General features: G+C 39.4%; 1 protein-coding gene and 2 non-coding genes across 4 annotated transcripts; 2 read left to right on the top strand and 1 right to left on the bottom strand.

The window, feature by feature from the left end:
• The first annotated feature begins 78,556 nt into the window (after positions 1-78,556).
• Positions 78,557-78,631, top strand: Trnal-caa (transfer RNA leucine (anticodon CAA)). The gene has a single exon. It is a non-coding gene; the product is annotated as a tRNA-Leu (tRNA).
• Positions 78,632-79,156: 525 nt separating this feature from the next.
• On the top strand, positions 79,157-79,231 carry Trnal-caa (transfer RNA leucine (anticodon CAA)). Its single transcript has one exon. It is a non-coding gene; the product is annotated as a tRNA-Leu (tRNA).
• A 35,927-nt stretch (positions 79,232-115,158) lies between these two features.
• LOC126354287 (protein RRP5 homolog) lies at positions 115,159-287,794 on the bottom strand. Of its 2 annotated transcripts, XM_050003831.1 has the most exons (23): positions 287,425-287,794; positions 277,557-277,700; positions 272,391-272,558; positions 269,406-269,706; positions 262,861-263,027; positions 253,330-253,581; positions 244,195-244,418; positions 243,128-243,344; positions 242,299-242,544; positions 225,470-225,644; positions 222,133-222,299; positions 212,610-212,762; positions 186,451-186,597; positions 171,834-172,035; positions 162,022-162,141; positions 161,491-161,686; positions 150,617-151,313; positions 148,351-148,554; positions 137,958-138,086; positions 130,209-130,310; positions 129,976-130,129; positions 127,487-127,652; positions 115,159-115,461 (listed from the first exon to the last, which is right to left on the bottom strand). In XM_050003831.1, the coding sequence occupies exons 1-23, from the start codon at positions 287,503-287,505 to the stop codon at positions 115,278-115,280; spliced, it is 4,596 nt and encodes a 1,531-aa protein (XP_049859788.1). In that variant the 5' UTR covers positions 287,506-287,794; the 3' UTR covers positions 115,159-115,277. The 2 variants fall into 2 exon arrangements, with proteins under 2 accessions (XP_049859788.1, XP_049859789.1); XM_050003832.1 differs by lacking the exons at positions 277,557-277,700; positions 287,425-287,794 and having other exon boundaries at positions 272,393-272,457.
• Positions 287,795-288,358: the final 564 nt, after the last annotated feature.

Below are 288,358 nucleotides of genomic sequence, written 5' to 3'. Positions count from 1 at the left end.
TGCACATGGCTGCCTGCGTTGCAAGTCATTGTCTGTCTCTTTGTTGGCGCGCATCGTTAGGATTTGGAGACCTAACTTCTACAAATTCACCTTGTCGAGAGGTCCCTGCCCTGTTTGAATCCCGCCAGTTCTGATGCAATTCAGGTCTGTCGTTACGATTATATCGTCTGTCGTCATGTCGATAGATTCCACAATTTCTTTCTTGTCGGTCATGTGGTGGAGAATTTCTCCCTGAATCGTAACTGCGCTCTGAACTGTTGCGTCTGAAGTTATTCTGTCTCCCCTGATAATAATTGTTTTGGTTCCCATATCGTCTGTTTCTATGGTTATCTCTGTCATATTCATTACTACGAAAGTGTGATCTTTCTCTGTAACTATTATTCTGCCAACGGTTGTCATACGGGTGGTGTCTGTTTTGGTCACAATTTGCGTTGTGAAGATAGTCTTGTCGTGTCCAGTTATTATTTCTTTCCTCGCGGAATTGTGACGGATGTGACCTGTAATTGTTGTGTTCCTGTTCTCGCGTCCCACGATTGTCAGTGTCGATTTCCAATTCTTGTAAGAGTCCCTGAAAAGCTTCAATGTCGTCTTTGCAACGGCCTGCCAAAATAATATGTCGTAAATGTTCAGGCAATTTGATTAAAGAAATGTGGATGAGTTCTGAGGGGCTGTAAGGGTTTGACAGGTACTGATTCTTGTGCAACTTGTCTTCAAAATATTTCACAAGACTGGAAAATTCAGATTGTTCGAAATGTTTCATCATTATGATGTCATGTTTTACTCTGTCTTGTGTGGCTTGAGACCAAAATGCTGAGAGGAAGGCATGGTAAAATTCTCCTTCACTGTGGCAATCGTGAAGAATGACCTATCGCATTCTTACAGCTGGTTCATTCTCTAAGTAGCCACACATAAATTCTAATCTGTGCTCTAATGACCAGTTGGGAGGAAAACAATGAGAGAATTGATGAAGCCACGCTTGTGGATGAATGAATGTCGTTGCCAGAATTCTTAAATGTTTTGAATTTACGTGTAGTAATAAACAGCTTATAGTCAAAATCATCATGTCGGCAAGTCACATATCGGTCATTGTTACGTCGTTTCGGCGGTTCCATCTCAAAATTCGATGTACCATGCCAATTTCTTTCAAAATTTCCGAAATGCTCTGTGTTATTATTTTGTGGATGTTACGTATTTGTATGTCCCTCTTCCCGTATTGGAGCGCGAGTGTCCTCTGAAATACGTAATTCTTGTATTACCTGTGTCAGCTGATCTTGTACTACCGGGATTTCTCTTTGGTGTTGCTTATTGATTTGATTCTGATTTTGTTTGAATTTCCTAATTTGTTCGCACTCTTCTGTATCATTCAGATCATCATCTACCTCTGCAGATAAGTTAATGAACTGATCCGAAAGTTCGGCTACTTTCTCTGATAGTGTACTTATTTCCTCAGTGTGTTTTTCAGAACCAAATTTCAGAGTCTCCATTTGTGTTGAAATCGTATCTACTGTGTCCTTTAAGTTTTCCTGAGTTTTTGCAAGTTGTGTAACCGAATCGGTAGATGTAACTGAGTCAATTTTAGCTTGCAAGGTCTCATGATTTTCGTTCTTTTATGGCTGATTCGTGATTCTGTAATGTATTTTCGTGCCGCGAAAAAATAGGTTGGAAATGCTCACAAATTTGTGTTTTTACGTCATTACAGACTTTTTGACATTTCGATTCGATTTTATGTAACTCAGTAGTTAAATCTTCAAGTGTTTGTTCAAGCGTATGTTCCACTGAGTCTAACTTTTGAAGCTTTTGTTCCATTGTGTCTAACTTTTGAAGCTTTTGTTCCATTGTGTCCAACTTTTGAAGATTTTGTCTCATTTGTTTCTGATTTTGTTCAAGCCTTGTGTCCAACTTTTGTAGCCTTTGTCCCATTTGTTGCATGAACTGTAATAACAGTGCACTGGTGTCTGAAACATGTACCTCAGTGCTATTCGGCAGTGCATTTGCACCGGCAACATTCACATTTTGACAAGCAGAAAATGTGTCTTGACTTATTTGAGAATACGGTGAGGACCCAAAACCTGAATCTACAGTGTTTGCGAGATTGTGTCCTGTCATTTCGGATTCCAGAGGCGAGCTGTTGCCGACCGATCGATCGATAATGCTTCCCTGTTCACTAATTGTTTCACTGTCTACGCGATTATTTGCCGCCCGCTCCATTTCTCTATGCACAATTACCAAATTACTACTTCGAATGTCTCTTAATTCATTGCACAGTGGTGCTGATAAGCTACGCTCGTCATCACTATTATTTCTCAGTTTACTTTGGAGCCTAGTGTTATGTTTTCCACACGCCATTATTGTCACAATATTTCACACGATAACATAGAAAAGTACAATTTGAAGAGCAAAAATAAGAGAACACGTTAACATAGCACTGAAAATAATATCTACTTAATTGCAAGCGCAGCTGCGAAATACTTGGTGCAAATCTACATGCATGCCACAACTGTTTTACTGTACAACAATGAAAGACTGCAACTACAAAGGAGACCCTCTCTACAATTACGCGTTAGCAAGAAACAAAATCTACACTAATTACACGAACTACAAGAAAAAATCAGAAGATTCCAGTGAGGTATCCTCGGCTAAGGGTCGACATATGAAACGTCCCCTTAGGACAATTATACAAGACTGTGCTTAAACTGACACACAATATTTTTTTTAGCGCAACGTAATCTGACTTTCAGTAATCCATACAAGAGAATGGCCCTGACTAAATTAACCTATACGTTTCACAAATCACTTACCTCTCAAAAATATTCGTTACTCGAACTACTGCAATACAGCGAGCGCCACTACTGCCAGCTAAATAAAAGATTCAAACTACTGAAGGCACTAACTACTGATAGGCATAGTTAGCAAATGAAAGATTTTGATAGAGAACAAACAATGTATTTAGCTCAATAGTGTTCAAAAGTCATAATGTATATAGCAGTTCATGACATCCCGTCTTACACATTTCAAAACTCTACCATCTCTCTCCCCACATCCACCACTGCTGGCGGCTCACCTCCAACTGCGCAACGCTACGCGCTGTTAGCAGCCAACAGCCCAACACTACAATGGCAGACAACAATGCAAACTAGCCACAGACTGCACACAGCACAGCCAGTGATTTTTATACAGAGCGCTACGTGGCGTTACCAATAAGAAAACCTAAACAGCCTACTTCCAAGGTCTACTAAAGAGATTGCTTACACCACGCCCCATTCTCAGGTATTGCTATGCGGTGTGGGGTCCGCATCAAGTGGACTGACGGATCACATCGAAAAATTACAAAAAAGGGCAGCTTGTTTTGTATTATCACGAAACAGGGGAGATAGTGCCACAGACAAGATAGGAGAATTGGAGTGGCAATCATTAAAACAAAGGCGTTTTTCGTTGCGATGGGATCTTCTCATGAAATTTCAATCACCAGTTTTCTCTTCCAATTGCGAAAACATTCTGTTACAGCCACCTACATAGGGAGAAATGATTATCACGATAAAATAAGAGAAATCAAGGCTCGCACAGAAAAATTTAAGTGCTCGTTTTTGGCGCTTGCCGTTCGAGAGTGGAACGGTAGAGAGACAGCTCGAAAGTGGTTCATTGAACCCTCTATCAGGCACTTTATTGTGAATAGAAGAGTAATCACGTAGATGTAGAAGTAGGTCGTTCAAAAACTATCGTACCAGAATCTTATCGAAAGATCTCTCACAAAACTGAAAGAAATTCATGCCACTTACAAAAGCTGTCATTGGCACGAAAGTTAGTGTCCGGTAACACAGCATCGAAACTGGGAAGATCGACGTAAAAGCAGTGCTGAATTCCATTTTTGAATGTTCCTTCACAAAGCAAGATTGAGGGAGAATCTAACTGTGATATTGTGATACAGATATTATTGTCAGTGGCGTTGAGAAACAGGCGAACTCGCTACAATTGAATGAAGCCCCAGTACCCCATGGAATTTTTCGGAGTCTATACAACGAGTAAAACCACGATTTTGTACAGAATCAAACGTCTATGTATAAAACGACTTCAGACTTCTGATTGCTTTACAAATGAGGCAGTGTGTTAAATATTTGAAATAAGCGTGTAAGCAAGAAAAAGATTAGAAAAGGTTTGAAATTACTTTTAAAAATTGTCGGAAGTGGCTTAGTGTTCTCATTATCAAGCACTGGATGAGCATAGCCTGGGTAATAATAGCAAGATTGAAGGAGAATCTAACTGTGATATTGTGATACAGATATTATTGTCATTGGCGTTGAGAAACAGGCGAACTCGCTACAATTGAATGAAGCCCCAGTACCTCATGGAATTTGTCGGAGTCTATACAACGAGTAAAACCACGATTTTGTACAGAATCAAACGTCTATGTATAAAACGACTTCAGACTTCTGATTGCTTTACAAATGAGGCAGTGTGTTAAATATTTGAAGTAAGCGTGTAAGCAAGAAAAAGATTAGAAAAGGTTTGAAATTACTTTTAAAAATTGTCGGAAGTGGCCTAGTGCTCTCATTATCAAGCACTGGATGAGCATAGCCTGGGTAATTTGCGCTCCACTTTAAGCATGAGCTAATTTGTGACTTATCTTCATGTGTATGAAGTCATATCCTCACAACTAGGTGTACTCTAATGATATAATGCTACAAATACACTGACGGAAAAAAAATCACAACGCCGAGAAGGAGTTGTGCGACATAAATGAAAGTTGGTAGGCGTGTTTCTAAATTTTGTGCTGTGTCCTGGTTAGAATTTACTGAAAAACTGACAGAAAAATTTTCCATCTGTGTGATAAACTTCAAGTCTTGTAGAAAACAAAGAATTCGGGGGTGGGGGGGGGGGGGGGGGGAAGGACTGATAAAAGGTGATGAACGTTTACATATGACTGTGTGAGCTCTGATTCTGACTACAAAAGACATTAATAATTATTATTCTTTCCCTCTTTTGTCTAGCGAACAAAGACTGACTCTGGTTCTCTCAAGATTACCACTGGCTTAGACGGACGTAATCGTAATATATCTTATTTATGTAGAGGTCTGTTAACAGTAATTATATGAATTATTTACTTAAGAGCTTTCAAATTACAGTAGCATATATGTTAATCATAAAAGTATTCTTTCATTTGTGATATAATGTCCACATCTAAGATATTTAATATACTTTTAGGTAGTTTCAGTCCTCTATTGTTGGCCGCCATTGCTATCGGCCTAACTAATTTTGTCAATTACTGTTCTTCAAGCTCACTTACTTATGAAACAGTTCATTCAATCTTTAGCCTAGGTTAAAGGTAAAAGTTTAATAACATAAGTTCGTGATTTTTTGTGAAAACAATGGTCGTACCGGACATATGCTGCCGAGTACGTACAGCTTACCACATTCGCCATCACAGCGATCACGGAATACTAATCACGCTACTGGCCATTAAAATTCCTACACCACGAAGATGACGTGCTACAGACGCGAAATTTTACCAACAGGAACAAGATGCTGTGATATGCAGATGATTAGCTTTTCGGAGTATTCCCACAAAGTTGGCGCCGGTGGCGACACCTACAACGTGCTGACATGAGGAAAGTTTCCAACCGATTTCTCATACACAAACAGCAGTTGCTGGCGCTGGCTGGTGAAACGTTGTTGTGATGCCTCGTGTAAGGAGGAGAAATGCGTACCATCACGTTTCCGACTTTGATAAAGGTCTGATTGTAGCCTATCGCGATTGCAGTTTATCGTATCGCGACAATGCTGCTCGCGTTGGTCGACATCCAATGACTGTTAGCAGAATATGGAATCGTTGGGTTCAGGAAGGTAATACGGAACGCTGTTCTGGATCCCAACGGCCTCGTATCACTGGCAGTCGAGATGATAGGCATTTTACCCGCATGGCTTTAACGAATCGTGCAGGCACGTCACGATCCCTGAGTCAACAGATGCGGACGTTTGCAAGACAACAACCATCTGCACGAACAGTTCGACGACGTTTGCAGCAGCATGGACTATCAGCTCGGAGGCCATGGCTGCGGTTACCCTTGACGCTGCATCACGGACAGGAGCGCCTGCGATGGTGTACTCAACGACGAACCTGGGTGCGCGAATGGCAAAACGTCATTTTTTCGGATGAATCCAGGTTCTGTTTACAGGATCATGACGGTCGCATCCGTGTTTGGCGTCATCGCGGTGAACGCACATTGGAAGCGTGTATTTGTCATCGCCATACTGGCGTATCACCCGGCGTGATGGTATGGGGTGCCATTGGTTACACGTCTCGGTCATCTCTTGTTCGCATTGACGGCACTTTGAACAGTGGATGTTACATTTCAGTTGTGTTACGACCCGTGGCTCTACCCTTCATTCTATCCCTGTGAAACACTACATTTCAGCAGGATAATGCACGACCGCATTTTGTAGGTCCTGTACGAGCCTTTCTGGATACAGAAAATGTTTGACTGCTGCCCTGGCCAGCACATTCTACAGATCGGTCACCAATTGAAAACGTCTGGTCAATGGTGGCCTGGCATCTGGCTCGTCACAATATGCCAGTCACTACTCTTGATGAACTGTCCTATCGTGTTGAAGCAGCATGGGCAGCTGTACCTGTACACGCCATCCAAGCTCTGTTTGACTCAACGCCCAGGCCTATCAAGGCCGTTATTACGGCCAGAGGTCGTTGTTCTGGGTACTGATTTCTCAGGATCTATGCACCCAAATTGCGTGGAAATGTAATCACATGTCAGTTCTAGTATACTATATTTGTCCGATGAATACCCGTTTATCATCTGCAATGTTTATGGCCAGTTGTATACAACCTCCGTACATGATTACTGGTAGCGGGCGGCCAAGTGGCACCACCGAGAGGGGAGACCATCGTGTTCGGCGTGCCATCTGCAGCAGCAATCTGAGCAGCACTTGCCACCACAACGAACTCTTGCATATCGGTTACTTCAAGAACAGCACCGAGTCAAACACCCTGTAGAGTGCATTCCATTGATCCCAAACTACCGCCGTTTGCGACTTCATTGGTGACAAGCAAGAGCTCATTAGAGGACAGGGTAGACGTCTGCTGTGTTTCAGATGAAAACTGGTTCTGGCTGCAACCAACCTGTCTGCGTGCTAGACACGCAGGAACTACATCTGGAGCTACGGTCTCGGGTGCGATTTCGTATTACAGCAGGGGCACCCTCACAATTATCGCATGCACCCTTACTGCCAATTTCTACGTCAAATCGATGATTCGACCTGCTGTTCTGCCATTCATGAACAGCATTCCAGGGGACGTATTCCAACTGGATAACGCGCGCCCACATACCACAGTTGTAACCCAACACGCTCTACAGAGTGTCGACATGTTTCCTTGGCCTGTTCCATCAGCAGATCTGTCTCCAATGATGCACATGTACGATAGGATACCACAACTCCAGCATCATCCACAAAGACCATTAATCGTCCCTGTATTGACGGATCAAGTGCAGCAGGTATGGAACGCCATGCCACAAACTGATATCCGGCACCTACACAACAAAATGCATGCACGTTTACATGTTTGCGTTCAACATTCTCGCGGTTACACCAGATATTAATATATGAGTATTTCATATTTGTAACCTGTGATCTTTCAGTCTCAATCACTTAAATACGTTACCTAGACAAATGTATTCCCAAAATTTCATTACACTATATTAATCATTTTTGTTGCTTCTATTTTTTCTGTCAGTGTACATTCAGTGGTATACGTCGATATCGTCTGCAAAGCGTGTCGCGACCAGAGTTAGTAGTGAGAAAGTAATAAACTAAAACATCAGGGCTGATTACTGAAATGTACGAGTAGTAAGCGATAAACTTTTTTTCATCGGGTCGTGTTGTGTGGGTTCTCAGCGGGGAAAGGTTTCGTAATGGTTTGAAATTATATGTACAGTTTGTAAGTCACTAACAAGGGAACATTTACAAGTGTGAATAAACGATCCTGGTGAAACTTTGCGGGTAGGTGGAGGGGTTAAAATAACGCGACAAGCAATTTTTAGTTTTTGCCCAATTTCGCTTTTAAAATAAATATTAATTCTTCACATAATAGACACATCGGATAACACAATATAAAACAAAATTCAACAGGGTTCTCGAATTTTGGTGGACGTTTCCTAAATATCCTGATTTGTAACAGGCATATTTCAGTACACTAGAGAACTTCAGCGAAGGGAATCGAATGTGCGCTAGTGACTGCAGCTTGATTGTGCTGTTTCTCAAATAAAGACTTTATGTGCATCCTGTAAAATAAGTGTTTTAAGTATTTTTTCACAGATCATCATTATTGTAATGATTTTGTATAAAAGTGTTGATTTACTTATTATTTTCAATGAACTAAATACATATAAGTGAACGGCAAGCTAAAAAATAATAAACGTGAATTTAAAGTGTAAAACAACGGTTTAAAACATAAAACAAAAGGAATACAAATAATTAGAATAATAACAAACGTTTCGATATTTTCATTGGGTGTGTTGGAAATAAACCAACAGGACAGTGTATAAAATTTATTTTCCAAAGAAAAAACATTTCAGAAATCAGCTTTTCCTTCCATGGATGTATGTGGCGTGAAAAGTTCTTTAATTTATATTGTAACAAAAGTTTTCATTTTGCAAAATTAACTAATGATGGCTGGATTTTTTTTGAAAAATTTCAAATTTCTAAAAAAGTTTATTGCACAATTTTCAAATGTTTTAGTGACATTTGAACTCTTATAAAAGACACATTTTTTTTATCTTTCATGAGTTCGATTATATTCTCTCTAAACCTAATATGCCAAATTACATTTCGGGGTGTTTTATACCTTAAAAGTGAAATTCAACAAAAACGGAAAATTCTTTGGATACATCTACTTACCTGACAAGTTTCATGAAGATCGTTTATTTATACCTTCGAATATTCCTTTGTAAGTGCTCTCATTTTCAAATACTAGATGAATGTTGTGGTGTCACCGCCAGACACCACACTTGCTAGGTGGTAGCCTTTAAATCGGCCGCGGGTCCGGTAGCATACGTCGGACCCGCGTGTCGCCACTATTAGTGATTGCAGACCGAGCGCCGCCACACGGCAGGTCTAGAGAGACTTCGTAGCACTCGCCCCAGTTGTACAGCCGACTTTGCTAGCGATGGTTCACTGACAAAATACGCTCTCATTTGCCGAGACGATAGTTAGCATAGCCTTCAGCTACGTCATTTGCTACGACCTAGCAAGGCGCCACTATCAGTTATTATTGATATTGAATCATGTACCGTCAAGACCGACGTTCGTCATTAATGGATTAAAGTTAATTATTCCACCAGCTACGTCCGTTTTTCTGAATTCTAATTTCCTTGTCCTGTTCCAGACCTCACGCGAGCCTGCGTGAGCTAAAACGCGTGCCTTTCGGCCTCCTCTAGTAACACGGTGTTGGCTCTCCTGCCAACCACACCACGGGGAATTAGATTACCTAAAGGTATATACACAGTTTGTAAGTGTAATGCTTCTACATTCATACTCCACAGGCCTCCTATGGAGCATGGTGGAGGGTAATTCGTACCACTATTACTGATCTCCTTTCCTATTCCCTCGTAAATAGAGCGAGGGAAAAAAGACTACCTATACGCTTACGAGGCCTAGTTTCTCTAACCTTACGTTCGTGGTCCATACTAGAAATGTAAGTTGGCGGCGGTAGAATCGTTCTGTCATCAGCTTCAAAAGTCGGTTCTCTAAATTTTCTGAGAAGCGCCCCGCGAAAAGAACGTCGCCATCCCCCGCAAGGACTCCCATTTGAGTTTATGAAGCATGGTCCAAAATATTTTCGTGTAGGTCGAACCTACCATTAAAAAAAATCTAGTAGACCACCTCTGAACTGCTTCGATGTCTTTCATTAATCAGGCTTGGTGGCGATCCCAAACACAGCAATACTCTCAAAACTGCGTTGCACTAGTGTTCTACAAGAATTCTGCGTTACATATGAATCACACTTTATTAAAGTTATCCCAGTACCTTATTGTGTAGTATCTGTATGGCAAGATTATAGCTCCTAATGATTAGATTGTGATAGCATTTTAAATTTTTAAATTCGTTTAGGCCTACTAAATATAAGAAATATTCAAAATCAAATGTTTGTTGCTCCTCGAAGCCGTTAGTTAAGCAACCTAAAACTGGAACTGGGTGACCGTGCACCGGTTTGGTCGTTTAATAATATAGATGCTCGTGGCTGAGTTTGCCTCTTTTTTAACTGTAATATACAGGAACAAAATACTGCGCTCAGCGACTAGTAAAGAAAGTACAGCTCACATACTTTTACAAGAAGGGCAGGATAAGTGCCCCACAAAACTACCTTCCATTGTCATTGATTTACGTCTGTCTCTCTCTCACACACACACACACAATTCCGTGTGGAGAAAAACCGCGTCCAGGCTGGGAATCGAATCTGGAACATATTCTGAGCTCAAACGTAATGAGATACCTCGAACACAATGAAACAGTAGGAGTCCAGTCACTCAGCATTTATCCCGAAAACGTGGTTCTTGGAAATTTAGCCACTACGTTTCTTACATGGCACCCTAAAAATCATGCAGTAGGCGTTCATCTGGATACAGTATTTCTTCACTTTCTAAAATCTTTTGATTTAGTACCACAACAACAGTTATTAACGAGAGTACGATCACGTGGGGAATCAAACGAAATTTCTGACGACATTGAGAGTTTCTTTGCAGGGAGGAAGCCGCATGTTATCTTGGATGAGCAGTCATTGACAAATATAAAAGTAACTTCATGTATGCCCCAGGGAAATGTACTGGGACCCTCACTGTTCGCAGTTTATAGCAATCACGTTTCAGCAGCTTGTGGTCAGAGTTACTGACTCTCGATCACGAGGTTCCAGATTCGATTCCCAGCCGGGACGCGGTTTTTCAGACAGCCGTTCAAGTACCCAGACAGGCACTCCCGAAAAAAAAGCCATTCGTACTTTTTTTATTTTTTTTTTATTTTTTTTTTTTTTTCACTCGACAGGCAATATTAATACTATCGTGAGGCTTCTTGCAGACGATTCTGTCATTGGTAGTGAAGTACTGCTGTAAAAAAGTGCACATACATTCCCACAGATCTTGACACTTGCCATTACAGAGACAGTTTGCGAAGCTGTCCTACTCTGGCAGGCATCTGGAATCAGAGAGTTCTCGAGGAGTTGCCTGTCTGCAGATGTATAGGACTACTTCGCAGGTTGTCTCTGTAAAGGCACATTTCTAAAATTCTCAATAAATGTAGACGGGTGCCCGGGAACATTAGAAGCAAGGCAGCAGGCCCACTTACAGACCCTAGACCCCCAGGAAAGACACCAAGAGCGTTACTATAACGAAAGCACGGGCCAGTGAGATACAGCTCGCGATACTTGGTACGGACTTTTGAGGCTTTGCGGGAAGTGAGACTAACGGAAACGTTACTAAAGTGCTACTTTGGCCCATTTCCTACCATCTATAGCTTCTCGGACGTCACATATGAAGTCGAGGATTAAGACCCTTCAACAAGGAGACAAAAGCACAGAGAAGTCTTCCGTGTCATCTGTATGAAGCCTGGGCGCTGATGACCACGCTGTTTAGCGCCCGTAAACCTCAAACACACACACTTGTATGAAGCCGCACTACAGTACAGAGGTGCGGATCGGCGATGGTCGGTCATGGAAGCTAAGGACCCACTCGACGATCGTGAAGCTTCGGCTACCTGCCATTCCCATCACAGTGAAGAGGATGTAACGACCACATCGCCAGTGCAGTAGTATAGAGGACCATTGACAAGATTTAGATCCAGTGTGCTGTAGTCGACCCCAATGAGAACTTCTGAAAGAGTAGGTCGCTGTTTCTCCAGGAGAGGCAGTAATGGCGCAGCCATGATGCGTGCAGTGCGGTGTAGGGGGTAGCATCACTGACTGGCATGCTGTAGTCGCCAGTCCTAACCCGATCATATTTAGTATCTACAATTACTGGAAGGTTCTTGAAGTATGTTATGTTTGCAATGTTTGTATATTCTGGAATATTTGATGTTTGTATAAATGCCAGCATTCTAGAATATTTGATGGTTCTATAAATAGCTGCCCTCTCCGTCCGGAGGTCAGTTCTGTTCTAGCTGTATGTCAGTGTCAGTGATAAAAGTACTTTCAGTAGTAAGTGTTGAACTTCAATGACGACCTTGCCTTCGGATTTGGATTTGATTGTGGTTTAGACATGACAATATTTTCTAGTTTAGATTACACCTAACTTGAATAACTTGGCACATTAGAACAAAATTAAGTTGTCAAATTATATAATCCAGGTCATTGAACATATTTTTCTTTTCCTTCTTTTCTTCGGGGATTGGGCCTTTGTCCCGTTCCAGCATCTTTCTATCTTTTCCTCGGTTCAAATGGTTCAAATGCCTCTGAGCACTATGGGACTTAATATCTGACGTCATCAGTCCCCTAGACTTACAACTACTTAAACCTAACTAACCTAAGGACATCACACACATCCATGCCCGAGGCAGGATTCGAACCAGCGACCGTAGCAGCAGCGCGGTTCCAGACTGAAGCGCCTAGAACCGCTCGTCCACAACGGCCGGCTTCCCTCGGTTGAACAACGTCTCTCCTAACCCTGGTTATGTAGGATCTTGCCAGTATTGGTAGTCTATCTTCCTCCATCCTATCCATATAATTTTCCCATTTTTTTCCTGTCGTCGGTTGTCTTGTCATTCAGGGCAAAGACTTTCAGCTCCCTAAGAATATATTCTGCCTTGTGTTGTACTTCCCTTTAATGATCTGAAAAATCTCATTTCTGCTGCTCTCATTTACTCTTTATCCATGCTTCGCTAACTTATATGTAACTGGTGACCGCCATTGTACTATGAAACTTCGTTAAAGTCTCTTTACGATATTTATTCTTTACTGTTCTCATTATTGTTCCAGTCATGAATCTATACTCAATCAGCTTTTCCTTAACTCCAACTTTTCTGTCACATAATATTTCACAGCCTAGGTATGAACTTAAAATGACTCGTTTGCTCTATTATTTTTCCAACAATGACGATCTTAGTCCTTACAGGATGTTTCTTCCTGAATGGCATTACTTTGATTTTGCTTGTGGAGATCTTCAAATTGTTATGGGCAATTTGGGCAAGTCTGCGTACCAGGATCTGCAATTCTTCGTCTGTTTACCCAAAATTATCTGGTCATCCGCTAATAAAATGGTGCTTAGTATTTTCTCATGTCCTATTTTAAAATCATAGTGCCCATATGTACGTTGACGTAGGATGTTATCATTACATATATAAAGATGGCAAACTACAGCCCCGAAGAGGGTCTTTTTGACAATTGTTGGTTTACTCAGTTCGTCATTGGTTTCTGTGACTATCTTCGTACGGTTATAATTAAGCTCTACTTAAGCAGAATCCCATATAAATGCCACCTTGTCATACAGTCGAAGGCATTTTCATAGACTGTAAACGCTAGACAAGTGTCTGTGTTCAATTCTCTGCTTCTCGGTTAGTTGATTCAGAATGAATACATTATCAATGCACGAGCGACCTGGTCTAAAACTACATCGTTCCTCAAGCAGCAAGGGTTCCTTAACCGTTTTCTTTCTTTGATTTAGTAATTTTTCATAGATTTTATAGCCGGCTATCATAATATCACTTCCCCTGCACATATTACAGACTGTTCTGTCACACTTCTTAAAAGCTGAAACCAATTTCAGTATACTCCAGTCTCGTGGCATTTGTTGTTGTACCCAACGCAAAATGTACAAGTGAAACAGCCTTCAGCACCATATTGCAGAAATTTTACGCTAATACTATCTATCCCTACAGCTTTTCTATCTCTGCTGATCTTCAGAGCTTCTTTTAATTCTTCACTTGGTACTGAGTCTGATGTGACCCGATATGGGCTGACACAGAAAGAAAAGTCCTCTAGGCACACAATTAACAATGAATACTTTATTTGCAAAAACAAAAGGAACCCTGTAATAAACTATAACTGCAGGCACTAAATCAATCACTGAAACTCGACACGACGTCTGGATGCTGTATGAATCAGCTGTTGTCCTGTAGCTTGATTATCAGAGACAAGTCTTAAATTACAGTTAATGGTTAAACATTCTCTGTCCATGACTAACAGAAAAAATTGTGTCCAGACAGACCACAATTTGAATGGCTATCCAAAATGCACAACACACAAAAAGCCTGAACTGCTGGAAACCATGTTCAGGCATTGGAATCCATTGGGGTCAAGGTCGCAGAGCATTGTTTGTGGTGGATTGCCGCCAGTTCGTAGAGAGCTCCAAAGATGCTGGTGTCCAGGATGTGTGTCACCTTCAACTGGGTCCCAGTTTGGCACCGTTTAACTGCCGACCGTATGAGTTCCTCAGAGAGATGATCCTCGGTTGGCTCAGCTAGCTGAACTGTTTTCGTGACAGCCAGGCTGCACCCTGACTGGCTGAAGGACATCTGGTTGGTGCTCGGAGGGCACGCGATTCACGGTGGTAACGTAGCGCCCGCGATTGCAGCGCAGCTGTCGTAGGCGAGTCCAGCGCCGCACGTTTCTGTGGCAGCTGCAGGAGATTCCGTTGATAATAAATCGGCATGTCGATGTTGTCGTCCAGAAGTTTCCATAAACGTATCCCACATGCCAGCGAGTATTTGGATTGCCAGCGCGTGTGTGCTGGCGGTGCTTGTGGTACCGAAGTGCAGCCACCCGAGGGTCATGGTGTGTGCTGGGTAGCTGCAGTGGCGGGCATATAGCTGGGATGCAACAAAGTCAGCAATTAAAATTTCGTGTACAAAACCTCTCTCGAGTTCTGTTTCATCATGCCATAATTCTTCTTTGACATAACTTCAATAGTTACATCTCAAAGGCATTTGCTAGTCTTGTTTCCCTGCTTTGGGCTAACTTTATCAGATATCAACTGTTAATCGCCTAAGAACTCATGGGTTTGTAGTTGATAATGGAGTAAAACCAGAAATCTAGATATACAGAAGAAAAATACAGTAATATACAGTCAAATGGGGATTTAGTCTTTCAAAAAATAATTCAGACTTCTACTCTGAAAAGGTTCAATCTTGCAACATCTCTTTGTGTCTTGTTTGGGTGTTTTACCATCTTATCAATCCACCGATTCCTGTGTAAGTCACTTTCGATATTGTTGATACCCCATGTATTTTTGTGAATTTCTCCATTCGTTACCTTACTATTCTTCATTTTTCTCTATAGTTATTTATATTTATTGCACTGGGATGAGCTTGGTTCTTTTCTTTTTTGTTTACTTCTATTCTTTTTTTAAAATAGTTCACCAGTCACATAGTAATCAAATGGGTGTATACTCCCCTGCAACCTACCGCACTGTCTTCATTTTCACAAGCTTATCAACACGTTTGTCTGCTAACAATCCACACAAATCTTTACAGTCTACGTCACACAGTAACAAACGATGAAGATGCAACAACCAATATTTCTTATGTCTACAAACGGACAGTTATGCCAAGATGGTGACTAGCCTAAACCTTTCTATAACTTACTCAACTGCTCTTTACTATTTACTGTTTGGTTGTGAAAATAGCTCTCAAAAAACTGTGCCTAACACCTTAATTCCTGGATCGACTCTAGCTGATCTTCCTGTTCAAATGGTAAAACATTATTGGGTTCCACAAACATCACATCCTTACCTTTTTCTTGTGTATCCTTGTGTGAATACTCCTAATTTCACTGCTCTGTTCTGGATTTCGATTATACTGCTTATCCAGTCCTTTACTAGTAACTTCGTATTTCTCATACTGATTGTTTCACCTAAGATCTGTTTTGCTTTAGCATCAGTCAGATAGAGCTACTCTAGTCATCTCTTTGCTCAAAATACTGGGCTCCTGCGTCAAACAAACAATCTCATCTCTGAGTTCTTCGTAAAATCCTTACTGACTTTTAAAATATTTTATTTTTGCTTTCGACTGCTTTCCTGAATCACTTTACAATACTTTCTTCTATTTGTTTACTAAACACCGCGAGTAAAATCTGAATATTACCCACATTTAAAGAAAAATAGGTTCCTCTCAAGCTCTAAATTACTACTGAAAAACGGTGAGGATACGTCATTTCGTATTGACGTCATAGGAGCAACCACTGAACTACAGTGTTGTGACAAATCACATCCTACAGAACTATTTTCAAATGTGGAAGCTCCTACTGCATTCTTTTGTTCATCTCTAAATACTGAAAAGTGACTGCTCTGATCCTGTCGGTCTATCATTATTACGCTGCCTCGCATTATCAGTAGTCTCATCTATTCTACATCTAATAACTCAGTAGAAGTATATGATCGGAGGCTTTCCTGGCGTATGTGTTGTTTCCAGGGCTCTCGGGCGTCCAACCGGATGCGATCGTTGAAGTCCCGCGATATTTCGGCGAATTATCATCAGGTGGTTCTGATGATGACCGAAAGGTTATTCGCCGAAATATCGTGGGACTTCAGCGATCTCATCAGGCTGGACACTCGAGAGCGCTGGAAACATCACTAGAAGTAGCTTCCCGTAGTCCTCTAACACCTGATTTGAGTCCAGTAGTTCTTGACATGTTAAATCAAATATATATGAAATGGACCTTGCCGTTGGTGGGGAGGCTTGTGTGCCTCAGCGATACAGATAGCCGTACCGTAGGTGCAACTACAACGGAGGGGTATCTGTTGAGAGGCCAGACAAACGTGTGGTTCAAGAAGAGGGGCTGCAGCCTTTTAGTAGTTGCAGGTGGCAACAATCTGGATGATTGATCTGATCTGTCCTTGTAACACTAACCAAAACAGCCTTGCTGTGCTCGTACTGCGAACGGCTAAAAGCAAGGGGAAACTACAGCCGTAATTTTTACCGAGGGCATGCAGCTATACTATGTGGTTAAATGAAGATGGCGTCCTCTTGGGTAAAATATTCCGGAGGTAAAATAGTCTCCCATTCGGATCTCCGGGCGGGGACTACTCAGGAGCACATCGTTATCAGGATAAAGAAAACTGGCAGTCTACGGATCAGAGCGTGTGGTATGTCAGATCCCTTAATCGGGAAGGTAGGTTAGAAAATTTAAAAAGGGAAATGGGTAGGTTAAAGTTAGATATAGTGGGAATTAGTGAAGTTCGGTGGCAGGAGGAACAAGACTTCTGGTCAGCTGAATGCAGGGTTATAAATACAATATCAAATAGGGGTAATGCAGGACTAGGTAAAATAATGAGTAAAAAAAAATAGGAGTGTGGGTAAGGTACTAAAACAGTATAGTGAACGCATTATTGTGGCCAAGATAGACACGAAGCCCACGCCTACCACAGTATACAAGTTTAAATGCCAACTAGCTCCACAGATGTTGAAGAGATTGATGAAATTTATGATGAGATAAAAGAAATTATTCAGATAATGAGGGGAGACGTAAATTTAATAGTCATGGGTGACTGGAAATCGATAGCAGAAAGAGGAAGAGAAGGAAACGTAGTAGGTGAATATGAAATGGGGGTAAGGAATGAAAGAGACAGCCGCCTGGTAGAATTTTGCACAGAGCATAACATAGCTAACACTTGGTTCAAGAATTATAAAAGAAGGTTGTATACAAAGAAGAAGCCTGGAGATGTTGGATGGTCTTAGATAGATTATATAATGGTAAACAGAGATTCAGGGACCGGGTTTTAAATTGTAAGACACTTCCAGGGGCAGATGTACAGATGTACTGTAGACTCTGTCCACAATCTATCGGTTATGAACTGTACATTAAAACTGACGAAACTGCAAAAATATGGGAATTTAAGGAGATGGGATCTGGATAAACTAAAAGAACCAGAGGTTGTAGAGAGCTTTAGAGAGAGCATTAGGGAACGATTGATAAGAATGGAGGAAAGTAGTACAGTAGAAGAAGAATTGGTAGCTTTAAGAGATGAAATAGAGAAAGCAGCAGAGTATCAAGTAGGTAAAAAAACGAGGGCTAATGGAAATCCTTGGGTAACAGGAGATGATGAAAGGAGAAAATATAAAAATGCAGTAAATGAAGCAGGCAATAAGGAATACAAATGTCTCAAAAAAGAGATCGACAAGAAGTGCAAAATGGCTAAGCAGGAATGGTTAGGGGACCAATTGTAAGATGTAGAAACGTATATCACTAGGGGTACGATAGATGCTGCCTACACGAAAATTAAAGAGATCTTTGGAGAAAAGAGAACCACTTGTATGAATATCAAGAGTTCAGAAAGAAACCCAGTTCTATGCAAAGAAGGGAAAGCAGAAAGATGGAAGTAGTATATAGAGGGTCTATACAAGGGCGATGTATTTGAGGGCAATATTATGGAAGTGGAAGAGGGTGTAGATGAAGATGAAATGGGAGATATGATACTTCGTGAACAGTTTGACAGAGCACTGAAAGACCTAAGTCGAAACAAGGCCCCGGAAGTAGACAACATTTCATTAGAACTATTGACGGCCTTGGGAGAGCCAGTCCTGACAAAACTCTACCACCTGGTGAGCAAGACGTATGAGACAGGCGAAATACCCTCAGACTTCAAGAAGAATATATTATTTCCAATCCCAAAGAAAGTAGGTGTTGACAGATGTGAAAATTACCGAAATATCAGTTTAATTTGCCACGGCTGCAAAATACTAACTCGAATTCTTTGCAGACGAATGGAAAAACTGGTAGAAGCCGACCTCGGGGAAGATCAGTTTGGATTCCGTAGAAATATCGGAACACGTGAGGCAATACTTATCTTAGAAGCCAGATTAAGGAAAGGAAAACCTACGTTCCTAGCGTTTGTAGACATAGAGAAAGCTTTTGACAATGTTGACTGGAATACTCTCTTTCAAATTCTGAAGGTGGCAGGGGTAAAATACAGGGAGCGAAAGTCTATTTACAATTTGTACTGAAATCAGATGGCAGTTATAAGAGTCGAGTGACATGAAAGGGAAGCAGTGGTTGGGAAGGGAGTGATACAGGGTTGTAGCCTCTCCCCAATGTTATTCAATCTATATATTGAGCAAGCATGAAGGAAACAAAAGAAAAATTCCGAGTAGGTATGAAAATCGATGGAGAAGAAATAAAAACTTTGAGGTTCGCCGATGACATTGTAATTCTGTCAGAGACAGCAAAGGACTTGGAAGAGCAGTTGAACGGAATGGACAGTGTCTTGAAAGGAGGATATAAGATGAACATCAACAAAAGCAAAACGAGGATAATGGAATGTAGTCGAATTAAATCTGGTGATGTTGAGGGAATTAGATGAGGAAATGAGACGCTTAAAATAGTAAATGAGTTTTGCTATTTGGGGAGCAAAATAACTGATGATGGTCGAACTAGAGAGGATTTAAAATGTAGACTGGCAATGGCAGGGAAAGTGTTTCTGAAGAAGAGAAATTTGTTAACATCGAGTATAGATTTAAGTACCAGGAAGTCGTTTCTGTAAGTATTTGTATGGTGTGTAGCCATGTATGGAAGTGAAACATGGACGATAAATAGTTCAGAGAAGAAGAGAATGGAAGCTTTCGAAATGTGGTGCTACAGAAGAATGCTGAAGATTAGATGAGTAGAACACCTAACTAAAGAGGAGATATTGAATAGAATTGGGGAGAAGAGAAATTTGTGGCACAACTTGACTAGAAGGAGGGATCGGTTGGTAGGACATGTTCTGAGGCATCAAGGGATCACCAATTTAGTAGTGGAGGGGAGTGGGGAGGGTAAAAATCGTAGAGGGAGACCAAGAGATGAATTCACTAAGCAGGTTCAGAAAGATGTAGGTTGCAGTGGTACTGGGAGATGAAGAAGTTTGCACAGGATAGAGTAGCATAGAGAGCTGCATCAAACCAGTCTCTGGACTGAAAACCACAACAAAAACAATGACAATTAATGAAAATCACAAATATTTTAACAATATCAGCGAATAATAACTATATACAAGTAATTGTTGAAACCACAATTGAAGTAATAGGGCAAAACCATGATCAGCACTTTTGTTAATGTGAGTTGCACACATTCATAGGCAAACTTGATTGATTTATGACCCCCTCCCCTTCCCCTTAACCTATTCTTCTGTTACTTGGTTTATGACCCCCTGCAGATAACCCATCCTTCTAGAAAGCCTTCCATCCCCCCTCCCCTTTCACGACCCTACATCTCTGGAAACCTCCAACACCCCCCCCCCCTTCCCCCTCACAAGCACACTTTCTGGCCTGAGTTATTCGAATAGCGCCCTCCCACTCCAACAGTTCGATTGACTAATTAATTAAATCAATAAATTAATTATTCCTTCTCCTCTGGTAAATTCCCCAGCAGCCCTCCACACCCACATCTGGAAATTGGTGTGAAAATGACTCAGTCTGTGCTTGAGAGGAAGGATCTCGCTACAGAAATTCAAACCAAAGTCAATTACATAGCAAAGGATATACTGCTTATTTATAAAATTCAATTCACAAGGGTACAATCTCTCTTTTATTTGTGGGAAAACTTCATCGTTCTCTGCTGTTTCAGAAGATGGAGGTCGTGGAGAGTACATCAAAAAGAAGAAACTAAATAGGTCGCCTATTTTCCTTTCCCACAAGGAGTACCGTCACAACATCGACATCAACATAATGCATTGCACATGACTACATTGTTAAAAATCTTTCGATAGCATCTACACACCCACTTCAGGGCAGACATGCTGGCTGCTACATGTATTCCCATGCGCACCACACTGAACCACATGCGCTGGACCACTGGCAACCCTATGGGCCCGAAGTGCTGGACTGGGAGGTGCTGGTCGCCCACAAAGAAATGTGTGATACCGGATGTCAGCTTCCTTTGAAATTTGATATCAGACTCACTTCCTGTTTTATTCCCAGACACAAAGCTTCCACACCAGACCAGTGGAAACAGCTGCTCTATGTGATGTGGTCAACTGGCAGTGCAGATACTGACAAAGCTAGTTCGTAGTGCCACCACCAGAGGATGCCCAACCCCCCCCCTCTCACTCCCTCCCTCTCCCCCCCTCCCCAGAAGAAACTGGTGACAAAAAGACTCACGCTGTGCTGGGCACGAAGGACTTTATGCCATGAAATTCAAATCAGTGTCAATAACATATTGATGCATATTCTTTATTTAATCAGTTTGTGGGAGACAGGGCCGCACAGGGCGCGTTGTCCCTTCGTACACTACCAGCGCCAACGCTCAGAGGCTGAAGATAACTGCCACAGCGTCTGCAACAACAGTCGTGGACACGAGTGTCTGCCAGAATGCACCACCCCAGTCACAGAGACTTACAGGGATGACGGGAGTGGTAGGAACTCGGATGTGTTAATACTAGATACTGAATTGCTCGATTCCCCACAGAGAATACACGCAACACCTTGGATCAAGGAGACAGCCCAACACATACTGAGTATTAGTACACTGTTCACCTCTCCAGAGAGTGTCACGAAGGCAGTCGCCAGGACTTATCCCTGCACGGGCAAAAGCTGAGCAGCCGGCCAGCCAGAATTTTTCCTTGCATTAGCCATTATGACAGCATTCAGCGGGAAATGTCAATTCGATTCCGTCACTGGCTACTTCCGCCACGCACCCACACAGCCGGCACAGACGTCCCAGAAAACTAGTCACACGGAAGGTATCAAATAGATTATATAATGGTAAAGCAGAGATTTAGGAATCAGGTTTTAAATTGTAGGACATTTAGAGGGGCAGATGTGGAGTCTGACCACAGTCTATTGGTTATGACCTGTAGGTTAAAACTGAAGAAACTGCAAAAAGGTGGGAATTTAAGGACATGGGATCTGGATAAGCTGAAAGAACCAGAGGTTGTACAGAGTTTCAAGGAGAGCATAAGGGAACAATTGACAGGAATGGGGGAAAGAAACACAGTAGAAGAAGAATGGGTAGCTCTGAGGGATGAAGTCGTGAAGGCAGCAGAGGATAAAGTAGGTAAAAAGACGAGGGCTGCTAGAAATCCTTGGGTAACAGAAGAAATATTGAAGTTAATTGATAAAAGGAGAAAATATAAAAATGCAGTAAATGAAGCAGGCAAAAAGGAATACAAACGTCTCAAAAATGAGATCGACAGGAAGTGCAAAATGGCTAAACAGGGATGGCTAGAGGACAAATGTAAGGATACCGAAGCTTATCTCACTAGGAGTAAGATAGATACTGCCTACAGGAAAATTAAAGAGACGTTTGGAGAGAAGAGAACCACTTGTATGAATATCAAGAGCTCAGATGGCAACCCAGTTCTAAGCAAAGAAGGGAAGGCAGCAAGGTGGAAAGAGTATATAGAAGGTTTATACAAGGGCGATGTAGTTGAGGACAATATTATGAAAATGGAAGAGGATGTAGATGAAGACGAAATGGGAGATAAGATACTGCGTGAAGAGTTTGACAGAGCACTGAAGGACCTGAGCTGAAACAAGGCCCCCGGAGTAGACAACATTCCATTAGAACGGCCTTGGGAGAGCTAGTGATTACAAAACTCTACCAGCTGGTGAGCTAAATGTATGAGACAGGCGAAATACCCTCAGACTTCAAGAAGAATATAATAATTCCAATCCCAAAGAAAGCAGGTGCTGACAGATGTGAAAATTACCGAACTCTCAGTTTAATTTGTCACAGCTCGAAAATACTAATGCGAGTTCTTTACAGACGAATGGAAAAACTGGTAGATGCGGACCTCGGGGAGGATCAGTTTGGATTCCGTAGAAAATCTGGAACACGTGAGGCGATACTGACCTTACGACTTATCTTAGAAGAAAGATTAAGAAAAGGCAAACCTACGTTTCTAGCATTTGTAGACTTAGAGAAAGCTTTTGACAATGTTGACTGGAATACTCTCTTTCTAATTCTGAAGGTGGCAGGGGTAAAATACAGGGAGCGAAAGGCTATTTACAATTTGTACAGAAACCAGATGGCAGTCATAAGAGTCAAGGGGCATGAAAGGGAAGCAGTGGTTGGGAAAGGAGTGAGACAGGATTGTAGCCACTCCCCGATGTTATTCAATCTATATATTGAGCAAGCAGTAAAGGAAACAAAAGAAAAATTTGGAGTAGGTATTAAAATTCATGGAGAAGAAGTAAAAACTTTAAGGTTCGCCGATCACAATGTAATTCTGTCAGAGATGGCAAAGGACTCGGAAGAGCAGTTGAACGGAATGGACAGTGTCTTGAAAGGAGGATATAAGATGAACATCAACAAAAGCAAAACGAGAATAATGGAATGCAGTCAAATTAAATCGGGTGATGCTGAGGGAATTAGATTAGGAAATGAGACACTTAAAGTAGTACAGGAGTTTTGCTATTTGGGGAGCAAAATAACTGATGATGGTCGAAGTAAAGAAGATATAAAATGTAGACTGGCAATGGCAAGGAAAGCGTTTCTGAAGAAGAGAAAGTTGTTAACATCGAATATAGATTTATGTATCAGGAAGTCGTTTCTGAAAGTATTTGTTTGGAGTGTAGCCATGTATGGAAGTTAAACATGGACGATAACTAGTTTGGACAAGAAGAGAATAGAAGCTTTCGAAATGTGGTGCTACAGAAGAATGCTGTAGATAAGGTGAATAGATCACGTAACTAATAAGGAGGTATTGAATAGGATTGGGGAGAAGAGAAGTTTGTGGCACAACTTGACTAGAAGAAGGGATCGGTTGGTAAGACATGTTTTGAGGCATCAAGGGATCACAAATTTAGCATTGGAGGGCAGCGTGGAGGTTAAAAATCGTAGAGGGAGACCAAGAGATGAATACACTAAGCAGACTCAGTAGGATGTAGGTTGCAGTAGGTACTGGGAGATCAAGAAGCTTGCACAGGATAGAGTAGCATGGAGAGCTGCATCAAACCAGTCTCAGGACTGAAGACAACAACAACAACATGTTCGTCCGTCCACTAAGGAGTCACAAAATACTCACTCGACTGATGCTTCATTATTGCTCGTCAATCTAAGGTCTATACCAGATAGGACTGATGAGGAAATGGAATAGATTTATAAAATATCAGCATGTGTCGTTAAACGTTCATTTAGTTAAGTGCGAAGGTGTCATAGGGTTTAGGCAACAACAGTGGCAGACAGGCGTTCTACATAGTGGTGTGCTTTATGGTTAAACTCCCGAGAGTATAAGTTCCTGGGAGAGATAAACAATATATTGCTTCTGTCTGTGTATATATCGCGAAAAGGGTGTCAATGTAAAATCAGATCAAGCTCACATAAAGGCTCACAAACAGTCGTTCTTTCGCGGATCGTTAGCGATTGGAACAGTAAAGAGGTCAGAACAGTGATATGACAAAGTTCCCTCCGCCACACACCATAAGGTGGCTTGCCGATGTTGATGTAGATTTTAACACGCCTTTATAATAGTGGATAATTATCATGACGTATCCTGTCCACGTGTTTTCGTCATTTTAATTGTAATCTAAAGGAGTGCCCACTATCGTAAATCAAAGTTCTGTTACCTACCATTAGCTTCTTTTGTTGCTGGCCTCATTGTCTCCGGATTTTGCTGTACAAAGAAGTATATTATTATGAGGTTTGTCGAGTTGATGGTTTACTAGCTACCAAAAAAAACAATTTTTCAATGAATTTTCTATATTAATAAATACCCAGATTATAGGTTCACAAGGACAACATAACTCCCCATTAATACAACTATTAACTGTTCACAAAAACTAATTGTAATCTGTACAACTAGTTCTACTGTCCATTGCAGTCTCCATCTTACAACTCCATTTTTGCAATTCTTGCCACCAACTGTGAGCAAGTTGGAGAAAGAGATATTTAATAGATGTGTTTAAAATTGTTCATACGTAAAGTGATATTAAATGCAATATAAGTACGCGTAAACATTTATACAAATAGCTTTACAAAACTACCATATTTATGTATTAGCTTATAAATCACCCAAATGTTTAAAGTGCATTCAGCGTAATGTTAATTCACAAGCTATAAAGATCGATTTTACGCAGAGTTTCTATTCAAATTTATGTGAAGAGATCGATAAGCGTTGCAGTAGCTTTCATAATACGTATTACGCTTGATTACATCACAAGGTGTATATAGTCTGTGACAACTGACCACGACCGTCGCGCGATAGGAAGTTCAGGCGAGTTGGGAATAGTTAATCCACAAGGCCAACTGGCCGCGCTGCACCAGGCGAGAAGCGCAAATTTTTGTATTCACGTAGAGATAAGACATTTAGATTATAATAACAGTTACTTTACTACAGATTGCTCACTAAATGAATATATCAGTGTGCTTGATATTAAAAGTTTCGCTTTTACTTACACAATACTCCAGTAAATGCGAAAAGATCGTACCTTCGGGTAGTTGTACTTTTTATTACTTTTTATTGCAGTAAACCTAGAGCATCTTGTTCTTTTCTCTTTTCAGAAATCTAAGTACTCTTAATTATTCAGCTCACACTTCCGGAGAGTGGCGTAAATTTTCAGTTGATTCAGAAACTTTTCACTGGTAGTTTATTCACACATAGTTGTGTATAGGACTACTTGTTATAAAGGTGTTTTCTTGTTTATTGGTTATTGTATTTATCATGAGTGAAAAGTACCTGACTTGCAGTGCAATTGTTATGTCCGAACTGTGGTGTGATAAGTGTTGTAATTTTTTTCAATTTTGGTGGCTGTAGTGGCGTGGGAATTGGGGATGTAAATTAAGCTCTTCAGCTGTGTCGTAGGATATGTAGTACTTCATCTGACAGCTCTGTGGTGAACGTGAAAAATAAGTTTGAACTGTTGCCTCAGTTAGAAACGATGAGCCTCGAACAGATGCACGTGTAGTCAGGTCGCAACAAAATTTCAGCAATAAGTCGAAAAGTAAGAGAGAAAGTAAGTTTTGTTGTTAGGTTGTTCTGACGTTAGAGGTGTTGGCCAGCTGTTGCAGGATGGACTAGGATAAGATTACCAAATCACCAATCTTTTTTAGACCCAGTACTGGTCTGGAGCAGGTGACACAGCATTTAGGTCACTTTGCAAAGATTTCACCAAGGAAGCCCCCACAGTCATAGTGGGTGGAGCAGGTATTAGTATTGACCGAGATCTTTGGTACAATATAAAGTCTGACCTGACAAAGACTGCGTCAGGATCGAGAGAAACCAATGTTGAGTTTGTATCTGTTCTCAAACCCCAGGACTGATCTCACTCGAACTCTTCTGTCAGGAGAGTTAATTTGAAGTTGGAACAGCTGCCTGTGTCGAGTGCAGGGTCGCATATTTCATGGTTCCTGTTGATTTTTTCAGTAGATGGGATTGTACAAGGCATACCTTCATCTCAAGAGGAAAAAGATGTGTAAACTGGCTGGGCTACTTGAAGAAAATTTAATGGGAGAAAAGGGGGCGGGGGAGAGTCATTGTCATGAGGGTTAAAACACCAATGGTTATAGGGTTCAGAACAGCACCATTTTTTAGTGTAGAGAGGTCAGTAAGAAACCAAAATTTTAAGAGAGGTTAGGATTGAAACAAACGTTCAGTTTAAGAAGGGAACCAAACAACTTAGTTGTGGCATACTGCATCAGCGCAAACAGCTGTTGGCTAATTTTCAGCAATCAGTAGAAATTTTATCTCCATCCAGTTTCAATGCTGTCAACGTGAAATATCAGCTGTCTTTATTACATCAAAATATTCGAGGACTAAGAAGTAAAATTAATGAACTAATTACCTATATTGATTAATTACAGTGATCAAACCCAGCCGACATAATCTACCTCTGTGAACATCATTTGACCACTGGTATAGATGTGTTAAGTGTAGCAGGATTTGGTCTAGCATCCCACTTTTGTAGAGCATAAATGGTGAAAGGAGAAGTTGCCACATTCATTATAAATTATGATAAATTTAAGAACATAAATATTCAAAAATTTTGCCTAGAGCAGCACATGGAAGTATAAGAGGCAGAACTAGAATTTCATAATAAACCCTTCATAATGGTAGGTTTCTATCAAGCACCTACAAGTAACTTTAATCTGTTCGGTTCTAGGTGCGCAGTCCGGAACCGTGCGACTGCTACGGTCGCAGGTTCGAATCCTGCCTCGGGCATGGATGTGTGTGATGTCCTTAGGTTAGTTAGGTTTAAGTAGTTCTAAGTTCTAGGGGACTGATGACCACAGCAGTTGAGTCCCATACTGCTCAGAGCCATTTTTTTAAATCTGTTCATAAACCACCTTGAAACTCTACTGGCTTGTCTAACAGCAATAAAAACCAAAGAAATAGTGGTGACTGGTGAGTTTGATGTAGATTTTCTTAAAACCTTTCCCAGTAAGAATTTATCAGAGTCAGTGACACTGTCAATCAACTTCATTCCTACCGAAATTCCCAACTAAAGCAGCTAATTGCTCACACACAGCCATTGATAATGTATTTATAAAAATACCCAACGAAAAACTTATATTAAAAAACAAGCCGTCAGTTGCCTCTCAGCCCATGACTGCAGTTCCCTTTCTTTTTTTTTTAACATGTTTTAAAATCTAGTAAATCTGAATTTAATAGGGTATTCAGTAGGCCAAAAACTGATTAATTTGGGGCACTCCTCGATAACATGAACTGAAATGATGTATACAGCTCGCATGGCATGAATGAAAATTGCAACCCTTTTACTAATAAAGTACTTATTTTATTTAAATACTGTTTTTTCCCAAAACTACCCCAGATTAGACTAAAGTCTACAAAGAAGCCATGAAGTACTCTAGGAAAAGAGGTATCTTGTAAAACAAAAAGGGAACTGTACCTCTGTGTCAGGAACAACGCTTATATTTATTCTATAGCAAAATAAAAGACATACTGCAAAATATTAAAGCTAGTAATACGAACACCAAAGCAAATAATTTCAATAAAAAGATAATCACATCAGACAACAAAAGAAAGACAATATGGCGTATACTGAAGGAGGACACAGTTAGAACCAGACATGAAGAGGGGCAGATGCCATTAAGAGCAAATGATATGTTCTTAACAGATGTATACAGTGTTGCAAAACATTTTTACGTCCTTTCATAACTGTTACTGGAAAGCTGGGGTCGGAAGGTTCTGTACATGCTGTCACGCAGTACATCAGCATACCTTCACTAATATGAGTATGACCCTTACTACCCCAGTGGAAGTAATGTCCACCATAAAATCTTTGAAATCAAAATACGAGGGGCCTTTGAAAAGTCGGTGCAAAAATAAAAACTACTTACGTGTTTGGGGTAAATGTTTTCTATTTTTCGACATATATACACTTCGTCCAATGCTGTTCTAATTTGGTGGTCCCTTCTGAATAATAGGAATTGTCCAAGTCTGCAAAATAGCTATTAGTTGCTGCAATCACCTCCTTGTTTGAATAAAATCTTTGCCCTACCAAAATTGGGGAACAAATAGTAGTCCGAGGGAGCCAAGTCTGGAGAACAGGGGGGGATAAGAAAACGAGTTGGAATCCTATTTCCATTAATTATGTGACCACAACTGCTGAGGTGTGCGCTGGTGCATTGTCATGACGGAAAATGACTTTTCTGCGGTCCAATCGCCGGCGCTTCTCTTGCAGCTCGGTTTTCAAACGATCCAATAACAATGAATAATATGCACCTTTAATAGTTTTACCCTTTTCCAGATAGTCGATGAGGATTATCCCTTGCGAATCCCAAAAGACAGTGACCATAACCTTTCCAGCCAAAGGCATGGTCATCACCTTTTTTGGTGCAGGTTCTCCCTTGGTAACCCATTGTTTACATTGTTGTTTGGTCTCTGGAGTATGGTAATGTATCCATGTTTCATCAACAGTGGCGAAACGACGCTTAAAGTCCTGCAGATTCTTCTTGAACAGCTGCAAACAATCCTTGCAACACTTCACACGATTCAGTTTTTCGTCAAGCGTGAGCAATCACAGAACCCATCTTCCGGATAGCTTTCTCATTTCGAAATTTTTGTGGAATATATTATGTATCCATACATTCGAGATGCCCACAGCAATCTCACGCACCTTAACTCTTCTGTCATCCCATCACCATATAATGGATTTTATCAATGATTTCTGAAGTCGTAACCGCCACAGGGCGTCCAGAATGTTCAGCATAACTTGTGCTCATATGGCCACTCCGAAAATTTTGAAACCACTTATAAACTGTTCTAATTGAAGGTGCAGAGTCACGGTAATGTTTATCAAGCCCTCTCTTTAGTCTCCCGAGGTGTTTTGCGTTTCATAAAGTAATGTTTAATCACCACACGAAATTCTTCATACATTTTTTGACAATCACTCGACTTCCTTGTTTCACACGAATGTCAGACACAAAGAAATTGACCAATATGGCTGAAACTTGGTGTGCGTTCTTTCCAAAGATACAACTAACTAAACATGACCTCGATACGCGCCAATGCTGCCATCTCTCGGAATTTGCAAGGACTTTTCAAACGCTTCTCGTATTCTAATGGTTATGCAAAGTTAACTGAAGAGTGTGCTTCGAAGTTAAGTAACATATTAAGGTATCCATGTAGCCCGTCTTTCATCAGTGGAACATTTCCTGAGTGGTTGAAATATGCTGAAGTTAAGCCTTTGTTTACGAAACGAAGTAAAGATATACCGTCAGATTTCAGTCCAGTTTCACTTTTCTCAGCATTCTCAAAAATTGTAGAAAAAAATTAGTATACACTCGCTTTATTAACCGTCTAACAGCAGATAACATATTGTTAGAGCTGCAGTTCGGATTACTTAAGTGTTCTGATACTGAGAAGGCTATCTACACAACAATGAAAATTTACTTACCTCATTAGACAATAACTTACAGGCTACTGATGTATTCTGTGATCTGTCCAAGGCATCTGGCTTTGTAAATTGTAATATCCTGTTAAGTAAATTAAAATATTACAGAGTAACAGAAAATGCTGCAAACGGTTCAAATCCTACATCTCTGACAGGAAACAAAGCTGGCCATTAGGAAAGAGACATGTACTCTATTAAGCTTTCGCTCTATCAGGTATCATTCACATGGAAACTAATTAAATGTGGTGTCCGAAAAGGTTCTAGCTCAGGCCCCTTACTTTTCTTGTATATACCAATGAGCTTTCATCAGTAACATTAGCAGATTTCATGTTTGTTTTGTTTGCAAATAATATAGTGGCAGAAAAATCGTAACATCAAAAAATAACTAATGTGGAGTAATGAAATTTCGGGAACACGTTTATTTAGGTAACATAGGTAAGTGATCAACATTGCAAAATCACATGTAAGCACGATATAAGCCATTACAAATGTGAAATGCTGATATATTAATAACAGGTTTAACCGAAAGACTGTTGAATGCAAGCATGCAAACGTGCACGTATTGCCTTGTACAGATGCCGGATGTCAGCAGGCGAGCGTTATCTTGTTAGAAAACACCCCCTTGGAATGCTGTTCATGAACTACAGCACAACAGGTCGAATCACCAGAACGACATTCCATTCTGCAGTCAGTGTGCATGGGATAACCATGAGAGTGCTACTGATGTCATACAAAATCGCTTCCCTGACCATTACTTCAGATGTAGGTTCAGTGTGTGTAGCACAGAGATAGGTTGGCGGCAGGCCCTCAGCTGACCTCTTCTAACCAACACATGGACCTCACTGGCGCCGAGGCAGAACCAGGTTTCATCAGAAAACACAACAGACTTCCACCCTGCTCTCCAAGGCACTCTCGCTAGACACCCCTGAAGTCGCAAATGGCGGTGATTTAGGGTCAGTGGAACGCACGCTACAGGGCGCCTGGCTGGGAATCTTCCTTGAATTAACCAATCTGTAACAGTTCTTTGTGTCACTGCCGTGCCAAGTGCCGCTCAAATTGCTGCTGCAGATGCAGTACGATGCGTCAGAGACACACGCCGAACACGACAGTCTTCCCTCTCGGTAGTTCCATGTGACTATCCAGAGCCCAGACTTCTTGCAACAGTACATTCGCTGCCAGCAACCATGTACAGTGGCTACATTCCTGTTAAGTCCTTCTGCAGTTTCGCAGAAGGAACATCCAGATTCTTGTAACCTTAACACACGACCTCGTTCAAACTTAGTGTCACTGTCGCCTTAAAGGCACTCTTGACTAACATCAATGCACCACAACCAGTCTCAATGGTAACTACCGCTCACGACCATTACAGCGTGCATCTGAAGCAAACATGGTTTGCATCCTCATAGTGGCACCACTGGTGCCACTCTTATGCAACTGGCGAAAAACTTTCTAAACATCATCTTTCAAATGTAGAAACATGGGGCGCGCGGGATTATCCGAGCGGTCTCAGGCGCTGCAGTCTAGGGCTGTGCGGCTGGTCCTGGCGGAGGTCCGAGTCCTCCCTCGGACATGGGTGTGTGTGTTTGTCCTTAGGATAATTTAGCTTAAGTAGTGTGTAAGCTTAGGGACTGATGACCTTAGCAGTTAAGTCCCACAAGATTTCTCGCACATTTGATTTAGAAACACGGCTACCAACTTCCGTTTATGTCGCACATCTTCTTCTTGGTGTTGTTATTTTTTTCTTAAGTAGTGTACGAGGGGCGTTTGAAAAGTCATTGCAAAGTCCGAGAGATGGCACCACTGGCGCGTATCGAAGTCATGTTTAGTTAGTAGCATCCTTGGAAAGAAGGCACACCAAGTTTCAGCCATACTGGTTTATTTCTTTGTGTTTGGCATTCGTATGAATCAAGGAAGTCGAGTGATTGTCAAAAAATGAACGAAGATGAATTTCGTGTAGTGATTAAACATTACTTTAGGAAACGCAAAACACCTCAGGAGACTAAAGAGAAGCTTGATAAACATTACAGTGACTCTGCACCTTCGATTAGAACAGTTTAAATAAGTGGTGCCATATGGGCACAAGTTAATCTGTACATTCTGGAAACCTTGTGAAGGTTACGACTCCAGAAACTTGGAAGAGGTTTCCCACCAGTACATGCCCAAAACATGAATGACAGAAAGAAGAAGTGGACAGTGTTAAATTATGGGGGTTACAGCTCGATAGTAAATTCAACTGGGAGGAGCACAGGAAAGAACTGCTGAAGCGCCTAAAATCTCTGTTTCCAATGCGAATGTTGTCAGATATAGGGAATATAAAAGTTAAAGGGCAGGGATGCCTTGCCTACTTTCACTCCATAATGTCCTATGGGCCAAATTTCTGGGCTAATTCATACAGTGAAGCTAAAGTTTTCTGGGTCGAGAAACGTGAAATAAGAATTATTTGTGATACGAACTCAAGAACTTCCTGCAGATGCCTGTTTAGGGAACTAGGGATATTCACCACTGGGCGACCAACATTTGATCATGGTTTTAATGTAGATTATCAACATTTGACCATGACCTTAAGGGAGGTTTAAGGCAGATTTAGTCGCAATAATTCTCAGCTGCACGACTACATCGGATTTTTTGGAACGAGTGACGAGGATTCCAGCATCTACATCTAATGCATCACACACATGTTTCTTTGCGTCATGCAATGCGTGATTTGAGCATTCGGTTTCATCAACTGCTAGTTTCTTCCTGAAGCAGTTTGAACACAGATTTAAGCTTCCCGTAATTTATATTTACATTATCTGCACCGTATGCAGTGAAGTTTCATCTACGTTATGAAAATTCAGAAAATACTTGATCGAAGTATGTACATCAATAGCTGTCTCATCAGCCAGTTCAGTGAAGTCCATAAGCCTATTTCTTACTGGCTTTCCAGGATAAAAATACCTTAGAACTAGAGGAAACGTTTTTCTGTTTTTGTGGTTGGATCCATAGATTGTGACAGTGAAAAAATTGAAAGATCCAATCGTTTAGAAAGACAGCAGTGAAGTTCTGAACACTTTTTGGAGCCGAAACCTTTTTCACAATTTCTTCTGCCATTGTTCGACCATATGTCATCATCTTAACCAATTGGAATCATGGAAGACATCCTTTGATAATTTGTGTCCACAACCCATAGTTCTGTAGCTGATATTATGAGACAGTATAAGGAACTATTGCTAGCTAATCTGCAACGTTTTTTTTTTTTTATATACCCTTATTGCCACTACCAAATATTTGAGTGAATTTGAGGGCGCCTTCACTTCTTTTTTGTTCCGATTATGAATTTCTGTAGAATACTATTGGCTGCAGTCTTCATTACCCCTATGAGTGACGCTGAAGTCACGCTTACATAGCCCACAGTAAGGTTGTGGGAGTGAGCTGAGAAGTAAATAATGTAAGGAGTGTGTGTGAATGCAAATATCTCTATAATCCGCTTCCGCGAGTCCTTGTTACTTCCATGGCTTATTTATACCATAACTGCTAATCGGTAGGAGGCGAGCGTATCCGTTCGTTGCCAGTACTGACCGAGAGCCGGCCAGGATGGGCGAGCGGTTCTAGGCGCTACAGTCTGGAACCGCCCGACCGCTACTGATGCAGGTTCGAATCCTGCCTCGGGCATGGATTTGTGTGATGTTCTAGGGGACTGATGACCACACCAGGTAAGTCCCATAGTCCTTAGAGCCATTTGAAAATGTGAACTGACCGAGAAACATGTAAACATTCCCCCTATCGCGACCCCTCCACACGCGTAAGCTATCATTTTTTCTCTGCTCCTCGAATTGCCTTGAGTCAAATCATTTTCGTTCCATAGAAGCACGAACAGGAAAAAAGACTGCATGTCGACAGCAGTAGCGATTATTAAAGCAAAATATTTCGAAACTTGTCGGTCGGGATTACGAACTATCGATAGGATTCATGGGATTAATAGTGACAACACTGATCACTGACGAAATATACGGAGGAAGATAAGGTTAATAAAGGAGCCAGAAGGATTAAAGAAAAATTGAGGTAATATGGGAGGTCCCGGAAAATACAGGACAGTTGGCCACCCTTTCCCCGATATATTCGTTCCTTGAAATGGAATTTGTGATTAAAAATATACCTCTTTTTCAAACTAACAGATCAGTTAATGGAATCAGTATTAGAAATAAGATTTAAAGTCACTTAGTTTGGTTCAAAAAGGTGTCCGCTATTCAGGACCACACATTTTCAGTAACTTGTCAGCAGTCATAAAAAGTTTAACTGTCAATAAATTTCAGTTCAAGAGGAAACTAAAGGATTTATTGGTGGCCAACTCCTATTTCACTGCTGAATTTCCTGGTAGAGCCAACTGAAGTGTGTGTGTTACTACACTGTTGACCATTAAAATTGCTACACGACGAAGATGACGTGCTACAGACGCGAAATTTAAGCGAATGATTAGCTTTTCAAAGCATTCACACCTAAAACGTGCTGACATGAGGAAGGTTTCCAACCGATTTCTCATACACAAACAGCAGTTGACCGGCGTTCCCTGGTGTAAAGTTGTTGTGGTGCCTCGTGTAAGGAGGAGAAATGCGTACCATCACGTTTCCGACTTTGATAAAGGTCGGATTGTAGCCTATAGCGATTGCAGGGTATGGTATCGCGACACTGCTGTTCGAGTTGGTCGAGATCCAATGACTGTTAGCAGAATATGGAATCGGTGGGTTCAGGAGGGTAATACGGAACGTCGTGCCGGATCCCATCGGCCTCGTATCACTAGCAGTCGAGATGACAGGCATCTTATCCTCACGGCTGTAACGGATCGTGCAGCCACGTCTCGATCCCTGAGTCAACAGATGCGGACATTTGCAAGACAACAACCATCTCCACGAACAGTTCGACGACGTTTGCAGCAGCATGGACTATCAGTTCGGAGACCGTGGCTGCTGTTACCCTTGACGCTGCATCACAGACAGGAGCGCCTGAGATGGTGTACTCAACGACGAACCTGGGTGCGCGAATGGCAAAACGTCATTTTTTTCGGATGAATCCAGGTTCTGTTTACAACATCATGATGGTCGCATCTGTGTTTGGCGACATCGCGGTGAACGCACAGTAGAAGCGTATATTCGTCATCGTCATACTGGGGTATAACCCGGCGTCATGGTATGGGGTGCCATTGGTTACACATCTGGGTCACCTCTTGTCCGCATTGACGGCACTTCGAACAGTGGACGTTACATCTCAGATGTGTTACGACCCGTGGCTCTACCCTTCATTCGATATCTGCGAAACCCTACATTTGAGCAGGATAATGCACGACCGCATGTTGCAGGTCCTGTACGGCCCTTTCTGGATACAGACAATGTTCGACTGCTGCCCTGGCCAGCACATTCTCCAGATCTCTCACCAATTGAAAACGTCTGGTCAATGGTGGCCGAGCAACTGGCTCGTCGCAATACGCCAGTCATTACTCCTGATGAACTGTGGTATGGTGTTGAAGCTGCATGGGCAGCTGTACCTGTACACGCCATCCAAGCTCTGTTTGACTCAATGCCCAGGCGTATCAAGGCCGTTATTACGGTCAGAGGTGGTTGTTCTGGGTACTGATTTCTCAGGATCTATGCACGCAAATCGCGTGAAAATGTAATCATATGTCAGTTCTAGTACAATATATTTGTCCAATGAATACCCGTTCATCATCTGCATTTCTTCTTGATGCAGCAGTTTTAATGGCCAGTAGTGTATGGAAGTTTGAGGCAGGCTATGAGTCGGGCACTGACAGCAAAAGAACTTATGGTGAGCGTTCGCGTAAAGCGGGAAATCCGGCTTCGAGTCCCGAGTCGGCCCAAATTTTCATTGTCATCATTCCACTTTGCTGCTGACGGTTGCACGTAATTCATAACTGCGAATACATTCCATGTAATTATTTATAGTGTATTCTTGTATTTTCTTATTTGTTCTACATCCTGGAGGATCCCCTCACTATGGATCAGTTGGAACGAAAAGTGTATCTAATCTAATCTAATCTGTGTTGCCTCTGGGCTGCGGCCAGTTTTATCTTGGATATACAAAGTCGGAAGCGGCGCAACACATCAAAGCGGCTAGTCACGTCCCTTTTCTTAATTACCTGTAAATGTGTTGACAAAGTATTTTCATTACCTCGTCTGATCTCTGTAGTCGCAAGCGATGCCCGAGAAGCGACGCGGATGAAAGAACCGGGAGAGGTGTGCAGTATTTGGGCCATCAGCTGCGAGCAGGGGGAGGGCGCGGCGCTGCTCGGCGCCTGCGGGCGGAGAAAGGCGCGCATGCGCAGACCAGGCCAGACGAGACGGGCCGGGCCGGGCCGCCAAGGTTTCCGGGTCACGGCCTCTTTCCGCGCCACTTCTGGGTTACCGACCCACCTTGCTCTCTCCCACACACTTTCCATTTTACAGTGGCTCTTCCGCTTGCGTCTGCGCTGGCCAATGAACTCATAAGCACTCATAGTCTCCATTCGTCAACATCTTGATTCTGCTACATGTACAGGGCGGCGCGTACCGCCGTTGGCAACCCTGAACATTTGCGAGTTGAATATTGCACATGAGTACATCGTTGAATCACAAGTGCTGATGATGTTTGGTTTGTGGGACGCTCAACTGCGCGGTCATCAGCGCCCGCGCCCATACAAAGTCCCAATTTTTACCCAGTCCAGTCTAGCCACTGTCACGAATGATGATGATGATGATAGAGGTGGTGATGAAATGATGAGGACAAAACAGACACCCAGTCCCCGGGCAGAAATAAATCCCTAACCCGGCCGGGAATCGAACTCGGGACCCGTGTACCGAATGATGCTGCGCTAATTGCAGAACTAACGAAGCTGTTGTTGTTGTTGTGGTCTTCAGTCCTGATACTGGTTTGTTACAGCTCTTCCGTGCTACTCTATCCTGTGCAAGCTTCTTCATCTCCCAGTACCTACTGCAGCCTACATCCTTCTGAAACTGCTTAGTGTATTCATCTCTTGGTCTCCCTCTACGATTTTTACCCTCTACGCTGCCCTCCAGTACCAAATTGGTGATCCCATGATGCCTCAGAACATGTCCTACCAACCGATCCCTTCTTCTAGTCAAGTTGTGCCACAAACTTCTCTTCTCCCCAATTCTATTCAATACCTCCTCATTAGTTATGTGATCTACCCATCTAATCTTCAGCATTCTTCTGTAGCACCACATTTCGAAAGCTTCTATTCTCTTCTTGTCTAAACTATTTATCGTCCATGTTTCACTTCCATACATGGATACACTCCATACAAATACTTTCAGAAACAACTTCCAGCCTCTTAAATCAATACTCGATGTTAACAAATTTCTCGTCTTCAGAAACGCTCTCCTTGCCATTGCCAGTCTACATTTTATATCCTCTCTACTTCGACCATCATCAGTTATTTTGCTCCCCAAATAGCAAAACTCCTTTACAACATTAAGTGTCACATTTCCTAATCTAATTCCGTCAGCATCACCGGATTTAATTCGACTACATTCCATTATCCTCGTTTTGCTTTTGTTGATGTTCATCTTATACCCTCCTTTCAAGACACTGTCCATTCTGTTCAGCTGCTCTTCCAAGTCCTTTGCTGTCTCTGACAGAATTACAATGTTATCGGCAAACCTCAAAGTTTTTATTTCTTCTCCATGGATTTTAATAGCTACTCCGAACTTTTCTTTTGTTTCCTTTACTGCTTGCTCAATATACAGATTGAATAACATCGGGGATAGGCTACAACCCTGTCTCACTCCCTTCCAACCACTGCTTCCCTTTCATGTCCCTCGACTCATATAACTACCATCTGGTTTCTGGACAAATTGTAAATAGCCTTTCGCTCCCGAAACTGCGCCTATGTAAAATACTCTTTAGGAACTTTTTTCTCAGCAGATTTGGAAAACAAGTTTTCATTTTGTAAGTAAGTTCAATAAAAATGAAGATTGTTGAAAATAAAACTATCGAGTGAGTTTTGAAGCAAGAACTACATTGGTTAAACATTTATCACATTGATTCATTAAGTAACTTAAAACTTTTGAAGCTCTATCATGTGCCACAGTTTCTTTAGCGATCGCACAGCAATAAAATACCTAAAACACGCCTACAGCCTAATTCCAGTTGTGACGACACCAGATGCTTAAGCCAAGAACAGGCAAAACAGAGTCGCTAACTGCACAGAATTCTTGCAACGATTAACTGAGATCAACTTCTTCTCCAACAACCTGTCGATGTCTGTCTCTAAACCCTCCTTTTCTTTTGTTTTTGCCGCCTAACTTACCTATAGTAATAGCAACTGCTGACTGTTACTGCAATACGTTGCTGAAGTTCCTCATACTGGAATTTGCATGCAAGGGTGTTGCTGAATAACAATTGAAGGAGCCCCCTGAGGGTTTAGGGGTTAGAACAGGTCCAAGGTATTCCGGTGTGCGAACATTTGCCACGGCGGACATTTGCCACGGTTTTACCTGCTCCGAAGGGTCGGGTCCCTTGTCTCCTCCACCTCCTCCTCACCCACCGTCCGACCTGCAGTAGAGGTACTTACTGAGCCTTTCCGCTGGTTTACTTAACATAGGACCAGAATCTCTATGGATTTTCCGCCACATTTCTAGAGAGAGTTTCGTTGTGGAAACTATTAAATGCATCTCGCATTGAAATCCGCACCAAATTTCGAGTCTCAGTAAAACTTCGCCAATCTCGGAGATTTTGCTTTCGTCCAAACTATACGTGCCTTTTTCGGTGCTCCTGCAGCAGCTTTCTGTCCTGTTTTGTGTACCATGGGGGATCAGTTCCGTCTGTTAATTTATTTGGTATGAATCTCTCGAGTGTTGTTGATACTATTTCTCTGAACTTAAGCCACATATGGTCTTTACTTACATAGTTAGGAAGGATTGGAGACTGTGTCTTAGACGTCAACCGAATTTTTAGTTGCTTTTATAAACAGATATATTTCACGGTTAGTTTTACTGAATTTCTTTGTTACGGAATTGAGCCTCGCTACGACTGTGTGTTCACTAATCCCTGTATCTGTCGTGCTGCTCAGGATTATTTGTGGCTAAGAGATCAAGTGTGTTTTCGTAACCATTTACAATTTGAATGGCCTCGTGAACTAATTGCTCAAAATATTTTAAAAAATCATTTAGAACAATTACGGAAGTTATTTTCTATCTACGATAGGGTCTGAAAGTCTAGCTTTGTCAACATACGGAAGGTAGATTGAAGTCATTGCCAACTATAATTGTATGAGTAGGGTACCTATTTACGATGAGACTCGAGTTTTCTTTGAAATGATCAGCAACTGTTTCATCGGAGACCGGGGGTCGGTAAAAGGAGCCAGTTATTAATTTATTCCGGTTGTCGAATATAACCTCTCTCCATACTAAGTCACAGGAACTACCTGCACCAATGTCGCTTGTGAGATGGAACACACATTACTTTATTTTTCCTTAAGTTGTGCTTTTTGTTTCTTTTGTAGTGCAAAAAGTGGCTCTGAGCACTGTGCGACGTAACTTCTGAGGTCATCAGTCGCCTAGAACTTAGAACTAATTAAACCTAACTAACCTAAGGACATCACACACATCCATGCTCGAGGCTGGATTCGAACCTGCGACCGTAGCGGTCACGCGGTTCCAGACTGAAGCGCCTAGAACCGCACGGTCACACAGGCCGGCTTTTGTAGTGCAGATAATTATAATTACGGCTTTTCCCTCCAAAACCTAGTAGAACAACAATGTACGTTGCAAGCATAGCATTCTGTAGTACTTCATTTCCTTATTTCTAACATTTTAAAATTGTATGTCGACTTTAGAACGTACTTTCAGTCCTGTTTGAACATTGTCCCGCTACATATTATTAACTAATGTTTCACCGGAAGGGATATCGGATTGTAGAGAGTAAATTAATATGGAGTATATCGTTTTCTTTTCAAAAATTCACATACCCATTTCTTCTTTCCTTATTGTCTTTTGGGCATGCAGTTGTACTAATTAAAGTATTCTCAAATGTAGTGATCAAAACGAAATGACAAGCGTACATCCGCATTCTCTTTACATCGTTCCTTTCTTGTTGCTGTCATGGCGATGGACTGTTTCTATCTCAATCAGTAACGGTGAAAGGAAGCTACCGTACAGACAGAGGGATCTATATTTATACTTGGCAGAACTAATTACATACAGACATAATCGTCGGAAATGCTTCCGTTTCCCAAAAGTTATAAATATTTCGATTTCGGAAAAGAAGCTCTGTATTTCGCCAAGATGTCGAAGAAGAAGGCCTCTTACATACTGGTTGTATCGAGTGAGATGTGGAGATGGTGGTTTGAAAGCGAACAGAAGAAGTACGAGGAAGGGCGTCCCTTACCTGAGGGATCGCTACTCAAGCTACCTGGCGAAGCGGCAAGTGTGGCAAATGTCCGGCGTGGCAAATGTCCTACGTGGCAAATGTCCGGCATTCGGTATTCCCGTCTGTCGTAAGAGGCGAGTAAAAGGATCTCCCACTTTTCGGCCTAATATGTTATGGTCTCCTTTTAGGGTTTGACCTCCACACTGTCCAAATTTTTCCAAAGTGAGGGCCATTTGGGGAAGAACGCCTTATGCGGATTACGATCTCCTGCAGCTTTATTGCCATGGCAATGCAGCCCATGTTCCAGTTATTTGGGTGAGAGCTTCTTAAGGGGTGCATAATCTCCATCGATTGTCCGCTGTCCTCTTTTACCACTCATGACAATGCTAGATTTCCACGCACCCAGTACCCAGCACGGTAGCTAGTCCGTTGTGGAGGGGTCGTCATATCCCCTTTGGCTGTAGCCCCATGACTACACAGGGACAGCACTGCTGACACCTGAGCTGCAACCTCCCCACGTATGCTGAAGAGTAAATGCCCGCCGTCTCGGACATCAGGAGTCCCGCCAACAGCCATCGCACCAGGTAGCCTTTGCTGTGGCTCTGTGACCCATGGGAAGAGCCCCCGATCGCAGTGGTTGGTATCGGTCGCAGATGACCCACAATGAAGTGGACCAAATCATATTTTGCTGGGGACGAAATGCTCCCAGTAATCTCTAAGAAAGAGGAAGTTGAACTTAATGCTGAGAAATGTGACCCCAAATCGTTCCCTTCCTCTAGCTATACCATGGGAGGAATGTAGGGCTACAGAAAGAAGAATTCGTCTCGTTATTTAGTGTGCAGCAGAACCGATGAGGACTCCTTTCTGCAGTTAACGCATTGTTGTTGACCTAACCAATACAAGTTTTTCGACTGAAAATCGGCCGTGGGCTGACTGTCTCGGGACCAAAATTTGGGCCTTTATATATCCTCACAATAATAGGTACTGAAACTATACTTTGTTCTATGTTTAACTTAAAGAAATCACAATTACAACATAACTCATTCAATTAACTGAATATATCGAAAAATTGCTCCTTTTTAACAGTCTCTTCTACCACAAAGGTTAGGTCAAACTAATTATTTAAATAACGAAATTAACAGCTATAGTTACACAAAAAATACTTTTGACAAACCAGGTAATTATTTTGGAATTAATTAAGGGCTAGCTTTGCTAACATGTTTTCTAATAGAGTCAAATAAATACTTTAAGAATGCTAGTAGATCTTCTTCCAAATGTTTATGATATATACATAGGTTTGTAAGTTAACAATAGAATCTGAGTCTCGAAACAAATACTGATTTCACCCTATAACAAAAGATATTAACTAGGAATGGTCAAAATAAATTAGGAAATTAATTACCTACACAAAACTAAGGACAGAATTAGATCTGATACTATATTCCTTAAGACTGAGGGCCAACCTTTCTCTTTTATGAAAATGCAGGTTATGTTCATGTATGTTAATGGTAATTAGTCAAAAATGAAAATAAAATGAATTCAAGGAGGCAGATGGCAAAACAAGAGAGGAAGTAAAAAGATCCCAGCTTGCTTCGTCACACCTCCAAGGTAATTACACACTATTCTTCTTTCAGTCTGTAATTGAGCTGAGTAGTGTTCAGGAATGGACGAGCGCTAATTTTTTGAGACACCATGGTTATTATTGCCAGGCTTTTGGAATAAAGAGATATCTGTTCTACAGAGAAGCGAGAATAATTTTGGGTGGCGAAAATGTAAAAGATTTGGAATTATTCAACCGTACACTTTCCCAAATTTCCTCACTTAAGTATGCACCTGTCACTTTTTGAAATGTAAGAAAGATCATTTACTGCATTAAAGACTGTCCCAGCAGACAAATTTATGAGCCTGAATGAGGAGAATTTGAGTTGTTATTCATCTATCATATGGCTTTCAGTTCCGGGAATCTCTGAGTAGATGCACTGGTCGCCTTTGCTCCTTCTTACATTTAAGCAGAGCAAATGTATCACAACAACTGACTGAATTCTGGTATTGCATGATTTTTCTTAAATTGTCCATGTTTGATTGCGGATGAATGCAAGCATATTTTAAGATTTAATTGTGTGTGGAATAGCTGTCTTAAATTGTTATAGTATCACAAAAGCGTAAATAGATGTTAGACGAAAGGGTGAGGCACGGATACAAGGCGCAGTCGGCTCGGACGAATTAAAGTAGCCCACTAAAAGATATTTTATAAACGAACGAATTATAGAAGCTTCTGTCGTCACATAACACTCCCGCTCTACACAAACCTCGTCCCATTGTTCCCTTTCGGAACTGGTTCTCATAACTAAGTACTACCCAGGCAACCAGACTGGGCGATATTTTGCCATTTGGATTGCTAATGATAGAATATTGAGCAAATGTTTTAAAGAAATGTAATCATCGCCATTTGGGCATTACTCTTGTTGATCAACGCGATTTTTAGATGACACAGACAAGCCCAAGAGTATCTTATGCACTTAATTTAATTTAATGTTATTTGTAATGCGTTGTGAAATACTGAAACTTCTAGGTAACAACTCCAGTGCTAACATTAAACTCCTATAGACAGGTAGTTAGGGCATTGCAGTAGCGAGTACATATTTTTTACTTACCACATCGCTGGCGAAATAATCAAAGTTGGTTTTCGTCTTCTTTCAACAAACTTATCCATAATTAAAAACCATCACAACAGAACACAGCATAAAAACAATAAACGTTAGCACTTACATTAAATTCAACTGCGGGTAAGAACTGATCTGATTAACAAAACAACTGAGCTCAAGCAAGGCCAACAATTGGTCTCGGGTAAAATAGTCAACACTACTATGGATGTATAGATAGTTTAAATCTATCGTTCGCCTTTTTGACTATTGATAGTTAATATCCTTTCTTCGTCCTATGACGCGCCATGTGTTGAGTTGTAGTTGGATATAGCTGGTTTTTTCACTGGCACGGTTGACTTATCTTCTTCCTTTCCTGCACTCATAAACTTTAGGGGCAAATAAGCCCATGACTAAGCTATTTCAATTCCTTTTTCATTCAGCTGACGTACACCCCTTTAGTGGAGAATCTAACGGCACCTCACACTCATTTTGAGAAAAAAAGTGACTTACCTGGTTTTTTCCTTGGACCGTTCCTTTGGTTTCAGCTGGGTGGTGCAACGGCTCAGAGCGTCAGACTACACCTATACTCCCAAAAACGATTCCAAACCGCGAGACATTCCGCTTTGGCGATGTCATGTGGCCATCTCATTCGCCAGATTTAAAAGCTCCCTATTACTTTCTCTGGCGTTATGTGAAGAAAACGATCATTGACAGACAACTGACGAACGTAAGGCTGCCATGCATTATGTAACAAGCGTCACTGCACGGAACATGTTACGGCGTGTTTTGGAAGCCTCCTCGCAACATCTTCAGCACTGCATCCACATTTCGGGGAAGTTATTTTCAATATGCAGTAAAGTTTACCGACGTGTGTTACCTACTGTGGCGATTTATGCACTTGTATCCCATAGCTGTCTAACACTGCTACGAGCATTCACCATGCTTCCGTTATCATTTGTTGGTAGATACAGTGCTCACGCCGGCCGCTGTGGTCTCGCGGTTAAGGCGCTCAGTCCGGAACCGCAGGTTCGAATCCTGCCCTGGGCATCGATGTGTTAGGTTAGTTAGGTTTAAGTAGTTCTAAGTTCTAGGGGACTTATGACCACAGCTGTTGAGTCCCATAGTGCTCAGAGCCATTTGAACCATTTTTACAGTGCTCACCTTGACATGCAGAGATCGACTAAGCTAGTGCATAATGCCACCATCAGCGGACGCTCCACCCTCCAGCCACCCCAGAAAAAATTGGCAGGGAAAAGACGCAGTCTATCCTGGAGAGGAAGGATCTTACGACACGAAATTCAAATCAATGTCTATAATGTATTGACGTACATTCTGTATTTAATCAGTTGGCAGAAGACAAGGCTCTCCCACATGGGTAGAGCTCACGCCTGCACCCCTCACCCCCACTTCCCATGACGCAATAAGTGTAAGCACCGAGGAATGAAACGAAGTGCGGTATAGTAGCGACTGTTTGGGGTCTGCCAGTCGTGTGTCTATCGTCTGGGTGCCGCCATGGAAGTCAAAAATCACCCAGTATCCTAATTACAGCCGCGCGGGATTAGCCAAGCGGTCCCAGGCGCTGCAGTCATGGACTGTGCGGCTGGTCCTGGCGGAGATTCGAGTCCTCCCTCGGGCATGGGTGTGTGTGTTTGTCCTTAGGATAATTTAGGTTAAGTAGTGTGTAAGCTTAGGGACTGATGACCTTAGCAGCTGAGTCCCATAAGATTTCACACTTTTGAACACATTCCTAATTACAGATCACAATATTAAATATCACCGACCATGAACTGGATGTCGACCTCCATTGATCTCACGATCCTGACAAAGCATCAAGTAAATGGCATTCTGTTGATCAGGAAATTTCAGACTCGCTTCCTATAGCTGTCTCTCGTAAGTGCCTGCTTCCTGTTTCTATGTGTGAGTCAATATCTCCCAACACACAGACGGATGTTTTCGTCTCTCCTCAGAACACTGTTCTAACATTCTGCGTGGTGTCTGTTTGTTCTATATCGTGTCTCCCTAACACTTTCGCGCAACGACGCTCTGAGCGTGTTTTTTAGGGAATTGACTAGTTTGAACCTGGGACCTTTGCTGGTAAGGAGACGCCAGATCACACATGACATGTAGAGTTCAGAAGAGTTCAGTGAGACTAGCGATGATATAACCAAATGCTTAATGATTTCAGCGTCAGATCCACTGCACTCCCTGTAACAGAATCTTAATACTAACTAAATTTAGTGGAAGGGGTTCAAGGCTTTCCTATTTTTAGTTAGCTGGTAAAATAACGTCGAAAAAGCACTTAAGTTTACCATTGGAAATTTTATTCTACTCACAAAACATTGTTTATAAATTGCACTATTGATAAAAGGAAATGTTTTAATACAGGATGGTAAAAACCAACTGAGTTGAACACAAAAATGTGAACGAATATTCCCTGAATGGGTTTCCAAGTTCTACAATGGATCGAAGGATGACCTATCCCATATCACATCCATAATCTAGGTTTAAATTAAGTTTCACAAAAGAGAAAACTATCAAAATGGTATACAGTGACCCTCAGTTATCTTTAATTACTTATCTAACTTGTCGTAAATTACAGTGGCTGATGTGGCTTCTCAATAACTATATAACAGAAAAATCATCGCGTTTCAGATTTTTACTTCAAGTGGAAAAATGTGAACACCATGAGCTTTAATTGACGACCGACACTAGTATTACGCAAAAAGGGGGTGTAACAGATGAGACTTCTGCAGTTCTGAGTGAAGCTTTATGCGCTGTTATGCAGCACTGCGTGCGTTCATTACCTTGTCAGTGTTCGTCAGGGGGCGGCGGAGAGCACAGCTCCGCTCACCTCGCCGTCTCGGAAGCAACTCTCTCCTAACTTCTCCTTACTACAATTTACTGAAGTTGGTTTAAAAAAACTATCTGGATGTGTTTTCATCTGACCAATCAGGGTCTCAATGTTAACCTTAAGCTCCGCCTACAAAAATTCTGTCTATCCAATGAGAAACGTTGTACTTTTCGTGGTGGGGCAATGTTTCTAAAGTTTGCAACGTAACAGAGACGCTAAAAAGTCTCACGCTAAAACTTGCAGCTGGTGTGGTCCTTTTAGTGTTATCGTAAGATCTATACTGTTCTTCTGGAGGGCTCTATCTTTTAACATGGGCTGGGGGGTGGTCCTGACGTAACAGAGACGCGAAAAAGTCTCACGCTAAAACTTGCGGTTGGTGTGGCCCTTTTTGTGTTATCATAAGATCTATACTGTTCTTCTAGAGGGCTCTAACTTTTAACATGGGCTGGGGGGTGGTCCTAGCGGTTATCTGGAAACGTGGGTGTCTGTCCCTTATCGTAGGGTCTTCCAGCTTAACACGGTTCTGCTCTCGGCTTCTGTTCTCATTTCTCCCTCGGAACTGCGTCTGTCTCACGGTGGGAAGGTATGACATGCATTTAGGCACTCTTGTGTTAGTCTGTGGTGTTCCATTTGCTCACTCGTTACTCGTATTACTTTGGTTAATTTAATGTCACGATTTCTTCGGAGCTATGTGACATACTACTGCATTTGCTTATCATGTCAGGGTTTTCATGGAAGCTGTTGGATTTGCCTGACACCTTACACTGTGTTTCTATTGGCTACTGCTGGTGACAAAGCGAGAACTGACGCAATTTTGATATAAAAATAGAGGGAAACAGTCCATTTGCACTACCTTATCAAATTAATTATTTCACAATTTACAGGAGTCAGATGTATTGCTTACAACACTCACCAACTTCTTACGATGATCCTTATTTATGATAAAAACATATTTTCAGCATTTGAATATCACACGCAAACATTATGCAAATGAAGCAATTAAATGTCCACAACAAATAGATCATAGCACTAAATATATCTTGTATACACTGACATTTGAGAACACAGGCACCTTCCCCCACCACAATATTCCCACTTAAATATCTGATGGAAAGTCCAAATGATCACACACAGCCGGCCGGGGTGGCCGAGCGGTTCTAGGCGCTACGGTCTGGAACCGCGAGACTGCTACAGTCGCAGGTTCGAATCCTGCCTCGAGCATGGATGTGTGTGATGTCCTTAGGTTAGTTAGGGGGACTGATGACCTCAGAAGTTAAGTCCCGTAGTGCTCAGAGCCATTTGAACCATTTGATCACACTCACTCGAGATCATGAAGAGTGCGCCATCCACCAACAGGCTTATGCCCACACCGCACCGTGGGGTTGCGCCATGCACGTCAATAACAGTAACAGCTAAGCACCAATCTTGAGGTGTTCACATGCTTACCGTAATAGACGCTCAGGGATAGCAGAGAGTATCACCAAGCAGTCAATCGATCAATTTACATGAGGGAGGAATAACTGTCCAGCTCAAACAGCAGCCGTATTGACTCTTCTCACGCAATACATATGATTGCTTCTGCTGCCACTCCCCCAGCCTACTGGTCAGTCATCCAGGGAACATCACTGTACAGATAGGTCGGCGCATTTTCGTAACTAATCCATGCCTTCCGGTCGACCGGAGCCTCGTGCGCACTCCTTCCGCCACGCACTGCAAGGCAAGCGGCAGTGACTTGGACGTGTGGTTCTAATTGCAATTCCACCCCAACATACACTCTCCCCAGTTTAAAAAATCCACTTTACTGAATGCAAGACAGTGATGTTGTTGACCATATGCCTCGAATTTCTCATGTGAAATGTAGATTCCTCCCTTTTATACGAGTTATCTTCGAACACGGAAGAAAGCGTGACATACAGGTGTTTTCACATCGCTAAAGTATCATTACCTATTCAGAAAATCTCCTAACAGTAGGCATTGGCTTTATTCCCTCTAAGTATACTCTCATCAGGTAAAAAAATCTGTAGTAATCAGTTTAATATCTGTTACATCCTGCATCACAGGACTAGAATATTTAACTCATTTTTGGCTCATGACAGAATGCTAGGATCTACCTCTGCCACAAGATGTTTCCTCATTTTCGAACTCTCTTCCGGTAACCAAATGTTTCGCCACATGCAAAGTCACTTAAGGTAAGAGCACAGAGAAGCTGTAAATAACAGATTTATATGCTACCTACAACATTATAAATTCGGTAATACAGACGATTTCATTGCGATGGCCATCTCTCCCTGTGTAGGTGGGAGACTGAAATTTCGTTAAAGGAACTCGCCGCAAAGAAAAAAACGCCTGCCTACTGCTCCAACTCCTGAATCATATCGGTGGTGCTCTAGCCGTTGCCTCCACGTCATTGATGTAAAACTAATAGGCTAATAAATTAAACTGCTCTTAAGAGTCATTTTGCGTGCTGGGTAATTTTTTTCTGGCTGTCAGATTACACTCACTAGGTAGCTCGAATGGGAATCCCTGTAAGGTAGACGATGTTCTTTCTAAGGAACTCTATTGAGAACTGACATTTGAAGCTGACTGTGGAAGGAATCTACTGCCACCAACATACGTTTCACGAAGGGCCATGAATATAAGATATGAGAAATTAACGCTCATTAAGAAGCATATAGGCAGCCTTTTTCCCTCACTCTATTTGCAAGTGGAATAAGAAAGGAAATGACTTACTAGTCAGGTATCCTCCGCCACACGCCATACGATGGCTTGAGAAATAAGTATATAGATGTAAATATAAATTTAGTCTACTTACTAAGATGTCATTCCATCCATTTATAGGCACACAAGCCTCGCAGAAGAATGTTGCCTCTTATTTATGGAGAAAACAAAAGGTGGAACTTCTGCAGTTGATTGTCTTTCAACAAAAATTTTCGTATCAGCTCCCGTTTTCTCATTGCAGTCACTTCACAAGACTATGTGAGAGGCTGTAACATGTGAGCCCATAGCACTAGAAGAAGCAGCATAGAGCTCACCTCTCAACTCCCCTTTCATCAGACTATCACTTACCTACCGTATCGCCGGCCCTGGTGGTCTCGCGGTTCTAGGCGCGCAGTCCGGAACCGTGCGACTGCTACGGTCGCAGGTTCGAATCCTGCCTCGGGCAAGGATGTGTGTGATGTCCTTAGGTTAGTTAGGTTTAATTAGTTCTAAGTTCTAAGGGACTAATGACCACAGCAGTTGAGTCCCATAGTGCTCATAGCCATTTTTGAACCTACCGTATTCTTACGAATCTTCCAGTCTTCGATAAACAGCATTTGAATCCACATGATTCCCACGAGTAAGAGATGCCCTTAGCCAGTCATAGACGCCTGCTAGTTCTCTCAAAATCCCATCACGTTTCGAAAGCACTTTTTCATTAGTTAGAAGGCTGTCTAGTCCACTACCAGTCACTGACTAAATAGAGAGCTATCACAATGAGAAAATAAGCACACTAACATACAGAAGAAAATTCATAACAATGCACAGTATACACGGACTGCAGAAAAAAATTCAGAAGCATATCACCTACAATTCGTCAATATCGAATCATGGTCTATAAATATCATCCTGTACACGTCCTGATCTTTATTGTATTCCTATGATTACCACATTTGAAATACGACAGTGTAATTGTATCAGAGACTTCACTGACAGCGGACTTCTCTCTCTCTCTACTTATTATGTTTATACCATACAATGCAGTAAAATTACGAACTATTAAAACTTCGCTGACGTCACCTAACAGTGAACTCGATAAGATACTACCAGGTCTCTCTTCTGTCATATATCAAAAACAAATACTGTCTGCATGTTGACATCGAGCATATCAAATATATATGTATTGGTCCTATGGAACAGGTGGTCAGTGATCGAAGTCACTTGCACAGACCTGTGTAAATTTTTGTCGCCCTTACTGCAGGAGGACCATATCCCACAGACTATCAATTGCAAGAGAGTGTTGCTGTGTTGTTCTTTCATAAGCAGTTTGATACATTGTTTTTCTGCTGTAACCCATGCAAGCAGTGTATGACTACAGCTTTGAACACCACCACGCATTCTGATGTTCCAGTCCATTGGCTCCCACAGAAAGCTGAGCATCGGATGATGTAAGTCAAGCTCCTCCCACACACGGGATGATTGAAAAAAATAATAAAAGACAGAGGCAGTGTTTCTTATTGAGGAAAATGTAGAAGACATCTCAGTATATGTCAAAGAGTTTGCTGACTTGTGGAGAGCTTCCAAACAGCTCTCCGAAGGTGATGACCTCAACATTTAAACTTACGTTCCACAGTGACGGGTTAACAAATGTCTAGGTGTTTCATTTTCAAAGAGACCATAAGTATTGATTTCTCATATTGGCAGGGCATACTGCACCCAGTTATATGATCCCTATTTCGGTATCCTAGGTATTTGTCGTCCTGACCCCCAAATTTTTGGACACTGCGTTTTTCGTTTTTACGGCTTACAATGCATAACCACAAGTGGAACAAGGGGATATTCTGCATGGCTTAAGCCCATAGAGCATGGATAGTATACACTATAAGTTGTCGATACCACTGGTGGAGGAATAAAATAATTTTCATACACCCAGACGAGCATGTTAAGTACCCTCCTCCCTCTATATTTTTTGTCATTTTTTCGTCAATATTACGCATTTTCCTTCAATTTCCGTATTTTTAGTAGGCTTTCCGTAATTTCAACGCATTTAACTCAATTACTCGTGGTCCAAACCGCCGCTCTTGACGATTTGGTCAACAAAACATCTCACCACGTTGTAACCTCCCCACAAAATAAAATAATATGAATAATATTCTCATTTAGCGTAACTACCCAACAGTGAAAATATAATACAATGTGACCAACCTATAACCTTTCAATAATTGACAGTCAATTTAACCTGGTAAATTTTGGACGACAGCAATGCTGCGTCATGGCCCTGATACATCATTTTGGATAAGCTGAAATATCTTACCTTAATTAGGTCGCCGGATAACGCTTATATATCTGCTCCTATAAGAAATTTTCCTGGCGCAGCTAAGTGCAATGCTGGCCGATAGATTTGTCTGACATTAAAGAAAAAAACTGATTTTTCTTTTCAATAATCGGGATGGCCAAGGATTAGAGAAATTAGTGAATTCTTTAAATTGAGATGTCAAACGTTACTTTTTATGAGAAAGATTATTATTAACAGATTTTTTTTAAAACATTTACATGGGACTTGATGTAACAATAGTACATATGTGCGAGGGTGCTTTTACCTTATCCTACAACGCTCAGGCTCCGCCATCGCTGCACACGACCGGCCCAGCCAACACGATACACCAGACGCGACTGCTCGCTAGCAACAACTTACTCTTACTGCAGTCAATACTGCTCTTTGGTATCAGATACTCTTCTAGCTTACATATCGCAGGCACCGCGTGAGCAATACATCGAAATTACATCAGCTCGAGTGCGCTAGCAACAAATTCTTTAATTATGGACCTCTTACATAACCCTCCACTGGGGGGCAAAAATTTGGCAGCGATGGTGAGTCAATTGGACTTGCCATGAGCAACAAATTTTTCTATAATCTATTTAGTTTACTAAGGCTACAGTCACAGAGTATATACAATATTGATAAGTGCAGAACATATTAAGAAATTAAATAAAGTGCACACGCACTGAGTACAAAACATATTCAGAAATGACAAAGTATATACACAGTGAGTACAAAATATATTAACAAATAGCATTTTTATATGAACTGATCACATTAATAAATGAAATAAAGTGCACATGCACTATAAAAGTTTTTAACATTTTGTAAGTGCTGAATTCATGAAGAAAAGAAATAAAGTACACATGCATTATAAAAATTTTAGCATTTTGTAACTACTGAATTCATTAAGAAAAGAAATAAAGTGCACACACACTATAAAAGTTTTTAGCATTTTGTAACTACTGAATTCATTAAAAAAAGAAATAAAGTGCACACACACTATAACAGTTTTTAGCATTTTATAAGAACTAGGAAAGGAATGGGAAGGATTGCATCATGGTTGTAGTACAATAGGTTGCACGCAGCTGCACTGAAAGTCCATATCTTTCTAGAGAAGCACAACACCAAGTGAGACAATCTGAAGTTCTCTTCCCTGAAGTATTTATCAGTCTAGCCAAGGCACTGAAGTGTTGTATTAATATTCAATGTTATCATTTTGGTAGTACATTAGGTACACCAAACAGTAAGACCATAATAACATCTCCATCATTCAAGGTGGTGGACAGCTTGATATGTCAACACCATATTTTTGTAGAATCCATACTCTTACAGCAACGTAGAATTAGTGCAAAAATCAATATAGTGCTCCATGATCATGAGGATGGACAGGACAAACGGATATTGTAGTAATTGCTGGTAATTAGGTCAGAAGGTGAAGGACATATTAAGTCTTATGTGCTAGTCATCATAGAATGAAACTAGTGTATCAACCGATATGAAAAATTATTGGCACTCATTGGCTAGTTACTAAAGATGTAGTTAGTATTGCGTATTACACAACTATTCATAACTCATCTGATTGAATCAGTGGTATTCATTGGCCAGTTACTAAACATATAGCAAGTATTGAGTATTACAAAACACTATTCATAACTCATCTGATTGAGTCAGTGGCATTCATTGGCCAGTTACAAAGTATTCATATAGTGTTACAAAACATTATTCAGTGTTATTCACAAGTCATCATTTAAAACAGGAGCTATTGAGTTATTGACATTCATTGGCTAGTTACAAAGTATTCATATAGTGTTACAAAACATTATTCAGTGTTATTCACAAGTCATCATTTAAAACAGGAGCTATTGAATTATTGACATTCATTGGCTAGTTACAAAGTATTCATATAGTGTTACAAAACATTATTCAGTGTTATTCACAAGTCATCATTTAAAACAGGAGGTATTGAGTTATTGACATTCATTGGCTAGTTACAAAGTATTCATACAGTGTTACAAAACATTATTCAGTGTTATTCACAAGTCATCATTTAAAACAGGAGCTATTGAGTTATTGACATTCATTGGCTAGTTACAAAGTATTCATATAGTGTTGCAAAACATTATTCAGTGTTATTCATAAGTTATCATTTGAAACAGGAGCTATTGAGTGTAGCATCAAGCTACTGGTGTTTATATATGATATCATGTAAGTGACATAAGACATATTTAAAATGTAAGACATTGGAACTATTACTCAAGGTCGGTATTCCAATAATACCTAGACATAATGGAATCAATACACAGAAAATTTGTATTATCTTTAGGACTATATATATATATATATATATATATATATATATATATATATATATATATATATATATATATCAATGCATTGCACTGAGATCGATAATTAATTGCTGGGGCATGAAAATATTTGCTTTTGACTTATTGCTGGAAATAAGGATTATTAACATCTTTCGTCATGAGTCAGCTGTAGCAAGGTTATGAAACAAGTACAGTGTATGTGATCACATTCATAAATGATAGACACAACTGGGTAAAAAAATGCAAGTACTAGAACAGGTTTAATAACTAACTACTTATAGCCTATTAATTTCATGAATAGCTTCTCCTGGAAAAAATACAAAATGGATAATTGAGCTGAAAGAAGAAATGCGTATTATACTGAAAAATAGTGAACTTTGAATTAACAGGTAATGAAACGTGTACTTAATATGTATGTACTCTAGCTGTCTTTTCCAAAACATTCAGTCATTATACTATGCGACATAAGACATACTCTCAAAAGGAACTGCAACAAATAGTTAAATAACTACATAGCATTTCTTAACTAACAGTAAATATATAAACTTCATCATTATCATCTGCAAAGAAAAACTTCATTATTCATATTAGCATATTCTTCATATAACTATTCATCATCATTTATTATCATCTGCAAAAAATAGACACTTCATGATGCATATTCATATTACCATTTACTTCATACAACTATTAATTAACATTCATTACTTCATATAGTATAGAGTTTTTTACTTCTAGCATATTTCATCACTAAAATTAACATCTGTAGTTCTGTCTGACAGTCTGCATCAATCGCCTTGTATTCTGAAAGAAAAATAATTAGTCAAGACTGCTATCATACGATGTGTACAGTATATTCTGGTTAATGCTTGTTAATTCTGATCCATTTACTCTTCATGACAATATATTGCATTTTCTTTCCTTCACTCTGATGGTAAAATTTCCATTTCATAGTAAACCACTGTGGTTGTTTAATTCATTTCTTTTACACGGTATTGCTTTCTAAAAAATGATGAATATGGATTAATATCTTGCATTTAATTCATATACCCATTAAATAAAAACTTGTTTCTAGTTTAAGCATACAGCATAGCATGACAGAAAATGTATTAGGTCAAAAACATAGACAGTTTTCAAGTGAAAAAATGTACACACAGTATCATAATGTAGTAGCAAAAAAATGTAAAATAGTCAAGATGTTGAGATATAAGGCAAAATGTCAATGTCAACTAGTGTTTGTTACATCTTAAACATTTCATAGTGCATAGAGACAAAATTCTACTTTCGATAGGAAAACAATCATACATACACAAAATCGAAAATGTGCAAGGTCTGATATATAACGACAAGAAAAGCGACCTGCTAACCTTACCTTGCCGGGCACTTGCCAAGAAAAATACAATCATTATCAGTAAGTAGTCACATAAATATAATTGCATAAGTTGTCATATAAATAACAGGAAATGGCATTACAGTGTGATAAATCGTAAAGTATGTTCATTCAATAAAGGGTTTAATATTGGAGACATGGTGATTGCCTTTGCTATTTCTGGTTCTCAAAGTTTCAACATGTACCACATTGGGATGAGGAATGCTGCGAATTCTGTATGGGCCTGCGTATAGAAGTTCAAATTTACTGCATCTACTCTTTCCTCTGTTGGATAGATAGTGTGTGCGTACTAATATCTTCTGTCCTATGTGAAAGTCACGGCGTGTACAAACCTGTTTTTGCTGTCTTCTCCGGCGCTCTGCGGCACGTTTGATGTTGTTGAGCGCAATCTCTATTACTTCATGGTGGCGTAGTCGACGCGATGTAGGAAAGGATACTAATTCTTTAATTTTGTTAGGTGGTTCAACATTTTTCAATATAACGGTCGGAAATAGCATAGTAGATTCATTTGGTATGGAATTAATTACATCCTGGAATGAGAGTATGTGTGTATCCCAATCAATATGTCTTTTATGGCAGTACATTCTACACAGTTTACCAATTTCTTTCATCAGTCATTCACAAGGGTTCGAAGAAGCGTGATACTTGGATATATAGATCGGAGAAATGTTTCTAGCTCGTAACATACGTGTCCATATCGCAGATCGAAATTGTGGTCCATTGTCGGAAATTAATTTCAATACATGCCCTACATGAAACAAAAAGTGTTTACAAATGCATTCGAAATAGATTTAGCAGTAGCTTTGCGCAACGGAGTGAAGGTAAATTTCGAAGAGAGTTCAACAGCGACAAAGATGTAGCAAAATCCTCTATTAGTTCAGGGAATCGGTCCAAAAATGTCTACAGCGGGCATGTGTCTCAATTTAACGGGTACAATGGGATGTAACGAAGGAATATGTGAAGTCGTGTCTGATCTAGCTTTCCGGCAGATTTTACATGACGCTAAAACTCGTCGAATACGTTTCTCCATGTTGGCAAAATAACAGTTCTGTCTCAGTATAAGAAAACATTTTCTGGCTCCATAATGTGCGTAACTCAAATGAGTATACCAAATTAATTTGTTAACAAGTTCGTCAGGAATGCATAATAACCAGTTGTTGCCGTCAGGGTGAGAGCGGCGAAACAGAATGTTATTGCGTATCGTGTAATGGTTTCTAATGGTAACGTTATTCTTATCTTGCCAAAGGTGTTTAATTTCTTTCCATACGTTGTCTTTACTCTGCTCTTGTGCTATGTCTCGTAATGACGACGAAATGAAATTTTCAAATGCGACATGTTGAATATACATGACGCTGGAATTTGCTTGGCAGAAGTTGGTTGCGATGTCTTGCTGATTGTTGCAGAGAGAACGGGATAGTGCGTCTGCTACAATATTTTGTGTACCGGGAATGTGAACAATTGTAAAATTAAATTCCTGTAAATAAAGTTTCCATCTGCTTAATCTGTTATGTGTAAATTTAGCGGAAAGTAAAAACTGGATAGCTCTGTGGTCTGTGTAAACGGTAGTATGTCTTCCATAAAGAAAATGCCTAAATCTCGTAAATGCCCATACAACATATAATGTTTCAAGTTCTGTAACAGAATAATTGCGTTCAGCAGGTGACAGAATGCGACTTGCAAAAGCGATGTTTTTAATTACTGTAGTACCGTCTTCTTCAATTTCCTGAAAAATGTGTACGCCTAAAGCTGTGTTAGAACTGTCGGTGGCAATGGAAAAATTTCTAGTGAGATCTGGGTGTGATAAAAGTGGTGCGTTCAACAAAGCTTGTTTCAGATTGACAAATTCAGACTGCGTTTAGCTATCCCAGGACCAAATAGTTTTTTTACCCGTCAGTTGGCATAATCTAGGGGCGACTAAAGCAGAGTAATGAATAAATTTACGGCAAAAGTTAATTAATCCCAGAAAGCTGCGTAATTGTTTCTTTGTCGTTGGAACAGTAATGTCACGTAAAGCTTGAAGTTTTTCCGGGTCAGGCGCAATGCCTTCTGCTGAAATTACATGTCCAAGAAATTTTATAGAAGTTTTGCCAAAGTGTGATTTGCTAAGATTAACTGTCAGTCCTCGTGCACGAAAAGTTTGCAACAGTTGTTCCAGAATCAAATTGTGTTCAGACCAGTTAGCTTCTGCAATAAGAATGTCGTCTACATACGTTGTGATTCTGCCTTAAGTTCTGTCGGAAGTATAGTATTCAAACAGCGAATAAACGCTGCTGAAGAAATTGTTAAACCGAACGGTAATTTACAAAATTGATAACAGTCACCAAAACAGAGAAATGCTGTGTACTTTCTGCAGTTCGGATGGAGCTGAATTTGCCAAAATCCCGATTTCAAATCTAATGTGGAATAAATAGCAGTACCATGTAATTTCTGAAGAGGTTCTTCTAGTGTTCGTAGGCGATCTGTTTCATTAATAATAATGTCATTGATGTGACGCGAATCAAGTACGAGGCGAAGTGAGCCATCCTTTTCTTAACAATATGGAGCGGGTTTATGCACGGACTAACTGCTGGTTCAATAATAACTTGGTCAAGCATAGCTTGCAATTCTTTCTTAACTTGTTCTCTGTGAATATATGGAATGGGATAATGTTCGGCTTTAAATGTGTCGTGCACTCGTACCTAAAATAACGTCTGTTGTCAATAAGGGAACAATCCAAAAATTTGAGTGGAAAGTATGACCTGCAATACAAAATTGTAAGTGTGTCTTTAATTTTACATCTACTCCTTTACCAGATACTGCTCCTTTTACTTTAGTTTTGCCTAATGGTAATGTAGGATAAGTATTCTCTTTGTTACATGCGTTGAAAGTTTCCTCATTTATAACTGACATAGGTGATCCAGAGTCGATTACTGCCGAAAATGTGGATGATCCAATCTTTACTTCAATGACAGGGCGGGAAATGGTTTTTTGAATAACTGGTTTCTCATGCAAAAGAGTGTCTCGGATGTCGTCAAAAGTAATAACATTTTCGTGAACAAGAGTCTGTGTATCAAAAGCATTGCTTACATCGCTGGAAGGTTTAATCTGTGCTGTATCTAGTCAAATTCTATCTGACGTGCTGTTATGTGCGGGAGGATGCTGTGGCATTTCCACTATTTGTACTGTTCTGTTATTTCTCCCTGACGTATTACGTTGGGGATGATATCTACTGTCTGGCTCATTCATGATAATCTGTTGTTGCCGATGATTCTGCTGCTGGTAAGACCGACTGTTACGCTGAAAACTGTGCTCATTACTTTTACGTCTGTCATAATAATCGTTGCTATACGGCGCATTGCGATATGAGTTGAAATGGTGTGTTCTCTGTACGTAGTGATTTCCTTGTTGCTGTGCGTTACTATTTGGTGGAGCCGACGCTATGCGTGTAGGCGGCGAAACATTAAAGCTTGGTTGACCTTGCAGACTACATTGTTGGTTAGGTATGCTAACCGACTGGTTTTGTTGATGTTGTGGGGAAAAGCCTCTATTGTTGCCAAATTGTCTTTGCTATTGCTGATAACTATGAGGATACTGATAATTAAAATTTTGTCTGTTATTAAAGTTCTGGTGGTTGTCATTCCTGGACCGTCTATCACCTTTGCTATTAAAATAGCGTGGCTGATCGTAATTTCCGTATGCTTGTTTGCCTTGGTTATGATGTGAAAAATTTTTGTTAATGAAGGAATAGTCTGATTGCTGGACTTCCAAAAGCTGTAACAGATCTCTGAATGCCGAAATATTTTCTTTCTGCTGACCTGTTAAAAATGATACTCTTAAAGATAGTGGTAATTTAGAAATACATAATTGGATAAGTGCTGATTCACTGTATGGCTCACTTAAGTATTGGTTTTGTTGGACCATGTGCTCAAAAAATTGTGTGACAGTGGGAAAATTTGAGTTCTCATAATTTGGTAAGCTAATTAATTGATCCTTGATTCCGCGCTGTGTCGTCTTCGACCAATACGCTGACAGAAAGGCATTCTGAAATTCTTCTACCGAATAGCACTGTCTCGCGATCGGTCTCATACGAGTTGCCGGTTCGCCTTCCAAAAAACTGCAAATAAATTCAAGTTTGTGTATCACAGGCCAAGTTGGTGGAAAAGCAAAGCTAAATTGTTGTATCCAATCCAAAGGGAGAATCTGTGTTCTGTCATTTTTAAATACCTTAAATTTCCTAACGGACAGAAAGCGCTTGTAATCAAAATTTTCGTCTCTGAATGTCTGAACAGGTTCAGGACTGTATGATAATCTGTTTGTCTGTGACTGTTCGGAATCTAAGTCACGTACTCTCTGTAAATTACCTAAATTGTACTGGCTGTGTGAGTGTGAGAAATGTTCGGAAAGTGGCGTATGCTGTGATGTGTTAAAGGCTGAAATATTTTTCATCTCCGTCAATTCTTGCTGTAAAGATGATAATTTTCTACGTAATGTATTATTGGACGAACCTATCTCACTAATCTTCTGCTGTAAATTTTGGAATTCGGGTGTTTGATTAAACGAAACTGGTGACGTATCGTCTGATTTGGTGTCATTGTTATTTTCGATAACGTCAATACGACTGGCCAATTCATCAAATTTGTCAGTCAATGCTTTAACCTGATTATCATTTTTAGTGTCACAAGCATTAATTTGTTTTTGGATTTTACGGGTAGTTTTGTTCAATTTCTTAACGTCTGCTTTAATGGCATCGGGATCCTGTATTAATTCTAATTGTTCAAGTCTATTGGTCACTGTCTGAAAGTCTACTGTGTGTGTGTGTGTGTCTGTTTTTGTTTTAAGATCGGAGATTTCATCATGCAATTCGGTGTTCAACTGTTTAATAGTATTGATTTCGTCCGATACTGTAGCAATGTTATTGTCTACGTATATTTTTGCTTTCGTAAATAATTTACGCTTATCTTCCTGTCTCTGTGCAGTAATTGTTTCCATGACTTGTTTCTTTACTTTTTCTGTTCCTGTATGAATTTACGGTAACGCGTTTCACTGTTTTGTAGGTGGTGATTAAAACGTTCGTCAATTAGGCTGTTCGGTTGTTCGAATTTCGTGTCTACTTTCGCATCCAGTGTGCGTGAAAGTTCTGCTGACATTAATTTAAACTCGTTACGTAACTGTGTTGCGTTTGCAGAACATTGTTTAGCGACTGCACTAATTTCATCTCTAAGTAATTTAGTTGTGGCTGCATGTGTATTACTTAATTCTTGTGCAACGGATCTAATTTATTCACTACTATTCCTAGCACAAGCCTTAATTTCCTCACGTAGCTGTTTTTTAGTTTCATTACACTGTTCGGCAACGGCTGTAATCCGTTCAGTAGTGGTGTCAAGTTTTTCATTAATCTGTTTGAGATTTTCATTAAGTTGTTTGTAATTGTTGTCTTGTTTTTCATTCGACTGTGAGATTTTCATTAAGTTGTATGTTCGATTGATTAAGTCGTTTGAAATTGACGTCTTCTTTTCACTGAATTGTAGCAATAATGCTACAACTTGATCCAAGCCAAAATTACCGACTCTATTCTCTGTACTGTGTGATGGTGTATCTGCATTTGTCACGTTTTGTTAAACCATTTGGTCATTGTCTGATTCACGAAAAGGTTTGCTAATTGGACGTGCACTGTGGGTCACTACCTCGGAATCAAATAAATCTGACGTATTTTGACTACATTGTTCATCTTCGTGAGAAAAATTTATCTGTTCACTGTGTAAATTTTGCAAATCAGGTGTGTTAAACTGGGCAACGTTCATTGTAACGGAACGTGCCGCGTCATCAATTGTCGTTAAATTAACAGAGGACACAATTGAATTTCTTTGCTCATCATTAGCATTAAAATCATTACTAGTGATCGGTACGCACTGATTGTCTGTAACTGGAGGATTATCATCAAGACACTGAGTGTCGCTAGTATTATCAGTCAAATTATTAAAGTCGGCCTTTTCACCCATTACGACTCGTGATGTACTGTTAGCAGTTTTTCGCGGCATTTTCACAACTCAAGGTTAAGCACAAAATCAAACAAAGACAAAACAAAAATGGAACAAATACATTTAGAAGAAAGAGCAATAAATTGCCGATGACCTGTGAAAGAAAAAGTGACAAATTAGTAAATGCGTTGCGCCAGATGCAAACTACTTTTAATATTAAGTAAATAAGAGCAGATATATAGCTGACTACTTCTCAGAAATTCACAAAAATACGATCCTTGCCGGTTGTCGACAAGTGTAACCTCCCCATAAAATATAATAGTGTAACTTTCCAACAAAATAAAATAATATGAATAATATTCTCATTTAGCGTAACTACCCAACAGTGAAAATATAATACAATGTGACCAACCTATAACCTTTCAATAATTGACAGTCAATTTAACCTGGTAAATTTTGGACGACAGCAATGCTGCGTCATGGCCCTGATACATCATTCTGGATAAGCTGAAATATCTTACCTTAATTAGGTCGCCGGATAACGCTTATATATCTGCTCCTATAAGAAATTTTCCTGGCGCAGCTAAGTGCAATGCTGGCCGATAGATTTGTCTGACATTAAAGAAAAAAACTGATTTTTCTTTTCAATAATCGGGATGGCCAAGGATTAGAGAAATTAGTGAATTCTTTAAATTGAGATGAATGTCAAACGTTACTTTTTATGAGAAAGATTATTATTAACAGATTTTTTAAAAACATTTACATGGGACTTGATGTAACAATAGTACATATGCGCGAGGGTGCTTTTACCTTATCCTACAACGCTCAGGCTCCGCCATCGCTGCACACGACCGGCCCAGCCAACACGATACACCAGACGCGACTGGTCGCTAGCAACAACTTACTCCTACTGCAGTCAATACTCCTCTTTGGTCTCAGATTCTCTTCTAGCTTACATATCGCAGGCACCGCGTGAGCAATACATCGAAATTACATCAGCTCGAGTGCGCTAGCAACAAATTCTTTAATTATGGACCTCTTACAACGTCGATCTCGTGACGCTATCAGCCAATAAATGTTACCGGACGGTTCTCAATTTCTGTATCCTTGTAAACCAACCCCTCCATTACTTTGCGAGGGCCATGTAAACTTGGACACATTCTGAACCCTTGCCTACACCACATGACACAAATACTGTTTCTTAGTGTAGGAAATAGCCATCAGCAGAGAGGAGGTGCAAAAACTACATTCCTTAGTCGAAACACTTCATAAATTCGGTAAAATTTTATTACTGTCTCTCCCTGTGTGGATGGGAGTCACAAAGGATTCTCGCATCTGTGGATCCTGAACAAAACTCCAGATGGGCTCTCTATGCATCTCGTAGCCGTTTCTCTGTCTTTTACGAACCCATTCTGCAACATTGTCTCTGATTTAATTTGGAGTTGACCAGAAGTAGAACCACACTACACACAGTACATGCGACATCTCAGTAAGGAACAGAATGAGCTGAGTTCCAGGTAATCAATATAACTCAATATTTTGCTTTCAGAAAGAGCGTAACATTTCTTCCAAACTTGCGCAACTGATCAATGTCTGAGTTGTAGGCCAGTATTCTCATTCCAATACGGTAACTACCGTCCTGTGAAGACTGCTCTACACCAATCTTACTGACATCACTCATCCAATTACACATGATTTCACTAGATGCGCGCATGCTGAGGAGGTTAGCGCCCTTTATTGGTGTATAGCAGATACGATCGTGATACATATGAGAGCGTTGTGGTGACATAACAGACTATTAAGAAGAGGGAGAAGAACCATAAGGTTTATGTATGATGGAGCTCCAGACGGAAGGAGTTTGAAACATTTCATGTAAGCCGTTCCTGTTATAATGCTGTAGTGCTATTGTAGTGTTTGGATTCCATATCAGGAAGATGTTGAAAAAAGAGAAATGACTGGAGAACGTAAAAATGTACTCCTAAGTGGCTACATAGTTCTTTACTTAAACATGCTATAATGTTAAAGCAACGTGATTTCCTATATATTAGTCGCATGGAATGCAACGCTGTTAATACCACAATGCAGGAAATATATTTTCAACACCTGATATACATTCACCCTGCAAGTTTTCTGTTCCACTCGCTATGGTTAGAAACTTTAAAATATTTAAACTATTACCTTCTACACCAAAGAAAAAAACCTAGTTTCTTTATGATTCTATATAGTTTTCTGGAGGCGTATAGTGCTCATTATTCACATCCAGTTACAGTTCAGAAATTTTGCTATGCTGGCATCAATCATATAAAATGCATGGTAAATGCATGAAGCTATGAAATCTTGTGAGGAAATAGACAAATGCATGGTAGCACTGTTTGACTTGTGAAATTACATGCCATACTGCACTAACCCTATGAATAGAACACAGTTCCCTCCACACACGTAACATCTGTCAAGCAAAATGTATACAAGGGACTACAGTACGTGACAAACCTCTATTAATAACTTAGAGTCACTACAGTTACGAAACTGAAGACTCAATTTATGTACGAAATGTGTCAGTGGAATGGAGTACTTCGCATACATCTCTGTTCATCTAGAGGCTAGTGCCAAAATAGGTTTTGCATTGGTTTGATGGACATGGATTCATCACACATGCGCTGGAAGTCCTCTCCTGACTGTGGGATGGAGAGGGTTACTGTTATCGATCGGAGGTAGATGGCGCTCAAAGTCACACACAGAACATGCAGTTGTATATGAATCGAACGCTGGTTATACCAAACAACTGATACGAGGGTCAGTCAAAAAGTAATGCCTCCTATTTTTTTTTCTACGTTTAATTGTCAGGAAATTTAAATGCAATTACATAGGTTGAAAACCACAACATTGAGGATCATTTTGTCATTTTTCAATGTAATCTCCGCCCATCTCTACAGTTTTGGTCCATCTTTGAACAAGGGCATGTATCCCAGCACGGTAAAAATCACAGCTCTGCTTCCTAAGCCATTGACGCACGGATGTTTTGACGGCCTCCTCATCTTCAAAATGAATCCCACGATGAGCTTCTTTTAGTGGCCCGAACAGATGGAAGTCTGATGGTGCCAGGTCAGGGCTGTATGGGGGATGAGGCAAAACTTCCCATCCAATTTTGACAATCTCGTCAGAGGTGTGACGACTGGTGTGTGGTCTTGCATTGTCATGCAAAAGAAGAACATCTGCCATTGATTTTGTTGGGCGAACTCGCTGAAGACGTGCTTTAAGTTTTTTGAGGGTTGTGACGTATTGAACAGAATTTATTGTGCATCCCTGCTCCAAAAAATCAACCAGAATCACACCCTCTGTATCCCAGAAAACTGTTGCCATAACTTTCCCTGCCGATCGCACAGTTTTGAATTTTTTCTTCCTCGGCGAGCTTGTGTGACGCCACTCCATTGACTGCCTCTTTGATTCGGGTTCAAAAAAATGCACCCATGTTTCGTCCCCGGTCACAATTTTTTTCAGAAACTCATCTCCCTCCAAACGGAAGCGCTGCAAGTGTTGGGAGGCTATTGTTTTCCTTGCCTCTTTATTCTGATCGGTTAACATTCTTGGAACCCACCGTGCACAAACTTTTGAGTACCCCAATTGTTTAATAATCGTGATCACACTGCCTTTACTAAGAGAAATAATGCGACACACTTCATCTGCAGTCACCCAACGGTCACCACGAATGATGTCATCAACTTGCTGAATGTTGTGTGGAGTCACTGCACTCACCGGCCTGCCGCTCCGCTTTTCGTCAGTCAACGGTGTTTGCCCTTCAGCTTCCTTACAACGACGAACCCATCGTCTAACAGTGCTGACATCCACTGTCACAACACCATACACCTTCTTCAGTCTTTCATGAATGCGTATGGGCGTTTCACCTTCTGCATTCAAGAATTCAATCACACAACGCTGTCTCAAACGAACATCGATGTCGGCCATCTTACAAACTTCTGCTGTGCTGCCACCTGTTGACACAGAAAGTTACTACTGTAGTGGATTGCAGAAGAAGGTTTGAGGAATGGCGCCAAATTCAAATTTTTCACTTAACCTAATTTTTTTAAGTAGAAAAAAAATGGGAGGCATTACTTTTTAACCGACCCTCGTACATCCCAAGAGAACAACAGAAAAAAAGGTTAAAAGCGTGATTAATGACCTGCCACAACATCTCCCTCTCTCCAGAATTTATCATCTGTCTACCATCAAATCATACCTCATCACAACCCATCTCAGCCGATTATTACATCTACTTTCTGTTATCCTTTAACATAGAACCATATCAGTTTAGAGGTGGATGGTTCTCTTTTCCAGGAAAGCAGCAGAGGCAGCAGTCACTTCTGCGTATCACTATTTCCCTAATAGACATACAGTATAATGTTGTTAAAAACTATACAGCAACTATTCTGTAAGGTATTTGTTAGCTGACACTGCATGGTCGTGATTGCTGGAGAATACAGGGAAGCACATTCTAAATGCTCTTTGTTGGGGTTTAAAACACCTAAACAGTCTTGCACAGGCTCAAACATATTATTCATTCTGTAGTTATATATTGCAGTCCCCAAGCTGGTAATACAATGCTCTTTAGCTAAAGGCGCTTTATAAAAATCTATAAGTCAGCTCATGGTAACTTTGGGGTTACACATGAGTTTTTGATCCGACATACAAAAATTTATCACTGCACATTTGGTAATTGTCCACACTACACAATTTATTCCAGCTGTCTTATCGCTGCCCACGAAAAATGACGATGTCTCTGGTTACTGGCGCTTTCTTGTCAACTTTCTCTCATATTCCTCTTGCTGTCACAAACTCGTTCCCATGTACAAGAATTTTCCTGCATAAAGTAGACGTGTATGTACTCCCCCATTCTCCCTCAGTTTCCTCACATTTTTGCGTATTTTTGCTCAATTTATACGTATTTTCTGTTAATTTTCGTAATTTTCCCGATTTTGTGTCACTTCTGCTCAAGTGATCATGACATGACTTCTCGCCACATATTCTAAAATTGCTTGTAAATGCAGTACAGCTGTGAAAAGTAGGGCAATCGCGCAATTTTTCTGTATGTGTTTAGTGGAAACATTATGGTAGAGGAGTTCTCAAACATTTGTGCATTCAGGACCTCAGATATATTTAGCACTTCGATCTATTTGTGGAGTAAATTTGATTACTTGATTTATATAATGTTTCTGTGTGATACTCGACGTTGAAAATGTTTTTATTGAGAAGAAATATCTTCATAAGATGTTTTTGAGTGTTGTAAGTGATATATTTGATTCCTGTAAATTGTTAAACAATTAATTTCATAGGGTAGTGCAAATCCCTCTATTTTGATATCAAAATTGCGTCAGCTATCCCTTTGTGCCCATCATTAGCCAATAGTAACACAATATTCTGAGGAGAGATGGAAACCTCCATCTGCATGTTTGAAGATGTCGGTACACACACAAAAACAGGACGTAGCCACTTGAGAAAGGCAGTGAGAGGAAGCAAGTGTGGAATTTCCCAATCAACAGAATGCCATGTCTTGGTGGGTTTTTTTTTTTTTTTTTGGGCCATGAGAGTAAAGGAAGCCGATATCTGGTGTGTGGTTAGTGATATTTAGTATTGTGATATGTAATTAGGACACTGGGTGGTTTTGGACTTCTGTGGCAGCTCCTGAACGACAGATACATGAACAGCAGACCCCAATCAGAAGGAAGATGAGGGGTGCAGACATGAGGTCTACCCAAGTAGGGGAGTCTTGTCTGCTGCTAATTGATTAAATAGAGAATATGCATTAATATATTATTGACATTGATTTGAATTTCGCATCATGAGATCCTTTCTCTCCAGCACAGACAAAGTCTTTTTCCCACCAATTATTTCTTTGAGTGGTAGGGAGGGAGGGGGGCAGGGGTGGGGAGATGGAACATCCTCTGGTGGTGGCACTGTGCACTAGCTCAGTCGATCCTTGTGTGTCAAGGTGGGTACACACAGGAAAATTTTCTCCAGCAAGACAACACCTCCAATCTGTAGCAGTGTAATTATGTAATTAGGAAATGTAGTTGCTGGATGTGAGCTTTTCCCATGAAATAAAGAGATTCAATTCCTGAAAATAAAATTTTGTAAATAGTTTATCCTCTGCTATATAACTGACATTGACTTCAGTTTAGTAACATGAAATCTTTCACAGACTGAGTCCTTTTCCCGATAATTTCCAGAAAGGGGAGGGGTGGAGGCATGGGGATTTGGAGGGAGGGCTGGGGCATATCCCAGAGGGTGAGGAGTAAATTAATTTATCGATTTCATTAATTAGTAAATTAATTTGATATCAAATGTGTGCTTGTACCAGCGAGGGGGTTTACCAGAGCTGGGTGGGAGTGGGAGGGGTGGGGCATTTTCTCAGAAAGACTATATCCCTAGGGGGTCATAAAGCAATTAACAGAACGATAGATTAAAGGGAAGGGGTGGAATCATAAATCAGTCAAGTTTGACCCTGAATGTATGATTGGCCCTGTATGTATGCAACCTGCACTAACAAAATGTGCCAAAACCAATGTTTCTCTTCTAATGCTAGTTACATCCACTTTCACTGCTTGTATGTTTTGATATGCTTCTTCTAGAGAAGAATGAACATTGCAGACACTTTGTTTCACAAATTGTCTCAAAAATGTTAGCTGGGATAAGATAAATTGTTTCCACTGACAATGCAAATGTAGGATCATTACTGAACATATGCAAAGTATGAAAAAGGTTTATGTACACACTTGAATGTAATAAAAATATTGTTTACTCAGTTTTTGTTGGTTTTTCTAATTAGATGTATAATACTGATACCAATGAATATTTCTTTTTCATCTATAAGAATGGCTTCATGGAGTTGTCATAGCTCCATGGCACATGAAGTTCTGGCTGTTCTTATAATCAGCTGCTGGGAAGACGTTACAGAAGAGCTTGAGACTCTGTTGCATGTGATGTGTCTGTGGCTACTATTTCTAGAATTTGAAACACTACTATAGTCTGTGAAGGTAATCTGGATAATGTGGTGTGAAGTGGTTCAGTAGATGAAACATTTAATATAGACACAGCAGGTAGAACAGACTGTTTGCCTGTGTTTGAAGAAGCATTTCACAAAACTCATGAATCTTCCTGTGGTACTGAAGTAGCTGCAAATGTGGATTTATGTGCATAATCAAAAGCTGGCTGTGAATCCCTTTCCTTTAAGAAGTGGCTTCCTCCTGAGAGCATTTTTCTGCTAACAGAATTTGACATTTCTAATCTGCTGCAATTTTTTCAGGCTTTTTCAGCACAGATTTTGTGCTCCTGATTTACTGATATGAATCCTTAACACCCCATAACTCATTGTAATCTTGGAAATACGGAACAAATTAAGCAGATTCAATGGTTACTATTGCCAAAGAACTCATACTGATATGTATTTCATTAAAACTTTGTGCTGGACTGAGATGCGAACTCGCGATGTTTGCCAACGTTTATCGCTCATTTCGTTCGTTTGAAATTTGTAAGATAAGAGATGAGTAAAGTGCATACAGAAAAACGTGCATTCGGCAAGGCAAACGTGAGCAGAGCGCTGGTGGTGGGGGTTGTGCGCCGTAGGGGAAGGAAAACGACGCTCTAAATTGAAACCTATGCTCACATTTTTTGTAAGTATTAAGTGGAAGCTCTCCACACTCATATTTGCATCGTGACCATCCAAAAAGATCTTCTGTCATGTCACTTCTGCTTTGGTTACTATCTAAAAAGAACTTCGTTGAAAATTCGACAGAAGCAACGATTTGTTTTCGGCTGGCTTGTTAACTGTTTGTAACTTTCAGGGAAGCATCATAAGTGTCCCGTTAAGCGTCGTAAGTGACCGATTTTAAGTAAAATCTACGTTTCTTTTGTTGCCATCTTAAAATTTGCTTCATTTGCCAAAACGCAGTGTTTACGCAATGTCACCTCCACTAATATGTGCAAACCACAGTTGCGTGACAATTCTGAAACAGTGGTTTACTAAGTTAACTAAGTGACAAACTGAGGACAAGCAAGTTCAATAGTTACAGAAAAGCACATGTGTAATGTCTTCACTTATGTTGTTCCTAAAACCACAATATCGACGGCCCTTAAAAATTTAATTCCTTCATCAAAAACGTCTCTAGTTAGTAGAATAGCCTTTCGGTAAGATGCTGTCGTCTTTGCATACTATCACTTGCCAGAATCTCATCTTAGATCGTCTTTGAGATATGAGGAATGTTATGGATATTTCATTCTAGCTTCACCGGTGGCGCCCATGATCGCAAATGAGTCCGCTACATAAGTTCAATTTTCTAAAGACTAATGACAGATAGAGACTTCAACTCAAGGCTAAAGAAAAATTTAATATGTTAGCTTAATTTCATACACAGCAGCATATTATTTAATATGCATCAAATGCAAAATCATAGCAACCCCAATTTTTCATTGCAAGCTTTCTTAAACTTTATCAAATTTAGTGCAGAGTCCTTGTCACAATGACTATGACCGTTAACGACGAGTTGGCCACATCATGATGAAGTTGACATCGGAAGCTACAAGTAACGCAAAAATGACTCTTTTTACCGAACGTTTTCTGTAAAATTGTTTGAGAAAGATCAGGGCATGCGACTCGATTCCGTCAGCGTAGCGCATCCCAACCGATCGAAAGTGGGTCAATAATGTTGGCTTCCATTTCCGAGCAAACGGATAAGCTCGCTCACTCGGACGAATATTTCTCACTGTGTACCGGGCACCGCATCGCGGACTCTGCTGGCGAAAGTAAAGCTATGAGGACAGGTCGTGAGTCGTGTGTGGATAGCTGAGTCGGAAGAACACTTGCCTTCGAAAGATTCCGGCTCACAGTGTTAATGTGCCAGGAAGTTTCATATCAGCGAACACTCCCCTGCAGAGTGAGAATCATTATGTATTTCATTGTTATGTAGGATAAATCATTTTTCCACTTTAAGAGTTAAGTGAGGGAAACGAAGAAAGAAGAATTTCTTCACATTACTTTTTAGTGCTGCACATCGCTATAGCATAGGGGAGACTGAAGCATGTTTACGCAGAGCACTCTTCCCGGTAACCATTCGTGCTGGAGTGCTACCGACAATGGGAGATTAGCACTCCTATCTACGGAGGTCTCTCACAAACTCTCCGACACCAACTGAGTTTTTGTGCAAGGTGAGTAAGCTTCGTTACTCCAATATCGAAGCTGCTAGGGAGCTTACGTTTTAGAACTGAGAGTCCGTAAATATATGTCCGTTTACAGGAGATTATTCTGCTTTACAAGATACATTAGTATAATCTGAAAGTCTGACAGAAAACTACTGTAGTTTCGAAACTAGTTCAAACATGGCAATGGCACACATTTACGCAGTTCTGCTAGGGCACATTTATGCACTATTTTGCATTGCCACCTTAACTGATATCCCAGACAAGGGAACTTCAAATGCAATCCAAAAAAATGAAGGCACAGGAGAATAAAAGTTATACATTCAGTGGTGGCTCGCGAGAATACTTTTTGGGTGTTCACAAATTTTTAGATTCAGAAAAATTTGAGAGCGTGAAATTAATAGCATCTGCTGTATAATAGTTATGCTTACAACTACAGCAATTGCCAATAACAATAACAACAGTAATAACAATAATAAGATGCATAACTTATCTGTCAAAAGAAAGAATTGTTTTTGTGGATTTTTTGTTTTGTTTTATACATAATAAAGTACATTTTTCGGCAATAACGAAATAATGTAGAAGCTTTCGCAAATCTCCATTTCGCATTTTTGTGTAAGTGGAGGTTTTCGTGCTTTTCCATTTTTTCAGTCAAATACACAAGATCTCTAACAGATGTATTAGTTCACGGATTTACTTCCGGGCTGAAGATCAGATATTCTTACGCTGAACCCACACAACTTATGCAAACTGTACACATCCTTGTTAAATGTTCGCTCGTAGTCAAGCTTACTTGATTTCGTACCTCTCTCAATCAAAGGATCTGTGCTCGGAGGCCCTCGTTCCTTTGGGGGCAAACTTTTTCTAGTAATTTACTTTTCTGTTTCCAGAACGAGATTCACTCAGCAGCGGAGTTGGCACTGATATGAACCTTCCTAGAAAATTAAAGCTGTGGCCCGGACAGAGACTCGAACTCGGGATCTCTGTCTTTGGAGGGAAGGTTCTCTACCGACTGAACTATCTAAGTACGACTCACAGCGCGCAGCTTCACTTTTCTGTTGGCATTTAAAATCGATTCAGCATAGTTCGTGTGTGTTCACTGCTCACGATAGCCGATTCCCGCACAGTAAAAACCAACACCATACACAAAGTGGCACTTGTGGAAATGAATGAATTCAAGTAGTAATGTCTACCAACATAGTCACTTGACTAAAATACAAATGAGATGCTGAGATCTGTAAGGTCGTTAAAGCACACCACTGTCGATCCCACATTTAAGTGAATATCAGAGAAACCAATGATACAGCTTTGGGTGAATTTTCATATATACAGTGTGGGCCTATAGCACTGATACACCTGACTCACCATAAGATCAATAGATTTATGAAGCACGAATAAATGCTACAGTCTCACAATCAACGGTGATGAGCCTTAGGCCCTTATGATTCTCACAACGGAGATATCCCATCGCACTCTCCTCAGATTTGGTGACAAGAGGGTTCTGTGGGCAGCCCGTCAAAAAGTGAATACAGATCAAGCAAGAAAACGGGAAGAAAGTGTACTAAACTGTGAAAAAGAAGCAAGAAATACCCGAATCATTTATACTTTATATGCGACCACTTTTACCTTCGATGATAATACTACTACTGAAATTAATTTTTAATCTGTTACCACAGCATCATTGAGAATGTTTTACGTACGTACTAACCATGAGTTGTAAAGAAGGGAAAGATAAAAGCCCCAATTGAATACCCTGAAAGTAACCTTCAACAGAGTAATAATCAGAATAAAATTTAAAACTGCTGCATACTTCCATTTGGAAAGAGACAGCTTCTACTAACAGCAAACCCATGACCTGCAAGGAGTCACTTGAGAAGTCATTCTCGCCTCTATCTACGATATTAGGTACCCAAGTAACATTGGTAATCACCGTTAGTGCTATAAAACAGTCACTGGACCCTCCTTTTGCAGAAAATTATCCTGGAGTTATTTAACGCTCGACGCCCTGCCATAGTGAGGTGCAGTGGAACAAATGTACCTGGCCGCGGACGTCACCGCCGCTGCCGCTACGGTTCGAGCCACTGATATCTGTAACGTCAGCACTTCGCAATCAAACGAGCATGTCACCTGCTGCATCTCCAGCGCTCTAAGAAGCACAGGTTCTCAACACAGAATTCTAAACCACTCTACAACCAAATTTTGTATAACTTTACACATTTTCAATACTAAGGAAATTACTTTCCTTCCTATACCTTCTACACTTGACAATTGGACTCTAATTTTATTACTAACAAAAACGAAGACAGGTAAGTTTGGTCGATGTCAGCGAGAGGCAACCAGTACCGGTGTCAACGAGTATTAGGAAGCAGATAGGTGAGAAAGTTAACAAAAGGAACAACAAACGAAACTCAGCACAAAAGCCTAGGAGACTGCCAACAATCAACCTTACCAGAAGTATAAATAATGCAGGAAATATTATACCAAATGTTTAATAATATTAAAGAAGGTAATGGCAATTATCAATCCGATAACTGAAGGAGACATCGAGCACTTTAAATTAAAACTTTGCTAATGGAAGTATTAACGTAATACTGTACTGTTTCACAACATTACTCATATCACTGGTACAACTTAACGACAGCACCCGTGTAGGTGGACATTCCAGAGGCGTGTCATTCGGTATGGAGATGCAAACAAAAGCATACAAAGAATAACAGAGACCTTGTACACTTATTTTGCTACGAAATGTAAGAAGGAAATTGTGTGTAAAGGACATAATACTTTGTGCTTTTGCTTCTAGTGTGGTTTTGAGACTACTTGTGTCACTATAATGGGTTGCCAATTACTTATGTCTATGTATTATTTTTACTATTGTTCATATTGTCTATGTTTCATCACCAGTTATTGGAGAGTTTTGCTAGAACTTTGCCAGCACCAGCAATTTAATATTTGTGACAATGAACGTAGTGCTTCCATGTGTCACTGTGTTACTAGAATGATGAGGATAATTATTTAACTTTGGGATTCCAAGTATGTCAGAGTAAGTTCCCGAGTATTGCCCATTATTTGTTTATTAACAATGTTCTAGCTAAGAAACTACTTTGGAAGGGTAAGTTAAGACTTAACCATGTTTTATTTCATTTGTATTTGGATTTTTGTTCGGAGGGTCATGCCACATGCCTACCCCCATGATAGATAATGTAAACGGAGCGAATTACGGCCACAGGACAAGCAAATTTTGGCCACAGACCTAGTCTGTTGGATGAACAAGAGAACCACACCTGCAAGGGCATGCATCCTGCATGAGGCGATCAGCAATCGCGCGAATCTCTGGCTGTCCACGTCGTTCCTTAACTTTTCAATTTTGCAGCATAGTCTGTTCTACCCACTTTCATCCTTCAACTTTCCACAGAACAAGGTCTTTTGGAGTTTATTATCCGGGCGTATTCTAACGCAAAATTATTCAGTTCATGTGGACTAACACAGCTAGGCTTTAATCTTTCTTGTCGCAGAAGGGCCAGGAGAACAGCGTTCCATCCTCTCTGACGACCGCTGATCAGGCACAGTCAGATGCAAACCGCGTCTAGCCCGCAGCTAATCGCCAGTAAGCGGAAATCTCAGTTGACATTATTCTTCCATTGTATTTTCCGGAGGACGTCTGACTACTGACGTAGTATTATTTAGCTGTATGACGTGTCCCAGGACACTGCAATATACCCAAGGATAGATGGCGTTTTAAGGAACCAGCTGTGCCCGATGAAGCCAGCACCATCGAGTAATAGCCACAGGGAGTTTAGTTACAAATGGTGAGAGGATGAAAACGGTGAATTTGGTTGCACAGAAAAGTTTATTTTTAATGTGAGATATGTCGAGTATTAAGAAGAAGTATGTAGCGGCTATGTTGGAATCGCAGCATTGTCGTATACACAGTTAAGAAGGCGATACCGTCGTGTGAACGAGGCGGCATACACTACAACTTCATAAAGGAAAAGTCCTTCAGAATTACGCTCAACTTACTCATTTCTAATTCATTTCTAATACGCTTTCTGTTTCCTGTCTTCGGGGTCTCTCATCTTTCCTTCTTTGATTCCAACAATCCAAATCTTCTATTTCATTTTTTACTTCTTGTCAGAGTACCAAGTTATCCTTCCCTCTGCCCACGTGTCATTTTTGTTAAGTGACTAAAGCCTATTGTATAGGAGGATCCGGGTAAGAAGCTAGCATTTCTGCACTATTGAAGATATTGAATTTACTTGAATATGTTTTGTGTATAACACCTAACTACATCATTGTTGTGACGTTTCTGTCACTTATGAGCCAATTTACTAACACAAAATGTGACACAAACCTACTATATGCAGTAGGCCAACCTACGGTATTAACCCTTCATTTCTATGAACACAACTTCCAGTCACAGATATATGAGGTAGAAATCTGAAACAGTCGATTTATTGCTGATACCCTTCTCATTTACCGTGTCATCTTTGTTAATTCACTAAAGCGTATTGTATAGGAGGATAGGGAAGCGTGGAGGGAATAAATCGTAAAGGGAGACCGACAGATGAATACACTAAACAGATACAGAAGGAAGTAGGTTGCAGTAGGTACTGGGAGATGAAGAAGCTTGCACAAGATAGAGTAGCATGGAGAGCTGCATCAAACCAGTCTCAGGATTGAAGACCACAACAAAAACAGATGACAATAACAATGTTTATTCCTAGTTCTTGTACACACATAATATTGTTGATGTGTGTAAGCCCCTTTGTGACACCTAGGAGGTCTTAAAGTATTAAACCCACCCATAGTTTAAGGCCCCTGCCATCTTCTGTGGGAACCTTTAACAGTCAAATAACGACTTTTTTTTACAAATTAACTTGTCTACATTTACATACTAATTACATTGATCGAATTCACATACATTCTCTGTGTGGTGTCATCGCCAGACACCACACTTGCTAGGTGGTAGCCTTTAAATCGGCCGCGGGTCCGGTAGTATACGTCGGACCCGCGTGCCGCCACTATTAATGATTGCAGGCCGAGTGCCGCCACACGGCAGGTCTAGAGAGACTTCCTAGCACTCGCCCCAGTTGTACAACCGACTTTGCTAGCGGTGGTTCACAGACTTCTACGCTCTCATTTGCCGAGACGATAGTTAGCATAGCCTTCAGCTACGTTATTTGCTACGACCTAGCAAGGCGCCATTATCTGTTGCTATTGATACTGTAAATCATGTACCGTCAAGAGCGACGTTCGTCATTAATGGATTAAAGTTAAGTATTCCACCAGCTACGTCCGTTTCTCTCTATTGTAATTCCCTTGTCATGTCCAGACCTCACGCCAGCCTGCGTGAGCTAAAACGCGTACATTTCGGCCTCCTTTAGGTATACGGGTTGGCTCTCCTGCCAACCACAACACTCTGCTCCCACGGAAGGGGGAGGAGGGTAAGGATGAGCCAAATAGTACCCCGAAAGTAGGGAATTTTATTTTATTTTTTATTCGCTTTCTAAAGTCACTTTATTCTCAAGCAGTGGCCGGTCGGCTGCCTGTAACTTTCCCGTCCCACGGTCCTGCAATAACAAGTCAGCACTGGGATAGGCAACCTCGATCATGCGCCTCCCTCGTGTGCTGACGGAGTAACGCCATCTCTGCCACACTGAGCAGGCCACGTTCTGGAAGTTTCCATGCTGCCCCTCGGGTTTCTCAGCTTCTGATCAATCGAGGCTGAGGAAGCCGCGTAGCCGTGCAGGATGTACCCTGCCGCCCTCCGCCGGCGCTCCCTCTCGATGGCGCACCCCAGTAGCAGGAAACATCTCCTGCCCTTCCTGGCGCTGCGGCACCACGGACTTTGTTTTGCAGTAGCTGCCATGCCAGTCGGACTTGTCTGAATGGCAGACACCGATTTTCCTTAGCTGTGCGAACTACGTTTCGCCCCTGACCATGCTCTGGCTCACCCTCGCCTCCCTAGGCCTGACTATGTGGCCCATTTCAATACTGTTTTGCTAATGAAAGACCTAGGAACTAAAACCCACCCAATGGTTTATCCCTGCCCACCATCTTCCACTCTGGCTATCCTGTACAATACAATGTCAAATAATTTTCTTTGCATGGTAAATGATCATAATGGGTAACAGATAAACGAATGTCTATGAATTTAAACAAAGTATTTAAAATATCTGTGGATGGATTTAATGACTAAATGTATCAATGGCCACCGAGCTACGCAATGCAATTAGTTTTAAGTTTTTTTTTCTTTCACCGGCCAGTGCATCATCACGGTGCAGAAGAAGAGAATTATGTCGAGAGTAGCAGGTACCAAATGAAGAAACGGGCTCCATCTCGAGTAAACAATTTAGATATAAGGATATTTTTACAATGAAAAATGAAATATGCATCGTCACATTGTATCTCCGTGACAATTGTCAGTGCCTATTCGCTGCAGCGTATACATCAACAATTAAGCATGAGATTTCGCAAAAACCAATTAATTTTTATCGTGTCACATGAAAGTTGGATAGTGACATTTCAAGGGATTTGAGAAAGATAAGTCTACGATGGTTAAAACGTCATATTTCACACTAAGCTACAAGTGAATTGAAGTAAATAGCACTACCACATGAAGAAACAACTTGATACTAGTTAGTACACATTATGGCCAAGAAGGGACGTCGAACAGATGCGCAGAACTATAGACCTATATCTCTAACGTCGATCAGTTGTAGAATTTTGGAACGCGTATTATGTTCGAGTATAATGACTTTTCTGGAGACTAGAAATCTACTCTGTAGGAATCAGCATGGGTTTCGAAAAAGACGGTCGTAGGGCCATAGACACGGGTTCACAGGTAGATGCCATGTTTCTTAACGTCCGCAAGGCGTTCGATACAGTTCCCCCCAGTCATTTAATGAACAAAGTAAGAGCATATGGACTATCAGACCAATTGTGTGATTGGATTGAAGAGTTCCTAGATAACAGAACGCAGCATGTCATTCTCAATGGAGAGAAGTCTTCCGAAGTAAGAGTGATTTCAGGTGTGCCGCAGGGGAGTGTCATAGGACCGTTGCTATTCACAATATACATAAATGACCTTGAGGAAGACATCGGAAGTTCACTGAGGCTTTTTACAGATGATGCTGCGGTGTATCGAGAGTTTGTAACAATGGAAAATTGTAGTGAAATGCAGGAGGACCTGCAGCGAATTGACGCATGGTGCAGGGAATGGCAATTGAATCTCAATGTAGACAAGTATAATGTGCTGCGAATACATAGAAAGATAGATCCCTTATCATTTAGCTACAAAATAGCAGGTCAGCAACTGGAAGCAGTTAATTCCATAAATTATCTGGGAGTACGCATTAGGAATGATTTAAAATGGAATGATCATATAAACTTGATCGTTGGTAAAGCAGATGCCAGACTGAGATTCACTGAAAGAATCCTAAGGAAATGCAATCCGAAAACAAAGGAAGTAGGTTATAGTACGCTTGTTCGCCCACTGCTTGAATACTGCTCAGCAGTGTGGGATCCGTACCCGATAGGGTTGATAGAAGAGATAGAGAAGATCCAACGGAGAGCAGCGCGCTTCGTTACAGGATCATTTAGTAATCGCGAAAGCGTTACGGAGATGATAGATAAACTCCAGTGGAAGACTGCAGGAGAAACGCTCAGTAGCTCGGTACGGGCTTTTGTTAAAAGTTTCGAGAGCATACCTTCACCGAAGAGTCCAAGCAGTATATTGCTCCCTCCTACGTATATCTCGCGAAGAGACCATGAGGATAAAATCAGAGAGATTAGAACCCACACAGAAGCTTACCGACAATCTTTCTTTCCACGAACAATACGAGACTGGAATAGAAGGGAGAACCGATAGAGGTACTCAATGTACCCTCCGCCACACACCGTCAGGTGGCTTGCGGAGTATGGATGTAGATGTAGATGTAGATGTAGATGTCCATGAAACGAAAGTTCCTTAGCAACTAGTACATGACTGTATGAGTAACATTTCCTCATAAATCCTTGAACCAGTAGATGAGCATTTCCTTTCTTGAAACTTCCTGGCAGATTAAAACTGTGTGCCCGACCGAGACTCGAACTCGGGACCTTTGCCTTTCGCGGGCAAGTGCTCTACCAACTGAGCTACCGAAGCACGACTCACGGCCGGTACTCACAGCTTTACTTCTGCCAGTATCCGTCTCCTACCTTCCAAACTTTACAGAAGCTCTTCTGCGAACCTTGCAGAACTAGCACTCCTGAAAGAAAGGATATTGTGGAGACATGGCTTAGCCACAGCCTGGGGGATGTTTCCAGAATGAGATTTTCACTCTGCAGCGGAGTGTGCGCTGATATGAAACTGCCACAATATCCTTTCTTTCAGGAGTGCTAGTTCTGCAAGGTTCGCAGAAGAGCTTCTGTAAAGTTTGGAAGGTAGGAGACGGATACTGGCAGAAGTAAAGCTGTGAGTACCGGGCGTGAGTCGTGCTTCGGTAGCTCAGTTGGTAGAGCACTTGCCCGCGAAAGGCAAAGGTCCCGAGTTCGAGTCTCGGTCGGGCACACAGTTTTAATCTGCCAGGAAGTTTCATATCAGCGCACACTCCGCTGCAGAGTGAAAATCTCATTCTGGAAACATCCCCCAGGCTGTGGCTAAGCCATGTCTCCACAATATCCTTTCTTTCAGGAGTGCTAGTTCTGCAAGGTTCGCAGAAGAGCTTCTGTAAAGTTTGGAAGGTAGGAGACGGATACTGGCAGAAGTAAAGCTGTGAGTACCGGGCGTGAGTCGTGCTTCGGTAGCTCAGTTGGTAGAGCACTTGCCCGCGAAAGGCAAAGGTCCCGAGTTCGAGTCTCGGTCGGGCACACAGTTTTAATCTGCCAGGAAGTTTCATATCAGCGCACACTCCGCTGCAGAGTGAAAATCTCATTCTGGAAACATCCCCCAGGCTGTGGCTAAGCCATGTCTCCACAATATCCTTTCTTTCAGGAGTGCTAGTTCTGCAAGGTTCGCAGAAGAGCTTCTGTAAAGTTTGGAAGGTAGGAGACGGATACTGGCAGAAGTAAAGCTGTGAGTACCGGGCGTGAGTCGTGCTTCGGTAGCTCAGTTGGTAGAGCACTTGCCCGCAAAAGGCAAAGGTCCCGAGTTCGAGTCTCGGTCGGGCACACAGTTTTAATCTGCCAGGAAGTTTCATATCAGCGCACACTCCGCTGCAGAGTGAAAATCTCATTCTGGAAACATCCCCCAGGCTGTGGCTAAGCCATGTCTCCACAATATCCTTTCTTTCAGGAGTGCTAGTTCTGCAAGGTTCGCAGAAGAGCTTCTGTAAAGTTTGGAAGGTAGGAGACGGATACTGGCAGAAGTAAAGCTGTGAGTACCGGGCGTGAGTCGTGCTTCGGTAGCTCAGTTGGTAGAGCACTTGCCCGCGAAAGGCAAAGGTCCCGAGTTCGAGTCTCGGTCGGGCACACAGTTTTAATCTGCCAGGAAGTTTCATATCAGCGCACACTCCGCTGCTGAGTGAAAATCTCATTCTGGAAACATCCCCCAGGCTGTGGCTAAGCCATGTCTCCACAATATCCTTTCTTTCAGGAGTGCTAGTTCTGCAAGGTTCGCAGAAGAGCTTCTGTAAAGTTTGGAAGGTAGGAGACGGATACTGGCAGAAGTAAAGCTGTGAGTACCGGGCGTGAGTCGTGCTTCGGTAGCTCAGTTGGTAGAGCACTTGCCCGCAAAAGGCAAAGGTCCCGAGTTCGAGTCTCGGTCGGGCACACAGTTTTAATCTGCCAGGAAGTTTCATATCAGCGCACACTCCGCTGCAGAGTGAAAATCTCATTCTGGAAACATCCCCCAGGCTGTGGCTAAGCCATGTCTCCACAATATCCTTTCTTTCAGGAGTGCTAGTTCTGCAAGGTTCGCAGAAGAGCTTCTGTAAAGTTTGGAAGGTAGGAGACGGATACTGGCAGAAGTAAAGCTGTGAGTACCGGGCGTGAGTCGTGCTTCGGTAGCTCAGTTGGTAGAGCACTTGCCCGCGAAAGGCAAAGGTCCCGAGTTCGAGTCTCGGTCGGGCACACAGTTTTAATCTGCCAGGAAGTTTCATATCAGCGCACACTCCGCTGCAGAGTGAAAATCTCATTCTGGAAACATCCCCCAGGCTGTGGCTAAGCCATGTCTCCACAATATCCTTTCTTTCAGGAGTGCTAGTTCTGCAAGGTTCGCAGAAGAGCTTCTGTAAAGTTTGGAAGGTAGGAGACGGATACTGGCAGAAGTAAAGCTGTGAGTACCGGGCGTGAGTCGTGCTTCGGTAGCTCAGTTGGTAGAGCACTTGCCCGCGAAAGGCAAAGGTCCCGAGTTCGAGTCTCGGTCGGGCACACAGTTTTAATCTGCCAGGAAGTTTCATATCAGCGCACACTCCGCTGCAGAGTGAAAATCTCATTCTGGATTTCCTTTCTTCTCTCCCAAACAAAGGAGGCGGCGCCATGCGTAGTTAGGCCAGCAATGCATAATGTTTGAGTCCTATTTCCAATGATTTTCTTCCTCTTCTACCTAAGAAATAAATGAGCTGCCGTAAGTAATAACAGCCTATCTATAAAATGAAGCACAAATGTATCATATGCTTGTACTGTATCATGATAATGTGTATGTAATTAATCTGTATATGTGATGTGAACGAAGATAAGTTGAAGCTAGCAAACAAACTGTAGTAATAGAACCCAGTTAACGAAAATTTTGCGGCGTTTTAAAACTTAAAAAATTTATGTTCATAGTATAAGCGATGGATGGAATGTTAGCCATAGGTATAAGCTATCATGTTATGTATATTGTTGTAACTCAATACTAGTATGAATTTTCATTGGAAACCAAACTCCACGTGAAGAAATGAACTTTAAGAACAAGCAGTTTATAATATGTTTTGGACAGCTATATGTATCTTTCAACAAGTGGATGGTCGACTGGGGTGACATGAACATGCGTGTAAATACTTTCTGAGTATCGTAGCTCACAACGTTGATACATTAACAAGTGAACTGTAGTTGTTCGAGCCGGTGCTGACCTCGACAGGTGCTGTTGGTCGGGGTTCTCTCCGCTGAGAATGCAAGCACGACAGGTAATAATGACGCCCGGGCCGTAAAAGTGGAGATCTTCCGCCACAGCGTCGGATTTTGAAAATTAAGCACACACCCACTGCGCCCAGAATGAATACCAACGCCACAATTCTTCACTATGTGACGCTCAGGTGAAAGTGTGACACTCAGTGTGAAATCAACACTAAGAAAACTAATGCACACACGTGCGACGTTGGCATCTATCGTGAGCATCTAGCTTCTAGCTCTTAGCCGCCAAATCGGCCAGTGCGAATCACGAAACCCGGCAGCGATACTGAAGCAAACTGAACAATATTGTCAGCGTGCTAAATTCAGATGTGTAATGAACTATCATATAATGTATATAATCTTTTAATTTCTTGTAGAACTCTTAACATACATATGATAAGCTGTCATATCCATTCCATTAAATTAAAGAGAAGCTGACAAATAAAGGGCATCAAACCCTATCTGCATAAGTAAACATGCACAGGCAAAAAACACTGTACGTCTCCATACCATGTCAACGTACAGTGTGGGGGCAACTGTGTACGCACATCATGAAAGAGCCGCCAGGATATCGTAAAGTTAAAATTTATTAGAAACAAAAAATGAAACACCGATCGACCATAAGCGTTGGCAAAGACGTTAATTATTAAAGCAAGGTAAGGTGCAGACAGTTGAAAAACATTCATTCATTTTTTGTGCATTATTTTGTTTCTCACTCTCCTATATGTAGAAGTTATGTTAAGAAGTGCCGTTCGGAATATGTTTTGTATCACACTTGTTTAGGAATAAGACAAAAATTTGATACCAGTGTTAAGTATTTTTTTATTCAAGTGAAGTGGAACCAAGTAAGGAGGATTTTCTTATATATGACAGGCACTGGTGTATTTTAAGTCTGCTGCCTGCAACTACAATTGAAATGTAAGAGAAGAAGTCTGATAGCCTGAAATTCGTACAAGCACAGAACATTTCTAATAACACAATTGTATTATCTCCTTTAACTGTTTTTCACAAGTATATTTATTTGTTTATATTACAACACAATACACAGTATGTGTCTTTAACACTGTGGCTTCCATTGCCTTCTTCATCCTCATGTCGCTTATCATTGCTGATTCTTCCACCTTTTAGGGGCAATTTCTCACCTCAAAGGCAAGAGAGTGCCCCAAACCTCTGTCTGCTCCTCCACCCTCTTTGACAAGGCAGTTGGCAGAAAGAAAGTGATGTCTTATGCCGGAAGTCTTCGGCCACCATTGTTGAAGATTTTTATTCAAAGCAGGAACTAGGTTTGAACTCGAGATACAGAACGTTTTGATTACTACTCAAAGAGGCAACACCTAGATCACTGGCGATGCATTTTAGTTGAGATCTGGAAAGAAATACTGTAAGAATAAGAACCACCAGCATGATGATGTGAGAATGAAAACATGCAGAAGGGGCAGGAGGACATGGACAGACAGTGAGGGGGATGATAGGCGGAGGAGGAAATGGACAGAAGAGAGGGGAGAGGTAGAAATAGACAGAGAATGGGAAGATGAGGAGATGGACACAGAGAGAGAAAGAGAGAGGATGAGGAAATGGGCAGAGAGAGGGCGAAGGAGGAGAAGCAATTAGAGGGGGAAGGAGGAGGTGGATAGAGGGCGAAAGAGGAAGTGGATAGAGAGGGGAGGAGCAGATAGAAAGACAGGAGAGTGGGGGAAGTGAACAGGGAGCAGGGATGGGAGAGAAGGACAGAGTGAGGGGAAGGAGGAGATGCACAAATACATGATTGGAATAAACAGCTACCCAGGCAATACCGGATACTCAGCTAGTTTTTATAATATATGCGGATTAAGCCATTGTCAGCTTTCGTCTTTTACAGATATCCAACAATAAAACGGCATTATCTTCCTATTCTAAGAACATTGCAATAACTACGTTGGAGTTACCGGACATCACGCGTCGCGCAGTTCTCACAAGCAATTGAATTGCTAGTCTGTCGCTGCGTTTCACAACGCACCGACTTTAGGCGGCAGTGTTGTTCGTCTGCCGTCTGCAGTTGTGGTCAGTCGCTGTCGCTGTATCCAGAATCTCATCTTAAGATTCAAATGACGACGCTAATCAGCAGCAACACAGTCACCGTCTTTGTAAAAGGCCTTCACAGCTGTAGCACATTCAGGCCCACCCCAATGATCCATCTCACCAAATGGCGTAGCTACCTGAAACATACTAGAAACATTCAGTGTTGCCAATAATACCATTCCACTTTGAGAGACCATTTAAAACAGCCAGTTTTTCTTCGCACACTGTCTATGTGACTCTTTAAATATAGTTTTTATGACTTCTGTTATATGTTTAGAGAAACAGCAGTTCTTAGAAACATGTAAATTACTAAAATTTGCTAACATCATTTAAAATCGCTGTGAGGCACAATTACAGTTAAATATACACTGTCGCATATCATGTTTTAGTAGTCAGGCACGACCTTCTGAAAGAAATTTTATCATATGGGAGAGCAAAATGTGCAAATCAAATGTAAAGTAACAGAAACATATCTTAACAGGAACAAGCAGTCTGATGATAAACCTGTCGGTTCGAAATCGGTAACACTGATACTAATATAAATATCAGTGTTGTTGTTGTGGTCTTCAGTCCAGAGACTCGTTTGATGCAACTCTCCATGCTACTCTACCCTGTGCAAGCTTCTTCATCTCCCAGTAACTACTGTAATCTACACCCTTCTGAATCTGTTTAGTGTATTCATCTCTTGGTCTCCCTCTACGATTTTTACCCTCCCTGCTGCCCTCCAATACTAAATTGGCGATTCCTTGATGCCTCAGAATATGACCTACCAAGCGATCCCTTCTTCTAGTGCCACAAATTTCTCATCTCTCCAATTCTATTCAATACCTCCACATTAATTATGTGATCTACCCATCTAATCTTCAGCATTCATCGAAAGCTTCTATTCTCTTCTTGTCTAAACTATTTATCATCCACATCTCACTTCCATACATGGCTAAACTACATACAAATACTTTCAGACACGTCTTCCTTACACTTATATCCATACTCGACGTTAACACATTTTTCTTCAGAAATGCTTTCCTTACCATTGCCAGTCTACATTTTATACTCCCTCTACTTCGACCATCATCAGAATTTTGCTCCCCAAATAGCGAAAGTAATTTACTGCTTTAAGCGTCTAATTTCCTAATCTAATTCCCTCAGCATTCGACTACATGCCATTACCCTCGTTTTACATTTGTTGTTCACCTTATATCCTCCTTTCAATACACTGTCGATTCCGTTCAGCTGCTCTTCCAGGTCCTTAGCGGTCTCTGACAAAATTACAATGTCATCAGCGAACCTCAAAGTTTTTATTTCTTCTTCATGGATTTTAATTCCTACTCCAAATTTTTCTTTCGTTTCCTTTACTGCTTGCTCAATATACAGATTGAATAACATCGGGGATAGGCTACAACCCTGTCTCACTCCCTTCCAACCACTGCTTCCCTTTTATGTCCCTCGACTCATATAACTGCCATCTGGTTTCTGTACAAATTGTAAATAGCCTTCTGCTCCCTGTATTTTACCCCTGCCACCTTCAGAATTTGAAAGAGAATAGTCCAGTCAACATTGTCATGAACTTTCTCTAGGTCTACAAATGCTAGAAACGTAGGTTTGCCTTTCCTTAATCTATTTTCTAAGATAAGTCGTAGGGTCAGTATTGCCTCTCGTGTTCCAACATTTCTACGGAATCCAAACTGATCTTCCCAGAGATCGGTTTCTACCGCTTTTTCCATTCGTCTGTAAAAAATTCGTGTTAGTTTTTTTTTTGCAGCCGTTGCTTACTAAACAGATAGTTTGGTAATTTTCACATCTGACAACACCTGCTTTCTTTGGGATTGGAATTATTATATTCTTCTTGAAGTCTGAGGGTATTTTGCCTGTCTCTTACATCTTGATCACCAGATGGTAGATGTTTGTCAGGACTGGCTCTCCCAAGGCTATCAGTAGTTGTAATGGAACGTTGTCTACTCCCAGGGCCTTGTTTCGACTGAATGCTTTCAGTGCTCTGTCAAACTCTTCACGCAGTATCATATCTCCCGTTTCATCTGCATCTACCTCCTCTTCCATTTCCATTTCCATAATATTGTCCTCAAGAACATCGCCCTTGTATATACCCTCTATATACTCCTTCCACCTTTCTGCTTTCCCTTCTTAGCTGAGCTCTTGATATCCATGCAAGTGGTTCTCTTTTCTCCAAAGGTCTCTTTTCTCCAAAGGTCTCTTTATTTTTCGTGTAGGCAGTATCTATCTTATCCCTAGTGATATACGCCTCTACATCCTCACATTTGTCCTCTAGCCATCCCTGCTTAGCCATTTAGCACTTCCTGTCGATCTAATTTTTGAGACGTTTGTATTCCTTTTTGCCTGCTCCCTCATACTGCATTTTTGTATTTTCTCCTTTTATCAATTACATTCAGTATCTCTTCTGTTGCCCAAGGATTTCTACTAGCCCTCATCTTTTTACCTACTTGATCCTCTGCTACCTTCACCATTTCATTCCTCAAAGCTACCCATTCTTCTTCTACTGTATTTCTTTACCCCATTCTTGTCAATCATTCCCTAATATTCTCCCTGAAACTCTCTACAACCTCTGGTTCTTTCAGTTTATCCAAGTCCCATCTCCTTAAATCCCACCTTTTTGCAGTTTCTTCAGTTTTAATCTACAGTTCATAACCAATAGATTGTGGTCAGAGTCCACATCTGCCCCTGGAAATGTCTTACAGTTTAAAACATAGTTCCTAAATCTCTGTCTTACCATTATATATTATCTGACACCTTCCAGTATCTCCAGGTTTCTTCCATGTATACAACTTTCTTTCATGATTCTTGAACCAAGTGTTAGCTATGAGTAAGTTATGCTCTGTGCAAAATTCTATCAGGCGGCTTCTTCTTTCATTCCTTACCCCCATTCCACATTCACCTACTACGTTTCCTTCTGTTCCTTTTCGTACCATCGAATTCCAGTCACCCATGACAATTAAATTTTCGTCTCCCTTCAGTATCTAAATAATTTCTTTTATCTCATAATACATTTCATCAATCTCTTCATCATCTGCGGAGCTAGTTGGCATATAAATTTTTACTACTGTGGTAGGCGTGGGCATTGTATCTATCTTGACCACAATAATGCATTCACTGTGCTGTTTGTAGTAGCTTACCCGCATTCCTATCATTTTATTCATTATTGAACCTACTCCTGCATTACCCCTATTTGATTTTGTCTTTATAACCCTGTATTCACTTGACCAGAAGTCTTGTTCCTCCTGCCACTGAACTTCACTAATTCCCACTATATCTAACTTTAACCTATCCATTTCCCTTTTTAAATTTTCTAACCTACCTGCTCGGTTAAGGGATCTGACATTCTACACTCTGATCCGTAGAACGCCAGTTTTCTTTCTCCTGATAACAACATCCTCCTGAGTAGTTCCTGTCCGGAGATCTGAATGGGGGGCCACTTTACCCAAGAGGATGCCATTATCATTTAACCATACAATAAATCAGCATGTCCTAGGGCAAAATTACGTTTGTAGTTTCCCTTGCTTTCAGTCGTTTGCAGTACCAGCACAGCAATACCGTTTTGGTTAGTGTTACAAGGCCACATCAGTCAATCATCCAGACTTGCCCTTGCAACTACTGAAAAGGCTGCTGCCCCTCTTCAGGAACCACATGTTTGTCTGGCCTCTCAACAGATACCCCTCCGTTGTGGTGGCACCTACAGTACAGCTATTTGTATTGCTGAGGCACGCAAACCTCTCCCCCAACGGCAAGGTCCATGGTTCATGGGGGGAGGATTAAATAATTAAGCAATAAAATTTCAAGTGGCCCTGATGAAGTACGTGACTGAGGCGCGCAAGCTTCCCCACCAACTGTAAGGTCCATTGTTCATGGGGGGGATAAATAGCGTTATAAAAAGTGACTGTCCGCTGTTATCTGCTCCGCAGGAATTAACATCAGAATGTCAGTTTTCGACAAAATAGCACGCGATCAAAAGCTTCAACGAAACCAATAAAGATTACATGTGTTTCCTTCTTTAGACTTTGGAGGTCTCTATCTACCTCAAATATTGAGAAAGTGGGTTGTATATAGCGCATTCACTTCCACTAGAGTACACACAAGAATGAAATATTAATAACATTCCTTGTATCTCAAATGGCTGGAGATATCGAAATGAGGTTTTGCCAAATGACAGCACATAAAGAGGAGAGTATTTTTTCCCACAGTTAATTTGCGGGACTTCCTTATTTATTGTGATGTAGCAGAAGCTATAGTTTTTATTTTATTTTTCAAGGCAGCGCTGTCATTTTTAACAGTCATCGACAAATAGAACCGACACAGTAAGGTTTTCTGTAAGCTACTGATTTTTCTCGTCGCCAGTTTCTTGTTTAATAGACTGTCCCAGAATTCCATCGCAATAGCTACTGCGTTGTGCAAATTATAATGTGTTTTGGCAAAAGAAGAAAAAATAAACCTGTTAACAAGAGATATGTAGACGTTACTCATAACTGAGGATACTTCTTCAAATACGAAAATCTCAACAATTCAGACAAAAATAAATCACCAATATAACAGAAGAGAAGAAAATTCACCATTATTCTCATACTTGCAAATTCTGTTTTCACAAGATGTCGATGACTACATTGAAAAAAAAAACTATAGCTTCTGCTTATATCACTGTGGAAAAAGAAAGTTTCACATGTTAATTGTGTGGCAAAATACTCTCCACGTCGCAAAAATCTTGGGTAATTTCCAAGAACGTTTGCCTATCTAAACCGCGGGCCCCAAACGAATAGATGTAGAACGTGTGATTCTAAATCGACCACTGTGGTGGTGATGGGAGTTATGAGCAGTGTTTTCAGTGGTCACTAAAACAACAACTAAAATACTTGTAACTACAAAGGTAACTACCTACCTCACTCGTCATCAACGTTGTCGTTATCAAAAAAAAGTCCATTTGACATGTATACCACGGGAAGCATTCTGTTTTTGCCGTAACCTGGGTAGACTCTGCTTATGTCATGTAGGCCTACAAATGTGGGAAGTGTGTCACATGCGTCAACTACTACTGGCAACCGCAAGTTATGGAAATACAAATTTTGAAACAAGTAGAGTTGGTCCCTTTCTCCTGGATGCCCTTCTCTTTTAGTGAAAGATTTCACCGATTTCCACAGACGCTCGACGTTCTGTGTGTGCCCACTGCGGTCATCGGAAGACACGAACTCCACACAATCGTTCACAAACTTGTCGTTGAAACTTTCTCCTTTAATGTCTTGTAGGATTGAGAGGCGGGTAATTTCCAAGAATGATTGCCTATCGAAGTTGAAGTGCTCCAAACGATACATATCGAAGTTGCGATAGTAAATCGATTATGGAAGCGTCGAAGCGCGTGTTACCAGTATGTTTGAAGTTGTCACTACAGAACGATAAAATAAAAGCGTTAGAGAAACACTCGCAAATGGAAGGGACACGACTTACCTTAGTCGTCGTCGGTGTTATCGTGTTGTGACAGTCCGCGTGATGTATAAGCTGCAGGGACAAGTCCTTTTTTCCCATACCCAGGGTAAACTCTGCCAATATCGTATAGGAATATCAGCAGAGTGTCGCATGTGTCGACTTTCCCCTGCAAACGCAAGTTGTGAAATTATAGGTTCTGGAACTAATACAGATCGTCCCTCTGTCCTGGATGTCCTTCTCTTTTAATGGTTGACTTGACAGACTTCCAGAGGCGTTCTATGTTCTGGTTATGGTCACTGGCGTCATCTGAAGAGACAAACTCGACAGAGAGGTTCATAAATTCGTGCTCGAAGCCTTCAGCTTTGAGACTCTGGTATGACTGAAACCCATCAGTGATGACTTTTGTTTCTGGCAGCATGAAATGCTTTATAAGACCCACTAGAGTGACCTTGTCTCGCGACAACGAAACACTTGCCTGACTCCCTTTCTATCCCACCAAAAAACTCAAATATGATGAACTTCAGTTTTAGAAGGTCGTCTTCTCTGATTCTTTCGTCTAGGAATGTGAGACTCATCTACTTCCACTATTTTATTCGGTCCACCAATTGGCAAACTGTCATTTGTCACTGTGACATAGCACACTTCTCGGCAAAAAACGAAGTAATCACAAACGGTATTCGCCGATAGCTCAGTTTCTGATGCTGTGGCTTGCAGAGTATAATCACGAATCCAGCACGACCCAAGAATTACACTCGTCTGAATCGATAATTTAGAGGACTCGAACCATGTATTTTTCCTGATGCTGGTTCGCTTTGCACAAAGTCCGCAATGAAATTGCAACGGAATCTCAGTGTCCGCACTCCTCTTATACAGTTTCACAGACTTTGCAGCACCACAGCCAATACACTCTCTCCAGTCGTCGTCCGGCACAAGTCCATATTTCCGGAAAAAAGTCAAACATTTGTCTACGCTTACAGTTTTCAATGTGAGGCAATCCGCAGAAGCAACTTGAGAAGCAGCACAAATTACACTCGCTATGAAGGGAAGCTGTCACAAACAATTATGGCAGGAACGTAATGTACTCAAAGTGAAGAAAGAACGCAAAACTGATACAAATGACGATCACAAGTAATTTATCATAACGCGCGCCACGGGACTTCCACAATCGATTTACTATCACAACTTCGATATGTATCGTTTGGAGCGCTCCAACTTCGATAGGCAATCATTCCTGGAAATTACCGAGAGCCGTCTGTAATCACTTTGCTACTGCACAGTATAAAGCGCTTTATCAAAGTGACTAAAATTACCTTGTCTGTGGAGAACACACTTACCACAAAGCACTTCCGGGGGTCTCGTTCTCACCGAATACTCAGATGTGTTTGATTTCATTCTTTAAAGGTCATCCTCTCTGATTTTTCCTCTTTGAAATGTGCGACTTGCACCTTGCACAACTTTATTTGATTCATCGACCAGCACACTGTCATTCGTCACTATCACATAACCCGAAATAGTCGCATACGGTATTGGTAGATAGGTCTATTTCTGTTGCTGTCGCTTGCAGGGTGTACTCTCTAATTCAACAAGATACAAGAGTTATGTTGGTCTGGATTGATAATTTTGAATAGTAAAAAAATGTATTTTCCTTGATACTTGTTCTTTTACCATTGTTTCCTCAATGAGATTGTAAAGGTATTTCACTATCAGAACACTTCTCACGAACTTTCATAGACTTTGCCCCCTGCAGTCCACACAACCTATCCTTTCTTCACCCGGTATTAGTCCAAATTTCCGACAAAAATTCATACAATTCTCTACATCACATAAGCATGGAATTAGATTCTTCCACGACAGGGAATCGGCCGAAGAAACGTCTACGACACCACACATTCCAACTCACTACCGAAGTAAATTGTTTAGGTATCCATAGCAATGCACAAATAATTTATCGTAATTTCCGGCACCACAGTCGCGTGATCGATTTACAGTCGCACGTTCAATACCTATCGGTTGAAGCTCACAGCTTCGATTGGCAAACATTCTTGGAAATTACCAGCTCCTGTTTCAATATCTCAAACCATTTATGATATATGTTATGAATATTTTTTTCTCATGTGTGTGCAAGCGGCAGCGAACACGCTATATACAATCCATTTTCTCGAGACTGGAGATAGACACCGTCTCCCAAGTACTAAGAAAAATTCAGTATGTTAGCGAAATTTCTTACATGATCTAATATGAACCAAACACAAAATCATAGCAACCCCTATTTTTCATTGCAAACTATTCTAATTTAATGCAGTGTCTTACTTTAAGTAAAATAACACAGTAACTATGTTCGTTAATGAAACGGTGGGCACTTGAACATGAAACTGACAGACACCGGTAACGCCCTTTTTATCTGTGCACAGCATGCTAGTGTGTCATGCAAGAAGGCCAGGCCAAAATAAAATCCACTATGCTGGTACACCAGCCAGCTTGGAAATAGCTTTTAAATATATTCCCATGCTTGTTTAGGCAAATGCTGGGCTGATACTCAAATTGTGACCCAGAAATATGATACACAAACAGTTAAAATACCATCAAACAGAACAAAATTTACACGTTTCACAGACAGGTGGTGCACATGGCTTGGGTAATTGACAATTGTGGTGACAGGAAGCGTATCCACCCACAAAGTTTAATAAAGTAAATCTGCCAAATTCTTGTGTACAGTACGCTCTGTACTAGACAGGATTAATGCTTAGTAAAAGCAGACATAATATACTGACTTCTGTTGTATAGAACAAACATTTTGATGATGGACAAAAAAAGAGAGTGAGAAATCCTTATGCAAATAAAATGCACAACTGTTATTAACTCTGCTGAATATTAAATGCAAGCTCATGAAGAAAACATTGTTTCCTGAACTTTATAGTAGCAGATTCTGTACTAACAATTAGTTATAGAAGTTTTGCTTTAACAGAGTTTACAAGCAGCAGAAAGAAGAACATGAAAAAGTTTGTTAATTGTAGTCATTGTAATCGTTAGGAAAATTTTCAATCACAGTGGAATATGCAGTACACTGCTATGAGATTGTTACTTGTAATTTGATCGGCCAGAGTTGTGCGAAATTTGTTAACATGAAGCTCCATTGCATTTACTCTAAGAGAGATTATTTCTATTTTTATTTTGTGATTAAGATGACTCATGCAGTTGAAGTGAACTTCAGTGAGGTGAGACATTATTGGTATGTGATGTCATCCAGCACATTATGCAGAATGTGAGCTCTCTTCCATCTTTGCCACTTCTTCCCTTCTGCACACGTCTCTAAGGCAATTTTTAGGAGTCCATCCTTCTTTGTTTGTACATTTCCTATCCAATTCTCTTCCATTTTTTTAAAAATTTCATTTTGCTCTTCCACAGTTCTCAATGTTTCCTAATTTTTCACTATCTACATCCCACTTGTTCTTCCTATCTTCCAGCATGCCCACATCTCAAAAGCCACCAACCTGAAATTGTGGATGTAGGTGCAACTGTGCAAATACTCCATGATAAAAATTTCATATGTGTTGTCCACATTAGAGTCCATTATCAGTGTTGTTCTCACAATGGTTGGTGATCAGAATAGGGCTGCAGTAAAGGTAGAGACCATATACTCCAATAAGACAGAACAAAACCCCTTAGTTAATGAACAGAAGGATATGGTGCATAAGGTTGGAAAGTATGGCATCATTACTGCCAATCAAACTATTTGGCTACCACACAAGCTCAAATAAATCAGACCACAAACAACATATCTTGTCATGTGGATCACACAATGAATGAGATCAAGAAACATGTTAATGAGAAACTAGACAGATAGGTTTCTGTAAAGAAAGAGAAAGCATCAAACTGGACAGATCAGAAAAATCAAGAAATGAGGAACAGTAGATAATGAAATATCAACATTTAAAAAAATTAAGGAATGAACAGATTTCAGAATGGTGCCTAGATAGAATTAAATGAAACCATACCAAAGTCAGAACACCGCTCCAAAATTGTTTGGAAGATTCGGAAGCAATTGTCTTTCAAGTTGTGGCTCAGTGATTAGTTGAAATTGGAATTTGTCACAGTTATCATGTTGATAACTTCAATAAGGAAATGAACCTGTGCACCACAATATTCTGAAGTTGAAGAATAATCTGAAATTTAAATTGTTGGGAACTGGCATGTCTGTTGTTGATGAAAATAGGGAGTCTAGCATGAGCAGCAACAATAATAGAATAATAATGGTAGTCCAAGTGCCACACACCTACAAAGCAATGTCAAAACACCAAACAGATATCATGCTGTGTGGGCAATACAGTACCTTCTCCCTTATTATGGAGAAAACACACTCCGACAATGAAAATTCGTGACATTTGTGCTGGGGTTGCATTAAGTCCACCCAGTGGTGTTTATTAAATTGTTTCGTTGCTTCACTCCAAAAAGCTGAAATTATATACAAAAAATCAAATTGATGTTTGTAACAGTGTCTTTCAAAATGATGAAGAACAGCAATCAGTTGTTCATTCCTTTCAGACTTTATTAAAGCAAATCTAGATTTTAAACTACTGAGAGTAGTCTTGAATGAACTATCCAAAATCTAGGTTTATTTTTAAAAAGTCTGAAAGGAAAGGATGACTGACTGCTGTTCTCCATCATTTTGAATGTAACATCACAATCCTTGATTGCATTCCACATTCCTAACGAAAGGTAACTTGATCATAGCAGTATATATGCAGGGTGATTCTGTACTTTGGGCCACAAGGGTACTGGAGAAATATTTAATGTAAAATGACTTTAAGGAAGCATTTCTGGCCAACTGTTGGTTGAAGGGCCACCAAGAATGATTACGTAAAGAAGTGTTCAATATAGTTACCTACAACGTTATGTTTTTATTCACAACTGAAATAATCAATTTACTTGAAAAGGATAGGCTGACTCTGAGTATAATGTTCATACATCACATGACAGTAACCATAGACACAAGAGTAGGCAGAACAGCCGTGCGACCAACAGGCACCACTGATGCATGTGGTTAGTGATGAGGGAACTTGAACAGAATTCTTGACTAGAAAATAACAGACTTTGGGAAAACTGAAGAGGCCCTGATATCAGAACATAGATCAAGATCAGAATCATGGGCTTGATGAGTCCTCTTATCATTATCTGCAGGAAATTATGTGCTTCTATACAAGCTGTTCCCTGTGTACTGATCAGAAGGGATGAGAGGGAAGCAGATTTAGACATTAACATATTACATTACAAGAGTGGAGTGCACATGAGAAATTATTTGCAAGATATCTACGAAGGTTCTCCATGGACAGAAATGGATAAGAAGCAATCACCTATCATTGTTCAAATGAGATGCATTGATACAGTAGTCAAGATGATGATAATTTCAAGCGCTTTGTTCAAAAGTATTTCTCAATAGAAGGAGGTGTCAATGTTACCTATTGGCATGTTCAGAACAGATACTGCTGTAGGTATGTGAAGTAAGACTATAAAGCTATAGGTTCATCTAGAACTAAAATTGAAGATAGAAGTAAGGTGTCAACCTTCCTCATTGTTGACAGCTTGGTGGCTGATGGCACACCATATGTTGATTTTGTAGTGGAGGAAGACTCCAAGAAACATTTTTCTAAAGGAAAAGGTCATGTCATGGAGCTAGATTTTTTAGCATCAGCTGAAGGCCATAGCAGGCTCTATCCACATATATGAGTACTAGTGACAAGGACGAAACCTGGACCCTTGCTCCTCACATCTCAAACACTTGTAGTGTCAATAATTTAGTGTCGGCCATTAATAAAAAAATTATCTGAATCGTGTCACATCAATGATCACAGGAACTCAACCTACATAACAATCTAATCAATTATGTTAAAATTTTTATGAAAATCTTGGCATAAGTAATTGCTAGAGTGCAAATTTGAGGTTGTGCCTCACATATCTGTCATCCTACTCCATCCCTTAGGCAAAAATATCAGCCATTACAAAATTGATAAATCAGACATTACATTAGGAACTCACCAAAACATCTAATTTCACTTACATCTACTCACTTCTAGCCCACTCACACATGTGTGCGCAAAGTTAGTGACATTGAAATATGCCAGTTATTAGCAGTAATGAATTGTTGTTGTTGTGGTGGTCTTCAGTCCTGAGACTGGTTTGATGTGGCTCTCCATGGTACTCTATCCTGTGCAAGCTTCTTCATTTCCCAGTACCTACTGCAACCTACATCCTTCTGAATCTGCTTAGTGTATTCGTCTCTTGGTCTCCCTCTACGATTTCTACCGTCCACGTTCCCCTCCAATACTAAATTGGTGATCCTTCGATGTCCAGAACATGTCCTACCAATTCTATTTACTACCTCCTCATTAGTTATGTGATCTACCCATCTAATCTTCAGCATACTTCGAAAGCTTCTATTCTCTACTTGTCTAAACTATTTATCATCCACATCTCACTTCCATATATGGCTAAACTACATACTTGCAGACACGTCTTCCTGACACTTAAATCTATACTCGATGTTAACAAATTTCTCTTCTTCAGAAACGCTTTCCTTTCCACTGCCAGTCTACATTTTATATCCTCTTTACTTCAACCATCATCAGTTATTTTGCTCCCCAAATAGCAAAACTCCTTTACTACTTTAAGTGTCTCATTTCCTAATCTAATTCCCTCAGCATCACCTGACTTAATTCGACTACATTGCATTATCCTCGTTTAGCTTTGTTGATATTCATCTTATACCCTCCTTTCAAGACACTGTCCGTTCTGTTCAACTGCTCTTCCCAGTCCTTTGCTGTCTCTGACAGAATTACAATGTCATCCTCAAAGTTTTTATTCCTTCTCCATGGATCTTAATGCCTACTCTGAACTTTTCTTTTGTTTCCTTTATTCTTTGCTTAATATACAGATTTAATAACATTGGGGATAGGCTACAACCGTGTCTCACTCCCTTCACAAACACTGTTTCTCCTTCATACCCCTCGACTCTTATAACTGCCATCTGCTTTCTGTACAAATTGTAAATAGCCTTTTGCTCCCTGTATTTTACCCCTGCTACCTTCAGAATTTGAAAGAGAGTATTACAGTCAACATTGTCAAAAGCTTTCTCTAAGTCTACAAATGCTAGAAACGTAGGTTTGCCTTTCCTTAATCTTTCTTCTAAGATAAGTCGTAAGGTCAGTATTGCCTCACGTGTTCCAACATTTCTACAGAATCCAAACTGATCCTCCCCGAGGTCCACATCTATCAGTTTTTCCATTTGTCTGTAAAGAATTTGTGTTAGTATTTTGCAGCTGTGACTTATTAAACTGATAGTTCAGTAATTTTCACATCTGTCAGCATCTGCTTTCTTTGGGATTGGAATTATTATATTCTTCTTGATATCTGTGGGCATTTCGCCTGTCTCATACATCTTGCTCACCAGATGGTAGAGTTTTGTCAGGACTGGCTCTTCCAAGGCTGTCAGTAGTTCTAATGGAATGTTGTCTACTCCTGGGGCCTTGTTTCGACTGAAGTCTTTCAGTGCTCTGTCAAACTCTTCACGCAGTATCAGATCTCCCATTTCATCTTCATCTACATCCTCTTCCATTTCCATAATATTGTCCTCAAGCACATCGCCCTTGTACAGACCCTCTATATACTCCTTCCACCTTTCTGCTTTCCCTTCTTTGCTTAGAACTGGGTTGCCATCTGAGCTCTTGATATTCATGCAAGTGGTTCTCCTTTCTCCAAAGGTCTCTGTAATTTTCGTGTAGGCAGTATCTATCTTACCCCTAGTGAGATAAGCCTCTACATTCTTACATTTGTCCTCTAGCCATCCCTGCTTAGCCATTTTCCAATTCTGTCGACATCATTTTTGAGACGTTTGTATTCCTTTTTGCCTGCTTCATTTACTGCATTTTTATATTTTCTCCTTTCATCAATTCAATTCAATATTTCTTCTGTTACCCAAGCATTCCTACTAGCCCTCGTCTTTTTACCTATTTGATCCTCTGCTGCCTTCACTATTTCATCCCTCAAAGCTACCCATTCTTCTTCTACTGTATTTCTTTCCCCCATTCTTGTCAATCATTCCCTAATACTCTTCCTGAAACTCTCTACAACCTCTGGTTCTTTCGGTTTATTCAGGGTCCATCTCCTTAATTTCCCACCTTTTTGCAGATTCTTCTGTTTTAATCTACAGTTCATAACCAATAGATTGTGGTCAGAGTCCACATCTGCCCCTGGAAATGTCTTGCAATTTAAAACCTGCTTCCTAAATCTCTGTCTTACCACTATATAATCTATCTGATACCTTTTAGTAAATTTTGCCATTGAATTTTTACACTAACTGTTATATAGCAAAGTTTGGCAGCAGTGAGAAATTTCAGAATGTCTATACGTTGTTGGCGCTAAGTTGAGGTTTGGCTCCCTAATTATTAATGGTTCACATTGGTACACTTTGTATCAACTGTCTTATATGAAGGTAAGTCAATTATTATCCACAATTTAGTTATATTTTTGTTTATTTTGGTAGTATTGTCATTTTAAGTTGATGACACATGCTTTGTTTATTTGTTTTTATATCTTTGCAATTTTCAAGCTGCTAGGGTAGTTTCGTTATCGCTGCCGTGCTGTCAACCATGGCTGCTCCACTGTCTATTTGCACCAAAGAAGAGCAATGTTCAGTGATCCATTTTTTAAGGTTGGAAGGCATATCAGGGCCCGAAATCCATCGAAGACTTTTGTTACAGTACAGGAACAGTGTTTTGCCACAATGGAGTGTCTACGAAAGGACTGAAATATGCCGAAATGGTCACACAAGTGTTACGCATGATGAAGGAGCCGAACGACTGTTTACTGCCACAAATGAAGGAACTATTGAGCGTTCACGTGAAATGATTCTCTTAGACAGATGATTAACTATTGACGAAGTGGCACATTGTCTGCAAATTAGTCACGGTTCTGCCTACGAAATCATCCACAACAAACTTGGGCTTCATAAAGTTTGAGCAAGGTAGGTCCCAAAACAACTCTCACAGTTGCATAAACGAACACACTTGGACATCTGCAAAAAACATTTGGATCGCTTTGGTAATGAAGGGGACAACTTCTTAGACAGCGTCATTACTGGTGACGAAACATGGCTCCATCATTACGAGCTGGAGGAGAGTAAACGGTGGAGTATGGAATGGAAACATCCAAATTCGCCGTGCAAGAAAACTTTCAAGACTCAACCATCTGCAAGAAAACTGATGCTTAAGGATTTCTGGGATGCACACGGTCCAGTACTGGAACATTATCGGGAAAGGGGCACAACAATAAAAAGAGTACGTTATAGTGAAATTCTTATTGCTAATTCGAAGCAAATGCCGAGGATTGATGTCAGAAGGTGTTGTGTTGCTGCACGACAATGCCTGTCCGCATACTACTGCCCACACTGGTGAAACGCTCCAGAAACTCAAATTTGAAGTACTGGATCATCCTCCATATAGTCCCGATCTTGCCCCTTCTGACTATCACTTGTTTGGTCCACTCAAACAGGCATTAAGAGGCCATCGATTTGCCTCTGAACAAGCAGCGAAAGAAGCGGTGCATTCCTGGCTTGCAGCTTAACTGAGAACCTTCTTTTATTAGGGCATCAGAAAGCTTGTACCACGAGGAACCAACTGCGTTGAAATGCAAGGAGACTATGTCGAAAAATGATGTTCTTGTAAGTTTCCCATTTGATTACAATAAAATTTTATAACTACTTTGTGGATAATAATTGACTTACCCTCGTATTTACAATTCCTGCCAACTTCAGTGATAAAACAGCTATAGAACTATAGTAGTGTGGTGAACCCACGTCCTGTGTCAACTAAAAAATAAATAGTGTAACCAGTATGTTTGAACATAAAAAACGATACGGTATTATTTTGCAGAACCTTGTTATTTCCGTGCGTAATTTACACCATACTAGCTGATTATCAGTGCACTGGGTGCATAAAGTGGCATCATTATGTAGCGGGCAAATTCCCCCTCTTAAACCCCTTCTAAATGAGGTGACAAAGTTCTCCTTCCTACTTATTCTCCATCTCTCATTCCACCGCTGTTGAAGCTTAACTTAGCACTGAGAACTTACATTGACGTCTGTTGATATCTATGGAGTGGAAGTATGGTGTCTGAAACCACTAAAACCTGAAGCAAAAGAACCATGGTGTAAACAGTGTGGTCATTGCTTGAAAGCTTTTAAAACTTAAGGGTTTAATGTGTCTCAGAGTTTCATTGGTAGTGATGTGATAACAGTATTCCTAATAGATAAGTTGGACTTATTTCCAAGGTGTCCAGGGTCACTTGTTAGTTTGCATGAGGGTTAAATGATGAATAGAGACTGTAGAAGTTTCAAAAAGTTTCGTCACACTGACATCAAGAAGGGAATTCCAGTACTTAGCATGATTGAGATTGTATTGATTGTCCAATTCAACTAGAATGATATTTCATGGTAAGTTTCATTATTTATATTTTGGAAGAGTGAAGCATTAGTGCCCAGCAGAAAAATTAAAAATATCACTCGCGGAAAAGTGGGAAACCACCCACCTCAACAAAAATTTTGACATGCGGACATATTCACACTCTTTTAACACATAATATTCTAAACCCCTTTATCCAGTCTCTCTTTGTAGTTACACCTTCATACTCAGCATCCCCCTTCATTGCCACAGTCTATAAATGTCTCCCACCAACTGCCTACTTTTTCTCCCATTGATTTACAACATAGCCAACTGGTGCTGTTTCCTGTCTCATCTACACAATCTCACTTGGTCTTTCTTTCCCACTGCCACTGTTTCCACAATACCGTGACAGCTCAAAATTCCTGGGTGGTCCAGTTTAATTTTCCCATACACCAATGTGTTTCAAATTGCAGTCTAAACTGCATCCTTCCTTATACCTACATTAAAGTTCACCAGTGTGGGAGGGTCCAGATCCCACAAGCCTATGTATGGTCTGCTTCCATCTGTATTTTTCATTTAGACTGCCTCCCCTCTCTTTTGCTCCCAGAGCTTCTATCTCCATACAACACTCTTCCTCTTTTACTACCTCTGACCATACTCTCATTGACTATCAATTTCTCCTCTCTCTTTGGCTTCCACTGCTATTGTCTTCATCCATCTTTCTTTCTCTTTCACTGCCACATTCTCTCTTCCACCATCACTGTCTTCCCTCTCTTCCACCATCAATATCCCTTTGCTATACTCTTTCAGCACAAAAAAGAGCTAATATGTTCAAATGCCAAAATTTTTTGTTACAAAAGTGGAATGAGGATTGAGGTACCGTGTTCCTCAATTTTCTGTCAGAGTGTTGCCTTTTTTGTGCTCTGACAGGAACATTTTCTACTGGTTCCCATCTTTTCACTGCTACACTAAGGTGTGCTACTTATACAGAATGAATCCTATAGACCAGTAAAGTCTGACAGTTTATTTATATACATCAACACACTTATATACTTTGACTCATGTAAATAACAAGTAAGCATAACATAACGTTAACACAAAATCCTTTGCTTTAGTTTTTTTCTGCAAACTTTGCACATTGATTGCCAGACCTCTTCTTTGTGTCTTAAAAGGGCAAAAATGTTATTATAAATATTTTACTGAATGTGCAGCCTGTACAGTTCTACATAATTTTTGGCAGTCATTTGAATTATTTTCAGGCTTGTTAATACCCTTTTTAGCCCTTCTTTTGTTACTGCAGTACTACTTTTGGCATATTTGTAAAGGTCTGAAGTGCCCATTACACAGAGACATTACATCATAATGATTAATTGGTGAATAAACGCTGACAAAAAATATGGTCTAGTAACCTCAGAACCTTTGTGATTTTCACTACATCAGTTAAAACTACATTTGCGTCATAGACTGGATATTACATGCATAAGTATGGTAACTTTGAACCTCTGGATATTTGTAATGGATAATCATATAGAAAAAAGTTTCAAAGTTCCATGAGAACATCATTTTAAGAACATATGGCAAAAATTTCGACAGTCTGCCATAAATACAAATTATAGACATGGCCATCCCCACAACTGGTAATTTTCGTATCCAAAAATCTTAGTTTTCTCAGGAAACGACCATGAACAAATAATTGTTTCATATGACACCTAAGGTCCTTCATAGCCCATTTGCCTATGCTGGAGGAAGTGTGTAATATTTAAATTTTAACCCTATACTGTAGGGTAATTACAGTCTGCCCATTCTTCTGATAGGTATACAAATGGTTGCTAGGCCGAGGGCTATCCAAAACATTTGACCTTTTGTGACCGTGATAAATAGAACTCGAGATATGACTCCATGAAAAATTGCATTTTACTGTGCAGCTTTTTGGAGCATATTAGTGCTGTGTACTGTCATGTGTTACTTGAATCATGCTCACATCACATGGCAGTAAATTTAGCTGTTGTAACATCTATTCAATGTTAAGCTTATGTGGTTCTCATTTAAATAAACCATACTTGTAAGTAGCCTGTTTCTAATGGTCTTTTAAATTAGTTAGAAAATGAGGGTAATGCTCCAGAAGACAGACCTGTTAGTATAAAAACACTTTAAGAATGGAAATGCAACTTTATATCTACTGTGAAGTATAGGATAATGTTCAAAAACAAACACAGAATGTTTCTTTACTCACTTAATTATAATGGATGATCAAAAAGTTTTCATTCGAAAGTTGTACAGTCCAGAATCGGTATGCCGATCAGGCAAAATCGTCATGAGCATTGAGACAGTCATCCCACCGAAACACCAGGTTGAAGATACTGCTTGGTAAAATATTGTGTCCTGCTATGAGATGATGTCAGTAACTGCCTGCTGCATAGCCTCAATTGTTGAACCTTCAAGGTCTTTTCTAAGGGACTGTAGCCATATAACATGACTTGAGGAGAGATCAGGAAGACAAGGTGAGCAATGGATTGTCGATGCCTACGATAGACGAGGGTGGTCTCCCAGATCCACCAGCATCTTCTGTTGAATTGCAACCAGCATGGAACTAGCCAATGCACATTTTTCATTCTTCAATGGATGCCTACAGATGAAACTTCCTGGCAGATTAAAACTATGTGTCAGGTCGAGACTCAAACTAGGAACCTTTGCCTATCATGGCCAAGTGTTCTACCAACTTCAATCTGCCTAGATGTCTACAGGTGTTATACTCCGGCAGCCAAGAAAAGAATTAACAGCATTTTGGCCCTTTTGGATGCTTTTGATAATAATGTCACCATAGACCACATTTCTACATTTACCGCCCACATGTCGGAAAGACACAAATGCCACACTAATCTCTTGTCTACATGTCAGTGACATCGGAGTTGCACTGTATTGCATATACACCAAGTATCACTCTCAAATGGAAACTTTTTGATTGACCCTTAAACATGGATGTAATTACAAAGTCATCCAATAATTTGGTTCACCTAAATATGTAATTTTGCATTCAGTTCTATTCATTTTGTTAATAGTTTCAAAGGAATGCCAATCCTTTTCCTGGTATGTGACACATACAAATTATGTCTTAAGCAAGAGGACCTGGGTTTTTTCTTTTTTTAAACCAGAAAAATTGACAACATGATAATGGAAACCAGAAACTGTTGAATACAGCAAAATTACATAAATACAGTATGGTGGATATTATTTTTCTGCCATAGCCCAACAGCAGTATAACTTGTGCTACATTTTTTGTGACATCTCAGCGGAGAGTGCAGGAATCGAAGTAGTAAGCACTAAGTCCCATAGTGATGAGAGAAATGTTGCAGGTCAAAATCGCCCACAATAATGATAACATCTGCAGCTCATACTACGATCTGACGGCTTGCTGTGATGAAAATGATGGAAGGTAGTTACAAGGTATCATGAAAGTGTATTGCAGCAATATTCCTGTTCACTTGAAGTTATGAATCTGAAATGCAATTAAATAAAGCAGTAATTAGAGATCAATAAATAAATGTCACAGCACAAGATCAAGCAATTCACATCTTGTAGTGACTAGTGCATTGCCACTTGGTGTCAGCTTGTGTAGATCAACAAGCAACATGGCATCACAAAAACTTCCAAATTCTACCAATGAATACCGAGCAGTAAAAGGGGGCATTGCTTCAAGAGAAGTTGGACAAGGTATACATTTGCTCCTCCCTCATCCTCCTTTCCCAGCTACCCACTATTACCAACACTTCCTACTTGCTCCCTATGTCTCCTCCTCCTTCCCCCTTTCTCTGTCCATTTCCTCCTCCCCCTTCTCTCCATACATCTCCTACTCCCTGTCTCATCTTCACACCCTCTCTATCTGTCCAACTCCTCCACCTCCTTCACACTATTCATTTCATCCTCCTCCTCACTCTTTCTGCCAATTTCCTCCCCTCCCCCCGCCTCTCTATGTCAATCCAGTTCTTCCCCCTTTCTGTTCATCACCACCTCACCCTTTGGTTACCCAAGTGAACACCGTGCAATAACAACAGCATTCTGACCAATTCTCATGTAGCGTTTTAAAAGAGGAATGACATTTTTGTTTGGTGTGTTGTCTCACGGGTTGCTATAAGTGTACTTATCAAATGCTGCTTCTATTTGAAGTTCAAGAATTATTTTTGCAGTGACATATTGAATGTTGCATGTTTGCATGTTATGTGAACTGTTGCTCAAATGTTTGACAGTTAACAATTCAATGGAAAGAAATTTGTGACATGTTGTTCATTGTGTATTTAATAGATGGGTGATGGTAGTGGAGGCCAGTTCGAATCATTAGTGCTGTACATGGGGTGACTGCTATTGATGAAATCATGCCAGGAAATTGTTTTGTCAATTCAAGTAGGTACCCAATAACTGGCAAATGTAGTGAACAGTGAGTGTTTTACCTTCTTAAAATGTATTCATTGAGCAAGTTTCAAAAGAAAGGTTTAGTGGTACTGCATGTTTGCATTTTTGCTTGAATGCCACTAGTTTCAGCACTCTTATAGAATGTCATTACTAGTATGAAATATAGTGCCTTATGTTAACTTCACAAAACAATTACTGAGCCCTAACAAGAAACAGTTCCTCAAGCAAAGGGCAATGTGCCTCTAAAAAACAATGATTTGTGGCATCTGGTGGCACAAAGAGGATGCTGTGTACTATGAGCTGATCCCAAGAAGTGTTTTTTATTACACCTGGTATTTGTTTCAAACTGAGACACTTTTCAGTCGCACTATAAAGAAACAACCAATCACACAGCATCAGAGGTTGTTTCTGCACAAAAAATGCTGTTAGCAATTTGCTGATATTACAAAGGCAATTATCCAGCAGCTTGTTTGGGAAGTCATCCTTTGCTGCCCTCATTCTTCTGATCTCGCATCCTCAATTAAATTTTCCCACTCCTATCTTCACAACCATCATTGAGAAGTCAGTCTGTTTTACATAATTTGAGAGCATATTCATGAATAATTTCTATCTGTGTTTATCTGTTATGTCCAATGAATCCACATAATTCAAGAACAGCAGTGGTCTTAGGACTGAGCCCTGAGGCATGACATATATTATCAATAAGATAATGTAGCGGAAAGGAAAGAGTTATTTCTTGTTGTATTCAGTGTGCAGAGCTTATAGTGATGTGATAGCTTTGGCCTGTGGTTTCTCAGGTATGAATAACCAGTTGTGTACTACACCACTTACACCTTCTCTTCTCAATTTTTCGATTAGGATTTCATGGTGCAGGACAAAGGCTTTTGAAAGCTCTAAGAAAATACCTACTAATAATGTATACCGATCCATGGGTTTTAAAATACAGTCCAAGAATTCAAAACTTTGTTTGTGTAGATTTAGACTTTCTACACCCATGATGTTGGATAGTAAGAGATTAATAATTATTTATCAAACTTAAGAGCTAATCATAAAAATTTTCTTGAATTTTTGACTGGGAAACTTATCTGTGACAAAGGCCAGTCATTTGACGTTTTATCAAGACTTCTTTTTAGCAATGGTGAAACTAATGCTATTCTCAGAAGATCTGGAAAGACACCAGTTTCTAAAGAGAGACTGAACATTTATGTCAGTGGTACTTTTGTGTGGTAACACATGCTTTTAATGAGAAGTCATGTTCTTCATCAGGGCCACTTGAAATTTTATTGCTTAATTATTTAATCCTCCCCCCATGAACCATGGACTTTGCCATTGGAGGGGAGGTTTGCATGCCTCAGCGATACAAATAGCTGCACTGTAGGTGCAACCACAACGGAGGGGTATCTGTTGAAAGGCCAGACAAATGTGTGGTTCCTGAAGAGGAGCAGCAGCCTTTTCAGTAGTTGCATGGGCAACAGTCTGAATGATTGACTGATCTGGCCTTGTAACATGAATCAAAACCGTCTTTCTGTGCTGGTACTGCTAACGACTGAAAGCAAGGGGAAACTGCAGCCGTAATTTTTCCCGAAGACATGTAGCTTTATTGTATGGTTAAATGATGAAGCATTCCCTTGGGTGAAACATACTGAAGGTAAAATAGTCCCCCATTCGTATCTCCAGGTGGGACATACTCAGGACGACATTGTTATCAGGAGAAAGAAAACTGGTGTTCTACGGATCGGAGCATGGAATGTCAGATCCCTTAATCGGGCAGGTAGGTTAGAAAATTTACAAAGGGAAATTGATAGGTTAAAGTTAGACATAGTGGTAATTAGTGAAGTTTGGTGGCAGGAGGAACAAGACTTCTGGTCAAGTGAATACAGGGTTATAAATACAAAATCAAATAGGGGTAATGCAGGAGTAGGTTTAATAATGAATAAAATGATAGGAATGCGGGTAAGCTACTACAAACAGCACAGTGAATGCATTATTGTGGCCAAGATAGATACGAAGCCCACGCCTACCACAGTAGTACAAGTTTATATGCCAACCAGCTCCGCAAATGATGAAAAGATTGATGACATGTATGATGAGATAAAAGAAATTATTCAGATAGTGAAGGGAGACGAAAATTTAATGGCCATGGGTGACTGGAATTTCATAGTACGAAAAGGAAGAGAAGGAAACGTAGTAGGTGAATATGGAATGGGGGCAAGGAATGAAAGAGGAAGCTACCTGGCAGAATTTTGCACAGAGCATAACTTAATCATAGCTAACACTTGGTTCATGAATTATGAAAGAAGGTTGTATACATGGAAGAAACCTGGAGATACTGGAAGGTGTCAGATAGTTTATATAATGGTAAGGCAGAGATTTAGGAACCATGTTTTAAACTGTAAGACATTTCCAGGGGCAGATGTGGACTTTGACCACAATCTATTGGTTATGAACTGTAGATTAAAACTGAAGAAACTGCAAAAACGTGGGATTTAAGGAGAAGGGGCCTGGATAAACTGAAAGATCCAGAGGTTGTAGATAGTTTCAGGGAGAGCATTAGTGAATGATTGACAAGAATGTGGGAAAGAAATACTGTAGAAGAAGAATGAGTAGGTAAAAAGACGAGAGCTAATAGAAATCCTTGGGTAACAGAAGAGATATTGAATTTAATTGATAAAAGAAGAAAATACAAAAATGCAGTGAATGAATCAGGCAAAAAGGAATACAAACGTCTCAAAAATTAGATCGACAGGAAGTGCTAAATGGCTAAGCAGGGATGGCTAGAGGACAAATGTGTGGATGTAGAGGCATCTATCACTAGGGATAAGATAGATACTGCCCACACGAAAAATAAAGAGACCTTTGGAGAAAAGAGAACCACTTGCATGGATATCAAGAGCTCAGATGGAAACCCAGTTCTAAGCAAGAAAACCGAAAGATGGAAGTAGGATCTATACAAGGGCGATGTTCTTGAGGATAATATTATGGAAATGGAATAATCAACAAAAGCAAAATGAGGATAATTGAATGTAGTTGCATTAAGTCATGTGATGCTGAGGGAATTAGATTAGGAAATGAGACAAATAAGTAGTAAAGGAGTTTTGCTATTTGGGGAGCAAAATAACTGATGATGGTCGAAGTAAAGTAGATATAAAATGTAGACTGGCAATGGCAAGGAAAGTGTTTCTGAAGAAGAGAAATTTGTTAACATCGAGTATAGATTATAGTGCCAGGAAGTCGTTTCTGTAAGTATTTGTATGGTGTGTAGCCATGTATGGAAGTGAAACATGGACGATAAATAGTTCAGAGAAGAAGAGAATAGAGGCTTTCGAAATGTGGTGCTACAGAAGAATGCTGAAGATTAGATGGGTAGATCACATAACTAATGAGGAGGTATTGAATAGAATTGGAGAGAAGAGAACTTTGTGGAACAACTTGACTAGAAGAAGGGATTGATTGGTATGGCATATTCTGAGGCATCAAGGAATCACCAATTTAGTACTGGAGGGCAGCGTGGAGGGAAAAAATTGTACAGGGAGACCAAGAGATGAATATACTAAACAGATTCAGAAGGATGTAGGTTGCAGTAGGTACTGGGAGATGAAGAAGCTTGCACAGAATAGAGTTGCATAGAGAGCTGCATCATACTAGTCTCTGTACTGAAGACCACAACAACAACAACAACAACAACAATTATTTAATTTAAAATTTCATTAGGTTTTGTTCCATGAAGGCATCAAAAATCATCGACTTACTGGAGACAGGATCTTTGGCTAGTGAAGTGAAGTGTTCATTGTATTTTTTTGTAACAGATTTATGGTCTGTGACTTTTGAGACCTCTTGTATTAATGATATATTCTTTGTTTTTGGTAATGAGGTGCAAGGTGTGTGTGTGTGTGTGAGTATATAATATAAACTTTCCACACGGATTTCATTTTGTTTGAAGAGTTTCTTATTAAACTGTCATTTCCAAAATTTTTGTTGTCTAATTACTCAATTATAGATTCTTTTGTAGGCTTTAGAATGCTCTAAATAGTATTGGGTGACTATGTTTTACAACAATTGTAATCACCACTGCTTCTGCCACTGTCACTGCAACCGCCACCGCCACCTTCATCATCTCCTACCAAGGATGACATGTTACAGTCACCTGTTCCAGCCTCTATCTCGTATGAAACCTGCTTCTCACCGGAAATTTTTATATACTGCTTACTGGTCTTAGGTTTTAATGTTTTTACTTCAACACTAAATGCTAAATTAAAACAGTAAAGGAAAACATTCTGAAAACTCATTCACATACTATCAAATTATTCTGAATGGAAATCTTCCTCAATTTTGCCACAGCCAGTAAGAAATTAAAAATTCTGATGTTGACTTTGGAGACAGCTCTTCTCACAACTACTTAATCATGTGGGTATGGATAAAAATTACTACAAAGAAATTTATTATGTGAGAGTCCTCCATGGGGCAGAACCTGACTTGGATCATTACATCCCAAGGATAAAAATCAAGTTGACACCAATAAGGAAACACAAACTATTCCAATCATATAATCAGAGGTATTACAAGCCCAGTCATTTAATATATAGTACAGTATATTTGGAAAAGTCTAAAATATGTCTAAGTGATGAATTGGAGACGATAAGTATTACACTGAAAACCATAGATGAAGAAACTCCCCCCAATAAAAGGATAAATCAATCAAAAAAGACACAAGACATGATTAAATACAAACAAAAGAAAACTGTAAGATCCCAAAAACAACTAACCAATGCTAGAATACAAATGGCCAAAAAAAATTGGAAGAATCAAGAGAGATCAGCAAAAGGAAACACTGAAAACTACAAACAAAGTATACAGTCAACATAAAATAAAGTACTACGATGAAGCATTCAGACAGTATCGGAGTACATTCCACTCACAGGTGTGATGAACAGCATAAACAGGAAAATGGACAATATTAAATATTACACCCTAGTACTTCAAAAAATTACTCAACTGTGAATGACCAAAAGAATATATAGCATTTGATCTTCATCTAAAAAAATAAAATACTAAGGAAGGTTATAGCATCAGATTACAATAAAGCAATCAAAGCAGTTGCTTCACTCAAGAATTACAAAGGAGTAGTAGAGAATCAACTTGTTACAGAACTATGGAATAAGGCAAATAAACAAAACTTCAAAATCTGCATAAAAACATCATAGACACCTGGGAAACTGAGGAAAAGCCTAAGGGGTGGAACACAGCAATAAACCACCCATTACACAAAGAACATGAGAGATCAGACTCAAATAATTACTTTGTGGATATCTAACAATGGAAAATTCAGAATGTAACAATGTAACGAAAAGGATAGTCTCTACTCAATGAAAAGTGGAGATGCTGAGTTGCTGAAAGGCATAACAAAAAGACTGTCGGAAAAATTAGCTTTTGGCCAACAAAGCCTTTGTCAAAAATAGACTACACACACACGAGCGCGCTACTCATTCACACATCACCACAATTTCTGGCAGCTGAAGCCCGAGCCAGACTGGCCCCACCAGCCAGAGACTGTGGTGATGTGTGTGTGCTAGTTGCATCTGTGTGTGTGTGTGTGTGTGTGTGTGTGTGTGTGTGTGTGTGTGTGTGTGTGTGTGTTTATTTTTGACAAAGGCCGTGTTAGCCAAAAGCTTACTTTCCAACAGTCTTTTTGTTGTGCCTTCCAGCGACTTAGCATCTCCACTGTATGGTGAGTAGAAACTATCCTTTTTAATTATATTATTTTGTGGATATCTTTGTTTGAGATAAATTGAAAATTTTATCTAGGATTATGCACCAAGAATTCAGGAACAACTGGGCCAAGAACTTGAAGAATATCAAAGAGGATTTCAAAAAGAAAGCAGCTGTCCTGATCAAACTATCAGTACTAAGTGGATCATAAAAAATAAAGAGATTGCAAAACAAGAGTTCACTCATCACTTTTGTTATTGCTGATAATCCTTAAAGAATTCAGTCTACACAAGAAACATACAACTCATTTGAATCACTGTTAAGAACAGCAGATCAAAAATAAAATTTGAAGAAACTTGTCTAAATCATTTGAAATCCAAATTGGCCTTCAATGCGGGAGAGACTCACCATCTCTGTTTAACAGCATATTGGAGAAAATCTTGCGAGAATGAAAAAACAAATGCCAGACAAACATTGAGTTTAGAAAACAACTACCACACTTAAAAATTCTCTAGCATTTGCTAATAATCTTGCAGTGCGAGCAAGTAACATGGAAGAGACTAAACTTCAAATTAATACTTGAAAGACCAGCAGCAAAAATTGGATTGCAAATTTCATTCATAAAATCAAGAAACACCCAAAGTTTAAAGATAAGCTGTTCTACCGAAAAATAACAAACAAATTAAGATTGTAAAAGCAGTACAAATATTTTGTGGAAACCATAACCTGGAACTCAAATGAGAAAGTCTCAACACAATGCAGAACAAATAAATTGAAACAACCACATTGTAACATATAGCCAACGTAATTGAAGAACTCTCTCAATGAATGCAAAATTCGGTCATTACTTCTATGTTATTAAACCTGTCAACACACTCAAGATGATCATCAAATCAATAAGAGACAAAATACAACAGAAGGCAGACAGCAGAATTATCGAAACAATCATCAACTAAAAAATACCAAATACACAGACAATGGAGACTATTGCCTAAAGAAGTAGTGTATTCAGAAAGTGTCAGCAATATAGACATTGTGAATTATAGGCTTGCTTTTTCTACCATACATCAATATTACCGCAAGTTATTGTCACTGTTACATTTCGAAATCTTCTCTGTCACCTTACTTTCTCTTTCTGTTTTTGCAAGTAGTTTCACTTTGTATTCACCTTCTCCTTTTTACCGTAATCTACCATACAATTTTATCCCGCCTATATATGCTCAATAATACGTAACCCACTTCCAAACCATAACCAAAAAATTTTTTTCCGCTTTCAACACTACCGCTGCTATAAAATCCACCGTTTCCAGTTCACAAACAGTTCCTTTCACCTATTAAACAACCATTTCGGCTAGTTCTAACAACTTTCACTTTATTTCCTTCTGTTTTTCCCACATCACTGATCATTTTTAGCCGCTTCCCACAGGTTTTAACGTCATTATTTCTTCGTCAGACAATTGTTAACCTCATTTTCAGAATCTGCCACCACAAAACCACTCCTTTTAATACATTTACAAGCAGTTTTTTTCGAAATTTTCCCAAATTTCTGCACCTTTTAATGTGTTTTGGCGGCAACACAACCACCTAACCTTTGTGCACTTTGCTGTTTACCAACCCAAGTTCACCACAGGATCAACATAGCTCAGCTTTAACCAACACTTTTAAGACTTTTTTCACACCAGATCTCCAGTTGCTTTCTAGTTCACCTTTATCTCTCCCCATATATTTTTATTTTCATTTTTATTTCAGCCTCATGTTACACTTTCCACCTTCTAATACCATGTCACCCTCACAACATCCCCACAACGAATTAAGTTTTATTTACATTCCCTCAGCAAACATGCCATCGCACTAGCCAGATTATGCTCCCATATTTTTTTTACTCAGGCTTGTCTGACATTTTGCATTACCCCCAAAGGTCTCACACTTAAAGTTCCCATCTCTAGCTGTAACCCTTCTTTCCATCAGTCCCTATACCAGTTCCAAACTGAACAATCCATTGCCCTCACCCACCTAATCCTTCACCTACACAACTCAGCCAATGAACACACCCGTCAACTCCTATCCTTAATAAAAGTCCTCAATCTTTCCTCTCCCACATCCCCACCAACTGTTCGGAGCATCCTCCTGCAGGCCAACTGCAAATTAGAACAGCATGCCACCCTCCACCTCAAAAAACTATCCAATTTCCTGGTTTCCCACCTCCTGAAAGGCATCTCACTCACCCTCCACAACCTTTCCAACAAACCTCAACCTCCTCTCATTGCACACAGACCCAGTCTCTCCCGTCTACTCAATCTCCCACTTCCAGCTCCACTCCCCCCAAAACCTCAAAATTCTAATCAACACAATCTGGAACCACAACACCGTGACTCAGTAGTCAACCTTTCCTCCAAACCTCTCTCCCAATCCGAAACCTCTGTCCTATCCAAAGGCCTCACCTTCAGCCCTACTCCCAGATTCAACCAAACAGCCCTTGTCAAAGATTTACTGTCCTACACTCGTACTCTCTGCTGGAAATATCACTTTGCCATGAAGAAAAATAATCATAACCCTACTCCTAATGTTCCAACTCCCCAAGACAGTATCCAAATTAAACCCTGCCTGGAACAGTTCCATCCTCTGTCACAGCAGGACCCACCTCTCTTCCTCAAAATCACCCTCTCCAAACCTTCCAGGAATTTCTCACTTCCAGCCTTGCCTCTCAATCCTTCTTAAAAAACCTTAATCCTACTCCCAACATCACCATTGCTGAAGCCCAGGCTATCCGTGATCTGAAGGCTGACCGATCCATCGTTGTTACTCCGGCAGACAAGGGTTCCAATGACAGTGGTACTTGATCGTCGGAAGTATGCGGCTGAGAGACTGCGTCAGCTTTCAAACAAAACTACATACAAAGTTTGCCAAGGTAATCCCATTCCTGATGTCCAGGCGCAGCTTCAAAGAATCCTCAGAACCTTAGGCCCTCTACAAAACCTTTCACCTGACTCCATGAATCTCCTGACCCCACCAACACCCCACACCCCTACCTTCTACCTACTTCCTAAAATTCACAAACCCAATCATCCCGGCTGCCCCATTGTAGCTGGTTACCAAGCCCCCACAGAATGTATCTCTGCCTATGTAGATCAACACCTTCAACCAATTACATGCAGTCTCCCATCCTTCATCAAAGACACCAACCACTTTCTCAAATGCCTGGAATCCTTACCCATTGTGTTACCCCCGGAAACCATCCTTGTAACCATTGATGCCACTTCCTTATACACAAATATTCCGCACGTCCAGGGCCTCGCTGCGATGGAGCACTTCCTTTCACGCTGATCACCTGCCACCCTACCTAAAACCTCTTTCCTCATTACCTTAGCCAGCTTCATCCTGACTCACAACTTCTTCACTTTCGAAGGCCAGACATACCAACAATTAAAGGGAACAGCCATGGGTACCAGGATGGCCCCCTCGTACACCAACCTATTTATGGGTCACTTAGAGGAAGCCTTCTTGGTTACCCAGGCCTGCCAACCCAAAGTTTGGTACAGATTTATTGACGTCATCTTCATGATCTGGACTCACAGTGAAGAAGAACTCCAGAATTTCCTCTCCAACCTCAACTCCTTTGGTTCACGTTGTCCTACTCCAAATCCCACACCACTTCCCTTGACGTTGACCTCCATCTGTCCAATGGCCAGGTTCACACATCTGTCCACATCAAACCCACCAACAAGCAACAGTACCTCCATTATGACAGCTGCCACCCATTCCACATCAAACAGTCTCTTCCCTACAGCCTAGGTCTTCGTGGCAAACGACTCTGCTACAGTCCAGAATCCCTGATCCATTACACCAACAACCTGAAAACAGTTTTCGCATCCCGCAACTACCCTCCCAACCTGGCACAGAAGCAAATTATCAGAGCCACTTCCTCATCCCCTCAAACCCAGAACCTCCCACAGAAGAACCCCAAAAGTGCCCCACTTGTGACAGGATACTTTCCGGGACTGGATCAGACTCTGAATGTGGCTCTCCAGCAGGGATACGACTTCCTCAAATCCTGCCCTGAAATGAGATCCATCCTTCATGAAATCCTCCCCACTCCACCAAGAGTGTCTTTCTGCTGTCCACCTAACCTTCGTAACCTCTTGGTTCATCCCTATGAAATCCCCAAACCACCTTCCCTACCCTCTGGCTCCTACCCTTGTAACTGCCCCTGGTGTAAAACCTGTCCCATGCACCCTCCCACCACCACCTACTCCAGTCCTGTAACCCGGAAGGTGTACACGATCAAATGCAGAGCCACGTGTGAAAGCACCCACGTGATTTACCAACTGACCTGCCTACACTGTGAAGCTTTCTGTGTGGGAATGACCAGCAACAAACTGTCCATTCGCATGAATGGACACAGGCAGACAGTGTTTGTTGGTAATGAGGATCACCCTGCGGCTAAACATGCCTTGGTGCACGGCCAGCACATCTTGGCACAGTGTTACACCGCCCGGGTTATCTGAATACTTCCCACTAACACCAACATGTCAGAACTCCAGAGATGGGAACTTGCCCTTCAGTATATCCTCTCTTCCGGTTACCCACCAGGCCTCAACCTTCGCTAATTTCAAGTTGCCACCACTCATACCTCACCTGTCATTCAACTACATCTTTGCCTCTGTGCTTCCGCCATGACTGACATCTCTGCCCAAACTCTTTGCCTTTACAAATGTCTGCTTGGGTCTGTATATGTGCGGATGGATATGTGTGTGTGTATACCTGTCCTTTTTTCCCCCTAAGGTAAGTCTTTCCACTCCCACGATTGGAATGACTCCTTACCCTCTCCCTTAAAACCCACATCCTTTCGTCTTTCCATCTCCTTCCCTCTTTCCTGATGAAGCGACCATTGGTTGCGAAAGCTTGAATTTTGTGTGTGTGTTTGTGAGACTATCAACATGCCAACGCTTTCGTTTGGTAAGTTACATCATCTTTGTTTTTAGATATATTTTTACCACAAACTAGGCTAGAGAAACAAATATTCAACTAATTTTCAGATAGATACTTGAGATTTAACCTAAAAATGTTTAAACAAAAACAATACAGCATAACTGATGAAGCAATGAAAAAGTTCTGGGAGAAAAGCTGACGTAAAAATCCAACTTATCACTTGGAAGACTGAAGGTATAGGGACTGATTCACTTGTTTCAATGAGTACATTTAAAGAAAGTAAAAAATAAAAAACCATGGGCCTCGCACTCCGATGGATCCATACAACCTTAATTTTGCACATAAACAGTTCACTATTCTCAGCAATTAAGAAGCTCTACAGGTTTTGTCTATTATCGACATTGAGACTAGCAAGATATTGGACCTTGCAATTACAAAAGTTTCCTGAATGTTTTAATTTTAAGTTTGAAGTCAGATATCAAATGACAAAAGAAATATTCTTCTTAGTGATATCATTGCAAATTAACAATTTTCGGATTTTTTCCTTAATGCGAAGTATGAAACCTTGATCCTTGCCAAATTTCATGATTCTAGATCCTCAGGAGGCACCCTACAGGTTTTGATGGGTGCATTTGCAAGTATCAAAATATATTATGTAAATGACCTAACTTTTAATTTCATTGACTTAGTAGCGCACATTTACTAAACTGACAAGAGACCTTAGTATGTGATGTAAATTTGAATTTGACACACCAAACTTTTTGAGAGGAAAAGGGTCTTAACTGACGAATGGACAGACGGACAGCCAGATAACATGGGGGAAATAAAAAGAAAACCTTTGTGTCATATAATTTCGAATTTTCAGAATTTTTTTTTAGTTGTACCAGGAAACTATGCTTTTTGCATAATTTCATGTTTACTGGTCAATAGGAAGGAACCTATAGATTTTGATGAGTGAGTTTGCAAGTATTAAAATACAGGACATAAATGGCCGTATCTTTTGATTTCATTCACTTAGAATCTTAAACTTTTTATACCACCAAGGGACCATATACCTTAGAATGTAGCAGAAATTTCAGCTTAATACATCTGTTCAGCATGATACATCTACCCGCTCCCTAGAAAAAGGGTTCTTAACAGTTGGACAGTGATCCTACCAGGATTTCGTTTTTACCGACTGAGATACAGAACCACAACAATATGAAAAGCTTAAGAATCACATACACTAAAGAATACTCCAATACTTAAGGCTAATTAACCATGTATTTTAATTACAGTGGTCAAGCTGTTTCAGGGGTAGGCTTTTTTAAGCCCCAATGAAACTTTGGCAATGGCCATAAATGGGAGGCTACACTTTGGGTTGGTAACACACACAAAAGCTCCAAAAGAAGGCAAGGAGATACAACAAATATTTTCCCCACCAAATATTACAAGAGGATGATCAGTGAAAGAGCAGTTGTTGTTGGCTGCCTACAGTAAAATGGCCATCTAAGTAAGATCAACATCATGTTGTTAATATTTTTACATTTTGATTATTTTCCACTTCAGTTCCTGTTATCTTCAGTACCCAACTGCCCTGTACAAATTGTTACAAATTCACCAGTAACACTAAAATGAAGCATTCCAATTTGTCTATTCAATAAATATTTTATTCTGTTCATATAAAATCATTTTTACACATTACAGGGAAACCTAGGCATTCAGGTACACACACTTATTTCATGTGAAATGTAAAAAATCACAATGCTAGTCTTTTGCTTCACTTTCACATGCAACTGTACTTGATTCAACATAGTCCAATGCCATCTGCCGAACTCGTTCAGCTCCTTCTGGTGTACCATGTCGTTCTTCAAACTGAAGAAACTTCTTGAAGAGGGCTTTCATTTTTCGAGCAGGAAGGTGTTGGGCAACAGCTCTTTCTAATACTTTCCTGTAAGAATGAAAAATTTGAGGCAGGTGTTATGAATATCACATTATGATTAATGGAGTAAACATGCAGGGATTAAAAGCTACATGTATATATCTTGAGGGGATCAGAATTATTCACATATTACTACAATGAAAAAGAATTTAATGTGAACTAATACTAAGATCACAACAAAATGTTATGTAATTTTGTGTGTTTCTTTTTTCCTTTAACCATGGAAAAATATCCTCTAACTTTAAAATATTTTGCTTATTGGACAAATACCTGCTTCTGCAGGCATGGCATCGCCTGAATTTACTGTCCCCTTTTCTCTTTGTTGCACAAAAAAGGTAAAGAACAGTTACTACTATTACTATGTTACTGCATGTCTTTGTATGCTGCCATTCTCGAAACGATCCAGTCAGATCTGTTGACACATGTAGCATGTGGCAAAGTTGCTGAATAGTGTGTTGGAACTTGTAAATTTTGTGCCAAAACTGTTTAGTTTTTAATGCATATACTGTAGATTTGCTTTCTTACACAAAATGGTAGATAAATTGAAACAACAAACTGATATTTTGCTTAAAATAAAAACTGAGCTTGATGAAAAATGGAAGGTCACAACAGATATCTGCAAAGAGTTTACCTGGCATTGCTAAGACGGAAAACAGAGAGCAATTTAGGCAATGTTAGAACACGGCACATTCAAACCAGAGAGAAAAGTATGAAAATTTTAAACAATGTAAGAAAATTACATATGGCAAACAAAAAAGTCTGCTATGTTCACTGACTAGATTCTGAATCTGGATAGGCGACTTTTATGAGAAACATGTAGAGTTTCTATACTGCTAATGATAGTGCTCCCCCCCCCCCCCCCCCCCTCCCCCAAGCCCAAAAGGAGACAGGTCACCTTCTTTGTTTCTCCAACTGAGTAATTCCTGTCTGGTATACCCACAATGCAGGGGTAGACATCCTACATCCCACAGGCTGGAATGATAGGATTTCAGGCAGGAACACAGTCCTGCGACGTATATCAGAGAACCCGTGCCCAGAGCTAAGCGTAAAGAACTCAATGACAGCAAAGACAGAAAAAATGATTTAGTACAGCAAAGCTGGTGGAGTGGACAACTCATTCCCCTGGGGTAGTGCAGATGTAACCCACTGCCTCGAGGGATGGGAAGGGCTCCTCAAAGGTAAGGGAGTAAACCCAGGAAGAAAATTCTTGTACACGTTAGGCCTAGCAAGCAATTAGAAAAGAAACAGTTTTGTTGCTTTCACTACAAGTACCATCCTTGGACTGAACACACTAGATGACAACATCACTTCCAATGCCTCAGGAATTAATGACGGAGCCTGATGCTCATCCTGAGAAGGCAGAAAAGAAATACCAACCAGTGACTCACCAACCAGAGTGAACCTTATCAGGAAACCAAACTGCAGGAACCCTGAACATAATTACATTGATTGACGAGAGTAGTTAACTTGATGGAAAGGAGGAAAATATATGTGGTAGGAATAAATGCGACAAAATGGAAGAGGGTGAAATCAAAGGAACTGAGGAAAGTTTACAAGCTATAATGGCATGGCAACAGGAAGGAAGCAACTAGTAGCATTAGTTTGTGCTGCGTGAAGGTACTGAAGTTGTAACAAATATTGCATTTGTAGACAAAAGAATCATCAATGGCAGAGTGAAATTTGTCTATAGGAGTCTCACAATAATCTAGGTATATGTACCGCATAGAAGATGTAATGATGGTGGGAAAGAATAATTCCTTGAAATTTGGAAGACCAAGCACAAGAGGACAATTTGATGATAACAAGGGAGCTCAATGACCAAGCTGGAGCAGATGTAGCAGGCTATGAAGAGGTGTGGGTCCCTTCAGATTTGGGAACAAGAATACTGAAGGCAAGAACGCCCTAGACTTCTGTGCCAGAAACAACATGATAATAATAAACACCTTCTTCAAAAGAAAAGACAGCCATAAAATAAGTAGATGTAACTGGAATGGAAGATCTAAAACAATATTTATTATGTATTAACAGACAGACATATTGGAGAAAGTGTGAGAGAAGCAAAAGTTATTTTTAGTGAATATTTAGTTAGCGATCACAGCTTACTAGCAGCTGACCTGAATTCTAAGGCTGCACGAACAACAAATACACACAAAGCACAAACAATAAAAGACTGAAAAGTAAAAGATGAGGCAAATAAGAAACATTTCTACATCTTAAAACCAAAAGTTGCCAAGTAATGAAACACAAAAACGCAGAGAGTAGATACATTAGTCCAAAACATCATTAATGGGCTGTGGCAAAAAAAGCGGAAAAGTAAACTCTACTATTACAGATCACAATACAGCTAAGAGAGATAAGGATGTTGAGAAGCAAAAAGAAATGCAAGATATTATTCATTAAGAGAATTGTTAAGGAAGAGAAGGATAAGAGTTTGGAAGCATTCACACAAACAACTAGAAAAAGACCCTAACGGGAATGCTGTATGGAATACTGAAGAATGGGAGATGGGAGATCAGAGAAGCTATTAAGGCACGAAATTGTGATCCAAGAGGTAGGAGGAGGAAAAAAAAAAGGAAACAAAAGACTATTTTGACAAGTTGTCAAATGGCAACAAACAAGAAAAGGCTGTAAAGAAAAAACCTCAGGAACCAGGAGAAGGAGAAAAACCAATTACATCTTTAGAAACAGAAAATGCCTTGAAATTTATGGGGATGTACAAGGTCAAATAAGTAAAATGACAAGGCCAGTAGAAATCCTTAGATAACACAGGAGATACTGAATTTAACTGACGAAAGCAGAAAATATAAAAATGCAATAAATGAAGCATGTGAAAGAAAATATAAACGTCTAAAAAATGAGATCGACAGGAAATACATAATGGCTATGCAGGAATGGCTAGAGGACAAACATAAGCTTTAGAAGCATATATCACTAGGGGAAAAGTACCACTTACAAGAAAATTAAAGATGTCTTTGGAAAAAGAGAGCCGGCTGTATAAATATAAAGAGCTCAGATGAAAAACCAGTCATAAGCAATGAAAGGAAAGTTGAAAGAGTACATAGAGGGTCAGTCCTAAGCAAAGAAAGGAAAGCTGAAAGAGTATATACATGGTATACACAGGAGAGATTTACTTGATGGCATTATTATACAAATGGAAGACAATGTAGATGAGGATGAGGTGGGAGTTGTGATACTGCTACAAGAATTTTACAGAGCCCTGAAAGACCTCAGTCAAAACCGGGTCCTGGGAGTAGATGACATTCCGTTGGAACTATTGATAGCCTTGGGAGAACCAGCCCTGACAAAACTCTTTCTTCTGGTGTGCAAGATGTATGTGGGAGTAGATGACATTCCGTTGGAACTATTGATAGCCTTGGGAGAACCACCCCTGACAAAACTCTTTCTTCTGGTGTGCAAGATGTATGATACAGGCAAAATACCCTCAGATTTCAAGAAGAATATAATAATTCCAATTCCAAAGAAAGCATGTGCTGACAGGTGTGAATATTACTTTAATGGCAACTTTTGGAGAATTGAAGCTTTCGACAATGTTGACTGGAATACTCTCTTTGAAATTCTGAAGGTAGCAGGGGTAAAATAACCATGGCCATGAAATGGAAACAGTGGTTCAGAAGGGTGTGAGACAGTGTTGTAGCCCACCCCTGACGTTACCCAATCCGTATGCTGAGCAAGCAGTAAATGCAACCAAAGAAAAATTTGGAGTAAGAATTACAGTTCACAGAGAAGAAATAAAAACCTTGAGGTTTGCCAATGGCATCATAATTCTGTCAGATACAGTGAAGGACTTGGAAGAGCAGTTGAGCAGAGTGGACAGTGTTTTGAAAGGACAATCTAAGATGACCAATACAAGCGAAACAAAGATAATGGAATGTAATCAAATTAAAACAGGTGATGCTGGCAGAATTACATTAGGAAAAGAGACACTTAAAGCAGTAAATGAGTTTTGTGATTTGGGCAGCAAAATAATTAATGATGGCCAAAGTAGAGAAGATATAAAATGTAGACAGGCAATGGCATTAAAATGGTTTTGAAGAAGAGAAATTTGTTACAACTGAATACATATTTAAGTGTCAGGAAGTGTTTTCTGAAAGTACTTGTATGGAGTGTACTCAAATATGGAAGTGAAAATTGGATGATAAAAAGTTTAAAAAAGAGGAGTACAGAAGTTTTGAAATGTGGTACAACAGAAGAAGGCTGAAGATCAGAGTCATAGATGATGAAACTAAAGAGGAAGTACTGAACAGGAATGGGAAGAAAACAAATTTGTGGTACAATGTGACCACAAAAAGGTATCAATTGATGGACACATTATGAGAAATCAAGGGATCGCCAATTTAGTACTGGAGGGGAGTGTGAGGGCAAAAATTGTAGATGGAGACTGAGAGATCAATACTGTATTAACATTCAGAAGAACGTAAGTTGCAGTAAGTGTTGTACACTGTTGATTCCAGGTTACAATTAAAGAGTAAATCAACAGTTTTAGATAAGCACATGTGTGTATACTGGCTTGTAGTTTTCTTGCTTGCAGTCTCACAAACGCCAAATGGCAGCTCCTGAGCATACAGTATTTTGTGTTCTGCAGTAATTTCACTTCAATGTGTGTTTTGTTTAAAGTTTAATTTTGATCCCCTGTGTGGCAAAAACCTCTGCCAATGATATAGTTATTGGGAACAACTGGATGTGTGTGTAAAGGGAAAAGCACGGGATTTCCAGAAGTGCTTGAAGAAGATGCTAATCATGTCAGAGTATCTTACCCTCACAGTCCTAAAAAGTCTGTTTGAAAAGCAAGTCTTGAACTTCAATTGCCAAAGTCAACAACATTGAAGGTTTAAAAAAAATGATAACACGTGAATTCTTACTGGTTACAGTTGGTACACGCATTAAAGATAGATGACTATGGTGTATGTTATGGCTTTGCAATTGAAGTTTTGCAACAGGAAGATGATTTTTCTGACTGAGTAGTGTTAAGGAATGAGGCAAATTTTCATCTCAGTGGGAAGGTAAATATGTAAATACCCACAACGTTTGCATCTGGGGGTAAGAACACCATCATTAACCTGCAATATAAAAAGAGATTCCACAAAATTAGTTTTCTGCCTGTGCCCTGATGCCAAAAGACACCCCTCCCCCCTCGCTGAAGCAAAAACCCCATAACAGGGGCTATCTGTTGCAAGAATGGCTCTTTCCCTTATGGGAGGTGAACCTGAAAGTTTTATCTGGCCACAACCTACTGCCCTTCGTCATTGGCATCTTTTTGTATGAGAGTGGTTGAGCATTGGAGTTCCTGGCTGATTGGTTGTAAAGATCAATACGACAGAGATCTATCTGACGGTCTATGACAGTATTCTGACAAGCAAGATATGAGAGTCTCTGCATAAATTAGGGGTTTCAAGTTTTCAAATTTGAAGGATCCAACTGCTGCACCAAAACTGTAAATACAGTGTACAAATAGGAAATGGTAGATCAGGATGGTTTGCATTTACATCATAGATGCAATTATTAAGAAATTAAAGTTGAGAATTTGTAGCTTTAAATGCATTAGTCTTTGCACATAATGTTATATCTGGGGAGAGAAAAAGCAAAAAGTTCAGAGGATATCAGCTTGCCAGAAAAACAAATATAATGAGTAAAAGTTAATGTTGTGACAAAGCAAGCTGGGATATATTTTAATTCTCCTCTCGTTTTGCCATCTGTCCTCTCAAAATTCATTTTTTCACTTTAACTACTTACCACTAACATACATGAATATAATCTGCATTTTCATAAAAGAGAAAGGTTGGCCCTCAGTTTTAAAGACTGTAACACCAGACCTAATTTTGCGCTTAGTTTTATGTACGTTACTGATTTTCTAATTTATTTTGACTCACACTAGTCAGTAACTTTCATTACAGGGCGAAATCAGTGATTGTTCCATAATTTACATTCTACTGTTGGCATATAAACAAATATAAATTCAGCACTAATTATAAACATTTGGAAGACTAAATACTAGTCACCTTAAAGTATCTATTTGGCTCTATTCGAAAACATGTTAGCCAAGCTAGCCCTTAATTAATTCCAAAGCAATTAACAGTTTTGTCCAAAGTATTGTTTGTGGACTTATATTTGTTAATTTCATGATTTAGACAAATAATTTGGCCTAAATCTTGCAGTAGAAGAAACTGTAAAAATATGCAGTTTTTCGCTGTATTCAGTTAATTTAATGAGTTAGGTTTTAATTGTAATTTCTGTAAATTTAAATTTGAACAATGTGTAGTTTTAGTACCTATTATTGTGATGATATATAAGGGTCCGATTTTTGGTCAAAAGACAGTCAGCCCATGGCCGAGTTTCAGATGAGGAACCTGTGCTTAGAACAACAACAATGTATCAACTTAACAGTGAAATGAATGTTACACCAACAGGCTGTGTGTCAAATCAATGACAGTGACTGCTCAATTTATTTAAAGGACTGTGAACTAAGTGTTTACTGTTCGTAGATGTTCAACAGAAAACTATTGTCGCAGTATGTGGAGGTTCACCTGCAAACTATTACTGAGGCTTAAAGAAAGTTTAAACAATAGTGAACTGGCCATAAATATATAACTGTGTATTATTGGGGGAGGGGGGGGGGTGCAAAAAGTGAAAGTAAAAGACTGGACCATAACTGCGTAACACTCCGCCACACACCGTTGGGTGGCTTGCGGAGTATGAATGTAGATGTAGATCTGTCAGCTACATCATTTACCGTAGCCAGTGTCCAAATTACAAACCCCATTTTTCAGCCAGTGAAGCAAAGCAGTATGTCAACACCGAGGACAACAACCGAGGCAAACTGCTACATATGGAATGAGACCTGCTGGAAATCCCAGAAGAATATGGCTAGACCAAATAAATGAAGGCTTGCTTCAGAAAGGAATAACACTGCAAGATGTAGAAAGAGATGAAGCTTATAATTATGGGAGCAGATGGAGGCATCTTGTCCACCAATGTCTTACATGGCTCATTGGAAGGATACAATGATGATGATATTATTATTATTATTATTATTATTATTATTATTATTTCAGAAATCAAGACGACACTTGTTACTTGTGGAATGAGATCGTAAAAGAGGATCGAATGAAACTGCCACCTGTGTGAAAGGTTACATCATGGTACTACTAAAAATTATACAAGTCAGGATGATGTGTCTATGTGTATCATCCTGTTCAAGAACCATCCAAACTTACAGTCCATTGATCACATATTTTTTGAAACAGGTCACACAGATATTGTTTGTGTGTCTATTCATTCTAAAATAACAATAAAAACAATCAATATTTGACAAAATAATTTAACTGGATGGATTAAAAAATCTACTCATCAAATGGTGGCAGAACACACACAAAAGAAATTTATACTTAGGAAAGCTTTCGCAGCCAGTGGCTCCTCCTTCAGGTGGAAGAGCTGAAGGGAAAGGAAGAGGGGTGAAGGAAAAAGACTGGGAAGGTGTAGAAAAAGGCACAGATTTTTAGAAAATCACCCAAAACTGAGGGTCAGGGGAGACTTACCAGACGGGATGAGAAGGAAAGACTGATTGTTGGTGACTACATCGTACAAGATTTGACAACCTTCGGCACCCATCTCCCTACCCTATGACTCCCACCACTGTTACTGTCCCTGCTGCAAGACATGCCCTATGCAACCTCCTACCACCACCAATACCAGCTCTGTGACTCGAAAAACATATATTATCAAAGGGACAGCCACCTGTGAAACAGCATCTGTTGTATACCAGCTGTTATGTAAACACCATTCAGCCTTTAAGGCAACAGCCTTGGCGCAGTGGATACACCAGTTCCCGTGAGATCACCGAAGTTAAGTGCCGTCGGGCATGGCCGGCACTTGGATGGATGACCATCCAGCCGCCACGCACTGTTGCCATTTTTCGGGGTGCACTCAGCCTCGTGATGCCAATTGAGGAGCTACTCGAGCAAATAGTAGCAGCTCCAGTCAAAGAAAACCATCATAACGACCGGGAGAGCGGTGTGTTGACACACACCCCTCCTATCCGCAACCTCAACTGAGGTTGACACGGCGGTCGGACGGTCCCGATGGGTCACTTGTGGCCTGAAGATGGAGTGCTTTATTCGGCCTTTACATTGGCATGAGTATCACCAAATTATCATCTAGGGTAAATGGGCATAGGCAGAGGGAGTATACTGGCAACACACAATATCCTGGGGTAGAGCATGCTATACAACATGACAGTCGGGACCTCAGTGCCTGTTTCACCACATGCACCATCTGGATTTTTCCACCAGGCACAGTTTCTCAGAACTCACCACCCACCTGACCTTAATTTACATTAATTTCTTCTGTCTCAGCATTTCTTGACTCTAAATAGTCTTTTCTTCACTCTGCTTTAGTTTTAAACATCTCTCATTGTCTTACTACTCATTTTTCATCGCTCCCTCCCACCTCTGTTCATACAGTGAAATTAGTTTTTAACTCATGAATGACATTTAAGCAGTAATCGCTGACTTGCATATTACCCCGTGCTCCACCTTTGAGGTATCAGGTTTTCAAATCTCATACGATGCAGACCCAACAATGTCTTTCCTTCTCAACCCATCTAGTAAGTCTCCCCTGATCCACAGTTCTACCCCTTTTCGTATACCTCTCCTGGCCTGTTCCTTCACACCTCTTCCTTCCCCTTCAACCCTTCTGCCTGAAGAGGGAGCCACTTGCTCCAAAATCTTGCCTAATTACAAATTTCTCTAAGATAGAGATGAAAAAGAACCTTAAAAAGGCTAATGTTTTTTTATTTATTCTGAAAGCACATTAATTTATTTTCTAATTTTATGTACATAAATTGCTTTTGGAAGGCGTTATACATGTAGTATTTGGTGCATAAACTTAAGCAAGAAAAGGTTATCTTAAAAAAGTATAACTCTCTCTCTCTCTCTCTCTCTCTCTCTCTCTCTCTCTCTTTCTCTCTCTCTCCCCCCCCCCCCTCCCCCCCCCCCTCCGTCCCCAAATGCACTATTAAATACTTCTTTATTTGTCAATATGATATCTTCATTCTACGGCCAACAATCTAATGTAATGCATTGCCTCTGTGCTAAAAGACACAGCTCAGTAGTCTACCATAAGGGTCACTATTGCAAAGAAAGGAATTTTAAAGCTGGGCCAAATAACTCATAAGGTTACACAGCTTTAAATTTCTTTTGACAACAGCTATCTTTTTCCTATAACAAGCTTGTATTCTAATTTCTGATTTATCTGAAACCAAGTCAGAATTCCTTCATCAAAGCATCCTAGGTTCCTCAATTCAATCTCAAATTTTATTAAGGTGTATTTCATTAATCTTCTTCACTTTCCTTATGGTATCAAGAAATTCTTTAACAATTATTATTTCAACAGTCAGGCTGAAACTGTAGCAACCACATTTATATATTAAACAAAATGGAATACACAAATATCATGAGCTACAGTTTCGTGATCTTCATTGAGTCACGCATTAATTTCAACTAGACTTCTAATGTATGTGACCATAAATCAGTTTGTATTTATCCATGGTAATATGGCTACATAGCCTTGATGCTAATAAAGCCCCATATGATGTACAACATATGTTATGTTTAGTATAATTTTTCTTTACAAATATATTAGAGTTGTGATTGTTGGACTCCTCACTCTTCCAAGGATATTACAAATAAGACGTTTAACTACAGAACATCTTTGCAATAAAACTTGAAGAAATGATATACCAGGCACATCCTTGGAAAAGATGTTTGGCTCATTTTCAATGCAGCTCTTTTCATTTACGCATCTTAAAGGGAAAATAATTTTGAAGATTACCAGCAGATGGATTTGAACCACCTCACCTCCAAATACAAGGATTGCTAGTTCAGTGCCTCAATGTGCAGAGCTACACCGGTCACTGGAGAAACTGGAAAAAACTGATTCTTGCACACTGTTTCACAATAAAATACAATGCATCACAACAAAAGACAAAATTCTGATACTTCAAGGTTTTCCTTGAATTGTGCATGTTTGATCATGTGATAGTCCATAAATGCATACATATTTTAAGATTTAAATGTACTCGAGTTCCTGGCTTCAATTGCTATAACATTACAAGACCGTAAACAGTTTTTGGCCGAAGGGGGTGTGGTGTGTGTGTGGTGGGAGGGGGGGGGGGGGGCACTGAGGGTGCAGTTGGCTCGGAGGAACTGAAGCAGCCCGCTGAAAAAATTTTTTACAAATGAAGGAACAGACAAACTACAGAATGCGCTGTCATCACATAATCAATTACTCATTCCGCTCTTCACAAACTTCATCCTATCATGCAGTATCCATTCCATTTCCATTACTGAGTACCACCAGGTGACCAGATTGGGGGGGGGGGGGGGGGAGGGTATTTTGCCATTTGGGCTACTAATGACAGAATTCTGAGCAGTTGGTTTAAAGAAATGACGAGTCATTTCAACATGTATTAAATGCAACCAAGGTCAAAATACAGTTTGATGTGTTTTCACCCCAACTGTGATATGCTCTTTAACACTATTGGATCCAATCAAGTCATTTCGCATTGCTAATCTTCGTTGATCCATTATTGCATCAAGAATTTCATATTGTTTTCCATAGCAATTTAGTGTTGAAAAACATGAATTGGATCAAATCATATAATGTATTTTGCAGCCGATGATTCAAAAAGTATTATGTTGAGGGCAAGTCTCCCAACCTTCTTGCAGTGGGAAACGTTTTCTATCATGACCAGAAAGACATCCCAAAAATTCCAGTCATGACATATAGCTTCATACTTGTGTGTAATGAAAACAAAACAAAATTCCAATGCGTAAATTTGCCTACTCCACTACTACCTCTTTCACCTTTTTGCTAGACAGAATATGAAGGAGGTCTTTAGTCATCAGATGATGTATTTCACAAACAGCAATCTCTGTGATAATATGATCTTTAAAATGTTTACTTACTTATTAAAAGCTATGTGGCTCTGGATTGTAACAAAATCTCTCCCACAATCAATTTTGTTAGCTGTTTCATTGTTCACATGGATTACATTATTGCCACACCACAATAAATAATGTCTGCAAACTATTTGGCTGTTTGAGTTGATGTCTTTTGTTTGATGAAAAATAGTTTACTTTCTGTGAAATTCATCTTTACCATGGACTTTAGGTTTCTTCTGTATTACATAGCAACTCTTTGATTTTACTTCATTCCTCTTTACACCAACCGGTATGTTAAAGATATTTATTAACCAGTCAAATCAGGATCTTTCTACAGTCATTTCTCTGACTGTTAAATGTCCGTCTCAAAATTTAAAATTCATCCTTTATTAGATATTTTCTAAGGCAGTCAATGACATTACATTACCCTCCACTCTTGAAGAGACAATGTTCATATGTAAGTTTCCAAAATGGATGCAATTTGTTGGTGGCTTAAGTAATAAACTAGAGATCCTCTCTCCATCAAAAGGTTTATACTTTAGTAAGAGTTATGGATAGATGTAGCCTTCCAAAATAATCAAAAGCCCTGGTCCATTAGCAAAACTGGCCAAACAAGCAGTTCTCTGCAGTAGTACATTGTTATTCTAAATTGTTTATTTGTGCCCAACCATTTGCATTAAGAGCCACTTTTTGCAGCAATGAAGGGCACATAATAAAGCTTGCAGGAATGCAACTAAACTTACCTGTACATTTCCGCACTTCGACATCCTTCTGCCTAATTGAGAAGCATTATACAACACCGTATTTATCTTCTGCAATGAATAACAGTTTAGGCTCTGTATGATTCCAAAAACATATTACAGGATAATGGTTCTGTGAATCTAGCCCCTATTCAGTCATCTCACACAGAGAGGCTTACACAGTGATATTTCATTGCTGCTTTGATTTTCAGTCAGTCACTGCACTATTTTCATTACGTTACAATCCAAGTGTGAGCTTGGAGAAATAAGAGACTTCAAAAGCTGCCCACATAACGGCAGCAACAAAAAATAAAACTAATAAAAACAATGACATACCTGGCAATTTCAAACTGTTCTGCTTTGACAAGCATATCAACATAACTACACCACACATCCACTCTCTTAGGGTATGATGCTAAAATGTGTTCCATTAGTGTCTGAGCCCGTTCTGCTGATCCATGTTTGTTTTCCAGATGAGCAAACCTTGAAATTACTTCCACATCTGCACAGAAGTGGGAACAAAAGTTTATTAAATTTCATGCCCTTTACTGTTATTAGATGTTAATATTCATAAGAACAGTTAGCCAACACATACATTATTTTCACATTTTTTTCTTCTGGCATTCATTTAATAAAATAGAACAAAAATTGTGCACTTAACATGTTAATCCTTTTGTTTATCCCACAGAATAAACTTCAAAGCCGAGAAGATATTCATATTTCTGAAGTGTCTGTTGTAGACTAAATGCACATTATAAAGGCTTAACTTTGACTAAATGCACATTATAAAGGCTTAACTTCAGTACAAATTTTTGAGGGATTCAGGTATTATTTTGCTCAATATTTTATCTACTTATAAATAAACACACATTCAGTATGACAGTTGCTTACACTGACAAGTTCAATTACCACCAGGAAAACATCATACTGAAACACAAGATTCCTACAAACCTTCCTTGCAGATGAAAACAATATGCTACACAGTTTGGGTGTGTCAATTCTGCTGGATAGCTGGTTGGTGGTAATGCCAACATAAAATGCTGTGCAGTGATTGCAGCACTGCTGGTATGTGACATCCCTCTTATGGGGTAGGATAAGACAGTGACAGGAGTGGTGAAGTATGTGGTGAATGAATAAATCGGGCAGGTCTTTCCTCTTGATCTTCCACATGGTTAGACTCCAGTGGCAATGGATTTGGAGTAGAAGTGGCTAGGCCTTGTTGAACCAGGATGTTGTTTAGTTTGGGTGGGTGATGGAATAGCACTTAAGGATAGGTGGGAAGGATCTTGGACAGAATGTTCCTCATTTCTAGGCACAATGATAGATAATCAAAGCCCCAATGAAGGATATGATTCTGTTTCTCTAGTTATGGGAGATACAGGGTGATGAGGGGGCATTTCTTTCCAGCCGATTCTTAATCCTCCCATCGCCCTTTGGAATCAGCTGAAAAGGAGCAACCCCCCCCCCCCCCCCCAAAAAAAAAAAAGAAGGGGGAAAAAAGGTAAGGGATTAGAAACATGGATTGTGTAAGGATGGATGAGTATATTGTGTAGGTTTGGTGGATGGCAAAATACCACTGTGGGAGGGGCGGGAAGGATAGTGCACAGGACATTTCTCATTTCAGGGCATGACGAGAAATAATCAAAACAACAGCGGAGAATGTAATTTAGTTGCTCCAGTCCCAGGTGGCGAACGCTCCTCTGTGGCCAGATGGTGGGACTTTGTGAGCTGGTGGAGACTGGAAAGATAAGGCATGGGAGATTTGTTTCTGTACAAGGTTGGGAGGATAATTACAGTCAGCAAAGGCTTCAGCGAGACCCTCAGTATATTTAGAGAGATACTGCTCGTCACTGCAAATGCACTGACCGAGAGGGTAGCTAGGCTGTATGGAAGGGACTTCGTGATATGGAACGGGGGGCAGCTGTTGAAGAATCTCATTTTGTTCTAGAGTTATTAGTTTTTATATCTGGCAGACAGTTGCACGTGGTGTGCCCAGTTCCACAACTAAACACTGGGATCAAGCGTCACAATTGTTTTATTTCATATAACGGATCAAGATATCAGAAGAAGGACTTTTGCAAATGGTAGCAGGCAAAGAGGTACACATGTTGTATGAGAAATATTCATAACTTTTTTATTCGCTGAGATATGGCAGTAACTTGTCCTCACCACTGAGAGAGTTGGCAGAATGGAGCAAGTAAACATATCACTAGCAATTAAGGAAAAACCATAATCTGGGTTTAAAAAAGTTCTCAGCAGCTGGGGAGTTGTGGGCCATGATGAGTAATTCATCCAGTCACAGGATCACTTGCTCCTTATGAATAACTGGTGGACTATGTCAAGGAAAAGGTGCTTCTCATAAACAATGGAAAGTGATGGATAGCACTATAACTATAAAAATGCAGCAATACAATTAAAAGCACACTATACACTTGATGCTACAAGACACGAAAATATTATATGGCATGATTAATATGAGAAGCAACACATGGACAGATGAAGCTTTGGAAAAAACACTGATATGTGTACAAGCAAGACAACTAGTGTTTTGTATGAGGGAGTATACAGGGCAACATCAAAAGGCAGTTGATGTAAAAACAAAATTTTGATAGAAGAGATGCTGAAAAATTGGCAAGGTCAAAATGTCTGGATTCTTGGATAATACTAATGAAGTATAATTATTCACAGTCTATAAAACAAAGAAATTAAATATCAAGTGAGTAAAACACAATACATAACACTTTCATGTAGCTTCTCAAATAGGCAGCTCAACTTCTGTCCAAGGTAGAGGTATGTAAAATTAGAACAAATATGATATAACTTACGTAGCTTCTTATCAAGCTTTGAGAGAGCTTTCTGTAGGAGATCACGAGCTTTATCCAACTGACCGAGTCGCATCAGCACTCCACCAGCATGCAGCCACATTTCCTTGTTGCTGCTGAATCGTTTCATTATTTGTCCAATCAATTGGTCAACCTCCTAATACAAATGTAACATAGGTTTGATTGACATTCGTTAATGAAATAAATATCTGGCAATTATCGGTTTACACACATACCTGCAGTTTACCACTATCAGCATAAATTTGCAACATTTGCATATTAACCTTGAAAGGATCATTGGTCTGCACAGCATCTTCTAAAACTTTATCAAGGCTTTCCTGCAATAAAAGAAGAACAGCAGACATTCATTTGAGAATATATTTCACTTAGTGTGAAATTACTTTTCTTTTGCTACTACTCGTTATCTGTTCATAGATTATACAGGGTGAAGCCAAATTTCACTGACAGAATTTTGAAGGTTGTTCAGGGATATTTTATGAGTACTTTAGGATAAGGGATTCATGATCTATGCTGGCTTGTTTCAGTGTAGTTGCACAACAGTCAAATGCCAATGGTAATGTGCCATGTGTCTTGTTTCAAAGCCAACTTGTTCCACTGACTTACGATGCTTGCTGTTAACAACAATAATGTACACTTTACTCTGAACTTTCAAGTTTGCATTCGGTAAAGTTTGGCGTTGCCTCGGGTTTGTTTTTCTGGTGGATTACTTGTATGTTAACAGTGATATGCAGGCAGTATTGATAGAAAGAAATTTGATTGAGTTGACCTATATGCATCTCGTGTGTGTGACATACTGTACACTGACAGAACAGAGTTAATATACTATGATAAAAGTGTGTGTGTTAAGTTGAAGAGTAGTTTTATTACGCTCTGCTTTGTACTGCACTTCTTGGTGATTGCATTTTACATGCTTTTTAGCTGTAGTGTTGGTATCTTCATTGAAACAAAGGTAACTGGGTAACAAACTGAATAAATTATAATTACATTGCTACTCTGTACAGAGTCACCAGAGACTGTGAGTCCTTTAAACCAAAACTATCTAAAAACATCCAGGAACGACTTCTGAAATTCTGTCAGTGGAGTATGAAGTATAAATCGCTTTTATGGATGTTTTGTCATGGAGAAAAATAAAAACATTCCTTTATTTTTAAGAAGTACAGAACTTTTCTTACAATGTATCTCTAGCCACAGGTAAGATACATATTCAGAATACATAATGGTCATTCCACATCAATTGAATCAATGGCCCCCACTCAACCACTGGCATCTACATGAAATTTTGCACATATGTCCCACACAGAATGCAATTAAGGTGCGCAAAAGTTGACATCTAAATACAAAGATTTCATGCTTTTAGGAAGGTTTTGGTAGGGGACTACAAAATGAAGCGTGGTTTCTGTGGCACTTTTCGTCAAATTTAAGAAAGCGTGAAGTGAAACTATCAGTAAACCAAAGGAGATATTTGAATTATACACAGAAATTTGTGTTTAACACACTGTTAAAATTTCATAGCTGTGACACTGATAATTTTTGAGCTATACAAGATCAAAACTGGGGGGAAATCAATCTGACAAATTTCTGCTGTTTTTTGACTGCAATGTCTTAAACGAACAACTTATACTGAGTGCCTATTTACTTTTTCTAAAGGGAAGTTACTTGTTATCAATTCTAGCGAACTACAGCCATTATTTATAAGTATTTGAAAAGTTATTAAAATGTAAGCATACCATCAGACTTCTTTTTATCAAATGTGTGCATCTTTTGATGTCAACTGCTAAATATCAGCAACTCCTATTTCCTTTAGTTTTATTTTTTTATATTATAAAATACAGGTGTTTTGTACAAGAAAAGGTTTTATTGACGTAACAGACCGTCTGGATAAGGTTAAAAAATAGCCTGTAGGTACTACAGTCAACCACTCACAAATCGCCATTGCAAAGAAGTGCATTCTGTAGAACAAACTCAAAAATATTTGTGTAGCAATTACAATCTTTAATCTGACTATGAAGTACAGCTTTTGTAAAGAGTTGTATTATTTTCACACTTAACAGTCCATCTGATCCATTTCCATTTTGTAGCAGCATGGAACTGTAACCAGGCCGCAACCATAGACTGCCAGCCAGACAATGTCCCTGCTTCCAAGACAGCAATTCCACACATGCTGCCACTTCAGTATCACCACTTTTGCGTGCCAACAAGGGAATGGAAGAGCTTCCAGGAAGCTTCTGCAGTGCGACTGAGTGCCTTGAAAATGCCAGACCCCAGTCAGGTACCAGAGGTTTCCAAAAACATGGATCTCTCACACACACAGCCCTGGGCAGCAATATTTAAACCTCCCACGTTCAGCCCACCATCATTGGCACCACCGGGCCCTATTGTGATGTAAACCCCATGTTAGTCACTGCCATACTCATGACACAGCTGCATTTGCCATCTCCGGACAGTAAAGCAGTGACCAGCATCTGATTGCCTGAGCTCGGGTCACCAGTCATCTGCTGCCTCCTCCATAGTCCATAGTGCCAGTGAGTTCCAACTGTTCGTGGTCACCACTCACTACCAGTCTGCATCCTGCAGCCTACAGTTGCATTTCATCACCCAGGTAGTCACACAGGCCTCGCCTGCGTAACCCTGGCTACCGGTTGTCTTGCTGATGCCATACATTGCTGGCAGCTGCCCATATAGCCTGCATCTCCAGCAGAGAGCCGCTCGCCCTCATATTCCCGAAGCAATGGCCCATTACAATTCCACATAAATTTGTTGTCATGAAAGAAAGCTACAACACTGTTATTTATGATATGAGAAAGTGCTTTTCTCTCATTGTTGCCACCAGGTATAGTTAATATAACCACCTATTATTAGCATGTTCTAGTTGTTTTGAAAATTCTGCTAGAAAATGTAAATTCAGAAGCCACCAGTGGTGTCGATCAACTTTATGGAGCAAGTTTCAACATTTGCAAATATGGGGGGGGGGGGGGAAGGGGGCGGGGGGGGGGGGGGGGGAAGGAGAGAGAGGAGAGAGAGAGAGAGAGAGAGAGAGAGAGAGAGAGAGAGAGAGAGAAGAGAAAAGAAAAGAAAAGAAAATTCGCCATTTTTGCTTCAACTCTTTCAGTAGGCCACACTGAGGTTTGATAATCATCAGAATTTTGCTATAGAAATGTATCAAACTTAAATGTATCAGAAGCTGCAGTTTATAAAATATTAAAACCAACAATAACAATTCAGTTTGTTCTTGACAAATCTTGTGTTTTACATAGCCTTGTGAATCTTGTTTGGGAGATTTTTTGACATTTTAGAGGAGAATGGCCATGACTTGCCATAGCCTGAATTGATTCTTTTTGCAGTTCTCATTTTCTTACCAGCATTGGCAACTGAAACCTATTAGGAGCATAACAGAACAGCAAGTTTCTTGTGAATTTTATTGTACCATATATTTACAATCCTTCTCAATTATTTCAATCCTGAATTTCCTTTATTTCATAATTTCCTAGTTATGATCAGTAACAGCCTTCAGGTATATATTCTGGGTGTTCACAAATTTTTAGATTTAGATACATTTGGGAATGTGAAATTAATAGCATCTGCTGTATAACAGTTACACTTATAAAGAAATTTATACAGCCACTGCCAATAATAATAATAATAATAATAATAATAATAATAATAATAATAATAATAATAATAATATGTATAACGTATCTGACAAAAGAAAGAACTGTTTGTGGATTTTATTGTTTTGTATATAATTAAGTACAGTTTAGGGCAATAACAAAATTATGTGTAAACTTTCACAACTCTCCCTTTCACATTTATGCGTAAGTGGGAGTTTTCGTGCTTTTCTATTTTTTGGACAAATGTACAAGCTCCCTGGAGGATGTATTAGTTCACGAATTTACTTCTGGGCTGAAAATCAGATACTCTTATGCTGCACCCACAAAACAACTTGTGCTAACTGTACACTTCCTTGTTAAATGTTTGCCTGTAGTCATGCTTACTCGATTTCTTTACTTTCTTAATAAAATCATCTGTTCTCGGAGGTCCTAACTCCTTTGTGGCAAACTTTCCCTGGTAATGTACTTTTCTGTTCCCAGAATGAAATTTTCAATCTGCAGTGGAGTGTGTGCTGATATGAAACCTCTTGGTGCATTAAATCTGAAGCTGTGTGCCACACTGAGACTCGAACTCGGGATCTTTGCCTTTTGCATTCAGGTGCTCTACCAACTGAGTTACCCAAGCAGAACTCTTGACCCGTCCTCACAGCTTTACTTTTCTGTTAGCATTTAAAATAGATTCAACATAGTTCATATTTACACTCTATACAAAAGCCAATTCCCACCCCGTAAACAACTAACTCCAAACACAAAGTGCCATTTGCGGAAATGATGATACTCAAGTTGTAATGTCGGCCAATATTGTCACTTGATTGGAATACAAATGAGGTGGGAAGGCCTAAAGAACTGTTGTCAATCCCCCATTTAAGTGAATATAGAGAAACCACTGATATAGCTTCTCATGAATTTTCATACATGCAATGTGGGGCTACAGCTCAGATAAACCTGAATCACCACAAGATCAACATATTTTAGAAGCATGAAAATCTACAGCTTCACATTCAACGGTGAGTGCTTTAGACCGTTATGATTCTCACAAGGGAAATAACCCATCGCACTCCCAACAAAAATTTAGTGGTAAGATGGCCCAGTCAATAACCCATCAAAAACTGAATGCAAACCAAGCATGAAAATGGGAAGAAGGTATACTGAACTGTAAAAACGGCACAGTAGCTCAGCATGTTAAGTCATAGGGTTAGCTGCCCTGTGTAATAAATAAAACTGAGCAAATGGATCAATGATGAACTTGACTGTATGTCATCGGACGTCTGCCCTCAACACAAATGCAACGAGCAATAAACAACAAAAAGACATTTAAAAAAAGGGGGTGGCGACGTTGGACTGTGAAGAGCACAAGCGATGTTCAAATCTCTCTCAAGCCATTTCTTTATTTTATTCTCTTCCCCCAACATTATGAACTGTCCGTCCGGTCACTGAAATGTTTGTTCTCTTTCTGTAGTCTTGGCAGCTGTCATACTATACACTAGTTACAGAATATGAGTTATGTGGTAAGAATACGTTACGGTCTCAAGTAAACGTGATGAACAGTGAAAGCAGCTGAGATACCACACAGACATCTCACAGAAATGAAAACAACTAGTAAACAGGTGTGAATTATGTTACAAGAAAGTAATTCAAGAGCCAGAATTTGCAAAATGGAATGCAACTTCAAAAACATATGTTTTGTCAGAGCACAGAGAAACTGTGCAATTGTGAAACTGTTACATTCATTTGTTGCAGTTTAAGTGATGAACTACTATGTTTTCATCATTTCCTTGGGAGTGATCACATTCACATTCATACGAACACCTAAATCAGGAAAGGAAGCATATCTCACTCCATTACCTGGCGTACAACTTACATGCATTGGCAAGAGATTTCTGTCATTTTTTTCATATGATACACGTACTGTCACTAATGCTATGTATTACAAACCAGAGGTGTTTACCAGTGGAGGATTTGGTTGACTTGCCGCTTTGCCATTAAATGTTTGCAGTTCCCATTCGAAAGCCACTTCCTTTTGGCTGCTAATAGAGTAGTTGTGCAGAATCAACTGCCATTACAGACCCCCTCCTCACACCTTACTTTTGCACATGGACAAAAAAAAGGGGGGGGGGGGGGGGAGCACATGTGAGGTTTGAACACAGCTTGCTTGCTTGGTAGTCCAACACCGCTTCACCACAAGATCATCGATCATTCAGCTTTATTGCACTTCCTTTTCCATGGACCATTCACTGTTTCTGTTTTCCTTTTTTTTTCTTTTTCTTTTTTTCACAGTTCACACTTGCTCTGTGTTCAAGTTTTGACGGGCTGTCCACTGGGCCCTCTTACCACAAAAGCGAAGGGGAGTGTGATGGGGAATTTCCCTTGCCTGCACCTCAAATGGATTACTGTATGATAAAATTCATAACTTCATATAATAAAACTCATTCAGAAACTGCCAATATAACTTTAACTTACACTGACGTCGAATCTGATTTTACTACAGTATGAACTAAGTGAATTAGCATATCTGAGGAGTGAGCTATCATCTAGCAGGATTTATGCAGAGGATTGGAGATTAAAGTCTGCCGCTGTGTGCTACCATCCAGTGCCATGACATAAACTTTTAGTTGAGTGGCAGAGTCTTGCTGTGCATGTCATGTATCATGCACATTGTTAACTAAATCCATGTGTATTTGGCTCTTAAGACAATTATGTTACACGAGTTGTGCATGCACAAAAGCTCCTTAAAAGATGCCCAACTGAAAATGTTCTTGCAACCCTGTTGCCAAGTTTCACAGTGTCTAGAGGAGCAGTAACACACTAGATTTAGGTACTTTGTCTTTCAGATTGCAGCATCTATGTTACGTTTAACACTCACCAACGAAAAATAACTAATAAATCAACAAGGAGTCAAAATTAGGGTGTTCACGTGCTCTTCTGCTCTTATACAACAGCCACCACTAGTTTATGACCAAATATAGATACAAAGTAAAACTCTTGTGAAATATACAAAATTACAGCACCTAAAAAATAATAAAAATCTATCAAACAATAAATGTAACAACAGTTTCTTAATTTCTGATAATAGTATTTTCAAGATCATTTCATAAGCCTCATCTCGAGGGTTTCCAAAACTAACAAAACCTTTTCTAGTATGAAACACCTGCACTTTCTAACAAAATAAAAATAAAGTAAATAGATGATATTCCTTAGCAACATGACAGCAAAACTGCAAAAATTTGTTAAAAAAAGTTGGGTGGCATGTTATTAATATAAAACTTCTACTCAAGGACACTCACTGTGCCTTAATGTACAAAAGTAGGAGTAAAGGAGACAACTCACCGAAAAGCACAAGCATCGGATTGTCAATAGGCACACACAAAAGATAGATACCATGCTAGCTTTCTGAGTAATCCTTTCTCCAGCTGGAAAACACGCACACGCACGCACGCACGCACGCACGCACACGCACACACACACACACACACACACACACACACACACACACACACACACACACACACATCAGTCCCTATACCAAGTGCCACTTACATTACTACTAGTTTCCACTTTTACAAACATTAAAGTTGACCAAAAACTGTTGAAGAACTCAAACAATATTTTGAAAGTTTACACTGAAAAGATCTTTAGACCTTGGATTAGCTGGTATCTTGACATCAAATTTTGCACTGACTAGTTTTATTCTAATGGATACAGCTGTGCAAAATTCTACTCAAATTGGAGACGGTTCCTGTAATTGGTCTACTTGATACAATTGAAATATCAAGGTCCAATTGCGAAAATATAAAATCAGTATTAAAACTCCTAACTTTTAATGGAATAGTCCATATATGCTGATTTCACCGTAGCTACCATTTCAGACATATTATGTATTGCTATGACATTACATCTGCTTTCAGTTTAAAACAGTGCAAAATAGAAACTAAAATTATGAACACACACTTAAGCAACACTGTAATGAGTGAAGTCTTGTCAATTTTTTCATTAATTCTTATTGTGCAACTTGGAACAAATATTTTGATAGTTTCTAAAAGAATACTGCCATTCCAAATATTTAATAGCTCAGTTCTCAATCAGATACAGTATGTAAATCAATAGTGACCTAAAACATGCAGTGACCAGAAACAAACATAATGTAATGTAATCTTTATCGTTTTACAAATTGAATGAGCTACTACACACTAAAAGTTGATATTTGGTCAAACTTATGACTGATTTCACTGCAATTGTTTTATAAGAAATGGAATGATGAAAACTTTTAAAATGGATGACAAATGTGAAGCAAGCTTTATAAGCTGTCTACATAAAAATCTTTACACCAGGCCTGTCTATCAATATAGCATTCCTCACCTTTGTGCCATACAAGTTTTCTAAATTGAGCAACGCTACCCACACATTCAGTTTCTCTTGCTCTTCACGAAACGAAATAGTTTTCAGGGCACGGAAGGCAACTGCCCTAGCTTTCTCTATCTCTGTTGCCTAGAATAAAAGGAAAAAATTAAAGAATTACTTATCCTAAACATGATGCTGAATGAGTGACTAACAACAGTTTTTTTACAGAAGACAGTAAAAATGTTACAAATGTTAGATAATGATTTAAATAGATAAGTGTTGAGTGCAGTCATTACGTTCCAAGTAATTACTACTGCTTTCAAAATTCGGCAGTGTAAACACGTTTGCTAAACTTTTTTCATGCAAAAGTTATCTATTGTGCCACAATTTAATGTGTGTGCACAAGAGATCATCAAAGAGTTAATCATCACCTCAGTTAATCTTTCTCAATAAAGACAAAAGTTAATTTCTCAGGTAGTTTCTGAAATGCTGTCTACATGTATCAGCTTAACTGAATGTACAAGGTTATTCTAAATTATAGACCCATTTTCAAATCTACGTATTTATTCAAGTACGGATTCAAAATGAACAAGCTTTACACCAATGAAAAGAGGAAGTTTCAAATCTTTTTTCACGATGTTTGATATCAATTTAATAAATTTAACAATTTGTAATAATTTCTAATTCAGTAGCTTTTAATAATTATTTAATAATTAGAAATGTGATAAACATTATGAATGTTCTATGTGGCCACTGTTGGCTGCACAGAAAACATCGATGCGATACCCAAACTTGTCGCACACACGCGCAAAAGTGTGTCTGCTGTTACTGGGTGCACGGCAGCAGTGATCCAGTTCCACAGATCATTCACAGTGGTCAGTACAGGCAAGACATAAACAGCTTACTTTACATAACTGGCCGCTTCTGAAACCATCACCGCTTGCTCGCCAAAAAATTTGATACTTCCTCTTTTCATTTGTATAAAGCTTGTTCATTTTGGATATGTACTTGAATACTATGAATTTTTGAAAATGGGTCCATCATTTAGAACAACCCTGTATTACAAACAAAGCCAAAAGAAGTCATTTAACACAATAGCTGGCACCTGGAGAGGAGCTCTGTCCAGTTCTCTTAACTTTCTACACAACTCTGATACAATCAATTGTAGCTTATAGCTGCTTTATTAAGATAGTGATTCCAAAAAGACATTTAAAACTGGACAGATGTTGATTCCAATGTCTAATAACATACCTCAGAACAATATGATCCATTTGCATCGATGTCAAGCATATCTCCACAGCTTATAAAGCTACACATACAGATAGTTTGGAAATATACTAGTAGAATTCCTTTTGAACAGCCATAGAGTTACCAATTAAATACTATAAAAGGACTGTATATAATTACGATACAAAATTGCTGACCACTTCACTACAAGTAGGATCAACCTGCCCCCCCCCCCCCCCCCCCCGCCCTCCCCTCCCCCTCCCTTCGTCTTTCACCTTCACCTTCCTCTACTTATCCCTCTCTCCTCCATGAAGAAGGGAGTAATAGTTCTGAAAGCTAACATAGTGTCACATAATTTTAGTTTTGTCAAAACTACTGAATATTTCAGCTGCTCAAGTTAAGTACTGGCCAGCAATTTTGTCTCAAAATTTAGTAATTCTGTCAGCTAACTTTTCCTTTTGATGCAGCCAAAAGTACTTCATGGCAGCTTAAAACTGAAAGATAATAACATTGTAATTATTTAGTAAGAGATTGGATTAAAAGCATATCAGCAATCTATATTAAAATTTACACAGACAACTGAAGAAAAACCAGCCTCAGGATGTCATGGATTGCACAAGTCATTATCTCCAATTAATCCAGTTGCCCATTTACAACCATATCCACAGTAGAGTCTATCATCACAAAAGAAATGATGATTTTTCAGGATACATACACAGTATCTCAAACCCAGACCATCTGGATCCGTCCCTCCACCACCAGCTTTTCTGAACTGCACAGATAGGAGTTATCCTTACAATACATTCTCCTTTCCCGAAAATATCCTGGCCTCAACCTATGGTGACCTACTGCCCCCACATCCTCCACTCAATAGTTTCTGCCCCCTCTGTCCCATCAACTCCTCCCTATTCACTTCCCCTTACCTTCAATGTGTGTTGCCCTCTGCCAATGCACGTGCCGCTCTTCTATCCTTCCCTGCAACCTGACCATGTCCCAACTCCATGCCCCCTAAGTGTCCCAATGCTGTGCCTGGTAGTCTTGTCAAGCTACCATCTATACCCTGCACATACTGCTAGACAGTGCTCTTCTGTCCCAATACATGTACCCCACTGTACCCCTCCCCATTCCCCACTGCAATCCAGACTTATGCTTTCATTCAATGTGACAGATTTTTTGGTCAGAGCCACCAGAGAGAGCGGTCATGTGTGCACGAGTTTTGCTCGCTTGTCTGAACGTGTGTGTGTACTTTTTTCTATTTATAGCTAAATGTGTAACAGTAATTTTGTTGTGCCCGTCTGCAACTCAATGTGTGAGTAGCACTCTATCAGATTCCTAATATAGTTGATATTACAACTTTGAGTTTCCAGGGTTCAATATATGAAACTGTTAATCATAACCAATTCAAAGAGTGTCCACAGTCACTAGAAAATCCAAAAAGGAATAGTAAAAGTAATAGTTGTTTAGTAGATATCATGCATGGCACAGTGAAAAGTAAATGTAGATAAATAACTATGACTTATGATTTATGATTTCAGCTTACACAGGAGTAGTTTTTAAGAAATAGGTGAACAATTTGGCAAGCAGTGCTTTAACTACACAAAATCTCTGAACTATAACGATTCCAAAGTCTGATCTTGAATCTTGAGCAAAAAAACACAGGTTGATAACATTGGAGAGAAACTTGGGAATACTGTAGAACTATCAAAGAAAAGTGGTGTACCACTATCCAGCCAGTAGTACCACTAAAACGTGAGATCAACAACCGCAAGATCTGCAGATGTCTCGCCACAAGCATAACAAGAATTAGATTCAAATGCAACATTTTCCCAGCTTATCTCTTCACAGTCAATGTTGTAAACAATCCCAAATGTGATTGCAATGGTGAACCAAATGTCTTCACATGTTTCAAATATGAACACAATAATAAAGAATGGAATAATGGAATAATAATGGAATGTGGTCAAATTAAATCGGGTGATGCTGAGGGAATTAGATTAGGAAATGAGACACTTAAAGTAGTAAAGGAGTTTTGCTATTTAGGAAGTAAAATAACTGATGATGGTCGAAGTAGAGAGGATATAAAATGTAGACTGGCAATGGCAAGGAAAGCGTTTCTGAAGAAGAGAAATTTGTTAACATCGAATATAGATTTATGTATCAGGAAGTCGTTTCTGAAAGTATTTGTTTGGAGTGTAGCCATGTATGGAAGTGAAACATGGACGATAACTAGTTTGGACAAGAAGAGAATAGAAGCTTTCGAAATGTGGTGCTACAGAAGAATACTGAAGATAAGGTGGATAGATCACGTAACTAATGAGGAGGTATTGAATAGGATTGGGGAGAAGAGAAGTTTGTGGCACAACTTGACTAGAAGAAGGGATCGGTTGGTAGGACATGTTTTGAGGCATCAAGGGATCACAAATTTAGCATTGGAGGGCAGCGTGGAGGGTAAAAATCGTAGAGGGAGACCGAGAGATGAGTACACTAAGCAGATTCAGAAGGATGTAGGTTGCAGTAGGTACTGGGAGATGAAGCAGCTTGCACAGGATAGAGTAGCATGGAGAGCTGCATCAAACCAGTCTCAGGACTGAAGACAACAACAACAACAACAACAACAACAACAATAAAGAACTAATCTGTCAACTGAGTAAATTAGGAAGCCAACCTCCTTGGTGTATGTCCAGCTTATTACACAGAAACTATGCACATATAAATTGTACAAATTTATAATATATTGGGTGATCAAAAAGTTTCTGTTTGAAGGACATACAGTCCAGAATCGGTATGCCAAACAGGCAAAATCATCATAAGCATTGAGGTAGTCACTCCACCAACGCATCACATTGAACAAACCTATTTGGTAAAACACTGTGTCCTGTTGCATGAAGAGGTCTGTAATTGTCTGCTGCACATCCTTGTCTGACATGAATTGTTGACCCTTCAAAACGTTTTTCAAGGGACTGAAAGCATGATAATCACATGGGGAGAGATTGGGACTGCAGTGTTGGTGCTCAAATGTCTCCCAGTTGAGTTGGCTTAACTTCTGTCTTACACCATTTACAATATGGGGACATGCATTATCACGAAGCAGAGCATCCCTTGGCACACCTTTGCAGAACAATTGTTTTTAAAGACATGCTGCCCCAAACACATCCTTCATTCTCCGATGGATGCCTACCAGTGTTTTCCCTTCAGATGCCAAGAAAATAATAACAGCACATTGGTCCTGTATGAACACATTTGATAATAACATTGCCATAGTTTGCATTGCCGCTTTTACCATATGCATATCAGAAAGATATGAATGAAACATTAATCCCTTGCCTACACACCAGTTAAATACCTGCTTCGGAGGTACGCTACAACACTGTAACAACACCCTCAAACAGAAACTTTGTGATCATCCCTTACAGCATGTAAACATATAACGAGAGGCTGGACCATTGATTTTAGTGAGTTGTAGCATATTAGTCAGAGAACATTTGAAAGTATCTCCTCGGAAACAGTTTAGGCCACTAAAACAGCATTTTCAAAAAATTGTAGGTTGAGGGACATACATTACGTCTCCTATTCCGCAACAAACCATCAACTAGCATAAGTATAAGCCATTGTTTTAAGCAATTTCAACAAACTGGGAGTCTCTGCAAAGCACAAAGTATGGGCCGACCACATGTTGAATGAGAACATGAGATGCATTGAAGAAAGTTTTGAGCATAGTCCAAATAAGTCAAACAAATAGAGCTTGTAAATAACTAAAAATCCCTTAACCACACTTTTTGCCATACAGGCCCTACTGCTGACAACTTATGCAGGTTATTACTGAATAAGACAGAAAAGTCTATTAATTTTTGTGGAAATACTGTAAGAAATGCTTCTCTCACACTTAATTTCTAGGAACGAAGGAACAACATCCTAGTGGAGAGGCGAATAGATATGATGTTCACATTTGGAATCTGCAGATCCCGATGAAATGTTGCAACATGAGAGACACGGCAGTGCTAAATATGTTTTATACCTATCACAAAACAAAGTTTATGGGGAACTGATTTTTGTGGAGGGAATTGTCATCAGAAGAATATATCTGAATATACTGGAACAATGGTTTTTTCCTCAATCTATTGAAGTCTCACAAGACTTCATTTTTCAACATAATAGAACTCTGACCCAAGGACACCTTGATGTCCAAAACATTTTTAATCAATCCCCTTCTCAACTACAGAAACAAATACAGGAAAGGAAAACTTGGTTCTTACATTGTGGCCACCAAGTCCTCCTCATCTCACATCATGAGTTTGGCCTGTAGACTTTGCAAAAGAAACTCTACATACAACCTCTACCAACAGCTCTGGCTGACATGCAAAACCATATCACAGCTGTAGCCATGATGTTCCATATGTGGAATGAGTCTGACTATTAATCAGTGTTTCCCAGGCAGCTGGAGGGTGACACCATTGAACATTTATGGCTTTGTTAGCAAACTTTACAAGTTGCTGTTTCCATAGATTATTCACATCCAACACATATTCCACTACATAAAAATTAATTTAATCTGATACATCTTTTTGAATAAATCTAGACATAGCTTTTGAGACTGCCAAGGAGCAGAAATTTTCAGAGGCATGGATTCAAACTAAAGAGTTCACCATCATCTGAATTCAGGCCTTGTATCACTTGGCCATCATGCCAGTTAGCAAGGATTTTCCTTCTCAAATTATGTGCAATTGATTGGAATTATTTATTATTCAACTTCATTGAAACTACTAGGTTGTGGGACTGATACATATTAACAAAATTTTCTTATTTTTGAATGTTGCATAAATTCCACCTGGTCCAAAGCACATGCTGGATCATCAGATTCGACGTTTTTTTTCTCTCTTTTCTCCCTTACAGGAATTACTTTCCAGTGCCCTCTGACTAGTAAGTTGAAGTTCACTGAAATTGGTGGACCTCAGATTCTGGCCACTCTCAGAGCATGTAACTTCCTTTGTACTCTCAATAAGCAACTCAATACTGTATTGTATAAATGTAATCATAAATCACATATGTGTGTCATTAAGGAGTGTACTATCAAGAAAAAGTAAGGAAGATAACAGATCAACACAACATCTTATCAATGATGAGGTCACCAGAGACAGAGTTGATACTCTGATTTCAATTACACTCACAATTTGCGGCATTGCCCACAGAACTGATCGTGGCCCTTTTGTTCTGATTTGAGTGGAAGGACTGACCTCGAGACTTCGAACATTCTGTGACAAGCTAAGCTGCAACTCCCTGGACTAGCGCCATTGGGTTGGGAACTGTAGGCTCCCTCTAATCACCACAGATCATCACAGGCGGCTACTCAGGTAAGATGACTGTGTGTGGGATGCACTAAAGGGCTTTTTAGATTAGGCGATTCTCCATTCAATCTACATAACAACAGTTGTATGAAACCCAGAAGTATCAGTGTTGAAGTCAAAAGAAATGCCTCCCATAGGTGACAGCATAATACTAGGTACAGAGAGCTGGTTGAAATCTGAAATTGATAGCAGTGACATTTTTGGGGAAAATTTAAGTGTATATTGAAAGGATATGCAAATGGGAAATCAAGGTGGTGTTACAATAGACAAGAAATTAAAATCTACCAAGAAACAGAGATTACTGCACAATAGGTGTAAAACAAAGTGCAGGGCTATAGATAAAGAGAAACAGAATGAAATGTGTTTCACTGTCACAAGAGATGTGTGAATCCTTCAATGACTGCCACAGCAGAATATTTTCAAATAATCTTTCACAAAATTAAAATAATTCTGGTCATATGCAAAAACTGTTGGTGACATCAAAGTTAGTGTCCAGTTCCTAGCAAAGGGGAAAAGAACCGAAATTGAGGGCAGCAAAGCAAAAGCTGAAATGCATAATTTTAAAATGTTCCTTTAGAAAGGAAAAACCAAAGAGAATTACCCCATTTTCATCTTCATGCCACCGAAAAGAAAACTGAAATAAGTATTAGTGCCAGTGGTGTTGAGAAACAGCTGAAATCGTTAAAACTGAACAAAGCTCAAGGGCCTGATGGAATTCCTGTCAGATTCTATACTGAATTTGCAGCTGAGTTAGTCCCTATTTTAAATATAGTCTATCATAGATCCCTAAAACAACAAATTATGCCCAATAATTGGAGGAAAGCACAGGTCACACCTGTCTACAAGAAGGGTAGTAGAAGTGACCCACAAAACTACCATCCAACATCCTTGTCATCATTTTGTTGTAAAATCTTAGAACATATTCTGAGGTATTTCGAACTATTTAGAACAGAATGACTTCCTCAATGCCAACCAGCAGGGATTCCGAAAACATGGATCATGTAAAACCGAAGTTGCACTATTCTCACATGACATACTGAAAGCTTTGGATTAAGGGAAATGGGTAGGTGCAGTATTTCTTGATTTCTGAAAAATATTTGACTGAGTACCACACTTACACTAATTATCAAAAGTATATGACCACATGAGGTATCAAGAGAAGTCTGTGACTGGATTGAGGATTTTTTAGTATGGAAAACACAGCATGTTTTCTTGGATAGAGAGTCACTGTCAGATGTAGAAGTTACTTTGGGTGTACCACTGTGAAGGTTGTTGGGACCCTTGAGGTTTATGTTTTATATTAATGACCTTGCAGACAATATTAATAGTGACGTCAGGCTTTTTGCAGATGATGCACTTTTCTGCAATGAAGACCATCTGAAAGAAGCAGCATAAATGTTCAGTAAGACCTTGACAAGACTTCAAAATGGTGCAAAGATTAGCAACTTGCTCTCAGTGTTGAGAAATGTAAAACTATGCACTTTTTTAAAAGTTGTATCCTAAGACTATAATATTCACTGAGTCAGTGTTGGAATCAGACAACTCATACAAATACCTGGATGGAACACTTCGTAGGGATATGAAATAGAATGACTACATAGGTTCAGTCATGGGTTAAGCAGGTGGTAGATATTGGTTTATCGGTAGAATACTGGGGAAGTGTATTCAGTCTACGCAGAAGATTGTTTACAAACCACTCATGCAACCCATCCTAGAATACTGCTCAAGTGTGTGCAACCCATACCAAATAGGACTAGCGGGGGATATTGAATGTATACAGAGAAGGGCAGCTAGAATGGTCACAGATTTGTTGTATCATGGGAGAGTGTCACAGATATATGGAAGGAACTGAAGTGGCAGACTCTCGAAGAAGGCATACACTATCCTGAGAAATTCTATTAACAAAGCTTCAAGAACCAACTTCACATGGTGACCTACAAGCTGCTCACATAAGGATCATGAGGGTAAGATTAGAATAATTACAGTATGCACAGAAGCATTTAAACAATCATTCTTCCCACACTCCACACATGAATGGAATGAGAAGAAACCGTAATAACAGGTCCAATGGGATGTACCCTCTGCCATGCACTTCACGGTAGTTTCCAGAGTGTAGATGTAGATTTGGGAAGGACAGGGAGGAACCTTGGTTTTGTCCTTTTCAAAGAAGCCATCCCAGTGTTTGCTTTAAGCAATTTATGGGGGGGAGGGGGGGAACATGAAACTGGATAGGGATTTTAATTACTGTTATTTCTAAATGTGTTCTATTTCTATGCACAATCTACATTAATTTTGTTTGATGATGAGTTGTGTACCAAGGGTGGTGTATGGAGTACTAGATACAAAAAGAGGGAGTATGACTCCACAGATTTCACCAGTTAATCTCACCTCACATCATAATACAAAATTCTTTGTGAGTATCTTAATCAAGGGTTGCACCTGATAACTGCAATGAAGAAATAAATGGAAAATTTCAATTTTCATTTCAAAGCAATTGCTCTACCACAACAACTAGCACATTCAGTGAGCACAATATAACATTTTTAAATGAGAAAGTATTGCCAGTTAGAATTATATGTGACTTACCAAAATCATTTGATTCTGGTAATCTTATAATTTTATTCAAAAAACAGGATACCCAAAGTAACAAAATTCACTTCAAATAGTTAAGGGGAATACCACAGGACATTAACAGGGAGAAGTTATAATGGAGATTTCACAGTGCTCTGTTATGGATCCACTACTGTCCTTGTTCTAGTATTTTATTTGAAATAGGCAACAAAGTTAGTCCTTTTTGTATATAACAATACTGATGTCAAGGTAAGTAACAAAGCATCAACATTTTGTTAAAGTTGTTTGGTTTTGCAAAAATGGGTTAGCTTTGCAAATCTCATCCAGTTTTGCACAATCAATACCACCACACTTCTGTTAATCTACTGGAGCAACAAGGAATAATGAAGAAGTTCATTTGCTGTAAGAATAATTAGCAACTTCAAAGACATTGAAATCAGTAATTTAAGACATTTTGCATTTTTTAATTCTTTGGTATCACATGGTATAATATTGTGTGGTAGCTCATTATATAAGCAAAAATGACTGTTATGAATAAATTACTAGGAGGAAGAAGTGATCTTCAATGTACTCTATCAACGGCACAAAAAAGGATGAAATGCACAACTGTAAGACTCAGTCAATAAGTGAAAAGCTCATATCAATTCAAAGGTTGTTTGAACACCACACTGATTGACACTCAGTACGGTCCTAATGTATGTGCTACGACCTTGATTTCCTCTGACCTTTAAATGAACTTGTGCACCAAGCTGTATGGGATTTAGAGTTTAATGTGTTTTCCAATCCATGCAACACCTTGGCATTTTCCACTTTAAAAAAATCACTCCCACAACCCATAAAAGCGATGAAAAATTCTATGACCTATTAGGGATCAAATCCCTGGCCTTTGATTTAGCAACTGCCCACTAAGCCATTGAGCCACAGAAATGAAATTCTTGGTAGAGAGCAAAGGAATTTTCAAACACTGGGTAATGCTGTTTATCGTTAACAGTTCCATAATTCTGAAAAATATAACTAAGTAGTCAATTACAAATCTGTAGAGCAACTTCAACATTTGATGCACTACTATATTCCAGATCAATATGTTTATCATGAATGTGTTGTCTGGAACAAGTAACTAACTACTGACTGACTGGTTTATTGTCTAGGCTAAAATAAAGGAAAAAGGAATGAACTTACAGAGGATATTACAGGAAGACTATAACCGAAAACCAGACTACCACCAGTAATGTGTGTGTATAATGACTGGATGTATAAAAACCATGTGTTACCTGTAAATGGAATGCCATGTATTTGATCCAGCACATGGAGCTGTTGGGTGAAGCTAGAACAAGACGGTCAAAGTCATCTGCAGACTGTGGTACAAGTTGCGAATCAGCAAGACGTCGTTCTGCTTCTCGTAGCTTCTCCTCTTCCTGACGAGCTAGCTCACGTCGTTCAGCTGCTGACATTTTTTTCCGCTTTTTACTAATAACCTGAACAGCAAAATATTACAGTGGACCAATGGTAATGAGATATTTAGAATATTCAATAACTCTATGATATGATATGATATGATTAATAAGAAGGTAAAACCATCTACTCAGGTTCTGCAAATGTAATAATTACTTGGAATCAAATAATGGCAACAGTTGCACTTTTACTTTCGACCACCATGTATGGTTTCAGACACCAAGGCCATTTTCAAGTGGTTATGAGTCTATCACAGGAGCAAACAACAGACTCATAATCACTGGAAATTAATCTTGGCAGTGAACACCAGTCACAATGATCAAGAACGGAAGTGCAATTGGTGCTGTAAGTTGATTCCAGCCTTCTATTCAGCTCAAAAGATGTGTAGATATAATATGTAAAATTATGCAAAATTAAGAGGCATGTGATACTAATTTCAGTTTTTCAAATTCTAAAGGTGGCAGGGGTAAAATACAGGGAGCGAAAGGCTATTTACAATTTGTACAGAAACCAGATGGCAGTTATAAGAGTCAAGGGACATCAAAGGGAAGCAGTGGTTGGGAAGGGAGTGAGACAGGGTTGTAGCCTCTCACCGATGTTATTCAATCTGTATATTGAGCAAGCAGTAAAGGAAACAAAAGAAAAATTCGGAGTAGGTATTAAAATCCATGGAGAAGAAATAAAAATTTAGAGATTTGCCGATGACATTGTAATTCTGTCAGAGACAGCAAAGGACTTGGAAGAGCAGTTGAATGGAATGGACAGTGTCTTGAGAGGAGTATATAAGATGAACATCAACAAAAGCAAAACGAGGATAATGGAATGTAGTCCAATTAAGTCTGGTGATGCTGAGGGAATTAGATTAGGAAATGAGACACTTAAAGTAGTAAAGGAGTTTTGCTATTTGGGGAGCAAAATAACTGGTGATGGTCGAAGAAGAGAGGATGTAAAATGTAGACTGGCAACAGCAAGGAAAGCGTTTCTGAAGAAGAGAAATTTGTAGATGTAGAAAAGCAAAATTAGGATAACGGAATGTAGTAGAATTAAGTCGAGTGATGCTGAGGGAATTAGATTAGGAAATGAGACACTTGAAGTAGTAAAGGAATTTTGCTATTTGGGGAGCAAAATAACTGATGATGGTCAAAGTAGAGGAGATATAAAATGTAGACTGGCAATGTCAAGGAAAGCGTTTCTGAAGAAGAAAAATCTGTTAACATCGAGTATAAATTTAAATGTCAGGAAGTCGTTTCTGAAAGTATTTGTATGGAGTGTAGCCATGTATGGAAGTGAAACGTGGACGATAAATAGCTTAGACAAGAAGAGAATAGAAGCTTTTGAAATGTGGTGCTATAGAAGAATGCTGAAGATTAGATGGGCAGATCACATAGTTAATGAGGAGGTATTGAATAGAATTGGGGAGAAGAGGAGCTTGTGGCACAACTTGACTAGAAGAAGGGATCGTTTAGTAGGGCATGTTCTGAGACATCGAGGGATCACCAATTTAGTATTGGAGGGCAGCATGGAGGGTAAAAATCGTAGAGGGAGACCAAGAGATGAATATACTAAGCAGATTCAGAAGGATGTCGTTTGCAGTAGGTACTGGGAGATGAAGAAGCTTGCACAGGATAGAGTAGCATGGAGAGCTGCATCAAACCAGTCTCAGGACTGAAGACCACAACAACAACAACAACAGCTAAAATAATGTGCTTCGTATCTACCATATATCTTTTCTGCTTGTATTATAATTAATATTATTTAACAATAAGACCTAATTTGTTAATTTCTGCCATCTTATTTTTTCTGATGTTGATTTCAGATTAAAAGCATGTCAGAACTTAGAACAGATGCTGCTGCAATCCCTGGAATAATGAATGAAGTGGCTACAGTGCAAGTAACTCATTTCACATTTTCTGCTGAAGTATACAATGTACTAACTTGGCTGAATTGAATCTACATGCATTTGGCTCATCATATATCCTATACATATTGTTAAGAAAATAAGGAATTTGTAAATGAGCAATTGTGGTTCATCAAGAAAACAGCACATAAAGCACAATTCTACAGACTTGAAGTAGCGCTACTCACTTCTTGGTCATCACCCTCATCACTGGAACTCTCATTCTGTGCCTGAACAACTCTTACAGCTGGTAACATGGATGGATCAGCATTCCAAATAAATGTAGTGCCTGAGCCCAAGGGTTTGACTTCAGTTCCAGTACAATCTGTGTGAAAAGAGGAATGTTTTAATTTCTTCTTTGGGGACAGTGGAAACTCTGGACAACCACTGACTGAGTCTTGAAGATGAGATTCATCAGGATGGACACACTCACTATCAGTTTCCTCCTTAAAACTGCTGTGAGGCACCTGTAATTTTCTTTTGGGAGGAGAAGTCTCATTGTTTTTCTTAGTAGTGGCTTCCTTCACCTTACTCAGTGTTGCTATGCTTTTACTTCCATGACTGTCAAGGAGACTGCATTGCTGTTCTGTCTCTGAAATTTTCCTCTTTCCGTTTTTTTGCCTTTTGTCACTGTTAATATCGGTGGCACCTGCATCAACTCCACTGCTCTCCAATTCCTTTTTGATTCCAACGTCTTCTATCAGAAGATGTTTCTTGTCAACATCAGACCCTTCCATAATGTCCACTGATACAATTTCAGATTTATTTTCAGTACCAGAATTTGTAGCCACCAGCATGTCATGGTATAACATATTTGTTTTTTTCAGAAGTTGTGGCTTTGTTACATAAGTTTTTGGCAGGGCAATGATGAGATCATTTTCAACACTAGGAAAAAAAAAAAAGTATGAAAATACATTTTTTCAAAAAACTCAGCAAATAACTATGTACAACTAAAAACAATCCAAAATTAGAGATAGCTGAAAAATCAAAATTAGAGATAGCTGAAAAATAGCTAATATAAAAAACTTTCAGTCACCATTAAAAGTTCATGTTCGACACATCTTACAGCAAAAAAGTTCCCACCTAAAGTTTTTGACAAAATGAAAACCATTTTATTAAAAAGTCCCTCAAAATAACGCTACCTCAATTTAATGTCTTTCATCTTTAATAGTAGTGCTGAAATTCAAGAATTTTACTGTAAATCATCGCTTTATTTCACAATGAAAGCTGTTCTACTGTAACTGGTTACTGATAAACAAAGAATATTGAAATCTTCCCAAACAAGCATTTTTTCACTACAGTCTTGTCAATGAAGACCATAAAAGGGCGAAAAGGAGGGGGAAATTCATGTAGTTATAAATTTTTGTGTAGTGGTAGGGAGGAGTGTCATGAACAACATACTAAAAATCCTCAGCTGTGGGATGAGAACGTTGAGGTGGCCGAGTATTTAAAGGTCACTTTTTTACATTTTTCTCGAGTAACTTGAAAACCCTAGGTCCCAGTATAAAATTAAACTACATCAAGTTTCTTGCATTTCATTGTTTCTCTAGAAGCAATAGTTTCTGCATTGTAGAGGAATGGAAAAAACTGCAAATTATTAAAAACAATATTTTACTGGTATAAAATTAATCTTTATTGTTAAACAGACTGGGTTTAGACCAAATATTAAATGACTGTACCATGCGTACATACTGTAGAGCAGTATTAAAGGATAAATTGTGTTCTGGATATGTGACTGTGGCAGTGGGAGGGAGCAGTGGTGGAGGGTAGAAGAGTGAGAGAAGGTAAGTCAACACAATGGGCTCATTTGCGTGTCTGCAAAGTGAAGAGGGAGCTAGTGTGTTCTCACTATCTCTACATCACTGAGTCATAAAAAACAATTACATGCTGTTTCACAATTGTACCAACCCAGCTGCAACACATCTTGTAAGTCACTGGTGACACAGTGCACAAACACACCTTGGGAGTGATCATTTTCTAAAAAATACATTGTGTGCAGACATTTCTGGGATGCATTTACTTTCCACAAAATGTGTTAACACCAAACAGGATACAGATATTAGTTAATAAAACTACACATACAAAGAGAATCCACATACAACTCCACACACCACCTTGCACTGCTTGTAGGGTAATCGATTGTTAGTCATTCTATAAGAATGTTGTTGTTTCCTTGGGGAAAGGTCAGTTCCGCTCTTCACTTTACATGCAAAATAATTGACTGTACCCTCCACAGCATTCTCTGTTCAATTCTCACATGTCAATACACAAAATAACTTCACTGTTTTTAAAATGAGCACACTGTCATTTGAATGTATTGTCGTTTATTTAATTACAACCCAGGTTTTGACCTTTTATGCCATTTTCAATTCAAGTGACTGAGTCACTCAGTCACTTGAAAATGGCATAAAAGGCTGAAACCTGGGTCATAATCAAATAAACGACAAATCAGTGAAATGGCAGTGTGTTCCTTTAAAAATTATAGTATGACTGTTACTCAGAACATCAAAAATTGTTTACCAACTTCACTGTACTCATGTTTAAATAGTGGAGAGACTTTCAGTTTATTAAGTGAGAACTTATTTACTGTGATTAAGAGAGTTCCTATAAACAAGGGCTGAGACATTTTTAATCTGTGAGAATTGTCAGTGGCCTATGCAATGCTAGTGAGAAAGGAATACGTGGCTTGATAAATGGCAGGTATTTGAGAAAAGATGGGATAGCTGATAGTGTCAGAAACAGAAGATGCTGTGTTGTTCATGCATCTTACAGGATAGCATGCACTTGAGCTAAGTCAATTAAAAGATTTCTAAGAGAGGCTGTTTCAGAGGAATGGCCTTCAACATCAGCTGGCATCAAACATTTGCAAATCATCTGAATGGAAATTTGATTTTAAAACTAGCTATCTGATTTGTGCAGAAGCTATTGCTGATGAATTTTTGATAAACAGAAGAAAAAAATCCAAATATGTTGGCAAAAGTTTCAAAGTGTTTGATCCTTCAATTACAATCATTAATTACAGTTTGTGCAGAAGAGAGGAAGGATGAATGGGAAGATATCATCTGAAGATATATCTCTCTGTTGGGGATATACACGTTGAACGTGAAAGATATCACGAGTACTGCTTTAAAGAGTTCTTTGTACGCTCAGCACCTAGAAGTGGAAACCCTGAGGATGAAAGCAAAGGAGGAATGGTTAAGCTGTTCAGTAAAATTCCTACACAAAGGAAGACAATATCTGACAACTTCACTAAGTCCTCGACAATGGCAGAGAAGATTGTACAGCCTGGTGAGAAAATTTTTCTGGAAATTCACCAAGTGCCTGAACATCAGTGAGATCTGAATTAACTCCTGTATGCTCCATTCTTAAAAGAATCAACAAAAACAAATCCAGATCTCACCTCACTGCTGTCAACCACTGGATCCCCACAGCAGCTCTCTTTTAGAGTTTATTTACAGGTGGTATTAATTTTCTGTTTTATACAAATGCTTTTTAAAAACCATTTATTGTTACTTGCAGGTGTTTGGTTACTTATTTATAGATACAACAATGGCTCAATAATCCCCGGCCACAAACCGAGTGGGGATGGAGCTGAGGGGAGGATGGGTTGCTCTACCCATGACAACAGAAGACCCAGTAGCACCCAAAGCAATACTCAACAATAACTTTTGCAGATGTTCTACTGGATGTGGGGGCAATGCTGATACCGAAAAATTGGTATTAAATGTTCCATAGCATGTGCCACAGTATGCTTAGGAATAGTGCACCATAACTCAACCTGCAAGATGATGACAATGATGATGTAACTTTTGATTTTGGAAATGTACCCATTCGAGATGTTATTTTATAATTACTAACAATATTATGAAACGGAAAGTTGCCACTCATCACGTAGCAGAAAAGCTGAGTCGCAGATAGGCGCAACGAAAAGACTGTCACAAATAAAGCTTTCGGCCATTAATGCCTTGGAAACTTGCTGGCAGATTAAAACTGTGTGCCGGACCGAGGAAGTTTCATATCATCCCACACTTCGCTGCAGAGTGAAAATCTCATTCTAGTAATGCCATCAGAAAAAAACACACCGCCAGTTGCCTGAGATGGCAGTGGTGCATGCATGTGTGCATGTGTGCGTCATCTATTTTTGATGAAGGCCTTACTGGCTGAAAGCTAAATTTGTGACAGTCTTTTAGTTGTGCCTATATGCGGGTCAGCACCTGCGCTATATGGTGTGTGACAACTTTCCTTTTCATAATATTGTTACATTCTATCCTGGATTTTCTATTGTTTGATTTGTAACTAATAATGTAGATTTTCTGTTTTTTCTTAGTGGGCCCTAAACCAGTTTTATACCATTAAAACACTATATTTTATAATTTGTGATTTTTCCGCCCTCTGCAATGCACAGATTATTAGTTGTAGAGAAAAAATGAGAAGGCTCTTTTTCGAAGTAAATTTGATGTTTAATTTTTTACTGGGAAACATTTTTAACAGAAGCCGAGTGCTTGCATTATTCAAGAAAAACATAAAAAAGTGACCTTTGAACCTTTGACTGCTGGAGGAGCACCATCTGCTTGCTGCCTGAGGCGCTGCGGCCTGCAGCATAATCCGGCTACCTGCACTAAGTGCCTGTCCCTCGGAGCCACCGCCGTGACTGGAGTGACCTGATCTGTGCTGAATAGTTGTGGACTCATTATGACTTGTGCAGAGCCAGTGTGAATTTTTGGCAACTTGGAGCTGTAATATCTCGGGCAATAGTTCTTGTAAAAAAATGAAATATGGCCGTCATGTACAACTTTATGCGCTCTCTTAAGAACAACAATGAAAAGATTTTATGAGCCATATTGAGCCAGAAAATTGTAGGTTAAATCGGCCAAAAAAATATGTGCCCGAAAAAAAATTCGAAGTTTGGTTTCTTGCATCTCCTGGACTAATAGTATGACAAACGTGAAACTTGGCATGTACTAACCTAACATCACAAGGTTCTCAAATACAAAGTTTCATTTGAGTAGCACTTTCCAGTACTGAATAAAGTAAGCACAAATTTGAAGATTTTGTAAAAAGTAAAAATGTGGTACTTGCAATCTGATATTGCTAAAAATCTATGTTCTGTAAAACATTCCAAGCAGTATAATTGGAATGAAAGTTGGGTGCAAAAATCAGGCCTGTAAACAATGTAACCTTTGGATTCGCATATCTAGTAGAGTGAACACACAATGAAAATGAAATTTAGAGTGCAATAGACTGATAGCACAAAGTTGTGGAATAAAATTTTTTATTCCTCTACTATTTTCCAATAATCTACAAATTAGTCGAAAATATGTTGATTTTTATGAAAAGATGAAAGCAAAGTATATTCGATACTTCTTTTACAAATATCGTTTTCTATTAATGCTTCAAAGACAGCCTCATTCGAAAAAACAATTTTAAGCCCCCCACCCTCCCCAGAAAAGTGAGTTTAATTTCAAATGTTGGTGAACAACAGCAGCAAAGAAGCAAGAAAAATTGCACTGAGAACAGAGTTTTTTTTAAATTTTGGCATGTTATTCCTTGTTGATCAAAGGCGTTTGAAATCAGATATGGGAAACAGATTTTATACAAGTAGGTGGAATGTAATTTATATTTGTACTACTAAGTATAAAAGAATATAACTGTCTATGTTATATGTTAATAATTTAAATGTATCGTACACAGATTATTATATGGGTTTTGCTATACTGGTGCAATGTACTTGGCGTATTTACATTTAGCACAGTACAGATATTGCGTCATCTCAATCACCAAGTACATTTATTTGCCAGCAAACTGCTACATACGAAGAAGGCATGCACTGTTTGAATAATTTTACACCTGTTGCACCTATTTCCCAAAGTTCTTTTCAATACGAGTTTTGGACCGGCACTGGCAAAGTTAAATATAGTTTTTTTTTTTTTACCTTTTTTGCCTTTTTTACTAATTCATTCAGAAGTGTCAATAAATTTTCTCAGATTTAATTCCCAATGATTAGTAATGCTCATGTCTTCCCATGAATCACAGAGGATTCTTGTCATTACAGCACCTTCCCTTACCAGCATTTTTCTGTTCTGTAGCATATTTTTCTACGATCTCCCTCACGAGAGAGAAGTGAAAATCTGCTAGTGCCATTTTTCGCCCTGTTACTGACCAGTGCAGAGCATGAGCATTTAGAATGCATAAATTCAGAATTTGAAAAAAATATTTCTTGTACCATTTCACAGTCTTCGCGCACTGATACCACTGAGCTCAGTTAAATGTCACAATGGTCAACTGCACCCATAGTCAAATTGTAATCTAAAATACATTGTGGTTTCTTTATTTTTTCGCCACTATTTCTGTCAGTCTTTTCTGTTTCAACCATTTGTGTTGTGTGACTTGTGGTTAACATGCACACCTCTCTCTTATCGCACCATTTGATAGCAAGGATCTTGTCAGTGAACTTAAACTTAGTTTCTGCTCGTTTTAATTTCTTCTGCAGTTTTGGCATGTTGCATCTATTCTTATGAACAGTGTCATTTGCGGCTGTTCCATCGTTTTGAAGCCAGAGGAACAAGACCGGACTGGGGCACCAATTATTGACATATAGAATATGATCCTGTTCCAAATATGGTCCCATAAGAGTTGCCACTGCATCGTCACTTTTTCCTAAATTGTGGAACCAAATTTCTGTTGTACCTGTATATACAATAAAATCCAAAATATACCCATTGTGACAGTCATGTAGTACAAATGTCTTTATTCTGAATCTACTTTGCTTGGTTGCAATAAATTGCTTAAAAGATGATTGTCCTTTGAACAGCAAGAGACTTTCATCTATACAAAGCTTGTCGTGTGGACAAAATTAATTACGAAATGTCTTATGAACTTTGCCAACAATTGTCCTAATTTTAAATACACTGTTGCCTCCAGTACTTGCAGAGTTATCATTGAAGTGTAGCATTTTCAGAAGTACACAAAAACCATCTCGGGACATAATTTTACCGAAAACTGGTGTGTTCAAAAGTGTATCATCTCTGGACCAATAACCAGTTAATTTTAACTTCTTACCTTGTACTATTAGAAAGCAAATAGCAACAAAACAATATATTTCCTCAAATCCAGTGTCTTTCCACTTTGACAGTAGAGAATTCACAGATTCTGTAGGATTTTCTGTGGTGTAAATGTAAAAGTGATTTATTTTATTTTATCTGCAATACATTGCAACAGTTTTTCTGACATAAATATCACAAAAAATGAAAGAATGTTTAGGTCAGTATCCAGCTAACATTTGTGTCCTGAACTTGAGTCATGAAACTAACAACTTAGCAGTTGGAAAGCACACACTTTTTTGAACTGTTTTACTGTCACTTTCCGATTCCTCAGATTCAGAGGAACTGCTTACTGTAATTCTTGCTCTCCCCTCTGATGTAAAGGACTGAGGACTCCAGCATTGAGATTCTGTTGAAGACTCATCACTGCTAGCAAACTCAGATAATTCACACTCACTGTTGCTCCTAGTGAACATATCCAGGATCTCTTTATCTCTGCAACCACAACGACATGACATTTCTCCCATAGAAAACATGAAAACTGATGAAAACACAAGAAGCAAAGTCAATTCTGCAAAGAAGAAACATAGCAACAAACATACACACACTCTCAAACTATACAGTCAGACCACTGAAGAGCTACTGGAGGAGCAGCGTGGAAAGACAGCTCTGCACGTTTACGTGTCCATTGCACTAAGGTAGCTGTGACTCTGCGAGCCCAAACTAATCCTTAGCAGTGAAAAGGCCGGTGGCACAGTACACATCAACACGTCCTTAGCACTGTAGGGAAGACCCAACTGCTGTGCTTAAACATGTCGGACGTGCCACGGGAATGGCGAGACATGACGAGTTAACACATCCACAGCAGTCAAAGGGTTAAATGCCACACCACCCCAATGCTTGCCTCTCACAGACTGGGATTTTCAGTACGTTGATCATGACAATCTACCCTACCACGGCACAAATATTTGCGACTACACAAATTTTCCCCCCTAAAGTTCCTTCACTGACATGACTACAACAGGAAACATTTATGATTACCTATAACGAATATGAATCATCCCATTCTAAATACAACACAATAAAATATAATATTTTTTGAATCCCTCTAACTCCTTTTATTTCGTAATCAGAAACAGAGTTACTTATTGTTTCTAAATTATTAATGGAAAATTTCATATAAAGATGTGAAACAAATACTGACAAAGAGATAGAGGGGCCGGCCAGTACTTACCTCAGTTCATTACAGCCGATAGATACACAAAAAACAGAACCGAAAATTTACGTTCCTAGCTTTCGGAATAAATGTTCCTTCATCAGGGAGGAGACAGGGGAAAGAAAGGGAAGAAGGGAAAGTGGATTTATTTACTCACAAACCAGGTTATGAAGCAACAGGGAAAGGAAAACAGGGAGGGGTAGCAAGGATGGAGGCATGGTTTTCAGAGGGAAGCCAAAGATATTCTATTGTAAGTACTGTGCCAGCTTCAAACCAAAAGGGATGCATACAGAAGTAAAGAGGTATATAGTATAAAGATAAACACAACTATGCAGGATGAAAAGATGCATGAATGGCGAAAGAGGAAAGGGAAAGAGAAGGCTTTCCCTGTCCTCTTTACCCATTCACGCATCTTTTCGTCCTACATAGTTGTGTTTATCTTTATACTATATACCTCTTTACTTCTGTATGCATCCTCTTTGGTTTGAAGCTGGCACAGTCCTTACAGTAGAATATCTTTGGCTTCCCTCTGACAACCATGCCTCCATCCTTGCTACCCTCCCTGTTTTCCTTTCCGTTTCTTCATAACCTGGGTTGTGAGTAACTAAATCCACTTTCCCTTCTTCCCTTTCTTTCCCCTCTCTCCTCAATAATGAAGGAACATTTATTCCGAAAGCTAGGAACGTAAATTTTCGGTTGTGTTTTTTGTGTATCTATCTGCTGTACTGAGCTGAGCTAAGTACTGGCCAGCCCCTCTATCTCTTTCTCAATATTTGTTTTACTTATTGTTTCACTTTATATGGTTTCTTAACGACCATTTAATTACAGTGCTAGCCCAAAAAGAATTACTAATCACTTAAGATATAACAGAACTTCTTCAGCGCTCAGTGAACCAAAACGATATTCATAGCTGTGTTAGGATCCACAAGACATTGCCTTGCTATGTAGGTGAATTCTTGGTATTAGCTTACAGATTTGGAAAAGTAGTCTGATAGCTATTATAAGTAGTTTCCAAAATACATCCATGTTGTGCGTACCAGCAGCTAATAGGACATGGAACCAAATATTCTAGCGTTAACACAGGTTCAAAAACACTTTCCTGCCACTAATCAGAGGGTTCACTGTTCCCTTTAAGCATATAAATGTGTGAGTCATCGGTAGTATGCACCTGATAGGACACACTATCAATATGTTCCAAAATGCTGTACACAAAGCAGGATTTTTCCGAGGCTCATACCTAGAGTTCTATTGGTGACAGAAAGGTAGTTCCACGTGTTTTTGGTAGCCCTTGGGCTAGGGACCATTGGATGTGATCTATGGGGTGCCGTAAGGGGTTATGGAGGCATCATTTAGTTCATGGGCAGTTCCTCAGAAAATCCAAAGAAGGTGTTTATCACCTTCTTTTTTTTTGCCACCAGTAGCTGATATCTAAATAACTAACTGCAGCAAACTGCTCAAATTTTAAAGGTATATTTCTATCTCTAGGCATTTATCTAGAAGTTCCACCTTCCAATTTCCAAAAAATCTTTACCCATTATTGAGGAACACCCCAAAACCATGGTTTTGAGGGACCAAAACCAAGCTGCAGATTCCAAGATGGCTATGCACAGCAATCCTGATCTTGAATAATCTTGAAAATTAGTTGTGTTATTTGAATTCAACATAAGTAAACTATCAAAATTTTACTCAGCTGTCAAGTTCTTTTCATACAAGTGGCATTACTTACTGCAGCAGGGAAAAGAAGAGAACCAGTGGAAAAATACTCCTATCGAAGCACAAAAAAGGCGACTTTGCTTCTCTATAAAAGACTGACTGAAAAGTGGAGCACCAGCTGCCTCACACTATGTTCCCCATCAGCACCTTCAAATTTTTTCTCAAAAATTTTGGCTTAGTAATATGTTCACATTCTTTTCTGCTAAGAGATAAGATGACAGTAGCAATGGGAAAGAGATGGAAAAGTAATAAAAACTGGAATACAGTAGACAGCGGTTGTGATATAGAAAGAGAGGAGACAATGGTAGTGTGAGAGAAAGAGAGAGACAATTTGGCAGAGGAATATCATTGGCAGTGACAGAACAGTGCTAAGAAAGAGTTAAGGAACAGTGTTAGTGGGAGAGGAATAAAGAGAAGGAGAAATTGAAGCCAGTGACAATGAGAGGCAGAGTCTAAATGAGAGGCAGAGTCTATGGCAATGACAACGAGGAAGTGAGAGATAGTAACAGTGAGAAAAGACAGCAGTAGCAGAAAGGACTAAATAAGATAGTAGTAGTAAGATAGAGCACGAGGAAGATAGTGACAGCAGACAGCAGTAGTAGGACCAAATGAAGGAGACCGTGGCTACGAGAGAGGAGACAGGGACAGTTATAAAGATTCAAAAAAATAATGATAATAAGTTGGGCTGATTGAATGAGTGAGTGAGAATGGGCAAGTGGGAGCAGATGAGTATGAGCGACTTACAACGATGGACCAGTGGGCTGAGTGAGTTACAGTTAAGGAAACTTATGTGTTTTAAGGAAAACATGCCAAAATTTTTGTGAAAATTTTTATACATGTTCAGGAAGATAGAATGAGGCAGCCAGTACCCCACTATTCAGAGTCTTTTAGAAAGGAGCAAATTCACTTTTTGTGCTTCAGTAGGAGAATTTTTCACTGGTTTGCAGTATGTTCCAGTTTCACATCAGTTATTTGTAAACTCCTCCCAGCAAATAAATAAAAGTCAAAAAGTAGCACATGGCACCCAGCAATAACATAATACATAATATCATAATATATAACCACTTCAATAAAAGTTCTTAAAAATACTTACAGTTGCAGGACAACTTTTGACACTTTCCCCAGGCTAAAGAGAAGTGTAAAAGGAAGTATATCATTGATATGTCGTCTGGTGGGGACTGATGCAAGATTGTACAAGCCAACTCCACGCAAGCTCACAATGACACATTCTGGTTTCACTAATAATGTCTCAGCACGTACACTGAGTCCAGCCTCTAGCTCTGAAAGATCTAAAGGACCAATTATCTGATTATAATTCCAAAGAACACTTCTTAGATACTTAATGTAATGTGTATATTCTATTGCAAGAATATCAGAAAAACATGAACTGTAGAAAATATTCAGAGTATGTAATTAATTTTAAAAAATTGCAATTTTGTGTTCACACTGTATTACTAATAGCAGATTTTAAGAACATTTTTGAGCTTTACTATTTGCATACAAAGTTGCATAGGGAAATATAAAATTACAGCATTTGTAAAAATCAACAAAAATAATACATGAGAAGGAATGGATTTAGGAGAAGATAAAGAACCATACAAACAGTAATCAACAGACAGCTTACCTTGGCTGGTGCCAATCCTATTTAGCACATCAGGGTGAAGAGTTACATCAACACAATTGTGCCCAACATCAACCATGATAACTTTACCTGTTACTTTTGCACCAACTTCTATTTTGATATCTGCAAAAAAAGAAATATATATGAAGTAAAAATATTTAAAGGTCCACATAATATAATGCATTAAAAACAGTTTTCTCGAAACCATACTGCATGGGTGCAGAATGTACTTCATTTAAATATAAGTGCCCACATTTTAAGATTTAGGGATGGATGTGCACAACACACTATGACTGTTTCAGGTCTGTACAATAATTATCACTCCAACTGAACTGCAAATCAATATATACAATAAAAGTAAGTGTATAGATAAAAAACTACTCACCAAGTGGAGGCAGAACACATAATTAAAAGGTATTACGTATGCACGCTTTCGGAGTCAGTGGCTCCTTCTTCTGGCAGAAGTGTTGAAAGGGAAGGAAGAGGGTTCGAGGAAAAGGACTGGAGAGGTTTAGGAAAAGGGGTAGAGTTCGGAAAAGTCATGCTCTACCCTGGGTCAGAGGTGATTTACCAGACTGGATGAGAAAGAAAGACTGATTGTTGAGGACTGCATCGAATGGGATTTGAAAAACTGAGAGCTTTGACGTGGAAGATAGGGTAATACACAAGACATAGATTACTGCTAAGACATTGTGTACAAATTAATAAGAGCAAAAAGCTAAGGGCATTGTATGTGATAGACGTGGGAGGCAAAAGTAGATAGGTTATAAAATGAAAGATGTAGGAAACTATAAAATGGAGTGAAGAAAGGAATACAGTAGATCCCTATTTTATGTTATCGTGGGGTCTAGACTTAAAAACCATAATACTGAGGAAAATGCAGAATTGAGGAAAAAGTTAAAACCACCAAAATACAAACAAAAACATATGTAAATGGCATATATGATTAAAAACGATAATCCTCACCAATTTTATAAAATCTGTGTAAGTGAAGGAAATTAATCATACAATACCATGTTTATACAATAATTTGTGGCAACAAATTTCATCAGTTCTTTAAAAAAAAACAAGTCAAAACATTGAAATTGGTATCTGGTTAGAAGGTAACCGAGTTATTTTCCAACATGCTACGACCACAGATAACCGTGCTATTTTCCAACGTGCTATGTCCACAAATTATATGTCAAAACATGCGTTCTTGATACACGTTTTGTTTGTGTTTACCCAGAAAAAGTGAAAATTTATGAACATGGCCAATTAAACCAAAAACTGTGAAGTATGGTGATATGCATTGGAAACTGATATGTGATGGTGCGTGTTTTCCTTCCGCAGCCAATGGCAGTTTAACTGGGTCAAGCAAATTTCAGGCCGCAAACACACTGAGCTGGAAACACATTTTCGAAACCTGTTTCAGTCTACCTGATGTGGATGCCGTTTGGAAATATCTTTCGAAACATAGAAACATCTATCCGTACCGGTGTCAGTATAGATCAAAGAAAACAATGTTTCAGGCCAGCTACCCCATATCACCACTGCACAAGTGTATGTTTATGTGTCACATTGTGTCATCTGTTGTATAGAGTTGTTAGGTGTTTTGTTTTCTCTTGCTCTATTAAGTTTTTCACAAAAAAAATCAAAAAATAAATAAATTTGCAGTGGACAAGGCATCAGACTACCCAAGTTGTTATTGTTGTACCAGCCCGATGGCTGTTTGTTGAATATATGAAGCAAGCAGCACAAGAACAACAATAAAACAGTACACACTGCAGAAAAACTGCTGTCATGCATGGTAGACTACTGAGAAAGACTGCGTAGAAAACCAAAATAATTTTGTTTGTCATAGCTTGCTTCAAAATGCGAAATAAATAGTCAAGGCTCTGGAATAAATCTCCCGTTGACAAAAATGAAGACTAACAGCATTTCTGGTTGTAATTGCTTTCCTGAAATTTCTATGTCTTTCCAAGAAATGGTGATGCCATAAATTCAAAATCGTTAGATGATACCCAAGTAAAATTATGGGAACTACAGCTGACTTCCATATTCAGTTCCCATATGTAGCAAATTTTTCCCACCAGTTGTTCTACATTACGTTTTCGCTCACCAAGGATGACGACTGTATGCAAAGTAACAAATCTATTTCTTACAACAACTAATCCGATTTTACCAACCATAACCAACCACTATACAAACTCTCAATCAAAATAATATCATAGTTTTAAAACCAGTTACAAAATTCTTTGATAAACACAAACTTATTCTGTAAAATTACGAAACACTGAGAGATGCTTATGGCCTTCACGTCACAAGTAATGATAAACAAATAATAAAAGAATGACCGACAGCAACATCTTTCACTGTTTTTGTGTGAACCTTCGAGTATAAATAATGCAGCAGCACATATTACATTTCCTTGTCTCTAGACATGTTTTGGCAGACAATACGAAAACAATGCAACATATGGCATTGCAGACAATGTGAATACACTGAGAAATGTTTACTATCAGGGTGGACAGAAACAGAGACAAGAAACAAAGTTAAACAGATGTGATACACTGCAGGAAATAATGTTTCTAAGAGAAAGATATTTCCAGTGGCAGTGTGAATGCAGCTTCACACTTTTTGCGGTTGTGACGTCACTAGTGGGCTTTTGACTATCAACTTTTGGAAGCACTTGTGAAGGACCCCTGTGTGAACTGTCTGCATTTCGAATATTCATTTCCTTGGTAGTTGTGACATGTTTGTGCAGTATGTCATTTCAAAACAACGGCGGATTGAAAATATACCACAAATATGTCCACTTATCATTTAATGTCGATTAATAAAGCATCAATAATGTCAAGCTTCAAAAGAGTTTATGATAACTATGCACAATACTAAATTCAGATGCAAAACCTGTAGCACAAATAGATAGCATCTTGTTAGCTGATTAAGAGGTTATAGGTTCGCAACTTGCCGAGTGCCATCCCCCCCCCCCCCCCCCCCCCAACTTAGTGTTGTTACTGTGCTCATTATGATTGTAATAAAACATGTTCTGCAATGTTGTTAAACATTTCTGTCTGGTTAGAGAATACAGGATGAAATAAATATTTGCCTGTTTATTTCCAAATTTGTGGCAATTCCCGAGTGTGTGGTTCGACAGAAATCTAAGAGGACAGCTTACATTCCTGCAAGTTAAATGAGCAGCAATAAAATTCACACTGTTCCTTCTCACAAACACTTTGCTGTTTATTTCTGAATATGTGCCAATTTCTGACTGTGTGGTTAGGCAGGAACCTAATAGGATAGCTAAACCTGAAAGTGAAATGATGAGCAATAACATTCATATTCTTCCCTGTCATGAACATTTCATCAGCTGCACAACCACAAACATATTCCTCTACAGAGTTCTTGTTACAACTGAGATTCCCCCGTCATTAACACATACATAAACATTAACTTGACGCTATAGCAAGCGACAAGTCAATAGCCTTGTTCCTGGTCACCTTCAAGGTTCCACCGAGTTATGATTACATCAGTTCTTGCAAAAAGTACTGTGAAATATACTTGACACATCATCATTCCGCAGTGAAGTTAAACACTGCTTGCTGTGTTGGCAATACTAATAGTGGATTATGTGAGCATTTCCTCTCTCGCTTTTCCCCTCTCTGCAACGGCCTAAAATATTCCCTTAACTCTGTCATCGCCCACAGTATGAACTGTGTCTTTTGTGCCACTTAAAACTCATTTAATCACACCAAATATCAATAGAAAGAAAATGGGATGAAGTCAAGCAGGCGTCTAGTAAGAACATAGACTTGAGAAAATCTTAATAGAAAGAAATGTAAAAACAGGGAATTTTTAACACTGACCTTAAGGTTTTTCAGAGGGGCTACAAATTTATGGTGCAGAATTGTGAAAAATATAAAATCGGAGAATGTAAAATCGAAGTTTCACTGAAGTTGCTGTGAAAAAATGCTGATACTGAACCAGGAATGCAGAGATTGGACCAGGGTGGTCTACAGCAACACACTACCATTCTCACATCAGCCTTCACTGGACATAATTACACAATAAGCCTAGTTCAAAACAGGTTTCCTGGGCCATCACATCTAATCCTGGTACTGCTGATCTCTCCAAAAAAATAACTTAGGAGTACACAATTTGTCACTCAATCTTATCCTGGTCTTGAATCAGCTACTTTGACAAGGCCATGGCTTCCTAAAATCATGCCCTGAAATGAAGTCCATTCTGTCTGAGATTTTGCCCACCAAACCCAGAACAGCTTTTCGTTGTCCTCCCAACCTTCACAGTATCTTATGAAACCTTACTCCTTCTGCATCCATCCCCCTACCCTGTCGCTCATACCCCTGTGACCATCCCCACTGCAAAACTTGCCCTTTGACCCTCTTACCACCACTTATACCAGCCCTGTAACTGGCAAAACATAGACTATCAAATGGAGAGCCACCCGTGAAATGATACAATATATATATCAGATTGTAAACACTGTTTGGCCTTTTACATCGGCAAGACTACCACCAAGTTATTAATTATGATTAATGACCATAGGCAGAGGGTGTATACTGGCAATGCACAATATCCTGTTGCAGAGCGTGTCCTACAACATGACAGTCATGACCTTGGTGTCTGTTTCACCACACATGAAATCTGGATTCTTCCCCTAGGCACCAGTTTCTCAGAACTCCGCAGGTGGTAACTGACACTAAAACATGTCGTTTGTTCTCGCCACCCACCCGGCATTAACTTACATTAACTTCTTCAGTCCCACCATTTCTTCATGGTAGCTATTCCATTCTTCAATCCGTTTTATAGTTTTCTACATTTTTCATCTCCTTATCTGTCAATTTTTTGCCCTCACACCTTTATCACATACACTGAACTTAGTTTTTCATTCTTTTCACGATGCACAATGTTTTAGCAGTAATCTCTATCTACCATATTAACCTACCTTCGACCCTTAAGCTCTCATGTTTTCAAATCTCATCCGATGCAGTCCCCAACAATCAGTCTTTCCTTCTAATCCCATCTGGTAAGGCTCCTCTGACCCTGGATTCAAAGTAACTTTTCCACACTCTAAACCTTTTTCTAAACCTCACCAGTCCTTTTCCTCGAACCCTCTTCCTTCCCTTTCAACACTTCTGCAAAGAGAAAGAGCCACTGATTCCAAAAGCTTGCATACGTAATACCTTTGATAGGTGTGTTCCCTGCCACCACTTGACAAGAAGATTTTTTTATCTACCTAATTACATTATATTTTCAAAAAATAATTATTTTTGTCAATAAATGTACGTGTTGTCTGTCCATGTACACTGCTATAATTCCACAATCCACCTATCAGGGTTATACAATATGGTTTTGGTTTGGAACTGCATGGTTTGTGTTAGAAGATATGGCTATTAAAAGAGAGCATCACAGTAGACTCCTTATGTGAAATCAGTGAAACAGCTTAGAATCAAATGTCAGAGAACTCTTTCTAGAATATTCATGATTGTTGTAGAATAATCCAAAATGTTATAGAATCATCCAGAAGGTTCAAGAATGTTCTACAATGTTCCAGATTATTAGGATAGATACAAAATCTACTCATCAAGAGCTGGCAGAACACACACATAATAGACAGTTGTAATTGGCAGGATTTCGGAGTGAGTGGTTCCTTCTTCAGGCAGAAGGGTTGAAGGGGAAGGAAGAGGGGTGGAGGAAAAGGACTGGAGAGGTCTAAGAATAGGGGTTGATTTTGGGAAAGTCACCCAGAACCGCAGGTCATGGGTAGACGCGGGTAGGGGTATACTTACTGTATGGATGAGAAGGAAAGACTTGATTGTTGGGGACTGCTTCGGATGATATTCACCACATGCGCCACCTGGATTCTTCCCCCGGACACCAGTTTCTCACAGTTCCACAGGTGGGAACTAGCACTACAACATGTCCTTGGTTCTTGCCATCCATCTGGCCTTAATTTACGTTAACTCAGGCATGATATTTAAGCAGTAATACCTGTCTGCATTTTACCCTGTCTTCCACTTTTAACCTCTCACATTTTCAAATCTCGTCCGATGCAGTTCCCAATAATCTGTCTTTCCTTCTCATCCCGTATGGTAAGTTCCATGATGTTTAATAATGGTCTCAAATGTTCTGTTAACCTCTTGTGGCGAGGATATATTCCAACTTAGAAGGGTGTGTGAGGATACTTTTGGAAATCAACTAGAGCAGATCAAGAAAAAGAGAAAGTGTGATAGAAAGTGAAATAATTCTAAGCAAAACTGAATTGTTTATGTTAATATTAGTGTGTTAAGTATGTTAACACTTAAAAGAATGCCAACATATGAAAGAAGAGGAGAATTGGCCTGTGGTGAATTGAAAAGAAGGAAGCACAAAGAAAAATGAGGAAAAGAAACAGATAAGGAGCAAGATACACATTTACCTTAACAACAATTGGTTCAATTGGCTCTGAGCACTATGGGACTTAACATCTGAGGTCATCAGTCCCCTAGAACTTAGAACTACTTAAACCTAACTAACCTAAGGACATCACACATCCATGCCCGAGGCAGGATTCGAACCTGCGACCGTAGCAGTCGCGCGGCTCCAGACTGTGCGCCTAGAACTGTGAGACCACCGCGGCCGGCCCTTAACAACAGAAGAGAATGAATAAAGAGAGAGGAAACTTAACAGTTGAAAACAAAATGAAAGTAGAGACACATAGCAGGCAGATAGTGAAACTGCTGAAAAAATCATGTAACAAAATTAATTAAGCAGTGTTGCAGTCAGTGAAGTCTGTGAAAGACAATAGAGTGACACTGTGACAAACAATTAAAAGCAGATATTACTGTTTGGTAAGTGAAACATTCCTTTATGATACTGTTAAGACTACAACACACACAAACTTGTCACTGGCATAACAGATCATGTGTGTCAGTTCTGTACTGCCAAGAAATTCAATATAGAATGCATTTCATGAATAGAAAAATTTGATTGACATCACTGGAAGTGCCTCCACCAGAATAATTACATTACATGACTAGATAAACTCTAGAATCAAAGCATTTTCCACAAAATATTTCAGTTTACAATGCTCACTTTCAAATGACATCATTTGGTGATACTTCAGTGAGCAATGAATAAAATCAATTCAAGCCTGTGTTTTCCATTAAAAGGCAAGTTTATTATCGAGTGGAATCATTGCTACTTTTATCAAACATTGCCGATTGAATGAACCTCAGGCTCTCAAGTCAATAAATTTGCCGCTGTAATGATGACAGTCTGCGGAAACACATCTTTCTCACAATGCACTTCAATATACACTAATTTTTGTAAGAGGAGAAATGGTTTCCATTTCAATTCGAAAAAAGTAATACAAAATACAAGTGTAGGAATGAACAGAAAAGTAACATTGATGGAATTTTACTATTGTCGCATAATGATCAGAGACGACAAAGGATACAATCACATACCCTATTTCCATCATTTATTTTGTGCTATAACATGCCAATTCTATGGAATAACATGTTCCATTTCTAATCATTTAGGCTGTCGAAAGATGTTCATGAAAACCTGAAATGATGTTTAGGCAGCTGCTAAGTGTGGAACATCCCTCTGTGCCTGCTTTGGTTTGCCATATGCACAGATTTGGCGTAAAATGTGTCACCTCAGAACCTCGACAAGGTGCGACAGTGAGTGAGTGTCTCCACTTGATTAGGAGGCCTGCCTACGCTTTGGCGTCACAGTCTTGCGGTGCCTTGGAAGTCGCAGAGTAAAGGGTACAGACAACAATGTCAACACATGAACAGTTGAAGGTTATATACGGGAACTGTCATTCTGTAATGTCAAATGAATACAGCATACGTGTTATGATCTACTGTGAGCTACAAATTATGAACCATTATTTATCACCCACAACTATAAACAAAATTGTACAGTGGAAAAATGCTGTTGTAATTCAGAAGAGTTATTGTAAAAGTGACTGTCATTTTAGTACCTTGAATATCACCTCCCTCTCATCACCTGTCCACTGCAGAAGGTGAAAAAGTGACAGCATTGTATAGCAGGTCCACTACAGCAACTAACTTCAAGAATGGTGACCACAAGATACTTGTAAGGAAAAGGTGGCACCCATATCAGCAGGGAAACAGATCGTGCATGTAGTAGAAAATACCGAAAACCATTCATGTGTAACACTTCAATTTCAACAGTTTTTAGCTGATACATACACAAAAGCAGAGAGAGAACAAATGATATTCATGCAACAGACCAAAAGAAACTGCGTGCATATGAGTATATTACTTTCAGAGATAGAATCACAAGTGGCAGCAACATTGCCAACATTGGAATACTAACGATTTTTTGACAAACTTATATAGGAAGCCCATATGAAATCCAAAATTAGACATTTTAAAAAAGCTTAGAAACAAGCCTGGGACAATTGATGGAAATAAAGGGGACACAAATTGTATTTAATAGAAACAGAAATTTGCCACACTGTCAAACCTTCCACAATGTCCAGTACCAAAGTTTAATTTGCACAACATACATTCTACAGACTCTCCATTACCAGTGACAGTAGGAATATGGTGTTTCATATTTTTGTTAAAATTACACTTTCATTTTGGCATCATGAAACAGTGATTGTACAGATTCAAAACGGGCATGTATCCACTATAACATCTTCAGACAGCTTACCACAACAGAAAAGGAAATTCTTACTGTCTAAGCCACCAATGCTTTCTAAAACTGTATTGATTCCCAGACATAAGCTTTTCGCTCTCACAGAACTCTTCTTAAATTTGAACTCAAAATATGCTCAGGAATTCTGCAGCATATCAATGTTAGGGATATTGATTTGTAATTTTGCGGGTCCATTCTTCTACCCTTCTTATATACAGGAATCACCTGTGTTTTTTTTTTCTTGTTGCTTCAAGTGTGTCAAAGAGCACACTACTAAAGCTGTATTCACACGTTATGGGGTTGTTTTTTCTACCCAGATATATTTCTATATTTAGAGCAAGTTCCCTTTCCAAACACTAACTAGAAATATTGTCTAAGTCATATTGTATCCTACAACACTCACTCAACCACAACAGCTTCCTGTACACCAAAATGTTGTCAGCAAACAGCAACAGACTGCTGCTCAGCCCATCCATCAGATTACTGATGTACATAGAGAATAACAGTGGTCCTATCACACCTCCCTGGGGCACTTCAGACAATACCCTTGTCTCTGACGAACACTCATTCAGTTGCACACTTTCCGGAGTTGCTACTGTTGTTATATGTAACACACCGAAATCTCACAAATTCATCATGCTATGGCTACTACCTACCACAAAAGCTTTCCAAAGTCACCCTTAACATCTAACACTATTGCCAAATAGGTGACCCTTGACAGATCAAAAATACCTCTGAATGCTAGTTGTAATATTATATGTCAAACTAAACAGAGATATAAATAAAATAGAAAGAAACATTCCACATGGGAAAATTTTATTAAAGAACAAAGATTCCATGACTTACCAAACGGGAAAGCGCTGGTAGATAGGCACAATAAAAAAACACACAAACACACACACAAAATTTCAAGCTTTCACAACCAACGGTTGCTTCATCAGCAAAGAGGGAAGGAGAGGGAAAGATGACAGGATGTGGGTTTTAAGGGAGAGGGTAAGGAGTCATTCCAATCCCGGGAGCGGAAAGACTTACCTTAGGGGGAAAAAAGGACAGGTATACACTTGCGTGCACACACACACATATCCATCCACACATATACTATTTCACCTCCCCTTCAGCTACACAAAAGTAAAATGCTTTCTGCATCACATTACCTGGATTATAATGATGAGATTCAACAACAGCTCGAACACCAGATGTAAGTTGCAAAACAGCACCCAAGCTTGAAACTGATGAGACACAACCTTCAACCACCATACCAGGTTTTAGATGTGCTAGTGGCTCATTCTTCTCACTCAGATGGTGTAATATTCGCTGCTTGTCATGCAAATAGCTAGCCAATAAGAGCACACCATCCTTAAAAGTAGATAAAACATAATTAACTGCTGCACAATTATGTCCACAATGATGGTAAGGCAATCAGCTGCATCATGAGACAATTATACAAGAAAGGACAAGCATGCAAAGTTAAAAATTAATATTTTGACATCTGTTGCAGACACTATCCTCAGCAACGCAATTTTTCTGAAGAATGAAATGCCTGCCCTACTTATAATAATATTCTCAATTTATCTTTTTCTTCTTGCTTTTGTACTAGTGTAGTGCTGTTTTTTCTTCCCACATCTGTTTGTGATATATAACAAACTCCAACAGTTATAAGGACATTAAGAGGTTCTTTACAACCGTCAAAGTTAAATGTTATTCTTACAGGTGTTTATTTTTAGTCGAGGAGTGTAGATAAGATATTTTCTTGTGACAGAGACAAGTGTCACTGTACAAGGGTCACTAAAGATGTCACAACTAACACACAAATGCAATTGCAGTGTTTGTGACATCACTGGTATTGATGAATACTATTAGTGAACTTACGAATTTAAAATTTTGGAGCTTTTTACCAAATTTTTAAAAAGTTATTCAAAATGTGTCAGTGGCCATATTTCAGTTGAATGAAGAAATCTAGGCAGTTATAAAGCATAGCACACAGAGAGAATAATATTACTTTAAATGAGATAGTTGTTTGAAAACAGCTTTCTTTCACATGAATTAATGATTGTGTACAGGATATCTGATAGTCTCTCCCTATTTTTTAAAAGTTTTAATTTATTTACTTATGAATCAATTTTCTTAGAACTACTTTTGTAGAATCAGCACTCCTCGGTGTTAGCTTCAACACCATTTTTCTTTTGTTTCAGTTGAAAAATGCCAACTCTGTTGAGTTTGGAAGTACGGGCCAAAATGGCAGTTCGTTATGATGTCTGGAGATCTGTGGTGCAGTACAAAGTTGGTGGAGCGCTGAATGAGGGAGCCATGCATGCAATGCTAGATGCAAAAACAGTTAAAAATTACCACTCCAAATTACTAACGACATGGAGTGTTGCTGATGCAATAAGATCAGGAAGATCAACTTCAGGGACACCAGAGAATGTTGATAGAGTTTGTGAAATGTTCACAAGGAGCCCTAAGAAATCACTGCATCAAGAATCTCCTGAAAGTGGTCTTTCACGTTATTTAGTTGCAATGGTTCTTAAGAAAGATATCACTTTTACACTGTGGAAGCCATATTATGTGCAGAAATTGTTTCCTGATGACTGTGACAGAAGAATGGGATTTGGAGAAAAATTCTTGTGTTGGAATGATGATTGGCCTGAATTTTTTGAGAACATTCTGTGGATCAATGAGGCAGTTTTCCACATTGGAGTATTTGTAACAGACATAACTGCCATTATTGGGCAGATAAAAACCGACATGAATGTATTCAAAAAGCACAAAGGTGTCCGAAGGTAACAGTATGGTGTGATACGTTACACAAAGCTGTTGATCTGTTCTTTCTAAGGAACACAATGAATGGCAAAAGATACCTGGAAATGCTGCAAGATCGTGTCTGGCCAGTAATTTCACAATGGAACAACTCACAGCTTCACTTCATCCAGGATGGAGCACCTGCACATTTTGCAAATGATGTCTGTGAATGGCTGCATGATCATTTCCCAGGTCATTGGATTGGAAGATGTGGTACACATGAATGACCTGCCCACAGCCCTGATTTAATGCCTTCCAATTTTTTTTCACTGGTTGTGGGCTAAGGAGGAGTTATACAAGATAAACCACAGAACTAGGATGAATTGGAAGCAGTAATATCTAATGTGTTAGTCAATGTTCCACTTAACATGTTACGAGCAGCAGTATCGTACATACCAGTTCATTTCAAAAAATTTTTAGAGAATGCTGGAGTTTATGTGGGAGTGAAAATTTATGTTAAACAAAAGCCCAAGAAGTGTTGTTTGTAACAAAAGTAGTCCTAAGAAAATTGGTTCATGAATAAGGAAATTATAACTGTTTAAAAATAAGGAGTGAGTTATCAGACATCCTGTTTAAATATTTGATGACTACATAATTTCAATAATTTCTTTCTATTTCAATATGAATCCTGCTTCAAGACAACTTTATTTACAAATTGAGTAAAACATTAAATGCAACTGTCTTCCACTCTAGTTAATGCCCGCCCCCCCCCCCCCTCACACACACACACACACACACACACACACACACACACACACACACACACACACACACACGGTAATCAACGAGGTATTTCACTATCAGGGATACTGGATCAAACTTACCATGCCCCATGCCTTAACTTCCCACTGACCTCTGCACAGTCCCTTCTGCCTCTGTCCTATCTGCTTTTCCCAGTCCACTCCTTAATGTCTTTTGTACAACATCCAATTCCCGTTGCCTGTAGCCAGAACAAATTAACCAGTACGGAAACCCATGTCGTATGAGCATACTACCTCACCCTTCCAGTCATCAGTCACCCCTCCCCAAACCTCCTTCATACACACTGCCCCTCCTTTCTCTACTTGCCCACTCCAGTGATACAATCCTCTAACCCAGTCAAGTTGCAGTGTCAGCAAATTCTAGTTAATTGGGACAATGTAACCTTGATTTGTTTGTTTGTTTGTGTGTGTTTGGGGGGGAGGGGGGGGGGGGGGGAGGGGAGCGCTTCGGCTCTTTAACGCTAAAGCAGCATTCGTACAAAAGTTAGCAATGTTCTCTGTCTTGTTTAAGTGTCCATTGATGACAACAGTTCAACTATACAATGGGTTGTTACCTTTACTCCTTACATTATTTATGATTAACCATTTTCCTATTTAAATTAGACATGTCTTCTTTTATTCAGTTTTGCATTTAGCGGCATTGTAATGTGCTGTAGTCATTTCCACCCTGCTATATGGTTGCAAAACCTGGACGTTATATTGCTGTGATCTGTAGAAACTAGAACACTTCAATCAACAGAAGCTAAGATATATCATGAACGTGAAATGGGATGACTTCTATCCAACATGGCTGCTCTTGAAATAGCAAAAATGTGTAGCATGGAAGCTCTTATCATTGGGCATCAACTCAGATGGGTCGGACATGTCCAGCGGATGAAAAATGACAAGACTTCCACACCAAATGCTGTACAGTGAAGTGAGCACAGGTAAAAGCCCACGAGGTGCCCTTCTCAAACATTATACGGATCAGTACAAGAAAAATCTGAACAATTTGAACATTGATCCACGTAACCGGTCCACAATAGCAGAAGATTGAAGTCGCTGGCACTCTGTTACCTCAAATGCTCTTCAAAACTTTGAGCTAGAACGTCGAAGAATGGAGAATGACAAACGCCGGAGATGTAAACTCCTCCAGGCTCAGCCACGTCCTCCACCTTCCATCAGCTGTAATGTCTGTGGCCGCCTGTTCCACACTACGATTGGATTGCTAAGCCATCAACGACACTTCCATGCTTGAACCGTGACAAAGGAAATCTCAGGAGAGAAATGAAAACTCGGATACGAGTATCAGCCGCTGCCACCGACGACGACAATGTGCTTATTTCATCTTTGATCATTTTGCATGCTATTGATGTTAATAGTTTGTAGAAATTGAATAATAGATAATGCTACGTATAACAATAAAGAAAACAGTTAAATCCTTTAGATTTGCGTACAAGCATACAATGAGTATAAGCTAAAATTTTAGATCTTGCTTTGCATAATCAAAAAATTCTTCTATGGCATCAAAAGCTTTCTTTTTAAGCCAATTTTGTAGAAAATTTCTAAAAGCTCTTAATGAGGCAGAATGTGCTTCTGGCAGAAGTACATTGAACAGCTCTGCTCCATGATATGTACAACTACTGTGAGTCTTGCTTATTCTTGTAAAGGATTGCTCAATTTTTCCTTTAAAACATTGATTGTGACAATGAAATGATTGCCTTATATGTAGCTCTCTTGGTTTTCTTTTATGCAGACTAGACAGTTAAACATAAATAATGATGGAACTGTCATGACACCCAGTTTCTTGAATGGCAGCCTACATGATAAATGTTTTTGAGAATACTCATTATGCATCAGATAGCGTCTTTCTACCATGTAAAAGCTCTTTTTACTCCAGTGGAGCTGTCCCAAAGCAGTATGCAGCATGTTATGTGGCTATGAAGAAATGCATAATAGGAGCTGAGCATCATGCTTTCATTCACACATGCTCTAAGTTTATGTAACAGATAAATGACTTTTGATAATTTAGTGCTTATAGACTCTGTGGGGAGCTTCCAAGTTAATTTGTGACCTAAGCGTGAACCAAGAAGTTTAACCAACAATCATTTCTGGTATCACGTAAACTAAAAAATTATATTTTTGGTTTTATTTTGATTTGCATTTAATCCATTGTCTTTAAATCAATTACTTGAAATTCTTAAGTTAGCTCTGCTTTGTTCCTCTAGGTCCTTATGCCATTTCCAGTTGCAATGGTACCATCAGTATACAGAACAGATTTACATGGTATGATACTCTGTAGGTCATTAACATAGATTATAAACAATAAGTGTCCCAGTACATAGCCTTGGGGCACACCTCTTGAAAGACCTAGGAATCCAGAGCTCGTACCATTAAAGTGTACAACTTCTGTTTCCTATTACAAAGATGTCATTCTATAAGGGTGAGTTCCATATCTTGAATGTTGCAGTACATAAGTTTATCTATTAGGATCTGATGACTCACAGGGTCAAATATCTTGCTTAGGTCAATCAGTAGGGCATCAACAGATGATTTTGCTTCAAAGGTACGGAGTAATGTACAACAGCTTGCAGTGTGGATGAATTTTGCCCTGAAGTGATACTGAGTGTTGGTTAGTGTTCCACTGCATGTGAAATGGTTCTAAATTTCCTGGTACATGTAATATTCTACTATTTTCGAAAGTGTTGGTATATGAGAAATAACGCAGCAGTTATCAACACTTGATTTGTCTCCTCCTTTATGGAGAATGATAACTACTGTTATCTTTAAGCAGGCTGAAAAAGAAAAACTTATAAAAATCCAATTTATTAGTACACTGAGTTGTCAAAGAGTGATCAAAATATAATGTCTGCTATCTTTTTACTGAGAAAATTAGACAGGCCATAGAAATCCTGTTTTTGAATTGCTGAATTGTTGCTATAGTTAATAAGACATCAGTGACTGCAGTTTGTGCCCACTTGAATGATGATGATAAAAGTATGTTGTGGGATATGAATAACTTTGTTTTTTTTATGTTTATTAATGCCTGGCTTATAGCAGTCATTTTGTTGAGTTGTGTGTCCTTTGTTACCAGAAGTTGCTCATTTCACTGTGTGTGACATTGTCACAAGTGGCACTATTAGTATTACCCAGTTCCTGATGTGTACTGCACCTCTTGTTTAGTTCTTGTTTTTGTTGTGTTCTTTGATATGTTAGAGGGATTGATAACTTGTGTTCTTAATGTTTTGAGGTAAGGTGTGAACCAGCAATATAAACTTATATGATTACTTTTTCTTGGTTTCCCTTTGTGTCTTTTTAATATTTTGGGGCAGCATTTATTACACATAGAATTATTACGCACATTAGAAACAAGATTGACAAAGCTGTTGTCAAAAGTTTCATCATCAACATTTGTAAACTAAGACAGGACGTTTGACCATTCTATCACACACAGTGTCTGAAGGCAGTGAGAATCTTAACAATTTTAACGTATTTTGGTTGTTCAAATTGCTCTGTGGGATTTGTTGTCAGCAGTTTCAACCATATCCCTTCATGATTTGATAGATATATGGTATTACGAAGCCCTATTTCATAAATATTTCTTTCTATGAATGAGATTTTCACTCTGCAGCAGAGTGTGCACTGATATGAAACCTCCTGGCAGATTAAAACTGTGTGCCCAACCGAGAATCGAGCTCAGGACCTTTGCCTTTCGCGGGAAAGTGCCCTACCATCTGAGCTACCAAAGCACGACTCACGCCCGGTCCTCACAGCTTTACTTCTGCCATTATCTCGTCTCCTACCTTCCAAAATTTACAGAAAGTTTGGAAGGTAGGAGATGAGATACTGGCAGAAGTAAAGCTGTGAGGACTGGGCGTGAGTCATGCTTCGGCAGCTCAGATGGTAGAGCACTTGCCCGCGAAAGGCATAGGTCCGGAGTTCGAGTCTCGGTCGGGCACACAGTTTTAATCTGCCAGAAAGTTTCATTTCTTTCTATATTTGTTAAAACATTGTCCAGACACGATAACTGTTTTGTTGGCTTGTTATTTGCACAAAATGTTATTGTGTGACCTGAGAATATAAAGCAAGAAAAAAAGTGTTTTTTTTTTTTTTTTTGTTGTAACCCTAATGTCAGTGTCAATAACCCCAAAGATTAAAATTTTATGATGACTGTATTTTTGCAAGTGGGAGATTGTTATATCTAGTATCTCTGTGAAGACATCAACACTGCTGTCAGGAGTGTGGCATAAAGACACTACAATTAAAGTGAGACCTGGCAATAATATAGCAGCAGACTCAAATACACTTTCAATGCAGAAATTACTGACTTCAAGATTAGTGCATTTTACCAAAAGGTCATTGCTGATGTATGTTGAAGTACCTTCATAGTTGTTCAACTTCTACAAAACTTGATACTAAACAACAGCTTGAAGGCTCATACAAATACTGTCGATTCTCTCCTAGGATAATACTAAAAACATCTACCTTATTTTTTAAAGATCTGATGCTGACATGCAAAAATATCAGTGTGTTATTACAAGACAGCAAGAGGTCTGTCCCACCTGAATGTAATCCACTTTGTCAACACAGTCAGTCTCCACACTTAAACTAAAAAAAAACTGAGGCAAGATTGTTGATCCCATCCTAACATTATTTCCTTTGCATATGAAATGTGAGGCTTGTTTACAATTATCAAACCACTTTCTTGGTTACTATATGTTTACCAAGTCCATTTAAACGTAAATCGTGGTGTGAGTGAAAACTATATCCAGTTCCATTTACATTTATCATAGTAATGTTCCTGAACTGTGTACATATATTTCCCAGTTGTTCGTTTGCTCTAGTTATTTCCTGGTTATGACAGAATCATCATGACAGGTCACAGCGGTGTGGAATTTTGAAAACTAGAACATTGGTATATGTCAGCAGATTCAAACATTTCTTCAGTACCTTGGGGCCATGGACGTTTCATTCTTCTAAACATCATTCAAGCCTCCGATGAACATAACAAAATCACTGGAACACAGCTCAACTATTTCTGAAAGTTTTGTAAGTTTATTTAATTCCATAAATGACATACCAAGCTTAATGAAAGCTGCTGCACGTGTATTAGATGGTTCGATCAAATGGAAAGATATGTCACAACCCTGGGTGTCACCAAGAATGATTACCTTCCTTAGTATGACTGGTCTTGGATAGACTGAGATTGGGGATCTAAAGTACCGTATTTACTCGAATCTAAGCCGCACTTTTTTTCCAGTTTTTGTAATCCAAAAAACCGCCTGCGGCTTAGAATCGAGTGCAAAGTAAGCGGAAGTCGTGAAAAATGTTGGTAGGTGCCACCACAACTAACTTCTGCCGTCCAAAATATGTATCGCTCAACAGGCATGCTTTGTAGGGACAAAGATAAATACTGGCGCCAAAACCTCTGCATCAATAAATGAATTTAAAAAAAGAAACGTGGAAAGATGAGCTTTTTTTCTCCGCCCCGAGTTTCGACCACTACATTTTCATTTTCATACATTATCCAACGAAGTAAATAAAAATTCCGAATTGTTCATCTTCAAATGTAGCAGCATTTCAATGTACTACGAAAATCTGACTGGCAAGACTGTTAGCGATTTTGTCAATATGGCCAACTCAATGTTCTGAATTTTTCCTACCTGTGAGAAGAGATGGTTGCTAATAGGAACTATTATGTATTGTGAATCACATGCAGTATTCTCTTCACCATAACAATAATACGAATATAAACATTTTGCCATGTATTGTTTTGTGTTTGCTGCTCTCTCATTTAAATCCTGTCTGCCTAATAAACTACGAAACTAGAGTGAGACAACAGCAAACGCGGAAGAATATACATATCTAAAACAAAGATTCCAAGACTTACCAAGCGGGAAAGCACCGGTAGACAGGCACAATAAATAAAACACACAAACACACACACAGAATTTTGAGCTTTCGCAACCGGCGGTTGCTTCATCAGGAAAGAGGGAAGGAAAAGGAAAGATGAAAGGATGTGGGTTTTAAGGGAGAGGGTAAGAAGTCATTCCAATCCCCGGAGCGGAAAGACTTACACTTACACACACACACACACACACACACACACACACACACACACACACACACACACACACAAGCAGATGTATTTAAAGGCCCTTACATATGTCTGCCTGCGTCTGCACATGCATTTTTTTGGGGGGAGTGTGGGGAGTCGTTCCACTCCTGAGAGTGGGGGGACTTGCCTTGGGGGGTGGGTGGTGGGGGGGGGAGGGAGGATAGGTGTATACTCGTGCGCGCGCGCTTGCGCGCGCGCACACACACACACACACACACACACACACACGTCCATCCATGCATGTGCAGACGCAGGCAGACGTATTTAAAGGCCTTTAAATATGTATGTGTGTGTGTGTGTGTGTGTGTGTGTGTGTGTGTGTGTGTGTGTGCGCGCGCGCGAGTATATACCTATCCTTTTTTCCCCCTAAGGTATGTCTTTCCGCTCCCGGGATTGGAATGACTCCTTACCCTCTCCCTTAAAACCCACATCCTTTCATCTTTCCTTTTCCTTCCCTCTTTCCTGACGAAGCAACCGCCGGTTGCAAAAGCTCGAAATTCTGCGTGTGTGTTTGTGTGTTTTATTTATTGTGCCTGTCTACCGGCGCTTTCCCGCTTGGTAAGTCTTGGAATCTTTGTTTTTAATATATTTTTCCCATGTGGAAGTTTCTTTCTATTTTATTTACATCATTAATTTGAACCCAACAATTAAGAATATACATATCGTGTAATGTTAATATTCGTATTATTCTTAAGCCTAATAGTGGTACAGTCAGAAATGAAGCATGGCAATTGACTAGATTTTAAAATCTAAAATGACTAATTTCTATGCAGAATGTAATGTAGTAAAGAGGCGTCTGCAAAGATTTTCAAAGGGAGAAAAATGTTTGCTAAATTCTCGTTCAGAATATCTTCTATCGTCTATTATTTGGTTCTTGTTGAGCATTATCGAAAAAAGCGGCACTGTAAGTAACAACAAATACTGTTAGCAGTCTCTTGCCACTGTTTTGCTAATAAGATGATTCCTCTCTTTTGTTTTTTAATTGTAAGCGGCTGTAGCGTGCACAAAAGCAAGCCATGCCGCTAACGGCGACGGGTCGTAAACACTCATTATCAGAATGCGATAAACAATGCATGACACAGTACAGTAATGCATTTTCAGCTTAGAGTGACGTAAACACCTATAACAAAGAGAACGGCACTTATCATATCAAAGAAAAATAAGCAATCAATTCAAACCAGATGAAGCTCGTGAAAAAGGTAGGGTACCCGTATACATACGGACGGAGTGCCTGACGCATAGCAATGGCTACCTGGTAAAGCTTAACTGCTAAGATTACAACTCAAACCAAACTACTGTAGCTGTAACGTCATTCGTTCTACCTAAATTCTGTCTCATATTACAATGGACCAACTTTGTTTCAATTTGGAGGTCCAGCTTAAAACTTTTCTCTCCCCTTGAATTTCGAGTCTCAAATTTTAGGTGCGGCTTAGATTCGAGTAAATACGGTAGTGCCCTGTTCTCTTTGCACGCATTCATTATCAAGCTGTGTGGCAACATTATAGAGTGTGGCATCACTCAATACTTCAGCATAGCTTAAAGTCGGCAAGTTCGCAATTGGTTTTCTATCTGTCTGTTTTTCAGAATGAATTGAGCTATCACAAGGAAATTTTAGCGTGTTAAGTTCTCTTTTAATGTCACAGCTGTTGTTCACTACATCTGCATTGCTTTCACTCTTTTATTGGTTTTCTGCTTTCTTGCAGTTTTCTTTACTTATCTTAAAGGAGTTACTGTCCTCACTATTTCCTAAAATTTTGAGAGCACTCTGTTCACTTGTCGAGTTCTCATAGTTCATTACGTTGCTACGTAACGGTTGTCATCCACGAAATTTACATTGTTTTCACATTTCTTTAGGCTTTCCACTTTCTGAAGACTGCTTTTGTACACAACTTTTGTCCACTTATCCACAGACATTGCATTTTCTTGATTGCATTTCATTGTATTTTACTTCAACATCAGCTCACAAATTTCGAAAGTAAGTTTACTTGTATCCACTTTTAGTGCACTGACCGTAATTTGCAAACCGGGAATACGTTCATTTAGGTCTGATATTTCACCTCTATGTTTTACATGTTGTTGTTGTTGCGGTCTTCAGTTCAGAGAATGGTTTGATGCAGCTCTCCGTGCTACTCTATCCTGTGCAAGCTTCTTCATCTCCCAGTACCTACTGCAACTTACATCCTTCTGAATCTGCTTAGTGTATTCATCTCTTGGTCTCCCTTTACGATTTTTACCCTCCACACTGCCATCCAATACTAAATTGGTGATCCCCTGATGCCTCAGAATGTGTCCTACCAACAGATCCCTTCTTCTAGTCAAGTTGTGCCACAAACTTCTCTTCTCCACAATCCTATTCAATACTTCCTCATTCGTTATGTGATCTACCCATCTAATCCTCAGCATTCTTCTTCAGCACCACATTTCGAAAGATTCTATCCTCTTCTTGTCCAAACTATTTATCGTACATGTTTCACTTCCATACATGGCTACACTCCATACAAATGCTTTCAGAAATGACTTCCTGGCACATAAATCTATACTCGATGTTAACAAATTTCTCTTCTTCAGAAATGCTTTCCTTGCCATAGCCAGTCTACATTTTATATCCTCTTTACTTCGACCATCATCAGTTATTTTGCTCCCCAAATAGCAAAACTCCTTTACTACTTTAAGTGTCTCATTTCCTAATCTAATTCCCTCAGCATCACTTAATTCGACTACATTCCATTATCCTCGTTTTGCTTTTGTTGATGTTCATCTTATATCCTCCTTTCAAGACACTATCCATTCCGTTCAACTGCTCTTCCAAGTCCTTTCCTGTCTCTGACAGTATTACAATGTCATAGGCGAACCTCAAAGTTTTTATTTCTTCTCCATGGATTTAAATACCTACTCCGAATTTTTCTTTTGTTTCCTTCACTGCTTGCTCAATATACAGATTGAATAACATCGGGGATAGGCTGCTACAACCCTGTCTTACTCCCTTCCCAACCGCTGCTTCCCTTTCATGCCCCTCGAATCTTATAACTGCCATCTGGTTTCTGTAGAAATTGTAAATAGCTTTTCGCTCCCTGTATTTTACCCCTGCCACCTTTAGAATTTGAAAGAGAGTATTACAGTAAACATTGTCAAAAGCTTTCTCAAAGTCTATAAATGCCAGAAATGTAGGTTTGCCTTTCCTTAATCTAGCTTCTAAGATAAGTCGTAGGGTCAGTATTGCCTCGCGTGTTCCAACATTTCTGTGGAATACAAACTGATCTTCGCTGAGGTTGGCTTCTACCAGTTTTTCCATTCGTCTGTAAAGAATTCGCATTAGTATTTTGCAGCTGTGACTTATTAAACTGATAGTTCAGTAATTTTCGCGTCTGTCAACACCTGCTTTCTTTGGGATTGGAATTATTATATTCTTCTTGAAGTCTGAGGGTATATCGCCTGTTTCATACATCTTGCTCACCAGATGGTAGAGTTTTGTCAGGACTGGCTCTCCCAAGGCTGTCAGTAGTTCTAATGGAATGTTGTCTACTCCCGGGGCTTTGTTTTGACTCGGGTCTTTCAGTGTTCTGTCAAACTCTTCACGCAGTATCGTATCTCCCATTTCATCTTCATCTACATCCTCTTCAATTTCCAAAATATTATCCTCAAGTACATCGCGCTTGTACAGACCCTCTATATACTCCTTCCACCTTTCTGCCTTCCCTTCTTTGCTTAGAACTGGGTTTCCATCTGAGCTCTTGATATTCATACACGTGGTTCTCTTCTCTCCAAAGGTCTCTTTAATTTTCCTGTAGGCAGTATCTATGTTACCTCTAGTGAGATAAGCCTCTACATCCTTACATTTATCCTCTAGCCATCCCAGCCATTTTGCACTTCCTGTCGATCTTATTTTTGAGACGTTTGTATTCCTTTTTGCCTGCTTCATTTACTGCATTTTTATATTTGCTCCTTTCATCAATTAAATTCAATATTTCTTCTGTTACACAAGGATTTCTACTAGCCCTCGTATTTTTACCTATTTGATCCTCTGCTGCCTTCACTACTTCATCCCTCAGAGCTACTCATTCTTCTTCAACTGTATTTCTTTCCCCCATTCCTGTCAATTGCTCCCTTATGGTCTCCCTGAAACACTCTACAACCTCTGGTTATTTCAGTTTATCCAGGTCCCATCTCCTTAAATTCCCACCTTTTTGTAGTTTCTTCAGTTTTAATCTACAGTTCATAACCAATAGATTGTGGTCAGAGTCCACATCTGCCCCTGGAAATGTCTTACAATTTAAAACCTGGTTCCTAAATCTCTGTCTTAGCATTATATAAACTATATTCTTCCATGTATACAATCTTCTTTCATGATTCTTGAACCAAGTGTTAGCTATGATTAAGTTGAGCTCTGTGCAAAATTCTACCAGGCGGCTTCCTCTTTCATTCCTTACCCCCATTCCATATTCACCTACTACGTTTCCTTATCTTCCTCTTCCTTCCTACTATTGAATTCCAGTCACCCATGATTATTAAATTTTCATCTCCCTTCACTATCTGAATAATTTCTTTTATCTCATCATACATTTAATCTCTTCGTCATCTGCGGAGCTAGTTGACATATAAACTTGTACTACTGTGTTAGGCGTAGGCTATGTATCTATCTTGGCCACAATAATGAGTTCACTAAGCTGTTTGTAGTAGCTTACCCGCATACATATTTTCCTATTCATTATTAAACCTACTCCTGCATTACCGCTATTTGATTTTGTGTTTATAACCCTGTAGTCACCTGACCAGAAGTCTTGTTCCTCCTGCAACCGAACTTCACTAATTCCCACTACATCTAACTTTCACCTATCCATTTCCCTTTTTAAATTTTCTAACCTACCTGCCCGATTAAGGGATCTGACATTCCACGCTCCGATCCGTAGAACGCCAGTTTTCTTTCTCTTGATGACGGCATCCTCTTGAGTAGTCCCCTCACGGAGATCCGAATGGGGGACATTTTACCTCCGGAATATTTTACCCAAGAGGACACCATCATCATTTAACCATAAAGTAAAGGTACATGCCCTCGGGAAAAATTACGGCTGTAGTTTCCCCTTGCTTTCAGCCATTCGCAGTACCAGCACAGCAAGGCCGTTTTGGTTAGTGTTACAAGGCCAGATCAGTCTATCATCCAGGCTGTTGCCCCTGCAGCTACTGAAAAGGCTGCTGCCCCTCTTCAGGAACCACACGTTTGTCTGCCTCTCAACAGATACCCCTCCGTTGTGGTTGCACCCATGGTACGGCTATCTGTACCGCTGAGGCACGCAATCCTCCCCACCAACGGCAAGGTCCATGGTTCATGGGGCGGTATGTTTTACATATACTTTCTTTTTACCAGCAAAATTTACTCTCTTTTGAGGAGCTACACTATATCATTTCATACTAGCCACCATCTGTCACTTTCTTCAATGATGTCCTTCTTATGTTACTACAGAGGTGATTAAATTAAAGCTGTTATGATGCTCAGAGTTAATACAGTACTAACTGAAATTAACAGCTTTAACTTTTGTGCTGACTGACAAGCTTTCACTGCCTTAAAAGAATTAAATTTGAAATTATTTGTTTTTGTATTCAAGAAATTCTTTGGCACGCAATGAATTTTTGTTTCTTTATTATCATTTTATCTCCTATGATGTCTAGAAAGAAATGATTAATGATAGAACATAACCCCAAGCCACAAATACAGAGCAGGGCAAAGAAAACAACAAATTAAATGTCAATATTACTCACACTGTCACAGAAGAAGTTGAGTAGCACAGTCACCATGATGTAGTGGTTATGATACTAGACTGTTTCATGGAGGGTCGTGAGTTCTATATTCGGTTCGAGTACATTCTAGAAGTATCCATAAACGTCAAGAATCATTGTACTGGAATGTTCTGTAAATGTATATATATACCGTGTGTGTTCTGGGCAGAGGCATTTTGCTCTGCGCTCTTGTATGTGTACGTACTGAATAAACCTTCGTTAAGTGATGCTAGTGTTCATCATTTATCTAATTACACTTTCTTCTACGTGACAATATTGCAGCCATTACCACATAAATATACCAATAGAATTCTTAAAATATGCAACAGAAAACTAACTTACTTGAATATTGCCATTCCAACAGTGAGACACCTTTGCAGATAGCACAAGTTTGTTTTTATTTGCAACAATTCTGAGAATTTTAACAGTTAGTACGTGGTTCTGTTGAATACCCAATTCAGTGACACTCTTCCCAACATCACTGAGGTCCTGCAAAGAAGTTAAATGAAAGTTAACAATGAATACAAACAGTTGTAAGGATGGAACAAAAATACCCTCAATGTCTGTAACTACATTCAATTTTACATTTTTATTAATAATGTCAGAAGTGTGTACAAAATCTATTCAGGTGCATATTAATTTGACATACTTATTGTGACAGTTTCACTTAACATAAAATAAAAGTGTCTGCACACTATCTTTATTCACTGCTGAAAAAAATATTTGATAACTACACAACAGTGTTCTCCAAAACAAACAATTTTCCAAAATTAATATTATTTAATATTTTAAAAATTTATAAAAAAGCATGATGTAATTCTGTCAGAGATAGCAAAGGACCTGGAAACAGCTGAACGGAATGAACAGGGTTTTGAAAGGAAGATATAAGATAAACATCAACAAAAGCAAAATGAGGATAATGGAATGTAGTTGAATTAAATCGGTGGATACTGAGGGAATTAGATTAGGAAATGAGACATTTATAGTAGTAAAGGAGTTTTGCTATTTGGGGAGCAAAATAACTGATGATGGTCGAAGTAAAGAGGATATCAAATGTAGACTGGCAATGGCAAGGAAATCGTTTCTGAAGAAGAGAAATTTGTTAACATTGAGTATAGATTTAAGTGTCAGGAAGTCTTTTCTGAAAGTAATTGTATGGAGTGTAGCCATGTATGGAAGTGTAACATGGACAATAAATAGTTTAGACAAGAAGGGAATAGAAGCTTTCGAAATGTGGTGCTACAGAAGAATGCTGAAGATTAAATGGATAGATCACATAACTAATGAGCAGGTTTTGAATAGAATTGGGGAGAAGAGAAATTTGTGGCACAACTTGATTAGAAGAAGGGATCACTTGGTAGGACATATTCTGAGGCATCAAGGGATCACCAATTTAGTATTGGACGGAAGTGTGGAGGGTAAAAGTCGTAAAGGGAGACCAAGAGATGAATACAGTTAACAGATTCAGGAGGATTTAGGTTGCAGTAGGTACTGGGAGATGAAGAAGCTTGCACAGGATAGAGCAGCATGGAGAGCTCCATCAAACAAGTCTTTGGGCTGAAGATCACAACAACAAAAACAATAAAAAAGCAACAAATGGAAGTTTTTTTCTGTATACATAGGTAAACTTGTTATCAAGTCACAGAGATTGGGTTATCTTCTTCTATAATACAATGAGAAGTTGAGCTTTGCGACTGTTCTAGCACTTCAAATGCAAGTGTGAGCACTGAGACATAGAATAGGCATGAGAGTGAGTAGCTTTTCACATTAAACTTTCATTACTAGGCTCTTTTTCCTGTTCCTATTGTGTCTTGCTTTGTTTTGCCCACTTTAGATTGGAGTCTCACTTTACTGAAGATAACTCTGAAAATTGAGTAATTTACTCATTTAGAAAAAAGATGTATTTCATTACTGTGAAGTACAAAAGGTAACTTTGAGTTTATTTTAATGAATATAAAAAAATACAGTTTTATTATCCCATCAATGATAAGGTCATTACAGATGAAGCACAAGCACATATTGGACAACAATGAAACAGGAAATTGTTTTCAAAGAAACCATCTTGTAATTTATATTAAGTTAGTTCGAAAAAGCATGGAATGGATTGTTAAACAAGCATCTGGATCCCTCATTTCCTATGTGAGAGTGCAGTGCCATAAATACTATGCTACTTCTCTAAGTGGATTAACTTAAAAAGCAATACTTCTTTCATAACTGACTTTTGACAATTAAAATCAGACTGTGTAAAAGAAAGATCTGAAGGAACCAAAATGTCTGGTAGAAGATGCAGATGCAACCTATGACTGACAGTTATGTCGTCTCAAGATCAGTATCATGTTTTGATTGTAAATGCAAACTACAAAGTAACTGCTGTAATTTTTACTTACTGCTTCAGAAAGTGAAACACAAACTGCAAGACTGAACATCTAGTAAGAAGCTTCTTTATGCAGCAATCTGAAGAACATTATGTTACAGAAAGAATATTACTTACTATAATCCCTCGGGTGGGACTGAAAATAATAATTTTACCAATCCAACTCTACATGAGGGGTGTACCCAGCACAGGTGGGGTGGAGGGTGTGTGTGTGGGGGGGGGCATCAGATGTAAGGATGGACAACTACCCTTCCCAAGGCAGAAATTATGATTGTATCCCTGCCAGCCACACAGGAATATGTATCAATTCTGTATTCATTCGTAAAATGCCAGAATATGTAATGGATATTGGCTAGTAACAACAGTACTGATGTCAATGTTTTGCTGAAAACCACATTAAAATAAATTAGAGTTAAATATGAAATTGCTCTTATTATCAGTACCAAGTGACACCGTGACCACAATAATGTCACAGAACATGTTACGCTCACATTACGAATCTTGAAATAAAGCCATCAACAATACTCAATACAAGAACCTCTCTCTTGCCAACACCCCCACTCGATTTCTTGAGTTTGTTTTTGAGATCACTGGCAGAGCTCTTCTATCCAATATAAATTTGTCCATAGTTTCACATACAAATCTATGAATTGTTTATCAGAACAAACTTCAACCTCATTATTTGCAATGTGTTCACATGTATAATGGTAGAAAATGTGTATGTGTTTGGTACGTTTGAAATGTTCTATGTTTTTAATCAAGTGAACAGCAGTTTGATCATCCACATAGATCACAGTCGGTTTTTCTAATTGAAAACAAAATTCATTAAGAAAACCTTGCAACCATACAACTTCTGTATCAGCATCTGCCACTGCAATGTATTCGCTCTCCACTGTTGATCCAGTTACACATTTCTGCCAACATGAACACTATGTCACAGGCACAGCTGTTAACAAGCTCACTGAAGAGTGCTAAACTCAAAAGCAAAACCAGTGTCGAAGTATCATCAACCAGTAGAGTTGGCTCTGTACCTTATGACCAGATCCTTGGTCCTCTACAGATTCCTCATAATCTTTTTGACAGAGTGCCAATGATCAAGACCTGGATTAGGTAGAAATCTGCTCAACATTCTCACAACAAACATGATGTCTGACCACAAGACAGTTGCTGCAAACATTAAGGTACTGACTGCTTATCGATAGGGCTTGTTTTTCATCTCCTTTACCTCATGTTGGTTTTGCTGGAGATTGTCCACTATGCAACTTGGTTCCAGCTTCAAAAGGAGTGGAGTTTGGTTTGGAATCTGTGTTCAACTTCCAAAATAGATGACTGATGTATCTTTGCTGACCTGTGTAAATTTCTTTTGCAGAATGGTTGTGTTCAATTTTGAATCCACAGAAGTATTTTCCATTTCCCAAAGTAGTTTCGAATGTTGATCCTATTGTTGTCAAAATGTTTTCTAATATTTTTGGAGACTTACAGATAAGCTTGTCATCATCGACATAAAGAATCAGGTAGATGTCAGTATCATTTATTAAAGCATGGAAAACACGTTTGTCTGGATTTAGATGCTCAAGGCCACATATTTTATGAAATTTTACGAATTTTTAATTATGATAGCATGGTGACTGAGTCAGTATAGACTCTTCCTCAATTTGCAAATGATATTTGGGTCTTCTAAAACAAACCTTTTGGATTGTTACATGTAAACTATCCCCCATAGAGGAACACAGTCTTAAGATATCTCGTAAAGCCGATATGGTTAATAAAACTCTCAGGCATATCGGAGCACACTAGAGAACTGTCTTCATAATTAGTGCCTTCTCATAGCAAATAGCTCTGTACACATAATCTAGCATACAAGTGGTAAATTTTTCAATCAGAATTTTGCTTCACATGATAGGCCCACTTACACCAAACGACACTGGATTGTTTGGTAATGATAGCAAGTCATAAGTTGCATTTTTCTTCAAAGGTGTCATTTCCTCTTCCATTGCTTGTTCCCACTTTGATGAATCTTGCAATGCCACTTCCTCTTAAAAAAGTTGATATTAACAGATAACGGCAAAAAACTCTGTATCTTGGTACTGAAAACGAGCAGGTGTTCACAGATCAGATTGATCCAGATTCAACCTTCCCTTTTCCTTAACTTGTTCACTACAATCATTCTCTTTAGATTCCTCTTGAACAACTTCTACAGCACTGTGTCTTGACATAAAGTTCAGCATATTTCTGTTCCCTGTTTAAGCCATGGATTTCTGCCTCTTTGAAAGAAACATTGCAGGAAATTGTAATTTTCTTCAACTCAAGATTGTAGATGTGATAATTGGTACTATACCCATCACAGCCCACCACGATCAGTTTCTTCAATTTACTATCTCATTTTGATCTTAACTGATTAGCAATATGTACAGATGCCGCTGATCGAAACTCTCTCATGTGTTTTAAAAGATGTTTTCCAAACCAGTTTTCATACAGTGTAACATTATTGTTTGCTTCACATGGCCATCGATTTAAGATATATGCAGCCCAATTCAATGGCTCTGCCTACAACTTGTTAAACAAGTCTGTACTTAATAAAATGGTGTGTGCACAATCAACTATGGACCTGTTTTCTTCATCAATCGGCGCATCTTGCTGTGGTGTATAGGGACTTGTTTTCTCATGTATTATTCCATTTTAATAACCTTCAGATAGCTTATTTACACATTCCATTCCATTTTCAATCCTCATAACTTTGATTTTGTTTCCAGTTTGTCTTTCCACCAGACCTTGACATTGCAAAAGCACAGGGAAAGTATCCTGTTCCCCTTTAAGAAAATACACAAATCTGCTTGATGTGCAATCATTCTTGAAATCTATGTACAAATGTGCACCTCCAAGAGATGAGTTTCTCAATCATCCACCCAAATCTGCATGACTAAATTCATCAGAACTTTTGATCATGATTCTAAATCTGAATTAAATAATTTTCTCCTCATCTTGCCAGACTGGCATAATTCAAAATCCAGATCTTCATCTTCCTTCATTTTTCCACTAGGAATTAAGTTCATGTCAGCCATGTTCTTCAGACTTCTGAACTGATGTGTCCAAGTTTCTCATGCCAGATCATTGTGGAATTCAATGCAGCAGCATGCCTGTAGTACATTTGGACATTTAAACAATGTTTGATAACACTGATTAAACACTTGATAACACTGATTATCCATCTTAATTCCTGCTGTAACTAAACCTGAGTTGCAAACTTCCACTCTGTTCTCATTAAAAATAATTTCATTCTTCTTTTTATTACTGCTCCAACTGAAATAATTTTGTCTTTAGCTTTGGGATATATTGCGTGTTTTCCAAAGTGTGAGGTTACCATTTTCCCTCAACTAATGACACTAGTTCAATGGACCCAATGCCTTCCACTTAACAATCGAGTAGTCTCCAATCTGAACATAGGAGTTAACAGACTAAATTGGTTTAAAAGTGCTGAACCAGTCTTTGCATAGAAATTCTTGCGACTCACACTACATTGGAAGGAGGCAAATTGAATCACTTACAAATTACTTAAGGAAGCACAAGCCATTGTTTAACAGTTCTTGAAATATAAATTTATTGCTTAAAAGTAAAGCTGCACAAGTAATATTGCATCAGACAATGTTCAAGAATACCAGTGATGTTCATATCCACAACATCATTAAAAATTTTAGTTCCCATAAAAATATTAAAGAGTTTGTTTTTATTTCTTATTTTTACTTATATATAATCATTCTTGGAATCGTGTCAGCCAATGCTACTTGGTCTTGAGACACGTAAGTACACAGCTTATAGAACTGTGATTCAGCAGTTTTACAATTAATACCCCTTCCCTCAATTAATGAGAGTATTTGAAATAACAACACATTACAGGAAAAAGTTCCCAACTACTGTGAGGAACTACTGAACAGAATAGAAGGAATGTGCTACAAAAAAAGCTTTCAAGTTGAATTTTATGATTTGGGTTTTTTGGAAGCCTATTGAAAATGAATCCTGCTGAATAGTTCACACTTTATGGCACAATGCTTAAGGAAGTTTCATCCTGTGCAAATCATTTTCACTTCTAAGTCATTTTTACATCTAGCGTTCAAACAATAAAACCCCCGATAGAGTCTGCACACAGAGATGGCATAGTTACAATTCCAAGGCAACTGAAAAATGGCCTGAACACAGTTTGTGTAGAGAGAATGCCTATCTACATCTGCACCTACAGATACATCTATACTCTGCAAAATATGTGAGGTGCATGGCAGAGGGTACGTCCCATTGTACCACTTCCATTCACGTAGCTACACAAAAATAGTGATTGTTTGAATGCCTAATCTTATCCTCAAGACCCCCTATGTGAGCAATAAGTAGGGGATTGTAGTACATTCCTAGAGTCATCATTTAAAGCTGGTTCTTGAAACTTTGTTAATAGGCTTTCTTGGGATAGTTTACCTCTGTCTTCCAAGAGTCTGCCAGTTCGGTTCTTTCAGTATCTCTGTGACACTCTCCCATGGATTTAACAAATATGTGACCATTCACACCACCCTTCTTTGTATATGTTCAATATCCCCTGTTAGCCCTATATGGCATGAGTCCCACACACTTGAGCACTATTTTAGGATGGGTCACACCATGATTTGTAAAGAATCTCCTTCGTGCATTGATGGTCCTTCCACAGTATTCTACCAATAAATTGATGTCTATCAACTGCTTTACCCATGACTGAGCCTATGTGACCATTCAATTTCATACCCCTATAAAGTGTTACACCCAGGTATTTGTACCAGTTGGCTGATTTCAGCAGTGACTCACTTACATTATAGTCATAGGATACTATGTGTATTTTTATTTTATTTGTGTGTGTGTGTGTGTGTGTGTGTGTGTGTGTGTGTGTGTGTGTGTGTGTGTGTGTGTGGGCGCGCGCGCGCACAATTTTACAGTTCTAAACATTGAATGCAAGTTGCCAATCTTTGCACTACTTTGAAATCTTATTAAGATCTTAAAGAATATTTATACAGCTTCTTTCAGATAGTACTTATTTAAAGATTACTGCACCCTCTACAAAAGTCCTGATTTTACTATTAGTATTGTCTGCAAAGTCATTAAAATACAACATGAACAGCAAGGGCCCCAACACACTTCCCAGGGGCACAACTGAAGTTACTTCTACATCTGATGATGAATTCCATCCAAGATAACATACTATGTCCTCCCTACGAAAAACTCCTCAATCCAGTCACAAATTTCACTTGATACCCTATATGATTGTGCTTTCGAAAATAAGTGTAGGTGTGAAACAAAGTCAAATGCTTTTTAGAAATCAAGAAATACTGCATCCACCTGACTGCCTTGATCCAAAGTTTTCAGTATGTCATATTAAAATAGTGCAAGTTGAGTTTTACATGATAGATGTTTTTGGAATCCTTACTGGTTGGCATTGAGGAGGTCATTCTGTTCGAAATACCTCATTATGTTTGAGCCCAGAATATGTTCTAAGATTGTACAACAAATTGATGACAAGGATATTGGATGGTAGTTTGGTGGATCACTTCTACTACCCTTCTTGTAGACGGGTGTGGCCTGTTCTTTCCTCCAATTATTGGACATGGCTTTTTGTTTGAGAGATCTATGATAAACTATAATTAAAATAGGGACTAACTGAGCTGCAAATTCAGTACAGAATCTGACAGGGATTCCATCAGGGTCTGGAGCTTTGTTCAGTTTTAACGATTTCAGCTGTTTCTCATCACCACTGACACTAATACTTATTTCATACGTCTTTTCAGTGATACAAGAATTATATTGGGGGAATTCTCCTGAGTTTTCCTTTGTAAAGGAACAAAGGAAAATGGAGTTAAGCATTTCAGCTTTTGCTTTGCTACTCTCAATTTCCGTTCCTCTCTCATTCACTAAGAACTGGACACTAACTTTGATGCCTTTATATATGACCAGAATTTCTTTGGGTTCCACGAAAGATCATCTGATAATATTCCACTATTTATTTATTGAAGTCTTCACGCAATGCCTCTTCACAGCCAAACATGTTTCATTCAGTATTTCTCAATCTTTAGCTCCACATTTTGTTTTACACCTATTATGCAGTAATCTCTGTTTCTTTGCAGTGAAAGTATACCATGGAAGTTCCCTCCCATTACTGGCTGTTTTACTGGACATATATTTATCCAATGTGTGATCAACTATTCCCTTAAAACGGAGCCACAGTTCCTCTACATGCTCCTGATCTGTGCTGAAGGTTTTAAGTTCCTCACTGAGATATAACACTACAAATTTTTTATCTAGTTTATTGAACATATATATCTTTCTGCTTGTTTTGGTTGTCCTTTGTACTTCGGTATTCATTGTTGCCACAGCCACATTGTGGTCACTGATACCAATTTCTATTTGGACATCCTCAAAGAGATTACGTCTATTTGTTGCCATTAGAAGCAATATATTTCTATCATGACTGCACTTCCTAAATATCTGTTCTAGGCAGTTATCAGAGAAGGCACTTGGTAATGTTTCACAGGATCCCTTATCATGCCCAGTAGTAACAAAACAGTAAAATTTCCAATTAATTGTTGGGTGTGGAACTTGGATACAAGTGAACTGAGGTTTTTTCTAAAGTTTTCAATTACATCAGAAGATGAGTCTGGTGGGCAATAGAAGGGCCCAATTATCATTTTATGTCCACCCCTGATACTGAGTCTTGCCCAGACGATCTCACATGCAGCTTCAGTTTCTATCTTGGTTGATTTAAGTTTCTTGTCTACTGTGACAAACACACCACCTCCATTTCCCATTTACCTATCCTTTCGATATGCACTTAAATTTTCACAAATATCTCACTGCTATCAATTTCAGGCTTCAACCAGCTTTCTGTACCTAGTATCACGTGAACTTCACTGATTTTCATGAGTGCTTCAAACTTTGTTGTGAATGTTTCAGCAGTTTACCATTGTGATCTTATTACTCTCATCTGGATCAGGCACTGATACTTCTGGGTTTCCTACAATTATTGTTATCTGGATTGGATCAACATTCGCCTAATCTAAAAAAAAAAACTTGTGTGCTCTACTCACAGTCAGCTATCTGAGTAGCAGCCTGTCATGTGTAGTGCACATCTAACCCATTTAGGGACACCTTACAGTTCTCAACCCTATGGTGCAAGCCCAGGAACTCACAGCCTACCTTGCCCCAGGCCCTTCAAAGTCTCGGGTTCAGTCCTTCCACTTAACTCAGAACAAAGGGGTCACAATTAGTTCTAGGAACAATGCTGCAAACTATGAGCTCTGTTGAAAATCTGTGTGCATGGCGTGTTGTCTCAACATTCTGTGCCAGTCGCTGGAATGACCCAAGTTTGACCTCAGAGCCCAGATGACAGGCATCATTTGTTCCAACATGTGCCACAATCTGCAGTTGGTTGCACACAGTTCCCTCAATAACTGCAGGAACAGCCTCTTCAACATTAGCTTGTTTAGCTTACCTTTTCACATTAAGGTGTATAATGCACATTAGTTTTGATACTAAGGCTCATGTAGCAGCTCCTATTTCTGGTAAAATGATTCTTGCGGGTATTTTGTTGAATGAGGCCCCAGGCATACACAGTGAGTGCAGCTGGTGTCCTTTCTTGTCCCTTGCTGCCATTTCCCTAAGGGGGTGCCATCATTCGTTGTATGTTTGAACTGCCAATGATTAATAGTTTCCTACCCTTTTGCATCCGCCTCTTGAGAATGGACAAAACAGGTTACCCCTAAACAGGTGACATGAATCCCACTGGCTCAGCTTGCGTTTCACTGAGAACAGCACAGATAACTTGTTGGTTAGAGGGATCGATACAACACCCTGAGTACTCCATGGTTCCTGACCACCCTGTACAAGATACCTCACTCCACCACTGACATGCCACTCACAGTCAGGCGACTGACAGATCCTGTACTTTATGCAGAGGAGACTGGATCCACAGGAGGGGATAGTACTCAAGGTACCTCTGGTACTGGTATCACAGGTACACGAATCTTGGGAGCTCTTGCAACAGACCGATTCACAGCAGCTGCCAATCATTTGACAGTAGTCTGAGTTGTTTGCAGCTGCTTACAAATGTCAACCAATTCATCCCTCATTTAAGAACAGCATTCACAGTGGGGCTGCATATTGGCTAGTGCAATGTATTATGAGGTGGTGAACTAATAACTTTAAATTAGGCTTGGTGATTACCTTTGACTCTGTTGAGCTAAAAAGTTGCTAATTCTCAATAAGAATTGAAGCAAATATGTTAAATGAGATTTCTATTAAAGTAACACAAAAACCTAGTTTCCTAAAATGTTCAGAGGTTCATTATAGTTGTTAGCAATCTCGAAAAAAGAGCTAATTTACGGTAAATGAAGATAATAAATAGGGCTACTCTTCTTAATGGAAAACTATATGTAACACAACATGTTAGTTACAATGCCTGCTACAGTAACTAAATAACAAGTGCCGATTTACTACAAACTGCTTATAGATTATGCAAAGGACAGTGGTAGCTTCAGAAAATTCTCAAAAACGCACATTTATTTGTGTTGACATACAATGAAATTCGGGTGTGGTGAATTCTTTGGCAGAATTGTGAACCACAAATGCTGATTTGCTGCAAAATAAATTACGTATCTAAACACTTGTACCGGTAACTTATGATAATATAGTATTGTAAGTGTCCAAAAATTTTCGAATATAACCTATATCTCACATAACTATACAACTAAATTAGAGAATGATTGTTTTGAATGAGGATAAGACCACTGTTCTCAAAAAGCAAAGAGCACATTTCAGTTTAAGTCTGTAGTTCTCGATAACAATATGATTTTATCGTGGTCCTCTTGGATGTTGGAAATCTCAGAATATATCACAGTACAAACAGGTATTGATGCAATCAATAAAAGATTACGCAGAAGCGAAGCGAACAGAAAATATGCGACTCTAGAACTTCAAAGTCGGCACACACAAATATTTTACACAGTCTCACACAAAACAAAATTCTGAAGTTGGCTTTTATATATAAATAAACCTGCACATTGCATGGATTTTTCACTTAGCTATTTTGTGAACACTTCTACACTGGCATACCAAAGAACAACATGCAGTGAGAGTTTATCTCAGTCAAAAGTGCTAAAATGTGCAGCACCAACAAAGCACATTTTCTGCCAGTTGCAGCTAACAATGTGTATCTGCTTGACTGCCCATTTCTGGATTAAGAAGATTCTTTGTGAGTGCTAAGAGTTTCTCCAAAATGTAATACCATAGTACAAATGAGCAGAAGCAGACTACAGACACACTGACAATTATTCTTATAGTGAAGATAGCAGCATTTACTTTCTGCACAGGATCTTGAGTGTGGTACTTCCCAGAAAGGTCTCCACCTACTTTCAGCTTTAAGAATCTGAAATGGTTGACTTCACTGACTGACCGCTTTTCAACATTAAAATTTCACTTTGAGTTCTGTGTCAGAAACAGTATTCATTAGGTTTTGTTGCAGTAAAACATTTATCTCTTCTCTGAAACACTCTTACTCGTGTTACTGTGACCCTAATGGTTACATCATTGGTAAGGAAAACATTTCATATTTAGTTGCACATCATTAATAAATATTTAAAAAATGCAACAGGCTTAGAAAAGAACCCTGTGGCAATGCCCACTTACCATGACCACGATCAGATTCAAATCTCTTCCCTTTTTATTGACACTGGAGAACTATTTTCTGCTTCCTATCTTTCAGATATAAAGCAAACCACTGTAGAGTTTTCTTTTTTTCATTTTCTTTTTAAACTCATAAAGCACTGCAAGGTACACATGATCAAATGTTTTCATTAAATCAATGCGAATACTTCCTGTCCTCAATCTGGCCTTGACAGTGCCTTACACATAAAAGAAGAAATTGCATTTTCTGTGGATACTCCTTTCCTGAAGCCAAAATGTGAGTTGATAACAAGATGATGTGTACTGAGATGCGGCACTAAGCTGTTACACATTGCATTTTCAAATACTTTTGAAGACACGAACAGGTAGCAAATGTGTTGGACTGTGATTCTCTACATTATCTTTTTCTCCCCCTTCATACAGTTGTTTGAATAATGATGCAAACAATGGAAACTCCAGGTAGGAATGTCAACAATGTATGAAAAGACAGGTTGCTACTTATTGTAAAGAAGATATTTCAGGTTGCAGACACGCACAATTAAAAGACACATACATAAAATTTTCGGCCATAGCTTTCACCAGTAAAAGCGAAAGACACTTTCACCAGCAAAAGCGAAAGACACATCACTCTCCCACACTCAAGGAAGTACACCTCATGGACACATGACCACTAACTCTAGCATCTTGGGCCAGAATGCAACTATCACATGGGATGCAAGCAGCAACCTGGAGGGAGCAGGGAAGGGGGAAGGGGACAATAGTGTACGGATGGGACAAGAGACAAACACTGTCTGGTGGAATGTGCAGGAACTAGACTAACAACAGACACAGTGTCTGGGGTTTGTGGGGCAGGAAGGTGTGGGGGGAAAAAAAGAGAGAGAGAGAGAGAGAGAGAGAGAGAGAGAGAGAGAGAGAGAGAGAGAGAGAGAGAAGGAGGAATGAGTAAGGACAGGCAGATGCACTGGCAGAGGGCTGAAATAAAACAGGGTGAAGGGTGAGAATGGGGAGGAGATGATAGGACAGGGGGGGGGGGGAGCTTGGTCTGGTATAATTACAGGAGCAGAGAATGTTTTGTTCAAAAAAGCTGGTGAAGGATCAAGATGGCTCGGGTACCGAAACAGCCATTGAAATCAAGTGTGTAGTGTTCAGCTGTATGTTGTGCTAGAGGTTGGTCTACTCTGCTCTTGACCATACAGTTTGGCAGTGGCCAGTCATCCTGTTGGACAGCTGGTTGGTAGTCATACCAATACGAAAAGCTGTGCAATGATTGCAGAAGAGCTGGTAAATGACATGGCTACTCTTATAGGTGGCCCGTTCACTGATGGGGTAGGATAAACCTATGACAGGACTGGAATAAGAAATGCTGGGTGGGTGGATTGAGTAGGTTTTGCACATGAGTGTTCCACAGGGATATGATCCTTGTGGCAAGGGATTGGGATTGGGAGTGGTATAGAAACAGATTAGGATGTTTTGGAAGTTGGATAGGTAATGGAACACCACTTCAGGAGGGGTGAAAAGTATCTCAGGTGGGATGCCCCTCATTTCAGGGCATGATGATAGGTAATCAAAACCCTGGCAAAGGATGTGGTTCAGTTTTTCCACTCCAGAGTGGTACTGGGTGATGAAAGGGACACTCCTTTGTGAGCTGGTTCTTGGGGGTTGTGAGAGGATTGGGTATGCGAGAGGAAATGGCACACGAGATTTGTTTGCGGACTAGGTCTGGGGGACATAGAGGATACAGTCTGTCTGTGAAGGCCTTGCTGAAACCCTGAGCATACTGAGCAAGGGAGTATTTGTCATTGCATTTCCAGGTGACCAGGCTGCATGGGAGAGATTTTTTGGTGTGAAAAGGATGACAGCTGTCAAAATGTAGGTACTGTTGCCAACTGGTGGGTACAATGCCATCTCCCTACACACCAACATTCCTCGTGCCCATGGTCTTACTGCTATTGAACCCTACATTTCCCAAGGGAAAGGCTCCAAACTCTCTACATTATTCCTCATACACCTAACTAACTTTATCCTAATCCACAACTACTTCTCTTGTGAAGGGAAGGTATGTAAACAAATCCACAGCACAGCCATGGGCAACTGTATGGCACCCTCCTAAGCCACCCTTTTTATGAGCCTTCTAGAGGAGACCCTCCTAGCCTCTTTAAACACCAAGCCCCTGGTCTGGTTGGGTAGTGGCACCCTGAGCTGGCAGTAGGATGTCAGCACGTTGGATAACTTATCAAGGTGGTGTCTGGATAGCTCCTCCAGGTGCTGGAGAGCAAGGGATTCAATTTCAGAGATGTCATGTATGGAGTAGGTGTTGCCGAGTAGTAGTATCTTGCAGAGGGAGCAGAGGTGGTTATGGAATACCTGTGCCTTGGAGATGTATTTTTGCAGTACCAGGGCCAGGGATTGGCAGAATATGAAGAGGTGTAGGTCACTGTGAAGGAGGGGTGAGATCCAGATAAAAGAATCTTTACAGTTTGAGCATTTGGGGGGGGGGAGTCCATGGTTTAGGCAGCATTTGAGAAATAGGACTTGGGACTGGATTTTAGCCACGGAAAGGGATACTTTTCTGAACTGGTGCAGAAAGATAGAGCAAGGGTCCACTGTGAAAAAAAATGAGTATTTCAATAATGAGAATTTCAGTGTGTCAGTAAACTGGTCACACTTGAATGACACGTCCACAGGCAGGTGATTGGGTACAGAACTAATATGTGATGCACTAATCTTCATAATCCTACTTAACATTTCATCAAACCAACGGAAGTCTTTAGTCCTTAGTGATTTAATAACTGATTCCATTTCATCTTTGCTAGTTTATTGTAGCTACATATGATATAATTGTCTCAGAACACAATCGTTTAGGAGCTTTGCATATTTACCTATCCCAATAAAAATTTTGATGTAACCTGTCAACTACTGACAGGAAAGGGTCATTAAATATTTTGCATAACTCTGGTGGGTTACTAACAGCTTCATTCCCACATAAGAGAGGTGCAATACGTTGAGCATCCACATTCTGCCTCGATACCTCTTTGATAACTGACCATATATTTAATTTTATTCTGAGAGCTTTCTATTCTCTTGGCGAATGCATTGTTTTAGTTGTCTGATGCTTCAGCTTCAGCACTTTGCAGTACTGCCTGTAATGAAATTCTGTAACTGAGCTGTGACTATCCATACTAAAATACAGCTTCTGTTTCTCCTGCATGATATTCCAATGCCACTGGTTATCCAAACTGGTTGCTTATTAGTACTGCATATCTGCTTACAGTTATTCAATGGAAAAGAGTTATCAAAGAAGTGATAAAGGTTTGGAGAAATCTATTATATTTGTGAATAAAGTTGTCTGTATTGATTTGTTGGCAGATTTGCCCTTTCAGATATGAATCTTCCTTGACTCCTTCCAGTATGGTATAACAAGTCATTACTAATTTTCCTCACACGGTACCACCAACCAGAGTACAATCTATGAAGATATTGTCTGCAATTGTGTTGCTGTTTCACTGAACTTTAGTCGGAAAGTACATTGTCTATACTAGGAATCAAATAAATCCATTAAAGTTCTTTCTCTGGAAACATGACAGAAATTTTATACTGATATTACCCACACAAAACTAAGTAAATGTCTTTCTCAAAAACCAGCACAGCACAAAACCATGTCCAGAGAGGAAAATACTTTATCTTGACTGGAGGGTCAGGGTGATTATAACTACTTTTCCATCAAAACTTCAAACTCTACTGCATAACCTTCAAATATTTGATCTTTACGATGTTCCGATATGTCCACTCTGTTACACAGAAAAATACACTTGTGTAAATGGCCAGTCCCACCCGTAAGGAATCCTTGCATAGAAATCAGGTAAGTTGTGCTCTATCATCAGTACTTCTACACTACATAAACATTGCTGTGAGATACAAATTAGGTGAGAGTCAAGTTCCATTACAAATTTATTTACTTTCCCTTTAATTCACCACATATTTTGATGAAATAAGCTTACAAACCTTCAGATCTACAACTACAATTTACTGAACTAATGCCCAACATTTCTGCCTGAAAAATAAAGTATCTTCAACACACAAAAATGACACTATAACTTGCATACACATGAGTACATAGCCTAATGTTAAACAGAAGGAACAACTTGCATTACCTGTTGGTAATACATGTCAAAACATGTTGAACTGCTTGCAACAGAAAGAGAAAGTTGTAGGGAAAATAAATACATAAATAAAAGTTGTTACCAGGTATCAAACAACACTGGAATCAAAACGAAAAATCTGTATTTTAGATGAAGTCCGATACCATAATGCCAAGGGTTAACACGTATTGTAATGTAATATTAACAAGACTAGCTAGAAATCAGGCATGCAAAACAAAGCTCTGTGCTAAGTATATATGAACGAAATACAGCAAATTTTCCCTCAAAATTTTTAATAAGTGTCTGGACTTGTAGTTATTTTATTGAGACAACTGTACACTCATTCAGTACCATTTATTAAATTCTCAACAACCTGATACATTTACATTTGTATTTACTAATATCTAATTATCTTTTCCACAAATATTATTCTCAAAAGTCTATTAATTTAAGAAAAAGTAATAATTCAATCTTATAGTACCATTCTTTTATTTCATTCCTGGCTTGCAGCTGGTTCAGTGTGCTGCATCCAATTCTAAGCCAGCCAATTCTCTTACTTGATTAAAACCTATCATTTTTCTATGTTGTAGTTGATAGCTATATGGACTATCTAGTTGATTAGAGCAATTAACCTTATGGGTCATTACTGATTTTTTCACTCTCATTTCTTGTGAAGTAACATTCCAGTTTTTGGTAAACTGTGTCCCTCCTTGTACAGACTGTAAACAATTTTTCAAGTTCCTTTTGTATTATGTCACCTCCAGCTTCAACTACCTCTACTGAGACACCCTCATTCTTACGCACCTTTCCAGTCTTTGTATCTCGAATGACTTTACAAACCTAATCTGGCACGACTGCTGGTGTGTCATTATTTTCATTATTAACTTCGTCTCCTATTCATACAAATATTTAAAGGTAACTTTAAACGTATGTACAATTACCTCTCTGTTCTTAATTACAGTTCCATTCAACATCTTAGCTGATTAAATGTGGTGACTAACAAACATAAGTGCCTGTTTTGTTTTCTCATAGTTTCATTGTTTTCAACATTTTTAACAAAACTGTATTGTATTTTTTTCACACTGTCCTGAAGACATTCCCAAATAATTTTGTTTAATTGAGCATGTTCTTTTTTTTTGTTTGCCTGAAACTGTAACTTTCCTTTTGTTAATTGCCTTGTTCCATTTTTTCACAGTCTCACGTGTTTTGCTCTTTCTCCGAGTACCTTTGTAAAATAATTTTCCCTTCCCGTATAATTTTAACCTTCTAAGATGCTGAACCTTTTGCTTAATTTAATGCAGTGTGCCTCATTATTCTTAAATACATTCAAACAAGCAACATTTCTTATTTCCTATCAAATGAATCTGCTTCTTTCAAGTTTTGTACCAATTTCTATTCTGCATCTTATGAGTCTAATATTATTTGAATTTCTAAACTGCACACTGTCCTACAAATAAGTCAGTTCAAATGGTAGGTGAAGGCAATGTCACACCACCTTCAACAGGATCACACCCAGCAAGCACTGTGATTTTTAAACAAGGCATTGGGTTGAAGACATATTTAGTTTGATAAAATACAGAAAATTTCACTTTTACTTTCATTTCACCCTTGCTTAATGTATTCATTACTTCACATCTTCACGAAGAATGGTATAAGAACAGAAATCACGATAATCTTGCCCATTTCTGTTGCCAGTTTGATTTGATATGAGTTCTTTTTTCCTTAATCGAGCTCAGATAACTTATTTATGACATCAACAAATGCACTTTCTTTATATTCTATGGAGTAAAGAAATGTTAGTCATGAACTTAAAGAATTCTTTTCAAGATAAAGGTAGTGTAATTGAATATTCTTAGTATTAACTGTTCCTATACTGTAAATCAAGAATGATTTTGCAATTGTTATCTGCTGTATAATATTTGCCCACTACCTTGCGGAATGTTGTGTCTTTAGGTGTAACATTTGCAATGATAAGTCTACTGAGATTAAGTACATACCACTCAGCTTCATAATGCATTAATAGCAAGCATGTTGCAACAGGTTATTACCAAAACATACTACAGAACTACCAACAACTGATTGACTTGCACTCTTCGTAACTGTCAATTCATCTCTACAGGCCCAATTAAATCTATTTTCATGAATTTTTTTATAGGTTTCACATTTATCTTTTCATTTAATGTGGTATTTAGGTCAACTTGCAGTTGGTGTCATATTCAACCCTAACTAATACCCAGAGGTTGGGGGTGATGTCGAATCACCAATAAACACACTAGTACATCAGTCATGCATATCAGCTAAAGGAGTGTTCTTAACTATCCAGTTTGTACGTGTTATATCAACAAATGAGCACAATGTTTATATGAAGTATATTTACAATTATGTTAAAAATTTGTACTAATCAAAACTGGATTATTTTCGGAATGGAGGATTTTCATAGAACAATTCATAAGAAGAGCAGTGGGATGGGCACACACGCATGAATTGATTTGATTTTTGATTTGATTTTAAGATGAGAGCTAAAACAGCTTAGGTCTAACCCGCCACTGCCCGCACTGAAACTGGGTTTATTGCGCGATATCGCTCCCTGTATATCTAGTAAAGCCAACCAGTGCCCTTAAATAGTGCAAGGAGTCCCTCTACCAGTTTTTTGTTAGACACAATTTCTTCAGGTCTAGTTGTCCCGAAGATTCTGTATCTTTTACTCTCCAATGCCATGCATTCAAAGATTAGGTTTGATGTGGTTCCTTCACCCTCATCACAGATCCTACATTTAGGGTCCTCTTCCATTATACCCATTGTGTGTAGGTGTTTTTTTGAAGTTCCCCTGGCCGGTCATCAGTCCAGTCATGAGTTTGATCTCTTTATTGTTCAATCCCAGGATTACAGAGCTTCTTTTAAAACATGGCTTGCGCATTATTACCTTACCATGTTTTTTTAATGGACCTTGATCCAATATCCTACGTGCTGTTTCCTGAGCCAGTTCCGTAGTTCTAAATTGATCAGAGCCTTGGTGATTGTCAAGACAGGTTCCAGTCCAATAAATGGAGTTGTTGCCCACATCCTAGCCAATCTATCAGCTTGTTCAATGCCACAGATCCCTGAGTGGTCAGGGACCCACACTAGGCACACCCTATTGCTTTCCCCTAGCTCCACCAGAACCCTGTGGTAATATGCAACAATCTTAGATCTTATTGCAGGAGCTGCCAATGATTGCAGGGCTGCCTGGCTGTCTGAATAGATGTAGATGCTACGATCACTGTAGCACCTACTCATATTCTCTCCACACATGCCCTGATTGCAGTAATTTCAGCTTGGAATACAGAGGCCAGTTTCCCTAGAGAGATGCTGCTCTCCAGTGTTAGCTGAACCCCGTACAACCCTGCCCCAACACCTTGATCTGTTTTCGGCCCATCGGTGAACCAGACAATGTCCCCTGTACGGTGTCAAACTGTTTTCTCCCACTGCTCCATACTTCCAATTATTATATTGTAAGGCATGTTGAAGCAGTTAGGAGTTATTATATAGTCAGCGGGCATTTCCCCAGGTTTACCTATATTTATCTCACTCACTATGTCAGTGTGTGATTCTGGATATCCAAATGAGACCCAGTTTTGGCCAGTTTTAAGTCTGTATGCCTCAGCTGCTGCCTCCATCTTAACCCAAAGGTGAAGTGGAGGCATGTCCAGCATGGCTTCCATTCCAGCGGTTGGTGTGCTGCTAATTCCGCCCGTTATGGCTAAACAGGCCAATCTCTGCACCTTAGCAAGCTCTTTAGCAGCAACCCACCATTCTACCTTCTTCCACCACACTACGGCCCCATAGGAAATCCTAGGTCTAACCACTGTGGTGTATATCCAGTGCATACCCCTGGGGCATAGGCCCCAGTTTTTGCCACAAGCCCTCCTAGTACTCACTAAAGTGCTTTTTGCCTTGGAGCAGATACTCTTAATATGAGGGGTCCAAGTTAGCTTCTCATCCAAGGTTATCCCTAGATATTTCACTGACACACGCATGCATGCTCGCATGCTCGCATGCACGTGCACACGCACTCGCACATGCATGCGCGCTCACACACACACACACACACACACACACACACACACACACACACACACACACACACACACACACACACACAGAAAAGTAGAAAACTTATCTGTTAGTCTCTTAGGCTACAGAGGTTCAAGCCAAGCACCATGGGTCATTCAAAAACATATTCTGATATTCTGCATCTGTCATGAAGTCCACCTTCCAATGACTTCAAGGGTATATTTTTCTTAAATCATGTGTTGAAATAAGATTGACACTATCAAAAGTCATCCTTCCCTTCTGCATAAAAGAGTGCTATTCACATTCATTCTAAACTCCATAATTGTTTCTGTGACATGCATAACTGAGTTACTTTAACCATATCAATTACCTAAGTAAGTAGCTCCATTGTAAAGCCCGTACTACACACACTGCAACTACTGAAAACTCAATTTCCAAGATTTGCAACCAAAAAATAAATTTTGCCCACAGGAAGACGACAAGAAAACCACCAATTAAACAGTAAGCTTTTGATATAATTTTACATTAGCAAAACTGTCACTACAAAATTTTTTATCCAATATTCTGTCACCGAGTATGGTGTGGAAAATAACAACGGTGATTTAGTTACCTGTTCATCATTCATCTGCATCCTTCAATCCAACATGAATGCCTCTGTATTTGATAACTGCTAACTAGTTTTATATAGGATTCTCAATATCATCATCATTCACACTGCTCTCTTCTCCCACTCTGTCACTTCCATAGTCTTCACTCTTCCTTTTTCTATTCATATTCTGCATCAAAGGATTGGAAAAGGGCACAGGTCATCCCCGTTTTCAAGAAGGGACGTCGAACAGATGTGCAGAACTATAGACCTATATCTCTAACATCGATCAGTTGTAGAATTTTGGAACACGTATTATGTTCGAGTATAATGTCTTTACTGGAGACTAAAAATCTACTCTGTAGGAATCAGCATGGGTTTCGAAAAAGACGGTCGTGTGAAACCCAGCTCGCGTTATTCGTCCACGAGACTCAGAGGGCCTTAGACATGGGTTCACAGGTAGATGCCGTGTTTCTTGACTTCCGCAAGGCGTTTGACACAGTTCCCCACAGTCGTTTAATGAACAAAGTAAGAGTATACGGACTATCAGATCAATTGTGTGATTGGATTGAGGAGTTCCTAGATAACAGAACGCAGCATGCCATTCTCAATGGAGAGAAGTCTTCCAAAGTAAGAGTGATTTCAGGTGTGCCGCAGGGGAGTGTCATAGGACCGTTGCTATTCACAACATACATAAATGACCTGGTGGATGACATCGGAAGTTCACTGAGGCTTTTTGCAGATGATGCTATGGTGTATCGAGAGGTTGCAACAATGTAAAATTGTAGTGAAATGCAGGAGGATCTGCAGCCAACTGATGCATGGTGCAGGGAATGGCAATTGAATCTCAATGTAGACAAGTGTAAGGTGATGCGAATACATAGAAAGATAGGTCCCTTATCATTTAGCTACAAAATAGCAGGTCAGCAACTGGAAGCAGTTAATTCCATAAATTATCTGGGAGTATGCATTAGGAGTGATTTAAAATGGAATGATCATATAAAGTTGATCGTCGGTAAAGCAGATGCCAGACTGAGATTCATTGGAAGAATCCTAAGGAAATGCAATCCGACAACAAAGGAAGTAGGTTAAAGTACGCTTGTTCGCCCACTGCTTGAATACTGCTCAGCAGTGTGGGATCCGCACCAGATAGGGTTGATAGAAGAGATAGAGAAGATCCAACAAAGAGCAGCGCGCTTCGTTACAGGATCATTTAGTAATCGCGAAAGCGTTACGGAGATGATAGATAAACTCCAGTGGAAGACTCTGCAGGAGAGACGCTCAGTAGCTCGGTATGGGCTTTTGTTAAAGTTTCGAGAACATACCTTCACCGAAGAGTCAAGCAGTATATTGTTCCCTCCTACGTATATCTCGTGAAGAGACCATGAGGATAAAATCAGAGAGATTAGAGCCCACACAGAAGCATACCGACAATCCTCCTTTCCATGTACAATACGAGACTGGAATAGAAGGGAAAACCGATAGAGTTACTCACAGTACCCTCCGCCACACACCGTCAGGTGGCTTGCGGAGTATGGAGAACATTATTTGACTATGTACGCCCAGTTCACTATTTTGTTAAGGTTTGAGTAGCCCAGATGCAAAAGCCGGTAAATGCATTTTTCGTCGATTTTTGAGATGGATATATTGGCGTACAAATTTTTTCAGAACTTACACGATGGAATAGATTTCAGGGTACAAAACCCACTATACAATGTTGAAAATGGCCGTAGAAAATTGTGTTTGCTTGCAAAAGACACTAACTACACAATGTCTTCAGGTACAAAGCTTGCTAAATGTCCAACATTTGCAAAACCTGCAAAAGTTCAACAGGAATGGCAGTCGCCTTGTCACGGCCAGGTGCACAGCAAGCAAACTGACATCAGACTTACCAACACAGACATTCAAAGCTACCTTTCAGTTTGTTATGATTAGAAGGTATATTTTTCTTATTCAGAGTTAGGTTGGCACTGTTGTTGTGAATGCTTAGGCAACACTGAAGCTATCACTGCCGAAACATTGCACATTCAGCTGATCAGGAGGAACGCAGAAGATGGTACAGTGGTGTAGTCCAACCAATATAATGGACAATTCCTGCAAAACTGAAAGTGGTAGCAATCTGGCAAAAAAGTAAGAGTGTAGTCCATAACAAAACTAAAGAAAATTTGTGTTAAATGCAGTAGAACTCACAGGAAGCAGCATGAAGTGCTCTCAAGCATGCATAGATGTGCTATGCACTACAATTACAGTGTTGCCAGATTGCTCCGGGTTTCAGTTTCACAGGAATTATCCATTGGAGAGGATTTTAAGTGATCACTGGGAGAGTGGTTGTTGGCAGTAAAACACCAAATTTTCCACCAATCATGTGGTTTAATCACACCTTTTTATAAATGCTACTTGATTTTTTAAATTTCGCTCATCATGCTTACTACTCCTTTTATTTTTGCATATACAGACTTCTGCCTACTTTCCAAGACCCATGATGTGGTTCCCCTCCCACCCTCATTGCCGTTTACTGCTTCTACATACTTAAGCATAGGATTTTGTTTCAGATACAAACCCAAGGCCTTCCCAGAGATGCCCGATTGTAAATATCCCTTCATAAAATTAAGATATAACAAACTTATCATGCAAAACATACAAAAAATTCACCAAATGTTTTACAGAAAAGAACCCTAGGGGGCAGAGCAACTAAATAGCTCAGCATGTCTCCACCACATTCCCTAAAAGATGATCTGGCGAGAACAAATAAAGGAAATGAACGACCACCACTCATTTTTCTTTATCAAGAAAGAGGGGGTGAGGAGATCACAAATGTTTCTATGTGCAAAGTAGTCTTTTTGTCAATTTTACAAATTAAGAAAGATAGGATTACCAGGCTGTGCCACAAATTTTAACATGATGCAAATTCCCACTGAGACAAGAGGAGGCGAGAGAAGAACCAAGTTGTTTGAAGTGAGAAAAGAAAAGAGTGAAAAATGATATTAAGAAGTTCATCGCCTTAAGATGTCTCTACTCACAAGGAACCAACACCCAAAAGGTCTATTTACATAATGAACTGAGCATAACAAAGATATGGACCGTGTACTGAGAAGTGAACCCTGACAAGCTGTCAAGTACTATTACTATAAGAGCATTTTTTGACAAGATTTCAATACTGGCTTTGGTACCCCATATGTTGATACCTGCTCAACATGTTCAACACTGGAAAATAATATTGAAGTGGAAAAATGAAGCGCTGCAAAGGAGAGCCTGCAAACCCAGCTCAAAGTCCAAAATATGAGAACTGACGTATTCTACACAGACCTGAAAGAAAATAACAAGGATTAAATAACTCTTACATATGATTGTCAAAAGAATCTAGTACTACAAAAGGCACTAGATCAAGTGGCCTATTATTCCCATCAGGCATACCTTTAAAACTTTACAGTCTGCCAGAGTTCTGCCAGAACACTGAAACAGTGTTTTTGTACATATGGCTGAAACACAAATAATCCAAATTATCAAACCAAACAGTGTCAATGGTTCAACATGGACTACCTCACCTAAATTTCAAAAGAGCGAAAAAAACTTCAGTTGTTTTCCGACGGAGTTGGGCGTCAGAATAAAACCAGGACAATGGTCAACATGTTAAGTAACTGGCTTCTTCTCAGAGCTCTTGACAATGTAGAAGAAATAGAACTGTGGTTTCCATTGGTGAGCCACTCATTTATCCCACCAGGCAGGATTTTTGGTAACATTGAAAGACCACTTCGCAAGTTGAGCATCTTTGAAAACTCGTCTGTATACATTCAGCACACTGAGAAATTTGCAACAGTAGTGTATTTAAGACAAAATGAATATCCTGCTCAAGAGTGGAAAGAATACACAAAAGGCTCAGCGAAAGTTACTGGTACTTCAAGGTTCATAAAGCCACAAAAATTAAAAAGCCACAAAAATTGTGTTCACGAAAAGCAAAAACAAGAAGATTTATCTAGTTTGTGGAGAGCCCTCCTACAGTTTTGAAGATGGGGAGGGGAAGACCATTTTGAAGGAGGCAAAAAGTTTCAACAATGCAAATGGACCAACACCAATCACAGCCGGTGTAGAACTTCCAGAAGCGAAACTTGGAGAAGTCAAAAAGCTTTTGGGGCTTCAAAGTATTGAAGACTGAGCAACCAATTACAAACTCAATTTCTACACCGACATGTTTGAAGGGCAGAAAGTCACTCCCCGAGTCACACCAGTCACTGCCAATCCTCAGAACAAGGTAGAAGCTGGAACCGATTTTGAGTTTATGGACAATGTTGAGGTCGATGGCACTTAAAAGCAATTTTCACCCAATTTCACTTTCTAGCCTTTTTGTCACTGTTTTAGCTATGATGCAACTTTCCGCCAATTATTTAATTTCTAAAATTTTGTCATTGTTTTACTAAGAAGCAATTTGGAGCTTATTTTATTTTCTACAATACCTTGTAATGTCAACAGCACAGTAGTGTATTTTTTTTTGTTTTTTTGTTTTTTTTTTCTTTCTTAAACCTAATGTTGAACATTCATTTTTGTTCTCTTTTTGACATCAAACATGTCAGTTTCTCCTGGTAAAATAATATCTCACATTTTTACATACCAGTTTTGTAGGTTTGTATTCTCTTTATATTTACAGTAATTAAATTCCTTCCTCCTGTCATTCCTGACATATCACTGAATAGTGGGTTTTACACACAGAATGTTTATTTCACAATTGAATTTGTATGTTTGTAAAACCCACTAACTGCATGAATTGCATGCAAAAACTGCTAAGTCAATGTTTCACTCATTATTTTAGCATATAAAACACGACTGCAAAAAAAGAAAGGAAGTCTTTAACTTTAATAGTTCGGATGTGAAAAGTTTTCCCTTTATCTCAGTTTCGCTTAGCATGCAGTTAGTGGCTTTTGCATCTGGGCTACTCACTTATCCCTTTCTTTAGCGTGTTTATTTTTTTCCTTCCCCATTTTTTGCTTCCTCTTTTTCCCTCTGCTCCATTTTACTTTCATTCCTTGTCCCCTCACTCATTCATATCTTGCCCACACGTAGTTTTCTATTTGATTTTCTTTCTTGTTTGCATATGCATCTTGTTATTTGTTTCACTCCCATATTTAATTTACCAATTCATTAGTTCATAATCAGTCTAGTTATAGAACATCTACATCTACATCTAGATACAAATACTTGTTACGGACTTGATATTGGAATTTCACATGGTAATGGCAATCATGAAATACCTTGTGCCAAACATATTTCAACCAACAGAATACAAGAAAGAGAATATTGTTCAAGTGTGTGAGCTCGATACCAAATAAGACCCACAGCGGATACTGCATTTATACAAAGGGCAACACAAACAGTTACGAGTTTATCTGACCCATGTGAAAGCACCACAGAAACACTGACAAAACTTGTAGTAGCAGACACTTGAAGACAGATACAAGCCATCCCATCAAATCTATTTATAAAGTGTCAATGAGCAGCTAGATATATACTAGAAATATACCATTCCTGCAGGGATCATGAGGACAAGACCAGATTAATTACAGCACATACAGAGGTGTGAAGCAATCATTCTTCCCACTTTTCACACATGAATGGGATACGATAAAGCAGTTGCAGTGGTTCAGAGAGCATAGATAGAGATGTAGGTCCTTACCTTAACAGGGATAAAGAAATTGCTGTGTATGCCTGGAAACAGAAGCTGTACACTAACGCCTTTTTCTTCAACTTTAGTGACAACACTTGGCACAATAAGATCTTTCTCAAGTGCTTCCCAACCAACAGTGTTATCAGTTCTTGATGCCCACCACTGTAAATGAAAACATACCAAAAGTCATATAAAACTCTAGGCCAACTCCATTAATTATACAATATAAATATGTTTTGTACAGATATCTACTAACATCGGCAGAAATCAGACAAATCTGCTGCTATAGTACAGCTACCATAATATAATATACGACAAAGCTAGTTAGAGTTCCGTTTCTATGGAAACATAAAGTTAATCCCCATAAGTGGTGTGTGTGTGTGTGTGTGTGTGTGTGTGTGTGTGTGTGTGTGTGGAGAGGGACGGGGAGGTGGGCCATGGGGAATTAGCAAAAACAATAAAAGGGAATGGAACTCAAAAATGAGCTGTATGTAATTTGGGCTTAATAGGAAAGGAAGAAGGGAGCTTCAAAATCAGAAAAATAAGAGCTACTCTAATGCGTATACACTTATTTCTTTGCTGTGCACTGAAGAATGCGCATCTGAGAGCCGAGCTCCAATATTTGATCACTTACTTACATGTCCAGTGATGACAAATATTTTTTACAAGTTTTCTCAAAATGCAGACAGTCAGGAATATTTCTGAATCTCTGACTGATCAATGAATCCTGGGGCACAGTTTGATCCTGTATGCAGGGCAGTGGGTGCCAGCCATGTAGGATATGGGGACAAAAATTTGGTCTGCAGTGGCACCTGAGTCTGAAAATGAACTACCGCTGTTTTCGTGTTGTGGGGGTGTCACTGGAGTTGGTGGTAGCCAAAAGTGGCCTAGGGGGAAAATGGCTCCTCCATCCTCAGCTCCATGTGCTGGTCTTGTCAACCACCTGTTGATGCCAAACACAAGGTTGTGGCAGTAACGGACAGGAATGTCCAAGGCACAATGGTGGGGATCTGACCCAATCAACGATTTTTGAAGGGAAAGGATGTCTGGGAGGGGAGGGGGGGGGGGGGGAGGCAGGAGCCACAACATGTATAAGGATGCATGGCCACATGCTTCTGGCCGGCTGCAACATCAAACATTTGCCAATGACAAGACCTTGGATTCGCATGAGCTTCTGCCTGGAAGTAATAGTCCAGATGTGGAAATCTGTGTAGTAATGTGGCTGTGTGCACAGATGGTGGCTCCACTGAGCCAGCTGCAGCAGCTCATAGAAAGTGCAGGATCTGTGCCTGCATGAAATTTCAGCCAGGGTATTTCACTGACGGAGAGGGACCAGTAGGTGGCAAGGTAGCTGGTGATTGTGTCATCAGAGTTGTCTGTTACCATTATTTTGTGCACATGTTTCTTGAAGGTCCTGACCAACTGCTTGGCATCTGAATTGGAGGCAGGATGGAAAGAGACAGTGGTCACATGCTCATTGCCATTGTATTGACAAAAATCATGAAACATAGATGCCATGAACCAATGGGCATTGTCAGAAACTAGGGTGAAGGGTGTCTCTTGTATTGCAGATATGAAGGGAGGGGTATAGGCAGTAACAGCTGTGACAGTGGTGGTGTTGGTGGTAGTAACCATCTCTGTCACATAGGAAAAGTTAGAGAGGGTGTGACAACCAGCAAACACATTGCTCCTCAGAACAGACTGATGAAATCAACATGAACTCTTTGCTGGTGGTTGGTCAGGGCGTGACCATGTGGTGGGACTGACTTATGTCGACGTAGGTTGCACAGGTCTAGCAGTTCCGGACGGGACGTACTGTGGCTGTGGCAGCAAGAGCCCAGTACTCCACACCACACTATTGCCTTCAATCTGTACATTCCCCAGCATGCAGTGGGAGGAGTGGAGTGTGGGAGTAATGACTATACATATGCCACAATGAAAACAGGTGCACCATGTCAGGTCAGTGCCTTTATGCAAATGCTCTGGCCAACAATGCAGTATGGCACAACACCCTGCAGAATAGTGGATTACAGCATGTTTATGCTGCCACTTTGCCTATCATAATCTGGAATTCATCGAGAGGTTGTCACTGATTTTTGCTTTGGGAAAAATACAGCGCTTCATGCCAGTCAAACACTGCATCTGAGAGCAGGAAAACACATCATGTTTAGGTGTTACAACAATACATGCTGGATGGCATATTAACCACAAAACAGCTGCTTCATCTGATCATCATCAGGCAACTGAAAGTAGGTGTAAGTGAGAACTATTTCTTTGAAAAATATTGTCCCTCAATGAATGTCCCTCAATGTATGTCAGCCCTCTAAACCGAGAGGACTTCATATGTCGAGACCATTGTGCCAGTACATGTCCTCATTTATCAGAGATATAGCTGTGCCTTTGACCAACTGAAAATCCACTGTCAGCACACTAACATTTGAAGCTGTTGACATATGATCGCTGAGGAGGCACTTGCTGGGTGCCACGGTTTGCGGCATGCAAAACGGGTGATGTCACACAAATGGCAATGATGCCTTTCCTATCAGGACCACAATCTGGATAAAGCTTGATGGTACAGACTTTACTGGGCCACACTGACAATGATGGGAATGAAACTGTTACATGAGCCCCTGCTCACTTTAGGACACACTACCGGTGAAGAAAAGCACTTCTGTTTTCGCACCTCTACCAACGAAGAGGGCAGTGAGTCACCAACTACAGCACTAACCACTGAAACCCAAGTTGCCGGACTACGGATGGAAGTATGTTCAGTAAATTGTATGACGACAACACTTGGAAGTCATAAGTCAACCGTGGAGCACAACAGTGATTAATACTACTGACACTGTCAACACCAGAGGAAACATAGCTTGCACTGATGCAGTTATTGTGTGAGCTTTGTCAACTTTTAAATCACTGCTCAGAATGGTATGACATAACAACATTATGGATTATGGATACCACATATGATTTACCATGCTGACTACAGGAAAAATCATATCTCTGTGCCAAGCCTTATTAGTTAGCAGCCTATGGTGCATAGGATTGCTTACATTGCTTAAGACATCAACTGAACTTGAGCCTAGTTGTAAAAACATGGGTTTGGCAATCATAACAGTTAGTCAGAAAACCACAAAAATCAGAAAAATTCAAATTACTAGGCTTAGAGAGTGGGCATAGCTTTTTTACCATTTTGTACAGTTTATACTAATAGCAGGTAATAAGAGGGTACACTGACATTCAGAGCCGCTCATTTGGTTTGCCTTGCAGTGAATAACAAAATTATGTAAACAGATCTCCCAACTCTTGTTTGCATCATTGAAGGAAGCAGATGGCATTCAGAGAGGCGATGAAACTGCAGCTGTCGAATGCTGTTGGTTTTAAAGCTGTTGTAACAGCAGGCTACTATCACTGGTGGAATTCCCACTGTTTTTCTTGGTTGTTCGATTCAGGGGAGGCGACCAAACAGCGAGGTCATCAATCCCATCGGTTCAGGCCTTTCAAAGGAACCATTCCGATATTTGCCTGAAGTGATTTAGGGGACCCACAGAAAACCTAAATCAGGAAATCCATATGTAGATTTGAACCGTTGTCCGCCCGAATGCAAGTTCAATGTGCTAACAACCACGCCACCTCGCTCGGTCTGTTTTTGGGCTGTTGCTGTTGCATGTGCACCTGTTGCTACCACAATTTTACTAACTAAGGATTCCTGTTCTCCTGGAATAGCTGTACAGTGAGCAAGTTCCCATAGCCATTTTCCTGTCCTACTCTGGACAGCTGGAACACTGCTTATGATCACTTGCATGGGCGGTAATGCAGAGATAGGTGTAAGAAAACAGGCAGTTATTGTGGTTGATGACAGTAGAGCTCTCAAAGTGAACTGCTAATAAAAACATGTACAGAGTGTAGCAAAGGCGTATTAAGAGTATACTACAGTCTAGGAAGCAATTCAAATCACAAATGTAAGACACATAACTCTACCGTTTAATGATGCATAACTAAAGGTTTCAGAGCTTAGCAAGGGACTGACTGCCAAGTGTCAGGCCCTGGTATTTACAAGCAATCTTGTGTCAGCAGGCAGCTCCATGTGACATGTTCACCACAGCGGCACCTCAGCAGGAGCAAGGTGTGTCTGGAACATGCAGTCTGACTATCTCTGACCTGTTCTCCATCAACTATGGTTTGCATAGTAAGTACTATGGACAGTAGCCATTACTGTTCCATCCCTCTGAGGTCACCACGACATTGTCTTCCAGCAAAAAAATACAATACTACACATTGCCTGTGATGTCCTGGCCTAACACTACCCAGAGGGTGTTAGACTACTGCTCTCTTCAGCACTTTCTCCATTGTCAACTATTTCTCAAGGGTTGCTGCATGACTGTCACTTCATAGGGGGTGAACATTAATAATAAAACTAACAAACTTCAGGGTCTGATTCCTCACTGGAAATGGTGGAAAAAAGGTCCTATAAAAATGTGTGTCCAAAAATTGACAGTGTGAGTGCAATGACGAAAGGTCACCCTCGAAAACAATACAGATCTGCATCACATCCATTTCACAACAGTAGTTCAAAGTTGCTACCATGGGATGCAACACACATGTTCACACATTGCACAATAGATTGCCACACTCTTTCGCATATTCTGGCCTCTCTCCAAATAGTGTCGCAGGCATCGTGAACACACTGTTGAACGGTCTGCACATCAGGAACTGGTTCAGCATACACAATACTTTTCAGATGACTTTAGAGGGAAAAATTTAGGGGGTTTAAATCCAGTGGTCTAGCAGACTATGCTACAGAGCCTCTATGTCCCATCCAATGTCCAGGGAAGATGATGATGACGATGTGTCGATAAATTGTAATGCACAAGTGGGCTGGTGCTCCATCATGCAGAAACCACATAACCTGTCTTACTGCCAAAGACATATTCTCAAGCAGCCCAGACGGAGTATTCAGCAGGAAGTTCAGGTAGTTCCTCTATTGAGGCATTGCGGAATAATAAATGATCCAAGTATGTGGTTGCACACAATCCCTGCCAACGCACTGATGGTGTACTGATGCTGATGAAGTGCCTCAACCATTCCCCAAGAGTTGTCAGGCGCCCACAAATGACGATTATGTAGATCGATAATAACAGTTCCGGTAAAGGTTGCTTCGTCAGTAAAGAGGACTGATGACAGAAATTCCACAATTGTGATGGTCTTGGTGCAAAAGACATCGACAAAATCTTTCCTTTCCTAGAGTTTGCACTAGGGTTTGGCTCAATATCCTGTAGCAGAACTCAGTCCTCCAAATCTAGTATATGCACAGTCCACCAACTACCTCCACATTCATCTGCCTTAAAAGACCAATGACCACACAAAGGCCCAAAAATGGCTTGACTTGTTGTGAGAAGTGGTTTAGTGTCTGTGAGGATTCTTGTTTTGTTAGAGCCATGCTGCCTCTTGATTGTTTCCACCTGCTTGGCCATACACAGACACTATCTTGGCTTGTTCCTGATGTTAATACTAGACCATTCTGCTGCTTACAGTCTGCTGTATCAATCACACAACCTCCAACACAAAAGGAACCCATGGCCATAGTCATAGGAACTTCATTTGTCAGCACCATCTACCACAGCAACAATGTATTTCTGGACACATGTTCACAGGACCTTCTCTCCTCCATTTCTAGTCAGGGATCCATCACTGTAAATTGTTAGTTTTCATAATATTCATCCACCATATTGGTGGATGTATGGCTTTCCATTGGCTTCTCCCTGAACATATATGCATCATGGTATGTACGTATGTATATATAATGACACACCCATATCTATCATCCAAGCTCACTTTGACTCATTGGAGTCAGGTTAGAGCTGTATGCCAGAGGTGGCTGCTCTGTATAATGAACTGTACATGCTGTATGTCCCCAAATATACAAAAAGTAATCATGTACTATTCCTACTATGTTGTGCAGACACAATAGTGTTAAGGACAGAGATAGGGCAAAAGTCATTCTTATACTTAAACATATATATCTCCAAAAATATTACAGCTAAAATAGTAAAACATGAGAGTACTATGTACAACATAATCCTTGATATTCTGTGCCATTTTTATTTGAAAATGCCTATTGACATATACTTTATACGGATCTAAGTTTTTAATTACCATTGATCCTTTAATGTACCTTTTCTCATAAACTAATCAAGCAATAAAACTGGAATTTCGCAGTTTACATCTGCATAAGAGGCTAATAAAATATGTGAAACAGATTTTTGTTAAAGGTCACAACTGCTTTGAAATTAATTTTTCAGTTTTGCGTTAACCGAGACTGATGATTCATTCTCCCCCCCCCCCCCCCTCCCTCAATATTAAAGGAGAACTTTTCTCAGTGAAAAGATAAGAGAAAAGTGCTGCACAGCATTATTTAGTAAATAATTCTTAAGAACTATGCCAAATTTCATGATGATAGCTTTGATGGTTCCTGAAAAAAGGTACAGTTTACGGCTATTCGCATTTCAAGTTTTTACTTCAATTTTTGACAATATTGATGTACCTCTAGTGACTAATGCTGTCCTATCCATAATCTTTATTCTCTTGCCTTCCTGGAGCATTCTCTTCCTCTGCCTCCTTTGCTTAGCCAACTTTTGCATTTTTTCCTTCTGCTGCCTTAGCTTTGTCCAGTTGCACTTCATCGATGGTTCTGAGTGCCTTCAGTGTGAATGCACCTGGGTGGAACCCTAGTCTCTGCAGGCACTCAATATTACCTACATTTCTACTACTGGACACTAGTCAGGTATCACAAGCAGCTATCTTCACAACAACTGAGGACACAAATACTGTTTTTTGGACAAGCACTCATATAAGGTGAGTGAAGCCCTCATTTGAATTCTGTGTTTTCCCATGAACACATTTTTCAGCAGTTCAGGGTTGGCTAGGTACCTGAAAGTTGGTTTTATAACATCTAAATCAGCAAGTGACAAACAACATTGGTGGATGTATGGCTTTCCATTGGCTTCTGCCTGGCGATATATGCACCATGATATGTCACAAAGGGAATGTTTATAATCATCTGTGGAAGGTTTGTGAAAGAATATTGCCCACATGGCTTGCTGCATTGTTTTCACACTATGTAAGTTATCCTTGATAGATTCTTCATAGTATATTTGTGAAATGTACATTTCCTTGTCTGTCTTTTTATTAACACCTCCCAGTGGCTTTCCATCTTTTAATTTCTTGTCTTTCATTTCTTTCTTCAATCTAGGAAATCTACCTCCTATTCGCTTTTGAACATGCCCCACACATTCCAGTTTCTCAATTTTAGTTTGTGAGCCATAAGGACTGCTCTCTAAAACAGTCCTAACTCTCCATCACCTAGACCCTTCACATACCTAATAACACCATACTGTTCGACTGATCTTTGGAATATTAGTTTCAAGCCAGCTACTTCCATCCCACGTCTTGACCACTGGTAGTTCTTGCTGCACACTTTATTGTGTTTCTGCTGCCACCTTTCTTCTTCACTACTGCCATCATTGTTCTCCCTTGCATTACACTGAGAGCAATATTTGCTCATTACTTGAAAGTCTAAGGTTTTCCCTGCACCCACACCAACAGATGACACACCATGAAGTTATGTATGGCCCCTCTTCACCCAGTTTCCATCACAAGAGACACACAGATCAGTCTTCACTACACAGTGTACTTCTTCCCCCTCACTGTTAATACCTACAGCTTCCTCAACGGCTGCTTTCATGCCCTCCTCAAACTCAACTTCAAGAGCACTGAGGAGTATTCTGTTGCAACCACAGAATCTAATCACTGGTACAGGCATGTTCATTGAACCACAAAACAAATGTGTGTCGTCTCTGCCCGCACATAAGCATCTCATGGTTTAACACAATATTGTATTCGGCTCATACATCTTCCCATGGAGAGCAGAAGCATTGAACTGAACATCATATTTACAAACTTTACACAACATATGTATATTACTTGCAACGCCAATTCTGTCAGTGCCCTTTGAGCCAAATTATCACATACACTTGAAACATTAATCATATTGGCAAGTAATTCTAAGTCAGTGTATCTACATCCACAGCAAACTCGTCTTTGGGACTACACACAGCATCACTAATTCCTTCATTAATTTTCTTCTTCCATGAACTCAGTGACTTTGTCGAAAATTGTTCTTCACACTGAGGAGTGGCAACTGTAACACTGTTATTTAAATTTCCTGTACATTTTACATGTGAAATTTGACATTTCCTCACTTCTTTGAATATGTGTCCACTGTTACAACCTACTTCAAGAAATTAAAAAAAAGATTGATATATGCAAGACTAAAAACTGAAATAAGTTTGTAGCACACACTATCAAAAAACAAATTCTAAACAAAGAAATAAGCAAATATTATCTTTCTCACAACCTTTTAGACTCATCGGCAGCTCGTTTCAATTGTGTGAACAAAAAATTAATGGACAAAAAATTTATAGTGTAGAGAAGGTGCGGATGATAGTATAGAAAGAGATGGCATGGCAAGCGCAGATGCCCAAACAAGGATTTTTAAAACATATTTCAACCCAGAATTCAATTATGAAACTTTGGTATGTTATTCTCATAAAATAAATTACGCAATAAAAAAAAAACGATTTTTTTTTTTAATTCTGCCCTACACCTGCCCTTAATGGCAAGCAGTGTACAGTGTATTGACAATGTCCTCTAATGAGAAGTGTGCAAGTGCAGGTGAAGGTGAAGGTGAAGAAATTTACAACTGGCCAGACGAAGCTTATGCATAAAATTGAATCTCAGAACTTTCATCAATTTTCAACACATTTACAGAGGGATCCAAGTTTAATGTACGTCAATAATGAGATCATTAGAGATGGTGCAAAAACTTGGATTAGGGAAGGACAGGGAAGGAAGTTGTCTGTGCTCTTTCAAAGGAACCATCCCACCATTTGCCTTAAGCAATTTAGGGAAATCATAGAAAACCTAAATCTGGATTGCTTGATGGGAATTTCAACTGTCATCTTCCCAAATACTATTCCACTGTGCTAATCACTGGACCACCTCACTCCATACTTATATAGTGTCAGTCAGTATGAAATTGCACTCCTGAACCAGTGAGTTACAGCTGACAATGTAGTATCTTTTCAGCAGAATGGTGATTTTTCTATCTATTAAATCATCCACAATGGCTAGTCATACTTTTGTAACCACCAATCAGTTGGGCTTTTAGATTATCTCGAGAATGAATAAATCTTGAAAGAATATGATAGTTTGTGCATAAGCACAACTGGATCCAGTGCAATAAAAAGGAAGATACAACAAAGAAATCTCAACTTTGTTTTCAACCTCAAATTCTGTCCAAGTATACTGGAAAACGAATGCTAAAAGTTTTACTGATCTCCTTTCTATTATAGGTTTATCTATGCATTAATACTACAGAAGGAACACAACAATAATAGAAAATATGACACACTGTGAGCTCTACATGCAGTGGTAATTAACATTTAAGGCTTTGCTATATTCTCATACTCACATTGAAAAAATCATTAAGTGACTGCCTCAGGGTGAACTTCGGATGCAAACCCTCCTCACAACAAAACACATTATGCAAAGTTTCTCCTGTCTGGAATGTTTGTAGTAACAGATGTAACAGTCCAGTGTGGTCACTTAAAAGATGCAATGGCACAAGCCCCTCAACCGCTGGAAAAAAAGTTAGAAGTTTAGTGGTTTCCTAAGTATCGCTGAAATAACAAACTTCACTGATTATATATGTTTTATTGGCTCCAGATTAAAACTCTTTCTTTAATTACATACAATGAACTTGATATACTCAATTATGTGTCTAAAAGTATAATGCACAAACACAGAGTTAACTCGGAAGAGATATAGGGAAAATTAGGTTGTGAAGCATATATTTGCAAATACTGTACTACCAAAGAACTTCTGTTGTATGCATATTTGGTACTTACATTTTGTATCATCATTCCTACTGAGGCATATTTCCTTTCTGCATACTAAAGCCACATTTTAAAAAAAAGAAACACAATGTTTTTGCTGTCATATTATTTTAGACAGAGAGTGAACAAATGGCATGCAACCCATCCTACAATCACATGTGATGTTATAAACAGCACTCATTGCCCTGGTGGCAAGAGTGCAATATAATGAGCAAAGATATTGCATATGAGAAACACCAAACTGTAGTTTATTTCACATAGGTGAAGGAACTGTGTCTATTGCCTGAGCATCACCTTACTTGGCCTGAGTCACAAGGATCATAAAGATCTGCCACATACAAACCAATCATGGTTGTCCCCAGCACAGAATCATTCACCTGATGTCACTAAATTTATAAACGAATTCTGGGCTAGAAGAAAGTTGAATCCTCGGTTGTAGAGGAGATAATATTTTACATGGCAGGAGGGGTAAATGTCATAGTGAACATACTGTTACTTTCAGCTAGATGAATGTTGACACTATAAAAATGTGCTACGCTGAAATAGAAAAGGATTGACCTGCCTCACAAAATAAAGAACTTAATTCCCATCATGAGTTTAGATGGCAACTACATAATCTATACCACATCAAAGGTTGCCATGCCAGAGATTCCACAAAAGCCCCTTCTCAGTGGCTTTTGGAAAGATTAACATTACCAGCCACTGAAACAGGAACCATTGGAACACAACTGACAGACATGACAAAAAATAACTAGAGAGGGAAAGGAGTGGGAGGAGGAGAAATAAAGGAAGAAATAGCCATGACTGACTCACCACTTTAAGACATACAAAAAACATTCACTGCGAAAATAAAGAAACATGAAAAAGAAATGCCAAGATGTATAAATATTAAGAAACAGTCACTACAAAGCTTAGATCACACACACTAGGAATGTATTTAAGCAACAATGGTCTAAAAAGCTCAGACCTATGTTTTAGTTTACTACTTACAATAGGTGGAAAACAACTGGGAAAATTTTGGAAGAGATCACAAAGGGGAAAAATATTGTAAAAGGAATGCAATGCTGAAGAAATAAAGACAGAATTGTTGATATTTTATAAGATATCGGAAAACTGATATTCGAGATTTAAAAAAACATCATTTTCGACCCTCGATATTTTGAAAAAGTATCGATGTAAAAAATAACACCGTATACTGACTTATACAAATATTGGATGCACACTGTAAATATAATACCAGTTACAGAGCTGCACTTTTAAGTCTTGATTTATTATTACATATTCTGTACAAGATAGCAGCCTGCCTATCGCCCCTAAAGCAAGAACTGGAAAGAAAACTATGCATGTTCACGCACGGCAATAACCACTTAGCTAACAATGGTAACTCCAATTAAGTGGCACAATAAAAGGTGTCCGCCATTCTGTTTAATCACATTTGTTCAGAAGACTTTATGACAATTTCCGTGTTTTTTCATTTCTGTCAATGCCAGCGACCTAGCAGCTGTAGCGTCAAAACTGAGTGGTGAAGTTAAACATTGCAGTTTCTGTTGGCAGCACCAAGTGCCGATTACATCAGCATTTCCCCTCACAGGTCTCCACCCACTGCGAAGATCAATCTCGTCAGTTGCATTTTGTTCATCATTTACAGCAACTGTTTTTAAAGAATGCTGATGTAAAGAAATAGCACACTAGTTGCATTAAAAATTGTTTTCTTTGTATTGCAATGGATGCACTATTTCTCAACATTGGGAATCTTGTTATTCCATTCACACAGCCACCTCTCAGAGCATTTGGACTTATATTTTTTGTGTGACTATACTCTCTTCACACAGTCAAAGAGAAAGACTGGACGTGATGAAAGCTCAAAAAGTGGATAAGATTATGTTCTACTACAATTTCAAATACCTAACAGAAATTTCAAAAAATATAATATAAAATAAAACTTTCGGTGTTCGATATTGCCATTTTGATATCGACATATCGTGGAAAAAATATCACTGATATATAATGTTATTTTTTGGAAAAAATATTGATACACTGATATTTTATCAACAGCCCTAGTAAGAAATGTCAGATATTGAATGGAAAAACTGAACGGGAATGATAGACATTAATGATGATCATGTGGGTAGATAGAGCCATATATTTGTTGGAAAGGCAGTTCCTGCTCCTGAGCTCTGTATTAGCAGTGATCAAAGAATTGATACTCATACTGTTTATATAAGGTATTTGGTTTCATCATGAACTCATGCCATTTATCCAGCTGCATCACTATCTGCTAGCCAACAACTTCATTAGAGGCAGAGCACAAGCTTGTGGTGGTCAAGAATGATGAGGGAAATTGGACATATCCATTTCAAAGAACAGTTATCTTAACTGATTTTTGAAACAATGGAAAACCTAAATCAGGATTTTTTATGTGTGTGTCGATCCTTTTGGCAGGAGGTCTTTGGGGCAACGGTTGTTTACTACTGTGACAAAGTAAAACACCTACAGCCATCCCTTACAATTTTATTTTATTTTGTTGCAACCAGTTTCAACGCAGTATGGGTTGATATCACCCCAATATACATCATTTCACTTGTCAGCGTAACTGGATACGCAGATAATGTGTCAGCACTCCAACCAATGTTGCTAGGCTGTAGGTGTTTTGTCACTAAATCAGGATGGTTGGATCAAGGTTCAAACATCACTCCTGTTTGCAAGACCAGTGCACTTACCACCCACGGTGCTTCAAAATGCACAGAGAAATTGCTAAATTTCTTTCAATTTTGGTACAGCAGTATTTTATGTAAACTTTATACTTCCTCAATGGTAACCACACGAACCCATCATTCTAACTGAAAATATTTTACGAATTTACAGGGCATACACAATAGAACATGTAAAAATTTATCATTAACAGTAACTCACCTGCACTGACTCCTTCAACAGCTACATGCAGGCCATCAGGTTGGACACTTTTCACCACCAAGTTGTAAGCCGTTCCAAATTTAATATTTTTATGAGTACTGGCTTCTCCATGAGGCAATAGTGTAAGGATTACACTATTTTTATCCAAGTTAACTTCATCAACATAACAGCGAACCTAAACATGGAATTATAGTGATAACTGTAGATCCAACTAAACATGAAAATCAATATGAAAATAAACAGTAACATGTTGTTGTTGTGGTCTTCAGTCCTGAGACTGGTTTCATGCAGCTCTCCATGCTATCCTATTCTGTGCAAGTTTCTTCATCTCCCACTACCTACTGCAACCTACATCCTTCTGAATCTGCTTAGTGTATTCATCTCTTGGTCTCCCTCTACAATTTTTTGCCTCCACACTGCCCTCCAATGCTGAATTTGTGATCCCTTGATGCCTCAGAACATGTCCTACCAACCGGCCCCTTCTTCTCGTCAAGTTGTCTCCCCAATTCTATTCAATACCTCATCATTAGTTATGTGATCTACCCATCTAATCTTCAGTATTCTTCTGTAGCACCACATTTCGAAAGCTTTTAATCTCTTCCTGTCCAAACTATTTATCGTTCATGTTTCACTTCCGTACATGGCTACGCTCCATACAAATACTTCCAGAAATGTCTTCCTGACACTTAAATCTATACTCGATGTTAACAAATTTCTATTCTTCAGAAACGCTTTCCTTGCCATTGCCAATCTACATTTTATATCTTCTCTACTTCGACCATCATCAGTTATTTTGCTCCCCAAATAGCAAAACTACGTTACTACTTTAATTGTCTCATTTCCTAATCTAATTCCCTCAGCATCACCCGACTTAATTCGACTACATTCCATTATCCTCGTTTTACTTTTGTTGATGTTCATCTTATATCCTCCTTTCAAGACACTGTCCATTCCGCTCAACTGCTCTTCCAAATGTTTCAAATGCTAAGCCTTAAATTGGTAAAACACTAAATTTTGTGGAATACCCCAGTGATATAGAAATATTAAGATCACAATATATACAAATGATATGCTGGTTAACATCAGAACCTCTGTAAAACTGTTTGCAGATGATGCTGTTGTGTGCAGGAAATCCAACCCACTAGAAAACTGTAATGAAATGCAGTAAGATCTGCAACACTGGAACCTGATCGTCAACATAAACAAATTTAATGTGCTGCACATAAATAGGCATAAATATCTATTATTGTTGATTATACAGTTGGAAATCAAACACTGTAAACAATCATAACTGTTGAATACCTAGGAGCATGTGTCCAGAGTAATTTAAAGGGTAACACAACCATGATGATGAGTTATCTCGTCATGCTCTGCCACTACCCAGGTGCCGACGAAGTGTTTAAACGCAGCCTCTGGGTTTTCCTTTAAGCACTATTGATGTGTACATATGACCCACTTCCCTTCACTGACCTCTCACTGCTGCAGATGAGTTACTTCAATGCCTCAGTGAATACAAAAGTTTCAAGTGTTTACCATACAACATAAATGTCTCTTTGCATGCAATAATTTGCAAGACCTTGTTTCAATATCTTGAACTGTTTATGAAATATAACGATTGTTTCACAACATATTCCTGATGTTCGGGGACAGAACAGGGTGTGCCGTGCACAACCATCTGCCGGATATAAAACCAATAACTCAAGAACAAAATGAGATATTCCTCAGCTCTCAATTTTAAGTAAAAATTCTGATATCTTATCAACATTTCTTACACGGCAATATACAAGTTTAAATCAGCAATACGCAAAGTTTATGCAATGCATTTTTACCTCTGCAAACTCTTAAAATTTCTTGCAATGTTTTACTTAATCTGTGCGGCACAGTAACTATGATGAATAACAAACGGAAATTCAGTCCTTTATCAAACGAAGATATCACACTGTAAAATGTACAAAAACCAAATATTTTAGTGAATAGTTTTCCTAAAATTGGATCATAAGTATTTTACAGTGGCTAGAAAGCCATCTCTCAGCACAGGTACCAGCATTTGGCGAGCAGTATAGCGAAAACAAAGTCATGCTCAGCACGAAATGCAGAGCACACATCCACAGCAGCAAAAGGGCACAAGAAAACCAAATATGCTAGACTGAGATTAATTGTAAGAATCCTCAGAAAATATAATTCACACATGAAAATGGAAGTTTACAAACACCTCATTCATCCAGTGAGCTCATTGGTCTGCAATACTTGACAATAGGATTAATATACGAGGCAGAGAAAGTTTAAACAAAGTGCATTTCATCATGGTTCCGTTTCTCCAGAGCAAGAAGCTAATAAAAGAGGTAATGTAGCTCCAGAAACAACTATAATGGATAAAATTAAGTTAAATAAATAACTGTATTAATTGTTTAAACATTACAATAAAGAGAGGAAATTATAAGCACAAATTTGGAAATTGTTGAAAACCAGCCACTACAGACACATTAATCAGCAAAGAATCATTACACACAGAAATCTATAAAAAGCTATCAATCAAAGATATAGAGATCAATATATTTTCAACTTGATGAATATGAGATCAACAAAGAAATGGCAGTCCTAGAAAATTTAGCCAAAGTAAATAATTTTACACCATACATCCCTTACTCAACAAATGTACACACAGAAACTGAAAGTTAAGCAAAAGTCAGATGCAAATTAAATAACTTTAGAACGAAAGAAAGAAAGGCAAGCAAAAGATTAAATTTGTAGTTCTGCCCTATCACAGAAACATTTCAGACAAAATAGTCACAACTTTTAAAAATATGAATATCAAAATTAAGGTCTGTAACAACACTATGACAAGGAAATTTGCTACTCCCCATACATCGGAGATGCTGAATGTGGTTTCAGTTACCTGAGACTGCAGATGTGCGCTCGCCTGTGTGTGTGTGTGTGTGTGTGTGTGTGTGTGTGTGTGTGTGTGCGCCCACTTGTCTGTTGTCTGCTTTGGACTAAGGCCTTACTGCCCAAAAGCTTTATTTGAAATAGTCTTTGTGTTGTGTCTATCCACAACTTAGCATCTCCACTTATGGTGAGCAGCAACTTTCCTTTTCCTAGTATTGTTACATTCCATCCTCAATTTTCCATTGTTTAAAATCGAGGTCTGTATCGAAAATAATATTAGTCATATTATAAGACACGCTAGCAATATAACAAATCCATTTAATAAGCCAGGGATATACCAAATTGGATGTGTCAGTTGTGGCGAACTGCATATCACGAAAACTGGCAGAAACTTTTGGAAACAATTTAAACGGTAACTTCCCACATCTTCTTAATGCACTATTCCTCGTGTTGTATAAGCTACTGGCAGAGCCTGGTCTGGTGGTCTAACAGTAAAGCACTTGACTCAAAACCCAGAGGTCACGGGATCGAATACCAGTTCCATCTTGGATTTTTCAGTCCGCGTTTTAACACAGCCTTCACCTCTCAACGTTGTGAGGAGTCACCAGATGATATGTGGTTCGTATTCCACATTGAAATGTATGTACGCTTTCCCTGGTTGGATAACTGGGGATGGTTAGGGACACCCAAGTCACCACAATGGCATCCAATTGAAAGACTTGCACCAGGCCAGTGAACCACACAAAATTATATAGCCCAACAACAGCAGTCCTTTTTTCTCAGAACCTAGGTACACTCTTGCTATGTGAGTCAGAAATATTGGGAGAGTAACATGAGGGTCAATTTTTCCACGTAGCCTCAAGCTGGTGAAATATAGGTATCGGAAGAGGTAGAGTTTGTCCCTATCTCCTGAACACCAATCTCTTTTTATCAATGATTTGATAGATTTTCACATAAGCGTTTGATGTTCTGTGTATGGGAAGCTGGACTGTCCGAAGACACCAATTCAACAGAATGGTTCGCAAATTCATGATGAAACCCTTCTGTTTTTAAGTGCTGTATGACAAAGTCTTCTGTTATCACCTTCATACTGGCCAATATAAAGTGCTTTATCAGAGAAACTAAAATTTTCTTCCCCCTTGAATAAACTTTTAACTATAATGCACTTGCAAGATCCTCTTTCAATGCCACCAAATGCTCAAACATGTTCAGCTTCATTTCTCAATGACCATCCTGTCTGGTATTTCCTAGCAGTGATATGTGATTTGTCTATTTCGACAATATTGTTTTGTCCACTGACTGGAACATTCTCATTCGCGACCATGATGTAACAGACTTCTTGGCAAAAACAGTAAACAGTGTTTGTGCACAATTGTGTTTCAGATTCTGTTCCTTGTACATTATAGTGTCTTATCCAACAAGAAACTAAAATGATGCTCTTCTCAATAGATAACTTGGCACTGTAAGTTATGTGTTCTTTCTTACAAATGTTCCCGTGACATTGGGTGGAGGACAACTGCGAAGGAAAATCAGCATCAACACCTTCCTTGCAAAGTTTCACACAGTTGAGTTCATGATATTCTACACAATTTCTGTCATCCTTGTTTGGAAGCAATCTGAAGTTCCAACAAAATTTCAAACAAATTTCCACACAATATAACCACGGAATTAGATTTCACCCTGTGAAACTATCAGCACTCAAAATTACAATGCTTTCACTCACTGCTGTACACACTTAGTAGTGATAAACGATGTTCCTCAATGCACTAAACATTTACCATAATTCCCACCACCAAAATTGTGGGATGGGCATTGAGTTGCACATTATTGGGGGCCTGCATGTTCAATAGGCAATCACTCTTGGAAATTATCTTTCAATGAGCACATAAAATCAAACAAAACAATACAAGTACCTTTGCATTACATCTCTTAAACAACAAACATATGTCCAAACACATTAATGGGAAGCTCCATTTCTACTATGAAAGGGAAAAAATGAATATCTTCGAAGAAACTGAAATTTTCAGCCATTTAAAAAGTCAACCAGGTACCTTATTAATGAACAAACAGATCTCCAAAATCGAAAGCTTCTCGAAAAGTTCACTCACGTTCTGCTAATGGTTAATCAAAAATAGTCTTGACAATAAATTAAGTTTAAATTTTATTCTTACATCACCACATACAATATTTTTATTGCATTTTTATTTTTCATATTTTTATTCTTTACTCTTTTTAACTCTCTTCAAATACCCACAGAAATATATAATCTTAGTTGTCTGAAAGTATCATCCCTTCCTTAACTTTATTCATTGATCAATTTAATATTTATAAAATTTTGTGTCCTATTAAAATGTAAATGTAAAGATATCATACACATCAATGAAAACCTAAAGAAAATTTACATTTAAAGACAATGTCATTTCAATACATATGGTATATTTTTCTACTGTTAGTTATAATCTTTCTGAAAATTCATATAATTGTGTTTCTATTCATGGAGGTGAAGTAGTGTGTGTTCCTTTATACAGAAACTCACTTAAAAATGGCCTAAGAGGCAGAAACTTGTCATCAACCACTAAAATAAATACAACAAAAGTGGAAAAAGTCACCTTTTAACATAGTTAGTTGCCCCCGTGGAACACACACACAGTCCTTTACGGCAATTGTCCAGTTAACCTAATGACCATCCTCACATCAAAAAGATTTAACTATTTCTTCCAGTAAGGAGTTATCACCATATTTTCTTCTTGTTCTACATTTCATGGAACTAGTGACCATCAGCTATAAGACCACACTTCAGTCCATCTTCTATGAGGTCTCCCCAAGTTTCACATGTCTGCTCAGTGGTGTTGCATCACTTGTTGAGGTAACAAGTCATTGTCCATTGATTCAATTTCTCCCCCTTGCCAATGTTGTCACATTTTATTCAGCTCTTTGTCTTGTACTTCCATCCTTTGGGCTATCTATCAGAATAGGTTCTTTCACTTCCAGCAAGAACTTCATAATAAAGAATAGATAGCTACTCACCACAGAGCAGAGATTCTGAGTCACAGACAGGCACAACAAAAAGACTGTCAAACAAGTACACTTTTAGCCAAAAAGGCCTTCTTCTGAATTAGACAAAACACACACACACACACACACACACACACACACACACACACACACACATTACAATCATTTCTGGCTGCCCTGGCCAAAGTGCAAGCAGCTGTGCATGAAGGGAAAAGCAGTCTGGGTAGTGGAGGTAAAGAGGATGTTGGGATGGGGAGGGGGAGGGATACCAGAATAGGTGTGGGGGACAGTAAATTGCTGTTTGTGGGAGCATACAGGAATGAGATGTAGAGAAAGTAGGGCAGCTAGGTGCAGTCAGAAGAGTAGACGCAGGTCAGGGAGGGGCCAAGGAGAGGGGGCAGCACAAAAGAAGACAAGTAAAATGACTGTGGGTGCGTAGTGGAATGGAGATCTGTATAGTGCTGGAGTGGAAACAGGGGAGAGCTGTGTAGTGCTGGAGTGAAAACAGAGGAGATAAGTGGATGAAGGACACGACTAACAAAGATCAAGGCGAGGAGGGTTACAGGGACATAGGATATACTGCAGGGAGAGTTTTCACTTGCATAATTCAGAAAATCTGATGTTGGTAGGAAGGCTCTAGAGGGCACAGGCTGTGAAGCACTGTGCTCAGCAACTGGGTGGTCCAGGTGTTACTTGACCACAGTACGTCAGTGGCCATCCATACAGACAGACAGCCTCTTGATTGTCACGCCCACATAGAACGCAGCACAGTGGTTGCAGCTTAGCTTGCAGATCACATGACCAGTTTCACAGGTAAGTCTGCCTTTAATGGAATAGGTGATGCTTATGACCAGAATGGAGAAGGTGGTGGCAGGAGGTGGTATAGGACAGGTCTTGCATTTACATATACCACAGGAGTACGAGCCATGATGCAAGGTGTTAGGAGCAGGAGTTGTGTAGGGATGGATAAGGATATTATGTAGATTCAGTGGGTGATGGAATACCACTGTCGGAGAGGTGGGAAGGATACTGGATAGGACATTCCTCATATCAGAGCACGACGAGAGGTAGTCAAAACTCTGACGGATTCAGCTGCTCCAGTCCTAGGAGGTACTGAGTCATGAGGGCAATGCTCCTCTGTGGCCAGATTGTGGGACTTTGGAAGGTGGTGGGGGGGGGGGGGGGGGGTGACTGGATGGATAAGGCATATATCTATTTCTATACATGGTTGGGAGGGGAATTATGGTCTGTGAAGGTCTCACTGCGACCCTCAGTATACCTCAAGAGGAACTGGTCATCATTACAGATGCAACAGTGAGTCACGGGTGGCTAGGCTGTGTAGATGGGACTGCTTGGTATGGAATGGGTAGCAGCTGTCGAAGTTGATGTACTGCTGGTGGTTGGTAGGTTTGATATGTAAGGAGGAATTGATGTAGCCATCTTTAAGGTGGAGGTCAACACTGAGGAAGGTGGCTTGTTGGGTTGAGGAAGACCAGGTGAAGTGAATGGAGAAGAAAGTGTTGAGGTTCTGGAGGAATGCAGATAGGGTGTCCTCATCCTCCATCCAGATCAGGAACCTGTCATCAATGAATCTGAGCCAAGTGAGAGGTTTGAGACTCTGTGTGGTTAGACAGTATTGTGTTAGATGGCCCACATACAGGTTGGCATAGGATGGTGCCATGAAGGTACCCATTGCCATATCAAAGATCTGTTTGTAGGTGATGTCTTCGAAGGAGAAATAATTGTGGGTGAGGATATAGTTGGTCATGGTGACCAGGAAGTAGGCTGTAGGTTTGGAATCCATTGGGCATGGGGAAAGGTAGTGTTCATAAGCAGCAAGGCCATAGGCATTACGGATGTTAGTGTAAGGGGTGTGGCATCAATAGTGATGAGCAGGGCATCACATGGTAAAGAAACAGGAACTGTGGAGAGTTGGTTGAGGAAATAGTCAGTATCTTTTACATAGAAAGGTAGGTTGCAAGTAATAGGCTTAAGAGTGTTGGTCTATGAGACCAGAGTTTCTCTCGGTGGGGGCACACTAGTCAGCCACAATGGGGTGCCCTTGGCGGTTGGGTTTATGGATTTTAGGAAGGACATAGAAGGTAGGAGTGCACAAGTGGTAGGGGTGAGGAGAGAGATGGGCTTGAAGGAGAGGTTCTGGGATGGGCCTAAGGATTTTATGAGTGACTGGAGATCCTGCTGATTTCTGGAATGGGGTCAGTTTGACAGGGTTTATAGGCGGATGAATCTGACAGCTAGTGGAGTCCTTCTGCAACGTATCCCTTGTGGTTCATAACAAAATTGGTGCACCATTTGTTAGCAGGCAGGATTAAGGGTTAGGATCAGTTTTTAGTTGGCAGATTGAAATTTTTTCTGTGGATGCAAGATAAGTTTGCATGTTGGGCAATTTGAGGAATGATGGTGGGGCAAGGTTCTGGAATGATTACAGGGGTTGATTTGATGACTGTGGCCAAGAAACATCTGGAGCACCCAGCTGATGAGCACATTGTCTTAATGTGCTTCATTTTAATGACTGCTTCACAGTTGTTCACCTGAATCCTTGCTACCAACACCAGTTTTTTTCTGAATTGTGAAGGTGGGAACTCTTCCTGCAATATATCCTACATTTCCTTAACCCTCCCGGGTTATGACTATTAGTCATTGTCCTTCACCCACTTATCCCCTAACCTTTTCCCATTTTAACACTACACAGACCTCTACTCCACCAAGGCACCCACAGACTTTTTTTACTTCTCTCCTTTTTGGTTGCCCCCCCCCCCCCCTCCCCCCCATCTAACCTCCCAACTGCATCTAGTTGCCCTACCCTCTCCCCATCTCATCCCTGTATGATCCCACAAGCAGCACTTTACCACTGGTCAAAATTCCGTGAGCAAAAACCCTATACAATGTGAATTACATTGTTTCTTATTGTTTACTTTACAGATATGTGAATATTCAGATGCGACTACTAAGGACACTGACAACGAGGTCCAGCAAGCTCCCCGAATGTTCCATGACAAGGCGAATCTACTCTTGGAGTTAAGTAACAATTCATTTAAAGCTGGGGGTTTCATTTGGAAAAAAGTACCATAGAGCAGTTGGAACTAAGACTCAGAGACTATCTGATGAAATCGGTCACTGAGTGCAATGTCAATGTTAACTTTAAGATTTTACAACACAGGAACCTTTAAAATAATGGTTGGTGATCTGTTTCAAGTAGACTTAGCAACTGCTTGCAGAGCTGACTATAAGGTGTCGGCCTGCAATGCCTCATTGAAAATGAATTTATCAAAATGCCAAACAGTGAAAATGGTGTTAGGAGCACCCAGCATGATTTTCATCAAATACGAAGACTGCCAAGAGATTTAGAAATCGGCGTGGGTGGTTTTCTTTGAATGAACAGGGACAGAAGAATGAGACTACAATAGTTCTGGGCCCCGTGTGTGCCACACATGAACTCACAAAAGAACCGTGAGCCCCATGCGGAGGGAGGCACAACAATACAATACAATGAGTGCAAAATTTCATCACATTATTTATACAAAAAAATTACAAGACTGGAAGAAATTTATAATGTATCAGATTAAATGTCTAATTGTCCTTTCATTTCTCTAATTTCCAATTCTTTAATCTCTTCATGTATTTTGAGGGTTTCCATTCTTATTTCATGTCCTGCAAGCAAGCGCTGTACTTTGATTTTATTTTTGTGTTTGCAATATTCTATCTTATCTTGTAAAACTGGTATTTCTTATCGAGAACATTTTCTGTTGTTTTGTTTTTGGGGTGAGATTCTGGCACTAAAAGAATCCTCAGTTGCATGTTGTGCATATACCTCTTACTAGAGGTTTATTTTCAGTGCAAAACACGCAATGTTGTGCTGCCACAGTACAGTTACTACATTAGTTAAGTGCATTACTGTTCTTACCACCTTAATGTAAACATCCTCTCCTCCATTTTAATTTTCATTGCCATCAACAAGAGCAATATTTTCGTTGCAGCTGTTCCCTCATTTACTGATGTTGAGAATGAACTACAACCTGTCTTACCTGAATCTGTATCAGAACAAAAATGTAACAATTAACATTATAAACTACCACTCAATAAGATTATTCTTGGTTTGTGGCTTGCAATAGTGACCAAAACATCTGTAGTTTTTGACAATGGCCGCAGAAGCCTGTGTTTATATTACAAACTACCTTTTACGCAGCAAATTAACTTCAAAACAATTTATGCCATCGCATCACTATACCACTGCACATAGCTTCAGAATGAAAATCTGCATTGTCATCATAGGGGAAATTGAAAAACATTGTGGCTTCAGTGCTGCAATCACTTTTGTCTGCATTCTGTAACAGCAGGCCTTACGAGATTACCGCATCTCGAGATGCTGGAGTTGGCGGTCATGTGTGCATGAGGTGTGCTTGCTTGTGTGTACAAATGGTATGCATTTCTCTTTTGCTTATGAAGGTTGTGGCTGAAAGCTTTACAAGTGTCTCTTAATTGTGCATTTGTCTGCAACTTAATGTGTCTTCTTTACGGTAAGTATCAATCCGTCTTTTCCTATGTTCTTCATATTGAGGAAAGTTTGAGGATCACACCTTTTCCTGTTTACTTGCTTCCACCATTACAGCACGACACCTTCGATAATAAATACTGTGTGTCTATGATCTATGATAAAATATCTGCACCCTAAGTGCAATAATTTGCATTAATAGCTGATTTCAGACATATTGCCAAGCATGTTATGTCTACCATGGATCGAATCTGAAGCTGATTTGGTGGATCCAAGTTCAGCATTATACAACAGAACTGAGTCCTGAACACAGTTCAATTTCTGATCTAGTGCCGAATTTGATCTCCAGTCAGTGATGTTTATACAATCGACACTGTATGTTGTCTAATTCGGAAGAGAATCTTCCAAATTCTGGTGATATACACCCTCTGAAGCAGTGATATGCATCCCCCCTAAGTCTTCTTATGGATAAATGATACTCACAGTTAAAACATTATAAAAAAAGGTTACAGGATGTAAAGGTATAGGTACTGTGTAGGGTGGTTGTTTTTATTTGTAATAGGCAAACTGTGTCACGGTACGATGCTGTCTTCGATGTGGGACAGTGAATGCCTACATGAGAGTAAAGACAAGCACAGATAAAAAAAAAAGAAAATAGTAGTTCCACAGATTGTGACCTTCTCTGAAGATGTGCCTAGTTCCTCAGGATAAATACATGATCAGTGGACACTATGCTTTGGGAAACAAATGGAATGATCTTTAAGATTCATTCTAAGGCTAAATCTGAATCTACATGGAAGGTATTGGTGTAATCTGATCAGCGTATATCTGACAAGACATTATATAAGTTATAATTCAACAATGGCTTCATACACTATTAAGTTGAAGTTTAAAATGTGGTGTAACCTTTCTTAATTAAATGCAACACTTGAAGAAGATGTCTGATTAAACTTAAAAGATATGATCAAAAGTGGAGCTAAAGTTGATCTAATTAATACTGCACGTTACACCTCAAACCTACAACCATTGGCTTACTTTTATATAGGGTCAAAATTTGTGGCTTTTTGGCAACTTTTTAGGTAAGAGATTGCTATCAGATTTAATCAGTGTAGTTGCCTTTGCATTTGTTTCAAGCTTCATTCTGTTTTCATGAATAAGAAATGTGCTTCATTGGGATCTGCAATGCATATTTCAGTTTTCATCATAACTTTCTAACACTGCTACCAAACCATAGTAGGTCCACTCTATCTCTCACTATCTTGTACGCCATCAATTGAATTAGTGCAGGGCCTACAACTAATTCTGCATTTGTACCATAGACCCCCATATTCTCCTATCCAGAGCTGAATGTTTGCTTCTGGCTACGTGGAAGATTGGAATCATTTTACTGTCATACTCGCTAAGCAGAAATATCTTCTTACTGGTCCGAACTTTGTGTTCTACACCACTGATAAATGATGCTGTAATGACGATTCAATAATTATGTTATAGTGATCAAAAGCTATGTTACCTGAATCGAAAAGTTTGCCCTGTTTGTTGCTAGCAGATGTAATGAGTTTCCCTTCAACTTGTGTTTATATGGCTCCTTGTGCCAATATTATTTTTCCCCTTTTCTGATGTAATTACTAAGTACCGATTCAGACATTAAACTTCTTAATTTAATGATTGTCAATAACAGTAGTACATTTGGTTCACATGAATTTTTTTTTTTTTTTTTTTTTTTTTTGAAGAAATGTATTGTTATAGCTTAATTGAAATCCCTCATTCTCTTCTTTTCAATAAATAGGTTACTTTTCCTGAAAATGTACAGTTCAAAAGTTAAAAATTTCCATATTCCAGAAGGTTCAAATATTAACATGTACTTTTCCCTAAATCCAATGATACAGTTTTGTAACCTTGGTTTTTTCCCTAAATCCAGTGATACAGATTTGTAACCTTGATTTTTCTATTTCCAAACATGTTCACTTTCACTCAATAACATGTTAGTCTGTTCACTACCCCAATTACAAAATTTCACTTTCTAGAAGCTCAGCACTGATAATTTTCTAATATTATAGCTAATACTTAAACAAACTTACTTCACTGTCTGTTGTATCTTTGCCCATTTTAATTATCCTGTCTATTTTGTTAATATTTGAAACGAAACAGCTTAGAATTTTGCCAATTATAAATTTCCTGTAATTTGCACATCAATAAATACACTTCGCACAGAACAGCCCTTATCAGTCAGAAGTTAACATTCATTACACAAACAATCTATGTTTCATCATGCAATGTTCAGTCACTCTGTGTGTAGTCAAAATGCGAACAAGTATGTGACATCATTAGTCAGTGCTGGGCTAGCACTCAGCCACTTCAGACAATGGTATTTGTTCTATTCAGGCAGTCTGCTTTATGTAGACAAAAAGTGAAAATATATGCAATATTAATGGAAAAATTGCTACATTCATTATTAGTGTTACTACTATAAATACTCTTCTAAGCCACTTAAAGGTTATGTGAAGTGCTCACTTGTGATATACTAACTGTTAAAATTACAAAATTACAGTTCACAGCAATAAATGTAATGAATGGAACAAGCAAATTTGACTATGTTGTGATATCAAATTGTTATGTACTTTGAACAAACCCATTATCTAGCTAAGGAAGGTATTTAAAGGCAAAAGTCCATGATTTATCAGGCAAAATAACAAACAAATTGGTAACATTACAAATGGTGCCTCGAACTGAGGATAGTTCGAATTATAAAATTGTTGAAATTACACAAATTGCTAAGGCAGTAATCATATTCATGACAAAGTGAATAAATGTGATGAAAGGTGCTAGTGTATGGGCAAACACATAGAAAGATATCTGAATTTCATGCTTAGAAGAGAAACTGTACGAAAAAGGACTTGAGCCGAGAACCCAAAGAGACACCAGCCTGTGAAAAGTCGCAGATATCGCCATCACATTTGAGAGATGTCAGCCATTGGTGGACACCATATTTCATGGACGTCAACCAAAGAGAGGCCTGCCAGATCTAAAGATATCAGCTTAGTGGAACGAGATAGAGTAACTGCTAAAGCAACTGGAACAAAAAAATTGTGGGTAAAACTGTTTACTTTCCTCAAATGTTCAATAACACTTGCCAAAAGGCAAGTGACAAAGAAGTATGAAGTGGAGTGTTTTATGGTGGAGAGGAAGGAGTGATAAATGATGATGTTAAAGAAGTGGTATTTAAAAGTGGTATTTTTAAGATTTCCCTGAAATTTTTCACCACTTTAATATTTGATGTGGTCAGCTGATAAAAACAGTTCCTACTGTGACACTTACGTTCACTTTTACTATCTTGAATCTCAATTTTTAATAATCATACTAGACAGTGCTCAGTTTTTTATAGAAATAATCAGGTCAATGGCACTGATAGTCCATCCCATCTTTCTGATATTTACTACACTGAGAATTTAAGATACTCTTGCTTCTAATTTATGGTTTCAGTCACTTTATGCTCTAAATACTGTGCGTTCTTTAGTAATATTAGTATGTGACAGTATACCAGGACTCCCAGCCTGAAAGCTTCACAAGAAGTATAAGTGATTCAGCCACGGCTTCCTATGTGCAGTACACTGCTGAGCTTTTCAAGAGACCCTGCAGTTCTGCACCCTACTGAACAGGTCAAGAAAACTGCACCAAGATTACTACAGGATTACCTCACTCTATTCTTAATTGGAACAGGAGAGGAAATGACTAGTTGTAATATGAGGTACCATCTGCCATGCACCATATGATGGTTCGTGGAGTATATATGTAGAAGTAGACGAGCCTCCCGTTTAGGGCTTCCATTACTTTCAGCCCTGTTATGAACCACAAATTGCAGTTGGCTGCACCCAGTGTTTCCATGAGATGGCGGCATGGTCTCCTCCATATCTCAGAGAGCTCCCACCTCCCCCCTCTCCGCCAACATGTCCCCCTAAGCAAGTTCACAGATTACAATAACACTGTTCCCAGTATGAAAACATGAAGCAACTTATGCTTGTTCGGATACCATACAAGCAACAATCCGCAATACATATTTCTTGGTAAGGCATCCAGGAACAGCCATGTAGCCAATGACCACATTTGCGTAACATCCAAATATCCTATATCCAGTGTCAGATAGGAATAAATCAACTATATTAACTGGTGTGACAAATCCCAAATGATGCTAGAAGTACAAGAGGTGCCACAGCCTCAATCTCAGGTACCCTACTGCTGCCACAACCAAGCGCAGGGATTGAAGCCTACTGCCTACGGCCATCATCGCTGCTAGCTGTTTACAAGCAGTAGCCAATTTCTTTGTAAGTTCAGCCCCCATGCATTTTCCACTATTAGGTACAACAAATAAAGCACATCAAAGACAGTTTAAAATATTGGCACAACTTGACTAAAATAAAGGTTTGATTGGTATAATACATCTACAGGTATCAACGAATCATCACTTTGTTATGAAGAGAAATTTGAATGGTATAAATAGTACACTGAGACAATTAGCAGGTTTAAATAGATGTATGCTGCAGGAGTAACATAGAGATGAAGAGACTTCCTCAGGGTAGACTAGCATGAAGAGCTGCATCATACCAGTCTTCGGAATGAAGATCACAACAAGTTATCTAATCTGATCAGAGAACCCAAACATTTGAAAGAGAATATGGCATTTACAACTGATAGGGCTAACTACAGCTGCACCAGGCCCCATTTCAGTGAACTAATGAGATCTGAATATGTTACCTTAGCTGCTGCAAACACACAAACCAAATCAAGAAATTAAACCCAGGTCTCCTGCTTACTAGGCAGGTGCGTTAGCCATTAAGCCACCTTGGCACAGCGGTACACACAGCTGCACGGGTTACACTGGCATGCCTCCCTCCCTGATCCAAATTCTCACTGCCGCCCCAGTCTACTTTGAATTCCTCCCCTTACACACGAACAGAATTGCTGAGGCTCTCCATGTTCTGGAATAGCACCTCAGTGTCGAATATAAATGGAGGATGCTGCCTGTAACCAAGCTGCAGGTAATCTGCGCTGTTGTGTGAACCAATGTGCCAAGGTGGCTTAGTGGCTAACACACCTGCCCAGTAAACAGGAGACCTGGAATTGATGCTCAGCCTTGGTACAAATTTTCACTTGCCGCTCCGGTCTATATACATAAGAAAAAAATTTTAAAATCATATCTGTATGAGACCAGTTAAGTCTCTGAAACAGTGAAATTTAATTTGTGTATGTACCTGCACCTGGGTTTCAGGCTGGATCCCCCCATTTATATTTGTTGCTGAGATGCTATTCCAGAACATCGGGGCCTTGGAAATTCTATTTGTGTGTAAGAGACAATTTAAAGTAGACTGGGGCAGCAGTGAGAATCTGGATTGAGGAGGGTGGGACGCATGCCAGGGTAATTCCTGCACTTGGTGAACCGCTCTGCCAAGCTGGCTCAGTGGCTAATACATCTGCCTACTAAGCAGGAGACCGAAGTTCACTTCACAGCCTTGGTACAAATTTTCACTTGCTATTCATGTTTATACACACAAAAAATTTTAAAAAGACATATCTACATCAGACCAATGGAGTCTCTGAAGCTGGGTCATTTCATTTGTTAACAGGAGTTATCCTGTAAAGTAATAGTAACTTAACTCAGTGCGATAAATAGACACAAAACAGAAAAAAACTGCTTGTGTTCACAAAAGAAGCTACAAACTGTTCACTTCCAACAAGATGGATATAATTGGAAGCTTTACACATATGGGTGTTCAGATTAAAAAATGGATCAAGAAAAGGCAAGGGAGTTGTGGGCACGTTTGAAGGATGATTAAGTCTTAACAACTGATAAAAGATAAGGTATTGGAGACAAAGGAAAGGGAAAAAGGGGAAAATGCTGGAAAACTACATGAAATGAGGCAGAAATACCTGTAGGAAGTGTTTAGTGGAGACCAACTAAAGGGTGTGTTAGTGGAAGCTTACACACCTGTAGAATTCAGCACCAAGCTTCAAGGATAGTGGAAAGGGAGGGGGAGAAGAGTTAACATGGCCACTGAAGTTTGCTACGCTGTCCTCATCAGCATGTTTTGATAATGGCTGGTCAAACCCACTCTTTGCCACAGTTTTTTAGTTACCATTTACGTAAATCGACAGCAGGTTGATAGTCACAACCATTTAAAAAATCTGCACAGCAGTTGCTGGCACAAGTGGTCATGCACATCCCATTGGAAACAGGGCCATTCCTGTGAGAGCAGCTATGCTGTATTTCAAGGCAGATCTACATTATTAGAGAGAATAGCTGCCACCTTAAAATAATAATAAATAAGTCTGAACATTTGGTTATGAGAACAACAGTGAATAAACTAAAATAATTTTTCTTCAGCCTTTATAAATGTACGGCATTAACTGTAATATAACTCACCACTTGTCCAAGATAAAAAACTGTAGCTGGATTTACACGCTCCAAACTGATTTTTTTGGCAGGTAGCCAACCACGAGCATCTCCATAAAATGCTACCAATGCACCTTTCTCTGATAGATGCACAATTACACCTTCACATTCTAAACCGGGTATTACATCTTCAGGCTTTGTTACAGGAGGCACCTTTGATGACACTAATGAAGGTTTAAGTGTCAGCCGCAACTTGCCATCCTTCAATGACAAAACCTAGGCCAGATGACAATTATTCATTCACTTAAAATCTCTGAGAATAATCATTAATTAATGATTAACCTAATGAGTGGAAACGAAAGAGAACAGAATAAGTTACTTCTCAATGACGTGCTGCTCTATTATGAAGAACACAATCTTTATTGCAGTACTAACTATAATTTTCAAATAACTTTTAGTGCAAACCCAGATATAGTACGTAGATGGTTCAAAATATTTTTTATAAAGCTGTTGGATTTCAAATTACAGCACCTTCCATATTCAGCACAAAGAAAATTTACATTACTTCTAGGCTGGAGCTGAGGATTAAGTTTTCCACAGCCATCATTAGTTAACAGGAATTAATGAAGATAAGACTACAGTTCAACCCCACAGCATCCTTCGTATTCTAGTAATGAGTGAACTACATATGCTTGGCAACAATCACAATCTTTTTTACTGCTTCTGTACGACTCCTTTACAATCATTTACTAGTGATCCAAAGAAACACTGCCGCTTCACTACAAGTAAAGAATCTGAAATATATATGTAAAATCTTTAAATGAAACACTTATCAATTTTCTTTCAGCAGAGTATTTACCCTTCCACTGAATTTTAATCCAGTTGTAAACTTCTTTTCTGGATGTTGCAGTGGCACGTCAGACATATGCAGTGGTGGCACAGTAGCATCAAATAACTTTTCGCCATGTATAACCTGCACCGCAAGACCACTTTTGACAATTTTTTTCACTGTGCATCGTACCTTCTGCCCCAGAGATAGTGGATTTTTGCCAAGAGGCTGATCTTCTAATTCATTTCTGTAAATAAAAGTCGGTTTATAGTGCACACTTTAATCCTAATTGTTGGCAAGCAAATCAAATAAGAATAGAAACAAATTGCATTTCTAACAATAAAGAGTCTGGAAATAATAACACATTACTGTGGCAAAAATAAAAACAAACAAACAAAATTGGTAAATTGTGACGAAGATGAAATGACTAACATGATCTAAGGCACCATGAGTTACACACAAAACTGTGGATGAAGAAATGTGAATGACAACACACATTTTGCAAAATGAAGCACAAAATGTAAATGACAAGTGGAAACATCAAAAAATGGCATATGGTGAGAAGTTTTCAGATTTCTGCAGAAAGCAAGGGAAAAATAAAATGTACCAGCTGTCACAGATGAATCCAAGGAATATGAACAGTTGGTTCCATGTTGACTTCATCATTTGATAACTGTGAAATTTGTAACAACAAACCCTATATGACAGGGCAGATTTGCAATCAAGTAACATGTATGTATATTCAAATTCATGTAAATAACTTACATTCATATTCAGATGTACAACTAAACTTCTCTAAACTACCACATAAAAGATATCTTAAAACATTCCTGCCTTTAATCTGATTTCATGTCATCATATGCCATCAACTTTTTAAGACGTAAGAAAATTGCAAGCTCTTCTGCAGAATAAATTATTACCTGCTAAAATGTGCAACAAACAAAAAAGTAAGGTGATTCCAAACGCAAGACGAGCCCCCCCACCACACACACAACACACAAACTTACTCTTTACATAATAAAGAAAGTCAATATTCCACACAGTTGATTACCACTGAAATGTCAGATTTAATGCGAACTGTCATGTGTAAAACTTACTTCTCAAATGTGCAGAAAAATAACCTTTCCATGAAATCGTATCCTATGACTTTGCACTTCTGTTTTGCACCTATAGGGTATAGCCTTCCCAATCTCTTAATAAGTGATACTTCTGGTTCTTTTGACAGTTCCTTACGAATACGGAACGTTGAAACTAAGCCTCTTAAACCCTGGTTCTTTTTTCCAAGTCGAATGCTTACACCATTCGCATCAATACCAATCACCTGTAAAACAAAACATTATTAAAATTTATTTCCCAATTACAATAAAGACAACAGACAAAGCTTTGAGTGAGGGAGATGTAAATAATCTAAAAGTGCACTACATATTGTATACTTAAAATTGTGGAACACTTCAAGCATAAAAATATTCTGTATCTAATTTCTTGTACTTAGACAAATAAAAAATATGGGTCCAAGATTTATGTTGTCTATTTTCATATGCTCTATAGAGTTTTTTCTAGCACTGAATATAATTTTCACCTCTCATAATGTTTTGAGGACATGGAAAAATATCAAGCTGCACTATGGTTCTGGCTGCACAATGCACCTTATGGATGCGTTATGCCAGAGGAAGGCAATGGCATACAATTTTGAATAGGGCCTTGCCCAGTAATGAGCTGTGTTGGTGAAATTGTCTCACATTGTAAAGCCAAGTAACAGCTTCATCTTGTACTGTGACAAGCAGGAAACACTGAAATGTTATACCTAGATGAAGAGGTTACTCAGCTGATACCAAGAGAAATTTTTTTTCAATCAAACTCACTAATAAACATTGCACTCGGCTAATGCTTGGTGTTGACAACTAATCATCAATGAAATCTTTTCGTACTTCCATTTGTGTTGCTGATTGAGATTCTGGGACATGGGTGTCACTCTCATCTTTCTGTCAGAGGTTTCATTAGCAGCAATATACACCACAGGTGTCTACATTAACTGTACCCAATGCCGTGACAAAGTAACCAAGTTTCGTCCAGTGCAGGCATTCAATCAATTCACAATGGTAATGGCATTGGATGTTATCTACACATTCCTATAAAACCATCATTTTCTTCAGAAAATGCCTTAATTTGAATTTCATATGAAAAATGTATCCATTATCTGAACTGTCCTGACACCAAACGATACTTAATGAATGTTTCTTGTAAACAAAATTACCACACGTTATAACTTAAAGTGCTATTTTACACTCTTTATTGACCGTGAACAGGTATTTGGTAAAACAGGGTGTATATGTGGAAAAGGAAAAAAAATTCCCAGATTTCCCAGTTAAAAATACACTTTCTCCTGGGTGAAAACATAATTTTTCCCTGTTAACTGACAGTATATTTTCTCTCGGAACTGTATAACTTATCAGTCCTTTGAATGGTTATAGTTTTTATACATGAGCGTAGAATTTCCCGGGGCTTAGGGAACTAAACACAGGGAAAAAAACACGTTTTGGAAAGATCTGTGATGTGCAGCAACAGTTACGCTGCACATTTTCGTATTACGAAAGTAAAAATTTGAATTCCACCAAACACCGCAATTTACTTTCCGAAGCATTGAAATCGAGATAGCGATGTGCTTTTGTAAGCCAGTCATAGCTCATGTCACGTGATCTCGCCAGCCGATGGCAGCGGGTATTCAGAGCTTAGGATACGTGATGTAGTCAGCCAATACCAACATCATTCTTAAGTAGTGCGAACACACAAAAAGAAAAAGTTAATGGTTTAAATTAATATACATAGTGTTGCTACACGAAAAGCAAAGCTTTCACATATAATATTGGTCTAGAAGATTAATACGCTGCAAGAGAAGCTAAGCTCCAACATATAATTTTTGATCTTTTATACGTGTATTACAATTTAAGATATATCACACAAAGGTGCCAGTAAAATTTTTAATAACTACATAAATGCCTGATCTTCTGGGCTGGAAATTCATCTAATGGCTCATCGCCAAATGGCTGATTTTTAAAATGAGAATCAAACGCTATGTGATTTAAGAAATTCATCATGCGTTCTCGCACATAGTTCAACTTGTGTAAAAGGAAATTTACTTTGTTGGTAACGCTTTTCAAACCACCATTTGGAATATTTTTCCGCGACCTGTTAGAAACAGGTTCGTTTCTGCAGTTGCCAAAGAGCGCCACATGACAGGCGCCACCGCTCTTGCACAGCTACAATGTCGTAGAGAGGCCGTGTGTTTATTATGTGTGAAACATTAAAGGATCTTACATTATGTCATAAAAGAAACAAGACATCAGAGGATACTCCAAGTGCATCGGAATTTCGTGACACATACTAAAATGTGCAAATTTAAAGTGCACTTTCGTATGACCAGATTCCGAGTAAAGTAGGCCACGACCTGATATTAAGCTTTTCAATGTGGTTTTCGGGATGTAAATTTTCTTGGTGTACCAGTGCTGTGTTATCTCATATGTGGCTCTTTATTATGATATAATGCTATACGTACTAGAAGACAAAAATGTCCGCTTGTAATGCAGCGAACAGTGTGTGGAATTAAACACTTTGTTTAAAATATGTCTGCCTCAGCAGAAAGGATTAGCAAACCGACAAAAATAACCTCATTGTCCGGCAAGGCAATTAATGGTTGATTGTCAGAAAGGTGGAAATAAAATAAAATCTGCAACTAACAACACATTTTAGCCTTCCTTAATTATGTGAATGTATTTTAAACCACTTGATAGTTCCTACCCACATAAATCTGTTTTGTATTCACGTGGAGATTACCCACTTCCCCACTATCGCTCGGACTAATCTGCGCTTCAGCCCCAGATCTACGATATTTCCAAACCAGGGCAATACCCCGCCATTCCCTCGAGCGTTTGAGATAGGACGTAAAAAAAAAAAAAAAAAAAATTAATTTTCAAAAATATGTTCATTTTCTAGCGCACGTCTTCCTGAAGATGTCTGATACATAAAACACATGTGTTTGAGGAAATGTAGGACGTTTTATTTGGTCGAAAGTGTGCCAAAGTGCAGTGCCACACCTCTTCACACAGTATTCTTCTATTGCACATCACTGTATTCCGCTCTGTGGAATTGAAACGTGTATATTTTGTAATGGATTTTTGTAATGGATGCCATCAAACCATATTCCGGACAGTGGAAATTAAGATGTCCTGTGGTGCCTCTCCTGCTTACAGTCAGTTAACAACTTGCTGCTTTGTGTGACAATAAATTAAATAATGGATACATAAACCCAGTAAAGACATGAGCCAAGCAAGACAACACAACACTTCAATCCTTAGCTCCTAGAATTTTTTCTTTCTAATCAGCTTTACATGGCATGCTTTCCTTTCTATGAAAGAATCTATAACCTCATCAAAGTTCGTCAAACGTTTTGCTACATGAAAAATCGAAATGTCATTGTCTAATACTGAAAAAGCTGTTAATACAAAAAGGACTCAAGACTGGTGTGGTTTCCCAATCTGATTACGTCTATTTTGTCACTGTCTGACAGATTAAAAAATAGGCCTTTCTAATACTGCAACAATTGTAACACACACCAAATAAACGAGACTGTTTAGGCACAAACTGTTTTTCTTGTAACGACAGAATATAATTCACAAACTACCAATATCAAGCTGCGCGGGATTAGCCGAGTGGTCTAAGGCACTGCAGTCATGGAGAGTGCAGCTGGTCCCGGTGAAGGTTCGAGTCCACCCTTGTGTGTGTGTGTGTGTGTGTGTGTGTGTGTGTGTGTGTGTGTGTGTCCTTAGGATAATTTAGGTTAAGTAGTGATGACCTTAGCAGTTAAGTCCCATAAGATTTCACACACATTTGAACCAATATCAAATGCCTATCAGGTCTACTTACTACTTCAAGCTTCATTCATACGTTCCAGTTTCTCAAGCATGAGATCGAAAAGTAGTAGTACGAAATTTTTATACAAACTTGGAATCACCATGTTGTTCCATAATTTGTGTGATGACCCTGTTTCTTCTCCTTCCTCGTTCAAACAAACAGTCTTGTTACTACTAATTCTGTAACTATTCCTGCCAATTTCAAAGCTTATTCACAGTTCACTAACTCTGCCAGAAACACCAATTTACTTATCCTGCGATTATTCTCCGGTTAGGCGTTGTTAAATGTTCGTACAACGCGTTTTCCGCCCTTCTTCCAGAATAGAACTTAAAGCGGCTGCTAGCCAAGAACCGTACAACTGGCCCTTGCTAGTATAGCGACCTGGCCAAAAATTTTCTGTCAAAATTTCATTTTCTTGGATACACTGAGGGCATAATACGTAACCTTTCTTACCTGTTATTCGTTCATTTCCACTCCTGTAGTGTGAACCTATGGATTTCGCTAGTAATTATAACAACGCTCGTCAATCGCAAAGCCAATCAACCACACAATCAGACAGCAGTTGGCATTTGTCCATTCGACCTTACTCCGCTCTGGTCATATAGCTCCTCATGTCTGCACGAAAGTTTGTTTCTACATGCAATGAGGATTCCCCTGACAGAGACATCGTGTACACTATGCACGCATTCACAAATTAACTTATGATTCATTCAGAAATGAACTTAGAATGTGTTCAAAAATGTTCAAAACCGACAGGGATGCATTTCAAAGTCATATGAATAATCAATAGACTAACGTGCGCAGGATGCTAGTCGCTTTGTGAAACAAGGTTCCCCCTCCCCCTCAAGAATATGAATTTGCCCCCCCCCCCCCCCCAAATTCAGATCCGGGCCTGTTGTGCACGCATGAATCTGGCAGCTCAGACGCTCCAGTAAAAATTTTCCTGGTAACATCTATTTGTGACTGCTTACACAGCCAACAGCCACATTTCTGTACCTAAAAGCGGGAGAAGGTTCTGCTCATGCGCATGATCCCGCTCGTAACTGCAAACGAATCTAATGTAAACAGTTGTGACGTCACGCTTATCGGAGGCCATTTGTTGTTACGGAGCACTACATAGTGTTCCTAAAGCCTTTGACACACTTTGCTGTTGGCAGACACTTGTATGAGCACTGTTTTGTTGCTGCATTTGGCGCATTTGCTTTGCAATTTAAGTTTTATTTTAGTTTTCTCTCGTTCATGTTTTATTGCTGCAGGATTATTTTGCAGTAGTGGGATGCAGTAATATCCTATGTTAGAGTATCGGTTTTTAGCAGTCAAAATTTCAAAAATTTAATTGAAAACAAGAACAATGAAAAATTCCCGGAATTCTAAAAAATTCCCAGGTTTTTCTCGGATCTCCCAGTTGTCCCGGGTCGTATACACCCTGTAAAACCAACTCTCATATCCAATAATGGAAATTCCTGGATGGAGCAATATCTAAAACAAGGGAAATGCAACCACTCACCTGTAACAAATCAATGTGTGTAACATAGTAAGACATAACAGAAAATAGCATTCACACTAGTTTTTCTGCACTGGCAATAGTACACACATTCACACACAACAACCCGGGAGCGTGTATTTGGTCGTCCAAGTGTGTGTGTGTGTGTGTGTGTGTGTGTGTGTGTGTGTGTGTGTGCGTGTGTGCGTGTGTGTGTGTGTGTGTGTGCGTGTGTGTGTGTGTGTGTGTGCGTGTGTGTGTGCGCGCGCGCTCCAGTTGTTGCCTACCATAGTAACGAACAATGCAGTGGTGTGTGCTGTACCTGACCACAGTTTCTGCTTCTGACTCTGCTTATCAGAATTTATATGCTTGGAAAACTATTGCTGTTGCTTTTTAACATAATACTTGTTGTGTTTGCTTTATGACACCCATATTCAAAATTACAGTGATCAAGTAACCACACCAAACCTATATTAACATGAAAATCAATGCTAAATGTTTTACATGCACCTTGACATGCATGCTAAAGGCCAAAATGGCAGAATGATGTTACTGGCAGGGGTACCACTGCACATCTCACCATCACCTGCCTTCTTATGTCTACAGCATTACAGAAAAGGTTAAAATGAACCATTATGTACTGAACTACAGGGTGACAATTATTTAACTATATGAAAAAGAAAAACATGAATTAGTTACAAACTTTATTCAACATATAAACTACAGGTATTTGGATTTAAGTTATGACATGTTCGATATGCCTGCCATCATTGGCGATGATGTGGTGCAGACAACGGCAAAATTCTGCATGACCCACTTAATTGTCAGAACATCGATGCCATCGATGACCTCCTAAATGGCTGTTTTCAGCTCAGCAATGGTTTTGGGGTTATTTCTGTACAACTTGTCTTCAATATAGCCCCATAAAAAAGGTGTAGCATGTGTTTGGATCCATAGAATATGTAGGCCAATTGAGGCCCATGCCAGTGGTCTCTGGGTACCCCAGAGCCAGAATGCGGTCCCCAAAAAGCTCCTCCAGGACATCAAACTCTCTCCTGCTTTCATGGGGTCGAGCTCCATCTTGCACGAACCACATCCTGTCAAAATCAGGGTAACTTTGGATAACGGGAACGAAATCATCTTACAAAACCTTCACGTACCGTTCACTAGTCACCATGCCATCAAGGAATATCGCACCAATTATCCCATGATTGGACATAGCACCCAACATAGTCACCCACTGAGAATGAGAGACTTATCAGTCGCAAAATGCGGATTCTGAGTCCCCCAAATGTGCCAATTTTGCTTATTTAACTTCATTGCTAAACCAAACCACATTCACATCAAAGTCCTGTTTGTCAATTCTGAGGACAATAATGTTGGCGAAACACAACCACTGTTCCATATCCCTGGAGCTTCAAGGCTGAAGGGTTTGAATTTTATATGTGAAAAGATGTAATTTGTTGCAGTGTCTCCCAGCTGATACTCACCTGTTACACAGCTCATCTGATCGATTTCCTGGGGCTGGTTTGAAACACAACACACATCCTCTCGATGTTTTCAGGCATTTTCACCCTTTTGGGACAACCTACATTGCCAAAAGTGTCATCACTAACACTACCCATTCTCTCAAACTTGCGAACCAAATTCTTGATTTTGAACACATTTGGACTGGTTGCCTTCAGCGTGAACTGGTCACAAACTTCCTTTGCGCTGCAGTTGGGCGTTACTGATCGCATAGTAGGCCTTCATAAGCACTACATGCTCGGGCACTCTGTACCGTGACATTTTCATGTGTAAATGGCCAACAACAAGAAGGCACGTGTGTATTGTGCATGCACATACTAATTCCCATCATTTCACATGGCCAACCATGCAGTTTGAACGTCCTAACACAAACCATTCAGATGTTATGTTGATTTTATTTCATGTAGTTCAATAATTGTCACCCTGTATACTAAAGTTATCATTCTCATCTAATAACTGATGATAACCGTACAGGAGAGGAAGGAAGATGAGAAACACAATGCCAACTTCACTCAGCAGCAGTGCATGTAATCTATTTACTATGGAAGCTTTACTGGAAGTCACTACATACAATAATTTCCAACAAGGGTTATGAATAAAGTATTACTGGCTTCACAGCAATGCAATTAATTACCATGATACTGCATATTTGTTTGTCAATGGGGTGATCTCAAATCACTTTTCTGACAATGTTTTTGTTGCATTTCAACATTTGTATAGATTATCTAACTGTCACATTTATCACCACATGAACAAGGAAGCCAAAGTGGCGCAAAACCCACTGACTTAAGAGTAATTTGCAAACAATACAGGCAAATAAGTTGCAGAACAGACAAAACATTTGTGTAAATCATGTCAATGCAGCCACACTGATGGAAGTCTGAGAAGATTTCATCAATGATTAGTCATCAAACCCCAATCTGAATATAAGGTTTTATTAATCAGTTTAAAAAAATTGTTTCTGGTTATCAGTCGAGTAACATCTTCATTCAGATGTAACATTTCAATGTTTCTTGCTTCTCAAAACACAGGATGAAACTGTTTCTTCACTTTACAATGTAAGAAAATCAAATACTACACTGTTTGTAACCATATAAGAGACTATTCATTTGGATGCTAAAAGTGATGTCATACATATACACAGGTAAATGGTATTTTCTCCTAAAGCAACAACACTAGGTTCACTGTTTCGTGTTTGAATACACAAAGCAAATCCACTTTGAATTCAATGATTTCAATTGTGCATACAATCTGTATAACTTGTTGTTGCTGTTGCCTTCAGTCCAAACACTAGTTTGATGCAGCTCTCCTCACTATTCTATCCCAAGCAACCCCCTTCATTACCAAGTAACTGCTGCAACCTACATCCTTCTGAATCTGCTTACTATATTCACCTATGATTTTTACCCCCACCCCCCACACACACTTCCCTCCAGTACTAAATTGGTGATCTCTTGATGTTCCAGAACGCGCCCTGTCAACTGATCCCTACTTTTGGTCAATCTGCGCCACACATTTCTTGTCTCCCCAATTCTATTCAGCTCCTTCTCATTAGTTATGTGATCTACCCGCATAATCTTCAGCATTCTTTCATAGCACCACATTTCAAAAGTTTCTACTCTCTTCTTGCCTAAACTGTTTATCGTCCATGTTTCATTTATATAAATGGCTACACTCCATACAAATACTTCCAGAAAAGGCTTCCTTACACCACACCCACCACAGAACACTTTCCTCTTCCTCCACCTATCACCTCCTCCCAATTCATATCTCCCAAGTCAGCTTCATTGTGCGTTTCTTCCTACCAGCTCCAGCACTGCATCACACAATTCAGCCCTTGCATCTGTCTTCTCTTCCTCCCTCATTTCTATTTTGCACACTTGTTGCCTCCCTCCAAGCTGCTAGCAACCTATCCCCAACCCCTCTCCTGCTTCCCACCTCTTTCTTTCTTTACCAAACTGACACAACCTTCAGCTCCAGTCCACATGCCAAACTGCATCCCTGACATTGTTTGTGTGTCTAGCCAGCACAACACAAGGGCACTTGTGTGTGTGTGTGTGTGTGTGTGTGTGTGTGTGTGTGTGTGTGTACTGCGCCTGGGTAAAAGATTTATTCCAAAGGGTAGCAGTTTCATTTTTTTCTTTGTGTGTGCCTGCCAACAACTCAATGTTTCTGCTATTTGTTAAGTGTGCTCCTTTACTACTAATTATTTACGTAAATAGTGGTGAGTTTTTTCAATTTTTAGATAAGATGATATATTTCGTAATATCACACTGCACTAATGATTTAAACACATTTGACAAAATATATTTACCTTTGCTTTGACAATAATGTCCCCAATATTAATTGTAGTGAATGGTGACATCGGTAGGTCTGCTGATAATATTGTAGGGTCTAAAGAAAAGTATGCAATCTTAACAGCAGACAGGATATACAGGAGCCTCGCTTTTAACTCACTGCCAACAGAATAATTTTGCAGCTTCTTGCCAGGTGTAGACAGGTGCCTCTCAGAGATATAGCCAACTTTGTCATCATTATACAACACACGAAGTCCATTTCTCAGCACCTGTCCAAAATAGATAAAACCCTATACTTACTCATGACAGACAAAACACAAAGGTAAAAGACAGATGCATCATTTATTTAGATGCAGACACCTCATGAAATATATGCATTATCAAAGTGACAGAACTATGAGGCTAACACTGGAAGATAGTTAATAATCTTCTATATTAAGATATCTGTGATACGCTCATATCAATTTATTAGTTGGGTAGAAGAAGTTTGTTTTCTACACTGATGTAACACTAACTTCTAAATTAGTTACTGCAGTCAAAATTTCAAATATGACAAATTTATAAGATTTATTCCATCAAACATATCAAAAGGAAAAAATGTAATAGAGAAACCTATAAAATTGTGAGACACACTTATTGACCAATACTTACCTACAAATAAAAATTGACAATACACACACACACACACACACACACACACACACACACACACACACACTGAAGTGCCAAAGAAACTAGTATAGGTATACACATTCAAATACAGATATATGTAAATACGCAGAACACTGCACTGCGGTCAGCAACTCCTATATATAAGACAAGTGTCTGGCACAGTTGTTCGATCGGTTATTGCTGCTACAATGCCAGGTTATCAAGATGTAAGTGAGTTTGAACATAATGTTAGAGTCAGCGCACGATCAATGGGACATAGGATCTCCAAGGCAGTAATTAGGTGGGGATTTTCCCATACAACCATTTCACGAGTGTACTGTGAATATCAGGAATCCAGTAGAAGATCAAATGTCCTACATTGCTGCAGCCAGAAAAAGGTCCTGCAAGAACAGGACCACCAATGACTGAAGAGAATCATTCAACGTGACAGAAGTGCAGCCCTTCCGTAAATCGCTGCAGATTTCAATGTCGGCCCATCAACAAGTGTCAGCATGCAAACCATTCAACGAAACATCATCAATATGGGCTTTCAGAGTCGAAGGCCCACTCGTGTACCCTTGACAAACACTGATTCAGAAGAGATCTCCACCCACTTGTATTCTTATGGATTTATGGACAGCCCTGCAGGATTCATGGTGTCAATTCCCTCCAGCTCTGCTTCAGACATTAGTCAAAGGTGAGGCATTTCCCTCACTAAAGACCAAAACCAATTCTTCTTAAACTTGCCATCTCAAAATTTTATTATCATGTGTTACCGACACTGTATTCCAAATTGCTGGCCTTCTTTCAACTTTGTCAAGTTGTAGTTCAATGTACATATTCTTGTCTTCCATTTCACTCTTTTTAGTGTCCAACAAAGAAAAATAACAGAAATCACTGAAAATACATCTGATTATGATGGAAACGCGCAGCCAACTGAATGGACACAGGCACTATCTATCTTTCTAACCGGGCTTCAACAGGAGTTCTCCTGCGTCCAGAGATTTTTTCTGTGAACACTGCATTAACTCGCGCTCCTATGGTTGGCAATAACTTGAACGTTAGATGTCTAAACAAGTGTTTTGAAAACACATGTCAAATTCCCATCATCTGGACTTTTCCTTAACATCCCATCAACTTCAAGATCATTAGGGCTGTAGCACAGTCTCCAATTAAGGAAGAAGTCAGCCCTATCCTCTTCAAAGGAACCATCCCTAAATTTGCTTTACTCAATTTAGATGATGATGATGATGATGTTTGGTTTTTCGGGCACTCAACTGTGCAGTTAGCACCGCCCGTACAAGTTCCCAACCTTTGCTCATTCCAAACTCACCACTTTCATGAATGACGACAAAATGATGAGGACAACACAAACACCCAGTCATCTCGAGGCAGGTGAAAATCCCTGACCCTCCCAGGAATCGAAACAGGGACCCCGTGCTCAAAAAGCGAGCTCAATTTAGAGACAAAACAGAACACCTGTACAGCTGCACTCACAAGTAAAAATTAAAATATTAATGAAATTTCCACTGTGCAGAGGAATATTTTTCAAGACAAACTTTGTAAAATGTCAGATAAAAAAAAAGTCTCCAAGGACAGGTAGACCACTGCCTTGAACAACAATGATTCATGAAGTGAGGTATGTGATCTCATTGCACAACCTGACTCAAAGTTCTATTTTGTCAATACTTCCGTCTATTTTCCCCAATTCCTCAGAAGTACTTCTGCATAACTTGTACTGGATCAGCACTGTAGGAATAAAGGTTACAACAGGCAAATTATCAGCTGTGAGACCTATGAAGTGTGTTGGATATCTCAGTTGGTAATGTGTTGCTTACAAAAGCCAAAGATCCAAGTCAAGTCACAGTACAGGATGACATAAAAGTCCATTAACTTTTGAAAATTCATTACTTCATAGAACAATGTAGGTAGAGAGGTAAAAGTTGACATATGCTCGAAATGACATAGGGTTTTATTGAAACCAAAAAAGGTGCACACAATGATAAGCAGATGGTGCTCCATATGATACAAAAACAACAATTAGTACAACAATTGATTTTTAGCAAAGATGATGTTCTTTATAGCAACTGCTCAGCACGTCAACCATCACTCATCAACAATACCTGTAGTCGAGAGACAATGTTGCGAACAGTATTGTACAGCACATCAGTAGATATGGTGAGAAATTGCCATCGGATGTTGTCTTTTAGCATCCCTAATGAGGTCAGATGGTTGTGATATATTTGTGACTTCAGGTAAGCCACAAACTTTTCATCACAACAATTGAGGTCTGGGGACTTGGGAGGCCAAGCATGATGAAAGTGGCAGCTCAGCATGCGATCCTCACCAAACGATTCACACATGTTAACAATATGGGTTGGAATGCCGTCCTGAATAAAAGTCGTATCTTCCAGTAAGTATCTGTCAGCTAGGCTAGGTGTGATCTGATTCTGTAACATATCTGTGTACCTCAAACCCACCCCACTGAGAGTCTGAAAAGCAGCACCCTGCATTTCCTTGAAGGAAAAGGGTCTGATCATGACTGACACAGTAAATCCACACCACACCGTGACTTTCTCGTCACGTAATAGGGTTTCGATGACAGTTCTAAGATTTTCAGTAGCGCACATTCTGCAGTTGTGGATACTGACAGAGCCTCCGAGTGTGAAATGGGCTTCGTCATTCCACAACACTTTAAACAACCTGTTTTCATCTTCCCCCATTTTTTTAGGTAACCATACTGCAAATGCTTTCTGCAACTCAAAATCTGTGGCTAACAGCTCATGACTGCGCTGCATTTAGTATGGGTTGCACTGGAGGGTAAGCCTTCATGTTCTCCAAACAGCACCTAGAACCACATATTGGACGATTTTTGCACTCGTTTTTTGTTTCAATAAAACATTATGTCATAAAAGCATATGTGCCAAGTTTTGCCTCTCTATAGGGTGTACATGTGGACAACAAAAAACTCCCTGATTATGTGGTTAAAAATACACTTTTTCCCGGATGAAAATACACTTTTTCATGGGTAAAAATACACTCTTTCTGTGTTACACAACATAGTTTGGAAAGATCTTTTATGCTGCAACATGTACACTGCATATTTTCTTATTGCAAAAGCATAAATACGAATTCCATCAAATCCAGCATATTAGTTTCCGAAGAACTGAAACCAAGATTGTGGTGCACTTTTTTCAGCCAATCATAGCTAACACCACATGATCTTGCCAGACAATGACAGCAGATTCTCAGAGCATAGGACACGTGCTGTAGTCAGACAATAGCAACATCACTGTTATGTAGTGTGAACACACAAATAGGAAAAGTTAATGGTTTAAATTAATGAACACAGTATATGGCTACAAGAAAAGCTATGTTTTCACATACAATATTGGTCTTCTTCATGTGTGTTGCCCTTTAATATACATCAGACACAAATGTGCCAGTAAAATTTTAACTAATGGTGGTGGTTTGTGGGGGTTAAAGGGACCAGACTGCAACGGTCATCGGTCCCTTTTTCCAAATACTAAAAATACACACAAAGAATTAAAATCGTGCAACAGAATAGTAGACAGACGACACAGAACAAGAGAAACGTAGACAAGGACCAGACAAAACAAAATAAAACCACACAGAGTGTGATGGTGGTTGGCCGACCATAGGAACAAAAAAAGGAGAAGCCAACCACCGAGCGACACAGTATAAACACAGTTTAAAATCGTAGGCCAAAGGCCCGAATCAACACAAAAAACATAACAAACACTCAAATTAAATGATAAAAACCCCCTGCCCGAATAAAACGTAAAACTAAGCATGCCATGGCAGAGTCATCAGTTAAAAGGGCAGGGAGCGTATCAGGCAGTGCAAACGTCTGCCTGAGCACACTTAAAAGTGGACAGTCCAACAAAATGTGGACCACCGTCAAAGCAGACCTGCATCGACATAGAGGCGGGTCTTCATGACGCAGAAAATAGCCGTGCATCAGCCGGGTGTGGCCTATACGGAGCCGACAAAGGACAACGGAGTCACTGCGAGGAGCTCGCATGGACGAATGCCACACAGTCGTTGTCTCCTTTATAACACAGAGTTTATTGGGCATGTTTAATTAATGATATACATGGCTGGTATAGTGGGTGAAAAATTTTTCTAAGTGTTTGGACTTCAAGTTTTGAATGAGAGTCAAATGCTCTGTGATTTAAGAAATTCATCACACATTCTCACACATAACGTAGTTTACCTTGTGTAAAAGGAAATTTTCTTTGGAAGTAATGCTTCTCAAACTATCATTCGCAGTATTTTCCTGCAGTATATTAAAAATTTACATGCATTTCAACACTTGCCTGAGAGCGCCATAAAACCGGTGTTACTGTGCATGAGCTGCTATGATTATATAGGAAGCCCATGCTTGGCGTTTGCTGTACTTATATGCCTTTTGTCCTATTTCCATTTGAAAATTTGTGCTTAGTGGGACATCACATGACCATGTGCAGCACTGTGACACGTTGTTCGGAGGGGATTTACAGAGTTATTGCACTTATGCCAGTTGTTTTGTCATATCCTATCCAGACAAGGAATGCAAAATAAAAAAAGCAGTCCTTGGCATAATATTTATACTCTGTAATACTGTTATGTATCACTTCAACACAGGTTTACATCCACACAGCACTGCAAAAAGCTAGTGAGAAAGAACACAAATTTCTTGCAAAAATAAAAAAAAATTATTGTTTGTATACACCAAAACTAAGGACAGTAATTTTTCTGTGACTTTCTCAAGCAGTATAAAAAATTAACAAGGTTATCTGTGAAGCTCAGAAGCTGTATAACTTTCAGTTTATATTCTAATCCGGGGGTAAATATAAAGCCTTGTAGGGAGTTATAATCGTAAGACATGATGTGCTGCCAGTCTATAATTTACCGAAGAACAACTTTCTGTAAACAACACAAATTAAGAAATAATGTCCAGCCTAGATGAGGTATCAGACAAGGGTTGAAACGTGTCTCGCGATCGAAAAACATAGTTTTTCACATAAGTAAAATTTGTGAAATTCTTCTAAAGCTGTCAACATATTTGAATCAAAACATTTTATTCAATACTGCTGACCAAATTTGCCTGCTTAGTCATGTTCGTGTGACCATTTATGTATGTTCATAACCATATAGCATTAAGAGATCTTACGTTATAAATTAAACAGGACATCAGAATTTCATAAACCATATTCAAATGCATAATTAGGCTTAAATTTCACATTCGTATATCAGATTCCCACTGAAGTAAGACCCTTCTTGGCATTCCGCTCCTCAGTGAGGTTTTTGGGATGCCAATTTTCTTGGAGTACCAGTAGTGTATTGTCTTGTTTGGTTCTTTATTATGGCATTGTGCTATATGCGCCAGAAGATGAAAATGTGGACTTGAAATTCAGTGAACAGTTAAAACCAGGCAATCGTGTGGAATGAAACACACCCCTTCAAATAAAAGATTGATAAAAACCAAATTTCTTGAGCAAACCAACAAAAATAACTTCACTGTTCTGAAACTAATAAAATTTTAGTCTTCCATAATTATGTGAATGTATTTAAATTCACTAGATAGCTCCCAACCACAACAATCCATTTTGTTTTCATCTGATGTGAAAGCTGTAAACAAAGAGGGAACACCAATATCACAAAACGTAAACACTGGTCACATGAAGGATACTTGTGCACACCAGAAAATTTTTTCCAGCTAGCTTATGGCTACTTACTGCTACTGCTTATACAGCTGATAGACACACTTCAGGTAGCCAGATGCTGAAGATGGTGGTGCTCATGCACGACTTCAGCTATGTGTATGCCCACAAACCTGCTGGCGTCTGCTCAAACAAACCTAACGTAAACAGCTGTGACGTTACACTCATTGCAAGCATTTTTTTGTTACAATGTATTGCGCAGTCATCATCCCAAAGGGTTTGACACATTTTGCTGTCAGCAGACATGTGTGTGCGCTGTATTTTGTTGTTGTAAATGGCACTCCCCCCCAAAATAAAGTTTTATTTTGTTGCTGCAGTATTATTCTGCAGAAGCGGCCTAAAGTAAAAGTCTTTGTTAGAGTATCAGTTTTTATCAACTGAAATTACAAAAAATTAATGGAAATTAAAATAATGAAAAATTTCCAGCATTCTAAAAAATTCCCGGGTTTTTATCGGTTGTTTCCCAGATGAAAAAATTCCTGGGTTTTTTCTCGATTTCCCAGTTGTCCTGGGATGTATACACCCTGTCTCTACCTACACTAGTCTGAGAATTAGTGCATTTTCACATGTTAATGGACTTTTAGGTCACCCTGTATATAACACAGTTTTAAAAAAAATTACAGATAGAATATGATAGGCAAAAAGAACACACAAACACATGTTGGGTAATATTAAAATTAAATAACACACATTTTCCGGAGAAAAATTGGGTAAATTACTTCTGAAACTTTGAATATCAGGTAGATTGCTTAAAACGAAATAAGAAAACAAATTGTCAGTTTAGCATATCATTTAAAATCTATGGAACAATACTTATTGAGTATGTGGAATGACTGCATTTACAGATTAATATCTCAAACAGTTCTGGGTTACCATGTATGGACCCATGCTGAAACACTCATATTATTAGACAGTCCTAAATACACAGGATGGTCAGAATCAGTTTGAAAAGCTTGTAAGCATGTTGAAGGGTAGATTGTACTGATGAATAACTGTTAAGAAAAAAAAATTATACACTGGCTTGTTTCCAAGTTAACTAACACTTAAGTTAGCCAGTCAGACCATTGCGCGCAAATTCAAGTGTCCCACCAGAGATGCTGTCGCCAAACATGCTGTGGACATAGAAAGCATCAAAGATTTACATGTAGTCGAAACTTAATTGTCAAACAAAAGCTGAATCAAGAGTAAATGAACGACTGGAAAGAAACAAGGGAAGCACTCAAATAAATCTGCAAATAAAATTTTGACAACCAGTTTTAACAAACATTAAAAAGTGTTGTCTTATGTAAACTCAAGTCAAAGGGTCAAAAACATCTATTCAACCATTCAGTGACCTTACTGTCACTGAAATGGAAGATAACAGAGAGAAGGCCAAAATACTGAATACAGTGTTTTGAAACTGTTTCCCCATGGAAGATCGTAATACGATCCCTCCTCCAGATTAATGCACGAACAGCAAAATAGCAGATATTCGCATAGGTGATCGCAGAACGGGAAAGTAACTACAAATGCTTAGTAGTAGAAAGGCACCAGGACAAGACAAGATACCTGTAAGATTCTATAGAGATTACACAAAAGGACTTGCTTCCCATATAGCAGCAGTTTATCATAGGTTGCTGGAGCAACAAGGGGTACCTAACGACTGGGAAAAAAAGTGCAGGTCATTTCCATTTTCAAGAAGGGTCATATTACAGATCACATATTTATAAGCCTATATTGTCAATGTCAATTTGTTGCAGAGTTATGGAATGTGTTTTATGTGTTCAAAAATTATAACTTTCTGGAAAAGCAAAATCTCCTACATAAAAATTAACAGAGATCTTCTGAAACTCAGCTTGCTCTGTTCTTCCATGAGATCTACAGTGCTGTGCCCAGATTAATATCATGTTCCATGTTCCCTAACTTCTGCAATGCTCAGTTCTCTCTCTCTCTCTCTCTCTCGTGTGTGTATGTGTGTGTGTGTGTGTGTGTGTGTGTAAAAGAGCTTATCAAGTATTGACCAGATTTTGGAATGGAGTCAGGACTTCATTTATTATTATTATTATTATTATTATTTTTTTTTTTTTTTTTTTTTTGAGCTAAACTCTGCCCACACAGGCCCTATGGGACCAACTGGGCGCCATGTCACCCTCAGCCCACAGGTGCCACACGATGCGAATATGGAGGGGCATATGGTCAGCACAATGCTCTCCCGGCCGTATATCAGTATACAAGACTAGAGCCACTGCTTCTAAATCAAGGAGCAGGTAGCTCCTCAATTTGCCTCACAAGGACTGAGTGCACCCCGCCTGCCAACAGCACTCAGCAGACCAGATTTGGTCACGCATCCAAGGGCGAGCCCAGCTCAACAGTGCTTAACTTTGGTGATCTGACAGGAACCTGTGTTACCACTAAGGCAAGGCCATTGGCAACATGTCAGTTTTAGCGTAACAAAATCAACAGATGTAAAAATAACTGATGGACTACAGAAAGGAAGTGTAGTAGAATCACTACTGCTTCCAATATATATTTATATAAATGATCTAGTGGATAACATCAGAAGCCCCATGGAGCTGTTTGCAGGACCAGAAGACTGTAGTGACTGTATTTGTGACATGAAATATGACAAATGTGGAATATGGAAGCACATAGTCATCCAGTTATGGTTACATTTACAGATACAATGGTATGAAGGCTCAATTTTACTGGACTATGGGCTAGTTTATTTGAACACATCCCTAGCTATAAAATCTATAAGTTTATTCAATGAAAAATTTGTTGCCACTTTCTTCATCAGGTATTTGTACACAGCAGTCATATTTAACAATAGAATTTAAGAATTTCAGTGTCAATTTATAGCAGTTTTTAAATCTTAATACTACAAAGAGCATTTTATATCACTGCCTTGACCTCTTAAAAAGGGTCTTTGGTCCAGAAATGCACTCATTCAGCCAAATAAAATTCAGTATATTTCTAAAACATTAGCTATCTACAGGTTTTCTGTGCTACATATAAAGGAAGTAATTTTTTAGATGTGATGAGAAAAATGCTCAGGTGAAACTTATAAAGTGATGATAAAAGCCAACCTGCTTTCAAACTACTACCAAATAAGTGTAACCATTAGATTCAGAACTCAAACTGCTTTATGTTAATAAAGAGAAAGTTAGAAATTTCATCAGAATTTTTCATTACCTCTGCAATAGTAATATTAACAAGAGCACCTGGAAGTAAACAGTGAAGAGGAGTGTCCTCCTGTACTGCACTTGCTACAGCATTGGGTACAGCTGTAAGTGAAACAGTTGTTATGTTCCCTGCACTGACGGCTTTGGACACCACGCATCGCACCAGCTGTCCCACACCTGTAAAATGACCATAGCATAACATATTTAAAACGTAATTCCAATTGAAAAAGGTTTTTTTTATACAGAGCATCATTCAAAAACGTTACAGGGCTGCCAAATCCAATTAGTGACTGACTACATATAGTCAGTTATTGTCATGTTCCTGGAATCATTTACACAATATCTTGTTATGATGTGGAACTGACTTATACAAGGATATACTGAATTTCTACATGAGTGTAACCCTAAATGAGAAACATATGGAAGTATTATCTCTTCAATTACTATTTTGACTACAAAATTTATCAAGCAAAAATTACTTCAATTTCTGTTTTACTGGTTAACCAGCACCTTTAATACTTTGACAACAAAGTCCAAGTGTAAATCAGACTACCACATTGCGTCCAAAGGACTGCACCTAAGTATATCGCAGTCTAAGGTGTTTCTCTACATGAAAGCCAGTTATTGCTCAAAAAAAGGATTGGATTCATATGGGAACAATCTATGGACACCCCAGTACCTGTTCCCTGATAGGTGCTACTCTCTGTTGTCAGTTTCTAAAATTACTTTGAAAGAAGCAGCAACAAACATAGGAGCTGTTACTGAGACTGATTGAGCTATTGGATGCTTACATTGTTGCAAAATTCAAGCAAGTAATTGTCAGGTTTTGCTGCTGCAAATATGTCATGTTTGTTGAGTGGGTAAGAAATTTCAGAAGCTCCAGAGGAAGAATTGAAGTGTTCTGAATCAGGTGGAGAAACATAAGTATGGGGACAGTTTGAAGAAATGGTGAAACTCTTCCAGAAAGGTAATACACTAGCTCCTAGTGCAACTATCAGCAACAGACATGTAGGACAACACTTTTCTGATTAAATTCTTGTAACTGAGAAACAGAAGCATCCAAGATTTCAGAGAAGAAAAAGCAATCTACTGGCAAAGCAAGCAGGGAAGAAACAAGCTGGGGACTACTCTGATAGCAATGCACTTCTCTCCAAGCCAGAATGTTTCAGATTTTTCAGTACAAAAGCCAATTAAATATGGACTGCTCAAGAACTCATCTTTTATTTTAAAGGATAATTATGCTTACTGTAATCATTATTGCAAAATTTGTAATCTATCACTGAATTAAAATAAATATATATCTTCAAGGTTTTTTTTTAGTGTATATCACTCTAAGATATACCAACCACTTTTTCTGAGCCTCAAATTTTTCTAAGTAACTTCACATCATTGTATTAAAGTGCAGGGAAAGTGAACACATATTTTTATGGCACTTTGATTGTCTCGTTGCTGGGCCTGAGTAACATTACCTCATGAATAGTCAGCAAAGCATTCAAAGCAGTCGCTCCAATTACCAGTTTGAGGAAACTTGTGTATTTTGCAGTTGCTTAACTGAAGTGGTTGGGAAAATTTGTCATATGTGCTTTCCAGTTTCAATTGCAACAAATACCAACACGCACATTGTGTCTGATGAATTAACAGCCTGTCTTATAAAGAACAGTCTATACAGTGTGTTAAGTTAAAGTCAGTTTACAGAATTAAGCATAACCTTAGTGAAAGTTCAATTTATTGTTTGTTCCTTTTATGTGTAGTTTCTTTCCAATTTACCAACACAAAGTTGGACAACATTTACAGATACAAGAGTAGAAAAGAAGGAAGACAGATTAAATATTAATTTTTGATCAATATCATCATCATTCGAGACTGAGGACTACTTCATATTGACAGAGATGGAGCTGGAAACCAGTATGCACCTTTACAAAGGATCTATCACAGTGTTCATTTTGAGCTCTTTAGAGTAATGAGGGAAAGCCTTAGTCTCCATCCACTGAAGGGCTTCAAACAACTCTCCTTCCAAACAAAAGTGCATATTGTGTTAACGTAAGGACAGTACTGAGCTCTATGGCACACAGGTATCAAATTACTATTAGTCATAAGATGATTCCTTATGAAAACTGGAGAGACTTTCTAACATAACTTTTTTCCCCTCAATAACTAGCAGACAGCTCAGTGTTGTCTCATTATCCCTCTCTACCTTTAGACAGAAAAGAGAATAAAATTTAACTACAGTGTAAAATTAAAGTTGTTTCACTGGCATATCTTTAAAGCTACACGCACAAGTTGTTATCTCTGGAATGCTTAGAACAACCTTCGATTCCTCTTAACCACATGCATTTCCGTGTACTGTATGTGTGTGTATAGTTAAATGAACTCTTTCTTAGAAGATAAAAGCATGGGAAAATATTACTACACATTCCAGAAGGTTCTCAGAGTTCTATTCAACTACACTTGTAATTAAATGTCACTATTACTAATTAGTGCAAAATGTGTAAATCTAAGACTAATATTAGTCGTTTTCAATTTTTTCATACTCTCTTCTATCCCTGTGAATTTGAGGTTGATGTGTCTTTGAACTTTCACCAATCTACCTAACAACCCACATTTATACTTATTCTTACATGTCACCCTCTTGCTAATACTTACTGTACTCTTACGAAATCTAGCTGTTTGTTACCAGCATATGACTTTGCTGTCTATTTCTTAACTCCAACTTTGGTTACAATTGTTCTACACATTCTACAGATATCCTTACACTGTATTTACACTCAAAACCTTTCCATCTCCACTCCCTCCCTAGGAAACCTACAGATGTCATAGGCACCATAGCACAGCCCCACCCCCCTTCCCCAAGAAAGTAACTTATATATGTGTATCAAATTTTGATAAAATTACTCCAGCTGTTATTTAGTCTCCCCTTTCACCTGCGAGTCTGTAACTCCACATTATTTTTTGCTATTGGTAAGTCATGTGTGTACCATTACCCAGTTGAAATGAAATGATCGTATGTTACTGCATGACCACTGACGTAAAACATAATTGCTCCAATAGAAAGTTATTGCTTCCAACATGAAATACCTTGGACCAGAGAAAAATCCATTTTCAAGAATTTCTCATTAAATTGTTTCATTATGTGGCCTATGAAGCAATAAATTTACTTACTCCTTGGAAAGACACTTTTTCAATGATACTGTCACTGACTAGGAATCTTATTTTTGCAAATACATTCAACCATTCACAAGTACATTTCATCATGATCTACCTATGACAAACTGATCGATATTGCTACACAATATATTCAGAATACATGAGTGCTCTCTATCTTTCTCTCCCCCCCCCCCCCCCTCCTCCTAATCCCGAACCACAACCCCACAACACACACACTACACCTGTAATAGCCACACACGTACATGGCACTGGACATAAATCTCGGAAAACAGAATCCCAAACAAAAACTTGTTGTATACTGCCATTATATAGAATATGAAGGCATAGCACTGAATGAAAATCTTAAAGTGAATTAGTGAATTTCTTAAATTGTTTTGACAGTGGTCCAAGGAAATAAATACAACACTGTATAGTAAAAAAAAAAAGTAATTATTATACTTGTTTCCAGAAAGATCTACACTCTGCACTAAAGTGTGTGCCTATTTGAAACTTCCTGAGAGATTGAAACTGTGTGCCAGACTGACTCAAGCCCACAATCTTTGCTTCTTTTGTAGAACTGCTCAATCAACTGAGGTATCAACGCATGTCTCACAACATGCCAATACCTCTCTCTTACCTTCCAAGTTCACTTACGTTCTCCTGCATATGCTGCAGAACCAGCACATCAAGAGGCATGCATGAGAACTGTGAAGTTTGAAAAGTAGGAGAGAGATACCAGAGAAAGTATAGGTGTGTAGGCAAGTCATGACTTTGCCTCGATAGTTCAGTTGGTAGAGCAATTGCCACAGAACTCAAAAGGATCCAGTCCCAGCCCAGAACGCTGTTTTAGTCTGCCAGTAAGTCTTGAGAATATGTGCAGATATTGTTTATTTTATAAAATATTTTCAATGCCAACTAAGTAACACTCAATATTCTGAAAGTAAAATAACTACATTAAGTGACAGCAAAGCATTTGTCTTCTTCTTCCTCTTATTGCTCTTGTTCTTCTACTTCTTCCTCCTCCTTCCTCCTCTTTCATAAATCTCACCTATTTTCCAAAATGCTTTGTGCACAGGACAAATGAAATAAATCAAAAACAGTGACTGACACTGCTTTTAGAGTCACAAGCTTTAACAACCATTTTGTAAAGGATAAAATAAATGTTTAGTGTGACTTGCATGTGAAATATGGGGAACATTACTCATATTATGATGCAAGTGGGAGCACAACAATTCAGAGCATATAAATTTATCAAGAGAGATTCAAAAGTAGGCATTGTGTCATTGTTGGAACAAATCGTCAATTACCAGAGAGAGAACAGCTGTAGCATAAAGTGTGGGGGCAGAGAAAGATCAGAACAGTGGCACTGGAAAGTGTCCTGTGTCTTTATGGGCAGATTCCCCATCATGCATCCACTTTGTTATATACATACCACTCTACAAACTCTGGGAAGAAGACTATGATGACACAAGAGGAGGAAGGAAAAATGCCAGACATTTCGTGTGTGTGTGACACACACACACACACACACACACACACACACACACACACACAGGGAGGGAGGGGGGGGGGAGGGGAGAGAGAGAGAGAGAGAGAGAGAGAGAGAGAGAGAGAGAGAGAGAGAGAGAGAGAGAGAGAGAGAGAGAGAGCATCCCTTCTTAGTCCCTCAACGCTCAAATTCCCACCAGTAAAATTACTTTCACATTTCACAGCATCCATAGTATAAGAAATGATAATAAAGAACAATATAATGAAAAGGATAGTTGCTACTCACCACATAGCGGAAACACTGAGTCACAGAAAGGTATAACGAAAAGACTTTCGGAGAGTTAGCTTGGTCAACAAGGTCTTTGTCAAAAACAAAAACACACACATTCACAAACGACAGTCTCTGGCAGCTGGAGCCACACTGCGAGAACCAGCACATAGTGGGAGAGGAATGTGTGGAGGTAAGGAGAAGGGTGGGGTGGGGGAGGGATAGCCGGATAGGGGTGAGGGGACGGGTTGTTTGGGGGAAGAAACTAAACAGCGAGGTCATCAGTCTCATCGGATTAGGGAAGGACGGGGAAGTAAGTCGGCCGTGCCCTTTCGAAGGAACCATCCCAACATTTGCCTGGAGCGATTTAGGGAAATCACAGAAAACCTAAATCAGGACGGCCAGACACGGGATTGAACTGTTGTCCTCCCAAATGCGAGTCCAGTGTACTAACCACAGTGTCACCTCTCTCGGTGACAGGGGTGAGGGACAGTAAAGTGCTGCTGGGAGTGTACAGGGACGGGGTAGGAGTGGGGTAGCTAGGTGCAGTGAAACGAAAAGTGGGGGAGAGAACGGGTGGGGATGGGCGAGTTGAAAAGGAGAGAAGAAAAAGACTGGTTGCGTTGCGCTGGAATGGGACCATGGAAGGAGCCTGATGGCCTTCATCAGTTATCATTCTTACCCATCTAGCTCCTTCCCTGTTCCCATACCAGTACTACACAGCCCTCTATTCCACCAATGAACGCAGTCTTTCTTCTCTCCTTTTCCATTCCCCCCACCCTCTCCCCCCCTCCACTGCATCTAATGCCCCAACTGCACCTTGCTTCCCCATTCTCCACCTCATCCCTGCATATTCCCAGCAGCACTTTACTGTCCTCCTCCCCAACCCAGCCTCCTCTTTACCCCCACCTGGTTGCCTCTCCCATAATGAGCTGCTTATCACAGTCTGGCACCAGCTGCCAGAGACTGTGGTCATGTGTGTGTGAGTTGCGTTTGAGTGCGCGCGCCCGTGCACACACACTTGAGTGTGTGCAGACTTAACCTCTGAGGTCACCATTCCCCTAGACTTAGAACAACTTAAACCTAACTTACCTAAGGACACACACATCCATGTCTGAGGCAGGATTCGAAACTGTGACCGTAGCAGCAGTGCAGTTCCAGACTGAAGCGCCTAGAACCACTCAGCCACAACGGCTCACACGACTCAGCAACTCCACTACATGGTAAGTAGCAACTATCCTTTTCATTATATTGTTACATTTCTTGCTGGATTTCCCATTGTTTTAAATTACAATAAAGATAATTTTAAGCAACTGTTGTGTTACAGTGAAGTTTCCAGTTTCTCCTATCTTGCTACATCAAGAAACATTTTGTTTACAAATATCGTTTTTATGCCTCTCTTTTCTTGTCAGGCTAGCTGTCATTGGCTATGTAGAAATTCTCTCTATAAGTATCTGATTATAGAGATGTAAATAACACATGAGGACTGTCATGTTCTCCAGAATGCCAGATGGAATAAAAGTCTGGAATGCACTTTTAATTCTATTTCTACAGAGACAATGAGAAAGATCACAAAGAGGGGAATGTAGTAGGAAAGTACAAACAACCTTGTCCATTATCTTTATGATGGAACAAAGGCTAAGGGAATTACTTACCAAGCGGCCTTCCAGAGTTCCATACTCTCTCATACTCTTTCGCAAAATCCTTTTTCAAAAAAGCACGGACTCCAAACATGCCTGTGTCCATAACATAACCATGCTCTTCCGCACTCTTTACTGCTGCTGTTAAGACAGTTCCTTGCACAGCAAGAGATGCTGGTGGACAGTCTGCATGCAATTCATGAGGAGCCAATGTTGCAGTTACTCTGTGGCCACCAGTATCTGTATGACGGACTTGAGTTACTTTGCAAACAACATATTGGCCTTCCAAAAATATCTGACGTAACTTGTAGAAATCCTGCAACATTATGTAGGAAAAATGAAACAATAGCCTTTAATAAATGAAAGTAAATCCATAAGCATGCCCACAATTAACAGGTATTTTTTGAGTTGCAATTTACAGCGATAGCATCAATGATGATAACACCCATATCCTAGCCCAGATTTATTCATTTTCATACTGAGTTGCACACAGGATAGTCGTAAGGCTTCAGCTTTCACCTCAAAAGACTAAAGTTATGTAATTCCTTCATTTGTTTGCAGGTTTATGTATGCAATCTTGGCACACATTGAAATACCTGCACCCCAAGTGGAGAATCATGTGCTAACTCATTGTCTGCATTAGAAGGGGAACAAAGCTGCAAACAATCCATGCCGAGCTGGTGGAAGTGTATGAAAACATTGCACTAACATACGACAGAGCAGTCAAGTCGCACAGATGTCTCCAGTGTGGTCAAACAGGACTGAATCACATAGGAGGAGGTCACATGTCATTTCCCTGTGAAGACCCAGGAATTGCAAAAGTAGTGGATACCCTGATGTCTAACAGCAGCATATCACAACTGACAGGTTGGTGCAAAAAGTGAACATCACTCATGGGTCAGTTTGCAGCATATTGCACAACATTCTGAAAACAGTAAAGGTCACCGCATGCTGAGTTCCACTACCGTGCACACCCATTCACTCTGCTGAGTTCGACTACTGTGAACACCCATTCACTATGACACAGTCACACAGGCTGCTCTTCTGGACTATCAAATTCCTCCCAATAGAACAGGTTGAGGTGAAGAAACCATGAAGAAACCATTGTGTGGTAGGGATTACCAGAATCACAACAAAGCAACAGTCAAAAGAATTCTTGCAAAAACGAGGTATCTCTCAAATAATCCATCACTGGGGGAAAAAATGTCACTCTGAAGGGTGAAAATATAGAGAAAGGAAAACACCTTCACCAAATTTCATGGTTGCAGTTTAATATTATCTCCAATACCAGTTTTTTAAACTGAGTGTTTCACATAAAACCAATATGCCTCACACACCAGTTAATCTTCTCTAGTCGAAATTGCCTCTACTGCATTTTATTGGAAAGTTGAGTACAGCTGCGTGTTTGTGTACCACTTGTTGTGAGAAGCTTGTATTGTTGAGTTGTTACTTAAGTGGGGCAATTTCCATTAAAACAGGGAACGGATATTGTGGAGTTTACATAACGACAAGCTCCAGCAACAAATGTAAAGATATGTTTCAAGTGAAGTATCCTGGTAGGAAGCTCCCTCCCTATGACCAACACTATTCCAGATCTGTACAAGAAATGGAGTGTTGTAAGATCCATTTCAAATCTATAGAAGAATAGGTGACTGACAGTGAGGACACCTGAAACTATATACAAAATTCACACAGAAATTATGAGATGTCCCCACAAGTCAGTAAAGAGCTTATCACAGCAGGATGGTGTGTCTCATACATTGTGTCATTGTGTACTAAAAAATATGAAATTAAAAGCCTTTCATACGAGTGTGGTGAAAGAGTTGAAATCTGAAGATCAGGAGAAAGAAGTTCATTATTGTAAATGGTTTTTCACATCAATTGCTAATGGTTACTTGGACCCCTTGCTTTACATCATATCAGGTGTGACCTGGTTTTACCTGGCAGGTTATGTAAACTCCCAGAATGGCAGATGTTGGTCACAGGACAATCCAAGTATTCTGCATGAAGAACCTCTCCACTCACAGACAATCTGTGTTCAGTGTGCATTGTCTGGCTTGTGCATTTTAGCCCCATATTTATAAATTACACCTTAAACAGTGCCAGTTATCTAGAGATCTTTGATTCTTTCTAAGTACAATTAACAGATGCAGAAACATAGTAAGCAGTATTCCAACTAGAAGGAGCAACCGCTCACACATCCAACCAAAGTATGTCCCACATCACCAACATGTTTCCTGAAGACAGACATGTCAGTAAAGGCCTCATGGCTCCCAAGGTCCCCTGACTTAACATCATGTGATTTTTTATTTATGGGGCAAACTAAAAGGCAAAATGTATGCTGACAATCCTTACACAATAGATGAGCTTAAATGCAACATGATTAGAAAAATTAACAACATCACACCTGCAGAATTACATCGTGTTGCTGGTAATGTCATCTCATAAAGTCAGTGATGCCTGGATGCCCATGGCCACCACTTCCAGAACCTCCCATAAACAGGTAACCACATTTTATTTTAATGTTACCATTATCTATCCTTTTTAGTTAGTAAACTGTTACCTGACTTACCAGCAACTTTTCTGGAAATTTTGTCACAAATCTGGAAGTATAGGAACTCACAACCCAAATGGAACATTAGTACATTAAGCTACAAACGCTGATAACCAAAGAGTCTCAAAGGACACATGAAAGACTTGTAATGCAAAAAGTTCCTAAAATTTATAGCAATATAACTGGTTAAGAATCCAAATTGAAGGTACCTACATGCTACAGATATTGTGTAGGTAGCACAGTAACTACTTTATGATTTCCGACACAGATTAAAGGAAATTGTACTGTTCACTTCTGATTCCTTACTGTAAACATGTAAAGGATTTAGGAACGAACATGTAAGATATGGCAGTACACAATGCAAGACATCACATTTATCCTATTTGCAAATTTTATTTGTAAATCAACAACATTAAAAGGTTTAACAACCTATTTATTAGACTCACACCATCTGGAGATTTTCCTTCAGTCAGAGACTGAAGAACTGATGTGTACGCAGCAGAGATATTTGTCACTGGTACTTTCGCCACAAGACAACCAGGAAGATTAACAGACAGGTCATATTCCCGTACTTCTTTCACACATCCCAAAACCAGCATTCCTTCAATTAGTTCCTGTAATATAGAGCAAACTACGTGATTTCTTAGTTACACTGTTATGCCAAAAACACACATAAAAATTGTAGGAAAGGAGGAGAGTCAAAGACACAACAGGAAAAAACAATGACAGGAAGAAAGGTAGGAATTTAATGTCTTGTTCACGGTGTAAAAATAGGAAGTGGGATAGCAACTCATTCAGGCAAGAATAGGGGAAGAAATCAAAACACAGATTTTTTAATGAACAATTGCAAAATTAAAGTGATTTAGGAAAACCATGGTAATTTTTTTATCTAGATGATCACACATAGTACTGAATGCCACTCCTCTTGCATAGTAGTTCACTATTTTAGCCAATACGTAACTTTGCTTAACAGGGAGTAGCAGAGAAAAAGGAAAGGAAGGGACGACAAAAAAATGCAGACATTCCACCATACTTTCGGAGCAAACACATACAGTTGAAAGACAGCAGTTTCTGCAACATCATACTTTGGGCAAGGTTCAACCAACTGAACATCTTCATTAAGCCCGCAACTGCAGCTGGTGTCCACCTTTCAAACAACATATTAGCCATACCCATGAAAAACTTGTAATCATGTTACCAACTATAAAATATTTTTCCCCCTGCCTTTCAAGTTATTTTATCATTTTGGTTCCTGATGGGGTCCCAGTAAAAATTACAATTAAATTATATGGTAAGAAATGTTAAAGACTATTTAGCATTGTTTATCATATGTCATGCCAATGGGGATAATAGTAAATTCAGACAGATATACAGGGTGAGCATAAAGTCTTGCTGTGATTATAAAAATTTATAACAGAATAACCATTTGACATAATAAGTTACATCTGATGCCGTTGCGACCAACAGATGGCGCTAGTGCTCCACAAGACTGACACGGCCTGTTAGGTCACGTTAGTTGCTGGTAAAATGGCGTCGAAGCAGGAGAAAGCGCAATGTGTGCTTTGGTTGCACGAAATGAAATCACCCATCAGTGGGCAGTGTAAATTTCAGGCTTATTATGGAAGCAGCCCTCCTGAAATTAAATCAATAAAGTAATGGTATGCAAAATTTAACAGGCAGCGTTGAAGATCGTCCTCAAAGTGGCAGGCCTCATGTGAGTGATGCAACTGTCGATCATGTTCGGCAATCGTTTCAACGCAGTCCATCTAAATCAACTCATCAAGCATCACATGAACTTCAAATACTGCAAGCAAGTGTGGTGAAGATTCTTCATGAAACACTTAGGTTGCATGCTTACAAAATGCAAATCGTGCAGGCCTTGCAACCGAATGATTTGCTGACACGTGCTGAATTTGCAGCTGAGATTCTCAACAGGATCAATGGCGCTAACGATTACTTAAATCGCATATGCTTTACCGACGTATCCACACTTTCATGTCAGTGGAATGGTAAATAGGCATAATGTCCATAGATGGGGTGCAGAGTCTCCACATGCTACGGTACAGTTACAGCGAGACAGCAAAAAAGTGAATGTTTGGTGCGGCCTCATGCATAACAAGGTTTTTGGACCGTTTTTCTTCGTGGAAAAATCCATTACCACTAACATTTACTTAAGACGTTTTGCAACAGTTCATTGCCTCACAGTTAAAAGAATATCAACTATGGGTAATTTTCCAGTAAGATGGAGCAACCCCCCCCCCCCCCCCAAATGGGCTTTGATAGTGCGTGATTTCCTGGATGAAACATTTCCAGATCAGTGGATTGGAAGGAATGGCCACCACACTCTCTGGACATTATGCTCATCGACTTTTTTTTTTCTTCTGGGGTTATATGAAGGCCAGCCTCTTCATCACACCAGTTGCTGACGACGATGAACTGAAGGCTAGGATACAAGGCTACTGTGGGTACCGTGACAGAACACATATTACGAAACACCTGGAGGGAATTGGAATACCGCCTCGACATTCTCCAAGTTGCCAAAGGAGCACACGTTGAGGTTTACAAAGAACTAGTACCACTAATCTATGTAACGGCATCAAATGTAAATTATTATGTCAAATGGTTATTCTGTAATAAATTGTTATAATCAGGGCAAGACTTTGTGCTCACCTTATACAATTCTGCTATGATATGAGACAAATGAAGGCAAAAATCATATTCAACTTAAGTCAGCAGGGAAATCAACACTATGCAACATAATCACCAAAGGATTTTCAAGACCACTTGTCTATACAATGATAAGTCCAGGTTAGAATATCAATCATATAATGAAAAAGACGGATAGCTATTCACCATAAAAATTACTTGCTGAGTTGCAGATAGGCACAATGAAAAGACTGTCATTTGGCCAAAGCCTTCTTCAGAAAATAAAAGAGAAAATATACACATTTACACAAGGAAGCACACCTCAGAGAAGCTTCTCTCAACTTCACAGATGAGAGTTATCCTTGCAACATATTCTACACTCTTGAAATCATTGTGGCCTCATCCTAATGTAACCTACTGTGTCCACACCACCCACCCAACAGTTTCCACTTTGCACCCCCCCCCCCCCCCCCCCAAGCACTTTCACTGTGCTCCGCTCTCTGTTGGCCTTTTCCCCTTCCCTGTTGCTCTCCTCCAGCCCCCACAGCCTCCCGACACTGTACCAGCAGCCTCGTCTGGCCACCATCTGGTCCCTGCATGCTCTATCCTCCCCCTGCCCCCCCCACCTGTACCCTATCATCCCTCCCCATTCCTTGTCCCACTACAGACTTACTTCCACTCGACTTGTCACCGATGCATTCTGGAAGCAGTGGCAGGAGAGAGCAGTAATTTATGCATTAGGTGTGCTCGCTCGCTCGTTTGTGTGTGTGTGTGTGTGTGTGTGTGTGTGTGTGTGGGCGCGCGCGCTTTCTTTTCTGAAAAAGGCTTTGGCCAAATGCTTGTGTGCAACAGTCTCATCGTAGTGCTTGTCCACAACTCAATGTGTCATCATCATTGTGAGCAGCAAGGATAGCTCTTCACAGTATTATTAAGAATACTTATTTGCTAGTTAGTTTCAGGTTCCATGGATCATTTCCACAATAAATCAGAATCATGTCGAAAGAGTCATTTCACATTCACATTGCAAATGTACCAAACTCCAGAAAAGATCATTAAATAATCAGCTGAAGAAGATATGTCAGAATACCTGACACACACAGAAGGTGAGAATAATTTAAGAACCAGGGTTTGGCACCTCCCACTCAGATTATTAATGATTTTTCAGGAATCATCCATCTCAGTCATTGAAAACCAAGGAAATGGTATTATGGAATGTCACTGGCACTGTGGGGAATGAAGTGATAATATATGTGGAAGACAGCTACCAACGACCAAACCTAAGACAAACACACAACTGAATTCATGATAATGAAATGACATCTTCTCTTACACTGGTTAAAATACTAAACAACAAATACACTGATCAACAATATTATGAAATGGAGAGATTGCTACTCATTGTAAAGCTGACACACTGAGTTTGAGAAAAGTGTTTTACCATCTAGCCTCTGGTCAAAGTCTCCTTCAGAAAATAAAACATCCACACATTCCCACAAGCAGCCACACCTCATGCATAAATGACTGCTATCTCCAGACTCAGCTGTATCTCTTCTCTCTGGCACATGAAACAAGAGCGGCAATGGGTGTGCCATTAGGCTCACAACAATATCACCTTTGAAGCTTCCTGGCAGATTAAAACTGTGTGCCGGACTAAGACTCAACTCAGGGCCTTTGCCTCTCACAGCCAAGTGATCTATCAATTGAGCTATCCAAGCACGAACCATCCTCACAGCTTTACTTCCGATAGTACTCATCTCCAACCTTCACATAAGTTCTCCTGTGAAACCTGCAACACTATCACTCCTGGAAGACAGGATATTGCAGAGACATGGCTTAGCCACAGCCTGGAGGATGTTTCCAGAATGAAACTTCCTGGCAGATTAAAACTGTGTGCCAGACCAAGACTCAAACTCTGGATCTACGTCTTTCACGGGCAAGTGCTCTACCGACTGAGCTACCCAAGCACTACTCACGACCTGTCTTCACGGCTTTATTTCCGCCAGTGCCTCATCTCCTAGCTTCCAAACTTCACAGAAGTTCTCCTTTCTTCTGGTTGTGCTAGCCTCGCAAGTTTCACAGGAGAGCTTCCATGAAATTTGGAAGGTAGGGGGCGAGGCACTGGCGGAAGTAAAGCTGTGAGGACAAGTCACGAGTTGTGCTTGGGTAAATCAGGTCAGTAGAGCTCTTGTCTGCAAAAGGAAAAGGTCCCAAGTTCGAGTCTCAGTCCAGAACACACTTTTAACCTGCCAGGAAGTTTCATATCAGCGCACATTCCACAGCAGAGTGAAAATTTCAGTCTGGAATATCACCTCTGATTTGCACACTGAATAATTTGGATACCAGGCATTACTTTTCAACATGTTAAGGCTCGTAACTGCGCTTGTCTTCATGAATCTACTGTCCTGATCCATCTCGATACAGAGGGTGTGCGACTGATGCCCTGGCCAGCATATTCACTGAAAATATCTGGTCTTGAGTTGTGAAGCGACTGGCTGCCCACCACCTGCAAGCCACTATGATGAACTCTGGCAACTAGATGCAGCAATGTGGAATGACATACCAATATCTGTCATCCAAGTTCAATAGGACTTGATGCCCAGCCATTATAGAGTCTTTTTTTAGTTGAAACCCTGAGTTGCAGCTCAGTGTATTAAATTTCATAAATGTATCCCTCCAAATCACCTACAAATTTAATCATATATTCTTAGTAGCACACTCTGTACTCACAATAAGGTTATTTCTTTCTTGGAGTAGCAATTTTAATGTGCAGCAGTGTATTTCCTTTGGGACACCATTCACTATCCCCATACAACAGGTTTGCCGCCACCTGTGGACTCACTGGTACCGTAAGCGGACCTATTGTCTCTACATATATTTGCGCCATCACTTTTTGACTTTCCGCAGAAAGGTAAGAACGGAGGGGATATCTCACACACAGTCAATCTTCACTTCAACATGAAACTTACCTTATAGGTCAATTTTTTCACAGTTTTACCTACTGCAGTGTAAGTTTTCGGGACCTTTGTTACTTTTGATACAGCCCCTTTCTTTAATTTCCTTTGTTGCTTCCTGCTGGGTTTCTTACTGAACGTTTTCTTCTTACCAAAGAGCTGAAAGCAAAAAGATTTACCACATAGAGAACAAATAAACAAATCCTATATGTGGGGGCAGACAAGTAATACTCAATGCACTGATTTGAAAATTTAATAAATGGAATGATGAATAATTTAGGATGCTATCTTACTGACATGAAGGTCAACAGAGAGAAGGCACTATCTTAATCCCATTATCGGTATGCAAGCGACGGTATGCACTACCTAATATGTTCCAAAATGCGGTGCCGAAGAACAGAATTTTTCTGGGGCTCATACCTCAGGCTCTATTGGTGATAGAACAGTAGAGACAAGTCTTTGGATAGCCATTGTGCTAGAGACTATTTGTATAGCCAATAGGATTGTCTTTAATGTAATTAATCTACATTTCAGGATCAAAGTTAAAATATTCACAATTCCTCCAGCTTACACAAATGGAGCAAACTGGTTGCTTCTCTTTCTCTTCGCATTAGATGTGCATCTTAGGAGGCACCATTTAGTCCAAGGGTGGTTTCCTAAGAAAATCCGAATATATATATATATATATATATATATATATATATATATATATATATATATATATATATATTTTTTTTTTTTTTTTTTTTTTTTTTTTTTTTTCCTCCCCCCTACGAAATCTGAGCCGCAGATGCCAAGATGGGGCTATGTACAGCAAATGCCTGAATTTTTCATGATCTACTCCTAAGAGCCCAATCTCAAACAAATCTTCAGAATTTTCTTGATGTCTTTATCTATTTCCAAGACACAGGGATTCAAAATTACCCAACTTGTATACATAAAATCCTGCATGTAAAATCCAGCATGAGGCGAAAACATCATTTATAATGTGATGTAGCATGGAAAAACATGCTGTAAAATGTCTCCATTATCATCAGAAGGATTCTGATAACCATGTTGTAGTACTGGAGCACATGCTAAATTTTTATGCACCTAAATAAGTAAAAAAGAAAAATCTTACTGATCCAGGAAGTTCTTTACAGATGACAGACATGCCGTGCTGTAGTAAGGAAAAGAAAGGAAGCAGCAGAAAAATACCGCTATTGGACCACAAGAATGCTGAGTAAGACCCAGTTTATTAAAAGACTCCGGCTGAAAGGTGGGGTACCAGCTGCCTTATACTACTTTCCTCAGCGCCTTTAAAAAATTGATCAAAAATCTTGGCATACAAACATATAATAAATTCTCCACATGCCACTGTACTGAGCGTGGCAGAGGGTACCCTGTACCACTACTAGTCTTTTCCTTTCCAGTTCCACTAGCAAATAGAGTGAGGGAAAAATAACTGTCTATATGCCTCCATGTGAACCCTAACTTCTTGTATCTTATCTTTGTGGTCCTTACATGCAATGTATGTTTGCGGCAGTAGAATGGTGTGGCAGTCTGCTTCAAATGCCATTTCTATAAATTTTCTCAATAGTGTTTCTCGAAAAGAATGTCGTCTTCCCTCCAGGGAATCCCATTTGAGCCGTCAAAGCATCTCTGTAACACATGTTGCTCGAACCTACCAGTAACATATCTAGCAGCCTGCCTCTGAATTGCTTCAATGTCTTACTCCAATCTGCCCCGGTTCAAATCCCAAACACTCTAGCAATAGTCAACAATAGGTCACACCAGTGTCCTATATGCAGTCTCTTTTAGAGGTGAACCACACTTTCCTAAACTGAAGTCGACCATTCATCCCTACTACAGCTCTCACATTCTCGTTCCATTTCATATCGCTTTGCAACATTATGCCCAGAGATTTAAACCACATGACTGTGTCAAGCAGGGCACCACTAATACTGTTTCCAGACATTACAGGCTTTTTCTTCCTCCTTATCTGCATTAACTTACATTTTTCCACATTTAGAGCTAGCTGCCATTCATCACACCAACTAGAAATTTCATCCAAGTCATCTTATACAATCACTCAAACTTTGACATCTTACCTAAAATCCCATCATTGGCAAACAACCATTGATTGCTGCCCAACTCCTTCGCCAATCATTTACATATTTCATCTCTCAGGAACAGTCTCGTTGAGGACAAAATACAGGGTTCCTTTACTTAAGAAGTCTTCGAACGACTCACATATCTGTGAACTTATTCCATACGCTCTTACCTTCGTTAACAGCATGCAATGGGGCACCATGTCAAATGCTTCCCAGAAATCCAGAAATATGGAGTATGCCTGTTGCCCTTCATCCGTAGTCGCACAGTATATCATGCGGGAAAAGGGCAAGTTGTGTTTCATATGAGGGATACTTTCTAAAAACATGCTGACTCATGGACATAAGCTTCTCAGTCTAAGAAAGTTTAATATATTCGATATGTGAATATGTTCAAGGATTCTACAGCACACTGAAGTCAGAGATATTGGTTTGTAATTTTGAGGGTCCGTTTTTTTGCCCTTCTTATGTACTGGAGTCACCTGCGCTTTTTCCGGTCACTTGTGTGCTCTTTGTAAAACCAAATTGGGATTCCATCCAGATCTGGTGATTTATTTGCTTTCAAATCTTTCAGTTGGTTTTCTATGTCGTCCTTAGAGGATTTTGTCCAATGGTCAAATGATGGTATGTTTATACAATTCTCCTGTGTGAACAATTTCTTGAATGTGCATTTCAAAACTTTGGCTTTCATTTTGCTATCTTCAACTGCTACACCAGACTGGTCAACAAGGGACTGAATGGAAGCCTTAGACCCAGTGTGTGATTTTACATATGACCAGAATTTTCTCAGGTTCTCTGCCAGATTTTTTGTTAAGGTGTGACGATGATAGTAGTTGGATGCTTTGAGCATAGATCTCTTCACACATGCAAGAATCTGTACTAACCTTCGCTTTTTATCATTTTTGTCTTCCCTTTTGAACTGAGAGTGCAACAGCCTCTGCTTCCTCAGCATCTAGCCAATTTTGTTGTTAAACCACAGTAGGTCTTTTCCATCCTTTGAATACATACTATGCTCATAACTCTCCACACCAAGATTTACGATCTGCTTAAACTTTGTCCATAATTCACCTACATCCATATGTGACGTCAGTTCACTGTCTAAGTGAGATGCTAACAACTGCTTATTTGCTCTATCCAGAAGAAACACACTCCAAGCCCCCTTGACCGATTTATTAACTTTTGTAATCATAGTTGCTATAACAATATCAGAATCGCTAATTCCTGTTTCTATACTGACATTGTCAATAAGTTCCAGCCTATTTGTAGCTACAACATATAAGATATTTCCATTGTGTGTATGCTACTGAGCTAGCTGCTCAAGACAGTTTTCAGAAACCATGTTCAACAGTATTTTGCATGACTGTCAGTCTGTAAACCCCCCCCAATGAATCCAGACATCACAGTCTGTAATCTATACCCAGTATGATAAAATCGCATCCAAATAGTACTGCATAATCTGCATATTTACACACTACTGATCCTAGACTTTCTTTGAATTACTTTAGAACTGTCACAGCCAAATCAGGTGGTCAGTAAAATCATCCAACAATTAACTTTGTTTCACCTACACCTGTTATACCCAACTTGGTAACTTCACTGTCACACTCAACTTTGGTCTCAATAGATACATTATTTTTGTCAACTGCAATGACAGCACTCCCCCCTCCTGTGGCTTCTAATCTCTCTTTCCTATATATGTTCTATGACTTGCTAAATGTATCAGAAGTTTCCACCTCGAGTTTCAGCCAGCTCTCGGTCCCAAGAATAATTTAAGCATGAGAACTTTCCAGGAAGGACGTAAGTTCAGGAACTTTATTATGAATATCTCAACAGTTTACTGGTAAAATTTTGATTGCCTCTACTCTGAGCATCATCAGACTTCCCTTGCTGCATATCGACTGGCAAGTATTCATCAGAGCATCTTATCAGAGCACCTCAAACTACCATCTAGCCTAGAAAACCTTCATTTGCACTCTGCAAGCACTCTACTACCCTGGTAGCTGCTTCCTTTGTGTAGCGACCTATCAACAGGAGACCTGTAAATCCCCTAACAGTAATGCAGATCTAGAAGTCTGCAGCCAAGATCATCACAGAGTCGACAAAGCCTTTGGTTGAGACCCTCCACTTGGCTCCGAACCAAAGGACCACGATCAACTCTGGGAACAATGAAGCAAATTGCAACCCATGCACAAGGCTAGCAGTCTTCACCATCTCCACCAACCATCTGTATGAACTGAGGATGGTATCAGAACCCATGAGACAGGAGACACTGATACCAATGTGAGCTATAACTTGGAAACAACTGCACCCTGCACGCTCGATAGCCACAGGCAAGGCCGCCTCAACATCTTGGATGAGCCCCCTTGCAGACATATTGAGTTCAGACTGGCTTTCTTTCCAGCCCTGAGCACTGTCTGCCTAAGAGGCTCCATAACGCCCATAATGTTTGAGCTCCTGATAACTAGTAAACCTCTCCCCCCTGTGAGCCTACTCACTGCTGAAGGAGTGGCCACTTGTCCACTCAGAGGGTGAATGGGCAAGTCCACACTGTGAGGGAGGATCTGCCATGTCGAGTGCACTAGGAGGTGTCTCAGAAGCAGAGCAAAGAAGACAATAGCAGTGTGTGAGAGAGAGGGATACAATGGCAATGGAATATGGCTGACAGTGACAGAACAGTGCCATGAAAAGTGTGAGTGGGAGACAGTGTCAGTGGAAGAGGAATAGAGAGAAAGAGAAAGTGGGTGAGAGTCACTGATAATGAAAGACAGATTCTATGGCAATGAGGCAGTGAGAGATAGTGACAGTGAGGAGATACAGCAGCAGAGGCAATGAAATGAATGAGATAGCAGTAGCAAGAGGGAACAAGGGGGAGACAGTGACAGTTGATAGGAGACAGTAGTAGTTGGTCAGAAGAAAGGAGGCTCTGGCTGTGAGACAGGAGTGACAGAGAGACACAAACAAATAATGACAATGAATTGGTCTGAATAAATGAGTGAGTGAGTGAGTAAGAATGGGCAAATGGGCATTGATGGGTATGAGCGACTTAGAGTGATGGATCAGGGGTGTCAGTGAGTTACAGTTAGGGGAGCTTGTGAGAGTGAGAGGTGAGCTACATGTTAAAAAGAGCACTAATATGTTTGCATGTCACAATTTTTTAAGGTACTGAAGAAGTAGATCGAGGCTGTCGATACCCCAATCTTCAGCCAGAGTCTTTCAATAAACAAGAGCATTTTCACCTTTTTTATGCTCTGATAGGTGCATTTTTCCACTGGTCTAAGAAACTGTCTCAGAATTAACATTAAGTGATTTACAGAAGCCACGCATAATTAAAATTTGTATTCTTGGACAGGATTTTCAACATCAATCTTCTTTGATATGAGCTTTTATTTAATGAATGGAAACTACTTGAAACCATGCTTGTAACATAGTAAGGAATTAACACTGATAAACAAGTGCCTAAAAAGGGACTCAATGTAAATATAAGTTCAGGTAGGAATATCAACAATATAAGAAAAGATAAACTGCTACTTACTGTAAAGAAGACACGTCAAGTTGCGAACAGGCACAATTAAAAGACACTCATATAAAGCTTTTGCCCACAACCTTCATCAGTAAAAGGGAGACGCACACCATTCACACACACAACTAAGCACATCTCATGCACATACAACCCCTGACTCCAGCATCTCGGGCCAAAAAGCTGTAGTTGGTGGTTGTGTGTGTGCATGAGATTTGCTTGCTTGTGTGTATGTAAATGGTGTGTGTGCACCTCTCTTCTCCTAATGAAGGCTGTAGCTGAACACTTTATAGTGTTTTTTAACTGTGCCTGTCTGCAACTTGACATGCCTTATTTCCAGTCAGTAGACAATATGTCTTTTCCTACACAGCTAGTTATAAGTTCAGCTTTTTTTCACCCTGGGAAAAGTGTCTTATCAAGTTGTTACAAATCTAAGAATTCTGACAGTATTAGTGAACGATGCTACACAGTTAACTCTGAACTTTTGAGCAGGCTTAATGTTGTTGTTAACACTAGTATAATTTTTATCTCATAAAAGCACTATATGAGTAATTGTACTAAACTGAAAGACTACAACATTTCTCAGTTTGAAATTATCACTCAACGTAAAGGTTCATCAGTCTGAACACTGAAATTTCCTCACAGGAATTGTACAGTTGCTACGAACTCCATACCCTTACCTTTCACAGGAACGAATGATGCGAGTGAGGTGATGCAGTGGTACAGTTCTGCTCCCACATTTGGGAAGACAACAGTTAAAAAATACACATCTGGCCTTTCTGCTAAAATCTCCTATTTGAGAGGACCTCTATCTCCACTAGTTTCGAAAAACATTTAGGCCTATTCTAGATATCACCCAAGTTACCTGAGTTTTCAAAAATCAGTTTTTTGTACGTGTAATTAGGGCATTAACTGAAATCAGTTTAAACCTACAGCAATGATACATCAGAAACAAACATCCTGGAGGTAGCATGGAAATTTGAATAAATGTGGAAACTAAAGAATTCATTAGCATTCATAAAAAATGTGGTAATATGTTTGGCAGTTTGTTCTACTATGTTACAATTCAACAATATATTGGAAGAAGCTGTTTTATTGCAATTGGGAACTTAAGACTGAACAGAATAAGATGTTCGTTTCACTCCTTGTACAGCCATTTGAAATATTGGAAGATATCCACATGTTGTGCACTGTGTGGCACCTGGGTATATTGACACAGCAAAATGTAAAATATGAAATGGCAGCTCAATAATATAAATCTAATGTAACGACATGTTAATTCCTGTTGGTCAATCTTCAATAAACTGTTAATACTAGATCATCACTAAACAATGTAGCATGTAAATGGAGTGATGTGTGCCCATTTCCTATCATAACGCATGAGACTGGTGTGAGTGAGAAGAGTGCGCTTGACTGGTTTTCGTTTTGTTGTGAAGTGTGTTCGGAGTTCATTAAGTACAGGGGTAAGTTGGGTGGGCCTGGGGTTGTGGTGGACGAGTCGCCATTTGGGGAAAAGGAAGGTATCTGGGTGTGGGGGAGAGGGGGGGAGGGGGGGGGGGTGAGTGTTTAGAATGTGTTTTTAGGGTTTTGGAGGAGCAGACTAAGAGGGAATTAGTGGGGTTAATTGAGCAGTTTATAGAACCGTGTTCTACTGTAGTTTCTGATGCTTTTTCTTCTTATAGGGGGTTGGGTGAGGAGGGGTACAATCATTTAGTAGTTAACCATAGTTTAGAGTTTAAAAATTATGAGACAGGAGCTTGTATAAATACCACAGAGGGGTTGTGGGGGCCCGTTAAGTCAGTTCTTGGGAGGGGGAAGAGGTGCTCTTCTAACCTTCAGTCTCATTTAGACGAGAACTGTTGGCGGAAGAGCTTCCCTGAGGGCTATTGCTTTTTTTTTCCAGGTTTTTTTAAGGACTATCAGTAAGATGTACAGGCCAAACGTGGTTAATTAGGGTGGTTTGTGTGCGTGCGACTTGGGGAGGGGTGATAGTTGTTGGTGGTGTTACTGGGGGGGGGGGGGGGGTTTGTGATTTAGTTGTGGAGGATCTATTTTGATGCAGTTTTTGTTGAGTTGTAGTGTGTGATTGAGGTTGGTTTATTTATTTATTTTGTGGGGGAGCAGGTCGGATGGGTGAGTCTTTCTTTTGATTGTTCATTTTTTTGTTGTGTGTGTGTGTGTAGTGGCTGATCTAAGTTGCAGCAGCAGAACTTCGTTGTGGTAAGTTTTTATTTTACCTTTCTTTTAGTGTATTTGTTGTGTGTTGTTGTGGTTCTGAGTTGTGTGGTCTGTGGTAGTGGTGATATGGTATCATGTGTTGGTTTGTAGGTATGTAGTTGAATGGAAGTTTTCAATTCCAATATGTGGTCGTATCTGTGGGTGTTTTGGTATTGGGAGCCACTGCTGAGCTATGTAGGTCAAGGGAACTGTTCGATTTCTAGGTGTGGTTGAAGTTGTGGGTGTTTCGGTTTCGGGAGCCACTGCTGACGCATGTAGATGAAGAGAACTGTTCGGTTCAAAGGTGTGATACTTGATGTGGGCGGTTTGGTGTCGGGAGCAGCTGTTGACCCATACAGGCGAATGGAAGTGTTCGATTCCAAAGTATGATTGTGGGCGCTCTGGTATCGGGGTCTGTTGTTGACTTATATAGGTGACGGGAAGTGTTCGATCTCAAGTGCGGTCGTGGCTGTGGGTGTTCTGGTATCGGGAGTTCCTGTTGAGCTATATAGCTCAAAGGAAGTGTTCGATTCTAAGTGTAGTTGTGGCTTTGGGTGTTCTGGTATCAGGAGCTGCTGTGGAGTTATATATAGGCCAAGGGAAGTGTTCGATTCCATTTTGTTTGGTTTGGTGATATCAAAAGCTGTGGTGGTGGTGTAGTTTTTGGGAGTTTATAAGGTGGTATCGGGAACTGCGGCTGAGCTATGTAGGTCAAGGGAAATGTCCAATTCCTGTAGATTTTCTTGGTGTCATCTTTTCTTCATTTTGCGTGTTTTGGAATTGTGGTTTTTTTTTCTACTATAATTAGTTTGCCCCCACCCACGGTTGCCCCATTAGTTTGACTGTATCTATGGAGGGAGATAACAATGTCTTATTTATATGTATTTTCGTGTTTGTTTCCATGTGTATGTAGTAACGTAATAAGCGACATATTGATGACAGCATGGGTCAAAACAGACGGGTGGAATCAGATACTTCTACAATTTACACTGAGTTCTTAGCCTTGAGATCCTTACTGTACCAACTGAATATCCAGTTACCTGTTATGCATATCAGGGAAAGCTTTACTAAGCATGTTACTAATAGTGCTATAAACCCGTGACCATTCACAGTAATTCCCATATCGCAACTATGACGTCTTGAAGTAAACATAACAACAAACACCAAAATAGTTCGAAAAACTATCAAACACATATTCCTCCAAAAATATAATGAAACTAACAGGACAAGCGACGGAAATTGGGGTTTTTGGGTGGGGACAAACTAAAAATAAACACACGCCACTAAACCAAACGACAAATAAAACGACCACAACCTTCCCAAAATCAGCTAAATTACATTATTCACTAGAATCGAAGACTTCCGTGGGCGTCTAGGAGCAGGTTTCCCTGAAGGCTCTTTGTAAAATTTCACTGTTTTACTAAACCGCTTCAAACACATGCCGGCATGGTTCCTGCATTATTCTCATAAAACATACATACATATTCTGAGGTATTTATTTTCATAGTATTACAACAACAAATCCCTCATCACTATAATATCGCCGGCCTGAGTGGCCCAGCGGTTCTAGGCGCTACAGTCGCAGGTTCGAATTCTGCTGTGCGCATGGATGTGTGTGATGTCCTTAGGTTAGTTAGGTTTAAGTAGTAGCAAGTCCTAGCTGACTGATGACCTCAGAAGTTGAGTCCCATAGTGCTCAGAGCCATTTGAACCATTTATATCATCTGCGGATGAATAAATATATTTCACACTGTCAAAGCGTCAACATCAATGCCTACGGACTAAAATCAGACTTGCTACAATGTACGCAAAACTGCAGCAGACATAGTTCTGTGCCAGCAAAAATGCCGGCAGTAGCGTTCTCAATACCATTGGCGAAAACACAGTACCACTGGCCTACGTGTATTATAGCTGCTATTCAAGAATTTTGGAATTATGCAGGTCGCAATTGAGACTATTATCCCATCTTACCCTCAGCACATAGAAGAGCATAATGAAAACTATCATTACAAACATCAATTTCATGTTAAGTCAAAAGACTATTACAATAACAACTTACGCTGAATGTTTGTTTCTTGAGTGACGCAACTCCTGGTTTTGTCCCACCGCGAGGAAAACTTCTTTCAGCAGTAGCAACCATGGTCGAGGAGATTATCACGAAAAATTCAAGGGACAAACTAAAACTAAATTCTAAACACTGATCACTTCATGTAAAAACTACAATAAGAAAAGATCATCATTCCGTACTTCATTGAACTGAGCCTCTACGCAGGTGAACTAAAATGAACACGTATACACGAACGAAAATAATACAAAAAATTGAATATCTATCACATACGCAAACACGTGTATACTGTATATACAGGTAAGTACACACTACACAACAACAAGATCGCTGATCGACCTACGCTAGACCATCTACAAAAACCTTAGGAAAGTTAAATCGATAATCGAAGCTCGATTCATACAATCTTTGACTATAAAGCCGGAGTCACACACGCAACAAGAGTGATCCCTGGCCTGCAGAGGGATTAAGTTTTACTAATCCCTCAACAGAGTGTGTCTTTCTCCTTTTCAGGTTACACCAGCTGGGACTAATCAACAAGAGTGGTAATATATCTTTCTCTCTTTTACAGGAACCGTAGGAATGATAAATTTTGTCTAAACTGCACCACCACGAGCCAAGGATAGGCTCGTCTTGTCAGCGTCAGCAACAAAAGTGTCGCCACAGCTAGTGAAAAAAAATAGTGCCATAATTCAGTTGCATTGCAGTTACATGTGTGAACACTCAGGTTTTAGTGGCGCAAGTTAAGAGAATCAACTTCTTTCGCACCACAAAAAGTTCAGCTTGGTTGCACTTTGTCGTGTCACTTTCCTACCGTCACTGCTCTCTGGTACCAGTATTTCGAAACACGAGCATTCTGTCGCACTTACTTTGATGAAATTGCTGCTGTGCGCCGTTCGATTAATTGTTTTTTTTTTATTATTACTTC

Source organism: Schistocerca gregaria, chromosome 3, assembly GCF_023897955.1.
Source record: "Schistocerca gregaria isolate iqSchGreg1 chromosome 3, iqSchGreg1.2, whole genome shotgun sequence".
In the NCBI taxonomy this organism is placed as follows: Eukaryota; Metazoa; Arthropoda; class Insecta; order Orthoptera; family Acrididae; genus Schistocerca; species Schistocerca gregaria.
The sequence above is the reverse complement of the archived record's forward strand: the minus strand, read 5'-3'. Positions and strand labels throughout refer to the sequence as shown.

Excerpts from the sequence above, each read along its gene's own strand:
- LOC126354287 (XM_050003831.1), bottom strand. The coding sequence starts at position 287,505 with ATGGTTGCTACTGCTGAAAGAAGTTTTCCTCGCGGTGGGACAAAACCA. Across the intron at positions 244,419-253,329 it reads ACATTATTGTCAAAGCAAAG|GTGATTGGTATTGATGCGAA; the intron begins GTAAATATATTT and ends TTTGTTTTACAG. Across the intron at positions 130,311-137,957 it reads AAAACTTGTATGGCACAAAG|GAAAGCCTTGATAAAGTTTT; the intron begins GTGAGGAATGCT and ends CTTTTATTGCAG.